Source organism: Dasypus novemcinctus, chromosome 3 (assembly GCF_030445035.2).
Source record: "Dasypus novemcinctus isolate mDasNov1 chromosome 3, mDasNov1.1.hap2, whole genome shotgun sequence".
In the NCBI taxonomy this organism is placed as follows: domain Eukaryota; kingdom Metazoa; phylum Chordata; class Mammalia; order Cingulata; family Dasypodidae; genus Dasypus; species Dasypus novemcinctus.
Window position 1 is genome coordinate 130,030,793 of NC_080675.1, and position 288,358 is coordinate 130,319,150.

Sequence of the window (288,358 nt, forward strand, 5' to 3'; positions counted from 1 at the left end):
GCTTCATGGATGTCACATATGTCAATGGTTTGTCCTTCTTACAGCTGCGTAATATTGCATAGCAAGTATCCACCACATTTTGTTTATCCATTCATCCATTGATGGACACTTGGATTGCTTCCAATTTTTGGCAATTGTGAATAAAGCTGTGATGGACATTGGTATGTATACATCTGTTCACATCCCTGATTTCAATTCTTCTGGGCATATTCCTAGTAGTGGGATTGCCAGATCATATGGCAATATTACACTTAGCTTCCTGAGAAAGCCCCAAACCATCCTCACAGTGTCTGCACCATTCTACATTCCCCACAAGCAGTGGAAGAGTGTTCCTCTTCCTCCACATCCTCTCCAACACATGAAGTTTTCTGTTTTATTTTATAATAGCAGCCAATCTAATAGGTGTAATATGATTTCATTGTCACTTTGATTTGCATTTCCCTAATACCTAGTGATGTTGAGCATCTTTTCATGTGTGTTTTAGCCATTTATATTTCCTCTTTGGAAAAGTGTCTATTAAATCTCTTGCTCATTAAAAAAAAATAAATTGGTTGTTTGCCATTTTATTTTTGAGATTTTTAAAAATGTGATGGATATTAGTGTCTATCAGATAGGTGTTACCCAAATATTTTTTCCCATTGAGTAGACTGCCTTTTCACTTTCTTGACAAACTCCTTTGAAGCACAAACATTTTTAATTTTGAGGAGATCCCATTTAACTATTTTTTCTTTTGCTGCTCATGCTAAGGGTGTAAAGTTTATGGAACCATTTCCTACTACAAGATCTTGTAGATGCTTCCCTACATTATCTTCTAGGAGCTTTGTTGTCTTGGCTCTTATATTTAGGTCTTTAATCCATCTTGAGTTAATTTTTGTATAGGGCATAAGATGGTGATCCTCTCATGCCCTGTATAATGTACATGATATGAATATCCAGTTCTCCAAGCACCGTTTATTGAAGAGACTATTCTGTCCTAGTAGAATGGGTTTTCATCCTAGTTTTTGATGAACAGTTTTGTCAGGTAAAGAATTCTTGGCTGGCTGTTTTTCTCTTCAATATCATAAATATACCATACCACTGCCTTCTTGGCTCTGAGGAGAAATATGCACTAAGTCTCATTGGACTTCCCTTGTATGTGATTGATCACTTTTATCATGCTGCTTTTAGTATTATCTCTATCTGTGACATATGACATTCTGAATAGTATGTAGTTTCAGAGTAGATCTATTCGGATTTATTCTGTTTGGAGTATGTTTTGCTTCTTGGATATTAATATTTATGACTTTCCTAAGAGTTGGGATATTTTTGGCCATTATTTCCTCAGATACTCTTTCTTCCCCTTTTCCTTTCTTTTCTCCTTCTGTGACCCCTGTGATATGTATGTTTGTACATGTTGTCCTGTCATTCAATTCCCTGAGACCCTGTACAATTTTCTCCATTATTTTCTCTGTCTGTTCTTCTGCCTTTTCAAGTTCAAATGTACTGTCCTCTAAGTTGCTGATTCTTTCTTCTTCCTATTCAAATCTGCTTTGGTATGCCTCTAATATATATCTAATCTCATCCAGATATTTTGTCTTTCATTCCTGTAAGTTCTGTTACTTTTCTTTGCAGCCTTTCAAATTCTTCTTTATGCTCACCCAGTGTCTTCTCAATATCCTTTATTTCTGTAGCCATATTTTTCTTCCTCTCCTAGAATTGATTTAGGAGATTTCCTTGAATTGATTTAGGAGATTTTTTTGAACATTATTGATTAGTCCTTTCAAACTTTATGTCATTTTAAGTTTTTATTTTTTCCTTGACTGGCTCATATCTTCCTTTTTCTTAGAATGGCTTGTAATTTTTTGCTGATGTCTAGGCATCTGACTGTGTTGGTGAGTTTACTCTGGCAGGCAATTTCTCTCTCTTGCCTGAGAGAGGGTTTTATTGTTGATTGGCTTTGTGTTATGGCTCTTCTTTGATTCTTGATTCAATTTATTCTAGATCTTTAAAATTGCCTGTGTTTAAGTGATCAAAACAGGACCAGGGACCCACTGATGAGGCACATACCAGGCCCAAGGGACCCTGGGGATAGGGACAGGGAAGATGTCAAAAAACCTCTCCCCCTCCACTGCCTTCATGTTGCCAAGGGATTCACTTTCTTAGCCTGCCAGAAGATGGCACTCTTTTCCAATTTCCACTGCATATCACTGAGAAAATGGGAACTTTTCCTGGTCATCTAAAGCCATGATTCTGAGCCTGGTCCTGTAGTCCAAACTCACAAATCAGAACCATGCTCAGCATTGTGCCACACCCTCCCTCTTCCCAGGGAAGAAAACATCCACTCTTCAGTTGGTGGCAGTCAGACATGGGTTGTACTGAGGCTGCTTGCCTCAACTGTGGGAGAAGGGTGCTGTTCCCTGCTATGGGGGCAATTCACTCACCATTTTCCTTTTGACTTTTCTGTTTCCCACCCCTCCTAGATGTTGTGTAGCACTCCCCTCATCTACAGGTCCCCAAAACAGTTGCTTCAGACAGCTTTTGCTTTTCCCCTTGCTGTTTTTGTAAGAGGTGAGTCCTGCCATTCCCTAAGCTGTTGCCATCTTTCCAGAATTCCCAAGTTTTTTATTTTATTTAGTTCAACTTTCAGTTCTAAAATATGCATTTGGTTCTTCTTTGTATCTTCTATTTCTTTGCAGAGACTTTTAATTTTTTCATGCATTTCAAAGGTATTCATAAATGCTAGTTGAAGCATTTTTATCATAGATGTTTTAAAATCTTTGTCAGCTCATTCTAGCATCTGTTATCTCAGAATTTGTATCTATTTGTTGTCCTTTTAAAGTCATTTAAAGATTTTCCTGGTTCTTGGTGATGAGTGATATCTTTATTGAACCCTGCCCATTTGGGGTATTATATTAATGAGACTCTGGATCTTATTTAATCCTTCTCCCTTAGCTGGCTTTCTTAGACACTACTCTGGCAGGGGAAGAGCGTTTTGCCTCATTACTGCTAAAAGAAGTTAGAAATCCAGTTTCTCCACTCGGCCTCTGTTGATACCCAAGAGGGGGTCTTCTCATTACTGCTGTGTGGGGGTATCACCTCCTCTGATCCTTCCTGTGCGGGAGTGACAGGAGGGAATGCCTCCCTATTTCTCCCCAAGTGGCCTCAAGTGATATTACAGGGGACGTGGTCTTGTTACCCTGGGTGGTGATAAAAGTCCTGGACCTTCTAGGTCTCTTTAATATCACCTCCAGTAGGAGAGGAAAAGGCACTTCATTATTGCCAGGCAGGAGTGGAAATCTAGGCATTTCACTTGGTTTCCACTGATACCAAATGAGTGGGAAGTGGTCTTATTACCACTGAGTGGCGATAAAAGTTTCACTTTCCTACTTGGCCTTCTCTGACCCATACTGACAGAGGTATTGAAGAACCTTATTCAACTTGGCAAAGGTAAAAGTCTAAGCTCCTACCTTGAGTTTTCCTGGTTGGGTGAGGGGTAGGTGCACAGTTCTTTCTGTGGTGTTGGATGCAATAGCGCAGTTATTTTCTAAAAGTTACTATGTTGCTAAGTTGCCTTTTTTCCTGGTCTTTTGCCTAGAGAGAGGAGGCTTTTGTTGGAGCGTTTTATGTGTGTGCCTGTTGCTGACTTCTTTAGGACACAGTCTGCAAAATACGAGACAACAAAGAAGACGCAAAGAGCACAATTCTATGCCATTCTTTGGGTCCTGAGGTCCCTAGCTGGTCTTCCTTTCTCTCTCCACATTTCTGGGTCTTATGCTTATTTTATGTATAATGTCCAGAGGTTTTAGTTGCACTAAATGAGAGGATTAGGGAAAAGTATGACTATTCCATCTTCCCAGAAGTAGAAGCACCTAAATTTAACTTTTTAAGAAACTGGCAAACTCTTTTTGAAAGTGATTGCGCTGTATTACATTCCCAGCAGCAGTCTATGAGAGTTCTAGTTCGTTCACATCCTCACCAGCAATTGGTATAGCCTGTCTTTTTAATTTTATTCATTATAATATGTTTGTAGTGGTATGCCACTGTGGATTCAATTTGCATTTCCATAATAACTAACCATGTTAAGCATATTTTTATGTACTTATTTGTCAAAAACTATCATTGTGAAGTATCTGTTCAAATAATTTGCCTATGTTTATTTGTATGGTAGATTGATTTATGTACCCAAACAAACATATGTTCATAATCTTAATCCATGTCCCTGTGTGTGTGACCCCATTGTAATAGTCGTATTTACAACTTGAAAGTGTTTTTTCAGTTAAGATTTGGTGCACTGAACCAGAATGGGCCTTAATCCATATTACTGGAGATCTCATAAAGAGAATCTGGGAGTCACAGAATTGTGAAAGGAGAGGACATTGCAATATAGTGAGAAGCAGATATACAAGCCAAGGGACCCCAAGGATTGCTGGCAGTGAGCAACAGAATACTACAGTCTTCTGGGAGAAAGCAAGCTTTCCAGATATCTTTACTTTGGACTTCTCCCAGCCTCAAAACCATGAGCCAATAAATTTCCATTATTTAAGCCAACCCTTATGTGGTATTTGTAATAGAAACTTAGATAGACTAAGGTTCTTTCTTTTCTTATAATTGAATCTATAGAATTTTTTCATTTATTCTGGATTAAAGTTCTTTATCAGATATATGAATCACAAATATTTTCTCCCAATATTTGGCTTGTCTTATCATTCTCTTAATAGTGTCTTTTAAAGAGCAAAAATTTTTATTTTTGATGAAGTCCAACTTACAACTTTTTCCATTTTTGGAATGTGTTTTTGCTGTATAAATAAAATCTTTGCCTAACCCAAGGTTATACTGAGATTCTGATATGTTTTTTTCAGGTTGTCTTATAGTGTTAAGTTTTCCATTTATATTTATGATCCATTTTGAATTCATTTTGTATATGGTGCCAGCTATGGTGTTTTTGTTCTGTTCTTCACGTGGACATCCAATTATTCTGGTATCATTTGTTGAAAAGACTATCATTTCTTCACTGATTTGCCTTTGCATAATTTTTTAAAATCCATTGTCTACATACGTATGGGTGTATTTCTAGAGTCTTTATTACTATTCCACTCCTCTGTTTGCCTATCTTAATGTCCTTACAACACTGTCTTGATTACCATAACTGTATAACAAGTCTTGAAATCAGATATTGTTAGCCCTTCAACTTCATTCTTCTCTTTCAAAATTATTTTCATTATTCTATATGAATTTTAGAATCAGTTCGTCAATTTTTTAAAAAGGCGGTTGGTGTTTTGATTGTTACGGCCTTGACCTGTTTATTTAAATTCAGTTTTCAATTATTCATTTTAGGTATACAGAATGATAATACATTTATTCATATTGATTTTGCATCCTGCAACTTTGATAGACTCACTTACAAATTCTTGTAGCTATTTTGTAGATTCCTTAGATATTCTACATACATGTAATGCCATCTGTGAGTAAAGACAAGTTTACTTCATCCTTTCCTATACGGATATCTTTATTTTTCCTGCTTTGATGCACTAGCTAGAACCTCCCATACAATGTTGAAGAAAAGTGGAGAGAGAAGGCATTTTTCTCTTATTCTTGACTTTAGGGGTTGAAATATTTAAAGTGCATAAAGAAAACAATTGCCAAACAAGAATTTTGTATCCAGTGAGTATTTCTTTCAAAAATGAGTGAGAGATTAAGACATTCACAGATAAACAAAAGCTGAGGGAGACCATCACCACTACCCATATCCTACAGAAATGCTAAAGGGATCTCTTCAGACCTAAAGGAAAGGACACTAGACAGTGACTCAAAGCATCAAAAAGGAATAAAGACCTCTGGTAAAAGTAACTGAAGCAAGCTAGTAAAATAGGGAATCAATAGATGGATCTGGAACCGTCCACATGAACATCAATAACCCCAAGATGGCTGCTGGAAGACCCTTCCCAAGATTCTGCCACTCAGAAGAAGACTTCCTATGGAAACCAGGAGAAGCCCTGGATATTCCCCAAGGACTTAATCACTGGGCCTCCATGGGAGATTGACAGGAGAGATAATCAATCAAAATGGTAAACAACTGGAACTCCTCCCCTGCCATTAGCAAAGGCGTAGGATAATTAACAGTTCAAAAAGGCAGGCTGTCCCAGCCCGCGGGACACTGAGGGCTCGAGCACCTGTCAGGGAGGAATGTTACAGGACAAGAGACATGAAGAATGACAGCAAGACAGTGTTCTGATCAAGCTGCAAAATTTTATTGAGGGGACTGAGCATATATACTCTAGGGAGGAGGGGGGTGACGGGTCTAGGGAGGAAGGCAGATGTCTAGGGAGGGGATTGGCTGAAAGTTCGTGTCTGGTCTGCAGAGTTTCGCGCCTTGCGCCTGCGCATTGCTGTATTCACCTGGGCAGTGGCGGGAAATGGAGAACAAAGGAGCAGGGAGGAAGAAAAACAAGGAAATGACAGAGTAGATTTGTGAATTCTGCCATGTTGTGAAGGGCTGAGAATAGGCTTCACAGCGGGTGGCTCCCGACAGCAGGCACAAGGGCTAAATTTTCTCTCCTGTGCTTTCTGGCCTGTGGACCCCTTTCCTGCCCTCTGTGTACTGCTCTTGCCATTTTTCCTCTGCTATGTGGTCACACAAGTAAACCTGGGGACTTTTAATCTATAATGGGAAATTGTAGCCTGTAAATCAACCTGCTGGACCACTTTTCAACCCTTTCCTTTCTAACTGGGACCCCTGATCTATTACTTTCTCTCATTTCTCATCCCTCTCTACCTAAATAAATTACTGACCTAACACACCCGATGTGCTCTTGAAATTCACTTCTGCAGCATAGTCAAGAACCTAGTCAAAATCCAGTAGCGTAACCATTTTGGTGATTATAAATGCTGCATTAATCAATCAAAGGGGCACTGATGCAAAATACCAGAAATTGGTTTGTTTTTTTAAAGGTATTTTTTTGGAGTAGGAGCTTACAGATAACCAGGCCATAAAGCATAAGTTACTTCCCTCACCAAAGTCTATTTGGAGCAAGATGGCTGCCAACGTCTGTGAGGGTTCAGGCTTCCTGGGTTCCTACATTCCTGGGGCTTGCTTTTCTCTGGGTTCAAGGCTCCTTTCTTCTCTTTCCTCTGTGAGCTTACTTCCCTGGACTCCAGCTTAAGTCTTCAGCATCAAACTCCAACATCAAGGGAAACGGACTTTGGCCCAGTGGTTAGGGCGTCCGTCTACCATATGGGAGGTCCGCGGTTCAAACCCCGGGCCTCCTTGACCCGTGTGGAGCTGGCCATGCGCAGCACTGATGCGCGCAAGGAGTGCCGTGCCACGCAAGGGTGTCCCCCGCGTGGGGGAGCCCCACGCGCAAGGAGTGCGCCTGTGAGGAAAGCCGCCCAGCGTGAAAAGAAAGAGCAGCCTGCCCAGGAATGGCGCCGCCCACACTTCCCGTGCCGCTGACGACAACAGAGGCGGACAAGGAGACAAGACGCAGCAAACAGACACCAAGAACAGACAACCCGGGGGAGGGGGGGATTAAATAAATAAATAAATCTTTAAAAAAAAAAAAAAAAAAAAAAACTCCAACATCAAAACTCCAACATCAGAAACCCCTCAACTCTCTTTTTCGCCATGTGTTTTATCTGTGAGCCCCCACCCACCACTCAATTATGCCCAGGGACAGATCAGATTATAAGCATAATCCAATATTTCTTTTTGGAATTCATCAATTATATCAAACTGCTACAAATGACATCTTATTGCATTGTATCTTTTGTTATGTAACTCCATTTTCTTAATTTCTATTTTGGAACATATATGTACAAAGATTTAATTTGTAACAATACAAAAAAGGGTGGGAGAATATAGGAACAGTGTACAGGCATGGAGTAGCTTTTGAGAAGTCTGAAAAGTGAATATAGTAGGTAGATTGGAAAAAAAAAAAAGAATTCAAAGTACCACAAAACTGGTGGTGAATAGATAATTTTCCCCTCCTCTGATATCTACTATCCTGAATTCAAGGCAGCCTGAAACATGGAAAAGGAATTGGTATCACAGAGGGTGCTTCAGAAGCAGCTTTACCTGAGGCTTGAGTAGCAAATTATGGATTTTCTAGCAGCTATAGGAGCCTCCAATTACCTAAAACTCTGAGATTGGGAAAATTTCCAATCAAAAGAGCTGTAGTCTCCATAGAAGTGGGGTGAACCCTATCTTTAACTTTCTTTGCCCTTCCACTCCTTGGGAATTCTACGTGATATGCATGATTATTTTATAAGCCCACAACTTCTCTAGTAACAAAAATATATTAAAATTTAAAAATATATATCAGGCAAAATAAATTTATATGGAAGGGTAAGGGGCCCCAAAAAGCCAAAGCCATCTTGAAAAAGAAAATGAAGTTGAAGGGCTCACACTTCCTGATCTTAAAACTTATTACAAAGCCACATTAATCAAAATAATGTGGTACTGGCATAAGGGCAGACATCTAGACTGATGGAATAAAAATGATAGCTCAGAAATCAACTCTTATGTTTATGGCCAACTAATTATTGACAAGAGGCAAGGGTCCTTGCCCCTCGTCAATAATTGGGAAAGAATAGTCACCTCAACAAATTGTGCTGGGAAAACTATATCTCCATTTGTGAGAGAATGAAGGTGGATCCTTCCCACATACCATATACAGAAAACAACTAAAAATGGATCAAAGAACTAAATATAAGAGTCAGAACTACAAAAATCTTAGAAGAAAATTCTGGGAAGCTCTTCAGGACCTTGTGTTAGGCAATGATTTCTTAGAATTTTACCCTGAAAGCACCAGCAACAATTGAAAAAATAGATAAAAGGGACCTCATAAAAATTAAAACCTTTTGCTGGATCATATGGCAGATCTATAGTTAGTTTTTTGAGGAACCACCAAACTGTCCTTCACAATTACTGCACCATTCTACATTCCCACCAGCAGTGGATAAGCGTTCCCACTCCTCCACTCTTCAACACTTGTTATCCTCTGTTTTTTTTTAATAGCCACAGTCTAATGGGTATAAGATGGCATCTCACTGTAGTTTTGATTTGCATTTTCCTAATAGCTAGTGACGTTGAGCATCTTTTCATGTAATTAATAGCCATTTGTAGTTCTTCTTTGGAGAAGTGTCTATTCAGATTTCTTGACTATCTCTTAAATGGGTTGTTTATTTTTGAGGTGTAGGATTTCTTTATATATGTTGGATCTTAGGTTCCTATCAAATATATGGTTACCAAATATTTTCTCCCATTGGGTAGATTGTCTTTTCACTTTCTTAACAAAATTCTTTGAGATGCAAAAGTTTTTAATTTTGAGGAGGTCCCATTTATCTAATTTTCCTTTCACTGTTCGTGCTTTGGATGTGAAGTTCATGAAACCACTTCCTATTACAAGATCCTGTAGATTCTTCCATACATTAACTTCCAAGGTCTTTATGATCTTGGTTCTTATATTTAGATCTTTGAAAACTTTTGAGTTAATTTTTGTATAAGGTGTGAGATGGTGTTCCTCTCTCATTCTTTTGGATATGGATATCCATTTCTGCAAGCACCATTTGTTGAAGGTGCCATTCTCTCCCAGTTGACTGGGCTTGGTGGCCTTGTCGACTATCAAATGACTGTATATACAAGGATCTATATCAGAACTCTCAATTCAGTTCCATTGGTCAGTACATCTATCCTTGTGCCAGTACCGTGCAGTTTTGACCACTATAACTTTGTAGTATGTTTTAAAGTCAGGTAGTGTGATTCCTCTGATTTCATTTTTCTTTTTCAATATGTCTTTAGCTATTTGGGGCCTCTTGCCCTTCCAAATAAATTTCAAAGTTAGTTTTTCCAATTCAGTAAAAAATGCTGTGGTGATTTTTATTGGGATTGTGTTAAATCTGTAGATAAGTTTGGGTAGGATAGACATCTTAATGATGTTTAGTCTTCCTATCCATTTACGTTTAAAACTATCATTTCTTATTCATTATATTTGGCTATTTTATTGGCTTCATTTTTGAAGAAGTTTTGGATCACAGAAGGGTTATAACTGTGGCAGGGGAGGACCATTGGTGATAGGGGATACATGGGAAGAAGTTCATCTAGGCATATATATAAGGTATATCAATGTGTTCATTTGTTCAAGGGGCATTCCCACAACGTGTAGAGATTCACACAATAACGAAAAGAATATTAAATTCCCATCCTGGGGAGCTCTACAACATTCTCTAATAGAACAGCAACAATCCCCCAATTACAGGGGCAATGCCTAGTGAGGGAGGATGGTCCGTTGATAGACTCTTGATATTGATGACTGTGCTTATGAGCCTTTGCTTTTGAAATTGAACCTTAGCCTAGTGTGGTAAGGTCACCTATTGGGATCCTCCTTGTTGCTCAAATATGGCCTCTCTCTAAGCCAAACTCAACATATAAGAGCAATAATTTCCCTCCAGCATGGGACGTGACTTCCAGGGATGAGTCTCTCTGGCACTGAGGGACTGCTAACAAATACCAACAAGCAATGAAACTGAAAAAAAAATGACTTTGACCAAAATGGGGAAAATGTAAACACAAATGAGTTTATATGGCTAAGAGACTTCAAAGTGAGTCAGGAGGTCCATTTCAGAGGCAAAGCTTATGCACATCTCAGCAGGATCTCATTGACAGCGAAAGTAGATACTACCCCAAATATCGGGGTTCATGAGGGCTCTGAAAACATCCAGACACTATAATCAGGGCAGATAGCTCAGGAGTTTGGTCCCTTGCCAGTGGGCCCTACTTTGGAATTTATGCTCCCCAGTGTGACAGAGTTGAACTCAGTTGTGGTTTCCCTGTGGTTTCTGTCCTATTTGAACTTATAATTAGTACTAAAGTTGGTAGGTGTATGTCCAAGAGACTTAAATTTTGGGGTTGTTCATGTGCCAGCTGGGCCCTGAATCTCAACAGAGATGCAACATCTATTCTACATTTCATTGGACTCACCCAGGACAACTAACAAGGAGGAGATGATGGCTAACCAACATACCAAGGAACCAAGAGTGTCTACAACAGCAAGCAAGAGACTCCCATCCATTGCCATATGGGATCAAAGTTCCCCCTTAATTAAAGGTGAAGTGGGCATCACCATCCCAGAATCCTCAGGATTGGGGAATAAACTATGGACTAAAGTAGACTTACTAGTATTCTACTATAGACTTATTGTGATTTTAGTAATGAAAGAAATATCATTGATGTGGAGGCAGTGGCCACTGGAGTTTCTGAGGGTAGAGAGAGGGAAAAAAATGTGTAATACTGGGTCATTTTCAGGATTTGAGAATTGTCCTAAATGACATTACAATGACAGATAACCTACAGAAAAAGTGGGAGAGAGTGTGAACTACAATGTAAACTATAATCCATGTTTAGTGGCATTGCTCTAAAATGTATTTATCAATTGCAATGAATGTACCACACTAATGAAAAATGTTGCTAATATGGGAAAATGTGGGAGGTGTGGGGAGCAGGGCATACGGGAATCCCCTATATATTCGCTGTGACTTTTATGTAATCTAAGTATCTTTAAAAAAATTTGTAAAAGACAAAAAAAAAGTACACACACTTAAAAAAAAACTTTTTTTACATCAAAGGACTTTATCATAAAAATAAAATGACAAACTACACAATGGGAGAAAATATTTGGAAACCATGTTTCTGATAAGGGTTTAATATCCAGGATATATAGACAAATCTTAGAACCAAAACATAAATAAATAAGCAACCCAATTGAAAAATGGGCGAAGACTTGAATACACATTCCTCCAGAGAAGATATACAAATGGAAAGAAAGCACACGAAAAGATGCTCAACATCATTAAGCCAAAATCAAAACCACAGTGAGGGAAATGGATTTGGCTCAACTGAGAGAATGTCCGCCTACCACATGGGAGGTCCAGGATTCAAACCCAGGGCCTCCTGACCCATGTGGTGAGCTGGTCCATGTACAGTGCTGATGAGCACTAGGAGTGCCATGTCATGCTGGGGTGTCCCCCGTGTGGGGAGCCCCTCACACAAGGAGTGTACCCCTCAAAGAGAGCCGCCCTGCATGAAAGAAGTGCAGCCTGCCCAGGAGTGGTGCTGCACACACAGAGAGCTGACACAGCAAGATGACACAACAAAAAGAAATACAGATTCCCAGTGCTGCTGACAAGAATACAAGCAGAGGGAAACGGACTTTGGCCCAGTGGTTAGGGCGTCCGTCTACCATATGGGAGGTCGGCGGTTCAAACCCCGGCCTCCTTGACCCGTGTGGAGCTGGCCATGCGCAGTGCTGATGCATGCAAGGAGTGCCTTGCCACGCAAGGGTGTCCCCCGCGTGGGGGAGCCCCACGCGCAAGGAGTGCGCCCGTGAGGAGAGCCGCCCAGCGCGAAAAGAAAGAGCAGCCTGCCCAGGAATGGTGCCGCCCACACTTCCCCTGCCGCTGACGACAACAGAAGCGGACAAAGAAACAAGACGCAGCAAACAGACACCAAGAACAGACAAACGGGGGGGGGGGGGGGGGGGAAGGAATTAAATAAATAAATAAATCTTTAAAAAAAAAAAAAGAATACAAGCAGAGACAGAAGAACACACAGCGAATGAACACAGAGAGCAGACAACTGGGGGGGGTGGGGGGAAGGGAAGAGAAATAAAAGTAAACAAACAAACAAATAAATAAATCTTTAAAAAAACCCACATAGAGATACCATTTCATACCCACTAGAATGGCAACTATTAATAAAAATGAAAAATTACAAGTGTTGGATAGGATTTGGAGAAATAGGAACACATGCATTGCTGGTGCCAATATAAAATTTTGCAGTTGCTGTGGAAGTCAGTTTGGCAATTCCTTAGAAAGTTAAATATAGAATCTCCATCTGGCCCATCAATCCCCCTGCTAGGTAAATACCCAGAAGAACTGAAAGCAGGACCTTGAACAGATATTTGCATGCTGATATTCATAGTGGCATTATTCACAATTGCCAAAAGATAGAAGCACCCCCCCCAAGTCCATCAAATGATGAATAGATAAACAAAATGTGCTATATATGCACACAATGGACATTAACCAGCTGTAAAATGAATGAAGTTCTGGTACATGAGACAACATGGATGAAGCTTGAAGACATCATGTTGAGTGAAATAAGCCAGTCACAAAAGAACAAATATTGTATGGTCTACTGATATGAAATAGTTAGAATAAGCAAAGTCATAGAGTCAGAATCTAGAATATAGGTTACCAGAGGATGGGGTGGGTGTAGGGAAGAGGGAATTAAGGCTTAAAATATACAGCTTCTATTTGGGACAATGGAAAAGTTTTGGTAACGGGTGGTGTTGGTGGTAGTATAACCTTGTGAATGTAATTAACAGCACCTAATTTTATATTTGAATGTGGTTAAAAGTGGAAATTTTAGGATGTATATATGGCACTAGAATAAAAATTGTTTTAAAAATCCATGGAAATGTATAACCTAAACAGTGAACCCTAAATTAAAACATGGACTATAGTTAATGTGTGCTTTCCTCGATTGTAACAGGTTCCACACCATTGCAAATTGTTGATATTAGGGCAGTTTATGGGAATCCTATATTTTATTCATGATTGTTGTATAAATCCCCAACTTCTCTAATTAAAAATAAAGAAGAAAAAATTACTTATATAGGGGAACTTAAAACATAACCATAAAAATAATAATTGATAAATTGGATATCATCAAAATGAAGAATTTCTGTTCTTCAAATGACACTGTTATGAAAATGAAAGTTAGTCCACTGCTGGGAGAAAATATTTTCATAATACATATTTAATAAAAGACTTAAATACAGAATATATAAAAAGTGCTTATTACTTAATAAAGACAAACAATCCAATAAAAATATGAGCAGAAGATTTGAACAGATCATTTACTAAGGAAGAAATGCGGTTGGTATATTAGTACAAAAAATATCCTCAGTTACTTTAGTCACTGTGCAAATGCAAATGAAAGCTACAATAAAATAGTACTATAGTTCCTCTAGAATGGCTAAAACTAAAGAGACCAACAATATCAAGTGCTAGCAACTTGAACGTTCATAAATTTCTATTGGGAGAGCAAAATGGTCCATGTACTCTGGAAAACAGAATAGCGTACCTTATAAAGATAAAAATATACCTACCATACAATCCTGTAAACCCACTCTTAAATATTTACACATGAAAAATGAAAATTTATGTCCACATAAAAAATTTTACATGGATATTCATGGCAATTTTAATTATAATAGCCGAAGACTGGAAACTATTCAAATCCTCAAGTCATGCCACAAACTGTAGCTCATCCACACTGTGGAATACTGTTCAGCATTAAAAGGGAATGGACTACTGATCCATGCAACATACGTCAAAAGCATTATGATAAATGAAAGAAGCCAGATACACAAGGGTAGATTTTACAGAAGGCAAAACTATAGGGCCAGGAACCAACTTAATGGTTGCCAGGGACTGGGAATAGGGGAAAAGGATTACTTCAGCAAGGCAGAAGGGAAATTTTTGGGATGATGAAAATGGAAATTTTTGTTGTAGTGATAGATATGTAACTCCATACCAAAATTCATCAACTGTAAACTTTAAAAGAACAAATTTTATTGTATGTAAATTAAACTCCATAAACCTGACAAAAATTATTTATGTAGCCAAATTTCACTACATCAGTTATAATCAATTTAAATTTGCATCCCCAGCTTATGAGAGCATCTGTACCTATACACTTTGGGAAGGAAGAGTAGTAGTAAACAAACATTTTATTCTTTTAAACTTAGAGGTAAAAAGTATATATATAAATATATATATATATGTATTATTCCATTGCTTTTTTCACTTAAATCCTTTAAAGGATGTGCTGGATGAACATTTTTTCTCTAAGTTTTTTTTTTTTTTTAATGTGAAATGCCTCCTTCTATTTTTTCCCATATTTCTATACCTACTGATTTGTAAGAGTCAAAGTGGATTTTTTAAAATGGCACTTTGCAATTTATATTAAAAATATTTGCCAACACATTGTTTTTACCTTTATTATATATTTTTCATTGAAGTGTTCCTGATTTTTATGTAGTCAGTTCTACTTATTCTTTTCATTTATATAATCATCCTTTTACATCATGCTAAGAAAGGCCATCATTCTTTTAAAATTATGTATACTAATCTTATGTTTTCCCACTTCTCATGGGGTCATTTTTATTATCAAGTTTTGCTTTGCGAGAAATTTATTTTGGTATTAGTTGCCTGAACATTACCTATTTGAAGAATCTAGATTCTCCCCATTGATGCCACCTTGGTCATATACTAAATTCGTGCCTACTATGCTTTATTTATGTACTGTATTCTTTCCATTAATCTTCCTAGTCCTGCATCATATTATTTTTTAAATACTGATGATATTTACAATTTTGTCCTGGGAAATGAGTATGCATCTATCTTCTGTCCACATATTATCGAGATAGATAGTTAGTAAATGCTCAACTTAACATTTTAATAAATCCATAAAAAGTACCAATCTTTCAAATATACTATTTAATACCTATTAATGAATGCTATATTTATATTAGATTAGAAATATTAACAATTCTAATAGCAAAAGTTTAATAACATGGGATACTATGAATTTTTTTATATTTTAGCCTAAGTTAATGAACTTAAAGTACTATATTTAGTTACCCTATTTAAGATCTCTGGCATAACAAAATCTTTTTGTAGTTTTATGGTCTCCAAGGAATGATTGGTAATTACATTTAGTGCAGCAAACAGTGATTTTCTGATTGCGTTGCAGCTCTAGTTCATTAGAACTAAACTGGAATGAGCTTGTACATTTTGAATTAAACTGCAGAAGGGTGCAGATAGGAAATGAACCTTGGCACTATTACCAGATGGGCATGTGAAAACCCAAAAGGTGTCCTTTGTCCCTGGCAATTTCTTCAAATACTGAAGAATTAATAACATTTCTGCTTTACAGAGAGTGAAAATGTTAAAATTGGAAGAGTGAAGAGAAAAAACTTTAATAACAGGAAAGTAGACATAAGACAACATTCATTCTAAAAATCCAACTAATTGTAAGAGTAGACAGAGTTTTCTGTGGGCTCCCCAGCCTGGATACAAATGGGTTCAGTCACAGCAAAAATCTCAAGGCCTAATCCATTTTGTGTCATAATATTTAGGAGTATTCTTTGTATAAAACATATAGTTAGATTGCATTTTGAAATCCAATTTGACAATCTTTGTCATTCAAAAGACTAGTTTAATTCTTTCTCTTTTATCATGGTCACTCAAAAATCTGGATTCATTTCTACCATCTTATATTGTATTTTCTTTCTTTTTTTAAGATTTATTTATCTATTTATTTCTCTCCCCTTCCCCGCCCCACCCCAGTTGTCTGTTCTTGGTTTCTATTTGCTGTGTCTTCTTTGTCCGCTTATGCTGTCAGTGGCACAGGAATTTGTGTTTCTTTTTGTTGCGTCATCTTGTTGCATCAGCTCTCTGTGTGTGCGGCACCATTCCTGGGCAGGCTGAACTTTCTTTCATGCTGGGTGGCTCTCTTTACAGGGCACACTCCTTGTGCATGGGGCTCCCCTACGCGGGGGACACCCCTGTGTGGCACGGCACTCCTTACACGCATCAGCACTGCGCATGGGCCAGCTCCACACGGGTCAAGGAGGCCCGGAGTTTGAACTGCGGACCTCCCATGTGGTAGACGGACGCTCTAACCACTGGGCCAAGTCTGCTTCCCCTAAGCTATTTCATTTAATATTTATGACAAACCTATGAGGCATGATTATATATATATATTGCATGAATGAATAAACAGAGGGTTTGAGAGACTGATAAAATTCCCAAAGTTAGCTGTCATACAGAATAAGAAAATAGAAAACATTCAGAACTCATGTCTAGGTCTATTTTGAGGTTGTTTTCTGTCTTGGCCAGGAGTAGTCAACTCTAAGCTTATGAAACTTGATTGTAATGAGGTAGAAATCAGCCATTAATTGATATAAGAATGTATCACTGGCCCGTCTCACTTCTTCAAGCACTTTTCCCAGTTGGGCAAAAAAAGCTTTGGTAAACAGAGAACAGGTCCATGCTGCCAATTTAAAACAGGATTCACACTCAACGGTTTGGCTTTGGTGCCTAAATACTGCCAAAGTATAAATAGATTCCAACTTTGGATTTTGAAATTGGGGGTTGTAGACTAAAGTATCACAAATTCAATGCTGATTATGTTTAGGTGTTAAGTCAGTTCTTGCTGCCAAATGCAAAACAAAATAGAGATCATTGAATTTGCATCAATCCAGACTTGTGCTTACTTATTCATGAATGCTACACTGACTTTTTCCCAACTCATAAAAGGTTTGTAAGAGTACAACAGGGAACATACTGAAAAGTTTTTAAATATTTAATAATTGAATGGCAAGTTTTCAAATTATACTGGAAAATTAAACTCATCCTTCTTGTTCATTGTAACAAACCTGCATTTTAAAGTAGTTCTTTGCTTCAAAAAGATCAAAATTTCTGTTTATGTGTTTAGATCTGCTTCCCTTGTATGGGGATATGGAAAAAAATGACTATTTCTAGATCAACATAAAGCAAACCATTGTTGGAATACCACTTCCCACCAATCTCTCTCTCCTAAGCTTTCCTATTTAGCCATGTTTTACTTATTGGGAGAAGCACCTGCCCTTTTAGAGGCCTAACTCCTTGAAGACAATTCTGGGATTTAAACTTCATTCTTTCCAGTATCCAGAGGAGTGGAGCTCCACCTTGGCTTCAGGTTAGAACAAGTTGAGCTTTAAAAAAATGAAAAAGAAAGAAAATCCTGTGCTCAGGTTACATTCCAGACCAAGGAATCGCTGTGGGTCGGAACCAGGCATCACAATGTTAAATTTTTATAGGCGGTTCCTGTATGTGGTCAAAGTTTAAAACTATTGACCAAAAACATCATACCACACAATAGGTATTCAATAAAGAGCTGAATGATTGACTAACTTGAGAAAGGTAATAAAGAACAGGCTGAACCTATCAGCTTGGTAATGAACATTCTGGCATGGTTGCTGATGCAAAATTATCACTGATAGATTGGGATGAGCTTCACACTTGATTCTGGAGGTTACTTTGTGCTATGGGTCAAGAATAATCAGTCCAGGTCTAGGATGGAGAATGGAAACTTTTTTATGCTCAGAAGTTAAGCAACCCACCAAAATTTTATCGCCGAAATAAAGACTAGGCTTCTAAAGCTACTTTCAGATTTAAAGATCCAATTAGTAAAAAGCAAATACTGATAAATCTCTCTATTAGGCCTAGAGATGAAACTTCTGTAGCTAAATAGGCTCTCCATAGTACTCAGTTTTACCCTAAATGTCAGGAAGACCTTCAGGAGGAAGAAAACGAGACTGTATCTTCTCTTTAGAGTACCCCTACTCCACCAAGCTTTGAGATGATGCAATTTGCTATCAGCCAGCCTTCTTTCAGTCTTCCACATGCTCTTCACCAGCAAGTATGGTAGAGCACGCTATATTTTGATGGAAAAGCAGTTGCTGTAACCTAATTAATTCATTTATGCAGTCAACTTATCCCATGAAATGTCTCTTAGTATTTTTTCATTACATGTAAGTTTGAAGATTTGAAAGAAGTGTTTAGGAATTGGTTAACCTTTAGCTGTGGAAATGTAGTACTTATGTGGGACTTGCTATTTGGGTGGCTTTCAGAAGCATGTTTACTTGGGTGAGATTTGTTGATTAGTTAACTTTCAGAGGTGCTATCTTTGATTGGCTGATCATTGATGTGACATCATTATTGAAGGTAAGTACTAAAACTAACTCTTGCTATTATTGGTAAGGCCAAGAAATGGCCAGCCCTTTTCTTGAAGGATGAAGACATTTTTATCCCCAGCATATTGTTACTTCACATTAGTCATTTGTAAAATAAGTAGACTGGAACCATATCATCATTTCTCCACGTGTAAAGCATACCTTGGTTCTGAGGCATGCAAATTGGAGTTTTGTGGAAATAATGGTTTCCTGGCAATTACAGTACATGTTTCATTACACCTGGATTAGGCAAAGATAAACAAGTTTCTTTATTGCAGAAGTTCTGTTTAGTATGCGCAGAATGAATCTACCAGTGGGAAATATAGTATAAACTTTCTATAAACTATTTGACTCTTTTTTTGAGAGGATTCCTCAGGATTATTTTAGTAAATACTATTTTAGGTCACCATCTAGGTCGTGGGTAGGCAAACTATCGCCCATGAGACAGATTCATCTTGTTGCCTGTTTTTGTACAGTTTACGAGCTAAAAATGGTTTTCCTTTCTTAAACTGTTGTGAAAAAAATCAAAAGAATAATAATGTTTTGTGACACTTGAAAATTATATATTACATGACATTTACATTTCAATGACCATAAATAAAGTTTTATTGGAATACAACGTTCTTTTGTCTGTGGTTGCTTTCCACTATAATGGGAGAGTTGAGTGGTTGTGACAGAAACCATATACGGCACTCTCACATTTCACACTGAGGCTTGGTTCACTATAAATCACAGCGATGCAGTTAAAACTGGCCAGCAATTTCAGTGTCATGTGTAGTACCATACTGCAACATTTTATTTTATTTTTTTAATTATGAGTGCATACCTATCATGTGAAAATAAAAAAGGAAGAGAAAAATAGACTTTAAATGGTACAGTTTTAAGGCATGGGGTTGTATGGGAATATGTTGTTGACAAATTAGATGGCAAAACATTGCATTTGTTGTGAAATAAATGCACTGTAGTTATATATACACTATCACTGTGCTACAAAGATATAATAATAATCTCTAAACCATCAATTCCTGGTTTCTTTGTGTTTAATAGTTCAGTGTTCAGCTTTCCCTTTCCTCTCACATTTTACTAAAAGCTGTCAGGAGAAACCAGGCTTTACTTTCCTCAGATAGCTTGGAAATCTCCTCAGCTGAATATCCAAGTTCATTGCTTTCAAGTTCTGCCTTCCATATAACAGCAGAACTCAGTTTCACCAAATTCTCTTCCGCTTTCAGACAAGGATGGCCTTTCCTCCAGTTTACAATAACACATTCATAATTTCCTTCTAAGGTTTTTATCAGAAGTACTTTCAGCATCCATATTTCTACCAACATTCTCTTTAAAGCAACCTAGGCCTTTTCTCTCAAACACCTCACAATTCTTTCAGCCTCTACCATGATCCAATTCCAAAACCATTTCCGTATCTTTTGTATTTGCAACAGTAGCACCCCACTCTCCTGGTACCAAAACCTGTTTTAGTTTCCTTGGTTGCTCAAGCAAATGCCATGCAATGGGATGGATAAACAGTGGGAATTTTATGGCTCACAGTTTTGAGGCTAGGAAAAGGTCCAAATCAAGGCACCACCATTCTCCCTGTAGATATGGCATTTTGGTCCTTGCCTCCTGTCACATGGCAATGTGCCTGGAGGCCTCTCCTGGCCTCTCAGTTCTCTTGCAGATTCTTTTGAATTTCAGTTTTCTTTCTTCCTGTGGCCTTCTCTCCTAACTGTCTGAATTTCATTCTACTTATAAAATATTCCAGTAATAGGATTAAGACCCATCCTGATGGAGGTGGGACACACCTGAACTGAAGTAACCCCATCAAAAAGTTCTTCTTACAATAAGTTCACACTCACAGGAATGGATTAAGTTTAAGAACATGTTTTTCTGGGGGTACATATAGATGCAAACTGCTACACTCTTCAACAAACAATGGTGGGAAAACTGGATAGCCAAAGGCAAGTGAATGAAAAATATACACCTACCTCACACCATATACAAAAATTAATTCAAAATGGATCAATGACCTCAGTAGAAGAGCTAGAACTATATGTTTAGAAGATAACATAGGAAAATATCTCCAGGACCTCATATTAGGTAATGGATTCTTAGACTTTAAAACAAAACCTGAGCAACAAAATAAAATATAGATATATTGGGCTTCATCAAAATTAAAATCTTTTGCACATCAAAGGACTTTATCAAGAAAGTGGAAAGATAACCTACAGAATGGGAGAAAATATTTGGAAACCCTATATCTGATAGTGATTCAATAAACAGAAATATATCAACTCCTACAACTCAACAACAAAATGGCAAACAACTCAATTTAAAAATGGACATAGGACTTAAATAGACATTTCTCCAAAAAGATATACAAATGGCCAAGAAGCACATGAAGAAATGCTCAACATCATAAGCCATTAGGGAAATTCAAATCAAAACCACAACAAGGTACCGACAGCTATTTAAAAAAATAATAAATAGAAGTTTGCAAGGATGTGGAAAAATAGGAAAATTTGTATGTTGTCAGAAATTTGCAATGGTGTAGCTGCTGTAGTAAACATTTTGGTGATTCCTCAAAAATTAAAAAGAATTGAAAACAGGGATTGAAACAGATATTTGTATAGCAGTGTTCATGGCAGCATTATTACAATAGTCAAAGATAGAGACACAACTCAAGTGTCCACCAACAGATGAATGGATAAACAAAATGTGATATTATATACAATGGAATGTTGTTCAGTAGCAAAAATGAACGAAGTTCTGATACACACTACACATGGATGAACCTTGCAGACATTATATCTGCCTTATTGCAGACACAAAAGGATATTGTATAATTTCACTTATATGAAATAACTAAAATATATAAATTCACAGAGACAGATAGTAGCTTACAGGTTTTCAGGGAATGGGGAGATAATGTTTAACGGGTGCAGAGTCTCTGAGGTGGTGGAAAAGTTTTGGTGATGAATGGTGGTGATGAAAGCACAACATTGTGAGTATAATTGATGTGACTGAAGTATATGCTTGAAGGTGGTTAAAATGAGAAAAGTTATACTGTTCATGTTACCACAATTAAAAGAAGATACTATGAAGAGAATGATGAGGGAAACCGCAGTGCTTTAAGATTTAAATGATCAATTTCATGACAACTAAAAATTTAATTGACTGACCCTTACAGGTAACATTTCAAAATTGAAATTTGAAGTTTCATTTCAAAATTATATAAATCACGAAGTTCAATGTTTGCAGAAAAGAGAGGTAACAATCTTACCTTTCATAGTTGCAATAATTTATGACACTCATTCTCAAATGTGGAAGTTTAATTTATCAAACGAGCATTAAATGACTTGTGGATACTTATTAATACTGTTAAGCAGTACTTTGAGAAGAACACAGTAGGTGGCATTTGAGTTTATATGTTCAAACATTTAAAAAACAAATTATATGTTTCTCATTCATATTACGCCAATCACAACATTTGTAAGGCACTAATTCTGTTAGATATGGAATTAAACCTAACAAAAAGGAAAAGAAAACACATTACAAAGCAATTATACATGTGGTTATCATTTAGAGCCCTGGCTTTACTGAAATAATCATTAGAATAGTAAATAAACCTCAACAAAACCAGTGTGCTTTTTATGTTAGTAGGTGCATTAGCTTTATTGTAGCTGTGGGCAAAGACAATCTGATGAAATTCTTGGAGAATGACACATTTCACAGTGAAATGTTTTTTTATCCTTTGTTTCAGCTGGTAAATACAGGAACCATTAGCAGTTTGTTTAAATGTGACTAGTACTACTGCTAAAAAAAAATCATCTCAGTAGTAGATTATCAGTCTTCAAAATTTCCTTTATGAAACTGAATCCTTCAAAAAAGCTTTTAAAACAGTTCTTCACACAATGGAATTTTAGAACCCATTCCTCGACTTTTATCCCATACTATTTGTTACTAATTTGTCTAAGTCAATTCATTCTGTCATCCAATAACAAACTATTGTTTGGGCAAATTCAAAAGAAAACTATAGTTTATAGATATTGGACTATAGAAGAACCTTATAATATTCAAAACTTATTTATTGTGTGTCAAGCACTGTGCCAAGTATTTTATATGCATTGCCTTTCACAATTTTATTTGGAAGAACAATGATTATAATCTTTTAGAAATGAGCAAAGTAAGACCTAGAGAGGGTAAATAACTCAGAAGAGTTGAAATTGAAGTTTAAATTGAGAAGCATTTAGTGACCTATTACAGACATGTTGTATATTAAAACATCATTGACAGAGAAAACAAATTGTCTAAAAATATGAGCTACCTTGGTTTTGCCAAAGAATATGAAACAAATTTTATGTCTGAAATGGGTCAAAATTGTTGAACACTAAAATATAAGTGTGAACTTAAAACTATATACTGTTTTAGTTTATGTACATATATACATATGTATATATATGTATATATACATGTTCCAGAATTGCTAAAATTTATATTAAAGAACAACACTCTTGTGTATATATAAAAAAATAAATTAGACTCACTGTGGTACATTTGAACAGAGAACAGTAAAAGCAATTAAATGTGTGTTCCTCAATAAGCTTAGATTCTTCAAACTGCTCTTTTGCTCTCTTTGTGTGCATGCATGTAGATGGGTAGGTCAATAGATAAAGATATAGATATAGATATAGATATAGATATAGATATAGATATAGATATATAGATAGATATAGATAGGTAGACAGATAGATAAAAAGATAGACACATGTATTTTTTTTTTTAGTCCAACAGAATCACACTATAGATAGCTTTCTATAGTCAGCTATGAAAATACAAAGCTTAAACCTCTATTTTACACTAATGAGATGATTAATTTTGTAATGTGGGTTAGTTTTCGCTCCTCTGTTTGTTCTACAGGTCTAATCATCTCTTCCGATGCAAGTGCCACACCATTTTGATTATAGTAACTTTAAAGTGCAATATCTGAAGGCAATTGTTTTTTATATTATTTTGACTATTCTCAGAGATTTCTCTTCTGTATGAACTTTAAAATAATTTTATCTAGTTCCATGAATATAAAGGTTGGAATTCTTTCAATTTTTGGAGAACTGAATTTTTTATTACCTCTTCTCATTTGTAATAGATACAGTAAATATCTTTATGTGTTCAAGCCTTGTTTTATGTCCTTCAATAGGATTTTAGATTCTTTATCATATGGGTCTTGTAACTTCATTGATCTATTTTTTTTAAGGAACTTTAGATTACATAAATGTTACATAAAAATTATAGGGGATTCCCATGTGCCCACTCTCTCCCCCTCCCACACTTTCCCAGATTAACAACATCTTTCATTAATGTGGTACATTTTTTACAATTGATGAACACATATTGACACATTGCCACTAAGTGTGGATTATAGTTTAGAGTTTAAACTCTCTCTGTGCACTTTTGTACATTATAACAAAATATATAATGGCCTGTATCCATCATTGTAACATCGTGCAGGACGAATCCAATGTCCGGAAAATGCCCCCTTATTACACCTATTTTCCCCTCTCCCCCCACTCGAACCTCTGGTGGCCACTACTTCCATATCAATGACAAAAGTTCTTCCATTGCTAGAATAACAGTAAGTCTATAGTAGAATAATAGTAAGTCTACTTTAGTCCATTGCTCATCCTCAGTCTTGGGGTTTTGGGGATGGTGATGCCCACGCTGCCTCTAATTGAAAGGGGGCTTAGATGCCATGGGGCAGATGGATGGAACTATTTTGCTTGCAGTTGCAGAATCTCTCTGTTTCTTGGGATGAGTGTTGTCCATCATCATCACCTTGTTAGTTGTCCTGGGTATTCCAAAGAACGGGACAGTAGGTATTGCAACTCTACGAGATTCAGGGCCTAAAGGGCACATGGATAGACCAAAAATTTTAGTCTCTTGGACCTGTACCTATCAAGTATAGTACTAACTGTAGGTTCAAACAGAGGGGCAGAAGAGCCATGTATAGGGAAACCACAAATGAATCCAACTCTGTCATACTGGGGAGTATAAATTCTAAGGTATAGCAATTTGGTATTGCTTATGAATTCCAAAAATGATATTTGTGTTTGTAAACTGGTCTGTTCCTCTGGGCATATTAAATTGTATTAGGTTCAGAGATTTCACTTTTACTTTATTAAATCAAGATTAGGGCTTTTATTTGACCACGTCATTAGGGCAACTTGGTTTGAGTCCCCGCCCCTGCCTTTGTGAGGTATGTAAACGGATGTTCAATCAAAGACAGGGAAGTAAATACATGGAGATGGAGCACAAAGAAGCAGATACACAGGGAGAGAGAGTGCTCCATAGATATGGCCCCGGGAAGAGAGATGAGCCTGATATTCTACAGCTGACCTTGTGAAGAGAACAGCGAAACTGAGCCTGGAAAGAAACAAGCCCTGGGGAGAGCAACAAGCCTTATGCCAGCTTACAGCTGAGATTGGAAGAAGTTGGAACCAAGGAGCCTTAAGAGAGAGGAGAAAGGCTGAACCCTTGCATACATCACCCACCATCTTTCATCACCACGTGGCAACAGACTTTGGGTGAGGAAGTACCTCTTATAGTACCTTCAGTTGGATTCTTTAGGTCCTGGCTAACAGGAAGCTTTTACACCAAATAAATACCCTTTATGAAAGCCAACAGAAATCTGGGTACTTTGCACCAGCATCCCTTTGGCTGACTAATACATAAGGTAAGGTACATGGGCAGGGCACCAAACTTCTGAGCTGTCTACCCTGCCTATAGTGTCTGGATGTCTCTAGAGCCCTCAGGAGCTCCGCGATTTGTGGCACTATTTACTGTGGGAGTCAGTGAGACCCTGTTGAGATGTGCATAAATGTAACCTCTGGAATGGCTTCTCGACTCACGTTGAAATCTCTTAGCTGTAAAAACTCATTTGTATTTACCATTTCCTCTTATGGTCAAGATCTTTTTCCGGGTGCATTGCCAGTTGGTGCTTGGTATTTGATGTTTTTAAACTATCATTATTATTTCATTTTCCTATTATTTTATTTGGTTATTTCCTACTTATTTTCAAATATTTACCATTTTAATGCTATTGTAATGGGATTTGTTTTTCAATTTCCATTCCTGATGGTTTATAAGAACTATTGATATTTGTAAATCCATCTTCTATTGAGTGATTTTAACAGAGTTCTCAGTAGTTCTTGCAGGTTTTTCCTGGGTTTTCTAAACATATCATCTGCAAACAGAGATTTTATTCTCCTTTCTACTAATACGCATACAATTTCACTTTTTTTCTTATTGCATTAGCTAGTACCTATGAAAATATGTAGTAGACATTTGCCATTTGGAGGGGAAAGTATACTTAATATCTGAACCATTTCTCTGTTGAGCAATTTCCTGCCCTGTGAAACTTGGATGGCCTGCTTCTCACCATATGAGCAAAAAGCCAAATATTTGCCTTCCAAATCCCTTGACCAGGGTGTGAGCACTCAAATTAGGCTCAGCCAATCATATGAACTCCCTCAAGATTTTGAGATAAAGAATCAAAGATACAGGGGTAATGAAGACTTCATCTGTTCTCACAATGGTACAATATTCTCCTTGGGGCAGTAGTGTCCATGGCAACATCCACTGTTGCCCAGAGGTAGCTTCTGTGCAAGCTGTGGGATATGGCCTTCAGTGTCAGAGCAGAATTGTCACTCCAAGCTGATTCTGTGGTATGAGTTCAATGTAATTCTGGCTGCCTGGGCTCCTTTTATTTCTTGACAGTTTTCCAAGCCTGGTTCTCCAACCTGCATGGCAATTCTTGACTTTTAATAAGTTAGATTTCCTCCTTTTCAATCAGCAAGAAAAGATTTTCTGTGATCTGCAACTAAGAAGCCTAAGATAGCAGATATCCCCTCTTGTGCTTAGTCTGATAGATTTTTTAAAAATTTCTCTCCCCTTCCCCCTCTCCCCCCCGCCCCAGTTGTCTGCTCTCTGTGTCTATTTGCTGTGTGTTCTTCTTTGTCCACTTCTGTTGTTGTCAGAGGCGTGGGAATCTGTGTTTTCTTTTTATTGAGTCATCTTGTTGTGTCAGCTCTCCGTGTGTGTGGCACCATTCCTGGGCAGGCTGCACTTTCTTTCACACTGGGTGGCTCTCTTTACGGGGTGCACTCCTTGTGCGCGGGGCTCCCCTACGCGGGGACACCCCTGCGTGGCAGGGCACTCCTTGCACGCATCAGCACTGCATGTGGGCCAGCTCCACATGGGTCAAGGAGGCCCGGGATTTGAACCGTGGACCTCCCATGTGGTAGGCAGATGCCCTATCCACTGGGCCAAGTCCGCTTCCCAGTATGATAGAATTTTAATGTTGGGTTCTATCTAGAATTTTACTTAGGCTCAATTTCAACGGACAGTTTTAAGAAAATTTAGGTCTAGTGTTGAGAGTGCTGACATGTCAAATTTGTTTTGTTTGGTTGTTTATGAGCAAACAGTCTCTCTTCCTGCTGTTTTTAATTACAAAATTACTTCTGGGTAAGGTAGAGTAAGTACACTCCACTCTGACTCTCCCACCACCTGAAGCTACAAAACCTGTAGAGAATGCATGGAGTAGTTATTTGAAGACTCTAAAAAGTAAATGTAGTGGGTGGATTCAAAAAGAAAACAAATTCAAAGTACCACAAAACTGGTTGTGAATATACCATTTTTCCCTCATTTGATATCCATTACCCTGGACTCAAGGCAACCTGAAACATGGAAATGGGCATTGATATAACTAAAGGAGCTGTAGTTTCTCCATAGAGGGGGAGGAACCCTGTTTTTAACTCTCATTGACCTCCCACCGGAGTTGAGTGCTTGGCAGAGTAAGATAGATAAAGCCCTAGGATTTGGAAGACCTAGAGAGAGCCCTAGGGAACTGGAAAGTACTTGTGAAATTATGATGAGAGAAAATCACGGGAAAATGATCCAGTAAAGTTGTCTTTGGAGTTCTGGGTTCACTTTTGAGCTATGCATGTATAAATTTGGTCCTAAACAGCATACCAAAGGCATTGAAAACTGAACTAAGGGAAAGACCACTGCCCAGGTCTCAGACTGGCCAATGAACATTGTACATGTGAGACATATTTGAATAGCACTGTAAAGACTTAGAAAGTGAAAGGAACTGACATCAAAACCACACCCACAGAAGGCTGGTTGGAACTTACAGCCTGAACCTAATCAAGCTGATGGCCTGCTAAAACAAAAATATCAGCATACTCCATAGGATTTAAACAAAACCCAGAGTCTCTTAACATACTAACCAAAATGTATAGTATTCAATCCAAAATTACTCAGCAAATGGAGAACCAGGAGAATCTCAGCTCACATGGGAGGAAGGGCAAACACTCTGAAAATGAATAGAAAGATACATAATCTCAGCAAGAAATGGAAGATACAAAGAAAAAAAAAACAAATAGAAACTTTAGAACTAAAAATACAGTAACAAATTTTAAAAATCACTAGATAGGCTCAGTAGCAGAATGGTGATAACAAAGGAAAGATCAGTGAATTAAGAGGATAGATCAGTAGAAATTATCCAATCTGAAAAACAGTAAAAAATATTTTAGTAAAGAGCCTCAGAAACCCATGGAACAATATGAAAAGGTCAAGTATTTGTGTTGTCAGACTCCTAGAAAGTGCAGTGAAATAAATAATGGTCAAAAACTTCCCACAGGGGAAGCGGACTTGGCCCAATGGATAGGGCATCCACCTACCACATGGGAGGTCTGTGGTTCAAATCCTGGGTCTCCTTGACCTGTGTGGAGATGGCCCATGTGCAATGCTGATGCGTGCGAGGAATGTTGTGCCACACGGGTGTCCCCTGCATAGGGGAGCACCCACACAAGGAGTGCTCCCCGTAAGGAGAGCCACCCAATGCAAAAGAAAGTGCAGCCTGCCCAAGAATGGTGCTGCACACACAGAGAGATGACATAACAAGATGACGCAACAGAAAGAAACACAGATTCCCAGTGCCACTGTTAAGGATAGAAGCAGTCACAGAAGAACACAGTGAATGGACACAGAGAGCAGACAACTGGGGGTAGGGGATGGGAAGAGAAATTTTTAAAAATTAAAAAAAAAAAACTTCCCACATTCGGCAAAAGACGTAATTCACAGATTTAGGTTCAGCAAATCCCAAACAGGCTAACCCAAAGAAATTTATATCTTGACATATCATAATCCAACTGATGAAAACTAAAGACAAAGAAAAATTCTGGAATCAACCAAAGGAAAATGATGCTTTATTTATAGGGGAACAATGATTAAAATTACTTCTGATTTCTCACTAGAAACCATGGAGGCCATAATGAAGTGGCACAACATTTTTAAAGTGCTAGAAGAAAAAACAAAACTGTCCACCTAAGATTCCATGTTCAGTGAAAATATTCTTCAAGAATGAAAGTGAAATAAAATATTCTCAGATGAAAGAAAACAAGGAGAATTTGTTGCCAGTAGATCTGCTCTCTAAGAATTATTATAGGAAACTTTTCAGACAAAAGGGAAGTGATATCAAAAGGAAACTTGGCACACCATTAACAAAGAATGAGTGACAGAGTAAATTATCTGGTAAGTATTGACAGGACTAGGCCCAATCCCTAGCCCACATAACAGCCACAGCTTGCAGAAGCTGCAAGTTTATTATTAACCTGCCCCATTGTGGAAGGGCGACCAACCATTTACTCAGAAGGAGCCAAGTCCCATGACATAGAACAGACCCCAACCAGAGCGTACATATCCAGATACAGTCATTTCCTCATAAGATAGACAAAGAAGCCACACCACACCACCAACCTCTCCTGTACCCCTAGAATTCACTGCCCCTAGCCCACCAACCCCTAGCCATCACTATAGGCCCTCGGGACTTACCTAAGCCCCAACACACTCCCACTGACTCAGCACACTCCCACCTGTAGAAGCACTGTATAAATTCATGACTGCCTCTGCCAGGAGCAGGCTGAAGTTACTCTTCAGACCCCTGCCATGCTGGTGGTGGGGCTGATGTTTATTCTTCAGACCCTCTCCGATGGGAGAGCTACCCAATAAATCCTTGCCTGCAATCACTGGTCTCCACGTCCCAATTGTCTCACCCCAACATCTAACAAATATAATAGACTATTGTCCTCTTGACTTCTTTAAAATAGATGGTTGAAAGAGAAAATTATAATGGTTTAGCAGTTTCTTAAAAAGTTAAACATATACTTATTGGGTGACCCCCAAATGGGATTTATAATGAATGCAGATGTAATATATATGACAACACAACAAAAAGTGAAGAAGGTAAAGAGATACGTAGTGGTAAGATTTCTACATTCCACTTAAAGCAGTAAAATTGTGATTCCAGGTAGACTGTGAAAAATAAGTATGTAAATTGTGCAGCTTTTCAGGAAAGCAACTTGAAGTTTCTTATAAAGTTAAACACACACTTATGTGACCCAGCAATTCTACTCTTATTTAATTCCCAAGAGAAATCAAAACGTATGCTCACACAAAAATCTGAATATTTATATTAACTCTATTCATAACCACAAAATAAGAAACAAACTATTAAAAATGCCTTTTAATGGGTAAATGAATAAACAAACTTGGCTTATCCAGACAATGGATTACTACTAAAGCAATAAAAAGGAATGAATATTGATACATGCAACAACTTGAATGAACCTCAAAGGCATTATGCTGATTGAAAGAAGCCAGTCTCAAAAGGTTCCTTTTATGTGACATTGTTGAAGAAAACAAAACTATAGATCACAGTAGTTGCAAGATAGCAAATATCAAAGAACTAAAGGGAGAAATAGATAAATTAGTGTGGGAGACTTTGACTCACATTGTCCAATAACTGGTAGAACAAGTAGACAAACAAATAAATTAGGATATAGTAACAGAATTTAGAAAACTGACCTAATGAACATATATATAACACTGCATCTAACAACTGAAGAATATATATTCCTTTCCAGTGCACATGAAACATTTACCAAAATTGATTAGCTACTCAGACATAAGCACACTGTCAACCCGTTTTAAAGGCTGAGTTCATGCAGAGTATATTCTCTGAATAATTATAATAAGATACCACTGCACACCCAATAGGATGCATACAAAGAGACTGAACATACCAAGTGCTGGTGACAATTTGGAGCAAGTGCTACTCGCATATATAGCTGACAGGAAAATAAAATAATATAATCACTTTGGAAAACAGTTTAGCAGTTTCTTAAAAAGATAAATATATACTTATCATGTGATTCAGTCATCCCACTCTTAGGTATTTATAAAAGATAAATGAAAGCATATGTCCACACATTGATTTGTATACTGTTCATGGCAGAATGTAAATAGCCTCAAACTGGAAACAGCCTGTATTAGTTTTCTGTGTTGCATAACATATTACCACAAATTTGGCAGCTTAAACAGGTATTTTATTTAAATTTATTTTTGAATAGGTAATTCATTAGTATAGTTCAAAATGCAAAAGGTGTGTAAGGATATAAAGTAAAAAGTCTCAGTCACAACCTAGACTCCCAGCTACTTTCTCTTCCTACAAGAAATCCATGTTTATAGTTTCTTAAACTCTTCAAGAACTATTTTGTGCATGTAAAAGAAATCTGTATATGTCTGTGTTTGTGTATTTGTGCCCAAGCATTTACACATTTGTGGGAGTACAGAGAATGGAAAGCTATATACCGGATTATTATCATTGGTCCTTTGGGTACGTTGGGTGAGGAGAAAGGACCTGAGAAACAGAAAATCTATTAACTATCTATAATATTTGCATCATTTAACTGGTTATGATAGCTCTATATCCAAAACTGGTCTAGTTTTTTAAGAGCTCAAGCTTTTATTACCTTTGGCAAATTTCCAATTTTCTCTGTGCCTGAATTTCCTCATGTACATGTGAAGGTACTGAGTGTTTTTATCTCATAAGATTTGGGGGAATATTATAGAAATTAATCCATGTTAAATACTTACCGGAGTGACTGGTATACAGTAAATGGCTAGTAAATGTTAGCTATGGAGAATAATCATCTTTCTGAAATGATTCAAAAGGAACTGAAAAATGAAGATGGCATTGGAGTAGCTCAGGCAGGGCACAGTTCCCTTGCGAAATAGGGGAGAAGGTGTAGAAGTAGACTGAGGGAACCACTTTGGGGCCCTGCAGGCCAGGAAAGGGCTGCACACATCATCCAGGCGGGATGGGGACTCAGAGGTGGAGAGGCCAAAGGGAAAACCTAGAGTTAACCCTGAAGCTGGGGGTGCCACCCATTCCCCACATCCAAGATAAACAGCTTCCATAAAACCTTTGGCTGAGTGGCCAATGGAGAGGAGAAAGGACAGATTCCTCCCAGGGAAGAGAGAGGATGCAATGGAGGGCTGACTGTGGTTTCTCTTCCATAAATGTAACTACATAATTCACTAGCTCAGACAAAGTAGTGGAAATTGAAGGATTTATCTCTGTGAAAGGGTTTGCTGAGGAGGTCCATTTGCTGGCTGGCTGGGAAAGTGAAGGAAGACAGGCTGGTCTCTCCTAATTATTTCACAGGTATGGTAGACCCCATTAGGGGCTCCGTGCCACAGGTTTGACTACTTAAAAAGGGCAATGTTAAAGTTTTAGAAAAAATTAAACTAAAAATCAAAGAGGAGCTCTGAAATAAAATCACTAGGCAAGAGAGAAGAATTGATCAACAGAACAAAATCATCATAAGCAGATGCCTAGGTATTAATAAAAGATAGCAACCCACACTAAGAAACAGGAAGATATGACCCACTCAGAGGAACAAGCCAAGAATCTAGATGAGGCTCAGGATTAAGAAATAACTAATAAATGATGTTCAAACAAACCTCCTTAGCCAATTTAAGGAGATGAAGGAAATTATAACTAAAGAGATAAAGTATATTAATGTGACAATGTGTGAGCATAAAGAAAACTTTGAAAACCTGCAAAAAAAAGTAACAGAGGTTTGGGAATGAAAGACACAACTGATGAGATTAAAAGTACAGTAGAGGTGTATAACAGCAGATTTAAAATGTTAAAAGAACACATAAATGAATTCGAAGATAGGACATTTGAAGTTGAAAAGAAAGGAGAAGAGACAGAGAAAAGAATAAAAAATTAGAACAAGGTCATGATATGAGACCTCCTTCATAACAACATGAAATGCATAAACATATGCATTATAGATGCCCCAGAAGGAGAAGAGACAGGAAAAGGGGTTAAAAAGAATATTTGAGAAAATACTGACCAAAAATTTTCCAATCCTGATGAAAGTCATGAATATCAATATTCAAGAAGGACAACATATCCCAAATAGCATAAATCTTAATAAATCTACTCCAAGACATCTACTATTCAGATTGTTAAAGGCCAAAGATAAAGAGAGGATTTTGAGAGCAGCAAGAGAAAAGCAATGTATTACTTACAAGGGAGCCTTAATAAGGCTAAGTGCTGATCTTTCTTCAGAAACCATGGAAGTGAGAGGGCAGTGGTATGATATATTTAAGGTACTGAAAGATGAAAACTGCCAACCAAGAATTATTTATCTGACAAAACTATGCTTCAGAAATGAAGGCAATATAAAGTCTTTACAAACAAAATCTGAGAGAGTATGTTACCGAGAGACTGATTCTACAAGAGATATTAAAGGGTGTGTTACAGTCTGATAGGAAAAGACAAGGGAGAGCCCTGGAGAAGAGTGTAGAAGTTAAAAACATAAGTAAGAGAAATTGAAAAGGTTGAAAGACAGACAATAGAAAGACATGGCAACAGAAAGCCAAAGGATAAAATGAATGAAGTATGTAATGCCTTTATAGTAGTAACACTGAAATTTGGAGATTTCAACACTCAACTCTCAGCATTAGATAGAACATCTGGACAGAGGATAAATAAGGTAATATAAAATTTAAATATATGATAAATGAGCTAGACTTAATAGACATTTATAGAGCATTATACCTCAAAACAACAGGATATACATTATTCTCAAGTGCTCATGGATCTTTCTCCAGGATAGACCTTATATTGTGACATAAGTAAGATCTCAATAAATTTAAAAACATTGAAATTATACAAAACACTTGATCTGATCATAATGGAATTAAGTTGGAAATTAATAACAGCAGGAAAAAGGGAAATCCACAAATAAATGGAGATTAAACCATACACTCTTAAGTAATCAGTGGGTTAAATAAGAAATTACAAAAGAAATCAGTAAATACTTCAAGACAAATGAAAATAAGAACACAGCACACCAAAACTTAAGAGATACAGCAAAGGCAGTGCTGAGAGGGAAATTTGCAGCCCTCAATGCTTATATTAAAAAAAAAAAAAAACAGATAAAAACAAAGACCCAACTACATACCTGGAAGAATTAAAAAAGAATAGCAGAGCAATACCAGAGCAAGCGAAAAAAAAGAAAGAAAGAAAGAAAGAAAGAAAGAAAGAAAGAAAGAAAGAAAGAAAGAAAGAAAGAAAGAAAGAAAGAAAGAAAGAAAGAAAGAAAGAAAGAAAGAAAGAAAGAAAGAAAGAAAGAATAAAGACTAGAGCAGAAATAAATGAAATGGAGAGAAAAAGAGAGAAAGTCAACAGGAGTAAAGATTGGTTCTTCAAGAAGATCAACAAATTCGATAGACCCTTAACTAGATTAACAAAGAAAAAAAGAGAGAAGATGCAAATGCATAAAATCTGAAATGAGAAGTGTAACATTACCACTGACCCAGCAGAAATAAAAGATCATAAGAGGAAACTATGAACAACTGTATGCCAACAAACTAGACAATGCTGATGAAATGGACAAATTTCTGGAAACATACGAACAAACCACACTGACCCCAGAAGACATAGAAGACCTCAGCAAACCAATCACAAATAAAAAATTGAAACAGTTATCAACAACCCCCTCAAAATGAAAACCCCAGGACAAGATGGTTTCACAGGTGAAGTCTACCTTTCATTTAAAGAAGATCTAATACCAGTCTTGGTCAAGCTTCTCCAAAATATTGAACAGGAAGGTAGGTTACCAAACTCATTATATGAAGCAAACATCACCCTAATACCAAAGCCAGATAAAGATATATTTTTTAACAATTATAGATCAATTTCTTTAATGAATATGGATGTAAAAATCCTCAACAAAATACTTGCTAACTGAATCCAAAAACACATAAAAAAAATTATACATCATGATCAAGTGCCTTTATACTAGATCTGCAAGGGTGGTTCAATATAAGAAAACCAATTAGTGCAATACACCACCTTAGTAAATTGAAGAAGAAAAATCACACAGTCCTTTCAAAGATGCAGAAAAGGCATTTGACAAAATACAACATTCTTTCTTGATAAAAACAATCTGAAAGATAGGAATGGAAGGAAACTTTCTCAATATGATAGAGTATATATATGAAAAACCCACAGCTAACATTGTAGTTAATGGTGAAAGACAGACAGCTTTCCCACTGAGATTGGGAATAAGATAAGGATGCCACTCTTCCCACTGTTATTCGATATTGTGCCAGAAGTTCTAGCTAGAGCAATCAGGCAAGAAAAAGAAGAGCAATCAGGCAAGAAAAAGAAATAAAAGGCACCCAAATAGGAAAGGAAGATATAAAACTTTCATTATTCACTAGCAATATGATCCTATACTTGGAAAATCCCCAAAAATACACACAACTATTAGAACTTATAGACATTTTCAGCAATGAGGTTGGATACAAGATTAATATGCAAAAATAAAAAGCATTTCTCTACACTACTAATGAGCAATCTGAGAAGGAAATCAGAAAAGAAATTCCACTTCAAATAGTGACTAAAAGAATCAAATAATTAATAAATTTAACCAAAGACATAAAGGATCTATATTCAGAAAACTATAAAATATTGCTAAAAGATACCAATGATGATCTAAATAAATGGAAGGATATTCTGTCCTCATGGGTTGGAAGACTAAAGAGCATTAAGATGTGAATTCTACCCAAACTGATCTACAGATTTAATGCAATCCTGATTTTTAAAAATTTTAATCCAATATCTTTCCTTGTAGAATTGGAAAAGCCAACTAAAAAATCTGGAATGGTAAGGTCCCCTGAATAGCCAAAAAATATCTTTAAAAGGAAAAACATGGGAAGCAGATATGGCTCAACCGATAGAACATCCACCTACCATATAGGAGGTCCAGGGTTCAAACCCAGGGCATCCTGGCCTATGTGGTGAGCTAGCCCACATGCAGTGCTGCTGCACAAGGAGTGCTGTGCCACACAGGGGTTCCCCACATGTAGGGGTGCCCCACGTGCAAGGAGTGCACCCCGCAAGGAGTGCACCCCGCAAAAACAGAGCAGCCCGCCCAGGAGTGGCACCACATACATGGAAAGCTGGTGCAGAAAGATGGCACAACAAAAAGAGGCACAGATTCCTGGTGCTGCCTGACAAGAATGCAATCAGACACAGAAGAACACACAGTGAATGGACACAGAGAGCAGACAACAAGGGGGAGGGAAGGGAGAGAAATAAAATAAAATAAACCTTAAAAATAAAATAAAAGGAAGAACAAAGTTGGAAGACTCTCTCTGTCACACTTAGAGCATATTATCTAGTGACAGTAGTAAAAACAGATGGTACTGGCGTAAAGATAGATTGACCAATAGAATTAAAAGGAGCGTTTGGAAATAGACACTCATTTCTATGGTCAAGTGATTTTTGACAAGGCTGTCAAATCCCCTCAACTGGGTCAGAATAGCCTATTCAACAAATGGTGCTGGGATAACTGGAATCCCCTCCCCACCCAGTCACACACACATGCACACACGTCAGAAGGTGCCTTATTAAGGGACAGGGGCTCTCACGAATCTCCTGGAAGGTTTGCTTCTCTAGAGTTTCACTTTGTATGTGTCCCTGAACTTGGCTCCCTCCTGAGACTCTATCATGTTTCTTCTCTGGAAGCTCTAGAAACCTGTCACAGAAGATATTACCCCTGGGCTTCAGGGTACTGAGTGAGTCAGACAGCTCCTAGCTCGGCTGAACTTAGATGTCAGGGCCTGACCCTTGAGCCGCCCCAACCTACAGGGCTCCTGCGGCCTCATTCCAGCAGGCTGCACCACAGCCTGCTGCGCCCTCAGCAGCCAAGCAGCCTTTTCCCGCCGCTGTTGCTGTACTGTCTTCTTCTCTGTGGTGGTCAGGTGTCTGGGCATGGACCCTCGCCCTCCGACTCCCCATCCCAGTAGGACTGCTTCAGAAGCACATGTCCCAGAGCATAGACTCCTGGGTCATGGTCAGCTACATGGTGGGCAGGGCCAGCTGCTGCTTCAGCATCTCCACTCCTTCTGCTGCTGCAACTTTACTTCATAGGTGGCCAGGAGTAGGGTCTGGTGGGTCTTCAAAGGATGGGTTGTAGGAGGCCCTGGCTGGCGTTACCTCCACAGCGGGCATTTGGGAGTGCTTGATGTGGAAATGCAGAGGCCCCTTGACTCCTTTCTTCTTGGTCTGCTCTGGATAAAAGGTGTCCTGGCCAAGCAATAGCTGTCAAGTTGTTGGTTGGGGTCCAAAGATCACAGAAGGGCTTCTGGATGGTGTCCTGGGGCCAGGCTTGGCCTTGGTCATGGGAGGGTTGAGGAGCCAGGACAGGAAGGGCCCTGAGCAACTCCCAGGGCATCTTGCCCTGATTCACTCACTCCTCCCATAGTTGCTCTTTCCACATAAACAAAAATGGGTGAGGATATCTTTGGGGGCAGGGATCTTAGATTTGTTCTCAAGAATGAGGTCAATTGGCAGGTTTCTTGAGTAGCACTGACTTCTTCTGGCCTTTGGTTCTTTTCTTCAGGACTTTCTCCTTTGGGCCAGTGTCCACAAAGTGCTAATTTCCTATCAGAAACCATGGAGGAAAGAAGGCAGTGGTATAATATATTTAAGATACTGAAAGAGAAAAACTGCCAGCCAAGAATCTTATATCTGGCAAGATTGTCTTTCAAAAATGAGGATGAGTTTAGGATATTCACAGATAAACAGACCCTGAGAGACTTTGTAACCAAGAGACCAGCTTTGAAGGAAATACTAAAGGAAGTACTACTCCCTGAAAAGAAAAGACAGGAGAGACTCTTGGTGACGTCTAGAAATGAAGATTGTATCAGTAAAAGGCAACTAAAAGTACAAAAAGCATAGTGAAAAATAAGATGTAACAGATAAAACCAAAGGTCAAAAAGGATGAAGAACTGCCTTTACAGTAATAACCTTTAATGTTAATGAATTAAACTTCCCTATCAAAAGACACAGACTGGAAGAATGAATAAGCCATCTACATGCCATATACAAGAGACCCACCGTAGACCGAGGATATAAATAGATATGAAGTGAAAGTCTGGAAAAAGATATTCCACACATGCAGTAACCAAAAAAAAAAAGGAGTTGCTATACTTACATTTATACTTACATAGGATGAAATAGACTTTAAAATCAAATCAAAGCTGCTATTAGAGACAAGGAAGAACATTATGTATTAATAAAAGGGGCAATTCCCCAGGAAGATATAATCATAAATGTATATGCCCCTAACCAGGATGCCACAAAGTAGATGAGGCAAACACTGGCAAAACTGAAGGGAGAAATAGCTGCCTCTACAATAAGAGTTGAAGACTCCAATACACCACTCTTATCATTGGATAGAACATCTAGTCAGAGGAACAATAAAGAAATAGCTTAAATAATATGATAAATGAACGAAACTAAATAGTCATATACAGAACAATACACACTAAAACAGCAGGATATACATTCTTCTTAAGTGTTCATGGGTGCTTCTCCAGGATAGACCATATTTTGGGTCATAAAATAGATCTCAATAAATTTAAAAAGAGATAAATTATATAAAGCACTTACTCTAAGCATAATGGAATAAAGCTAGAAATCAACAACAGGCAGAAAAGGGGGAAATTCACAAATATATGGAGATTAAATACTACATTCTTAAATAATCAGTAGGTCAAAGAAGAGATTGCAAAAGAAATTAATAAATATATTGAAATGAATGAAAATAAGGAACCAATGGGATGCAGTGAAGGCAGTGCTGAGAGGGAAATTTATAGCCCTCAATCTGGCATTAAAAAAGAAGAAAGAGCTAAAACCAATGACCTACTTACACAGCCGGAGGAAATAGAAAAAGAAGAGCAAACTATTCCCAAAGCAAGCAGATGGAATGAAATAACAAAGATCAGAGCAGAATCAAATTAAATTGAGAAAAACAACAACAAAAAAAAAACCAATAGAATTAACAAAACCAAAAGTTTGTTCCTTGAGAAGATTAACAGAATTGACAAACTCTTAGATAGACTGACAACTTTAAAAAAAGAGAGAAGAGGGAAGCGGACTTTGGCCCAGTGGTTAGGGCGTCCGTCTACCATATGGGAGGTCCGCGGTTCAAACCCCGGGCCTCCTCGACCCGTGTGGAGCTGGCCATGCGCAGTGCTGATGCGCGCAAGGAGTGCCGTGCCACGCAAGGGTGTCCCCCGCGTGGGGGAGCCCCCACGCGCAAGGAGTGCGCCCGTGAGGAAAGCCGCCCAGCGTGAAAAGAAAGTGCAGCCTGCCCAGGAATGGCGCTGCCCACACTTCCTGTGCCGCTGACGACAACAGAAGTGGACAAAGAAACAAAAGCAGACAAAGAAACAAGACGCAACAAATAGACACCAAGAACAGACAACCAGGGGAGGGGGGGAAATTAAATAAATAAATAAATCTTTAAAAAAAAAAAAAAGAGAGAAGATACAAATAAATAAAATCAAAAGTGAAAACATCACACAAATAAAAGAGATCATAAGAGGATACTATAAACAACTGTATGCCAACAAACTAGACAATGTAGATGAAATGGGAAAATACCTAGGAACATATGAACAACCTACACTAACACTGGAAGAAATAGAAGACCTCAACAAACCATTCACAAGTAAAGAGATTCAAGTAATTATCAAAAACTCCCCAAAATGAAAAGCCCAGGACCAGATGGCTGGTGAATTCTACCAAGTATGGAAAGATTTAATACCAATCTGACACAAACTCTTCCAAAAATTTGAAAACGAAGGAATGCTATCAAAGTCATTCTATAAAGCCAGTATCATGCTAATGCCAATGCCAGATAAAGATATTACAAAAAATGAAAATTATATTTCCCTAATGAACACAGATGCAAACATCCTCAAGAAAATATTCACTAATAGAATCCAACAACACATTAAATGATTTATTCATCGTGACCAAGTGGGTTTCATACCAGGCATGCAATGATGGTTCAACACAAGATAATCAGTCAGTATACCACATTAATAAATCAAAGAGGAAAAAATCACATGATCATCTTGATTGATGCAGAAAAAGCTCTTGACAAAATACTACATATTTTCTCAATAAAAATACTCCAAAAGACAGGAATTGAAGGAAACTTTCTAAACATGATAATGGGCATATATGAAAAACCCACAGCTAACTTTGTACTCAATGGTGAAACTGAAAGCTTTCCCATTGAGATTGGGAACAAAACAAGGATGCCTGCTGTCACCACTGTAGTTCAATAAAGTGCAAGAGCTAGAGCAATCAGGCAATAAAGTGCACCCAGATTGGAAAGGAAGAATCAAAACTTTCACCATTTGCAGATGATATGATCCTATACCTAGAAATTCCTGAAAAATCTACAACAATGTTACTAGAGCTAATCAATGAGTTCAGCAGGGTGGCAAGATACAGGATTAATATGCAAAACTCAGTAGTGTTTCTATTCATTAGTAATGAGCAATCTGAGGAGGAACTCAGGAAATAGTTCCATTTACAATAGTGACTAAAAGAATCAAATATTTAGGAATAAACCTAACCCAGGACTTAAAGCACTTGTATTCAGTAAACTACAATATATTGCTGAAAGAAATCAAAGAACTTTTAAATAAATGGCAGGGCATTCCATATTCATGGACTGGAAGACTAAATATTGTTACCATGTCAATTATACTGAAATTGATATACAGACTCAATGCAATCCTGATAAAAATTCCACCAGAATTTTTAACAAAATGGAAAATGCAATTATCAAATTTATTTGGAAGGGTAAGGGGCCCCAATAGCCAGAAATATCCTACAAAGGAAGACTGAAGTTGGAGGACTCTCACTTTTTGAGTTTAAATCATATTACTTAGGGGAGCAGAAATGGCTAACGTGGTTGAGCACCCGCCTCCCATATGGAGGTGCCAGGTTCAGTTCCTGGTATCTCCTGAATAAACAAAAACAAAAGCAAGCAAAACAAACAAACAAAAAATCTCAGGAGGGCCAATATGGCTCAGTGGTTGAGCACAGGCTTCTCACATACAAGGTCCTCGGTTCATTCCCAGTCCCAGTACCTAAACAACAGCAACAACAAAACACTATTACTTAGCTACAGTGGTAAAAACAGCATGGTGCTGGCATAAAGATAGACATATAGACCAATAGAACTGAAATGATGGTTCAGAAACAGACCCTTACATCTATGATCAAGCGGTTTTTGACAAGGCTGTCAAGTCCACCCATCTGGGTCTGAATAGTCTATTCAAAAAATGGTGTAGGAGAACTGGATATCCATACCCAAAAGAAAGAAAGGGGACCCCTATCTCACACCTTATACAATAATTAATTCAAAATTATCAAAGACCTAAATATAAAAGCTAGAACCATAAAACCCATAGAAGAAAATGTAGGGAAACATCTTTAAGACCTGGTGGTAGGAGGTGGTTTCTTAAAATTACACTGTAAACATGAGCAACAAAAGAAAAAATGGATATACGGGACCTCCTCAAACTTAAACACTTGTGCCTCAAAGGACTTTGTCAAGAAAGTGAAAAGGCAGGCGGCGAGCTTGGCCCAGTGGTTAGGGTGTCTGTCTGCCACATGGGAGGTCTGCGGTTCAAACTCCGGACCTCCTTGACCCGTGTGCAGCTGGCTCATGCACAGTGCTGATGCGCGCAAGGAGTGCCCTGCCATGAAGGCGTGTCCCCCGCATAGGGGAGCCCCACGTGCAAGGAGTGTGCCCCGTAAGGAGAGCCACCCAGTGCGAAAGAAAGTGCAGCCTGCCCAGGAATGGCTCTGCAAACATGGAGAGCTGACACAGCAAGATGACGCAACCAAAAGAAACAGATTCCCATGCCACTGACAACAACAGAAGCAGACAAAGAAGACGCAGCAAACAGACAATGGGGGGGGGTAATAAATAAATAAATTAAAAATAACATCTAAAAAAAAAATGAGGTCATAGGGTCCATCTTTTAAAAAAAAAAAAAGAAAGTGAAAAGGCAGCCCCCCTCAATGGGAGAAAAACATAGAACTGGCAATCTCTCTACTAGGAATATATCCAGAAGAACTGAAAAGAGAGATGCAAACAGACATTTACACATTGATGTCCATATGATGGAATACTATGCTGCTGTATGAAGAATGAAATTGGGACACATATGACAACATGGATGAAACCTGAGGACAAATTACGCCAAGTGAAAAAATCCAGACACAAAAGGACAATTGTACTGTATGTTCTAGCTAATTTAATTATATATGAAGAATAAACACATGAACTTAAAACCTAGAATGTAGGTTACTAGGAGATAGGATGAGGGCTGAGAAGGGGTACTGATGCTTAATGTATGTAGAATTTTCAATTAGCTGGACTATAAAAGTGTGAAATGGATAGAGTTACTATAACATATTATAGTAAGAACAAATAACACAGTTTATAAATGGGATTGTGGCTGAAAGGAGTAGTCTGGGGATTTAAATGTCAACTGAAAGAAAACTAGAGAATAATCTCGGGACTGAATAACATAGTGAACCCAGAGGTGGATGAAGATTATGGTTAATAGTACAAAAACCAGAACCATCTTCTATGAACTTGAACAATTGTCATTAATAGTACAAATACAAAAATGTTCTTCTATCAAGTACAACAAAGGTACTATACTATTACAAGGTGATAAGAATATGGTGATGCATGAGAAAAATACAATTAATGTAATCTATGACTATAGTTAACAGTAATATTGTAATATTCTTGCGGCAATGTCAAAGAAGGTACTATATAAACACTAAGGGTCAAAATAGGGGCATATGGGAATTTTTCTTTTGGACTAAGGAAAACATTCAAAAATTTACTGAGGCAATGACTGCACAACTCTGTGATGAAACTGAGAGTGATGGAGTGTAAACTTTAGATAGACTGTACAAGGCATGGGACTGTATATCACAGTGAACCATGTGGTGGAAGATGTACCGTGGTTAACAGTACAATTATGAGAGTGTTCTCTCATGAACTATAACAAAACACTACTAATATAGTGTTAATAGGGGGTGTATGAGAAAAAACACCAAATGTAACACCATATATTAGTATTACAAATAACCATGGGCCATTGGTAGTGGTAATAGTCTGATGATGTTCTTTCATAATCTGTAACAAATGTCCCACAACAATGTAAGGTGTTGGTGGAGGGAAGATGTGTGGAATTCTGTTTATTATGCAAAGTTATTTTGTAAGCTCACAATTTCTCTGATAAAAAATATATTAAAAAATAAAATAAACTTAGATAAATATCAAACAGATAAGACAACTTCAGGTCAGGAGAGTGGTATATTCACATTTTGAACTTTCTCCCTGCTTGACATCATGAATTACAGATTTGAGTAACAACAAGAAAAAACAGTCATACCCAAATACAAGATAAGCATTTCTCTGGATCGGAAACAGAAGGCAACAAGGTAGTAAGGTGGCTAAAACTGCAGCCCTGCAGATATCCAAGTGTAGGAAGCAGCTAGAGGCCACTGGGAGTTTTTATTACTCGTCTGATAAAACAAAAGCACTCCATATATGGCACAGAACCATGCTATAGCTAGGCTATGTGAAAAGAGCTGGGATGACTATCTGAGGCTACTCCTTATGTAAACCTGTGTATCGTCATTCTTGGGGTTAGGATAAACACAGAAAACTGCGCAAAGACCTGAGTAAGCTGCACACTGCTTTAGAGACAAGGCCAGCTGCAGAAGTTTGGGGCAGAAGTTTCTAGACATTGAGGTTTAGTTCTGGACTAGAGTCCTTGAGGACTAGATAGAGGAAACCACAAAACTGCTAGAAAAGTAAGAGTGAACACAGAAAGAAGACTGGGGAAGAATCTGCCAATGAAAATTCCAAACCACATGAAGAAGATTAACATTAACAAAGGGCACTAACGGAATTCACTGAAAACAACTAAAAAATCTGGATAAATATTTTTAAGCCTTCATAAATGGATTTATAACCTGGAAAGAAAGAAAGACAACCCAAGAGTAAAGCTTCCTGAAGACTGGAACCTAGAGAGTATGAGCACTGAAGTTGGCTTCGCCTTGAGTGCACTTGCTGAACTGGATGAACCTGACCCTCAGTTTTCACAGCTCTGTGAAGGTCCCAGATGGTGAAATATAAAGCTTATGTTTAATAGGAGACCTTCTTATGAAGTTGAAACTATAAAGGTCTACTCCTTATCATAGGGGTGAATTAGAAATATCTACATACTCCCTGTGGCAGTTTGGTATTGTTTATGAATTCCAAAAATAGATATTGGATTGTGTTTGTAAACTGGTCTGTTCCTCTGGGCCTATTAGATTGTATTAGATTCAGAGGTTTCACTTTTACTTCATAAATCAAGACTAGGGCTTTCATTTGACCACGTCATTAGCGCAACTCAGTTTAAATCCCCACACCCTTTGTGGGGATAAAATAAATTCTCACATGGAAGTAAACATACAGAGAAGCAAGCAGAAGATACACAGAGGATCCTGCAGCCCCGGGAAGAGAGATGAGCCTGATAGTCTACAGCTGACCTTGTGTAGAGAACAGAGCAACTGAGCCCAGAAGGAAACAAGCCCTGGGGAGAGAGATGAGCCTTATGCCAGCCTACAGCTGAAATCAGAAGAAGCTGGGAACATGGAGCATTAAGAGGAGAGAGGAAGGCTGAACTCTTGCAGACATTGCCCACCATCTTGCTTCAACACTTGGCAACAGTCTTTGGATGAGGAAGTAACCTAGAGTTGTGCTCTTTAGGGCCTTGTGATTATAAGCTTCTATCCCAAATAAATATGCTTTCTAAAAGCTAAGAGATTCCTGGTACTTTGCATCAGCACCCCTTTTGGTTGACTAATACACTCCCTAACCACTGGCACTGCAAAGAAAATTATCTGTCTCAAACTCTGGGAGTTGGGGGGTATTTTTCGTCAGAATTTGTTTTCACAAACTGGGCTTCATTCAGATTTGCAGCCTGTATTTGTGCTATCCAGATTGTCCAAAAAACCTGAAATTGTAACTTTTAGTTGGTAGTGGACTTTTGCGAGTGACTCCAGGTTGACAGACTCTAACTCTATTTGGAGGAATCTTCCTTCATTCCAGGCCTCTAAGAACTACTATGTGAGAAAAATTAACATATTAGATCACAATTTAAAAAAATCACTAAACATACAGGGACACAGTCTAAGTGAGAACAAGGAGAAACAACAGATAGCAGAATCAGACTGGAAAAAATATTAGATGTTGGAATATTCAGAAACAAAGTAATTTTGCTTTATATGCTTCAATAAATAAGAGACTTTAAAATAATGAGTAAACTGCAAGCAGAGTTGAAAGATAATATACTAGACGAGAACTAAGTTATGCAGAATGTAGCTTAGAGTGATTTTGAAAGAAAGGCTAAACAGACATGGAGGATAGAATAAAAAAGTCGGGAAACGGACTTGGGCCAGTGGTTAGGGCGTCCGTCTACCACATGGGAGGTCCGCGGTTCAAACCCTGGGCCTCCTGACCCATGTGGAGCTGGCCCATGCGCAGTGCTGATGCGCGCAGGGAGTGCCCTGCCACACAGGGGTGCCCCCTGCATGGGGGAGCCCCACGCGCAAGGAGTGCGCCCCATAAGGAGAGCCGCCCAGCGCGAAAGAAAGTGCAGCCTGCCCAGGAATGGCGCTGCACACACTTCCCGTGCCGCTGACGACAACAGAAGCGGACAAAGAAACAAGACGCAGCAAATAGACACAGAGAACAGACAACCGGGGGAGGGGGGGAGTTAAATAAATAAATAAATCTTAAAAAAAAAAAAAGTCTAACATAAGCTCAATCCATTTTTAAAAAAAGAGAACAGGACAGAGGCAACATTCAAAGAGAGTGATTGAGAATGTTCCAGAAAGTCACCAATCCACAGATTAAAAAACTTTACTAATTAGAAAGGATAATATACAGAAATTCATGTTTATGGCAGCATTCAAAACTAATTTCTGTGTCCATCAGGACAGCCTGCTATAAAAGCAAAAATTCCAGAACCTTGACATCTTAGAACAAAAATGCTTCTTTCTCACTCTACTGTCTGTTTGAATAAACAGCAAGGCTCTCTTCACAGAAGTCTCTCAGGAACCCAGCCTGATGAAGCAATCACCATTCAGTCATTCCAGAAGGAAAAGAAGGTTTCTAAAGAACCTCAGATCAACAATTAAATGCTCCAAACCAGAAGTCATGTTCATTCACAGCTCACTGATCAGAACTAGTTACATGACAACACACTGGACATATTTAACCGTAGCAATGAAAATTATATTAGGTTGAAAAAATATATAAAGGAAGTTGGCTATGTTTGAAGAGTCAGATAAGAAAGTATGGATGAGTAATCCCTGAATTCTGAGTTTATGCTGGAATGAGTAGCTTTCTAGAAGTTAGGATGATTTTCACTTTTCACCTTACAAACTTGAGTATGTTTGAATATTTTTATGAAGATTATATTAGGGAAGCAGACTTGGCCCAGTTGTTAGGGGGTCTGTCTACCACATGGGAGGTCCGCAGTTCAAACCCCGGGCCTCCTTGACCCATGTGGAGCTGGCCCACGCACAGTGCTGATGCGTGCAAGGAGTGCCCTGCCACACAGGGGTGTCCCCGTGTAGGGGAGCCCCACGCACAAGGAGTGCACCCTGTAAGGAGAGCCGCCCAGCGGGAAAGAAAATTCAGCCTACCCAAAAATGGCGCCACATACACGGAGAGCTGACACAAGATGACGCAACAAAAAGAAACACAGATTCCCGTGCTGCTGACAACAGAAGCAGACAAAGAACATGCAGCAAATAGACACAGAGAACAGACAACTGGGGTGGGGGGGGGGGGGGGAAGGAGGGGAGAGAAATAAATAAATCTTAAAAAAAATAAAGTGGGAAAAAAAGATTATATTGATCTGATAACAAAAAAGTTGAGTATATATTTATTTTTAAAGATTTATTTCTTTGTTTCCCCCCCTTCCCCTTCTCCTGCCCTGCTGTTTTAGCTGTCTATTTTGTCTTCTCATTTTCTCTCCTCTAGGATTCACCGGGATTTGACTCTGGAGACCTCTGATGGGGAAAGAGGTTCCCTCTCAATTATGCCACCTTAGTTCCTGGTTTCTGCTGCACTTCACCTTGACTCTCCCCTTGTCTTCTTGATGCGTCATCATCTTGCTGCGTGACTCACTTGCGTGAGACACTGGCTCACCATGTGGGCACTTGTGCAGACACTTGAGCAGGCACTGCTTGCTGTGCGAGCATTCTTTTTCTTCCTTTTCATCAGGAGGCCCCATGGATGGAACCCGAGTCCTCCCATTTGGTAGGCAGAAGCTCTATCACTTGAGCCACGTTCACTTCCCTATTTATTTTTATTTAAAATTTAATACCCTGCATTCAATAAATTGTACTTAGAATTCTAGTACAGGTAATAAAAAATGTGGATCAAAATTAATGAAGTTCACTTAGTGTTTATAATAGTGAAAATCAGAGAAACGTTAGAAACATATAGAGGATAATATGGAGCAGGAGTTGGCAAACTTTTCCTTAGAAGACCAGATAGGAAATATTTTAGGCTGTGAGCCATAAGGTACAACACTACTGTTGTAGTGCGAAAGTAACAATAGACAATATGAATATGAATAAGCATGGCTGTGTCCTCAAAAATTTTTGTTTTCAAAAATCAGGTGGGGGAAGTGGATGTGGCTCAAGAGATTGGGCTTCCATCTACCGTATGGAAGGACCTGGTTTCGATCCCCAGGGCCTCCTGGTAAAAGCGTGCCTGTGCGGCAAGCCACTCAGCAAGATGATAACACAACAAAAGAGAGATGCAACAGAAATCAGGAACTGAGGTGGTGCCAGCAACAGGGAACCTCTCACACATTGGAGGTCCCAAGGATTGAATCCTGGTGAAGCCTAGAGGAGAAGATGAGAAGACAAAAAAAGAAACAGAAATGGAAGATCACACAGCGAATGGACACAGACAGCAAAACAGCAGGGTGGGAGAGGGGGAGGGAAAAAAATCAAGTGGCCAGTGGTAGGCTATAGCTGGCTAACTTCTGAGACAGAACAGTTAAAATTTAAGGCAGTGGGTAAAGACTTGAAATATTTTAAAAGGCCAATTATATTTGCTTTAGAGATTCAAGGTTAAAGAATATGGAATTGTAGAATACATAATTATAGGAAAAGGGCTGAAAAAAAGGACAAAATGGTCATTGTCTTTAATAGTGGGATTATGGGTAAACTGTATTGTATAGTTCTCAAATTCTCCACAAAGGGCATGTTTTAATATTTAGGGGGAAAAAGTCATTTTAAAAAAGATGTTGCTCAGTGGTTGAGTGCTGGCTTCCTGCATACATGGTCCTGGGTTCAATCTCTGGCCCTGGTACCTCAGGAAAAAAAAAAGGAGATTGTTGGGAACAGAGTTGGCTCAAGCAGTTGAGGTCCTGCCTCCCACATGGGAAGACCTGGGTTTGGTTCTGGTACCTACGGAAAAACACAAAAATGAACAAGCAAAACAAATGAAAAAACCAGCTCAGGGAAGTCAATATGGCTCAGTGGTTGAGTGCTGGCTTCCCACATACAAGATCCTAGGTTCAATCTCTTGTCCCAGATAACTAAAAAAAAAAAAAAAAAAAAGGGCACTGTAGTAGGTGGTGAGTAATACAGTCAATTTTTCTCTTCTGGTTTTGTAAAAGTCAAATGATCCTGAATGTACAAGGGACATTTTCACAATCATTTAGGTCATTAATATCTGCAGCTATAGCTACATTTATAGGCCTAATAATCCTCATGACGACAGTGTCATCAATGAAGGCTAAAATTAGGATTAGGATTTCTTCTAAATATTAAAGGTGATTTTATAATAATTTCAACAAACAGTTAAATGTTAGCTGTTGCTAAATGTAAAAGTAATGTCACACAGGATAGCTTATCCCTTAATGATGCTATAGCTTTTGCTTCAGATGTGTTGAATTCCTCGCAAGATGATCTGCATGAAGTATCTTTTAATTTGGAGATTTTAAACTGAAAATTTAAACATGGCCACAGCTTTTAAAAATTAGACTACAGTATTCATTTTGTCAGTATGGATCTGCAGAGTTGTCTCAGTAAAAAAATACTTAGAAAATTAGTTCTGTCTTTTAATGCTTAGAAATTGGTAAATTAGAGTTTCATTTCTTTGCTAAATAAACAAGTCTTAATATGACAATAATCTAGGAAAAATTAAGCAAGCCTTTGTTAGTGCCTACATGCAAAAGTCCTAACTCTCTTGAAGTTAGTACAAGTGAATGGTTGGGGAGGAACAACTGTGAAGGAACAGAAGTGGTCATAACATCAAACGCGAACTCAAACAGTAACAAAAACCTACCAAATGCAGGCAATATTAAAAGTTCTGTAATTATCATATAAAATATATCTTTAAATTACATGCTCTCTTTACTATTAATAAACCAATTCACTAATCCTTCTTGAGGTAGAAGTCCTTGATTACTATTAATAAAAGAGATAACTAGGCCCCTCTTCTTGAGGTTACAAAGTACTCAATTACATATGCATGTAATCAGTGTAGGGATAATAAATAAAACTACAATTACTATAATCAATTGGAGGGTTATTTGCAAAAAAATAATTTATTTTCAAAAGGGATATTTGATATAAAGGCTGGGAACTACATAGCTGTGGTAGAACTAGAAATCAGATCAAATTGGGTTCAAATCTTGGCTTTGAAACCTTGGGCAACCTAGTAACTGCCCAGATATTTGGTTTCCTCATCTTTTTACTGGAAGCCAAAACCAGATGACACATACATTGCTCTTAACAAAAGTTTGGAATAATTATTAAAAATTTCATTGGCTGAAGAAAAATTCTAATTTTCTCCCCCAAACAACAGAAAGAAATAACAAAAATACAGTATTAAGATTTTCAAAATACAAGCGCACTCCACAAATGAAAAGATTTTCTAATATCACTAAATTTCAATTATAATTGATCATAATTCTGTTAGGTAACCAACAGGCTTGTTAGTAGTTTTTAGGCAGTTATTACACTGCATTACAGGCTTTCATATCCATATCAAAGGGGACTAAATATTATCAGCAAGAGGTAGGCATAGTGGAATCTGTCCACTTAATCTGGTCAATGGTCTGTTTTTGTAAATGATGTTTTACTGAAACCTACAGACATGGTCATTCATTTACATATTATCTATGGCTGCTTTCATGCTACAAGGGCAGGTTTGAGTAACTGTGACCTTATAGACCACAGTATTACTATTGGCTATCTTGCCTTGTATAGAAAAATTTGATCATCCCTGTTCTAAAGCATTGCTACTCAAAAATCTGGTTTGCATACTCAAATTCTTTCTTAATGGGAAATGAAACAGAGACTGAAAACCAACTATGCTACCAAGCACAATGTTTAGTTTGACTACCATTATTTTTCCAGTGCCAGACTTTCTCCATGAATAACAACGAGTACTGAATTAGTTCTGATACAGGCTCCTTTTCTCATAGTGGATAGGTAACAAACAGTTGCTGTTTAGCTACTTTGAATATCAGTACTCTAAAGGCTATATGGGGGAAATGGATGTGGCTCAAGTGATAAGGCCTCCACCTACTATATAGGAAGACCCAAGTTTGATCCCTGGGGCCTCCTGGTGAAAAAGAAGAGAAAGCAGGCTTGGGCAGTGAGCCAGTGCCCATGTGGTGAGCCAAGGGCCCATGCAAGGGCCGGCATGTCGAGCCAAGTGCTCACGAGTGCCTGCATGGTGAGCTGTTGCCCACACAGCAAGCCTAGCGCCTGTGCAGCAAGCCAAGTGCCCAAGCAGTGAGCCAGTGCCTGCACAAGTGAATCACACAGCAAGGTGATGTTGCAACCAAAGAGCGTCGAAGGGGAGAGTCAAGGTGAAGCACAGCAGAGACCAGGAACTGAGATGGTGCAATTGACAGGGAACCTCTGTCCACATCAGAGGGCCCCAGGATCAAATCCCGATGTATCCTAGAGGAGAAAGATGAGAAGACAAAAAAGAGAAATAGATACAGAAGATCACATAGCAAATGGACACAGCAAAAACAGAAGGGCTTGAGTGGGAGCAGGGGAGAGGAGGGAAAGAAAAATAAAGGCTGTATGGGGCAAGAGTAGGAACTACCATCTCAAAAGGGATTATAGTGTCATTTAGAGACTTATTTTGGCACAGTGCTCTAATACATAAAGGTATAGGTTTGTGAAGAATTAAGACTCAAAGAGTAGTTCTTACATAGACAGACTCTTTTTACCTCTATTCTAGGATTTAGAATTATTTCAAAAATCTTCCATGCAAAAACTTATGTTTCAGCAAGGTGAAGGGTAATGTGTCTCTCTCCCTAATTTTCCTTTGGAAGTAGAAAGATGAAAATTTTCACACACACACACACACACACACACACACGGGGACAATCAAGAAAATAACTCAATAATATATTTGCCTATTTAGCTTCTTTAGTTGCTGAGCAGATAGAAACCTACACTATTACATTATATTTCTCTTTCAGTGAAAGAATTTATATAGCAGAATTATTCTCTGTAAATGTTAGCATTCTTATCCCCTGTAGTTTGTCTTAATTTAAAATAAATCATGCATCAGTTAAAGAATACAGAATGAAATCCTATCACTAACTTTAATATGAAATTTCTTAGAACAAATATACAATTTCTAAAGGCATCAAAGATAATCTAACTCATGCACTGATCTGAAAAATAAAGTCATTCCGAGACAGATTTTTATTGCAAATATTTACTCAAAAACTACTATTTACAGCAGAATTTTCATAGCTATTTAAAACATTTAACATTCAATGAAACAATTTGAGAATTGAAAGCACATTTTAAAAAGTAAAAATGCAGCATTTTAAATAAAAATTTATTAGTACTTCAAAGCAAACTACTGTTATTTATATTATTCATTTTTAAAGCAATTAATTTCTAAACAATAAAAAAGAACTGAAAAATCAATTTAGCAGCCATCTTATGGGTAAATAAGGCTAAATTACCCAAATCACTTTTTACATCACTGCTTAGGTCCCATTTGAAGTTTCTATTTTACAAGTTAAAAAAGTCACTTAAACATGGCTGAATAACTTGTCAGGACACGTTTTCAGCTTACTGCTGTACAGTTTCTACATTATACCATACTTTGGTTTGGCTTCCAAAACATTTTTATGAGTCTATTTCAAATGAAGATCATTAAAACAATATTAAAAGCATAATTAACTATAGGTTTTCAACAAGAATTTTCTACTTTATACAACTAGTACAAGGAATTTCTGCACAGTTTACACACTGACAAAAAAGCACAAATATAAATTTATATTTTTAATAATTTCACTTTCACTGAAAGTTTAATTAAGGTAAGCTTATAGCCTGGCAGGCTAACGTGTATATGAAGGGACATATATTCAAATATTCTGTTTACATGCTTCTGACAGTTTGGAATGTTATATTAGACCCAAAATTAAGTTTATATTCATCCAAATTCTCATTGTATCAATACAGCACTCCAAGCACGCTCCACATACCAGCATCATACTCAACTTAAAGCCTTCATTAATAATGCCAATCAGCCATTATTTTAAAATATTTCCAAATGGTACATGTTTTCCAAATTTCTTCCTTTAAATTAACTGAAAGGATATATAAGCAATAAGAAATTTTAGCTTTGGACTGATGGACATTTCAAAAGCTTTATTAATATAACTAATATCTTATAATTTGCTTATTGTCAACTAAATCCTGCTTCCTGGAAAAACTACAAATTTCACTTTCATTAAAATCCTATTCATTCTTTCTAAAAACTTCTTGGATATCCACACTAATGGTGCTATTGGCAAAATGATTGCTGTAACAATTGATTGAACATACGGCTAGAGTATGAATGGCCTCATTCAAGTTTTTCTACTTCAGAACTCAAAAACAGCATCACTGAGCTCACCTGAGAGCACTGCTCCAAATTCTCTTATTGTTGGTACATTAAAACTTGGGATAACTGATTAATTTCAACTCCTTTCTTTTTCCTCTGCCAGGTCTACTGTTGTCTCAGTTATGCTAGGGCTATTTCCTCTAGGAATGTTATCTGTTTGATTGGACACTATTTCATCACTTTTGACTGAAGCATCACTACTACCTTTTTGAAGAATCTCTGTGGCTTCATACTCAAGTACCTCTGATGGGGTCAAAGGTTCCAAATGAACACTGCCTTGCTCACTAACATCAGAACTAACAGATTCATGTTCATCTCTTTTTCTCAAAAACTGGTCAATGCTAACGTCATCTGATGTTAACCGCAAACCCTTATTATTCTTTGAAGAAAATCTAGTTTCATTGGCATTATCTGTAATCTCATCACATGAAATTATATTTTCTGGACTTTGGCACATCTTCAACTCTGTTTCCTGACAAAGGTGTTCCATTTCTTTTTCCTTTTGTACTTTATCTCCACTTTCATCAGGGAAGATTTTCCTTGAGCTATTTTCCTGGTCTACAAGACAGATATCATTTTCCTTATCTGAAACTGTTATGCTTTCTTCTTCACTTTTTGTTGCTGATGAGGCTTCACATGAATTTGCATCACATCCATTTTTGTCTTCCTCTGAAGACGCTTTATCTTGTTTACTGAAAAATAAAGCCATTTATTATCTATTCCTTCATAAAACAATGCATTTTAATACAATCAAAAGACACAACTTAAAAGATAAAAAGTGTCAAGGCACAAATGCCTACCAAAACGGAGAAAGAAAAATCCAGGTCCCTACTTCTTGCCACAGTATTACTACAGTTTAGGAGAAGGCTATTTTCTTAGGAGATAGAGTGAGGAAACCCAAAAAATCACATATTAAAAGGAGACCTAGGGAGTCTAAAGACTGATTTTAATCCTGACTATTATTATTTTCATCTGTTCATATCTACTGCCTATTTTTACAAAGACTGCTAACACTTATAGCTTTGCTATATAAATTTTGGTTAAAATTTTAGCATTCTTATTTATTTGTAAGAATACTTTACAGGAGGAATTATTTGGAAAAAAACTATTTTTCCTTTATGAGTTATATACACTGCTTTCATGCTTAGAATGCCCTTCCCTATACAAAACCAGAGAAGCAATCACAATTATTTTCCTAACTTTTAAAAATCATAAACACATGCCTTATAATATATATAAAAACATCACGCATAAGTTTGTGCATGCATGAGAGGGTCTGTGTTTACTCTTACCCTGGTATGTTAGAAAAACTATTTAGTAAATCATCAAACATTAGAAATAGAAGATTTCTAAGAAGTTCCTTAGCCTCTTATCTAGATTTATTAATAGATATTATCTAGATGCTTACATTACTAAAAATAAATTTAATTATTGCATATACCTTATTTCTTACATTTAACTCATCTGAATTTAGACTTTTACTCAATGAATTGTCCAAAGACTTTAGCAATATTTTCAAGTGGTCATTTATTATTTATCTCTAAGGCTGTTCCTCTACTATTGATTTGTTCTAATGACCAAGTGATTATTATGATCATAATGACTATTCTTGGTCCAGTATCACAGTTTCAACAATTATAGATTAACAGTGTACTTAATTAGTAGAGCAAGTTATCTACAATCTACTACTCTTCTTCATAAATTTAATAGTTTAAACCTGTGAAAGATGTACAAGGATGTTCATTAAAACAATGTTTAAAACAGTGAATACAGAAACAACCTGATATCCAACAACAGAGGGATGATTAAATAAATTATGTATTAATAAATGGACAAATAGGAACCTTGTTTTAACTTAGTTTCTAAATCAAATCCCACTGAAATTTTCAATATTCATTAAAACCATAAAATAATTTGGAAAATGGTCTTTAATTCAAGCTATTTATATATTCATTTCTACTTTAGCTAATATTTGCTTTTTTTTCACTTAGATCTGGTACCTATCTCATTTCTGTTACTTCTAAGAATGAACCTTGCCCATTTTACTTCGTAGTTGTATATAATTCCTGTCAATAAAAGATTCTGATTTTTATACCAAGATAACTTATTTAATGCTCTTATTAATTCTAATCATTCTGGCCCATTATTTTTACTCTTACAAGTCAATTATGACATCATCTGCAAAATTATAATTTTTTCCTCCTCATTTCAAATTTATATAATTCTTATTTTTGCTCAGATCATTTGGACTAACTACAACTTACAGAAAATAATGTCTTGTATTCCTTATGTTACATCTGAGCATTACATTTTTAAAAACCAATCCTGGAATTTTGAAATTTTTATGCTGAGATTCCAATACAGAAGTAACTTCATAACTTCCTGAAAATGCTTTAAGATGATTTAAGATATGCAACAACAGTTTAATTGACATATCTTGTAATGGTTTTTATGTAAAAGATGCAATTAAAATCTACTAACATATTACTAACTAGTAAGTAAAGTTTAAAAATTTAACAACTAATAAAATGTTGTATGTCTAAATGGTTTAAAAAACTAAGGCTCTATATTGCACTTTTGTTGAGTTGAATATTCGAATTTTTATTTTATTAAAAACCATGACTAAAGGCAACAATACATACAAAAATTGAAATACCCCTTGTCAATTACCTGTGACATAACACAGCTCAAGTGTTATTTTATACTTTTGAATTTCAAGAGATTCAGTTGTTCCTTATATTTACCTTTCAGAATTTGATGTTTCTATTTCCCCGTCCATCATATTAGTGCTTGAAATTTCCTGAAATGATTAAAAATACTTTTCTTTTACATTCATGGCAAAACATATTAAAACTATTTTAGTCATACTAAGACTTCTGGGTAAAAGGATCTTAATTGCACAACCTAGTACACCAAAGACATGGGAAAACAATATCTTAAAGTATATACTAGAATAATCCTCATAATTCAAAGCAGGATTTAAAATTACTTTAAAAAGAAAACTATTAGAATTTCAATGTACCAAAGAGTTTCTGTATCAAAGTAAAAAAGAAGTTGTCCAGTTACATCAATACCTGCTTTCCTTAGCTTCTCTTTCAGTTATGGGCCATAATTAAAATGACCTGAATTGAAAACTAATAAACTACAATTTGAATTTGAATAACAAGGTGCATCCACAGTACTTTATAAAAACCTATCAAGTACAAATGTTGAGATAAAGCATCTCTGAAATAATGATTTGATATTTGGAATCATGGTAGTCCTTCTACTGTCTAACTAATATTAAACTATAGACAAATTAAAGAAATATTTTTCTCATTTCAACTGTTAAATTTGGACAAAAGAATCTAGTAAAACCTCAGTAAGCCAGAGGACAGCCTCCCTAAGAACAATGGCCAGTTACTGAACACATATAATGGGTGAGGCAGTATATTAAGAATTTTACATTCATTGTTTCATTTAATCCTCATGTTAGATATTCTAAACTTCATTTTTGCAGATGAGAAATGAGACTGAGCAGGTCAATTCTAATATTCAAGGCCACAACACAATAAACTGTGGAATAAAGATTCAAATCTAGGCCTAACTCTTACCCACTATAGATTACGTCAAGCATGTAAAATTGATAATGGTATATTAATCACACAAATTTATCTCCTCATTCTCATAAAATACTGCTAAAATGAGGGAAAAGGAATAAAAAATTTTCACTCATAAAGACCAAGAAATCACCAAAGCATATGCATAGCCAAAAATAATTCAACAAATTTTTAGAAGACAGAGTGGTTGGAGGAGTGGTAATTGACTCAGTAGATACAACTAAATGGCTGCAGTGGAGGAGAAGAAAAGAAGCCAATTTGCCCAAAGAACCCCAGGGACCTAGTGACTGGAGGAACCCAGTACAATATACAATACAATAAACAGTAAAAATGAAACACAGGGACTGCTGGGAAATCTAAATGAGCTCCTTTCCCCAGTTCACACACCCTGTTACCTATGTCTTCCTCTGTCAGAGGGTAGAGGTTAACTCTCTAAGGACAGGAATGAGAGAGTGAGGAGAAAACATAAAAATTTAGTAAAAGTCCGTATACTGAATAAAAGGACCCACAGTCCCTCTTCCTGCCTGACACCAATAATGCCTGGAGCCAAAGAAAATCACTCCTTTCCCACTACCTCCAGATGGTAGCTGGAAGATTCCTCTTTGAAGAATTGTCAACCCCAGGGAAAAGATTTCCTATAATGACTTTGAAGGGATACCAGTCCCTCCAAAACAATTCTTTAGCTTAGCACCCTATTTCCAATAAATTGAAACCTAATCAATTCCCATGGAAATTGTACAGGCTATACAATGCACAAAGCCAGGGGCCAACCTTCACATTTATAGTCTGTCAGCAGTCCTTAAAAGTGTGGTTCATGGACACTCTCAGGGAATACACCAGGTCAAAACTACTGTGCAAAAGCAATGGTGAATAAAAACGTCAATACTTTACAAAAATCAAAGCAGTGGCACCAAACCCAAACTATAAAAGTAGTCATTGTACTCTTTACCATCACACTCCAACAGTAAAATTGGTTTTATTAAATCTTTTTTTCTCTTTATTTTCTTTTAAATGTTACATTCAAAACATATGAGGATCCCATATACCTCCACCCCCCCTTTATTAAATCTTAACCCTTCAGTTCACGCCTTTTTTTCAATTTTTAAAAAACTGATTGAAGTGTATCACTCATACATAAACATACATAAACATTAAGTATATAATAACAGTTGTGAACTTACAAAATAAACATATGTAACACCACACAGGGCTCTCATACCTCACCCTACCACCAATACCTAGCATTGCTGTGAAACATTTTTAACTAATGGTTAAAGAGCATCCTCAAAATATTACTACTAGCCCAAGTATTAATCCCCCACCCGACCCTATTATTATTAAATCATTTACACATGAACATACATAAACAATAAGTATATAGTAAAAGTTGTGAACTTACAAAGCAAACATGCATAACATATACAGGGGTTCCCTACATCAACCCACCACCAGCACCTTGCATTGTTCTGAGATATTTGTTATAAATTATGAACGAATATTGTCAAAATCTTATTATTAACTATAGTCCTTATCTTACATTTGGTGTATTTTCCCCCAACCCACCCTATTATTTTTTACATGTATTTTTATGACAGAAGTTGTAAACTTTCAAAACAATCATGCTCATGTGCAGAATACACATAAAACACCCCTCTATCAACACACCACATTGTGGTAGAACATTAGTTACAGATTACAAGATAAGATTATTAGACTATTACTACCAACCATGGTTCATTGTGTACATTTGGGACACTTTTTCGAAACTCCCCCATTATCAACATAGTAAATCTTTGGCATGATGCATGAATATTAAGTTATTACTTTTAACCACAGTCCATAGGTCACTCCAGTTGTATTTTTCCCATGCGTCTCCACATTCCCACCTCCCTGCAATACTGACGTACATCTGCTTTAGTTCACAAAGGACACTTTTGCACCTGTACTATCAACCAAAATTCTCATCCATCTCTGGGTTTACTGTGTTATTCAGTCCCTAGATTATTCTCTAGCTTTCTGTCAACTGGCATTTATATCCCTAGACTACCCTTTTCAGTCATATTCCCATTTAAAAGCTAGCTGTTACTATAAATGTGTTACCATCCACTCTATACATTTCAACATTTTTACAATAAAACTTCTACATACATTAAACATTAGTAGTCTATTTCAGTCCTCCTCTTATCTCCTTTAAGAATCCACCTCCTATCACCACATCTTGAAGATATTTTCCTACATTTTCCTTTAGAAGTTTTATGGTTCTCGCTTTTATATTTAGGTTCTTGATCCATTTTAAGTTAATTTTTGTATAAGGTGTGAGATAGGGGTCCTCATTTCTTCTTTTGGCTATGGAAACCCAGTTGCTCAGCACCATTTGTTGAATGGACGGTTCTGCCCAAGCTGGGTGGGTTTGACATAGTCGTCAAAAATCACTTGACCATAGATGTGAGGGTCTGTTTCTGAAGCATCAACTTGGTTCCATCGGTTTGTGTGTCTTTTTGCCAGTATTAATGCTGTCTTTACCACTATAGCTAGGTAATATGATTTAAAGTCCAGAAGTGAGAGTCCTCCAACTTCACTTTTCCTTTTTAAGATGTTTCTGGCTATTCAGGATCCCTTACCCTTCCAAATGAATTTGATAATCATGTTTTCCATTTATTTAAAATATGCTGGTGGAATTTTTATCGGGATTACCTTGAATCGGCGTATCAATTTGAGTAGAAATGACATCTTAATGATATTTAGTCTTCCAATCCATGAGCATGGAATGTTCTTCCAATTACTTAGGTCTTTTTGATTTCTTTTAACAGTGAGTTGTACTTTTCTGAATACAAGCACTTTATACCATTGGTTAAGTTTATTCCTAAATATTTTGGTTTCATCTGTCATATTTTATTTTCACTACTCTTTTGACACTTTTAGTTACTTTTATTGATATAACCTTTATTTCTAGATTCTGGTCCTGGAAGGGCCTCTCTCTCCTGTCTTTTCTTTTCAGGATGTAGCACACCCTTTAGTATATCCTGCAAAGCCAGGTTCTTGGTTACAAACTCTCTCAGTTTATCTGTGACTATTCTAAACTCGCCCTGATTTTTGAAAGACAATCTTGCCAGATATAAAATTTTTGCTAGAAGTTTTTCTCTTGCAGTGTCTTAAATATATCATACCACTGTCTTCTTACCTCCATGGTTTCTGATGAGAAATCGGCACTTAATTTATTGGGTATCTCTTATATGTTATGCATGGCTTTTGTCTTGCTGCTCTCAGAACTCTGTCTTTGGCACTTGACATTCTGATTAGTATGTGTCTCGGGGTTGGTCTATTTGGATTTATTTGGATGGGAATATGTTGTGCTTCTTGGTATGGATATCTACGTCCTTTGGTAGGGTTGGGAAATTTTCTATCATTATTTCATCAAATATTTCTTCTGCCTTTTCCCCTCTTCTCTTTCTGGGTCAGCCAGGACACGTATGCTTGCATATCTCTTTCTGTTGTCTAGTTTCTTGAGACCCTGTTCAATTTTTTCCATTCTCTTCTTCATCTTTTCTTTTGTACATTCACTTTCAGAGGCCATTTCTTCAAGCTCACCAATCCTTTCTCCCGCTTTCTCAAATCTAATATGTTTCCAGTGTATTTTTAACTTCATTTATTGTGGCTTTCATTCCCATAAGATCGTTTTTCTATGTATGCTTTCAAATTCTTTGTGCCCATCCAATGTCTTACTATCCTTAATCTCTTCAGGGATCTCATTGAATTTATTAAGGAGATTTCCTTGAATGTCTATGAATAGTTGTCTCAACTCCTTTACGTCATCTGGAGGCTTATCTTTTTCCTTTATATGGGCCATATCTTCCTGTTTCTTGGTGCATACTATAATTTTTTTGATGGTGTCTTGGCATCTGGCTTACTAGATGTATTTATTCTGGGTGCATTTTCTCTCTTTAGTTTAGGGCTTTCTTGCCCTTTCTCCATTGCTGGTTGTACAGTAGAAGCCAAGAATGTAGTTGCTGCTCAAAGCTTTGGAGGCTCAAGCTGCCCTCATTGCTCCAGGGACCAATGAAAACTTCTCCCAACTTTCTCCTTTGCCAGTGGTAGGGACAGAGCCACAGCTGTGCGTAATAATCAAAGTCATGCAGGCCTAGACTGTAGTTGTTGGAGAGACTGATGAAGGCACACCCTTCCTCATCTGCCTAGGATGGGGATGGAGCTGAAGGTGTGGGCAGCAATCTAGGCTGTGTGGGTCCAAAATGACCACAGTTGCCGAGGCAAACTTCTAACTATTCAGTCTGTGCCCACCGAGTGTACCTGGGTAAAAGAAGCCAGTCCCTACTGTCACTCTGATTATCAGTTGGCCCAGCTTCCCCTCATGCTGGGGGCAGAGTTAAAATGATAGCTGCCAGCCTCCTTCTGACTTGGACAGGTTCACTTTAGCTGTTCTTTGGGTTATATTTTGGCCAGCTGAATGTACTAATCAGTAGCTAAAATCAGTGGCTAACCATCTCTTCCTCCACTGTTTTTGGGAAATGGAGCTTCTACTTCCAGCCACAGAATAGCTCCTGAGGCAGCCTGTGCACCAGAGATAGATGACCACCAGCCTCTGCAGCGAGGCCTGTACTTTCCTGGAGAAGCTGGCGCAGGTCCTCCTGGTTTTCTCTCTGCCAAAGGTGGGGCTGGGGCTTATCCTAGAGCTGCAGTCTGACCTGGATAGTAAGAAGTCAGTCCCTTCCAGCATGGTGATTTTCAGTCTGCCCTGCTTCCCCTTGTGCCAGGGCTGGAATTAAAATGGCGGCTACTGGCCTCTTTCTGACTTGGACAGCTCTTCTTAGGATTATACTTCAGCATGCCGAATTTACTAATTAGTAGCTGAAGTTGGTGCCCAACCATCACTTCCGTCCGTTTTGGGGAAGTGGAGCTTCCAATTCCAGCTGTGGAATAGCTCCCAAGGTGGCTTGTGCTGCCCGTGAAGGATTGGGCACAGAGTGCTCTACTTACGAATCTTCTCTGCAGATGGGCAGCCTCCTCCTTTCATTCTTTGAAGGATGTTGCAGGATGCTCTTCTGGTCTCCTAGAGCCCCCAAACAGGTGCTTTAGATACCTGTGTCATTACGACTTGCCCTATAGCACGAGCTGACTGTAGAAGCCCCTTACTCTGACGCCATCATGCTGATTTTACCTGGAGTTCAAGTCTTTCTAATATTCTATGTGATGAAATATGAAGTACACATAAAACACTGTTGTTGCATACTGAAAACACACTGGTGGGTAACTGAGGTGTGAGCTGACACCTCCTTTTTTCATGGAATATTATTTACATTTTAAAGAATGACTGTCAAACTACGGGCATTTAGACTTCAATATTTGATATTTTCTTGAATATTTGCAAGTGGGACCATCACTTCATTGAAAATAACTGACAGTATTTGTTGTCTATAATAAAATTCAAGCAAAAATTAAACTTTGGGGAAATTTATATCCACCACTGTCAGCTTGAAAACTTTCTGATAATTAAAGATTTTTCTGATGAGATTAGTGCTGGTATTAACGTGACTGATATTGTATAACAAAGTGTGTCAACATTTGGAAGATCTACGTAACTTAAGGCCCAATATTTTCCAAATGACCAACACATGATGCTCAATACCATGCATGGATAAAAGATTCATTTACAGGGTAAGAACAATAGCCGTTAAGGTAACGGAATGTAAAAAGTTCAGTGGTATAGAATCAGATTCCACACTGTAACAAACCTTTAAGAAAACTACCACTTGTCTAGTTTTGGTGTAGTTTCAAAGAGGAATATTCACAATTATCTGAAAAGCCTATTCACGTGCTTGGTGATGCTGGATATTTTTCATGTATTTAAAACAAAATACTATGATAACGACAGACTGAATGTAGAAACAGCTTTGAGAATCCAGTTTTCTTCTATTAAGCAAGATAGTAAAGAAATACACAAAAGGATAAAACAATGCCACTCTTCTCACTAAATGTTTTGAAAAAAGTCATTTTTCATAAAAAATAAGTTACTTATGTTAACATATCATGGGCTTATATTGTTATTTTAAGTAAATTAATGAACATTTAAAATTTGACACTTTAATTTCTAATATGGTAAATACTGATAATTTTGGGATCACATGCTTATAGCACCTCTAGATTTAAGCAGTTCACAATCTGTATGGCCATACAAAGCAGCCCTGTCCTTATCCAAATACATAGAGTTTTCAGTGAACTTATTTAGTACCTCACTCTACAATTATGTAGGCAGTCAAGGATCACTATACAACTGAAGACATCATTAAAATGAGAAAGACCACAAAAAAAGGAAGACAGGGCTTTAAGAAATGAGAGAAGATGCTAGAAACAAAAGAAAAAGTAAATACACACACACATATATATAATTAATGTCCTCAGAGAGATGAGAGGTTATTGCAACCATTAAATAAGAGCAAAAAATTGTAAAGGTCTGTCAAATGCCTACAGTAATGAATGAAAAGAAGGATGAAGTTGAGGCATATTGTGAAATTTCAAAACACCAGAGACAGAAAAAATCACAAACCTTTCTAAAAAGAACAAAAACCTAAACGCAAAGAAACTGGAGCAAGAAAGGCATCACATATCAAAAGCAATACTGGGAGCAAATGTGGCTTAAGCATTTGAGCTCTACTCTCCTACATGGGAGGTCCTGGGTTCGGTTCCCGGTGCCTCCTGAAAAAACAAACACCAAAGGAAAAATCAACTCAGGGAAGCCAATGTGGCCCAGTGATGAGAGCTAGCTTCCCAAATATGAAGTCCTTGGGTTTAATCCCTGGCCCCCAGGACCTCAAAAACAAACAAAAAAAGTAATATTGGATGTTGGAAGGCAGTGAAGTAGTATTTTCAAACTACATGGGAAAACTGTTTTCTAGGTGTACTAGTCAAATTATCATTCTTGTAAATATATTTTTAGATATACAATGACTGAGGAAGCTATCAAGACAACATTAAAATGAGGAGTAAACTAAGGAAAGAGGAACTCATGCTTCAGGAAACAGAACACCCAAAACATCCAAAAAGAATAGCAAAGGAAAGTCATGCCACTGCAAACTATATACCAGGCTTAGAGAACAACTACTTCTAATAAAATATTTTTGATGTGTGTGAGCATTTGGGAAAAAAATAGTTCCAAACGTTAGTTACACTGCAATATTTTAAAAGAGCATTCGGTGCATAAAAACTAAGCAAACAAATATTTAAAGGTATTTTTAAATTCCGAAAAAAATTAAAATGAGGTCTAGGAAAGGAAAAGAAATCATATTACACAGTTCCTTGCTCAGGATACATAAAGTTACTGATGACAGAGTTAACCAAAATTGTGATAGAACTATGCAGGTTCAGTACCGTGGGGCGCCATGGTGGAGCCTGAAGCCAAAGGAAAACTGCACACCCCTATATGCAAGTTTTTTATGTACTTTAATTTTTTCAAAGAACATTAAATTAGTTGAAAAAGAACAGAAAGAATTGAAAAGCAGTTGTATAGAACTTACAAAACTTAAGTTTAAATAGTTCATTTATATTCAAAATAGAATTTATCATCATTTTACATTCCTAGCTTTAATGTAAATAAACTTATCAGTAATATTTTCATATCTACTTCTTGTCTTTTCAATTGAGAGAAATGTTATGTTTGACAATCTCTCTTGACTAAATGAAAATGTTAAATAACCTTAAATTAACTTCAGCTTACTGAAACTTCTTTTGCAGGATGTCACTGTGGCTGGTAATATTAAAAGACTCACAAGATTACTTTCAAAATTGGATAAAACTGTACTACGCAAAATGTATTAATTGGTTACAGAAGATGAACACAAAATGCTAATTTTAATTACAAATTATTGATATTGTATGCTGCTTTACATTATTTCACATGAAATTTCCACAGAACTCAAATAATCAGAATATTTAAGAGCTGAGTCAGTAGCTACTTTCTGAAAAATTAGACGTATTCAAAGAAAACAACTTTCTTTGATATAAAAATTCAAAATGAGGATACTTCATTTAACTTTTCAAATCTCCATTTCAAATATGAAATTAGGGTATTTTATAACATTAACTTCTATTTGGTAAGCATTTTCCCATAATTACTGATACTTTATCCAGTGACCTGTAAATTTCCAATACTTTACTTTTTAATATATTTTCAAATTTGGGAAAAATATTCATACCTCTTGCTAAAGTTTTACATTCAAAATTACTTTCTCTCATTTAGCAAAGGGATAGATTTTTTATTAAGCATGCAGCTTTATAGTCATGTGTTTACTGTAGAGCTTTGTATAAACTTTTCCCACTTGATTCAAAATATCATTATCATAAAGATACATAAAGATTTGGTAATCTATTTGCACCAAGATGACTTCAATTTCAGTAAAAAGTATTTGTCATTTAATATGGTACCTTTTAATATCTAATCATCACTTTTCCATTAAAATTTACCTAATACAACTTTCATACATGAACATACAGAAATAATAAGTATACAGTAAAAGTTGTTAAACTTCAAAACAAACATGTTTAACATCATACAGGGCTCCCATATATCACCCTACCACCAATACCTTGCATGGTTGTGAAACATTTGTAACAAATTATGAAAAAGCATAGTCAAAGTATTACTACTAGCTATAGTCCATATCTTACATTTGGTATATTTCCCCCCAACTGATCCTATTATTTTTGTGATTGTTCAGAAACCATATAATTTATCTAAAGTGTACAATCAATGACATTTGATATAGCAGATTTGTGCATTCATTTCAATCAATATTAGAGCAGTTTCATTACTCAAAAAAAGAGAAAGAAAAACACTATCATACCTATCATACCCATACGTTAGTGCTAATTACAAATCCTAAGATGTGCTTTCACCATTTCTATTCATTTCCAAATATTAACAAACAACTTTCTAACCAATTCTAAACAGTCTAAACCTCAGCTTTCCATTCTTTAACCACATTCTATTATTCTCTGGTGACTTATATTCTAGCCATTAACTCTATGAGTTTGCTCATTGTATTTAGTTCATAACAGCAAAATCATAACGTATTTGTCCTTTTGTGCCTGATTTGCTTCACTCAACACAATGTCCTCCAGGTTCAGCCACATCGTCATATGCTTCATGACTTCATTTCTTCTTACAGCTGAATAATATTCCATCATGTCTACATACCAGTTTGTTTATTCATTGATCAGTTGATGCAAAACTGGGTTGTTTCCATCTTTTGGCAAGCGTGAATAACATCACTATGAATATCAGTGTGCAGATGTCTGTTCATGTCACTGCTCTCAGTTCTTCTCGGTATATACCTAGTAGTGGTATTGCTGTGTCACAAGGTAGACATATATTTAACTTCCTGAAGAACCACCATACAGATTTCCACAGTGGATGTACCATTCTACAATCCCACCAATAGTGAATAAATGTTCCTATCTCTCCACATCCTCTCCAACATTTGTAGTTTTCCATGTTGTTAATAATGGCCATTCTAGTAGGTATGAAATATCTCATTGTAGCTTTGATTTGCATTTCCCTAATAGCCAGTGATGCTGAACATTTCTTCATGTGTTTTTTTTGTTATTTGTATTTCTTCTTTAGAAAAATGTCTATTCAGGTCTTTTGCCCATTTTTAAATCAGGTACTTAGTCTTTTTATTGTTGAGTTGTAGGATCTATTAATATTATCAAGGATATTAGACCCTTCTCAGATGTGTGATTTCCAAATATTTTCTCCCATTGAGTAAGCAGCCTTTTTACCTTCTTCAGAAAGTCCTTTAAGGTACAAAAGTATTTAATTTTGAGGAGGTACCATTTATCCATATTTTTCTTTTGTTGCTCATCCTTTGATGTGTTAGGTTTAAGAGACTCTTGCTTACAACAAGGTCTTGTAGATGTTTCCCTACATTATTTTCTAGGAGTTTTATGGTCCTGGCCTTTAGGTGTAGGTCTCTGATCCATTTTGAGTTGATCCTTTTATGGGGAGTGAGATAGGGGTCCTCTTTCATTCTTTTAGTTATGGATATCCAGCTCTTCCAGCTCCATGTGTTGAAGAGACTGTTCTGTCCCAGAAAAGTGGACTTGGTAGGCTTACTGAAAATCAGTTTGGCCACTGATGTGAGGGTCTATTTCTGAACTCTCAATTTGTTTCCATTGATCAAAGTGTCTACCTTAAAGCCAATGCCATGCCTTTTTGACCACTGTAGCTTTGTAACAGACTTCAAGGTCAGGATGTGAGAGTCTTCCAACTTCACTCTATTTTGTTAGGATGTTTTTGGCTATTCAGGACCCCTTTCCCTTCCAAAAAAAAAAATTTGGTAATTGACTTTTCTATTTCTGTAAAATAGACTATCGGAATTTTTAATTGGTATTGCACTAAATCCATAAATCAATTCTGGTAGAACTGATATCCTCATGATGTTTGGTCTTCTAATCCATGACCATGGAATGCCCTTCCATTTGTTTAGGTCCTCTTTGATTTCCTTTAGCAGTGCTTTGTAGTTTTCTGAATACAGATCCTTCACATTCTTGGTTAAATTAATGTCTAGATATTTGAGTCTTTTTGTTGCTATTGTAAATGGATTTTTTTCCCTTGATTTCCTCCTCAGCTTACTAATTACTAGTGTATAGAAACGCTACTGATTTTTTTGTGTTTATCTTGTATCCTACTATTTTGCTGAATGTGTTTATTAGCTCTAATAGCTTTGTTGTAGATATTTTGGGATTTTCTAAATATACGATCATACCATCTGTGAACAGTTTTAGTTTCTTTTCCAATTTGGATGCCTTTTATTTCTTTATCTTGTCTAGTTATTCTAGCCAGAACTTATAGCACAGTGGTGACAGTGGGTACCCTTATCTTGGTCCTCATCTTAGACAAAAAGCTTTCCTCTCACCATTGAATATGAGGCTGGCTGTGGGATTTTCATATATGGCTTTTATTATGTGGAGGAACTTTTCCTCTATAATTATCTTTTGGAGTATTTTTATCAAGAAAGGATGTTGGATTTTGTCAAATGCCTTTTCTGCATGAATCAAGATGATCATGTGGTTTTTTCCCCCTTTGATTTTTTAATGTGGTGTATTACATAAATTAATTTTCTTATGTTGAACCATCCTTCCATACCAGGAATAAAATCCACTTGATTATAGTGTATAATTCTTTTAATATGCTGTTGTATTTGATCTGCAAGTATTTTGTTGAGAATATTTGCACCTATGTTAATTTAGGAGATTGGTCTATAATTTTTTTCTTGTAGTATCTTTATCTGGCTTTGGTATTAGAGTGATGTTGGCTTCATAAAAGGTGTTGGGTAATTTTCCTTCATTTTCAATTTTCTGGAAGAGCTTAAATAGGACTGGTGTTAGTTCTCAAAGTGTTTTAGAATTCACCTGTGGAGCCATCTCGTCTTGGACTTCTCTTTGTTGGAAGATTTTTGATCAATGACTCAATCTCTTTACTTGTGATTGGTTTGTTGAGTTCTTATATTTCTTGCAGAGTCAATGTAGATTGTGCATTTCTAAGAATTTGTCCATTTCATCTAGGTCATCTAATTTGTTAGGATACAGCTGTTCGTAATATTTGCAAATGTGTGGAGGCTAAACAACACAATTCTAAACAATCAGTGGGTCAAAGAAGAAATTTGCAAGATAAATTAGTAGATATCTTGAGACAAACGAAAATGAGAACATAACTCATCAAAACTTGTGGGATACAGCAAAGGCAGTATTGAGAGGGAAATTTATAGCCCTAAAAGCCTACATTAAAAAAGAAGAAAGAGCTAAAAATCAAAGACCTATCTAAACAATAGGAAAAACTAGAAAAAACAAAAACAAAAAAACCCAGCAAACCATTACCCAAGCAAACAGAGAGAAAGAAATAACAAAAATTAGAACAGAAATAAATGAAACTGAGATTAAAAACAAAACAAAAACAAAACAACAGTAGAGAAAATCAACAAAAGCAAAAGCTGGTTCTTTGAGAAGATCATTAAAATTGATAAGCCTTTAGCAAGGCCAACAAAGAAAAAAAGAGAAGATGCAAACAAGTTAAATAAGGAATTGAAGGGGGGACATTACAACTGACCCCACAGAAATAAAAAGGATCATAAGAGGATATTATGAGAAACTATATGCCCACAAAAAATAATCACTTTTAATTTGTGTGCAAAATGTCTTCACTGCATTTGCTCTTGATGGCCCCTGGGAAATCACAGATGATTTTAATGTAGTTTTCAGAGCAGACAAGAATATCCCATCTACTTGTTGAATTGTCAAAAAATCTCAAAATATGCATTTCCTTTTACGATACTAAAAATATCATATAAAAGTTCACAGAAGCAGAACTTTTGCATATTAAATTATGATTCTGAGCCGACCAAGGCCCAAATTTGGCATAATCATTTTTGGGAGGAAATAATGGCTTAGCGACCCCTGTGTACATCTGCCATATTTGCTCTATTATCATATCAGTAAGACTTTTTAAATGTAAATATCATTTCTTTACAACTTACTAATTATTTCATAAGTTAGACTATATCCAGTTTTTTTCTTTTTAAAGCTTTACTGAGGTAAGCAGACTTGGCCTAGTTGTTAGGGCGTCTGTCTACCACACAGGTCTGCGGTTCAAACCCCGGGCCTCCTTGACCCGTGTGGAGCTGGCCCTTGCACAGTGCTGATGCGCGCAAGGAGTGCCGTGCCACGCAGAGGTGTCCCCTATCCCCACGTAGGGGAGCCCCATGCGCAAGGAGTGTGCCCCATAAGGAGAGCCGCCCAATGTGAAAGAAAGTGCAGCCTGCTCAAGAATGGTGCCACCCACACGGAGAGCTGACACAAGATGACGCAACAAAAAAAAAAACACAGATTCCCGTGCTGCTGACAACAACAGAAGCGGACAAAGAAGACGACGACGCAGCAAATAGACACAGAGAACAGATAACTGGGGTGGGGGTGGGGTGGGGGGAGGGGAGAGAAATAAATAAATCTTTAAAAAAAAATAAAATAAAATAAAGCTTTACTGAGATATAATTATCCAGGTTTTTTCTTTCATTTTAATCAGGTCAATAAAACTTAATCTTCACTTCTGATACATTATTCTTAATGTAAGCATACCTAAAAACTGGAAACATTTGTTCATGATGTACTATATCTGGTCTAAAGCAAAAATTAAGGAAACGCGTATTACTTCTTTTTTCTCTCTCATTTATTTATTCTCTTTTTTTTAATTAGAGCAGTTGTTGGTTTACAGAAACATAATACAGAAAGTACAGAGTTCCTATTAACACCTCCCACACACACACAGTTTCCCTACATTTTGCATTAGTGTGGTACCTTTGTTACAATTCATGAAACAATACTATTATAATTATACTATTAACCTTAGCCCACTGTTCACATTAGGGGTCACTCTTTGTGTTGTACAGTGCTATGGATGTGTGTGTTGTGGTGACTTACCTACAGTTTAAAATATCCCTTTAACCGTTTCAAATATGCAATTCAGTGGTGTTAATTACATATACAAAATTGTGCATCCACCCCATCATCCATTGCCAAAATTTTTCTCATCACCCCAAACAGAAACTTCATACCAATTAAGTATTAACTTCTCAAAATATTGCTTCTTTTTATTCTCAATAACATTTCAGATTTATCATGATTTGCTAATAGCATTATAGATTATGAATTTTATTAGACAAATAAGTGATAGATTCCCGTTTATGAATGGCTATATGATTATAACATCCTATAAGTTCAACTAAATTTAGAAAAATTCCAAGATTTAGACTTTCAATAATTCCTTGTGCTCCTCTAAGGAATAAACTACTTTTATACAAATATAACTATGTATAAAAGCACTTGCAAAAATTCTGCTTTTTTGTCTGTGGTTTTACCACCTTCTGCAAAGGATCATCTATTAAACTATCAATTTGAATATGTTTTTAAAAAACACTCCATCTTTTTTAAAGCATCATGATGAAATATGGAATTTTTATGATCACAAATTCTATTTAAATTTTTCCAAGTTTGAAACAGATGTTTGAGTAGAAAATATTTGATTCTGTTGTATTACTGATAAAAAGTATGCAAGGAAAACAAAATAAAGACTAGGATTCTCTGGAATAAATGTGCAAGTCACAATCAACTCACCATTAGAACATTTTTTAAAAAGCTGTATTTGAAAATCTTTGACAGCATGTGAAATATTCCCTAAAATCTGTATCTCATCCTTGGATAGGTCCATGTTTTATTAAAAGCATTTTTATTTGATCAGAAATTGGTGAACACAATGAAGGATAATTAACATTTGTTTCAAAATGTATAATCTTATTTTTTTGTTTACTCTTCGAGTTCACTAGATTCTGAAATTTCTAACATTTCCTTTTCTTTAATTTTTTCCTAACAATTTGAAGAAAATTCTTTATCTAACTCAGAATTTGATGATAATCCTGTCCTAACTGTGCCAATGTTATGGACTTAATTATTTTCAGTAGCTAGAATACCACATATTCAGTATTTGTAACTGCCCCCATAATTTAGATTCATTTTTGCACATTTTAATCTTTGTTTGAACACCACCATCGCTTGACTTTATAGAGGCAATATATATTTTTTAATTGACCATACATTTAACTTAATTCATATAAACTAAATAATTAATGTGTACAGAGACATTCGTAAGAAAATATAAAAATCAAAAATTATACGCAGAAAATTAAAAACCAAGTTTCCAGACAAATTTGGTAAGAAAAATGCAGTGAATTTTTTTTATATAAAGAAGTGAATAACAGTCAGCTATTTATCATTGTTTTGAGTGTAGGAAGCACATTTTCCTGATTTAAAAAATACCTGTTTTTAGAAAAAGTTTAATATTTGATCAAATTTAATTTGTGAAAGGTCAAATATATTAATAAATGGAATTTATATTATTTACTTAAGTGCTATTAATATTTTTAATATCTCATAAACATGTATTTGTAACAATATAACTTTCCCTTTTACTCTACAGTACTAAGGATTACAACTGCTAATATAGAATCAACCTGTCAACTTCAGTCACAATGGATCAAAGGTTATAAGAAAAATGGTGTATGAGAGTTTTTTTGTTTTGTTTTGTTTTTTACCTAATTGTAATTGTATCCTGCATTTGCATGACCTTCAGGGTCAAACAAGTTCAGGGCTGGATCCCGTCTTTAATTAAAATTTTGACAATGTCTTTCTTGTGGATTTTTTGCATTAATTTTCATTGTTTAAAAAATTGCACTAAATACTATTTATTTTAATTACTGAATTTTTTGAGTCCCCTTAAATTTTGTACCATAGGTGAGGTTCTCACTTAGCTAATTTCGGCCCTAGATGGGATGCTAGAATTGAGGAGTACAGAACAGTGGGGGTGGTAGTGTAAAGAAGTAAGTTCTTAATTACCATTAAGTGTCAAAAAACGAAAACTCAAGAAAATAAAATATGCTTACATTATTTAGCTATATGGAGGTAAATACATCAAACAGCCAAAAGATTTGAAAATGGCTTCCTCTAAAGACCTGAATTTTTAAATTTCTTTTTAGGAGTATTATGAATTGAACCCAAGACCTTGTACACGGCAAGCAGGAACTCAACCACTTGAGCTACATCCACTTCCAACCGTTGTCTTTTTTATGATAAAACTTCTAGCACCAAATTTTAACTTTTAATATGATAAAATAATAAAAAGTAATTTTTAAAAGAAATTCTCAAGTGTCCAAAGAAATAACAAACAGAAGCAAAAGAACCAAATCAAAGCAATCAAAACAAATAAAACCTAAGATAGCTATCTTCATGGATCGCTTTTGTATCCTTATAGGGATGAAAACTAGAGCCAATTTGTTGTTTCACTAACAAAATAAAAGGGAGCCTCTATTCTACTAACACATGTTTATGTATATATTTGAATCGAGAGAATACATATAGAAGAAAAAATCCCATAGACGTCCTAAGTGACTCCCTCTGTCTGTCTCTACTAACCTTACACATTTAGAGCATGGTAGTTCTTACTGGATTACAATTATTACCTGTCTAATTCTCTTCCTAGATTGTAACCACCTTAAGGACAGGGAAAGAATTTTAGTAATCTTGGTGCCCCATATAAAAATGCCTGAAACATGCTATCAAATATTCCCTATAGCTAAAAAACGAAGAAGAAAGGCATCTGTATTAGAGAAAGGGGTGCTGATGCAAAATATCAGAAATTGTTTGTTTTTTATAAAGGGTATTTATTTGGGATAGGAGCTTACAGATACCAGACCAGAGAGCATAAGTTACTTCCCTCACCAAAGTCTATTTTCACATGTTGGAGCCAGATGGTTACCAACAGTTGCAAGGGTTTGGGCTTCCTGGGATCCTCCCTTACAGGGTCTTGCTTCTCTCTGGGTTCAAGGTTCCTTTCTTTCTAGGGCTTGCTTCTTCCTGGGCTCAAATTTCCTCTCTTCCTGGGGCTGGCTTCTCTTTCCTCTGTGAGTTTATGTCCCAGGGCTCCAATTTAAGACTTCAGCATCAAACTCCAGTATCAAAAAACCCTCAACTCTGTCCTTTGTCATGCCTTTTATCTGTGAGTCCCCAACCACCAAGGGGTGGGGACTCAATGTCCTAATGATGTGGCCCAATCCAAGCCCTAATCATAGGTACAGAAACCAGGTACAGATCAGTTTACAACATAATCCAGTATCTATTTTTGGAATTCATAACCATATCAAATTGCTACAGCATTTGTACCTACTTCCTCTCTCTAACCCTTCATTTAGCTATAATTAAACTACACTACCCATCAGACTAGAAGGGAAGAGTCATGATATATATACTGTTAGCAGGAAAACTAAAATAGTAGAATGTTACAATGTATAGTACAGATGTAGTAGCAGAATACAGGCTGTTTTAGAAGCCACTATACATTATGAATATCAGATACAATGTAGTCTAGTATATGAAAAGGAATTAAGTTTCAAAGAGGAAATGAGAAGTTATATATGAATTTAAAAGAATGTCAGGAAAATATTAATGGGGCATGACAACACTGGTTCTACTATATTGCAGCAGCTCAAAAATTTAAGATCAATTCAGCTATATACCATATCACATGTGTACATAAAAGAAACACCTGGTTCTATTCAAGGTACTATTCCTTTCACATATATTCTTTCAAATATGATCAAATGTGTTCTATTTGGCCTTCCATTCAGTGTGGCTTCATTGTGACTTTCTTTAACTCTGCTCATGGCCTACTAAATTTTTAGCATAAACTTTTTTTTTTAAACAAAAAACTAATTTAAAATTGTTTACTATAGGAAAATGCTGGTTTCACTTGACACATACGGCATGAGGCAATTAAAGGAAAATAAGATTTCCAAGATTTATTCTAGTCAAGTAAACATGCATCAGAAAGATTCAGTGAAGGAGATTATGAAGTTAGGGATTCAGAAATTTTCTTCATGTCCATGCCTTTACCTTTACATATTTGGAAGTAAGAGAAGCAAACCCTGTGGCATTTGGGGCACAGAGATGACTGTGGCTGGGGGATGGAAGAAAAAAAAATGCTACCACCAAGGAGCCTGCTTAAGACTGAGGCTAAACCAGACAATAGCAAATATCATCCTATTCCCCATCACCCACCACTGGGCTAGCAAATTCCAAATAACAAGTAGCATTGCTGGGAAAAAGGTAAGTAAGAATGTAGACAGAGAGTCTCTCTGGGGCTTAATCTCAAAAGGAAAGTCTAAAGCTGAGGGTGGAAAAAGAATACCGAGAAAAACCCTCTGATAATCCAATTCCTACCCTATGCACAATGAAATGCTAAAGGAATAGGAATATGCTCTCTAGGGACATAGAGGGTAATAATAATGACAAAACGAAAACCAAAACTCAGGTAATCTCCTGACTAGATGGACCCAAACCTCATACTATTGGCACAACATAAGAAAAGGTGTGCCTATTTTCAGGTTTAAAAACTAGTTACTTCAGTTCCACACAAAATGTCTGGCTTTTAAACAAACATTATATGGCACACAGAAAAGCAAGAAAAAAATACTGTACTGTAAGGACACAAAACAATCAAAAGAACCAGATTCAGATATGACATATTGGAACTATCAGAAAATTTTAAATTATGATGATTAATATGTTAAATGTGCTGATGGAAAAGGGATCATGCATGAAGAGAATGGGAACTGAAAAAGAATCAGTGTAAATGCTAGAAATAAAACCCACAATGAAAGAGATGGAAAAAATGCCCTTGATGGGCTCATCATTAGACATGACACATCTGAAAAATGAATCAGTAAAATCGAAGAGAGGCCAACAGGAAGTGCCCAAATTGAAACACAAAGAAAAAAAAAAAAAAAGAGTAAGGGAGAAATAAAAACAGAAAAAAGCATCCAAAAACAGAGGCATGGTCTTAAATATGTGAGATTGTAATCCCAGAAGTAGAAATAGAGAATACCAGTCAGGATAAATGCCCAAAGTAAATAAATACATAAAAAGATAAATATATAAATAAACAAATCAGAATTGGATGCATCATGTTCAAATTGCTGGCAGCTAAAGATAAAGATAAAATCTTGAAAGCATCCAAAGAAAAATGACACATTACTATTCAAAATCAAAGATAAGAATTACAGTACATCTCTTCAGAAAATATGCAAGCCAGAAGACCATAAATGACTTTAATTGTTGAAAGAAAAAAACCTGTCTACCCAGAATTCATACCCATTAAAACATATATTTTAAAATTGAAAAATAAGGATTTTTTAAAAACAAAACCTAGAAGAATTCATTACCAATAAATAGTTTTGTAACATATATGTCGAACTAGTTCTTCAAGCAAAATTAACGTGATATCAGACAGAAATGAAGAGCTACATAAAGAAAGAAAGAAATGAATAGCATTGGAAATGGTAAAACTAAAGGTGAACTGAAAATTCATTTAAAATTTTTAATTGTTCTATAAGATCACTGTCTAAAGCAAAGATGGTAAAAATGTATTATCTTTATAATGTGTAAAAGTTAAATATGTGGCAAAAGAAAAAGAGAACACACAAATTACGAATATGAGAAATAAAAGGGGATATCACTGCAAACCTACAGACATTAAAATGACGATAACTCTGTACACATAAATTCAACAATTTAGGTGAGATGTTCCAATTCCTTAAAAACCACGAACTACCAAAACATATTCAAGAAGAAACAGATCATCAGAGAAACCTGTATCTATTAAAGAAATTATTAATAATTGTAGTTAACTTTCAAACAACAACAAAAACCTTTCTATGGTGTAAGGAAAGCCACTTGGGAAAAGAATGCTACTTTTGCCTAGGTTTTGTTTATTCACTGTACAAGATAAAATGCTGTTCAAAGGCTAAAGTAATGCTAAATTGCCTCACTTCATTGTACTCCGAGAGAAGGAAAAAAAATCAAGTAACAGCAAAATAAATTGAAATCAAGAAAGCAAGTACTTGAGCAGAACTGTGTCTATGATCATCTATTATACTGTCTTGTAGCATAATATTTATATGATAATCCTGAATTTTATAGTCAGGGTTCCTGTTTAAGATAGTGGAAACATATTTAATATATATTCAAAATACTTCTATTTTTAAAATTACTTAAAATCTTATGAGTTTGCTTCAGAAAATTAAATTTGAAAAGATTAATTTTTCATTGTGCTAAATGACTGAGGTTTTACTGATTTCAGAAATTTAAAATCTTAAATTTATCTCCATTACTAGTTGAACTGAAAAACAGGCAAGTAAAATATATGTCTGTCAAAACAGAAAAATCTTACAATTTTACTAGGGTTAGATATTTTTATATCTAATCAAAATCTCAATTTTTCCTTCCTGGTGACATGCTAATAATTGTTATAATGTATGCATACTGAAATTAAAATGTTTTAAAAAATCACACCTAACAATACTTTCAAAAGTATAAACCTTTAAACAACAAAAAAATTTACCTCAGACACAGGTTCTTTTTCCCCAGGAGTAGCTTCATCTTTTAATCTTAAAAACAAAATAAGTATTGAGTATTTTATTTTATACTAAAATGGTAAAATAAGAAACAGTTCTTTTTTGCTGACTTATGATGTTAATCTAAACTAATGTACATTTTATACCTTCTTTTTATATGTAGCAAATGTAAAAATAAAACTCATGAGAATAAACAGATTTAATAAAATGTATGAAATAAATACTGATTTGAAATTTTCATGTATGCCCTTTTTCTCTAAACAAGAGCACTTAAGACATGTTTTCTTTGCCAAATACAATTTAAAATAAGACACATTATTAAAACAGTTTCAGAACAATAATTTATTTAAAAACTAGGTTATATGATTATTTATGTATATCAGTATTTACTACGATAGGACTTAAAAAGTGAGAAGATAAACATTTTACCTATTGTGAAATTCAGTATGATAATGCCGCTTCAATAAACATTACAATTAACTTACCCTAGAGGTAGTAATATCACAGAAGTAATTTTGAATTCTGAAGGCTATATCCTCTTAAAACCTTCATAAGGATAGCTCAAATATTAACTAAAATTTAACTTCTTGATTTGTAAAAATTACCAATCAAAATTTATTTTGAAGCAATAAGCTAACAAATTGATAACTAACAATAACTATTGTTAATAACTAACAATATAAATAAATTACTTTTTGTATTAAAACATATACTGTAGGTTTAACAGGTACGTGTCATCTAGAGAAACTTGTAAAATAATCATTTTTAATATAAAAGCTAGCTCTTTGTCATAGAAAGTGCTAGTGACTAAATCTTACTTGTTAATATTATATATTAAGCTCAATCTTAATCTGTATAAGTAGGGTGCCTGCTAAGTGAGTCAAAGCTTTATACACTAGAATAAAAACTAAAAAAATATCCGTGGAACTGCACAACACAGTGCTAAGTTAAGTCAAGGACAATAGTTAATAGTAGAGTTATAAAACTGTACTATAACAAATGTACCACACCCATGCAAGGTGTTAATAATAGGGTGGTATATGGGAATCCTGTATTTTATGCCTGATAGTTCTATAAATCCAGTTTCTCTAATAAAATTTAAAAAAAATAAAAATAAAAATTTGCAAAGGCTTAATAGCTATACCTAAGGAATAATGTTTTAACATAAGCAATGAGTAGATTGATTTAAATTTCAGGAAAAAAGTGAAACCATCTGATAGGACATAAAGGTCAATCATCCTAAAAGCTACTCTTGTGGTTAGTCTGTAAAAATGGATTTAGCAAAAAACACTCCATTTTCTTTATCCATTTTCTAATGGCACATTTAAAAGATTAAGTCTATAAATGCTAACATTTTATTAAATATTAATAATTTAATTGTATAAAATTACTTATCTATATGTTATTACAACTGAAATTCAAAACACCTAAATATAATGTCTTTCTGTAGACCTATATATTGTTAAGATATTACAATTATTTACAGCTAATTTACTTAACAAATTGAAAAGAAAAAATGTAAATAAAAATTTGACAAAACACTCCAAATATCAACCATTTGGGGGGTTAAAGTATTTAATCATGAAAAACGATATTTATATAATGAGATAATTATCAAAGGCATAGTGCAACATCACTGTTTTAATCACTTATATGGTAAAATAGTTTTAAGAATTATATGTATCGTAATAAGAACATGTATGAAAAATTAGTCTGAAGGGAAAAAAGATAGATATTGGAGTAATGAAGTTTTTAAAATTTTTATTTTATATTCAATTAAGACAAGTTGTGGGTTTACAGAACAATCATACATAAAATACAGAATTCCCCTATACCACCCTATTATTAACACTTTGCATGGATGTGGTACTTTTATTATTTTGATGAAAGCACACTATTAACTATAGTCCATGGTTTAATTTACGATTTACTATTTTTGTTATGCACTTCCATGAATTTTTTGGACTAAGTTTTAAAATAAATTTGTATATTCTTTCCACAGAAAAATTACAATTTTCACATGTTACTATTCTAATAAATTAATTCTATGTAGCAATGAAAATGAAAGCCATTAAGTATGTGTAACTATTATTGCAGGCATTTCAGTTGGGAAAACTGAGCATTTTAACACATCAGTCTCTTAATACCTCTGCAATAGAGGCTGGTACCAGTGGGTTTTATTACTTTTCATTACACTGACTAAGAAACTGGTAGGAGAGAACGTAGTAAGTTACTGAAAAACCTAGAATTAAGAAGCCAGTGATCCCAATCTTATTATGTGGCTTTTTACCATACTGGTATTCTCTTCAAGGGAAAGAAAACATTTAGAAAAACAATTCTTATAAAATTAGAAAACCATACTATATAAAATTTCATTGAGTAACAGATTCATCACTAAAATGTTCACTAAATTTCATAACTACAAAAGCATACTTTAAGATGAACAAATTGTAATACGACTACTACTACATCATTAACATTTTTGGAAAAGAAAATTTCTTACCTGTAATTCTTACTCATTAAAGACACCTGCTGAAATAGTCATCATTTGAAATATTCAATTGTTTGGTGAAAGAGTGAAATTTGCTAAGCTCAAAGTTCTGAGCAAATGACCTGCTATTATGTAATTATACTTTTCACCTGTGAATGCTGCAATAGTTTTTTATAGAAAATATATTATAGCATTTAAAACAAACACTATTTAAGATTTCAATGCAAAGGAAACAAAAGTACTGACTGGTGAGCTATTTCAACCACAAACCTTTAGAGATCAAGAATTGCAAATAAGTAATTTTTCTTCTCTATAGAAACCTGCTGAGATAGATCTTTCTGATACATTTCTAGTGGAAAATTCTTTCCCTCTAAAAGGTCTAAAATGAAATAAATAGCCCTACTTGCATTCTGGGGAAGACTGCATGGCCAAATCCAAAACTACACATGAAATGAATATATTGGCTCAGTTACATCAGTGTGTGTTTGGGGTTTCATTCACACTATAAACTTACGGGAGCAGGGGAAGAGCTATATGGGGGAAAAATGCTCAAATTAATTAGGCCACATTATTTCTCTCCAATAATATTTAAAAGCCGAAGTTTATCAAAGAGTTTAAATGTTTCTTTTTAAACTGTAACCATCAATTTAAGAACATCTGTAAGCATACTACACAAGTTGAAAAGTGGCTATATGGCAAACCTGTAGTAAACTCAACCGGTTTTCAAGAACTTCAACTAAGACATTCAGGATTAAATTTAAGATAATCATCATCACATTAAGAAATAACTGTAAAACATCAAGTGCACCATTTCTGATAGTTTGTTCTGAGGGATATAAATAGATACTATGTGTGGAAAAGGGTACCTAAGCTAAACATTTACCAGGTTGGACATTTGTCAGGTACTGTGCAAGCATTGCAGTCCAAAGTTAAAAAAAAAAAAAAGACACAGCACCTCCCTTCAAGAATTTCATTGTCAAAGAACCCTAACGAGTGAATATTTACAGAATTGTGAAAAATGTTAGAATAGAGACATGTATGTATAAGATGCAATGGCTATACAAAGGAATGTGCCATTCTGAAAGGTAAAGAGACAAAGAGGCATAGTGAAAATACTACAGTGAATCTGGTTTTGAAGGAAGAGCAGGATTCAGTAAAGCAGGGTAAGGGGACTGAAGGCAAATCAAAAGCAAAGAAGTATGAAACAGGATGACAATTCAGGGAATACAGAGTAGTAACAAATACTGGAATGTGGGACATAAGGGAGGGTAGTGGAACATGAAACTGAAGATATAGCAAGTGCCACTTCAGGCAAGGCCTTGCTGCCATGCTAAGGTATTGTTGCTAAGAAGTCTATCCTGAGGATAATAGCAAAGTATCATTACATCTGTGCATTAGAAAGAGAAAGTGGCAGTATTGGAAGAGGCTAAGCTCTAGTCAGGGACTTCAGTTAAGAGACAGTTAATGATTTTCTTAACTAAAGAAGCAACAGTATCAATGGAGAAGAGGAAGTTTCAAGAGATAAGAAAGGCAGGAAGCAGATGTGGCTCAAGCTACTGGGCACCCACCTACCACATGCGAGGTCCTAGGTTCCGTTTCCAGTATCTCCTAAATAAGATGAGCAAGCAGTGAGCTAATGTGAAGAACAGGTGCAGCAAGCTGCCACAATGAGATGAAGCTACAAAGAGACACAATGAGAGACACAACAAGCGGAAGCATAGGTGGTTTAAGCCATTGAGTGCCTCCCTCTCCTATGGGAGGGCCCAAGTTCGGTTTCCAATACCTCCTAAAAAGAAGATAAGCGCACAACAAGCAGGCACAGAGATCAGACAGTGAGCACAGATAATGATGGGAGAGGGGGCAGAGGACAGATAAATACATAAATCTTTAAAAAAAAAAAAGAGAGAGAGAGAAGAAAGGTAAAACCAACATGATATAAGCATCAACCACACACGGGTAAAAAAGGGAGAGCAAAGATGACCCCACCCAAAATGTGTGCCTTGAGTAACAGGAGAATAGTAATGCCATTAATCAAGACAGGGAATTCGGAGGAGGGAGAAAGGAGGAAGGGGGGGGGGTATGAATTCACTGTGGTGCTTGCAGAACATTCATATGGAATTATCTACCACTAAGAACTACTCACTTTTGTATACCTCATCTTTAACCACAATTCCAACTATTGTTGGAATGATATGTACATAGATTAACTCCAAAATCATCTTTTCTATTTCAGACCATGACCCCTCCATTTTTCTTACTACTGTTTTTAGATCAGGCAATAATTGCCAATTCAGAAACAACACAGTATATTAAAGACTTGCGTCCTAAAAGATTATATTACCCAACTGCCTGCAATTGTAGATGAGAAAATCAGAGGCCTATAAGTATGGGTTCTACTTCTAATTTCCACTGCACTGCCTCAGAGCCAATTCCTCTCCTATTTATCAGGTTCCCTTATGATCTTACATTACGGAAAGCTTAACTGATCTCTCTTCCTCTGACATTTTCCACTCTAAAATACACTAGCATCACTGCTAAATTAATCTTATTCAAGGGCCAATTTATGCCTTTCTTTGCCTAAATGTTTTAATGCTCCTACATAAAAGAATTATAGTTTTAAGACTGGGAGGCTAGATCATATGATCCCCATGGTACAACTTGTCAGTTGCTGCCTATCTTCACTGAGGAAACACAAATTGGAGCTCAGTCCCATCCATTTCCTAGACCAATTATAAACAAGGCAGGAAGTACACTGGGAACCATTATTATAACCCACAGAAGCCATAGAGTGTAGTACTTGGTAGTTTAGTCCTTGAAGACAAGATGCCAGAATTTAAATTGAGGCTCTGCATTTACCACCTCAACCTTGGGCACATTACTTACCCGTATTTCAAGCTATCTCATTCATAAAATCAGAATAAGAAAAGTGGATACCTCATAAGTCTTTAGGAATTAAATGAGTTAATTAATATAAAACACTTACAAGAGTATCTGAGACATTTTATGTACTCAGTGTATGTTAGCTATTAATACTGTCATGTGATAGAGCCTGGAATCAATTTTCCCACCCAGAATTTGCTTGCAAGTGTACCATATAGGCTCTTAAAGCCTTTTACCACCTAATATTTCCACTGTTTAGAAGTTTTTCTGCTATATTTCTCCCCACCCTTAAACACAGTACATTAGACATTAATTTATTGCTGGTCTACTCCTGTTAAGAAATGACCCACCCACTTCTGAACACCTGGCCATGATTTGGTCATCTAGAGTTTAGAATGATAAGAGCAGAAAATCATTCTAGAGAGAGGAAATAACTAAGTAAACGCAAGAGACGAATGAAGAGAAACATATAAAATATTTGCATGTAAAAATAAGCAGAAAATAAGATCATCAACGTAGGCAGAAGATTTTAAAGCCAGATTACAACCATATTTTATTATTTTGCTGGCAGTATTATCTAAGCCCTGGACACTTACTTTGTAATTTACAGGCAACTATTCTCAGGATCAAGAGAGTAGGAAAATAGTAGTAATAACCTCCAAATCGCTAGTAGAGGTTGGCATTTTTTCCTAAATGAAGGACTCCACTGAAATTTATCTTTCCATTTCATTGGATCCTCATTCTTCCCTGCAAAGGCAAAGTCCAAAGTACTAGAAACCACCATATCCTGAAGCACAGCACCTTGCCACTGACTTGCAGGGGCACATATATTGCATCTACTTTGAAAAGGAAAAAATATTTTACAGTTGCTAAAAATTTGGTTTGAATAAATAATGCCTGTGGTAGGATGAGGGAATCAAAGGGCACAATCTCCCAATAGTCTCTCATTCCAGTCACATTTTAAAAATTTAGAGAATGAAACAAGTCCAAATGAACTCAGTGTATATCATAGATAAAATTGGTTTGCTTTTTGTTTGTGCCTATGTAATCAAATACATGAAATGAAGACACATGATCATTTTGGACACTCGAGACTCTGTAACTCAGATTATGACCAGAGCCAATAATTTCTCAAAGTTCAGATTTTCACAGGAAAATAATGGAATAGTCCCTTTACATATTATTCAGTGGTTGTAGATGCAATGGAAATAAACAAGTTTTTAACAGAAGTAATATCTGAAAACTTAAGACTTCTGGGAAGAGGATGCCATTCTGCTCCTAAAGGCTTATTTACTACTTGCATTTAGGAAAGATAATAAACAACACTGGTGTAGTTGAAAGTGATATAACGATGTGATACGTCTCTTTGGGAAAATGTCTGAATTCTCTTCTGGTATAGCATTTTATAAAAATCATATATGCAATACATATATGGTATTAGTAGTTTAATTCAACATGCAGTCAGCTGACTGGCTTTGTGAAGATGCAGATTCAGGGTCTACACTTCTGACTCTCTTATCCTGTAATTACCCTGGTGGCATGAACCATGCCTTCATGTTTCCATTTTCAGCAACTGATTGTCTTGCACAAAAAAAGGTAGGGAATCAGTGTTCAGTGTCAATGAATATATGGAAGGATTACTGTATTATACTATGAATATAGGCTACTACTATAAGTGCTAAGTATAAACTCAGCACCTCTTAGCCATTCTGAAATAAGAGGAAGAAACTTATTAATAGTTTCAAGGAAAGTCAACCTTCTGTTTTCATTTTTTCCTGGTGTCTTTTTAATCAGGGGAATTTAATAAAGTATAATATATGCAAATTCGTATCTATAAAATACACTTAACATCCTTTAAATATTCAAAACAATCCTGTAAAGATTATTTTCAATGCCATTTCACAGATGAAGAAACTGAGGTTACCTGACAACAAAGCTAGTAAGTAAAACATCTGGGTCCCGAACTCTGATATTCTGAATCTAGTCAATACTCCTTCCATTTACCTTGTTTAGGAGAAATGTGGAAGTTAATGAGAGAAGAAAATCAACTTTGAAAATCATTTCAAATCATGGTCTTTAGGATATCTTATTCAATTAATAGAACAAACAACGGATTACATAGTTTAGTTTTCCAAGCTTGATTTACCAAGGATTCTTAGACTCTGAAGATTTGCTAGAAGGAAATTATCTACTATTATTTCTAACTTTTTATCAAGACAATGAACCTTTCAAAACTTGAAAACTTTACTTCTATTCTATACTATAATGAATCTATCCAAGTTACAAACAATACCCCTAACGTCTGAGAAAAGGAGGTATTTTTAAAATCATTTCAAGGTCCTACAAAACAAAAAGTCACTTTACTATTGCTACTTGGTACTATTACATATTTTCATAAAATTACTAAGACCAGATATATGGTCAAGATTTCTGGAAATAAATGTCTGGTAATTAATAAAAGTGTTTCCTTTTAAAAAAGGGATTCTGTAAGCTCAAAAGGAATGTTTTCCTACTAAGCAGAAAGGATTCTGTACTAGTCTTCAACAAGGCACTGTTGTTTCATAGTTTTTAGACAGGAAAAGCCAAAAGTATTCATTTTTGACATTAGAGAACCATATGAGATGCAATTCAGGCATTGTGATAAGATGCCATCTCCCCAGCAGTTTGGAGGAAGGTATTGCAAGACCTGTGAAAAAAGCCAAAATTACAAATAACCACAGTGCAGATGGAGTGCCACTAAAACTCTCAATGATGAGAAGATTCCACTGATATGCAGTTTCCAGGGTCTCCTCTCATCAGTAGTAGCAGCAGTAATAGTAGTAATAGCAGTCAACAATAAACAGCTGGAGCAGCAGCAGGAGTGGAAGTAACAGTAGTAGTAGTAACAGCAGCAGCAGCAGCAGCAGCTGACGCAGCAATAGCAACAATAGCTTGCATTTACTGAGTGCCTACTTTCTGTCAAGCCAGTGTGAAATAGTTTATATATATTATCTCTAATCCTGACAGCAACCCTGAAAGAAAATTATTATTACATATCTTTCACTGATGAGGAAACTGGAGACTCAGCAAGGTTAAGTAATTTACTCAAGGCTACAGAGCTAGTTAAATACAAAACTAGGATCGAAACCGACGACTGCTTTTTTTTTCCAAAATTGCACTCCTTTTACAGCACTATGCGTCACAGTGGTAAAGATAAAACAGATAATTTTAGAGGATTAAAAACAGTAGGGTCCTATATTTCAATAAATGATATGGAAAAGGAGATGCACAGCAGCCTCTCCAAATTTGTAATAACAGTAAACTTTTCCAGGTAGTCAAATACCAAAGGAACAGGAGTGAGGTTGCAGAAGGACCTCAAAATCAGAGAAATGGGCTGAACATAGTTTGGTCAAGTATAAGGTATTATCATTTAGGAAAAAGTACTCTGATACTATTTGTAAAAGACTAAAATGATCCTACTTTTTATTTCGCAATTCAGAAAATCTAAAGAACAATTAATCTAGATCAGCATTCTCTTCTACTCCTTGGAGATTAATATCAAGAAGTTACTAAGTATTGAAGGGAAAAAATTTCAAGGTCAAATAAGCCTCAGAGATTCACAAACCACATTTAATTAATTCCTTATTAAAGAATCTAACTTTAATCTGTACTTCCTAAACTTATTTGATCATGGTACCTTATTTTTGACAGAATATTTATAAATTATGGATATTATTCTCTAGTACAGAGTTTAAGAAACATTGACATAAATACCTTTTTAAATTAATTAATTAATTAATTAACTTTTTGAGGGGCCAGGAGTGAGGGACTGAACCTGTGATTTTGTATATGGAAAGCTGGTGCTCAACCACTGAGCAACAATGGCTTCCCCGAGTTGGTTTCTTTGTTTGTTTTGCTTCTTTGTTTTTGTTTTTCCAGGGGGTACCAGGAACCAAACCCAGGACCTCCCATGTGGGAAGCAGAAGCTCAACTGCTTGAGTCACATCTGTCCCCAACAAAGATACCTTTTTAATAGAAAAGTGAGAAAATTACTTTTACAAGAGTACATGCTTTGAGTTAAACGTACCAAGAAGTAATGGGGAAATTTAATTTTCAAGGTTAAAAGAGTCCCTGATTCTGCTATTGGGGCTAATGATATGTGGCACTAGAATTCATTTTCTCATAAGAGTAAATTATGATGTTTAAATATAACCAAACTTGATTAACAGAATCCCAGGGCTCTAGAACAAATTAGTATCCACAACTTACAAATAAGGCAAATGAGGCTAAAAGAACACTGTCACTCCCCTATCTTCCCCCTACATCACTACATCCTTCTCAATCTTCATTGCCCATCACTTCTCATCTCCCTAATCTCTTACTGTCGTAATGCCCCAGAACTCAGACGGGGGATATTATTGCCTTTTCTCTATCCTTACTATAGACTCAGACGATCTCATACAGTCCCATGATTTTTTAACTGAATTTTTAAATTTTGAGATTAACTGGAGATTCATGTACAATTGTAAGAAATAATAGAGAGATCTTAAGTATGCTTTAACTAGTATATCCCAATGATAAGATCTTATAAAACTATAATAAATATCCCAACCAGGATAGCAATACAACGCATTGATCTTATTCAGATTTCCCCATTTTCACTTGTATTCATTTAAAACATTAAATAAATATTATTGACAGCCTAGAACTCTCCCCTAAACTCATACAAATGAATGTCTAAGACAGCTCCACCTGGATATCTAACAGGTATTAAAATAAAACATGTCCCAAACCAAAGTCCTCTTCTTCTCTCCCAGATATGCTCCTCCTATAGTCTTCTCCATGCCAGTTAATGTCATTTTCTTCTTTCCATTTATTACCTTTACTGCTATGATCCTAGGCTAAGCCCCTATCATCTCTCTCCTGGATTATTACAATAAAACTGAGCTCCCTGATTCTGCCCTTGGTCATCTACAGATTATTCTCAGGCCAGCAATTAGAGTAATCCTGTTAAAACACTGTTTCGCATTTAAGATTTCTTGTTTATTTTTGCTTTTTATTGAAGTATAAAATATTGCTCTATTCAAAATTCTCTGAAAGCTTCCTATCACAGAGAAAAAGTCAAATTCCTTACAATGGTCTACAAATCCCAGTTTACAACACACGGCTCACATCAATTCACAGGCTCCATCTCCTAATACTCTCCTTCTTGCTCACTCACTGCAGCTACACCAGTCTCACTGATGTTGCTTGACCAGGTATGTTCCTACTTCAGAGTTTTTGTGCTTGCTGTTCCTTTTCTCTGGAATGTGCTTCTTATATATATGCAAGTGGCTCATGTCCATACAACCTTCAGGTCTTCAATCAAATGTCATCTCTCAGTGAGGCCTTACCTGACCACTAAATTTAAAATACCAACCTCCCAGTCACCTAATCTCCCTTCCCTAATTTATTTTCTCCACATTTTTGATGACCCAACACTATACATTTTACTTATTTTACTTTTTATTGTCTCCCATCACAAAACATAAGCTCCATTATGGTAGAGGTTTCATTCCATTCTTCTAGCACCTAGAACAGTGTCAAACACAAAGTAGATGCTCAGTAAATATTAGCTGTACAAATAAATGAGGCCCAAAGAGGGAAGTTTTTGCCAAAATATGACAAAACAGGGGAAGAATCCAAGTCTCTGTACTTTAGAGGTCATTTTTCTAATAATGGTGATGGGCTTTTTGAACTGAGTCAATCACATTTTTTATTCAGCAGCAACCAAAACCACATATGCATGAAATGCCTATTTCTGAATTAGGTGAATAAACTATTTTGAATAGTTTTATGATAAGGAAGGATCAGAATGTCAAGCTAAAATTCATTAGCACCAAATTAAAATTCAACTAACTCCCTATAAAAAGCATACTGTACTGACTACCTTAATTGTTTTATTTAAACCAATTTTAAGGGAAGTAGCTGTGGCTCAAAGGATAAGAGTGTCCGCCTACCATATAGAAGCTCCAGGGTTCAGTATCCAGGGCCTCCTGTGTGGTAAGCTGGCCCATGTGCATTTCTGCGGTGTGCAAGGAGTGTCATGCCACCCAGGGGTGTCCCTCGTGTAGGGGTACCCCATGCACAAGAAATGCGCCCTGCAAGGAGAGCCACCCCAAGCGAAAAAAGCACAGCCCACCCAGGAGTGGTGTCACACACATGGAGAACTGATGCAGCAAGATGATGCAACAAAAAAAAGTGTCAGTTTACCAGTGTGGCAAGACAAGAATGTAAGCGGACACAGAAGAACACACAGCAAATGGGCACAGAGAACAGACAACAAGGGGGAAGGGGAGAGAAATAAATGAAAATAAATCTAAAAACAAAAACAAAAACCAACTTTAAAAAATGAAGTTACAGGTCACAGACCTTAAAGGGTTTGTACTTTAAGAATATGAACTTGATAAATACTATAAAAAATAGAATCCATGGAAGACTAACAAGGGAGTACACCTATAATACTATAGCAAGAATATAGTTTATCATTATTTTTTACGACCAAGGCAGAACAAATATCTGTAAATGAAAAGAGAACTTATGTTGAAAATAGAAATGAATTGCTTCTGGACAAAAGTTTAAAAAAAAAAAAAATGGGTAGAAGGAAGGTAGATTATAAAACTTCCTATAGACAAACTAGGAAATAAAAGCTAGTATGTTACCAAGTCTACTACGAACAAACAAACTTGGAAATTTTGGAAAATCATTCATTGAAAGTATAAATTAGTTTGGAAATTTAAAATTAATGGAGTCACTTAATGCTACTGAACTGAATACTTACAAATGGTTAAAAGGGCAAAATTTATGTTATATATATGCTACCACAGCAAAATTTTTTAAAAATATTGAATTCAACCTTTTTGATTATTAATTGTAGGAGCACATTACATAATTAGTACTCATTTAAACTGACTTTCCAACTCTTTACAAATGTAACTGAAGATGTTCTGATTTTAGCATAAAATAGCACTTATGACTGAACTTCAGAGCCTGCTTACCTTTATAGCTATTAAGATCACAAAGAGGATTTTGCTAGTTTTTAAAATTTGAGAAATCTGTATAGTATACAAGTTGAGTTTTAATTATGCTGAGGAAAAAATGCAAGATGCATTAGGTAACTATAGCTCTCAGTCTGCAATGCAAGTAATTAGGCTTCCATGTCACAATTAAAACAATGTTCCAATTTATATGATAAAATCTATGGCTTTTATATGAAATTAATCATTAGCAAATAATTCCCTGAGGCATTTTAACAACAAAATTTTTATTAAAATTAGTAATAGCATCAAAACTGCTTAGTAGATCTACAAACTAACCAATATAAACAACAAATAAAAAATACATACATATATATGTGTGTGTGTATATATATATGTATGCAGAAACAAGTGCATTCCTGATCCCCATGTTTCTTTCTAATAGGTTACCTTTACCCAAAAGAACTACATTAGTGGCTAAGTAGGCATCATTTATTAAATGAGTAACTTTAAAATTTGTTTTAATGTCTGCAAGAAGAGGTCTCCTAATTATTTACATCTAAGAATGCAATCATTAAGATAATATTAATAATGATGGTCCTGAGAAAGACAGAGGATATAATAATGTCTAATGGTCTGAATAACTGCCAAATTAAGACACTACAAACAGGCAGCTATATGAAATCTGTAGAAAAGTCAATGGAATCTCTTGGATTCTTTAACAAAACAAAAAACACTAAACAACAGTTCAAAAAGAAAGGGTATAAAAGTAGACATAAATAGTATAGACATCAAAAAATTTGCAGAACATAAAACCAGTCTATCAAAATTAAATTAAATTTTTAAGAAATAAAAAATATGAATATTAGTATTGTTGAAAAATTATAGTTAATACTGGATAATATATTTTAAATGATAGTAAAAATAAGTGGAATTTTGGAACATAATTTTAGAGACCTGTTGTTCCAAGGACATGAAAGTAACCATGGTTTCCTAACAACCAGAGCTTTTATATTTCTTGGTCTGCATTCATGCTAGAAGATTAAAGAACAGCAGCCAAAATAATTAAGCTTCAACTTGAATATTGAAGCATTGCTTTCATGGGCTTCTCTTGGCCAGAACTGACCAATAAGCTTAAGATCAAGAGCCAAATCCTCTAGCGAGAAGTTGTGCTCAATTTGGTGGGCCTTGATGCCACTTCTGGCCAAATCAGCATCAGCTTTATAGGAGGCCAGCAATGAAGGAAGGAAGTCTCCCCAAGATCTGACTTCTTGAGGCCACAACATAGAGCAGGTCCTACAGTCAAATTATTCACATTCCTTGGAAAGAGAGAACAGGCATCAGTTGTGTCCATCGAAGGGGGACACTGTCCAGGTGTACCCTGGAAATTTTTTGAAATCTCTGGGCTGCTTCTGCATCTGAAAAATAAGAAAAATAGCACAATGACAGAAAACAAATAAGGAAAGACAAGCATCTGACCTAAAAAAACTTAAGACGTGTAAGAAATTAAGAAAGCAGACAAAACTGACAAAGAGACAAACCAACCATATCATTTGGAATGTATTATTCTGAAGGCAAATACAACAGAGAAAAACACAAATTACTTTAAGCAGAGTAAGAAAAGATCATAGCAACAAAAGTGATTTTTGGAGAGAACCAAATGAGAAAAAACATATATTCAGATATGTCAACCTGACACAAAGATAAGGTGGAATAAGAATCCAGTACCATCTGAAAGCTGAAAAGAGCTGAATAATGAGAGCTAATGTCATGAACTTGGCTGCTTAACTGTGTAAGGAAACATCTCAGAACTTTGAACTTAGGAAATTCCAACTTGTCATGCACCAGGTCATGAGCTCCACAGAGCAGGAAACTATTTCAACAACCAGCTTTAAAAAAAAAAATTTAATATTTTTCATTTCTATTAATGATACATCAAAAATACAAAGGTGCTATAATCCATCAAAATAAAATGCACTGAATAAAATTACACTTACTCAGAAAGATGTTCAGAAGTTGGGATACAAACAGAAACTGAAATTAGAAGAAAAGTTTCACATTTAAAACAGCACATGAAATATGATAAGCAAGAATAATGACTCAGTAAAGAGCCCATATTGTGGCTCACCAAAAAATTGGAATAAATATCAGCAATGCAAAGTAACCCAATTATACATACGTACCATTATCTAAGACAACTTTGCAAATATGAGTTTCGCGGTGACTTAAATGTGTAGCCATATTATCTAAGCCAGAAACATCAGTTTGGAAATCACAATTAAGGCACACAAAAGTAATGCCCCTATGAAAAAAAGCAAATAATGTAAAAGTTTTTTTTATCTTGTATGAAAAAACATACACAATTTCAATAACTATTTTCCCATGTAATAACTGTTGATTTGCATATTGTCATGACAGTCACTTCCCATTTTTGTTATAAAACCTGATATAACTGAAATCATACATTAGAAAATAGCAGGCTAGAAAATGTCTAAATCATGCCCATTTATAAAAGTATTTGTGCTTTACAAATTGCTACTTCTCATACCATCTTCTAAAAGCTAGGAGTCAAGAGACCTACAACCTAATCTTGACTCTACTAACTAACTTGGGCAAGTCACAATCTATCTGGTTCCTCTGGCTCATCTGCAAAACAAGGATATGGCATTCATTCATTCAATATATATTTATTGACGCTGTTTTAACACACACAGTACTACTTGCTGAACAAATGCACAGTCTGTGTTCTAATGGAGCTTACAATCCAGTGTCTTATTAATATTCAGGGACGATAAAATTATAAAGAGAAATGTGAAGGCTTTAAAAATAACGCAACTATGCAACTACTGTTTTGTCAGTTAATTAACAAAGCATATATATACTTTTGAGAGCTCGTGTAATTTTAAATTTAAGTATTTTACCTGCATAGGATAGGAACAAGTAACATGCCTTAGACCTACTTCTCTCCTGAGGCTCTGGTCTAACCGCTCTTTATGTACAACTATATGTTGCATTGGTACATGAAAACTGCCCTACACAAAACTGAAATCATGTGCTTCCTCTCAAAAATCAACTTCTGAATGATCTTTCTTATGATGACATTTCCCCTGACTCTAAAACTTAAATTCTAGTCATCTCTGACTCTCTTCTTCCTTAAAACATTCAGTACGTCAAGTATTTTATAATAGTAACGATTTATTGAATACTTACTCTGTGCCAGGCTAATAATTTTGCATAACTCATCAACTAAAAGAGGTAGGTGCTATAATTACTAACTTTTTATAGAGGACAGAGTCAGGCATAGTAATCTACCAAAGACAGAGACCTGGTAAGGGTCAGCACCAGGTTTGAAACTGAGCATATTGATTCCAGAGCCTTTGTTTTTAAACATGATGCAATACCACATAACTACCTTATCTCAGATCCTTATTAAATTATTCACAACTACTGTAAGAGTCCTAACTAATCTATGTGATTCATGCATCCACTGTTTACCTTTATACCTTTCAAATCAATATTCCTTCAGTATCACCCAATTATACACAAAATATTAATGGTTCAATAACAAAGTTAATTATCCATACCTTTATAAATATTTCTCAACAGTTCTTTCTGTACAATAAAGTTGTACATGTTTTTATTTCAAAAAGATAAAACTGAAATGATGAAGGCTATATACTAATTTCAAGAATTTCAGTGGTTTAAGAATCTTAAAACAAAAATGCTAATCACTTTACTAGGTAACTTCAACATCTTTTTAATATTCAGATATGGTTGGAGAGCCTTATTTTTGTTCATATTTTACAATAGAAATGCATGAAGTTTCATCTTGATGGCTGACACCAGTGAAACAAAGCTTAATAGGAGAATAAAGGCTAACCACATCTATGGTCTAAGGATATAATAAACAGAACTCTGTTAGGTCCAATAACAATCATTTGGATTTCTGAATTAGGCATCCCAACATAAGGTTTAAAAAAAATTATAACAAATCACAATAAGATACCACTTCACACCCACTATGATGACTATAATTAAAAAGAGACAAGTACTGGCAAAGACTTGGAAAAATTAGAATCTTCATACACTAGTGGTAGGAATATTAGCCCAGCTAATTTGAAAAACAGTCTGGCAGTACCTCAAAAGAGTTACCATATACCCAGCAATTTCAATCCTAGCTATATACCCAAAAGAAATGAAAACACATGTCCACACAAAAACTTGTACGCAAATATTCCTAATAGCAATATTCACAATAGTCTCTAAAGTAAAAACATTCTAAATGTCCATCAACTAATGACCAGATAAACAAAGTATGGTATATCCATACAATGGAAGACTATTTAGCTATTTTTTAAAAATGAAATACTGATACATGCTACAAATGGGTGCACCTTGAAAACATCATGCTAAGTGGAAGAAGCCAATTATATGCAATGTCCAGAATAGGTAAATGTAAAGGCAGAAAGTAGATTCACAGCCAAGAGCTGAAGTTGAGGGAAAAGGGAAAATGAGTGCTAATAGGTATGGGACTTTTTTGGAGTGGTGATGAAAATATTTTAAAACTGGTTGTGGTAATAGTTGTACAACTCAGTAAATTCATTAAAAACTTATAAATTGTATATTTAAACATGTGAATTATATGGTATATGAATTATATCTCAATAAAACTATCATATTAAAAGTTTCACAATATAACAATTTTGCAGTAGAAAGACTAAAAAGGATTAACTAGTTACCTGAGATGTTCTGAATACTTCTTAAAAATACAAAATCTTTTACTGGGACGGTTACTATGAAAGCTAGAGAGATAGAAGAGATTTTATTAATTTTATTATCCCATAAGTCAAGTCTATGCTTAAGTCTCTTAGTTTTTAGTTTTCATTAAAAGAAAATGACCTAAATAATAAAGCTATTTCATTCATGTTTAATTCAAGATTTTATTTTCCATTTTACCTGTTTATTTTCTAATGATGTATATTTCTCTAAGCACATTATTAGACCATCAGGACCTCACCATTACAAAATAGTTTGAAATGTAAAAAGCATCAAAGTAAATGTCTTTCAACTAGTAGTTGAAAACAACTTTAAATTTTTGCTAATATGTATTTTTGATATAATATGAAGCTATATTAGTCATCATTTTTCCATCTTAGTATGCTTGTGGGGGGTGGAATATACATTCCAAATGATCCTGGAGGTAAACACTATGTGAGCTAAATGCCACAGTTTACTATCTGAGAAATTACTTTGCAGTTACTAGGAGAGGCTTTAAGAAAGCACATTAAAAGCTGAATTCATGGTTAAAACAATACTTTCCCTAAGAACAGAAGAGAAAACCACTACCCAAACTTCGTAGTCAATGAAAATAGCTTTTATAAACACTTTTACAACTGGAAAGGAAAGTGTTACTGTACTAGGAAGTCAGGACTAGCCTAGTACAGTATTAAGAAAAGTGTAGTCATAGATTAACAACATCAATATCACAGAGGAACTTGTTTAGAAATTCAAAGTCTTGGGCCCAGCCACAAACTTACTGTATCAAACACTGGCAGGGGTGCAATAATCTGTTTTAACAAGCTTTTCAGGATATTTTTATGCAAGTTAAAATTTTGGAAGCATAGCCCTAGCTTGGACAAATAGGCCCAAGCCTGGACCACAGACTAATTAATAGTTACTCTCAGATACAAATTAACCATTACCAGTATAACAAACATGTACATGAAAAGAAATATTCTGGCTAGCTATAACTCCCAGAAAATAATCCCAGAAGATTCCTAATAGTCATTTCTTTAATCTGGGGGTGGTGGTGGGATAACTTCTATTAAAGAATTACAAATTTAAGATCATGTCCCCCAATCAATTGTTTATTTAGAAGAAGCCATCAGGGAAGTCCTGAAATTATATGCAAAAGTTTATGTACACATCTGTTTGCTCAGAAGAATGAGTCCAAGATTTTATCTGAGTCCCAAAGAATGAGAACCAAAATAATTCCTTTTTCATTTATGAGATTACAAGTCATCTTTAAAAGTAAGAGATTTTAAAAAGCTCTTTCCTCTTTGTCTTCAAGTAGATAGACTGTTTTTTGGATTTCTCAATACGATAAGGGGAAAGAAAAAATTATATGTTAGGGTCCTTTTCATGGCTTCCCCTTCTGTCTACAACTTATGCCTTATTAAAATGTTGTAATGTAAAACTTTTAGTTACCTGAATCCAATTTTAATTTTGATTACCCAAAGTGTAAAAAAACAAAACTTACATTGCACCTTTTTATTTCTGTGTTTAATAGACACAAATTCTATACTTGTAGTTTTGTGTATTACAGAAAATGAAAAAGTAGATCTGCAATTCACAAAGAAAAAAGAAAAAAACTACCCCATTAGGGCTGCATAAAGTTAACAGTAATATAGAAATAAATCTAGGCTCAAGGGAAAAATGGTTAAGATTTTTAACATGAAATAGGAAAAACATAATGTAAGATCTATGTTTAAAAAATCTACAACCTGGTTACATGACTGTAAACAATTAAAAAACTCTTTACGCTAATCTCTAAAAACAGGTGAATTTTATTAAGTGTAAATTATACCTCAATAAAGCTGGGTAAAAAAACCCTTTGACTGTATTTTCTTGATAATCTTGATTCACTATAACATTACTTCCTGAGAAACACAAAGGAACCATTTCCTTAGCACCTAGCAATAATGATGCTGTACCTGCTAGTTAAGACACTAGACTAGAAGTTAATTATGATACAGTAACAAATAAGGCAAGTTGCCTGCCCTAGAGATCTCAGTGTTTGGAGGGAAGATAAATTAGGAGAGACAGGAACTGGCACAGAATAAATGTTCAATAAACACTTGTTAACTGAATATACCAAAAGTGACACATATAAAGTTTTGTGGTTGCATGAAGGAAAGCTGCGGGTAGATAGGTAAGAGTCAGTAAACAATTAGGAGTTCATTTCAGATAGGAAGTTTCCTACTGCCATGCTCAGGCAGAGGAAAGAACAAGTACAGAGAGGAATTTTCAAGAATGGAGAAGGAATTAAAGGACTTGAAAAGGCATTTAGGAATTAGCAATTGAAAGGTTTTATATTCTCCAGAAAAATTTGAGCTTTATGCTACCAATGTTAGAAAGTCAAAGAATTTTAGAACAAATAATGATCTGATCGAATATGCCTACTGTAGCAGAAGGAAAGATTGGAAAAGGGGGTGGGGAGGGGGGGAAGGTAGACAAGAAGACCAGTTATAATAAGGTATACTGCATAATCTTAATATTCTTATAAAGGCCATTATTTAGTGCCAATAAATCTATATAAAATATGTAAGGAACTCAACCAGATCTTGTAAAACTTAACATGGTACTCTGTCTTGTTGAGTGTAGAGGAACAAATTTTTATACCAGCTTTCTTTTTCCCTAGAAAAAACTTACATTATCCTTGAAAGCCTAAGTGAAATGTCATTTACATAAAGTCTTCCCTTATTTCTTGCTTAAAGAATTCATCCTTTCCTCCTAGATGCTCCCATTATCATTTATCACATTAAACTAGATAAATATTTCTCGCCTACTAAACTGAAAATTAAAAGAACTTTAAGCCCAGTACCTAATAATGGCAAGTTAGAATAATAATAGCTATCATTACTTGAAGATCTTCTAAGTGCAAAACATTTTATTAAGCACTTTAAATACATCTTCTCTGATAATCATAATAACTTTCTCCACATAAAAAGGAAACTAGGGTCAGGTTAAGTAATTTGCACACAAAGTTACACAGCTAATAAATGGGAAGCTTGGATTCAAATCCAGATCTGTCTGATTTGACAATATTGTTAGCAGTTCACTTGCCTCCCCATATAGTTCTTAACAAACAGTACCTTTCTACTAGGTACCCAATAAATATTTATTGAATTGAAACTGGCTGAAATAAACTCTGCTAGAAAAAGAGATATTAAATGGGTATGCCAGTTAATTCTATTATCTTATATGTAAAGGAAAAATCTTCTTATACATCGTGCTGAGGAATAATAGCAATATTACCAAATTCTTTTGCTTTTAAAGGTTGTTTCTAGTCCTACCTAAAAGCTGTAAGCAAATAAGTTTCAATAATTTAAATAAATGAACCCAAATAATGCTTTTTTAAAAATCATCACTTAAAAATTACACATATACTGAAACTTTTCTCCAAAAGAGTCTCATTTCAACAATGTTCCAACTGTTTCAAATTTTTGAATATTCCCCTTTGAGATTATATTGAGGGACTTCTATAATTGCAACAAATAATAACTACCATCTGAAATTTGCAATGTGTTATTACCATGGAGAATATACAGAGTTCCTTCTTCTCAAAGGAAAATATATAGATATGAATAAATATAAGACAGAATAGATGAATGGTACTTTAAACAAAGAGAGGAATGTGAGTGGTTGTGGTGATCAGACACTTCACACAGGGTAAATTGAGGGAAAAAAACAGGGTCATTACAGAGAATAGCAAAGAATAAAGAAAAGGCATTGTGAGTAGGGGAGAAACTGTACTTTGGGGAATATTAATCAATTTATAGGAATGGGACTCTATAGAATGGATTGGGACACCTTTAAGACCAGAGGGAAAAGTCCAACTGAGAAGCTTCAGAGTTGGTATAGGTTAGAGGATAAAAGTTCTCATACCCTGGAGAAAATGAAGTTTCTTATACACATACAGAGCTGAAGCCTATAACAAAAGTGCGTATCAGGAAGGGGTGAGGATGTACTATTCAGTGGGAAGTACCTAAGGTAGTAAGAGAAGTACAAGAACCACTGAAAGAGAAAAAAGCAAAGGGACCTACCAGCCTTTAGAATAGTAGCAGTGGAAGCTTTCAGTTCCAGATGAGGCTAACAATGAGTAAGAGCTCAGTGATTACAATGCAGTGCAGGGTTGATAATCACTGGGAATTGGGAAAAGGATATCAAGGGAGTCTAAGTGCAGATGTTTGGGTTTAGGATGGGTTTAGATGACCTAAAGGACAGATGGAAAGCCTATGGAAAAATGGGAGAGGGCTAAATGACCATTGGTTTTATTTTCCAGGTTGATCTACTATGAATCAGAGGCTAGAAGTAAAGCCCCCTTCGGGCAACCATGTGGTTTGACACAGAATGAGAGACCAGCATTGCTCCCAGTGGTATACAGAGTAAAAGGTTGCCTGAAACCTGATTAAGCACAACCCAGGTATGGGTAAGAATCACTGCAGTAGTTAGGAGACAGAGTGGCAGAATGCAGAAGGTGGAGTTTCAGGAAGTCATGATGCACAGTGGCAGATCAAAAGAATTTCATGAGTTTCAGAAACTTGGGACCGTGAGTTTCAGCTGGTACTATACATTCATGTAAATGACGCCCTGAGAAGATGGACCTTAAAAGATACTGGGTGGTACTTGCGTGGATCCTAACACATGATAATTTTGGACTTGTTTTTTTAAATGCCAGTGAGTGAGTCAAAGGTAAAAATATCTATAAAAATAGTTAAAAATACAGAGTTGGATCTTAGGAAAAACAAGAATTTAAATTAGATTTAATGTTGATAAGTAAAAGAAAAAATTGTGAAAGTGGTTGAGTTTCCTAGGGAAGGAAAATGAAGAGGCAATGAGATGAAGAAAAGACAATGAATAGAAAAATAGCCAAAAAGGAATAAGAAAAATGGTGGTAACAATTTAACAGAAGTCCAACAGAAGAGTTTCAAAACCAAGTGATCAGCAATGTCAAATACTCTAAAGAAGTCACAGAAGAGTAAGAATGAAAGAAAGTGAATTAGTACATGAATGATAACCTTTAAAGAAACAGTTTTAATTGACACTTGGGGATGATACTCAAATTAAATGGTAAAGAAACGAGTAATGAATAAACTTGTAAATGTTGACAGTAAAAAGGAAGACAAACAAAGAAAGTAGGCAGTAGGAACACATCTCCCTCATCTTAAAAAATACATGAAAATGTTTGAAAGCAGAAGGAATCTGGTAGAAAGAAAATTGGTGAAATGAAGATGCAAGTTAACTGAATAAGGACATGGAGGAAGTAGAGGAGATAAGGGATAGGGTTAACTTTAGAAAAGTTAACATGTTTACTTTCTGAGATTAATATCTGGATGAAAGCAATAGGAGAAAAATGAGAAGTAAAAAAGAATTAATTTTGGAAAAAATGAAAAGCATGTTCTGCAAGTAATCAGTAGGCAATGTTAAAAACTGAGACTAGAATAAAATCTCTGAGGTCCTGAGAAAGGTTTAAATAAATGCCGTAGGTGAAAATAAAGAAGTACTTGAAAAATAAAAAAGTTAAAATGCAATGAAGTTAAAGATCATGAATTCAGAGTTGATTGAATCAAGTACAGTTTGGCAGTCTAGAACTAAGCATAGATAAAGTTCAAAAGGGGAAGAAGTTCAAGCTTGGCAAAGTGAGCAATACTAAAGATGTTAAGGATTCTGGGATAAAAACAAAATACATATTCAGATGACCCTGAATATACAAGGTTGAATATAAAATTGGATGGGTGCTCCTGGACTGGAAAAGGAGTCAAAGCCCTGAAAGTTATGGAGTAATGTGAATTCAGAATGAATGGTCTAAGTGCTTAGATCAAAACAGGACTGTTAAGAAAGGGATACAATATCTTAGAGGTGGATGTAAAGTGCTAGTACTAAAGTCATCAAGGTACCAGTATGGTCAGGGTGATCATCAAAGGGAAAACAAAACAAAACAGTTGCCAGAAGCTGAGGCAATCAACAAGGACAGATAAACCCTTAAAAGTGGAAGCTGTTTATGACCTCAGGAAACCTAAAGGTCATGTTATGAAAATCACTTTTCTAGCTATGACTTAATTCTAATTAAAAAAAAAAAAAAAGGAATCTTACTTTAAGCAATCAACTTATCTGATGAATATTTAAACAACTTTTGGCTATTTTTTAAAAAATAAACATCCATCCCAAAGTATGCCCCTACTAATGAGATGCAAATGAAAAGTAATATGGGCTCTGAAGGCTTTCTTTAGCATAGAATAAATGGTAGGTGCTAAAATACAGTAAACTGAATCAATGACTGAAAAGGAATTACAGGCATCAGGACTAGAATAGCCTCTCATTTCACCATATGAATACAAGGATGAAAGGCTGGATGGCTGAATTACTGCATGGCTGGATAGCTGGACAGAAGAATGGAAAGATGTACTGGAGGGGAGGGGTGAGGAGAGACTGGCTGACCCAATACAGTCATCGAAAATCCTGGAGTCTCTCAAAGTAATTGCTTTCAAGAGGTTTGCACTTACGAGATTATAGGTATTTGTTTGATAAATACATTTAAAATATTTCAAGTTTTATGTTTGAAAATAACTTATTATTGGAAGACCTATATCAAAAAAAAAAAAAAAAAAACCCTATAGAAAAACTATTTCCCTAAGAAACCTACCAAAATTTCATTAGTCTAATTGTTCTTACAACTTTAGTTCCCGTAATTTCATGAGTTATTGTGCTGAAAAATATTATTAAGCAATATTTTAGAAGTTCCCTATTACCAGAGCCTTTTAGCTTCTTAGGGGAAAAAACTGCCTCCTAATAGGATAACTTTATTTCTAAAAAACAAACTTCCTGAACTATAACTTTCATTGGCAATTTACACATTCAACTCGTCTTACCTCATCATATGATTTACATAGGCTTTGCTACAGCTAGTGTTGTATCTGCAAAAACTACAGTGGACATATGTAGGAAAGTGGTTTGCAAAATCTTTTATTTCAGAACTACATTCAATGCACTTGTGAACTCCCCGACGGTACCTTATGGAGACATAAAGAAAATGACAAAAATATATTTTAAAACAAAAATCATAAGGGAAAGCCTTATTAACATTCTATTAATTACAGCCAAGTAGTTTAAATTCATATCTGTAAGCAGAGACTCATAATTTGAAAATCTGCTATGGAACAATAAGCTACAATAAGTATAAAAAAAAATCTAACATCAGTTAATGTTCTTCACTGGAATAAAAAGGATCAAATTAACCAATTCAAACATCATAAGATATAATACCAGTATAATATATGAAAATTAGAGAATAAAACCAGTAATTCACATACTGCTCAGCAGTTGTAAAAAAAATACCTATTTATTATTTGCTTGACCTTTATGCCAGATAAATGATATCACGTAAACATGCAAGAGAGTTCTGTGATAGGACAAATTTATTCTAAGTAAAGCTTCTGTACTTAGATTAAATTAGTATTATATGTGAGGAATAAAAGATATTACCTTAAGTTCCTCAATGCAGTATTGACTTTACTTTTTTTGTTGCTACTTGCCAATGTATTTTGTTTCTTTTGCATATTAGAGATTTTTGATTTGCATTTAGATTTACTTCCATTAGTCTTATTTGCACTAAGTTTACTTGTATTGGATTTAGTTGCATTAGGTTTACTTATATTAGATTTTGTGGGATTTTTAGCAGTTATATTTTTAGTCCTTGGAGGTGAGAGCTGAAGGGTAGAAGTGCTTGCACTAATGGAAGGTGTGGTTGAAGATCCTAATTGTAGAGGTCCAACTGAAGCTCGAATAGTAACCTAAAAAAATGAAGATATTTGCTTTAATCAGTCATCACATTACTATAAAAAATATCACTGTAATACAAAAAGTTAAACATCAAGTATTTTGAAAATTAGCAATAAAAATTATAATCAGGTAAGTCTATTTTTCTAAATGTCCATAACAATTAAATGAAATTAAATTTGATATTTACTATTGCAGTATTACAGTTTTGTATTGATATCACTTATGTTAACACTGATATTAATGGATAATTAGGAGTTAATGCAAATTATAGGAACATAAAAAGCACATTTCATATGCTCTGATATAACTAAAAAACTTCTGCAAATATAGAGATCAAAATTTGAATCTCAAAACCTGAAAAAATAACTCTAAAAAGGTCTGCATTTTCCTTCAATAACTACAAAGCAAACAGATCTACAGTAAATGTGACCTTCTCCTTCCAGAGGCTCATCGGGCAGGATTTAAGCTTACAAAGTTATAGGAGCAGTTAAACCAATTCATCATACAGGACGGACAGCTGAATAATATTCAGAATTTCCTTAGAAGGAACCAATATAAAAATTACCATTTAGTATTCAGAAAGAGTAAATGTTCAATTATATCTGTTGGTTGACAATGGAAAACATAACTGCCTACCAACAATCTCTTTAATCATTTGACTATACTCTCCCCATGTATTGGAGAAGCAGCCTGTGAGGAAGTACTATGAAGTGGTAGCATACAAAAGCACTGGACTAGGACCTGTGCTTAAATTTCCTGTGGTTAAATCTCTTACTATCTCTTCCCAGCCATGTGACCTTGAATAAGTAGCTTACCCTCTCTAAGCCTCCTCCATCTATACTATGGAAACAATATCTGCCTTGTCTATCTCACTGGATGACTGTATGGATTAAATTACACTATGTATTTTTAAAAAGCACACTAAAAGCCTAATTCTAAAGTGCTATAAAAACATTTAGTATCACTATTATTAATATTATTACTATTATTATTAACAAGGGAAGATATGAGAGAGGACTGCACTGCTTACATTAGTGTTCTGCATGTCTAGTCCCAGCATGGAATGAATGGATTGCAGGGAAGGATACTGGATAGCTTCTCTCGCTCTAGGTCTTCAGAGCATGGCTTTATATTGTTTTAATTAATTCAAATAACAGACATACCCACATTCAAAGGTAAGTACCCAAAGCCAAATATAAATGATTTGGGGATTATTTCACTTTGGATTATCCATGCCTCTGTTTCCCTCCACTGGAGCAAATATTCAAGAGCTGACTGTATATAAAGAAGTCAGAGAAAACAGATGTATATAAGGCAAACAGGGAAAAGGAAATTACAGTCATCAGTATGCAGTCAGATAGGTGTTTTTTGCTCACTTAAAACACAATGCTATCCAGCAGCAGAACTTGCTTCTTTGAGAACAGATTCAGTAAAACCAACTTGAACAAACAGCTGAGAACCTGTGGTATTTAAGGCACTATGCCTGATTCTGGGGACACAGATAAAACAAGATTCCTGATCTCAAGCACCTTATAGTCTAGCAGTGAAAACATATACATAAACACTGCCAACTGAAACACCTCAAAAATAGCTTATGTAATATTGAAACAACCCACTGACCCAGGCAACAGTTAATCTAGTTGTACTCCAACAAAGCACACATTAATGAACTAAAAACAACTGATTAGAAGTTTTGGTTTCTAAGGATAGGAATGATAAACCTAAAATTAAAGTCATAATAACAAGTAGAAATCACATAAATTCCATATAAATAGAAAAATTATATTCAAAAGATAAAAACAGATAGGGGTTCATTTCTTTTACCATGCAAAATGTTAAAATACAACATATTTAGAACTCACTTTTGTTCCAGGAGGCAATCCTTCTAGTTGTTTAGGTTTTATAAATGTTCGATGATGCTGAGTCTTATGATCCATTTTCTCTTTACACGTCAAAAATTGCAATCTGCATTTTGTACAACGATGTATTCCTTTTTTCTGTTTAGAAACAGAAAAATAGGGGGAAAATAATTTCTGCAATCACAAATCCTGTGACCTGAAATGGCTCTGGTTTAACTTTTTTTTGGCTTTGACAATTTTAATGATAAAATAATTTTAAAACTAGTATTTAACCATCTGCTATCATAGATAATACTAAAATATTACTTTGTTTTTAAACACTTCCTTCCATCTGCCCCTGAGAATCTAAGTCCCCACTCAATCTGAAGAAGAGAGGGCATCACCATCCCCATATTCTCAAAACTGAGGAATGAACAAACCTAAGGGAAGAATGCAACTATGGACCAAAGTAACTTACCATTATAGTAGTACCAAAAGAACTTAAAATATTGATATAAAGATAGTGGTTCCCAAGGTGCTGAGGGGAGGAGGAGGGAAGAAGAGGTGGAACAAGGGGCATTTTTAGGGTATTGGAATTGTTCTGCATGATATTCAATGATAGATACAGACCATTATACATTTTGTCAAAAACTGTAAAACTGTACAGTGCAAAGTATAAACCATAATGTAAACTATAGACTATGGTTATTAGGAATGCTTCAATATTTGTTCATCAAGTATATCACACTCATGTAAGAAGTTATAAGTTGGGGGAAATGCAAAAGGGAGAGGGTGGGGTATATAGGAATCCCCCACATTTTCGGTATAACTTTTCTATAATTTAAAACTTCTTTAAAAATAAATTTAAAAAAAAAAAGCACTCCTTGCATTAGTATTTGGGTTAGAAAAGCATATGTTACCCTAGAGATGTCAAACATGAAAGTTCTATCAATAGGTTCTAATGAAAGTTTTGGCAATTGTGGTGTGAAGCTCTTTTAATTATCAAGTTTAATTATCATATTTAAGCAGATGATATTGTGAAAATGTACCGTGCTATGTCTTCATCCTAGAAAAAGTAAATTATTTTTAATTTTTTATATTTTAGTTGGTGCATAAGTTGTTCAAATAAACTGAACTTCTAAAACCAAAGAAATACAGCCAGATATTCCAAAGCCGATTATGTTATAGAAATAGTTATATAAAGCATTATCCAATAAAACTTTCCGCAATGATAAAAATGTTCTACAGCTATACTGTCCAATATGGTAGTCACTTGCCACATGTACTTACTGAGCATTTGAATATTGGCAAATACAACTGAGGAACTGATATTTGAATTTTTAATTTTAATTAATTTAAAATTAAATAGCCACATGTGGCTTGTGACTACCATACTGGACAGTACAAGTATAGAGGAATAATCAGAAAACTTCCCAATCCATAGGTTGAGAAACTCCTGACTGAGTCATTCCTCAAAACTTATCCTGTTATTATTTTATAGATAGGAAATAGACCCAAGAGAAATCTAAGTTATTTCCCCATAGTCAGTCAGTGACACTGCCAGATTAAAACGCTAGTTTTATTGTTCTTTCCCACTATATAATATCAATTATAATCTTAATCTGTATGTTCTCATTAATTTAAAAAGTACAGGGAAAGGATGTGGCTCAAGCAGTTGAGCACCCACCTCCCACATGGAAGGTCCTGGGTTCCATTCTCAGTGCCTCATGAAAAAACAAAAACAAACAACAAGCAAAACAAATCATAAAACCAACTCAGGGAAGCCAATGTGGCTCTGACTGAGTGCTGACTTTTCACAGACAAGGTCCCAGGTTCAATTTCTAGCCCCTCGTACCTCAAAAAAAAAAAAAGTATATACAGACACATACGTGAATTTAAGACAACATATTTTAAAAAAGGATGTTTTCTATAAAACTATATCTCTACATGATCCATCACTACTTCCATATGAAATACAATCAATCATTTATAAAATTCAAATTAGGTAACATACATCAAAGTACTGACAGTTACTGGCATATAGCAGGCATTTAATAAAATTATTGACAAAATTCAAAGCAATATATAAATACACTGTATATTTCTATTCTAGCTTCATCTTAAGAGTATTTTAGAAGTATGGGGTATTGGAACATATCATAGGTGCAGGCACCCTAAACAAATTAACCTGTATATGCTCAAGGGAGAGAAAGAAATAGAGAAAAGTGTAGCCAACAGATATCAAAACAACATGACAGAAAGAAAGCTCCCCAGAGTTGTTCTCAAAAATCTTTATCTACACTCATCTAGTTTCATGACTTTAAATACAATTTATCCAAATGCCTATTCCATATCACTAATTGCTGTCTAATATGCATCTCAAATTAACATAGTCAGAACTGAACGCTAGATTTTTCTCTCCACCTCTGCCAAAAAAAACAAAACAAAACAAAAAAAAAACAATCTGATGCTTAGTCTTCCCCATATGTCAGTATATGGGAACTCCATTCTTACAGCTGCTCAGGACAAAAAAAAAGAAAAAACAAACAACAAGAAACAAGTCACTCTCTCACACCCCACACGGAACTCCTTCCACTTTTAAAAAACATTTATAAATTGCCTTTTCTCAACATCTCCAACTCCTGCTACCACACTGGTCTAAGCTACTCACTTGGACTACTGTATCAGTCTCCTATCTTGTCCCTGTCATGCCTTTCCCCCACCTACAGTTTACCCTCCCCACAGCTGCCAGTGATCACATGGCAGCACTTTGACATGCCTTAAAACCCTCCAAAAGACTTCCCAAAGGGTTGACTGGCTTACAATGCCCCATGTGAATTGGACTGTATTCTGTTGTTACAAGCTCATCTCCCATTATTCCTCCTAATTCTTTACTCTGCTCCAGCTACACTTGTAGTGTTGCTGTTTGCTGAATGCCCAAAGAATACACTCACCTCACTGCCAGATATTCACATGGTTTACTCCCTTAATTTCTTCATAGAGACCCTTTTTTGATCACCCGGTATATAAAAGAGCAACCTTTCTTCTACCTATCCCACCCCATATCTTGGCACAACCTATTCTCCTACATTTTTTGGCATACATTTGCATTCAAACACGCACATACAAACATACACACACATATTTTCTTTCTCCATTTAACACAAATTCTAGAGAGCATAAACTCTGCTTTCTTCACTGCTACATCCCTAATACCTAAAACAGCCCCTGGGACATAGTTGGAACTAAATTGGAACTAAATAAATATTTGTTAAATAAATGGACAGTGAGGCAGATAGCAAGAGCAATTTAGCCAGTTCAAATGTCTGCTGTTCCATCCACAGAGCATTTGCCCAGAGTTCTGAGAATTAATCTACAATCCTCTCAATTGAACTCAAATCTTGCACATTTCTCTTGTATGTGTAAGCATTTCAATGTGTTAAAAATGATGATGATACGGTCCATTTTTTAATTACATGATATTCAACCAAAGGAACAGTAATCTATTTCAAGGGTAGAGAAATAATTATTGGTATTAAACTTTTTGAGAAACATTACATTATTTGGAAGATTTGCGAGATTTTCAAGGGTGATTCCGATTATTTGTAATTTCTGCTTTTAGACCTAACAACAGTGTGGAATATAAATCTGTGGTAAAGCAGCAAAAGCTTGGGCTCTTAGGTCAAATTCTGTCCCTATCATTTATTAGGTAGTATAATACTGGGCAAGTTACTTTCTGAAATCTTTATCTCGCCATCTACAAAATAGAATAATATAACTGCTTTGTCAGGTGGTTGTGAGGATTAAATAAGGTAATGCTTGTGTATGTAAAGCACAGTGTCTGTCATAAGAGATTAAATTATTCCAGCTGCTTGTTTTTATGAAAGATCTCATGAGCATCTTTAACATATCTGAAATTGCTTTCATCATTCAAAAATTATACAAACTGGGCTGTTAGCTCTAAAAATCACCCAAGGCATAATATATTCTCTTTAAGAAAAAGTTACAACCCAAGTCTTCACAGATTCATAGATTCATTTATGTCCATTATCACACTAATAATGTCTTCTCAATTACAAATATATAATCCTGCTCACCTATGGTTTTCTGGGCTTTGTAAAGGCCTTGAAGGATGCCTGATGATCCTTCTTATTAAAAGACTGACTCTTCTTTATGCTATCAAACTCAGAGAAACTCCAAACAAGCAAGGAAGAAAACTGAGTGACAAATACAAGTTAAGACACACAAATTAGGGTATGAACACTGATTATAGATCATGTAGCCCACAGAGCAGGTCCACAGATCTCTATACATATCATTCTCCCCATAGCTATAGCTTACTCTGGAACTTAGTAAAACATACAGGAAAATAATGTTAAAAGCCCCATAGAGAAAGGATACTGCTTTACACTTCATTCTCCCTTTCAAAATTAAAGGCCAAAGATGAAATATAGTATCAAGAATAGCATTTCCCAAATTCTTTTCCTTAGGAAATGTTAATAGGTATTGTGTAAAGAGATGGATGGTCAAATTAGTTTGGGGATCAATACATACTATAGCCCTTGCTTGAGAATTTACAATGTCCATTTAGTATATTAAAAGTTCTGAAAAGTTCTGTTTTAAAAACAAACTCTGTTTACTTTTGTAAATCCAGCCATTTACCAAATTTATTTAACAGGAACCATTTGGGGGAAACCATCTATTCACATCTGATGGAATACTGTTGGGGAAACTCTAAAATAGAAAGACCTTGCCAGAAAGTGTCAAGGATGGGTGGCATCTCATTCATAACATAGATGATGCCAAATTTATTTGAAAATTCTTTCACAATCTTTCCCAATTAACAACCAGAGGTAATTTCAAGATTATCTAATGACTGGATTTAAAAGGAATGTGAGCACCAATGCTAACTAAATGGGTGGGCCAATGCAATCAATAGGAAGAAAATGCAATAAGCTGACTAGAGAGGTGGCAAACTTGATTACATGGTCATATTCAGTAAATTCACTGACTTCTGATTTTGGCAAAGGCATTGTTGTTCTTTCGAGCACTTAGAAAACAGGGTCTCTGTTTCATCAATATTTATAGCCTAAACAAAAGATAGTTTAATTGTTTTGGAAAAAGAACCAATAGGTAGAACATCAGAATTCAAGGGAAGAGTGCAAGCACTAATACTAGGATTCCAGAAACTATGTAGCAAAACTGGCAAAAGCAATTCAGGAAACAACTTAAAACCTAAGTATAGTTCTCTGGCGGACTTTACATATCTAGCAATAAACGTCATTACTGGTTTCCTTTGTTACTGGCAGTTACAGAAGACCATTCTGGGTCAATGACGACAACTACATGTCTTATAAAATTAAGAGGACTAGAAAGCGGAAATAAAGTCTGAAGAGAAAGAAGAAAACAATATTATGAGTCCTCAATCTTACTTTTCCTCAGTTCAAACACATCAGTGTCCTTGCTCCTGAGAATACCTTTAAAATCACTCCTATACCTACCTTTGGACACTGAAATACCCAATCTGTTGGATATTCCACTCATCTTTTCTTTTGTTCCCTCAGCCCTGTACTTCCCAGTTCTAGTTATCTCTCTGAATTTCCAATATATATGAGCTGCACCATCACTTTAAAGGAAGTAAGGAAAAGAAGTGGAAGTTTCACAAGTAATTCAGCATAAATTATAAAATAATCATGTTATTTGGAACAACTTTGCTTTCTTGCAGAACAAATCTAACCAATATTCTAATTCACAATCAGTCTTTTCACTAATACAACTTGAACAAGTAAGAACTTGTAAATCTCACCTGATGTTTCATGTAATGATGCATATAGGGTGTTGCAATTTTAATAACTTTGAGGCAAAATGGACATAGCAAGTTCTTAGTGTTTTCATGGGATGTTCTAAAATGTGTTTCTACATCAGAAAATGATGATGATCTATAATTGCAAACCTGGAAATAGAAAAATGGTTTAGTTTAACTTGAAAATTTATAATTGACATGCAATTGCAAAGTGCAATAACGGATCATTTGTTTAGAAAGAACACCATGTACTATAATTCAGCTCTGCTGCCTGACACAAAGATAATCTCTGAGACAGAAAAGTTCTCTTTCAAAGTTTAGGGATACTTTCTAAAACATAACTATATTCCCTTCTTTTTCTGAGATATACCACTCCTGATTTTTCAAGCTGACACTATTTGTCCTATAAAGATTTTTTCTACTACATAAAACAATATGTACTTTTACATTCTAAATGGCCTCCAAGCTATAGCAGTGACAACTGATGCTTATTTTGCTTTACTATCCTTTCAAATTCTGGAAAAATACTAGCCCCAAAGCTTTTGATTGGGTTCTTTATAACTAACAGCATTTCCTGTTTCCCTAGTATGCCTACATGCTTCCCTATAGAGTAAGGTTAAGTTGATATATTTATTTTTCTTCAGCAGGGCTTTTCCTTTGTCTAGTATAGGGATCAGCAAATAGCCTACAAGCCAAACCCAGCTTCCCGCCACTCTCACATATATAATACATGAGATACGCCAAGGGAGTTTCCACTAATAAATTGTTTACAAGATTGACTTCAGTTTTAGCAACTAACTTTACTAAAATTGTTTTACTATATCATGGCATAAGAAAATTATAGGAAATTCAAATTTCAGTTTCTACAAATAAAGTTTTATTGGAACACAGCTACACCCATTCATTCACTTATTTTTTTTTTTTATGGATGCCTTTATACTGCAATGGCACAGCCAGCTGAGTAGTTGCAACAGAGACCACATATTACCCATAAAGCCTAAAATCTGGCCCCTTAGAGAAAAAAAATTTGCTGACACCTTGTCTAATTGGTTTAAATCTTATAATCATAAAAACAAATAAACAAACAAAATATTTAAGATCACAATAAAAAGTGTGTGTACCTGACAAATATATGGCATTTCACCAGGTTTATGATTATCCTTCATATGTTGTAAAAGAACATGTTCTGTTTCAAATGATAATTCACAAATTTTACAAATAGCTAAAAGAGAAGGGGAAAAGATGTCACATTGTTTTAAGATGTATATATAACAAAATTCATTTTATATATCTATATTAACAACAGTAATAGTAATAGTAGTAGTGGTTATTAGTTATATATAACTATTAACACTACTTACATTAACTCTCATAACATAGTCACATAATTCTCATAACAACGCTATGAGGAAGTTACTATTATTATCCCAGTTATTCAAATAAGGAACCTGAGGCACAGAAAGATTAAGTAGCTTGCCTGATATCACACAGCGGCTGGATTAAGAGGCAGAGCTGGGATTTAAACCCAGGCTGTCTACCTCCAAAATCTGTGATTTTAACTGTAAGTGCTGTTTCTTGTTACTTTTGTTAATAAAGTTTAAATAAAGGGCACTGATTTCATTTTGAAACCCACTGATTCTGAGATTTCAAATTTAGTCCCCCATGTATAATGCACAGATTATTCCAAAGAAGTTTCTACTAATGAATTGTCTATAAGCAAGACTTCAACTTTAGTAATTAATTTTATCTAAAATTTATAAGGTAAAATTTAACTTTTTCAATTCTGCCCTCAAATCTCAAAGCCTAATTCTTATTCTTCTATCAGAATTCATGTTCTCAACAGTTTAGATAATCAAAATCCATAATATTCAATACTTAAATGAAATTGTAACTTACTAGAAAATTCATGGGGTGTGTGTGTACTTTCAATGTGACATTGCAGTTGAAAAGGTGTGGGAAACTGACGATAGCAGTGCTGGCAGGTGGTGTGGTTTTCCCAGCTCTCACTGCTCTGCTTCTCAAGTTCCAAATGGTGTTTCATGTGGTTCATAAACCTATAAATGATTGTCAACAGGTGTAAAAACTCAGATTTGAATTTTTTTAAAAAGTATCTGAACTTAAATCTTAAAAATAGTGTTCTATTACTTAAAATAAAAATCTCAAAAGCCTTAAGGCCCTCTAGAAAAGTATGCATGTTAAAATTCATTATTATATTTAATCTAAAATATCACTAATTTGCTCTCAATCATTATAGATAAAAAATTTTTGTAAAGAAAAATCAGCAGACTTCTCTTCCACATATTAAATATAATTTATATTTTTAAATAAAATAATAAAGGGAATGAAACTCTACCACCAAACCCAGCTACAGGGTCATGAGAGAAAGTCTTTAAGAACTTGAAGATATACAATAGTTTCAAGATGCTTAAAAGACAAATTACTGGTATTTTTATTTGTATCTTGATTTCTACATAAATGTAATAACAATTTTAATGCCTATATTTACAAGAACCTTTTGTTTTATTTAATGATACTAGTTTACTGTTAACGCAGACTGCTCATTTTAACTTGCAGACTATGCCCTTTGTGGGCAACATTCACTTTTCTGTTTTAAATTCTGCTATTTCAGCTTCCCTAAAAGGGTTCTTATGAGCAGGAACTATGACCTTATGCAATATAAAGGACAATACCTATTTAAAAGAGCTTACTGAAGCTGAATTTGAAAGTAAAAGTTATTTAACTGAAACAACAATTTTGAGACTGGGTCAACTATTAATAATTGTATCTAAATTGTATCTAATTTGTATCTAAAGGAAATAATCTTGAAACCAACTGATAATGTCATCAATCTGAGTAACAATCATCTTGAAGGCTGTAACATTCATCTCTTTCATACACCTCCACAACACTAGTTCTATTTAGAGATGGCATGGTACACCTTGATGTATCTTTTTTTCCTCCTTTGGTTTTAACACCAGCTCTACAAAAACCTACATAAAATCCTAGTCCTGGCTAAATATTTACATAGAGGAAAGATCATGAGCCATGAAACTTTTAGCTCATTATTTTAAGTATTTAAAATATACCTTTGTAAAATAACCTTTTAACCAACTAGCTGTCTCTCAATTATTACATGAACCCCCACGAGGAGCTCATACTTCACAAAGTTAGTAGCTGGAAATGGGGGAGGGGGAGCAGGGGCGAGAGGAGCAAACTCTTGTAATGATGTTCACAGAATAACATAACCCTAACTGTTTTGGTGACACTCAGTGTAGGGGAAAAAAGTACCATACCACAATGTCAACAAGGCAGAGAGTAGAAATCTTGAGCATCAGTTTCTACCATCCTCTAAAACCACAAATTAACAACCCAGTTTTTACTGTTAAAGTAAAACATTATTTAATATATATATCTTACTGGTTATCCTGCATTTAACCACTACTGAAATGCAGAAAGGTTAAATACTTGAGAGGGAACTTTACCTCATGAGTAAACTCAAGATGTACATTTATTTAAAAATCAATGTTTAAAAAAGGTATTACATTCCTAATTGTTATCAAATGTAGTTTGCTTAACATTTCTAGATATTCCGATACTCGAGAAATCAGTCTTCTGAAACAATAACCAAAAATAAATAAATTTTCATTTTCATATGTTTAATACTAAGTGGGCTAGTCTTAAAGGAAAAGACATAAAAGTATTCCTGAAATAACTTTTAATAACATGCATAATAGTTAAGTTTAAGAGCCTAAACCAGTGAATCACTTTTTTATGCATTTCACCATATTTACTAACATGATTTTCAGATATATTTTACAATTAAAATAAGAATACAGAAAGAGGTGACAGAGTTCTGCTGTAATATTGTTTCAGTATTACACCTCAAAGCATAACTTCTATTAAGCTACTAGGACCATCAGTTATTGATGACTGGTGAGCCTCATTAAAAGAAGGTAAAGAAACGTGAAAACTTACATGGTAACAATTTTCTAAAGGCAATCTACAGATGCTTAAGAATACTAATTATATAAAATGAAAAATAAGAAAAAGCAAAATTTTAAATTTAAAAAAGAATGCTGACTATAAATGGTAGTTATCAAAGGTAAATATAAAATACAGATATATATCTAACTATACACATCTTACCTATCTACCCATCCCTATCTATGTATTAACACACAGCATACATATATATCACTTAAAGGAAATACACTAACATCTGCAACTTATTTTGAAATGCTTCAAAAAAATCAGATAGTTTGAAAGAAGGATAAATAGACATGTGATAAAGTACAGTAAAATAGTAAAAGGTTAATGGTAGAATTAAGGTAGTAATATGGTAGAATATAGAGGTGTTCACTGCAAAAAATTTTAATCTTTATTGAATGTTTAAAAAATTTTTATAATAAAATGTTGATGGAAAAACTTTACCTCATATAAAATGTTAGGCTAAAAGAGATCACTTTCTCTACAAAGTTCATGTTCCAAAAATTATATATATATGAATTGAAAGATTTGAGCATTAAATAAGATTACTATGGAGGAGATCAAACTGGATAAAGTGGTTCTCATGATGTGAAAAAAGAATAAGATTCAAATACAGTTAAAAATTTTTAAAGTATCATGAAATTCCTATATCACTAATAGCACAGGAAAAAGAAGCAACTTTTTAAAGCTACCTGAAAGAAATACAACTAACTGAAATCAGGAGTCAAACTCCTAAAATACAGAAAATTACAAAAGCTTTTCAACAAGAGTCTGCCTTTGTTCTTAGTAGTGTTAATATCACTTATCTAGGATGGCACAGAAGAATGCAAAATAAAGATACAACTATGTCTGTAGCAATCCAATTTTCAAATAGAAATAAGTATTTACATACCTAATATTATTCTTAAGAATTTTCAAGCAACTGAAGCATTTAAAGGTTGTGTGAGTCTTCTGTTCTTCCTGGACATCTCCTTCATGTTTGCCATAATAAAAGTCATTAACTAACATGATCAATTTTCCTTTCTCTGAATCAACAGTCTTATTTTTATTTGCTGTACTTGAAAATTCTGTTTTAGCCATTCCAAAAATGTTATTTATCATGTCTGGACAACAATACTGAAAGAGAAAAAATATAAGTCTTATTTATCCCTTTAAAAAATTAGATATCAGAAAAATGCTTCTTTGTTTACAACTAAGCCCAGATCATGTAAAACTATGCTTGGTAATATATCTGGAAAAACATTCACCAAAAATTTTGATGAACATACATACACTAAAAAATTCAAACAATAAATACCTATTACCTTAATAAAAAATAATTCCACAAAGAAATGAAAAACTTAAGTCAAGGACTTGCTATAGATATGATAGCTTTTTCCTTGCAATATACATTTTCAGATTAATACATAAGTATTAAATACTTAATAATAATTGTTCTTTAATCAAAAATCATTCATTTCATTTCCTATCTGTGTCAGGACAGAGAATAAAAAGGAAAAGTGGCATTATATGTCATCATGCATGTGTTTAACTAACAAGGGATATAATAAGGAACTGGACTTGGAATATAGTTAACCTGCCATTCCCCAGACTCAAGGTGCTAGAAAATGCATGGGAAATAAAGTAATAAGCATCAGTTACATCTTGAAATGTAGAAAGGTTAAATATTTGAGAGGGAAATTTACCTCATGAGTAAACTCAAGATGTAATAGAAACTGGTTCTAATGTGGAATATTTTCATATATGAGCTTTATTTTCAACAAGATATAACTAAGTTATTTATTATATATAATTTTCAGTTGTAGGCTTTCTCTAGGGCAGTGTTTCTCAGAGGTCAATCCATGGAAGACCTGTATTAGAAAAGCCAGAAGTGCTTGTTAAAATGCTAATTCCTGGGCCTCCCTTCAGACCAACTAAAACCACATTTTTGGGAGATAGAACCTAGAAATCCGTATTTTTAACAAGCTACCCAGGTAATTCTTTTATAATTGAAAACAACTAACTTAAGCTCTTCCTAAATGTGTTATTTAATAAATTAGTAGCAACATAAAATGTGAAAATCTAAACACAACTCTATTTCATTTCTAAGATAAAAACATCCACTCCTCTCCTGCCACATGAAAAACGTTAGATAGGTGATGAAGCTTTCTGTATTACGTGGAACCTGGGTCTTTCCTTTAAGGTTGCCTTATACTTATTTTATTTTTGTCAATTTTGAAATCTACAAAAGAAAGAAAACCAAAGAAAAACCTAAAACAGGTCCAGAAAATGGAAACAAAACAAAGCCGGATAAAATGGGACTTCTAATGTAGCTTAACTTGTGCTTAAGAGTTAAGGTTGCACCCATGAGCTGAATTAGGAAAAATATCCTGGGTCTTCAATATACTATGGTCCTCTGTAGCCTACCACTCAATAAATTGGTAGGAATGAAAGCATAACAAAAAGAGGGAAATGAGAAAGGTCTTACTATACATGTTTTCAGATTTTTCTTGAGATACATATAATATGCAAGAGCTCAAACTTAGGAAAGTCAGATTATTTCTAAGGACTTGCTCCAGGCTAACTTCCTTCTTGAAAATGCCATTTTTGATTGAAAGAAAAAATGTAGAAAAGAATGGTTCCAAGTAAATCTACCAGCACTATTAGAAAAATGCCTATAAATATATGTCTTACTATAAATGATGTGAATTAGAAGCATCATTTTGATAGACAAAACTACTCACCTTATCTGCACCTTCCTATCTGGAAGACCTCAAACAATAGTGGGAAAAAGTTGTATTCGCTTCAAAATTACGTTATAGTCTCCCAAATTATAAATGTGGATAACCTAATGCACATAATATCTGGCTTTCAGATTGTAGAATCTACTCTGAGTCATATTTGGACCATATTTTTCTAATACCTAATAATCTAAATAATCTAATGTAGAGTATGCTACAAGGTTTATATTCTCCAGAAATGTCCAATTGGGTGCATTTACAGAAGTTACAAATTCCCTTAAAACACCCAGAAATTAAGATACACAAAATAGTTGAATGATTGCTTGCTGTTCTGTTCTTTTTACAGAAAAGATATGATCAGATTTAAAAAAAAAAAAAAGTATGCAAATCTTGTCCACAGCCCCTTTTAAATAATGTTCCAGAGTCCTATAAAAATAGAATAATAAACCACTAATAACCAGAAGTGATAGTGGGTGGGAGATTTATTAATGGATAGCATGAGAATAAAGTAGCCTACAGAGAATAAACAACAGGCAAGAAAGCAATGCAAGAAAAGACAAATCAGCTTAGATTTAAGGTTTTATATATAAGAACAGAGCAGTCTGTGAAGGGTACGACTGAGTTATGGTCCAAGATCAATTGCTATCTCTCATTCAGCTCTAACAATTTTGGTACTAGCCCATCACTGCAACCCTGGTTTAGCCTCCATTTTTCTGGCTTAGCCATTGTGAGAACGTTCAATTCCTTTAATGACACATTCCTTAATTTTACAAATATTATACACTACTGTCACCTGCATTCCTTGTCTTAGTTTGCCAAAGGGCTGCTGATAAAAAGCACCAGATATGAATTGGCTTTTATAATGGGAATTTTATTTGTGGTAAAATCTTACAGTTCCAAGGCTGTGAAATGTCCAAATCAAAGCACCATCAGCAATGCTTTCTCAACAAAGTCAGCCACTGGTGATGCTGGCATCCTGCCATGTGGATATCAGGTATACAGCAAGGTTCAGCTATTCAGCAGTGAGCTGCTCCATGGGCCCAGCCCCTCCAGGGCCTCTTCCTGTGCCTGTTTGCTCTGCTGATTCCAGACTCCAGGACCTCTCTCTCAGTCTCTTGGAGCTTTTCTCCTTGAACTCAGCTGAAGGCAAACCTGGAGTCCTCGCTCTACTTTTTCCTTTTTCCCATATGGCAGGATCAAACTGGCAGCTTCCTTTTTCTGTGTGTCTCTTCCTCTGTGTCTATGTTTATAAAGGCCTAGCAAGAGGATAGAAACCCAACCTGTGTGATGCCTCACTGACACAAATTAAAAGAGCCCCACCCACTATTAAAGAGTCAGAAAACTGTAAATGTTGGAGAGGATATGGAGAGATAAGCATGCTTATTCACTGTTGATGGGAATGTAGAATGGTAGAACCACTGTGGAGGACTGTTTGGCAGTGCCTAAGGAAGCTGAATACAGACTTGCCATGTGACCCAGCAATACCATTGCTAGGTATATACCCAGAAGAACTGAGAGCAGCGACATGAACAGACATCTGCACACTGATGTTCACAGGAGTTATTCACAATTGCCAAAAGTTGAAAACAACCAGGTGTTCATCAACTGAGGAATAGAAAAACAAATTGTGATATACACACATGATGGAATATTATGCAGCTCTAAGAAGAAATGAAATCGTGAAGCATATGACAACATAGATGAACCTGGAAGACATTATGTTGAGGGAAGGAAGTCAGACACGAAAGGACAAATACTGTATGACTGTGCTATTAACAACTAAATATATTGTGCAAACTCATAGAATTAATAATTAGAATATAGGTAACCACAAAATAGAATGAGGGTAGAGAATGGAAAGTTGATGGTTAATCTTTGCGGAATTGGTTAAAAGGTTGTTTGTAAATCTTTGGAAATGAAAGGAAATGGTGAAAGTACATCATGGTGTTTGTGACTAGCAGAGATATTATCTGGGAGTGACAGTGGTTGAAAGGTCATATATATGACAAGAAAGAAAGCTAAAGGAATGTAACATGGGACTGTATAACACAGTGAAACTTCATGTAAAATATAAATATGGGTGATATTGCATATATAACTGTTGTATAAAATATGAATAAAAATAGAAGGAAACAGAATAGCAGTTATATACAGCAGCAGAAGCATAGAGAGACTGAGAGAGGATGAGTTTTTTTTGTTTGGTTGGTTGGAGTTTGTTTTTTAGTATTATTATTACTAATGGAATAATGAAAATGCTCTAAAAATGACAGAAGTGATGAATGCACAACTATGTGATTATACTAAATACCCGTGATTGTATACTTTGGATAGATTTATGCCTTATCAATAAGTATCAATAAAACTGATTTTTTAAAAAAAGGGCCCCACAGGAATGAATTAATGCAAAACGTAATCTTCTTTGGGGGGAGAGGATTCATAAAAGAACGTGAAACTGTCATACTCCTCCTAGTAAATACTACATGTTCTGTTGCTTTGTTGGAAATCTAAAAATTTACATAGGATTTACCAAGAAAAGGGGTTGGGATGTTATTTTTAAATGGTAAAACAGGACTTCCTATATAAACATGCTATGAAAGTCAACATTTTCCACTCCTCCTCCTGGAATTCATTCAAAAGCCATAATAACCAAATTCTGCAAACTCTATTTCCAGTTAAACTAAGAGCTAAATAAAATACAGATTCCATAATATAGAAAAGCACTACAAAAAGCAGCCTAGACCAAGCAGAAGGCAGGCAGGCAGAGAGGTAGGCCAGAAGTCAGGATGGACCAATGGTGGCAGCTCTGAGAAAGGGCCCACAAAAGTATACATTCTAAAGGTGAGCAACACCTGAAAAGCACAGCTTTATTCTTTATTTGAAAAAACAGATGTACAAGTTGGGGTCAGAAGAATGGCTGCAGAAACCACCCAGATGTGCTCTGGTACAGAGGAGCAGGAAAGGCAATGTTACATATATACAGAATCAACAAAAACAAGTCACACTTGCATAGGAAGCACCTTTAGAGTCCATATTTCCACCAACAATCTCTTCAAAGTAATCTAGACTTTTTTAAACAATCACCTCACAATTCTTTGGAAATCTAGCTCTTACCCATTTGTAGAGCCATCTCCCACATTTGTGGGATTTGCAATAGTAGCAATCCCATTCTTGGTACCAAAGTCTGTTCTAGTTTGCTAAAGCTGCTCAAGCAGATATCATAAAATGGGTTGGCTTTAACTTGTGAATTTATTATTTTGCAAGCTTATAGTTTCAAGGCTGAGAAAAATGTCCAAATCAAGACATCATCAGGTGATGTTTTCTCCCTGAAGACCAGCTACCAGCAATCCTGGACTACTCTGTCATGTGGTAAGGCATAGGACAGCATTTCCTCTTCTCTCCCGTTTCTTCTTGGTTTCGTTGCTCACAGCTTCTTGCTTCCATGGCTTTCTCTCTTTTTGTCTGAATTTTATTCTCTTATAAAGGACTACAGTAAAAGAATTAAGGCCTAGCCTGGGCCACACCCTAACTGAAGTAACTTCATCAGAGAGTCCCACTTACAATAGTAATAGGTTTACACCCCCAAGAATGGATTAGCTTTAAGTACATGATTTACCAGGGTACCTACAGCTTCAAACCATCACAGATGTTCAACATGAGTAGCCATCAAGGAAATACCAATTAAAACCACAATGAGATACCACTTCACGGAATACTACTACAGCTATTATTTTTTAAATGGAAAATAACAAATGGAAATGATGTGCAGACAAACTAGAACCCTTGCACATTGCTGGTGGGAATGTAAAATGTTGCAGCCACTGTGGAAAAGAATATGGTAATTCCACAAAAAGTTAAAAATAGAATTACCATATGACACAGCAATTCCACTTCTAGAATTAAAAGCAGGAACTCAAACAGATATTTGTAAACCAATGATCACAGGAGCATTATTCACAAAAGTTGAAAGCTGGAAACAACCCAAGTGTCAATCTACAATGAACAGATAATCTAAATGTGGTATAACATGCAATGGAATATTATTCAACCATAAAAAAGTAATGAAGTTTTGATACATGCTAAAACACGGATGAATCCAAAATATTATGCTGCGTAAAATAAGCCAGACACAAAAGGGCAAACATTCATGATTCTACTGACAAGAATTTTCTAAAAAAGGTTTTGTCTTCATAGAAACAGAAAGTGGGCTAGATTTTACCAGGGATTAGGCAGTAGGGAGAAGAGGTGTTACTGCTTTATAAAGTAGAGTTTCTGTTTTATGTGATGAAAATGTTCCAAAAATTGATAGCAGTGAGGGTTGCACAGCACTATAATTACTGCCACTCACATGTACACTTAAAAATGGTTAAAGTGGGATTTATATTATGTATATGTTATCACAATAAAATTAATTTACAAAGGTGAATAAACCTTAATCAAATAGTTTTGAACATCAAAGAATTCACCAACCTAGCAGTGGTATTGCTGGGTCACCTGGCAAACACACATTCAACTTCCTTAGAAAGTGCCCAACAGTCCTCTACAGTGGCTGTACTATTCACGAACAATGAATAAGCATTCTTATCCCTCCACATTCACTCCAACATTTGTAGTTTTCTGTTTTTTCAATAATGGCCATTCTAATACATGTGAAATGATATTTCATTGTAGCTTCGATTTGCATTTCCCTAATCACTAAAGATGTTGCACATTTTTTCATGTGTTTTTTTGCCATTTGTTTTTCTTCTTTGGACAAATGTCTATTCAAAAGGTCAAATACTGTACAATTGCTGTATTATGAACAAACTATATTGTGTAAACTCATGGCATCAATAACTAGAATATAGGTGGCCAAAAAATAGAATGAGGTAAGAGAATATAAAGCTAAGGTTTAATCTGTGCAGAATTGGTAGACTTTGTAAATCCTTGGAAATGAACAGAAATGGTGAAAGCAAATCACAGTGTTTCTAACTAGCAGTGTTGATATATGAGTATGACAGTGACTGAAAGGGAAAATCTAAGGTCATGTATATTACTAGGAAAGCTAAAAAATGTTAACATGGGACTGTATAGCATAGTGAAACCTTATGTGAAAGATGAATATGGGTAATTTTATTAGTCAGCCAAAGGGGTGCTGATGCAAAATACCAGAAATCTGCTGAGCGTTATAAAGGGTATTTATTTGGAGTAGGAGCTTACAATTACCAGGCCATAAAGCATAAGTTACTTCCCTCACCAAAGTCTAATTCAACATGTTAGAGCAAGATGGCTGCTGGCATCTGTGAGGGTTCGGGCTTTCTGGGTACTTCTGGGATCAGCTCCTCTGTTTCCTCGACAAGATCAGCTATAGACTATGAGGCTCTCTAGGCTTTGCCTCTCTCCACAAGGTCAGCAACAGACTATGAAGCGAAAGGCTCTGTCTCTTTCCCTGGGGCTCCAGCTTAAGACTTCAGCATCAAACTCCAACATTAAAACTCCAACATCAGAAACCCTCAACTCTTTGCCATGCCTTTCATCTGTGAAAGGAGTGGGGACTCAATGCCCTAATCATAACTCAATCATGCCCAGGTACAGATCAGATTATAAACATAATCCAATATCTGTTTTTGGAATTCATAACCAGATCAAACTGCTACAGTAATATTGCATATATAAGACTGTTTTACTTTAAAACAGAATATATGTTAATGTTATAAGATGTTAATATCAGGCAAAAATAAAACCAAAGCAAAGTATGGAGAGTAGGGTACAGTAATATATTAATCTACCATAAAGGGTAAAAAAAAAAACATACAAACACACACAAAGAGAAAGAAACAAATAAAAGGTACTACATGCTGTTTGACTCCATCTATACAAAATATAAATACAAATAAATTAGATGGCAACAGAATAGCAGCTATGTATGTCAGGGGAAGGACAGAGAGATTGGGAAGTGATTATTAAGGGAAACTTATTTTGTTTGTTGGTCTGTTTATTGTTTTATTTTTGTTATTATTATTGGGATAATGAAAATGTTCTAATATTGATTAAAATGATGAATGCACAACTCTGTGATTATACATTGCTTCTACACTTTGGATGGATTGTATGCTTTATGAATATGTATCAATAAGATTGATTTTTTTTTTTTAATTCATCGAATGATATTCCCAGGCCATTCTTGAAGAAATTACTAGATGAACTTCAGCCAAGTAAGCAAAAACTAACAAGACTACAACAAAAAAGACTGGTTGTAAATTCTGAGTATATTTACTGTGGAAAAGAATTTTAAAAAATGTGGATACAAGGTTAACAAAACTGAATGTAACTATTATAAGGTCTATAGCAGTTTGATATGGTTATAAATTCCAAAAATAGATATTGGGTTATGTTTGTAAATTGGTCTGAATCTGGGCATGATTAAGTTACGATAAGGGCTTTGACTGGGCCACGTCATTAGGGCCAAAGGATGGGGCCCAAAAGGTGAGGACTCACAGATAAAAGGCATGACAAAGGACAGAGGTGAGGGTTTTTGATGTTGGAGTTTGATGCTGAAGCCTTAAGCTGAAGCCCTGGGAAGTAAACTCACAAGGAAACAGAAGCAAGTGCCAGGAAGAGAGGAACCCTGAGTCCAGGAAGAAGCAAGCCCTGCGACAAAACTAACCCTGAACCCAGAGAGAAGTAAGACCCTGGAAGAGAGGTACCCAGGAAGGCTGAATCCTTGCAACCTTCAACAACCATCTTGCTCCAACACCTGAAAACATACTTTGGTGAGGGAAGTAACTATGCTTATGGCCTAGTAACTGTAAGCTCCTACGCCAAATACCCTTTATGAAAACCAACCAATTTCTGGTATTTTACATCAGCACCCCTTTGGCTGACTACTACAGAATTTGGTACTGAGAGCGGGGTAGTGCTTTTGCAATTACCGAAATGTTGGAATGGTTTTATAAATGGGTAAGGCGTACTTTTTGGAGGAATTGTGAGATGCTTGGAAGAAAAGACATACAGCACTTTGAAGAGACTGTTGATAGTAATACAGATGCTAAAGAGACTTTTTTATGATGCCTTAGAAGTAAATGATGAAACTATTATTAGAAACTGGAGGAAAGGTGATCTGTGCTTTAAAGTGGCAGAGAACTTAACAAGATTAACTCCTGGTGTTTTATGGAAGGCAGAATTTGAAAATGGTAAGCCTAGGCATTTAGCTGAAATTTCCAAAGTAACCTAGAGAATGTGGCTTAGCTTCTGCTTGCAGCTTATAGCAAAATGTTAGATGACAGAGATATGCTGAGGACTGAACTGTCGGGAACAAAGAAAACAGAAACTGATTCCAGAAATTTCGAGCTTCTGGAATTCAAGCTCCCAAATGAAAGTGCCCCACTAGAAGACTTAACTAAACTTGGAACTTGTAAATCAGAACTGAAGATACAGTTATCTTGGAAAGATTTGTGGAAAGTCTTACTGTCAGATGGCTTGGACCCCTGCTTCCTGCATGCTAAACCAACAAGGTTTTTGAGAGAGCTGTATGAACAAAACCACTGTCAGCTTGGACTAAAAGGGACATGGAAAGGAGAGATTGAACGAGAAACAGCTTTAAGAGGAAAACCATTGAAACTGAGATCTGGAATTAAGACATCACCTTGGGTCAAGTGAGGAAGCCCACCCATGTGTACAGAGAGGGTGAGTTTGCACCAGCAGCTGAAGAAGATAGATGTTCCCATCCAATGTTCAGGGAGAGTTTTGCCGCCCCAGGGTAGAGAGAGGGTGAAGCACATTCTCCAAGGATTAGGGTGGTTAAGGTCAGCACTCCAACAGGTCTGAGGGGGTGGACCTGTCCCACAAAAGTTATGAAGGCCAGGTGGTCAACCTGTTGCTCTGAGAGTGTTGAGCATGTATGCCAAAGGTTAGGGAAGGCCAGGTGGTCAATTCGTTGTTCTGAGTGGGTTAAGCCTGTTTGCCAAAGGTTAGGGGGAATGTTGTGTTCACATCAATGTACGAGGGAGGTTAAAACTCTAACCCAAAGATTGGGTAAAGTGTGGCAATCACCCCAACACCCTTGGAAGGTGAGGTCTGGAGCTTGGTCGACACTCAGAGGGTTGATGAGAGTGGAAACAAGAAAATGGCCACTGGGCAAGCATGTGGGGAGGGTAGGTTCACATAAGGCCCCAGGAGAAGAAATCATCATCTTAAGAATGACTCTTAGACTGAAATCGAATGGAGGATGCCCAGCAGGTTTACTGAAATGTAGAGGACCCATGACTCATGTTTCCCTCCCAATTTTTCCTTATTGTAATGAAAATGTTTATCCTTTGTCTGTCCATTTATGTATTGAAAACAGATAAATTGTTTTGTAAGTTTCAGAGGTCTATAGCAGATGAGACTTTGCCCCAAGACAAACTATATTTCTTTAAATTGATTGTGATATGATTTAGTACTTGCATTGTTACTGATTTAAGGTTTTTTCAAATATTCTAATGTCTTTTTGGAATTCAGAGGGTGGAGTGTTGCAGTTTAATATGGTTACAAATTCCAAAAATAGATACTAGATTATGTTTGTATACTAATCTGAATCTGGGCATGATTAAGTTATGATTAGGGCTTTGACTGGGCCACGTCATTAGGGCCCAGTTAAAAGGCATGGCAAAGGACAGAGTTGAGGGTTTTTGACGTTGGAGTTTTGATGTTGGAATTTGATGCTGAAGCCTTAAGTTGGAGCCCCGGGACATAAGCTCACAGAGGAAAGAGAAGCAAGCCCCAGGAAGAGAGGAATCCTGAGCCTAGAAAGAAGCAAGTCCTGGGACAAGAGGAATCCTGAACCCAGAGAGAAGCAAGACCCTGAAAGAGAGGAAACCAGGAAGCCTGAACCCTCACAGACGTCAGCAGCCATCTTGCTCCAACACGTGAAAATAGCCTTTGGTGAGGGAAGTAATTTATGCTTTATGACCTGGTATCTGTAAGCACCTACTCCAAATAAATATCCTTTATAAAAACCAACCAATTTCTGGTATTAGCTTTGGCTTACTAATACACGACCTAAGAATGGAAAAATAATAAAAAAAGAAAATAGGTTATCACTATGCAGTCAAGAAAGTTCATAGGTTTCCTCACATATACTGGCAGTGCATTAAGGAATATCAGAATTGCTTTTAAATATTAAAGTAATATAGGTATGAGAACATTTGACAGTATAAAGGTTAATACTCAATAAAAGAAAATATTGACTAAAATCAGATAGTAAAGGAGGTGAGCATGGGTGAGGCACAGGAAATGTAATGCTTAGTCAACATTAGTAGTAAAGAATAATAGAGAGTGGCCAAAGGAATAGAAGACTAATGGAATTATATAGTAGTATAAGGCTAAACAGTAGAACAACAATATAAACTTTCCTTAAAATCCAAACTACATATACACAAAGCAACCAGAGTGTAAGAAAAAAGAAAAAAAAGTTAAAATTTAAAAATTAAAAACAAAGAAAGATAACAAAATAGCTGACAGAAGCATCCCCAAATAAATCTATTATATCAATGAAGATAAATGAGTTCTGTTCTACTGCAAGATTTTCATATTGGGTCACAAAGGACAAATCAACTCTACTGAATCAAGTGGCACACCAAAAGCAAAGTAATTCAGAAGGATTAAAAATAAAAGTATAAATAAAGAATAAACCAGAAAAATGGAAACAGTAAGAAAGCATGGGTTGTGAGTCTGATATCAAACAAAGTAGAATTTGGGCTACAAAGCATTAAATATTAAGACAAAAAAGAAAAACACTTTACAAAATGCTAAAGGATACATTCACAGTACACCAGTTAGATGTTAGATTATCTATATTCTAAACAACAGAGTCATTTCAAAAGAAAATTATGTGACCAAGTTAGGGGTGTAAAATGCTCCCAGGTATAGTCTCCGAAAAATCTTTGAACAACTAGCAAAACTGGCACAGCAGTTATCCTCAAAACACCATAAAACAACTGAAACGATGCAAAGGGATGCAGTAACAGGGTGAGTGCCAAATAAAGAAAACACAGCTTTAATAAAAACAGCAAGATGGCACTGCAATAACAGATACAGACCATTATATATCTTGTCATAACTTAGAAAATTATGCAGGAGAGAGTGTAAACTACAATGTAAACTATAATCCATGCTTAGTGGCAGTCTCTAAAAGGTGTTCATCAATTTTAACAAATACACCACACTAGTGAAGGATGTTGTTAATATGGGAAAATATGGGATGGGTAGGGAGTGAGGCATATAGGAACCCCTATATTATTTATGCAACATTTATGTACTCTAAGTACCTTTTTTTAAAAAGTACATATGTAATAAAAAAAAATTTTTAGATTAAAAAATAAAAAACAGTAAGAGAAGATCATGGCACCCTTGCTGGCCCCAACCCAAATACTCCATGGTGCAGTGCAGAGTCAGCCTATGCACCTATCGTGGGTCCTCCGCCCTGAGACAGACACCAGAGTACTACCTCTGCATATAATGGGGTGCCTCTATATCAGAACCAATCTATCAGATGGCAAAATCAAAATCTGAACCAGGAAACTTCTCAGGCTTGCCCTTTCAGTAAATGCTCTACAGGCAAAAGCGGCTTGCAGACTAAAAAAGTATAAGAAACAAGGTCACAGAAGCCTGGAGCAAAGGACTACCTGCTTTAAGACATCAGTAGACCCTGGGAGGTGAATAGTCTATTTCAAAGGGAATAGAGGGGGCAGTTGAGTTCCTGTAAACAGAGTAATTTCTGAGGCCATGTGGACAAGACACAGGCTCAGAAAAGAGAGGGAGATAAGTGTACTTTCACCTCAGGCTGATCTTCTAGGTAGGTTTAAACTCCAAAGGACAGCACCAGGTAACACAGAGCCAATTTGCAAACACTTAAGTTGTTTTGTTTTGTTTTGTTTCCATTTGTTTCTATTAATTCCTGGCACTCAAGAAAATTATTGTCAGGTGATTATCTAGATACAAACTTAAAGAACAAACAGCTCAGGAACTAAGTTCCAGAATTTAAAAATTAATATATTAAAACATACAAAGCACAAAAGATATTACAAGACAAAGAAACATAAAATGATGGTCCATCCAAAGGAACAACACAAAACTCAAAAATGCTTAATTAAGACCAGGCTTTAGACATAAAGGAAAAAAGACTTAAAAAAAAAATGATCTTCAATATACTCAAGGAGATAAAAGAAAACACAAAGAAAGAACTAAAGGGTATCACAAAAACAAAGAATGAAAAATATGAGAATTATTAAGAAAAAGATAGATATTTTCAAAGGGAAACCAACAAAAATATTGACTTCAAAGATCACAATAACTGAAAGAACAATTTCTTAAAAGGGTTTCACAGCAGATCGGAGCTGGCAGAAGAAAGAATCAGTGAACCAGAAAACAATACAATTGAAAATGATTCAGGCTGAGGAGCATAAGAAAAAATGGAAGGAAAAAAAAAAAAAGTGAACAGAGCTTAAGAGAACTGTGGGACATCATCAAGTATACCAATATAAAGTATTATAGGAATCCCACCAGGAGAAGAAAGAAGAAAGGGGCAGAATGAATATTGAATAAATTAATGGCAGGAAATTTCCCAAATGCAATGAAAAATATGGATATACACATTCAAGAATCCCAACAAACCCCAAACAGAATGCAAAGAAGACTACAACCAGTCACAAGTTAATCAAACTGTCGAATGCCAAGTACAAAGGAAAGAGTTCTGAAAGCTGCAAGAGAAAAGCTATGTGGTATATACAAGGGAGTCACAGTAAGTGTAAATGTTGATTTCTCATTGGAAACCATGTAAGCATGGGACCAATAATTTAAACTGCTGGAAGAAAACAAATGCCAACCAAGAATTTAGATCTGGTGAGACTGTCTTTCAAAAATGAAGGAGCGATTAAGATGAACCCAGAAAAACAAAAGCTGAGGGAGTAAGTCACAACTAGATCTGCCCTATAAGCAATAGCAATTCTAAAGGGAGCTTTACAGGTTGAATGGAAAGGAGAGCAGACAGTGGATCAAAGTAGCACAAAGAAATAAAGATCTCCAGTAAAGGTAACCATACGGATAATTATAAATGGAAGTACATTTGTACTATACTTTGTGGTATGTAATACTACTTTTTAATTAGGTTCTAAAATGCAAGTTCATAAAAAATAATGAAAAATCTATTGTTGGGACATACAGTGTATAAAGATATAATTTGCGGCAAGTACAACAAAAAGGTGGGAGACAGAAGATAGAGAAAAAGAGTATGTGTATGATAATGAAGTTAAGTCGGTATCAAATAAAAAATGATTGTTCTACATTTAGGATGTTAACTTTTAGTCCCATAGTAACCACAAAGAAAATATATGCAAAATAATACAAAAGAAATCAGAAGATTCCAAGTATCACAAAACAAAAAATATGAAAATATGCATTAACAGAAGAATTGAAAGACAAAAATTATATGACTTGAAAAGACCAAATAGCAAAATAGCAGAAAGTCCTGCATTATCAGTAGTTACATTAAATATAAATGGTTTAAACTTTCCAAAAGTGAGGCATTAGCAAAATGGATAAAAGTATAATCCAACTATATGCTATATACAACAGACTCACCTTAAATTCAAGGACACAAACAAGTTGAAAATAAAAGGATGGAAAGAAATATACCATCCAAAGAGTAACCAAAGGGAGTTGGGGTAGCTATACTAATGCCATATAAAATAAACTTTAAGTAAAAAACTGTTAAGAGGGACAAAAAGGGTCACTATGTACTGGTAAACAGGTCAATTCAACAAGAAGGCATAACAATGATATATGTCTATGCATCTAACAGTGAAACCCCAGGATTTATCCTAGATATGCAATGATGGTTCAACCTAAGAAAATCAATGTATTATACGATGCTGACAGAACAAAGGCAAAAAAGGCATGCAATCATCAATTAATGCAGAAAAGACATTTGGCAAAATCCAGCACCCTTTCTTGATTAAAGGAAAAAAAAAAAACTTAGAAAACTAGGATTAGAAAGCAACTTCCTCAACATGATAGAGAGCATATATGAAAAACCCCACAACTAACATTATACTCAGTATTTTGTTTCCAATATGAGTGGTCATAAACAATGCAACAATAAATAAAAGCTATATTTTAGAGAATGGTTGCCACTTCCTCCAGGATCAGAATTTATGTAATATGCTGTGATTTATGCATAAAATGGACAGAAAAAAGAACATTCATGTTTACCTGTATGTGCAGGGGAAAAAAACAGAGAGGATACAAAACAAAGTAATAAAATATGATTTTCTGTTGCAGCCATATTGGGAGAGGAATGGGATTTTTTTCACGGTATGTCTTCTTATATTTTTTTACTTTGAATCATGTAACTGTGTTACCTATACAAAAAACTAAATAAACTGAAGATAACTAGGGAACACAATCCTTTCTTTTTTCTATCTATAATACAAAACATAAAGAATATCAGTATTCTCTTCAAAATTACATAGATATTAAACCTGAAAGTACTTACATAGGTTAATTCTTATTTGAGACCAAAGCAGAAGTCCAATTATCAGTGGCCATACTCTGGGAGCTGGAAATTGTGGTGGATTACCAGAGTTTTGTACTTGAACAGAGCTTATATTTGCAGTGTTTTAAAGCTCCCTTATTTTTTCTTACCTTTCTTATAAAGTGCTGAATTTCAATTAAAATTTGCTAATCGCTGAAATAGTGGACAGTAACTTTTCCTAAGTTACTTTCTTTGCCTTTCTGCCTTCCCCTCCCTTCTTTTCCTCATATAAATTTCACTGCCTTTTTCTTTGTCTCCTTGGCCCTTTCCTGCCGTTTATATTAGGCATACAAAGAGAATGTTCACTATCTTTATATACACGCACAGAATACTATAATACGTACTAAAATATTTTAAGTGGAGGGTTATCCAAAACTCTTTCTTCATCAGAACTTAGAAAATTTCTAAAATCTAATTTCCTATATATATTTTTTAGATTTATTTTTTATTTATTTCTCTCCACTTCCCCCCACCCACAGTTGTCTGCTCTGTTTCCATTTGCTGTATGTTCTTCTGTGTCTACTTGTATTCTTCTCATCAGCACCAGGAAACTGTGTCTCTTTTAATTGCACCATCTTGCTGCATCAGCTCCCCACGTGTGCAGCGCCACTCCTGGGCAGGCTACACTTTTTTTCACACGGGGTGGCTCTCCTTATGGGGTGCAGTCCTTGCACGAGGGACTCCCCTATGTGGGGGACACCCCTGTGTGGCACGGAAGCCCTTGTGCATATCAGCACTGCGCATGGGCCAGCTCCACATGGGTCAAGGAGGCCCGGGGTTTGAACTCTGGACCTCCCCATGTGGTAGGCGGACACCCTATCAGTTGAGCCAAATCCACTTCCCTAAAATCTAATTTCAAAAGCATTCTAAATCAATTTAAGCTAGAATTAATTTTATAGCAATTGCACAAACTATATTCTAAACTGAATTAAAATAATTATTTCATATGAAGTTCTTCACCATTAGCAGTTCATGTCCAAGTGTTGAAAATTAAAAGTGTAAAACTCAGATTTTGTATAATGTGACATGCACGTTACCCAGGACACAAATATAAGGTTACCAAACAAATCTTTATTTAAAAGATTAAACACATAATAAAATGCCTATTTTATAAGTTTGATGAATGGTATGATCTAGTAAATAAACGATTAATATATTATTTAATATTATTAATATATTATTTCCATTAAAATTAGAATACACATATATACACTATATATACACTATAATGTATATGAACTAAATATTAAATTTGATGGTTCAGAAGGAATTTTTAAATCTTGCATGAAGATAATCATTATAAATGTAAAATTTTCCTAAGTTATATGGAAATACCAATATGAGAAAATTTGTCTATGAAAAAACCAAACAGTACTTACTGTATTCAAGCCTTAATAATTTTAGAAATTTGCAAACTTTTTAAAAATAAAATTTTGAAAAAGGTTTACCTTCATGTGGTTTCTCAAAGGATCCAAAAGATTGAAATGAATATTGCACTTTGGACAAGCTCTTGGAAAAGGAGTCCCATTTTTAGAATGATTTGATGAGGTATTTGTATCTAAAATAAATGACAGTTATAACTCAAAATTCAACATTTTTAACCTTAAATAACCACTAATAATATGTTTTAATTTACCACAATTTCTAAAATGTTTTAATTTACCACAATTTCTAAAATGTGCATATAAACACTACAATTTCTTTATTCTCCAGATTTCATAGTTACCTTTTGATGAAATAACCTGGGGTGATGTCACTGAAGGAGATTTCACTGAAGGGAATGCAGTCAAAGTATTCGTTCCAGAAATACCTTCACTAGGCTTAGGTTTTTTTGGATTAACACTGTTTACATCAGAAGTAGAAGGACGTTTTGATACAAATGAACTTTCATTCATATCTACAATGATTGAATAGAAGGAAAGATATTTTAAAATACTATAGACAGAATACCACTTGCAATTAAATAAAAATACTTTGTAGCTAAATTAAAGGTAATATATCAATATGATAAGGAAAAATAAATACTGATGTTTTAAAAACTCAGAAGGTATATAGAAACTGCACGAACATCTATTACAGATTACATTACGTTCAAATAATTCATGAAATAATCTTTTAATGAAAATTTTAATATGGCTCAAACAAAGAAAAGGCTACATGTAAGAAGACAGGCCAAAAAATCTCAAGCTATCAAGGGGAATAAAATTAAAGCATAGAGAATACTCTAAACTAAATTCCTACAAATGAATTACCTTCAGATACTTAAGTGTATTTGAGTTTGTACTAAAACAATTTTTTCATCTGTTCTAAAAATTGAGAGATACCTTTAAAATGCTTTTTATTTAATATCTTAAGATTTCTAATGAGTGGTTAGTTCTTTTTCCATCTAACCAACTAACAGCTATTCTATTTAAGGTTTTAGGTTAAATTATCTATTTATTCCTATGTGTAAAGTAGAAACAACTAACCTTGAATGATTGTACCTCATTATTCATCTAAAAAGGTCCTTAATAGAGGTGTTAATATAATGGTTTTCAAACTATGGTTCCCAGAGTCAAATGGGTTTGTCTTAGGGAATATATTGAGCAAGCTCAACAGAAACCCCCCTTTTATGTTTTATTAAATTTTTGCATAAAATTTTGTATGTATAGGAATATCAATGCTAAAAACAGTTTTCTGTTTGAAAACCAACATCTTGAGACTAAAGGATATTATTCAGAGTATTATCAGGAAAAACTGGAGACATTTAGACTATAACTAGTCCAAGCAAAAGTGCTTTTGGAAAATAATATACAATTAGACTTTGTAATAAAGATTCTAAAGCTGTATATCATATTTTAATGCTCCCAACTACTCACTGACAGTAAAAGCAGTAGAAAAAACAAATTAGAAATATTCCAGGTCCGTAAGTCAGACAAGATAAGTTCAAATGCAGGCTCTGTCACTCATTAGCTATGAATTCTTGGCTTAATTAATTAACTTCTCTGAGTCAGTTTTTTCTTTTGTAAAACAAAAGTTATAAATAATACCTTATTTTATAAAGCTGTTCTAAGAATCATGGAAGATAATGTAAAGTACTCAACACAACATATGGCATATAGAGAACACGCAATAATAAATAGCAGCTATTATCATTACTAGCAAAATGTTTTATATCTAAGTTTACTTTGAGGGGGAAAAAAAACTTATTTCAATAAATTCGCCTGTCAGCTTTTTATTATGGAGAAATATGACACTAGTTGTCTCCTCTGTTAAATATTTCATCTTTTGAGATAACATAAAACATTTTTTTTCTACTTTCAAAATACATGATTTCTGACAGCAATACTGCAGGTACTTGAGGAAGATTTTATGTAATCACATTAACATTGTTCTGAAATGCTTAGGTTACTGAAAAATTAATAAGCACTGGTATTCTGGATTAAGCAACTTAAAGAACAGGCTGGACAGAAGATATGTTAAGTGAATATAAGAATTTTTATCATGAGGAAATCTCAAAATTAAATAAAATCACTCTGCATTTAATAGTTTTAAATTCTGACCCTTTTATTTTCCCTACCTTCAATAGCTCTATGTCTATCAGCAAAAATCCTATTTTTATTCAAGATCAAGCTCACATTCAATCCTCTCCAAAAGTCTTCCATGATCACCCTAGACAGGAATTAATGAATCATGCTTCTGAGCACACAGTGCATATATTATCATTCATAACAATTGTTTGTTGTCAAATCCTTTAAAGTTTATAAGGCATTTTCACATTTCACTTATCGTATTTAGGCCTTTAAAAAGTCCTGCATAAAGTACAGAAAGAATTAAAATTATATCTAAAATGGCTGATTCCAGGTCTGGACAATAAATGCACTTTGTGCGAAATATTAAAATTTCCATTTCAATAATATAAGAAAATTGAAATGTAAGGTTAGGTGACTTGATAAATGCTATTAAACTCATTTTAAGAACAGAGATTCAAATCTACATCTGCCAAATCATCTATAATCCTATGTACCAGTCAGGCCAAAAGCCTACTCTCCACACTACGAAACGTGAAGAGTAGGTGTCATTGTCACCCCCAAGAAGTTTCAAGAATTCAGGCTTTTTCTATGAATGAAGTCCATGTGCATTGTAAAACCAGACTTAAGAGAACTATTTTTAATTCTTTTTCTTTGGGTTTGCCTATTTTACTAACTAGATCTTTAACTATAAACAATAACCAGAGAAGTGGATATAAAACCAAATATTATCAAAATGAAAAATCATTTTGGACAAGATTAATAAATATTCAATACTGATTTGTTAGTAAACAAACTAAAGATTCCAAAAAATTGTATGTACCTCTATTTACTCAAAACATTTGAAATACATAAAAATTGCTAATACAGAAAGAATAATTGCCTGAGATAAAACTATCTCATAGCACACTAATTTAAGTTGGTAAAGAACTCTCTGTTAGGCGATCAAAGAATGTAATAGGGAAATTTCAGTATTCCTTCAACATGTACTTACTGAGAACTTACTATGCACAAATCAGTATTTCCTTAGTACTGCCCCTTTATAATTTAGCATTCTATAATCATAATTAAGTATATCTTCATCATTCATTTGAATCAAAAGATACTAAGTTAATTAAGAAATCAAATAAAACCATACAATTTTTTACACTAGTGGTACCAGAAAATAATTTAATCTTTTTCCTTTTAAAGAGTAGGAAATCAGAGGATTTCTGTGACTCACAGAAATTACATCAAGGTTTTTCAGCCCATGGCAGGTTCTAAATGATAACAAGCTCAAAACTTGTAAGTCTACTTAATAGAAAGAAATACGATATTCTATTATTAAAAAAGATTTTAAATAGAACCATACAAGAATGTTTTTTGAGAACTATCAGCATCACACCACCTTGCAACCTATGAAAAGTGGAAAATGGAAAGTCAGTCCATATCAACATTCATGAAGTTTCTTTGTATGAAAAAGTACTAAAACCAACCTGTTATAGAAAGTGTTGGTCCCCCTTGGTAACGTGACAATCCTGTGTCCTGGGTTAAGTCAAACATTAACTCTGAAGAATTATTAGATACAACTCGTGATGAGTTCGTTACGTAGCCCTGTTAAAATATTTCAAAGGAAAAATATTACATTTACCCAATAGCTATTTTTCATAAATTTTTATAAAGGTAAATTTAACTATATGCCAATATTATAAGGATAACTTTTCATAAATCAATTACTAATAAACTAGAAATGCAAAAATAACCATTACTATTTGCCAAAATTAGCATCTATTACTGAAACTAAAAGCAAGCTATTACAATAAGCTTTTTCCTGACTAGTCAACTAAAATGAGAATGACTCCACTCTAGACTACTGCCTTTTTCAATGTAAAAAAAAACATAGAGGCAAGCGGACTTGGCCTAACGGATAGCGGATCCGCCTACCATATGAGAGGTGTGCGTTTCAAACCCTGGGGCCTCCTTGACCCGTGTTGAGCTGGCCCATGCGCAGTGCTGATGCACACAAGGAGTGCCCTGCCATGCAGGGGTGTCCTGCACGTAGCGGAGCCCCACGTGCAAGGAGTGCGTCCCCTAAGGAGAGCTGCCCAGCACTTAAAGTGCAGCCTGCCCAAAAATGGTGCCGCACACACGGAGAGCTGACACAGCAAGATGACTCAATAAAAAGAAACACAAATTCCCGGTGCCACTGATAAGGACAGAAGTGGTCACAGAAGAACATACAGTGAATGGACACAGAGAGCAGAAAACTGGGGGGGGGGGGGGGGGGGGAGGGGAGAAAAATAATTTTTTAAAAAAATCTTTTTAAAAAAACAACACATAAACCCATTTAAAACAATAACATATTGACACACTTAAAAAGGCTACTAAAAATGTGGTATCCCCATAAAATAGCTTATAACAGAATTTCTTAGCATAATTTGTGGATAAAAGCAAAGGAAAAATAAGAAAACAAATGACATGACTACAAAACTTTACATCCCACACACAAAATGCCAGCACAAACAAACTGGGAGTCAACCTAATGTACTGCATATCAGGGCGAGGGATAAATACACCACATGGTATGAATTTTGGAATCAGTGTTACTGGGGAAAACTATAACCCAAAGTTCAGGAAGAGAAAAAACATGGGTAATCTTCCCTGTGCATAGGGCAAATATGATAGCAACCTGGTCAGTGGGGAAACAAGAATGCTTGAATGCCAGGCAGATAGGATTTAAGAAGTGATCTGGGCCAGCAGTTCTGCTCCTGGAGACCAAGGGAAGCTTCAGCTCTTCCACCAGTAGTAAAGGTGGTCCCAACTAGCAAGAAGTTCTCAAGAAGAGAAGAGTGAAAAGTATGAGATGAACCATAAAGTGGTTAAATATAATGCAGTGTAAAATAGGGAAATTGATACAAAATACACCAAATACATATGAAAATGCATATATATTTAGTATAAACAATGAAAAGTGTCATAATGTATATGTAACAAGCAAAAATTTTTAATTATGGTTAAAAATCAAAAGGGAAAAAGGCAGTCACTTTAAGAGAAAATGGGCAAAAGATTAACTGATACACCCTAAAAACAAAACGGAAATGACCAATATACATAAAAAAAATTTTTTCCAACTTACTAGTCAAAGAAATGAAAATAATGACAATTTTTAACTACTGAATTGGCATTGTTTTAAAAATGACAGCTGCTACAAAATAACTGGCCAAGACTCCCAAAAGCATTCAGGTCATAAAGAAAGAGAGAATGAATAACTATAGTCTCCTGAGAAGACTAAGAAGAAATAACTAATTGCAAGGTGGGATCCTGAATAGGATCCTGGAAGAGGAAAAAAAAAAAGACATTAATGGAAAAACTGGTGAAATTCAAATAAGGTCTACACTTTAGTAAATATTAATAACCTGCTTGTGATAAGCAAAATGTTAACATTTAGGGGAAACTGGGTGAAGGGTATACAGGAACTCTTAATACTATTTGAAAATTTTCTGCAGGACTGAAATTAGTTTCAAGTTAAAATTAGAAAGTAATGAAAACATTCACTGAAGGCAATGTAAAGGTTATATCTCAGCACAACTTTTGTACTTGATAATTTTGGCAGCATCCATCAAGGGCTTTAAAAAGTTCACCTCCTTTGATCCACTTTCAAGAATTTATAGCTAGGAAATGAAAATGTTTAATGAAAATTATGTCTAATAGCAAAAAACAAAACAAAACAAAACCTCTATGTTCATCAATGGAGAAATGATTAAATACATTAAATGACAGACTATCATGCAACCATTATCATGCTTTAAGAAATATATGACATGTTCCTAATAGAATGTTCAGGGAAAAAAGAATATGTAACTATATACATAATATGGTCCTCATTGATAGACTCTATATACCATACCAACCATCCAGGAAGGGGGTCAAAACATTTTCTCTCTTTTTAACCGCGCCCCCCCCACCACCTCCGCCACCCCTGCACCAAATACATAAAGGTATCCTTTGTTGATTTGCTTGTTTTGGGATTACAAACAGAGGATAATTAGATTTTAAGAATTTCACTTTGCTACTAAGTTTTCTATTGACATGGGTTTGCTAAGATTGACGTGAACCAAATTCTGAGGACTAATAGGCAGATATCTGCATTTGAGCTTTACCATATATTATACAAAATAAATGTCATATGACTTAATTGTAACCCAGCACAATCTTACTTCAAGGTAAATTTTTCTCCAAATATTTGCACTTAAAAATGGATAATATTCCCTTGCATTTTCAAATACAACTTTTTACATAAGTATGATCAAATTAATACTGTTAAACACTTTTGTAGGTAACAATTCTGATTCATTAAGTACAATTTCAGAAAGCAGAAACATAATTCAATAATAAGTGGTTAAAATAATGTTCCAATAGGGAGTTGTTAATGTCTTATAAAACAGTTCAGAAAGATACCACATACAGTGGTAAGGCAGACTAGGAGTGAGACTGGGATTCAGAAGACCTGTACCTTGGACAAGTCACTTCTGAGCTTCAAGTTATTCATTTTCCAAAGGGAAATAATAGCTACCAATTATTGTATATTTTAAGTATACTTGCTTCTTCATGGTACATGTATTATATATCAAGAAGTTGTCACAAAAGTATTAATAAAGAATATTGGCCCACAGTTAATGAAGAGACTAAGTAAGTTAAGTGTGGTTGAATAAGGTTCTCAGTGCAAACCAGCTTGTAACTGAAAATGGTGCTGAAATGAGAACCCAGATCTACCTGAATGCAAAGCCCTTCCTCTTAATCCATTATCATACTGTCTTTATAAGCAGTAGCAGTAGTAGCAGTAGTAATAGTAGCAGCAGTAATAGTGTAGTAGTAGTAGTAGAAGTAAACCCTTGCCTACTGGAAAGAGATATCAAGGAAAAAGATAATTCATGAAGATGTAAAAAGAACAAACACATACAACAAGAAATAAAATGAAAAACGATTACTATAATTTATTAAAAACAGTGGGTGCCTGGAGAGCAGATGTGGCTAAAGCAGCTGGGCACCCACCTCCCACTTGGGAGGTACCAGGTTTGGTTCCTGGTGCCTCCTAAGGAAAATGAGTAGACACAACAAGCAGACAACGAATGGACACAAGGATCAGACAGTGAGCAGAAACAACAAGCAGACAGACAAGGGAGACATTGGGAGGCAGGAGGTATAAAAAAATAAAAAGTGGGCCACAAAATTCAGAAAAAAGGATTGTCCATTCAATATCTCTGTCATTCCCAACCATGACTATATATTAGAATCACATGAAAAGTTGTCCAAATGCATCCTGCCCAAATCCCATCCCAGAAAAAATGACAAAAATCTCTCTGTAAAAGCTCCCAGAATTGGGAACCACCAACTGAGGCACTATGATTGAAAAATTCCTATGCCCACAGGAACAAAACACTCTGAATTTGAAAAAGCTATAGTTTCTAACTTTTTAACACCAAAGATACCATACTACCCTTTGTTATCTCTTCTCCCTGGGTCCAATATTGGAAAGATTTTCAGCTATCAAACTGCATTAAATAATAAAGTTGCCTTTTCCTTTCTGCTACCCCCTCCCCAAATACCAAACAGCTTAAGATAAACAGGAGAAAAGTACTGAGGTAATTTGATTCCAGCTAATATCAAAGCATCATTACATTTTGGGCAGCTTTCCATTTTACTTCAGGAATATCTATTACATTTTTTGCAATATTAGAAATAGTCTCTGGAAACTTAGATGATCCAAGATTGAAAGTGAATGGTCTGGGTAAAGGCCCTCATTTCTGAAATGAAGAAAATAGCATCCAGAGAGGTGGTAACAACTCAAGGTAGAAACAATGACAGCTAATTAGTACTTAAGTCTCTTTTCAATTCAGATTTTTAAACTACTCGTGTAGGGCTCATATTACTAACAATTAGTAATACGTTTTTAGAATACTGAAAACAGAACAGGATTCAGAAAAAAAAGTGTTTGCACAAAGTTATTTTTTACATTTTATGGTATGTAACAACTCAAAATATAAGTGGGGGTTATATTTTGGCAATAAATTTAAAGGCTGCAGCCTTTTCATTTTTATGTGAATTAAAATTAAATGTAATAATAATTTTCCTATGAAAGATACTATCTCAAAATATCAATTTCTAGTGCTAATAGGTAGGTTACCTAATGGTAATGTGATATGAAAGGTTACAAGAAAAAAGATTATTTATACTAAAAACAGACTAATTCAATTCTGGTTTTGACCTTGAAAACTGACAATAAAAATTAACAGGTACTGTGGCAGTTTGAGATTGCTTATGAATTCCAAAAAGAGAGATTATGTTTATGGACCGGTATGTTCCTCTGGGCGTGATACCCTTTGATTGTATTGAATTGAGCTGAGATGCCTCTGATTAAATTAAGATTAGGGCTTTGATTGGACCTTATCAGCAGGGCATGCAGGATTGAGTTCCTACCTCCTTGATGGGCTGATAAAACAGATTTTCACACAGTAAACACACAGAGAAGTTACCCAGTGGACCCTGCAGCCCTGGAAGAAAGAAGAGCCTGATAGTTTACAGCTGACCTTGGGAAGAGATGAGAGCAACTGACCCTGGAAGGAAATGAGCCCCAGGAAGACAGACAAGCCCTATGCCAGCCTACAGCTGAGATCAGAAGAAGCTGGACCCATGGTGCTTTAAAAGAAGAGGAAGGCTGGAACCATCATAGATGTTACCCACCATCTTGCTTCAACACATGGCAAAAGAGTTTAGTAAGGAAGTAACCTTTAGTTGGCCTCTTTAGGGCCTTGTGACTATAAGCTTCTACCCCAAATAACCTTTATAAAAGCCAATAGATTTCTGGTACCTTGCATCAGTACTCCTTCGGCTGACTAAGAATTTGATACCAAGAAATGAGGTGGTGCTTCTGCAATTACCAAAATGTTTGAACAGTTTTATAAATGGAGGGGAGTGGATGTAGCTCAGTGGTTGAGTGCCTGCTTCCCATGTGCAAGGACCTGAGTTCAGTTTTATAAATGGATAAGGGGTATTTTTTAGATGAATTGTGAGATGCTTGATAGAAAAGGTCTAGATTGCTATGAAGAGACTTTTGATAGGAATATGGATACTAAAGAGACTTTCTATGAAGACTTAGAAGTAAATGATGAAACTATTATTGGAAACTGAAGGAAAGGCAATCTGTGTTTTAAAGTCACAGAAAACTTAGCAAGATTAACTTTGGATGTTTTATTGAAGGTAGAATTTGAAAATGGCAAGCCTGGGTGTTTAACTGAAGAACTTTTCAAAGTAAACTCAGAGAATGCAGCTTGGCTTCTCCTTGCAGTCTACAGTAAAATGCTAGACAAAAGAGATAAGATGAGAACTGAACTGTTGAGCACAACAAAAACAGAAACTGATTCCGGAAATTCCAAGCCTCTGGAAATCAAGCCCCCAGATAATAGTGCCCCATTTGAGGACTTAACTAAACTTGGAACTTGTAAATCAGGATTGAAAATGGTGTTATCCAGTAAAGACTTGTGCAAAGTTTTACTGTCTGACGGCTTGGACCCGTTTCCTGCATGCTAAACCAACAAACTTTCTGAGAGCACTGTATGAACAAAACCACTGTCAGCTTGGACAAAAAAGAAAAGGTATGGGAAAGATAGGAGGGGAAATGGCTAAACAGGAAAATTATGGATGCTGAGATCTGGAATTACAACATCTCCTAGGGCCAAAAGAGGAACCCCACCATGTGTACAGAGAGGGTGACTTTACCCTTGCAGCTTAAGAGGATGTATGTTCCCACCCACTGTTCAGGGAGTTTTGCCACCACAAGGCTATACAAAGAGGGTGAAGCACATTCCCCAAGGATTAGGGTGGGTCAAGTCAATACTCCATAGATCTGAGAGGGGTGGGTCTGTCCCCCATGGATTAGAGAAGACCAGGTTGCCAACTCATTGCTCTGAGAGGGTAGGGTCTGTATGCCAAATGTTAGGGAGGATGTCTTCACTTCACTGTACTAGGGGGGTCAAGACTTTACCCTTGAGGTCAGAGAAGGTGTGGCCATCACCCCAAGGTACTTGGAGGGTGAGGTCTGGAGGTCAGTCATCACCCAGATACTTGATGAGGATGGAACCGAGAAAATGACTGTTGGGTCCCCAAGAGGCCCCAGGGAAAAGAATCCATCTTCTTAAGAATGACTCTCAAACTTTGAAATTTAATGAAGTATGCCTTGCAGTTAGAACTGTAGGGGACCCGCAACTCATTTCCTTCCCAATTTCTCCTTATGGTAATGCAAATGTTTATCCTTTGTCTGTACCTCTGTATGTTAGAAGCAGATAAATTATTTTGTTAGTTTCAGAGATCTACAGCCAGAAAAGACTTTGCCCCAAGGCTAACTGTACTTCTTTAAACTGATTGTGATATGATTTTGTACTTAGCATTGTTACTGATTTGAAGTTGTTGTTTTTAAATATTGTAATACCATTTTGGAATTCAGAGGGTGGAGTGTGGCAGTTCGAGATTATGAATTCCAAAAGGAGAGAGATTATGTTTGTGAACTGGTCTGTCCGTCTGGGGGTGATACCCTTTGATTGTATTGGATTCAGCTGAGATGACTTTGATTAAATTATGTTAAGATTAGGGCTTTGATTTGACCACACCATTACAGCATGCAGGGTCAAATTCCCACCCCCATGGTGGGCTGATAAAACAGACTCTCACACAGAAGTAGACATATAAAGAAGATAAACAGAGGCTCCTATAGCCCTAGGAAGAGAGATGCGCCTGACAGTTTACAGCTGACCTTGGGAAAAGACCAGAGCAGCTGAGCCTGAAAGAAATAAGCCCCAGAGAGAGATACAAGCCTTATGACAACCTACAGCTGAGATCGGAAGATATAGGACCCACAGAGCTTTAAGAGGAAGGCTGGCAAAGCAGACGTGGCTCAACTGATAGAGCATATGCCTACCATATGGAGGGTCCAGGGTTCGATTCCTAGGGCCTCCTGACCCGTGTGGTGAACTAGCCCACACGCAGTGCTGCAGTGCATAAGGAGTACCATGCCATGCAGGGGTGCCCCCGTGTAGGGGTGCCCCACACGCAAGGAGTGTGATCCCCAAGTAGAGTCGCCCTGCCTGAAAAAAGCATAGCCTGCCCAGGAGTGGCGCCGTGCACATGGAGAGCTGACACAGCAAGATGATGCAACAACAAAAAAAGAGACACAGTTTCCCAGTGCCACCTGATAATGCAAGCAGATGCAGAACACACAGCAAATGGACACAGAGAGCAGACAATGGGGTGGAAGGGGAGAAAAATAAATAAAATGAATCTTGAAAGAAAAAAAAAAAAAAAGAGGAAGGCTGAACCCTCACAGACATTGCCCACCATCTTGGTTCAACACATGGCAACAGAGTTTGATAAGGAAGTAACCCTGAGTTGGACTCATTAGGGCCTTGTGACTCTAAGCTTCTACTCCAACTAAATAACCTTTATAAAAGCCAACAGATTTCTGGAACCTTGCATCAACACCCCTTTGGCAGACTAACACAGGTACTTTGGGTGTTTTCTTTCTTGTCTAAAAAACAAATAATTGAAGCAAAATTTACTACTATTTCTCTAAGACAGTGGATCTCTTACTCTTTGATTTCAAGACCCCTTTCCATATTTAAAGGTTACTGAGGACCCAAAAGAGTTTTATGTGGATCATACCTATCAATATTTTTCATATTAGAAATTAAGAGAAATTTTTAAATATTTATTAATTTTAAAATAATAACTAACCCACTACAGATGAACATAAAAAAAATTTTATGAAAAATAATTATTTTTCCAAATACAAAAAAGTTAGTGGAAGGAATGGCATTGTTTTATATTTTTGCAAATCTCTTTAATATCCAGCTTAATCAAAAACAGCTGTAGTCTCACATCTGCTTCTGCTTTCAATCTGCTGGGCTATGTTGTTTTGGTTGAGTATATAAAGAAAATATGGCTTCACAAGGATATGTAGTTGAAAAGGGAGTATTTTAATAGCTTTTTAGGATAACTCTGGAAATTCTTCTTTGATAGTAAATCAAACCTCAAGAGTTGATAGTTTCTTAAAGGTTTGTTACAATGTGGAATCTGAAACTGAACTTTCTGTACTCTATTCCATTAAAATCATAGGTTTTTCATATACTTTAAATGGACCTTTCACCCATGCACGACTTTGAAACAACTTACTTTGGTTTTCCAAAAAATACTGGTCTCACTGAATTACACAGATCATTTAAATTGTTGGCAGAATTCATTATACACTGTCAAAAAATCAATCAATAGTATCACAACCAACCTCATTGAAAAGTCTTTAAGTACTGGGAAGCTATCAATATCATGGTGGCAGGTATAAGCTTTCCAAATTCTAATTTTTGCTTGAAAATGCAAGTTTTATTATTGGCAAGAAATACTATCAGTCATTTTCTTTGTAGTGATAATCACACTTTAATTTTGAGGCCATGTCTGCCAAATACTCAAGACAGAATGACTGTGATGTGGACAGACTCTCAAGTAGCCTCCATGATCCCCATCTTCTAATATTCATGCCTTTATTTGATCCCTTTCCTCTGTATGGATGGAACCTGTGACTTGCTTCTAATGAACAGAATACAGCAAAGGTGACAAGATACACATGATCAAGTGTACACGATTACACTGCATAGGGCTGTGATACCCAATTGCTGAAGACTCTCTCCTTTGCTGGCTTTGAGAAAGCAAACAGCTATGTTGGGAAGACCCGTGCAAGGCACCAAAGCAAGAGCCAGCAAGATACTGAGGGTCTCAATCTGACAACCAATAAGGAACTAAATGCTGCCCACAACCACATGAACTTGGAAGAAGTAAATATTTCCCCAGTTAAACCTCAGATGAGACAGCATTGTGAAGATCCACTTGAATGCAAACTTACAAAACACTAAAGCAGAGGACCCAACTAAGCCAAAGACCTGACTCCTGACTCAAAGAAACTATGAGATAATAAATGTGTATTGTTTTAAGCCTAAGCTTGTGGTAATACTGACACATAGAAATAAGTAACTAATACACTAAGGCTTATCTTTTCATCATTCTTTTAAGTAAAAATGGTCTTCTAATTGTAAAGAGCAGGTAGTTCAGCTCATAACCCAGGCAAGTCCACCACTGCTTTTCTTTAAGACATCCATCCATCATACTATGGATACACACCATTCATGTGCACTACCCATTTCATCACAAGGAATATTAAAAATAAGAGATGTATTCAAAAGTAGAGAGCTAACAAAATAACTAAATAACTTCATCAAGGAAATTCTTGAATAATACTAAATTTTCTGAAAAAAGAGCTACAATAACCTCTGAACAACTTCCAAATTAAGAACATCTAGCTCAATTTAAGATTTTAATGAAATATTCATTACTGTTTGTACTTTTATTCATGTTTTGATCACATTATTTTGCATACTACACCTATTTAATCTAAGCAAATTACCTGATTTATTAATAAGTTGGGTAATTAGTTCCTGCAGTTATTACTTTGGGTATGGGTTGAGTTATTATCATAAATACAGTAATCCTTCTGATGCTGATTATGCTTGTACTGAAATAGTGACTACCTATGACAGCCCAGAATTTTAAATGAGTATTGCTGATATTGCTAAATAATATCCAATGTATCCCTGAACTATGTAGTTTCAGAAACACTTACAGGTTTAGACAAAGGCTGAACAATAACAGAACTATCTGAAGATCTAGATTCAGGATGAAAATTTACTGGCGAGGCAGCCACCGGATTTGATGTTGGGTTCGTGTAGTATTGACTTGTAGGCTTGAATGCAGCAGTAACACCTGTATTTTAAAATTACACAATATATTGAATATATTTCTACATAGTCAATTGTGTCAAAATACTTCACTTTAAAATTAAAATAGTACAATACCGTACCTCGAGTGAGTGCGCCATTCTTTATTCCCCGTGAATATGAGCTTGGGTTAACTCTGTTCAAAATATCTATAAAAAATTATTATTTTAAAATTCATTGTTTGAATCAAGTATCTATTAAGATAATAGACATAAAAATTAAAAACGATTAAACAGATTCCTAGAAAGAGTATATATATTATTAAGATCCTAAACATGAACCAGCTTTATATACAAAAGAAACATTACTAGTCTTAATTGTTTTATAAAATAAGAACAACCTTTCTGACTGTAACTCAAAATCCAAAAGCAAGAAATAAAAGATTTATAAAGTTGACTACAAAAATCAAAACCTCTGCATGGCAAAAAATACTCCACATAATGAATAAAAATTATCCAAAAACATATTCATATACTACCTATAATTGAAGTATATTTCTTCTCTTGAATGACAGAGTTGTACACATACTCAAGTTTAATGACTCAAAATCAAACCATTCCCAACTTCCATATCCTACCCACAGCACTAAAAATCTGGAATTTTCAACAGGGGGATCTAACTTGATTATCTACACCATTACTCTTGAGCTCTGAAAAGGAAATAATCAGAAATTGCAAACTAAATTGAACCTAGAATTTACCAGGGTAATTTATAACTTAAGAAGCTTCAAATCTACCACTAAACCGGAAATCAATCTGAGCCTGACATTATTTTCTAGATCAGTTTACTCTTGTGTGCACTTCTGTTATTACTTTTGTTACTGAGGAATCGAACTAAAACTTAGAATAGTGGTGATTTGCCCAAAATTTCTGAAAGAGAAAATGTACAGGGCACAAAATAATCCAAACCTCATAAGAAATTTTTCCCTCCTCTTTTGGTAGAAAAGAACCAAATTCCATTTAAAAATTCTATAAAAGGTCACACAAAAGTAGGGTTGTTTTCTGATGATGAAAATACTGTGCTCAACAAGTGAGCAGTACACAAGTCTTCTAGGAGAAAAATCTCCTCCAACAACTTAACTATTTTACGCCAGAACTTCAAGATTAAGTATTTACTCAAACCATCAAAAAGCTCTTTTGGCAGTACTTTTTGGTGGCTGTAATCTACTAAACACAAATTTTTATCCCCTCTTTTGGCAGTTCTATAATAAACATTTAACTCATACTCTTTGTGCTAAATTAATGTATGGCTTACACACAAAACAGAAATAAAACCATTTAAATTCTGCATTTTAACAGTTTAGAAAATAAATTAAACTGGGGTCAATCCCCTTTTTGAAAAAGTCATTTTAAAACTAAAATACATGGTTCTAGGTAAATACTGTTAATAGTTATCTATAATCAGCATAAATTCAACTTGAACTTTAACTGCTATATTTTAATTAAGAGATTTTGGATAACAATTTTGTAATATGGTATTATTCCAGTATAAAATAATCACCATGGAAACAATAATTAAGAGAATATAGTATTCTGTTCCAATATCATCAATAAGCATGCCAATATGGCTAGTTCATTTAATAATCAATGTAGCACCTCCATGAGAGATTAACAATCTGCCACTGGAAAAGATATTAAGAATTCAATTGGTTAAGTTATAGTCTCCTTCTGATTAAACTGAATGAAGTGCCATTGCAAGTTTAGAGACAAAAGAAGCAAGAACCAGGCTTCATAAAATCAAAAGCATCTCGTAATTACACTTTTAGTTACAGCCCTGGTAAGAAAACACTAACTACAATGCTGGTTACATTCTTTGGTAAATTCGCCTATCTTTAAGAAAGAAAAAAAAAAAAGCAAAACAGAAACTTAAATGAAATGGGAAAGAGTCCCGTTTTCTCCTCCCCTATAACTCTGTACCTAATTTTTCTGCATGTTTACATATTTTTGAGGAAAATTTTAACAAGGTTATTATGATCTTTGCTTTAACATAATATTATCAATTCCAATTACTCTAACTGAAATCTAATAAGCCACAAAGGTGCCCAGTATTTTCTACTAAAAAGCTAGAAGAAATTAAAGTGTACTGACTACTACATCCATCGTCCAAGTACAGTGGCTGAAAACCAGGCCCATTCTTCGAATGACTATAAACAGGAAGTTGGAAGATGGATGTAGCCAGAAGCTTCAGTCCCTGATGATATGCCAGCCAAGTCTCGGCAATCATTCATTGTCTATGCATTTTTGCAGCCATGATCAGGATGACATTGCCATGAAGCAGTTGCCTTAATGTGAGAAACCCCATCAGAGACTAACACAAATTTATTTAGTATATTCTGACATTTTAAGCAAAGCACTCCAAACTCTTCCTTTTCTCTACTTAAAGGCCCAAGGGAAAAAAAAAGAAAAAATAAGCAAACTAACCATAAATAGGCTACTCGGCTCCACATAATGTTATGATTTCTAACCTCAGAAGCTCTCCAACATCACCAGGTAATCTTAACCCATTTCCCTTTCATATATGTGATATTTTACCTCTAATTTCCTTACACAAGTCACCAAACACATCACCCTGATTCTCAAGTTGTTACTCACCTCCCCCACCCCCCATCGCCAACTCCTTACAAAGGCACAAGAACACCAAAGACATATAAAAGAGTCCACGAGTTTTGTCTTCAGAAACAATATCTTATAAAACCTGGTTCCACTGAAAGTAAATACTTACTTGAAATTGCTGGTTTTGAGCTTGTTATCTCTCCCACAAAGATTGGTTCATCATCATCATCATCCTCAACTTCTTTTACTTTCTTCTGCCATGGTTCCAGCTCTTCTTCTTCACATTCCATAAATAGTTCTGCCATTTTTGAATTATCTAATTTTCAAAAGGAGAAAAGCTAATGTTATTTTTCAGAAAGAAAAACATATACATTTTGTAATACATAGTATATTTATGATATACTTTAATAATACTAATAAAAATTTCTGACTTGGTATTTGTAGTTAGTACATGATAGCAATAGTAAGAAACTCAGAGTTCACGCTTTAAAATCTGAATTAGTAAAATTAAAATAGATTAGACAAATTAGAAAGATATTGGATGATAGGTTTGTTTTTCCACCGAGGACACAAAATCTGGGATCAAATCCAATCAAAGTGAGTTTTTGTCATATGACTGGAAAATGATTATATTTACACAAAGGATTATACCTAATCATTATCTGAAGAAAAAAATTAGCGAAAGGTAGATTAAGAAGAAGCAATAGGTGGGAGGTATACTAGAAAAACTGAACCAGATTTAAGAAAGGTAGGCACAGAACAAAGCAGGGATGAAGAAACCAGACTGAAAGGAGAATTTAATGAGGCTTATTCCATTCAAGATAAATCAGATGTTTATCACCTGAATAAACTGACCAAAGACCACACAATGAGTGTTCACTATCCTATAAGTTCTGAGCAAGCACACAAAGCTCCTAGGAAGAATTTAGTGCCTTTCTCTTAAAGATGGGTGGACAAAAAATAAGCACCAAAAATTTTAGGTTAACCTCCAATGTGAAATAAATCAAATAAAAAGATCTTAAAGAAAAGAGATAATACAGAGGGCAGGAAAAATATTAGAGAAAATATAATTAGTATTTTTAGAGATATAAGACAAGAAAGAATGTTATAAAAAGCAACATTAGAAAACAAAAGAGTTGCTGGACTAAAAATTCAATAGTCAGGGAAGCAGATTTGGCTCAACAGATAGAGCATCCACCTACCACATGGGAGGTTCGAAGTTCAAACCTGACCCGTGTGATGAGCTGGCCCATGTGCAGTGCTGATGCGCGCAAGGAGTGCCATGCCACGCAGGGGTGCCCCCTGCATAGGGGAGCCCCACACGCAAGGAGTGCGCCCCGTAAGGAGAGCTGCCCAGCGTGAAAGAAAGTGCAGCCTTCCCAAGAATGGCGCTGCACACAGGGAGAGCTGACACAGCAAGATGATGCAACAAAAAGAAACACAGATTCCTGGTGCCGCTGATAAGGATAGAAGTGGTCACAGAAAAACACACAGCGAATGGACACAGAGAGCAGACAACTGGGGGGGGAGGAGGAAGGGGAGAGAAATAAATAAAAAACAAATCTTTAAAAAAAAAATTCAATAGCTGAAAGTCTAAAATGTAGTAAAAGAAAAAACTCAAAAGCTAAAGTTGAGTAAATATATCCTCAAAGTGGAACTAAAAAATATATACACACACTAAATTGAAAAGAGAAGATGCCTACCAGCACCCAGCACAATGATCACAAAAAAACCTATACCAAGACATATCATTGAAACCCTATGAAACTTCAGAATAATGGACATAAATAGAATATCCTAATACCTACCACACAGGTAAGGAGTTAGGGATAGGAACAGGTCACACACAAAAGAGAAAAAAGAGAAGTTAAAAGACAATACATAATGCATTCAAATTTACTAGCGAAAGTGTTTTCAACCTAGAGTTCTATACAGAAACTTTTCATGAAGAGTAAAGGTAAAGGTAGAATAAAGAACAGCCACATCACACAAAATTCACTTTCTATGTGTATACCTTCTCAAAAAGCTGCAAAATCCCCCAAAACATGAGACTTAATTAAAAAAAAGACCCAGGATGCAGAAAAATGGCATTGAATACAATACAAAGCTCCAAAGCTTGCTTACAGATGTTCAGTAAGCCTAGAGAACTACCAAGCCAGAATGGATCAGGAAAACAATACTTTCTGGAAAAATATCACCAGTAAGAAAAAAAAAAGAAAATTAACAATTAAACTCTTAGATTTCCTAATAAGTTTTTGGGTTTTGTTTTTTTTTTAAGATTTATTTTTTATTTATTTCTCTCCCCTTCCTCACCCCCCAGTTGTCTGCTCTCTGTGTCCATTCGCTGTGTGTTCTTCTGTGCCCGCTTCTATCCTTTATCAGCGGCACCAGGAATCTGTGCTTCTTTTTGTTGCGTCATCTTGCTGTGTCAGCTCTCCCTGTATGCAGCACCATTCTTGGGCAGGCTGCACTTTCTTTCACACTGGGTGGCTCTCCTTACGAGGCACACTCCTTGCGCGTGGGGCTCCCCTATGCGGGGGACACCCCTGTGTGGCACGGCACTCCTTGAGCATCAGCAGTGGGCATGGGCCAGCTCCACATCGGTCAAGGAGGCCTGGGGTTTGAACCGCCAACCTCCCATGTGGTAGGTAGACGCCCTATCCATTGGGCCAAGTTGGCTTCCCCCTAATAAGTTTTACTGTTGAAATAATTGAATTGAGAGAATGAGAGGCTACTGAAGAGTGCAAGACAACTTGGCTAAAGACTTTATTAAACTTAGTAAATGGGAAAATAAAAAAGAAAATCATTATTACAGGATATACTTCCTAGAAAAGGAAGGAAGGAAAGAAAGAACGGAAAAAAGAGAAAGAGAAAAAAGGAAATGTATCCATAGGATTTTAATAACATACTATTATACTCATCAGTGAAAATATTTAAGAACATCATAATGAAAACATCAAATATGAGTTTAACCAAAAATTGAAATAATAGTTATACTGGGAGATAGATATTTGTAGGGAAGGGGTAGGTGTAAGAGAACTAAAATCCTTATTTCTCTGATAGAACATTGATGATGAAGATGGTGATGAAATATGATATAATATTATTAATATATTATTAAATTGCTAAAATTGATTCAAGAGAGCAATATATAAACACACATATATATATTTTAGAAATATGGAAATACAGGTGTCTTGAAAAAATAAGAGCTATAAAAGTGCCCTCAAAACATACATATGCAAGAAACTACAGTTAAGCACTTTGAAGCCGTTTCAGATTGTCTGACTCTTTAAACTATGTGCATGCATTGTTTCATTTATAAAGTAAAGTAATAGCAATGGAGAGGGATACAAGTGGTGATTTACTAGATATAGGGAATAAGACATGGGACAGAAGATGAACAAACAAAAAAAACAGGCTTAGACAACAATATCCTTAATTTATCTTTTAAATGAAGCAATTTCTAATGGTAATTTTTTAAAATTATACTAAAGAGTAATGTCATGTTTACTTGACACAAAATGAAGGGAACATTCTTATTGATCTTAAAACATACTAAATGAAACCATACTTTAGAGATGGTACACAAAGGAGATGGCACCTTAACAATTTAATTGTCCTTCTTTTATAAATTTTTAAAATTTTAATTTCCCCTTCTATAAAGGTATGTCACAGATCCTTTCTGGTCTAATGTTTAAATGTTAGTGGTCCACCTCCCTCCCCCAATCCCCGAAAAAAAAGGCCTCCCCATTTTCTCAAATGTCATCAATATCATGGACTGACTTCTTTCTAACTACACTTTTTTATCACTTGTGTAGAATTCTTCAAGTCAAATCATTTAAAATACGAATTTTTCACATAGTTTAGCATCTGTATATTTTAAATACTTGAAAACACCATCCTCACTGCATCCATGAGAATCTATCTATACTGCCTCTTCCACCGGGAATATCCTTCCCTCTAACTTTATCCTACCTCTATCATTCCCATATATATAGGAAAGATAGCATGGATTTGACCCAAATTGAATAGTTCAAATTTTTATTGTACTGTTTCTAATCATGTGATGCTGGAGAAATTACTCATTCTCCAGAGAATATTTTTCTTATCTATAATATAGGCACAATATCTGCCTACTGAAAGTGTTACTCAGATTCAAGAAAATGCCAACTGAAGTAACTAACTTCAAAGCAGATACCCACAAAATATTAGTTTCCTGCCCCTTCCCAACTCTTGGTTCAATTACAGTGGCCTCAATAAATCATTAGCCTTTACTTTTCTTTGAAGTCTGAAATGCTTTATCTACATCACGCAATTCAAGATTTAACATATGTATGATCTCAAATTGCTCACCATTTCAGGTGTCTTAATTTTATATGTCCAATTTTAAATTAAGCTCCTTGAGAGTGAAGAACAAATTAAGGTCCTTAAAAGTAAAGAACAAGTTAAGCTCATTGAGAGTATATTTCCCCATATGTATGTAGTCAACTGGATATACAGTAGGCAAATAGCATATAATAGTCTGCAGGCTAGGAAACTAGGTAAGGCTAGGCAAAGCCTAATTTTTAAAAAATAGGGACACCCATGTATATTGATAATAAAGGTATAATTTATATACAGTTGGTAGAAAAAGGTATTCTTCTTTTTAACAGTGCACTGTCATGTCAATTTATCCAGGATATATTTTTGAGAAAAAAAATTTAAAGGCACATAATAGTATATATAATAGGATTTGATTTACAAATAATTTATACTGTGTACAGAAAAAAACATTTGTGGTTAGGTATACAAAACTGATAATAGTGGCGGCTATCTCTGGCAATATGAAGGAAACACTTCATTTCTACTTCGCTCATTTTTTATTTTATATTATTTATTTTTTATTATGAGCATTTGTTACTTTAATAATTTTAGGGGATGGTGGACTTGGCCCAGTGGCTAGGGCATCCGTCTACCACATGGGAAGTCCGCGGTTCAAACCCCAGGCCTCCATGACCCATGTGGAGCTGGCCCATGCGCAGTGCTGATGCACGCAAGGAGTGCCATGCCATGCAGGGGAGCCCCACATGCAAGGAGCGCGCCCCATAAGAAGAGCCGCCCAGCACGAAAGAAAGTGCAGCCTGCCCAGGAATGGTGCCGCACACACGGAGAGCTGACACACAAGATGATGCAACAAAAAGAAACACAGATTCCCGTGCCGCTGATGACAACAGAAGCGGACAAAGAAGACACAGCAAACAGACACAGAGAACAGACAACCGGGGTGGGGGGGAAGGGGAGAGAAATAAATAAATAAATCTTTAAAAAAATAATAATAATAATTTTAGGTGTTTTGTTTTTTTTTTTTTTAAAAAAAAGGGCCCACCACTCTCCTTTTCTCCTGAAGCAAAGTTATCAGTAGGAAAGCCACACATATCAATCAGTTGTGGCAATAACACTTACTTTTTGGTTGAAAGGGGTTGTCGCCCATCAAGTTGCAGAGTTGACTTTGTTAACTGTCACCTAAGTACTGACACATGACATCAATCAATTTTAAGTAACACCAAATACTGAAACATGAAACGTGAGATTCAGAAATACTTTAATTTTGATCTTCATCAAACTCACCATGTGACTCCAGACAAGGCAACTAGTTGTGTCTCAGTTTTCTTTCCTATGAAATAAAGATATTAGGATGATTTTTTTCCCTATAAATAGCTCAATTTTTAAGTTTGATATCACATATAACTCATTTTTCATAATTGGCTTACTCCCAAATGAACCCAAATTTAGTAAATAAAAGGTTGAATGCTGTAAGTACTTATTTCTTGAAGAAATCTGATCAACTATTAAGTTACAAATAATTTCTTAAAAGCATCCTTTGTAAAAATGAGTAATCACCTCATAATGTAACTATTGTATAATAATCTGACATTAACTTTTAACTTATCTATTCACATTTCAGAAATAAATATAATTATTTCTTACTTCAGTAAGAAACCACACAATTTTAAATCAATTTTAGTTTATATTTTTCTGGTTTCTTATCAACTCAAAAGTAACAGAAAATTAGTTGGATATATACCTTCATAGAGTAATTCATTCAAAAAATAATTACTATTACCTTCTGTATAGAAGGTAATGAACAAATTTCCAGAGGAATAATAAAGATGAGGAAGTCACAGTGTTGTTATCAATGTACATAATCCAGGAAGACTATTCTTTGGGCTTTAAAAAAAAAAACTGCTGAGTTAAACATTATCAAAAAACACTGGAATTGCTTTAGGTAAGACAAAAATGGGTCTTCTGGATTCCCATACACATAAAACCATATATTTTGCAAAATAAATAAGCTTTATTTTAAAAACCTTGTATTTATAAAGCAAGATGGGTAAAAAAAAATTAGACATCAGAAACCTAAAATATTGGGATATACAGCTAATTCAATCTTCACATTCCTCTTTATACTCAGACTGTCAAAAGCAAGCTTTCCTGCTTTTTTCGATGTCCAAAGGGAAAAAAAATGACTTTAACTCTAGAAGTTACCGCTATAAATGTTTGAATTATTATCACAAGAGTCTCTAGTGAATCTTGTATAAGTAAATTTCCCAGGTTCTGAGGTCTGACTATATAAATCTCTAAGGCAATTATGTGAATAGTTGTAGCTTGTCCCTAAACTAGAATTAGTTTTATGCATATACCAAGTACATAAATACATAACAATTCTAGCTCTGCATTAAGGACATACAGGTACCAAGAATACAGAATATTTTTGAAGAGCCACAATTACACAGCTTATGAGATTCATACACAGTACTTTTACTGAGCAATCACATAAATATCTATTGGCAACATACCTTAAAATTAGTACTCAATTTACAAATATCCAACCAATTAATGACCTGTCAATGTGAACAAGTCTTCTCCACTATGCCCCAGAAATGACTTTAAGATAGCCTATTTCAAAAGCCTAAAGCTCATAGCAATCACCAAGAAGCCTCAATTGGTACATTTACAAACACATCAAAAAGTCGAAAATCCTGGAAGGCAATTAGAACCATAACTACAGCTTATACTATCCAATATCATAACCATTAGCCACATGTGACTATTTAAATTACTTAAAATTAGATAAAATTGAACACTCAGTACCTCACTTACACTACTCACATTTCAAGAGCTCAAAAGCAACATAGGCATTTAAATATACGCCTCTTTACTCTCTAATAAGAGAAAAGACGGAGTAGCTCTACAAACCACAAAGGCAGAGTCTGCACATAAGAAATAGTACTAGGGTAAAAGCTAGGAGAACCAAGTCATAGTTTCAGTACTGCGACAACTTTCAGTCACGTTAACTTAAAATTCTGGGTCTCTGGCTCTTGGTTCAACTGAATGATCTCTAAGGTTTAATTCAGCTCTAAAAATCAATGGTTGTATATTTTAAACATTTTTAAACCATAACTAGTAAAACCTGATGAAGAATGAATGTAGAGTTGAAATGCAGGTTCAACCACTTATTAGCTGTAGACCTTGGGCGAGGAAATTAACATCTGTGCCCTACTATACAATACTGATAATGTCTAATACATAGATAGACATATAAAAAGAAAAATACCTATCTCATAGGGTTATAATCCACTTCAAAAGTACCAAAGTATAAAAATTTAAATAAAATGTCTTATGCCACTTCCATTAAGAAAAAACATTTCATTTTGCATAAATTCCATTATTTTCAATTTCTATAAAACCTTTTTTTAATGAATACCTGCTATATAGAATACAAATGTAAATGTAAGGAAAATGATTATATTCTTCATCTTCCCAGATCCATAAATTTGAAGTATTCAATGAAACAATCCAGAAAACCATAATATAAAGTTAATCTTCGTTTTCTTTTTCTCAAATAAAAATGATGCTATAGTTGGGAATTGCATTCCTAACCAAGAAATTGGCAACACCAAAGCCATATATAACAAAATTTAACATAAAAGGGTAAACACAAAATAGTAAGTTAACATAATCATTTTGAATACTGGAAAACTACATACAAATACAAATTTATTTAAAAATAAAGCTCAACTAGCTCATAAATTTAGCCTGAAACACTCCAGGGCTCTGTCCCCTACAGAAGCTTTTAACAACCAGCAAGAACAGACAGAAAACATCTTTTATCAAAGTTCCAGAAAACAGTTAAGCAGGGGTTCTTAACAAGGGGTCCGTGAGCTTGAGTTGAAATTAAAAAAAACATTATTCTGTGGGGATGTGTTGGTGCAGGTGTGGTATATTTATTAAATAATACACAGTAAGTGTGGATTTAGTAAGGGGTCCATGGTTTTCACCTGACTGGCAAAGGGGTCCGTGGAACAAAAAAAGCTAAGAATCCCTGAGTTAAAGGATTGCAGTAACAGGGGAAGTACCAAATCAAGAAAAATGCATCTTAAAAATGGTAGAGTGACCACCCCAAACATGGTGGAGTAAGACTCATTAGAGTTCTGTCCTCTCACAAAAGCGTTGAACATCGAGCAAGAATTGGCAGAAACATCTTTCCTAAGACTATAGAAAACAGTTTAAGGTATGCAGTAATAGATGGAGCACCAAATCAAGAAAAAGGCTACTTAAAAGTAGAATCTCCTGGTGCTGCTTAGCCTTTCCCCCACCCCTTACAGGTTTAGCAAAGAAATGACCCACACACCCAGGGCAGACACCTGACCTCAGTTCTGGAGAGAGCAGAGTAACCCTTGCACACATACTGGGAGAATGTATGCCAGGCACTGTGCTCCTGTGGTCACCTAAGGGACGTGTCCTACAACTTGCCTTAAGTGTAGAAAGCAGTTCACAGAGCTTCCCTACAGAACACTGTGGGACAGCAGTTCTGCCTGGGGAAAGGGATTGATGACTGTAGAGCATATAGCTTAGTGCCTGGGACACTGAGGTAATTATTTCTAAGGGAAGAAAGGAGAGTTATAACTGTGAAACGGGGCGAATCCCTTGAGCCACACACACATGTCCCAGACAGACACATGCACAGAAAGGATCAGGGAGGCCCCTACACTTTGGTTCCAAGCTAGTCTCTAAACTCATTGTATGGATAAACCCTGATGGAGAGCATTTATACAGGTAAACCTGCAAAAGGGAGAGAGATATTTTATTTCCTTTTTTTTTTTGATAACTCTTTCATAATGCCAGTGAAAAAGAACCTTAGGAACCAGTGGGACACAATCAAGTATATCAATATACACATTATGGAAGTCCCAAAAGGAGAAGAAAGAAATAAAGGGCAGAGAGAACATTCAAAGAAATAATGGCTGAAAACTTCCCATGAATATACACATCCAAGATGTTCAATGAACTCCAAATAGTATAAATCCAAATAAACAGACACATGCCATGGCATATTATAACCAAATTGTTAAATGCCAAAGATAAAGAGATTTCTGAAAGCTGCAAGGAAGAATCAATATGTCATGTACAAGAGAGCCTCAATAAGATTATTATGCCAATTTCTCTTTGGAAACCACAGAGGCAAGAAGGCAGTGGATGACATATTTAAAGTGCTGAAAACAAAAAATTCCAAACCAAGAATTCTTCATCCAATTAACTGCCTTTCAAAATGAGGGAAAGATTAAGACATCCTCAGATAAACAAACGCTGATATAGTTCATCACCATTAGACTGGCCCTACAAGAAATGCTACAGCCAAGTTCTGCAGTTTGAAAGGAAAGGACATGAGTCAATAGTTCAAAGCTGCATAAAGAGATAAAAGAGCTCCAGGGAGAGCAACAAATGGTAAAAATAAATGCCAGTGTTATTGTATCTTTGGTTTGTAACTCCACTTTTTACTTCCTACAGGACCTAAAAAAGGCAAAATGCATAAAGCATAATGATAAATCAGTGGTCTTGGACTAGTAATTGTATAAACATGTCATTTATGACAAGAACTACAAAAAGATGAGGGGACAGCGGATATAGGAACACAGACTGAAGTTAAATTCCTATCAAAGCAAATAAGACTGTTATAGATTTAGGATATTATATTTAAGACCCTTAACTACAAAGAAAATATCAGAGAATATGCAAGCTCACTGAGTTAGAAATTAGTGTACAGGTTGCCAGGGGAGGGAGGCAGGTGGAATGAAGAATTAATGTCAAATGGATGAAGGATTTCTGTATGGGACCATGGGAAAGTTTTAGTAATAGAAGGTGGTGAGGGTAACACAATATTGTGAATGTGATTAACCCCACTGAATGGTACACTTGACTGATTGAGATGGGAAAATTTGTTAAATATATGATCCCACAATTTAAAAAAGGAAGAAAAGCAACTAAAAAGATAATGACAATTAAATACAATGTGATCCTGGACAGGTTCTAGTAAGAGAAAAAGCTCAAAAGGACATTATTGGGATATATTAAAAATTGGAATATAGATTATAAGCTTTATATCATTGTTAAATTTCTTGAACTTAAACTTGGTAACTGCTCTTAAGGTGGTTACATAAGTGAATATCTTTGTTCTTAGGAAATGTACATGATAGTATGTGTTCAGGCAGCATAATGTATACAACATGATCTCAAGTGTCCTGAAAATGGACTGATAGTTGGATAGGTAGATGGGTTGATAGATGGGTTGACGGATGAAAGGACAATAAGCAAATCAGGCAAAATGTCAATACTGATGGACCAGAAAGACAGATGGACAAATACATGGTTTGATAGAGAGATGAAGAGAGAGAATTATTTGGCAAATAAGGCAAAATGTTACTATCTCAGTATTTAAGGATATAGGGTTATGTTGAAGGTCTTTCTGTGGGGTTTCTATTATATGCGTAACTGTCCTGTTAAGTTTGAAATTATTTCCAAGAAAAAAGAGAAAAAAAGAAAGGAAAAGGAAAGGAAAGAAATGAAAAGAAAAGCCAAATTGGATTAGGATGGACCCTAATCCAAAATGACTGCATATCCTTATAATCAGGGAAGAATTGGATACACATAGAGGGAGAAACATCACATAAGGGGCAAGGAAGGATTCTTTCCTACAGTTTTCAGATGGAGAATAGCCTTCCTGCAACCTTGATTTCAGACTGTCAGCCTTTAAACTGTGAGAAAATAAATTCCTGTTGTTTTTTTTCAAAAAGTCTACGATTAATATACTATTTATAAGAAGCAATAAGCACTTAACAATTTTGCTTATATACTTAGAACTTAAAAGAACATTTCAGTTGAATGATTTGGATGACACAGGGTCACTGGCACAATGCTCAGTAAAATTTCATCTGTCACATTTTTCTACTCACAAATTTCCTTAAAGCAAGAATTAGAACACTCGAATTATTCCAATGACTTTAAAGTTTTAGTTTTTGTCCTACTTTATTTTATAAACAATCCTTTAGTCTTTGTCACTAAATGGCATAAAATACAGGCCTATAATTTTAGAATTCTAATCCCAAATGAATAGAGCTTGAAGGATTCAAAGTGCGTTCTTAGCTATGATTAACAATCTAGTATTTTCAAACCTGGATTTCTACATACCTTCAAATGGATTTCTTAAAGCTAAAATAATTATCCAAATTGGTGAGCTCAGTCAGGATTGAGGACAATAAAGTACTTTACAATATAAACAATTAAGACAAAATAAGGGTAATCATTGTATACCTAATTCAGCTAACATCCGCAAAGCACAATCCTCAATACTATATGCAAAAAGTCTCTCAAGAAGCTATGAACCTACGGGCAGAGGACTTGGCCCAGTCGTTAGGGCGTCCGGAGGTCCGCGGTTCAAACCCCGGGCCTCCTTGACCCGTGTGCAGCTGACCCATACACAGTGCTGATGCGCGCAAGGAGTGCCCTGCCACGCAGGGGTGTCCCCAGCCTGGGGGAGCCCCACGCGCAAGGAGTGCCTCCCATAAGGAGAGCCGCCCAGCGTGAAAGAAAGTGCAGCCTGCCCAGGCGTGGTGCCACACACACAGAGAGCTGACACAACAAGATGATGCAACAAGAAGAAAACACAGATTCCCGTGCTGCTGACAACAACAGAAGCAGACAAAGAAGATGCAGCAAACAGACACAGAGAACAGACAACCGGGGTGTGGGGGGAAAGGGGAGAGAAATTAATAAATAACTAAATCTTTAAAAAAAAGAAGCAGCAGCTATGAACCTAGTAGAAAGATTATGATAAATACATACCATGCAAAACAGGATACGGCTGTAATAAAAAAAGTAAAAGTGGCGAACCAGCAAGATGGCGGGGGAGTAAGGAGCTCCTAGAGTCAGCTCCTTCTACAGGGCAGTTAAGTAAACACCCAGAGCTATCTGGAGCTAGCTGAACCACCTGTATGGGGGCTCCAGGAGACCAGAAGACCATCCTGCAACATCCTTGAAGGAATGGAAAGAGGAGACTGCCCATCTGCAGAGAAGATTCCTAAGTAGAGCATTCCACGCAACAGAGGACGGTGCCCATCCTCCACTGGAGGCACAAGGCACCTCGGGAGCTGTTCAGTGGCCAGAATTGAAAGCTCCACTTCCCAAAAACGGGAGTGGAAGAGATGGCTGGGCACCAACTTCAGCTACCACTGAGTAAATAGGGCGTGCTAAAGTAGAATCCTAAGAACAGCTCAAGTTTGAACCTGTTCAAGTCAGAAAGAAGCTGGTAGCCGCCATCTTAATTCTGTGCCTGGCACAAGGAGAAGTGGGACAGACTAAAAATCACAGTGCTGGTGGGGACCAGCTTCTTTCCATGTAGGCCAGATGGCAGCTCTAGCATAAGCCGCAGCCCCACCTCCACCAGGGAGGAAGCTGGGGAGACCTGCACCAACCTCTCTGGGAAATTACCGGCCAAACCACAGAGGCTAGTGATTATCCTACTTTGTCAGCACAAGCTGCCCCAGGAGCTATTCTGTGGCTGGAATTTGAAGTTCCATTTCCCAAAAACAGGGGAGGAGGTGATGGCTGGCCACCAATTTCAGATTAGTAAATTCAGCTGGCTGAAGTATAACCCTAAGAACAACTAAAGTTTGAACCAGTCCAAGTCAGAAAGAGGCCAGTAGCTGCCATTTTGACTCCACCCCAGCATGAGGGGAAGCCCAGCAGACCGAAAATTACAGTGATGGTAAGAACCAGTTTCTTTCACCCAGATCAGCCTGCAGCCTTAGCCTAGGCTTCAGCCCTGCCTCTGACAGGGAGGAGGCTGACAGGACCTGCACCAGCCTACCCAGGTAACTGCAGGTACATTTGGCTGGCACAGACAAGTCTACTAGGACAACTGCGGTCATCTTGGACCCGTACTGCATAGATTGCTGCCCACACCTTGCGGCTCCATCCCCATCCCAGGCAGGGGAGGTAGGGGAATGAAGCTTCATCAGTCTCTCTGGGCAACTATAGTCTAGGCCTGCATGACTTGGATTATGCCACACAGCTGTGACTCTGTCTCTATCCCTGGCAAAGGAGAAAGTTGGAGAAGCTTCATGGGGCAATGAGGGCAGCTTGAGCCTCCACAGCTTATAGCACCATCTACATCCTTGGCTCCTACGGCACAACCAGCGAGGTAGAAAGGGTAGGAAGCCCTAAACTGAAGAGAAAAACTGAACCCGGAATAAATACTCTAGTAAGCCAGATGCCAAGACACCAACAAAAGATGACAATCCACATCAAGAAACAGGAAGCTATGGCCCAGTTAAAAGAACAAGATAAGCCTCCAGATGACATAAAGGAGTTGAGACAACTAATCATAGATGTTCAAATAAATCTCCTTAATAAATTCAATGAGATGGCTAAAGAGATTAGGATACTAAAAAGACACTGGATAAGCACAAAGAAGAATCTGAAAGAATACACAGAAAAATAGCAGATCTTACAGGAATGAAAGGTGCAATAAACAAAATTTTAAAAACATTGGGATCATATAATAGCAGATTTGAGGCAGCAGAAGAAAGGGTTGGTGAGTTTGAAGAAATGGCCTCTGAAAGTGGCCAGATGAAAAAAAGAATGGAACAGATGAAGAAAACAACAAATGAAGAATGGGAAGAAATTGAACAAGGTCTCAGGGAACTAAATGACAGCAAAAGATGTGCAAATACGTGTCATGGGTGTCCCAGAAGAAGAAAAGGGAGAAGGGGCAGAAGGAATATTTGAAGAAATAATGGTAGAAAATTTCTGAACCCTATTGAAGGGCAAGGATATCCATGTCCAAGAAGCACAACATACTCCCAACTGAAAAAAATCCTAATAGACCAACTCTGAGACACATACTCATCAGAATGTCAAATGCCAAAGACAAAGAGAAAATTCTGAGAACAGCAAGAAAAAAGCAATGCAAAACATATAAGGGATATCCAATAAGATTAAGTGCTGATTTCTCACCAGAAACCACAGAGACAAGAAGATAGTGGTCTGATATATTTAAGACACAAGAGAAAAACTTCCATCCAAGAATCTTATATCCAGCAAGACTGTCTTTCAAAAATTAGGGTGACATTTGGTAGCCCTAGAGAGCCACGGCCCCATCCTCCTGCAGCCACTGGTCCCCAGCGGGGTCCTTGGCCTGTGAGTGGGGTCCTTGGCCTGCCAGCAGGGTCCTTGGCTTGCGAGCAGCTGTCCCTCGCCTGGAGGCCAGGCAGCCGAAGCAGGAGGCTGCTGAGGGAATGGCCCAGGGGGTGGGCGGGGGTCAGGGCAGATGCTGGGGAGGACTGGCTCAGAAGGCACGACCTCTAAAGGACATCCGTGGGGGACAGTCTAGACCCAACACACCACTGGGCCCAGGCTCCTCATGTATGTTGGGGGAGGGGTCCCTTTAGCCCCCTGGGTTCCTCCAGAGTTCCTGGCAGAACCAAGGTCAACACTAGGGACAGCAGCCACCCCTTCCCCTTCCCTAAATTCAACTGAGAAACCAACTTTGGAGCTGTGCCACGGAGGCCTGTGTGCCAGTAGGGCCATGGGGACCCGGCCTGAACCTCAGCCAAAAAAACTCTTCTGCAGGGACATTGCGGGGATCTCCACCCAGACCCCACTCCTCTCATGGAACCAAGAAAGCGGCATTTCACAGGCAGCACTGTGGCTTCTCGGTGGCAGTCCATTGGCTACTCTGAGTGACCAGCCTTGAGGGCTCACTGCGGGACTTTTGCTCTCAGAATGGCTTGGTCTCTGACTCTGAGACCAGGAGGCCCACAGCAGAAGAGGAGGCCCAAGCAGACAGGGTTCTTCTGGCTGTAGTAAAGCTGTCCACAGAGCATTCATAGCTAAAATTTTCCTCAGAGCATCACCTTCTCTGCATTCCATAAGTTATGGCTATAGAAGTTGGGATTCAGGGTGGATGGCCCCTCAATGTAGAAGAGAGAAACCTGCAGATCTCAAACAGAAGGGGACAATGACCTTGGTTTTAGGTAGGTAATGGAACCTGTATGAGGGAAACAGTGACAAACATAAGGTAAAGAATGCATGAATAGAAGGTTTTTGACTTGCCTTCCACTGAAGAGATCCTCAGTCCCATGGAGAAGATTCGGATATAGGAAAACATTATGGAAATAAAACATATTTTTTTAAAACAAAAAAGACAATTTTGGCTGCAAACTCAGCAAGTTATTCCTCTGAGCAGGAGAGTTTGAGTGATGAGAGAACCTAACAGAAGAAACAATGGACCAAATATGATACATAAAATGGTAATCACAAGGTGACAGATCTATTCAAGAACCTAGAGACAACCTCACTAAGCCATGAAGCATCCACCATCTGCTCACAGGATACTTTTCTCATGATGATCTGATAATGTACAGGTCAACAAATAGCCTGATATCCATCATGGTATATTACTGTGAGGAAGGCCCACTATGCACAAGTCCAAAAAAAGACTTGAGTCACACACACCATGAAGAATTTTGAATTATTTTTGGTCATTGAATGATGGCCTTAGGAACTGTGACAGAGATAAAGAAAAGATCTAACAATGATAGGGTCCTCAGTAAAAAGCACATGGGACAATGGAGGTTCTGGTCCAAGGTGGTAAGGATAACAATGAGGTGACTGCCAATCAGAGCTTCCAGGTAGATGAGAAAGAATAGCACATTGTGGAGGACTTGCTGCTCCAAGGTGCTTAAAAATCCAATGAGGACAAATTCAGTTATCAACATGGTGAGATTGTCCATGATACCAAATATAAGATTTTGACAATATTTTTTCATACTTTGCAAAAAACATCTCATGACAATGCAAGGTGTTAGTGGAGGGTTGATGTATTAGACCCCTGTATATTATTCATGTTTGCATTGTTAAGTTCACAACTTTTACTATACACTTATTGTTTATATATGTTTGTATATAACAATATAAAGATAATAATAATAGGGTAGGTTGGGGGAAAAATACTTTGGTTACTAATAATACTTTGACAATGCTCTTCAATCATTAGTTAAAAATGTTTAACATCAATGCAAGTTATTGGTGGTAGGGTGATATATGAGAGTCCTGTATGATGTTATATATGTTTGTTTTGTAAGTTCACAACTATTATTATACACTTGTTGTTTATACATGTTTATGTATGAGTGATATACTTCAATAAATTTTTTTAAAAATTAAAAAAAGAATTAAAAGTGATACATCAGAGGCTCTTGATAAAATGACCAGAGGGAGTAGAAGGGTAGAGGATCATCAATATAAGAAATGTGCAAAAATTTGTATATGCACACATACATTTTGGGGGGTACTAGATAGGGCAAATTCTCAAAAAGCATCCATGAACTAAAAAGGTAAAGGGCCTCTGGATTAGAGGTTTGGAGAATGGCAGTAACATCCAGCTGGGGATTAGGAAATCACCACCAAGGAAGAAACATATATATTAATCATTAAAGCAAAGATGTTTTCACAAGTGCTTCTTTTTAAAAAACAAAATAAAACACATGTTGACTGAAAATGATTCAAACTTTAAAAAGTATGTATAGTAAAAACAATCCTTATTCCCTCCTGTTCCACCCCCAATCCCACTCAACAGAGTACGGTATGTGATGCAAAGGATTTTAACTTAATAGTGATTTGAAGATACGGATAGAGTTATGGTTAAGGAATAAGAAGGGCATTCCAAAAAAAATGTATGACAACAAAGGACAATATTTTTTGAATGATTTGGATAAAGATCATACTGTGTGCAGATTAAATTTGCAAATGAACAGAAAGTATAATGTTATATAACAGAATGAGACTTTGAAAAAATCTCAGCAAGCTAGAATGAAGGGTAAAATCCAGTATATCCTCAAACCCTACCACTGCTTTATCAACTAAATTGATGTAGTATCTAAATCCCTTGTCATTTCAACATGTTTACAGCACCTTCACCAAGAGGAGAGTCCATCTCAAGAAACTTCTTTGCTCATCTGTAAGAAGCAACTCCTCATTAGTTAGTTTTATCTTGAGATTGCAGCAATTCAGTCACATCTTCAGGCTCCATGTCTAAATCTAGTTCTCTTGTGCAGTTATTTCCTTCACTGAAGTCCTGAACTCCTTAAAAGTCACCCATAAAAATTGGAAACAACTTCTTGCAAACTGCTGTTAATGTAGATATTTGGACCTCCTCCTTTGAATGTTGAATCCTTTCCAGAAGATTTTCAACTTACTTTGCCAAGATCCATCAGAAGAATCACTATCTATGGCACCTATGGTCTTACAAAATGTAGTTCTAAATAATAAGACTTGAAAATCAAAGTTCTCCTTCATCCATGGCCTGCAGAGTGGATGTTGGGTTAACCAGCATGAAAACAACATTCATCTTGTTGTAAATCTCCCAACAGAGTTCTAGGGTGACCAGGGGCATTGTCAATTTGTATTTTTAAAGGAATCTTTTTTGAGCAGTAAATCTCAACAGTGGGCTTGAAATATTCAGTAAATCATGTTGTTAACAAATGTGCTACCATTTATTATAAGTGTTGGTCCATTTATAGAGCACAGGCTTAGTAGATTTAGCATAATTCTTAAAGGCACTAGAATTTTCAGAATGGTAAATGAGCATTGGCTTCAGTTTAAAGTCACCAGCTGCATTAGCCCTTAACAAGAGTCAGCCTGTCCTTTGAAGCTTTGAAACCAGAAATTGACCTCTCCTCTCTAGCTATGGAAGTCCTAGATGGCATCTATTTCCCACAGAAGGCCATTTTATCTATACTGAAAATCTGTTAACGTAGCCAACATCATCAATGATCTTAGCAAGATATTCTAGGTAACCTGCTGCAGCATCTACATCAGCACTTGCTGCTTCACCAAGCACTTTTATGTGATGGAGACAATTTCTTTCCTTAAATCTCATGAACTAACCCTCTGCTAGATTCAGACTTTTCTTCTGCAACCTCCACACCAATCTTAGCCTTCACAGAATTGGAAGAGAGTTAGGGCCTTGCTCTGGATTAGGCTTTGGCCTAAGAGAATGTTGTGGCCAGTTTCATCCTCTATCCAGGCCACTCAAACTTTCTCCATCTCAGGGATAAGGCTGTTTATTATTATTCGTGTGTTCAGTAGAGTAGCACTTTTAATTTTGTTCAAGAACTTTTCCTTTGCATTTAGCTAACTATTTGGCACAACAGGCCTAGCTTTCAGCATATCTCAGGTTTCAACATGACTTTCTCACTAAGCTTAATCATTACTAGCTTAAGTAAGGGAAGTGAGAGTCTTCCTTTCACTTGAACACTTAAAAACCATTGTAGGGTTTTTAATTAGCCTAATTTCAATATTTTTGTGTCTCAGGGAATTGGAAGGCCTGAGGAGGCAGATAGGGAACACACAATTATTGTTTGAGTTTGCCATCTTAAATGGGCACAGTCTGTGGGGCCCCAAAACTATTACAATAGCAACATCAACAATCAGTGATCACAAAGCGCCATGACAGATATAATAATAAAAAGTTTGAAACACTTTAGAATTACCAAAATGTGACACAGAGACACGAAGTGAGCCAATGCTGTTGGAAAAAATGGTGCCAATAGACTTGCTCAATACAAGGTTACCACAAACCTTCAATTTGTTAAAAAAAAAAAAAAAAAAAGCCTCAAAGTATCTGTAATGTGCAATAAAACAAAAGCACGATAAAATCAAGATATGCCAGTACGTACTTTTTTTTAAGGATTTATTTTATTTATTTCCCTCCCCTTCCCCCGTTGTCTGCTCTCTGTGTCCATTCGCTGTGTGTTCTTCTGCATCCACTTGAATTCTTGTCATGCAGCACTAGGAAACTGTGTCACTTTTGTTGTTGTTGTTCTTGTTGTTGTTGCGTCATCTTGCTGTGTCAGCTCTCCGTGTGTGCAGTGCCACTCCTGGGTGGGCTGGGTTTTTTTTGCACAGGGCAGCTCTCCTTGAGGGGCACATTTCTTGTGCGCGGGGCACCCCTATGCGGGGGACACCCTGTGTGGCACTGCACTCCTTGCATGCAGCAGCACTGCACGTGGGCCAGCTCACCACACAGGTCAGGAGGACCTGGGTATCAAACCCTGGACTCTCCGTTTGGTAGGCAGACACTCTATCAGTTGAGCAACCACTTCCCAGTATGTACTTTTAATAGTGCTGCAAGGCCTTGGCGCTGCCTAGCTCAAGTTGAAATGAACATATAATCCTGAGAGAGAAAAGATGAAGTTGAGGTGCAAGACCAAGGCATCATACCTTACAAAATGAATATACAGCATCTGGCAACCAGTAAATATTATAAGGAATAAAAGGAACTTTCCTAAGACTCAATTTCCTTATCTATAAAAGATGACTGATGATGATTCCACCTATCTCAAAGGGGTAATAGTTTTAATGATGAAATAACTGGGAATATACTTTATAATCTAAAACAATACAATAATAAAAGGAATAAAAGAATACAAAGCCATTTCTTATGTTATAACTACAAAAATGAACACAGATACTAAAAATGTGGTATCAAAAAGTATTGCCAATTTTCTTATTTACCTCTTTCTATTCAATGCTGCTGCAAAAATCTGTTACTTATTTTCCCCCATGGAACTTAATAAAGCTGTTTTCATAATGTGTTTTCTTTGAGGACCTTTCTAACAGTGGTCAGCAATTTAATACAGTTGAAAGTCAAGTAATTCTAAACCTTGCAGGAGGGGAAAAAGAGAATTGGTAAATTAGTTGTTCTGTAAACCAAGTAAAAGATAAAACAAGAGTTTACTTATGACAAACCGTCAGAGCCTACAGACTTGGCTTCTCAGATATGATAAAGGTAACAATCACCCACAACTACCCACAATATAAGGAATCCACCAGCAGGCAGCCTAACAGCAAGGGGCAAATTAGTTCATAAACTAATGATCTCTGCTTTAGCCCTGGGCAAAATGCAAACCATCTCAAAGGCATTAAGGCAGTTGTAATGCTAAAGTAATCTAGAACCCATGTACAAAAGATGGTGGTTGGTTAACCCCTAAGAATGGAACTTTCACCAGGGGTCCACTAAGCCCAAACTTCCAAAAGAGTTCATGAATAGAATTCAAGTTCTTGTTTGGGGATGAGACAATAATTACATCTTTACTTTCACTACCCTGTAACTGAAATTTAGTATTTCCTACCATTTTGAATATGGGCAATGAATCACAATACTTGTCACTTTGTCACCAATAGAAATTGTTTTGTTTTATGGTTTTGTAAGAGCTACAAATACATTTTTAACATTTTAAGTAGGGGAAAGTCATAAAAATGTTTTTCATATAACAGGGATTAATTAATATAGTACTCAAGTCCAAGAAACAATAGAGTATATCTTGGTTCCTTGGACAATTTCACTGGCATCTAAACAATTTAAACTCTCAAATCATATTTGGAATTGTATATGCCAATTTTCATATTTCATTTATAAAAAAGTTTATATAAAATAAGATTTTAAAATTTATTCACATACTATTATGAAAAGTTACTTTATATTTAAAACATTTTCTCTTATGTTAGTGTTTGGGATGGAACACTATAATAAAATCTCTCTACAAAGTAATTTTCATATCTCATTAAAGGTAAAGGCACACACTTTTATCGTAATTCATATGTAAAAAAATTACCTAGGTAATAGGTCAATGCATATCTACTGGCCTTGCAAAGATTGTTACAAAAGAAATATTCTGTATCAGTTTCACAAACTATTCTAATCACTAAGTCCTAAAGTAACCTCAGGAAGTATCATTAATTCTCATTTTATAAGAATAAAACACCACAAGGGAAAATGTTAATTTAAAAAAGTAGAGTACAAAGATGGAAATAATGGATATGGGTTTTGAAAATTTGAGTGACTGCCAATCTAGAGGAGTCTGATGACAACCTGAGTCTTAGTTTCTCTACCTTTAAAATGAAAATAGTAATCCTTTCTTGCAGCACTACTGTGAAGTTTAAATAAAACGTATGAAAAATCCTTGATAGTGCTTTGCACACATATGCTCAATTTTTCCTTCTTTATCCAAAATCATATGGTAAGCTGTAAGTACAAGCTCCAAAAATAAAAACAACTCCACTTCATGTAAAAAACTCAATTAAAATACACCAGATGAAAAGTTCTTATCATTTTGCTATCAGGACCTTTTTGCACTTTTAAAACTTACAGGGGACCCCAACAAGCTCTATCTTTATGAGGGTTATAACTATCTACATGTACCATATTAGAAAACTAAGAAAATTTTAATATATATTTATTTAAATATAACAGTAAGCCCATTACATATCAATATAACTATTTTTATGAACAACTAGCTGGTCAAGAATTTTAAAGTCATATACCAATCCAAGGGAATAAAGCAATAATTTTATGCTGTCAGGGGATATTCAAGAGATAAGCACAACAATAAGAAAAAATATTTATTCAACATTAAATATGTGGAAGGCATTATGTTTTAAAACACAAAGAAGCAAAACATATACCATTCCAAAGATGACATTGTGTTCATCATGGTGTACACCAAAGGAGAAAAGCAGGAACTTTCGTAATGAAAATGACTGCAATGAAAAAATATTTTTTTGTTTAATCCAGTTAAAACACTTAAATACAACACTCTGATCTTTGAGGTTCCAGTTCATCATATTTTACCATGGAGGATCTCTGAAATTGAAGACTGAAAGAAATAGAAGAAAAAAATGATAACAAAAATATTTTAGAAGAGAAACCATTAAGGAGTAACTAATTACTACTTGCATACATTGGAGATATAGGGCTAGAGAATATAATAGGCTGAAAAACCCATGATGGTAATAGGAGAAGTAGTTCGGTTTAAAGGGGCAGGGGAGTGATAGCAGAACTCCACATCTAACTGTCCAAATTAAATATTAGTCTTTAGCATACTATCAAGAGTCCATAGAAACCAAGTTTAGTTTGACATTTTATGACTTTTATTCTTTCATAGAGGTTTACAAACAAAATAAGGGAAAATTTACTTATTTTTTAAAAATAGAATAAAAATCTTACAATTACCACATGAGACTACAGAATCCTTTTGTACATCAATGATAATTAACAGATCTAAATGATTTTATTTTTCTTATATCTTGAGATATTTTGCTGCTTCCATTATCTTGCGCACTATTTCACCACTGCTCATCAATTATTCCCAACTATGCTAAAAAAATTAAAAAACTAAAATAAATAAGAAAAAGGAAGAATGATTTAATTGCCTAGGAGCATGATCAAAAGTGAAATAAATGGTCATGAATGCATTATCCTTCACTTTTTTGCTATTTTCCTACTGTTTTGCACAAAATACTGTACCGACTTTCAAGAATATTAAAAACTGAAGACTTCATCTTTGTAGTCTGCTTTTAGTTTTCATTAAATCTAGTTAAGAATTCATAATTTCTTTTCTGCCCATAATGTAAGAGAAAATTGACAGAGGAAGACATTTCATATTTATTTTGAAATAAAATGTTTTCAATATAAATTTCCAATTTCCTATCTCTCACTTAAAACTATATCTTTTTTATTTACAAAATCAGAAGACGAATGCAAAGATAGACAGCAGCACTTTAGACTTTAACAAAGAAATTGACCATGTAAGGGAAATCTCAGACTGAGACTTCAATGAGAGACCCTAGATAAATTTTCTCAAACTCAACAATCAATAAGTGAACAGCAAATTCCTAAAAAAAAAAACCAGAAATATGGCATTCTCATTCAACAGGAAGGACTCCATCACACTATTTTTACAAAACTCTGGACCCTGACATGTGACGTGTGACAGTATTTCTTTTATCCTTTATATTTGTGCACCAATTTTACTTGATACAGTTCATAAGTGAACAAGTACTGAATGTTGGTATATAAAAGGTGACTAGAAGGAAACAGATGATAAAGAAATTTTTAAAATTCATTGGATTAATCATTCTAATCGGTGTCTATAAGTTTAAAACTGAAAAGTTTGTAATTATAAAGCAAAGAAGACAACCATTCACTCAGCAACAAAATTATGAACCAAAAAATTATTCAAGTATTACATTTTGACGATGCACATGCAAAAAAGAAGTCCCAAAAGGAATGATCAGTTAGAATCTATTAGAGAAGTATTTGAAATCTGGAGTCAGGATTAATAAAATTAGTATGTTCCATATTCATGTATAACAGGGGAGTAGTTAGTTACATTCAAAGAATGTTGCCCGTTTTTGGAAAACAATGGAATAAAATCTGGGCAACATGTGACAGTGAAACATTTATGCTTGGAAGATACAAACTACACAAATAAGAGATTCAGCAAAGGGGTGAAAGCAGAATGAAGGGTAACAAGTTTTATAAGAACTGACATGAGAACTTCAAAATTCATCAGAAATATACATTGGGCAAATTTTTTTAAAAGTTTATAACTGACTGAGGAGTACCCAGCAAGAAACTTTCCTTAGCTGTTACTATTATGAAGAACTGGGTTGAACTGCTATGACTCTTCACTAATGGAAAAAGAAGAAAAATCCATTGCACATAATTAGGATTTGAAACCTATTTGATGATTCTTACTATCCTAAGAAAAAGGAGTCACTGTCATAGTGCAATGTATTCTCAGTCATCCCTAAATTCAAAAACTCTTGCATAAATAAACTTGTGGTCTGTACTATACAGATTAAAGGAGGGGTAAACACACAGAGTCAGAATTTATACTTGCAAAACAATGACTTGAAGATGGTCCATGAATGATATTAATACAGAGAATGCTTTCAATTACAAAATTGTAAGTCAACAAGAAGAAAAATTTCTCCTCTAACTAGGAAAAGAACTTGCAGGAACTAGGAAGAATACGGTCTACCCTCTAACCCTCTGTGACCTGTTCTTTTGTAAAGGCCACACAGTGGAAAGAAGAAATGAAGATGTTCTTTGTGTGGATTTTTTAAAAACCTCAAAAATGTGTACTACAATAGTAGTGTTAATAAGAATGTTTGCCAAGAGCATTAGAATTGAGTGTGCATTCACTGCAGCAGCACTATGTAATTACATGTATGATACTTCTTGTTTTTCATTTTTCTACATATACACAAAGAGGTTTGCTATGTTTAAATTTTATTAAAAGCTGTAATAAGTTGTTTTACATTATTCCTGTATTATTTCGGTATATTTTTTGTAAAATAATATAAAATGAAAAAAAATTAAAACAGAAACAGTCCGCTGGATTTAGATGATAGTGATGACTATTTTTCACAGTATACAGAGGATTAAATGATCCTTAAGAGAAAACTGGTTTGTAGAAATGCATCAAAACTCTAAATATACATCTTTTGATACAAATCATTGAGTAAATCAAGTTTTCCTGAATCATTATTTTTAAAAATTTGACTGAAAATCTAGTATTTTCGAGTCCCTCTGTGAAAAAGGAGCGAGCAGAAAAATATTTGGGGTTACATATTTAATTACTGAATATGTCATAAATATTTCTAATCTTTAAAAAGTTACTTTTGAAATAAAAAGCTATGTTAACATATATTTCTAATTTTCTATCTATCCTTAAAACTATAGCTTACTTTCTATTTACGAAAAACTGCTATTCCATTTAGGCACTTCTCTGCCCAATTTGTACAGTAAAAAAAAAACCATAACAAAACAAAACCCTTGGTATGTATCTTAGTTTGCCAGGGCTGCTATAACAAATACCACACAATAGACTGGCGTAAACAACAGGAATTCACTGTCTCACAGTTTTGGAGGTTAGAGGTCCAAAATCAAGGTACTAGCAAGGCTTGCTCTACTATAGTCTGTAGTGTTCCAACAATCCTCCATCAAGACTCTCTCCTTGGTCTGCCTCTCTGATTTCTGCTGACGTCTGGTTTTTACTGACTGACTGCATCCAAATTTCCTTTGCTCATAAGGACTCTAGTCATAAGGCTAAGGCTATCCTAATTCACTTTGGCCTCATCAAAAAAGGATTTTTGAAGATCTTATTCACAAATGAGTCCACACCTTAACTAGTAATAATATCTTCAAAGGTCCTTTTTACAAAAGGGTTCATATCCACAGGACCAAGACTTAGGGCTTGAACAGTCTTTTGTGGGGATATATGATTCAACCCGAAAAGCATGGGTTCTACAAGCCAAAGAAAACAAGTGGGAGAGGAGGGTATAAAATTAAAATATTCCTTTCCCCTTGCCTTCCTCTGCCCTACTAAAAAAGCCAATTCTGTGTAGTAAAACACTGGGCTGCAGAAGCAGGACTGGCCTAGATAGCCTAACTAGACAAAATGGTGAACTAGGAAAAGATGAGATTCATAGTCCTCAAATATCAATTTACCTCAGAACTTTTCCATTTATCATAGCTTACTATTGTTAAAAGTGCCCTAGGCAAATGTTCAAAGCAGGCAAAATTTTTTCAGTCTGACTTCTACATTCTGCCTCCTCTCCCCTAGTCACCGAATGCTGATGCCAGCTGGTAGCAATAATTCTAAGTTCCCTAAAATAGTTAAGTCCTGTCCTCCAAAATTTCCCCCTCCTTCTTCCTAACCCCCATCTCCCATTTCTAGAGTACTCCTCTCAACTATGTGTTTATCGAATTACTACACACAAGTTCATACCAAATAACAATACCAACATGTCACCCATAGATTACTTGTTAATTGCAAAGGGAAACCCCTATAATAGAAAGATATGCCTGTCACCACCTTATCCAAGAGATCAAATTTAGGATTACTAATAGGACAGCCCAACTTTATGTGCCTCCAGATGTTGCATAATCTGAAGTATACAGCATGCCTTATTATGTATTTTTGTCAAAAATATCAAACCCAAATCTACTCAAGCCTTTAGAAATAATTCCAAATTTATAGAAATTATAGGAAACGGAGGGAACAATTTAAACACCATGAGGAAATTGTCAGTAAAAGAGAATGTGGGTTATCCAACAAGGCCTTTTAAAAGGTCAATGTCATGGAGGGAAAAAAAGAGGAACTACTCTAAATTAAGAGACACAGACAACTGTAATGTGTGACTGGATCCTAGTTCCAAATAAATGGCTAAAAAGGACTTCTTTGAATATGAATATGTACTACATATATATATATGTATTAGATATTCAGGAACAGCTCTTCATTTTCTTAGGTGTGAACATGGTATTGTGGAGGAAAATGCCCTTAATTTTATAAGACATATACTGACATACATTCTGTATTTAGGGGTGAACTATCACATCATCTTACTTTGAAATGGTTCAGAAAATGAGGCAGATATAGCAAATGTGGCCAAATGAGAACAATTTTTGAAATTAGGTGGTAATTAACAGGATTCAATGAGCTATTCTTCAATATTTCAATATGCTTGGGGGAAAAACATGGTTAAGTAAAAAGTTGAAAAGTTAAGAAATAAACTCTTAAAAATAAAAATATACAAGAAAGAGGAATTAAACAGTATTTATTAAGTTTTTTAGGTTTGCCTCCTTGCCTATTCTCTTCACAAACCTCACTCCCACAAAAAAAAAATGGGACATAATACAGTATAGACTTGAGCACTGAATGAGTCAGAAGACCTAGGTTCTAAAACTCACTGGATCATTTCCTAGCCACATGACCTCCATAAAGTCCTCTCCCTGAAGCTGTTTCCTCACCTTCAACACAAATCACTATCAACACAAATCACAATCAACACAAATTAGATTTCTCAAAAAGGACTATAGGGAATAAATGGGAAGTTGTCAAAGAAAGATTTAAAAAATGCAAAATACAATTATAATGGAATTTGTACTGATATTAAAATTAAAACATCAAGAATATTCAGCCCTAACTTAATTGTATAAGCAAACTAGTGCCTTCACAACCTTAGGAAATTTCTGCTTAGAGACAATTTTAGTCGGCACAGTAACCCCCAAAGCAGGACAGCCTACAAATGTTAACTGGCTTTGAATTTACAGTTCTCCTTCTAGGATTCATTTTTATGTTTAATGACACTAAAGGAGATCAAAATCTTAAGATTCACAGTTCAACTTCAAAAACTAAAGCCAAAATTTTAAGTTCATAGTCGACTTTTCAAAAACTAACAAATCTTTGCAAACAAAGAGAATCCCCTCGGCAGAAGATCTCCCAAGCTTGCAGAAACTGGTTCACTTTGACGTTTTTCCTCCCTAGCAGATTTCTCCTTAAAAGCAGTAAAACTTGAGGTAAGTTGGGACGAACTCCTTCCATCTCTAGAGCACCATGGAATGAGATCATTCTTTCCGTCTCATTAAATGAAACCTGCAAAGCTCAGTAAGGAAACTGTTTCCAACTCCACGTTTCTCCAGAGTCCTTTCTCCTGTAGACAATAACGGGATTCTACAGCAGAGCTGGGAAGTCCCTTTGACAAGAATGGGGATGTGAGCGTAGAAAGACCAGTCACCTGGACACAGGAAACCAAGGCAAAAATAGGGGTCCTAGGGTCCCCGATGCCTGAAAGTTTGGAACCTCTCTGGTCTCTTTTCCTACCGGGGCGGCTCTTGCGAGAGGGGGTAGGTCTCCGCCAATAATCGGCAAAAAACAAAAATTAAAAATGTACGAAACACCACGGGGAGCTGCCTCCAGACATGAAAGCCAAAACGAGTATGGGGACAGACAGGTGCATACCCTGGGAGGTGAGGAGAAGAAGGCGGTGGCCTGCGCGACCCGGGCCTGCCGCAGCCAAGCTGGCTGCCGCGTCGCGCCGGGATCCCTCCCCCGCCGGGGCCGGCGCAAGATGGCGGCCCGGCCTCCGCCGCGCAACTCGTCCCCTCCCGCGCGCTCAAGGCGCTCCTGGCGACCCGCGCCGGCCTCGAGACCCCCAGCTCACCGCCCCCGGAGCGAGGCGGCGCAGGCCGCGCGGGAGGGCCGCTGCCTGCTTGCAGCGGGGGGCGGGCGGGGGGCGCTTACCGTGAGCGGAGCGGATCAGCCTGACTGGGGCCCTGAGGAGGAGGAGAAAAAGGAGGAGGAAAAGGAGGAGCACGAAAACACTACACGGCGGCGACAGCAGCGGCTCCCATTGCAGAGCAGGCGGCTGAGCCGTGGGAAGGGGGTGGATGGGGCTCGCTCGGGAGGCCGGCGCGCTGCCTCATGGGTAGACTCCGGATCACCCTCTCTGAGTCCGTTCTCCCTTTTTTCCCACCGACGCGGGAGGCGGGCGCGGGCATGTGCGCTGGCTGCGGGCGAGGGCCAGGGCTCGGCGTAGGTGCGGACGCGGGCGCCCAGGCAGGCCTGCTCGCCGACCAGCCCGGGCTGCCAGACGACATCCGCTCCGCACGTCAAATGGGCCGGCGTGGAGCTGGAGTTCCAGGTCCTCTCCGTGTGTAACAGCTCGTTCTCCGCAGACTTGAAAAGTAAGGTTAAGGCAGAGCGGCGCCATTAAAAAGAAGTACCGTGCCTAAGGGACGAAATCGGAAACCGGACCAATAAAAGGATAAAGTGCTTTAATAATAGGTTAATTTTACCATATTTATTTTAACCACACAGATATGATGCTTCTCCTTGTAATTACTAACCTATCGTATGGTGCCATAATAATTAAAAAATAAAGAAAAATGCGTTAATAAGAAAAACAGTTGTTTACCAACATACCGCTTGCATAAACATTTGCTAAATATTGCGTTAATGACCGGTAAAGAAAGCTTCCTCTCCCATTGTCCTCTCAAGATCCGCCTGAGTAGGAGTCCTGCTCTCAAAAGCTACCTAGACTTGTAATCTCTTCTCCCTAGATACTTAGTTCACACAACATTCTAGGTGACTGAATCCTAATTGAACTAGAGTCTTCTTTCTCGTTCAAAATGCCCCCCCTTCCCCCCCAACACACACACACACTTTTTTCAGTTATTTATCATTGCTGTAATCTCCATGCTGAGTACAACTCCCAGATTAATATTCCCAAAATGCCACTTGGAGAAACCCCAAAGACCTGGGCGTCGCTGCAGGTAACCATGACTTGCTGTTCTGTCATTGGATCTAGGTTACAGTCTACCCAATTTTTTCTTTCTGTAAGCTTTACATGAAAAGACAGAGAATGACGACAAACAGGAAAGTTAAAAGTTCCAAATTTAGGAAGCTTTCTTAGATTTTAGTGAAACCTTTTCCTAAAGGTTTCCGGGGTTATTCCTAAAGGTTATCAAGGCATGTTACAGTATGGAAGTGTATTTAAGATTTTACTCTATTCTAGAATCTGGTACTCTGCAGAGACAGAAATTTAATATTGTCAGCTCTAAGAACTAACTTAAATCCAGGATGATTCATGCCTACCAAACTTATTAGAGACCAATGTATAAATTGAAATTGAAATTTCTTTTTTCATGAAAAATATAACTGCCACGAAGACCAGATAACTGGTCAACATATTTTTGCTCAGAAATAAAATTTCCATGAGAAGATAAAATCAACAGGATGCCTTCTGAGGAATCGAATCCGTCTGAGGAAAGTTATTGGTATGATTTCAACTACTCCATCTTTAAAACTGCCCCCTTGCCTTCTAGAACATCATGCTCCGATTCTGTTGATTTACTGGTCATTCCTTCCCATTGTTTGTCAAGAGCTCTCTTTCTCTGACATGTTATAGCTTCCTCTTTTACATGCTGTACACTCAGTACTCATGCTCCTTAAGTGAGATCATGTTCCACCCTGACTGATTATAAATGGCACTGGATAATTTGCCAGCTCCCACTCCACAACTCCATTGTGTTCCATCCATGCAATTTGGATCGGCTAGATCCCCTTCTCCTCAAGCTCCAAAAATGTTCCATTTGGCCTAAAACTCTTGGATTACCCTTACCCTCTGATTCAGTTTTTGTTTCAGGAGCCAAAGTAAAAAGTCCAGGATTTTTGTTTGATTGTTGGAGAAAGAAATTTTTTCTTACTTTAGATGCCGTGGCATTAGAATGTGAGTACTGGAAGAGCTCTAGCCTTTTTTATATTTAGTTTTAGTTTTAGTTTTTTAACTAAAGGGAGCCAACTGAGACAAAAGCTAAGACATGGAGGAGGACTGAGCTGAGAGAATTCTATGGAAAGGAAACCAACCCCTGAAAGCTTCATACATTCAAACCAATATTGAATCCATGCTGTCTCTAGAGTTTGTGTCGTGTACACCAATAAATTCCCTTTGTTGTTTAAGTCAAATTGACTCAGGTTTTCTGTTTCATGCAAACAAAAGCATCCTAACTGTAGTGGAGAAAATGAGCCCATAGTTACCATTTTATTTTCCTCTTGAGCACCCAAGAAACCCACATTTCCTAGCTCCCTTACCTCTAGATCAGGCCATGTAACTATTTCTGGCCAGTGGAATGTAGACAGAAGCAGTGATCCCCCAGTTTAAGCCTGACCTGTAAAGCCTCCATGGATTTATAGTTCCATTTCGATTTTCACTCACCCAGCCAGATAACAGAGAACCCTGAGGACCTAAGGGAGTTCCCTGGGTCTCTGAATGACTGCATGGGAAACATCTACTACATGATCCTCACTTTATTAATCAGAGCAAAAGACAAACTTTTATGGAGTTACAACACTGAGATCTGAGTGTTGTTTGTTTTTGTAGCTATAATAACCTTCATTGATAATGAGAGGTGGCCTATTGTGAAGCTGAATGGACCCCAGAAAATTATGTTCTTAAAGCTAATTAATTTGGTAGTTAATGAATGTATTTTAGGTGGGATCTTTTGATTAGGTTACTTCTGTTAGGGCATGGCCCAGGGTGGATCTAAATCCTCTTACTGGAGTCCTCTATAAAAGGGATAGAGAGAAAAGGAAAGAAAGCCAAGGAAGCAAGAGCTGAAAGCAACAAAACCCAGAAGAGAAGAGAGAGACCAGCAGACGCCACCATGTGTCTTGCCATGTGACAGAAGTCCAGGATGGCTGGCAGCTGGTCTTTGGGGGGGGGAAGCATTGTTTGATGATGTCTTGATTTGAACAGTTCCCTGGGCTCAAAACTTTAAGCTTGTAAGTTATTAAATCTCCATTGTAAAAGCCAATCCATTCCTGGTATATTTCTTTTGGCAGCCCAGTTGACTAAAACAGATTTTGGTACTGAGAATGGGGTGCTGCTATTGCAAGTACCAAAAATGTTAAAAAGGCTTTTTAGGTTAATGAGTAGAGGTGGGGAGGAATTGTGAAATTCTTGGTAAAAAAGGCCTAGATTGCTTTGAAGAGACTGTTGGTAGAAATATGGAGGCTAAAGGTACTTCCTATAAGAACTTAGACAGAAATTATGAATGTGTCAATTGCAAATTGAAAAAAAGGCAACCCTTGTTTTGAAGTGGCAGAAAACTTGGCAAAATTAAGTCCTGATGTAGGATGGGAGGCAGAATTGAAAGTGAGGAGCTTGAATATTTAGCTAAGGAGAGATCCGAAATAAATGTGGAAAGTGCAGCCTGGCTTCTCCTTGTAGCTTATAGTAAAAAGCAAGGGGAAAGGGATAAGCTGATAACTGAACTCCTGGGCACAAAGAAACCAGAAATTGATGTTTGGAAAATTATGAGCTTCCAGAAAATGAATCCCCAGAGAGTAGTGCTCCATGGGAGGATCTAACTGACCATGGAACCAGTCAGCCATTTCAGTGCAGGTCAGGATTGGAAATGCAGTTATCCAGGAAGGATCTTACTGTCTGATGGTTTGGAACCCTGTGTGCTACATATGAAACTCCTCTAAGTTTTTTGCAAGGTCTGTATGATTGGAACCACTGGACTAAAAAGGAGAGAAAAGGGACAGATTGAAGGAAAAGTGACTTTAAAAGCAGAACCGTGGAAGCTGAGATAGGAACTGAAGATATCTTCTCGGGCCAAGAGAGTAGACGCACCCCTGTACACTGAAAGGGTGAGTACTCCCCAGACCTTGAAGAGGGCAGGTGTTACACCCCGTTGTGCAGAAGTGTCACCACTCCAGATTTCTCAGATGCCTGGGGGATTGCAGAGCTCAGCGGCCGCCTTGATGCTTGACGAAGGTAGATCCTTGAGTCCAGCTGCCAACCCGATGCTTGACAGGAGTAGGGCCTAGAGTCTGGCTGCCACCAGGTGCTTGATGAAGGTGGAACTAGGATTATGGCCTCTAATCAGGCATTTTGCAAAAGGTAGGGGTGCTGCTCCTTCTGGCCCTAAAGACAAGACATAGTTCCATAGATGATTCTCAGACCTTGAAACCTAATGAAGAATGCCCTGCAGGGTTTCAGAATTGGTTGGTATCTGTCACCCTTGTTTTCCTATGGCATTGGGAATGTTTATCCTATAACTATTCCTCCTTTGTATGTTGGGAGGAAGACGATAACTTGTTCTAAGATTCACAGGTCCAGAACCAGGGGGAATCATGTCCCTTCAGACCACACCTGTGGCAGTTTGAGATTATTTATAAACCCCCAAAAAAGAAGGATTATATTTGTAAACTGGTCTGTTCCTCTGGGTGTAATACTCTTTGAATGCATTAGATTCAGCTGGTATGTCTTGATTAAATTACCTGTTAAGATTAGGGCTTTGATTTGACCATATCAGTAGGGTATGACTCAGGATAGAGTCCCTTCCCCCTTGGTGGGCTGATATAAACAGGCACTCACACAGGAATAGAGCTCCATAGACATGGCAGAGGAGAGAACTTTGATCCTGGAGCCCTGGGGAGAGATGACAGAAAGAAACAAGCCTTATGCCAGCCTGTAGCTGAGAGAAAAGAAGGCTGAACACTCGCAGAAATCAGCAACGTTAACATGTGGCAACTGACTTTGGTGAGAAAGCAACCTTGAGTTGGACTCTCTAGGGCCTTGTAACTGTAAGCCAATGCATTTCTGGTATATTTATTTTGGCAGCCCAGATGACTAAAACACCTAGCATAACAAAACCCCTGAAATATGTGGCATAAGCAAGCATAGCAGTCAGGTGGGAATTGAGAAAATGCAACAGACCGGACAACTGAAGGTTCATATTAGGCAGTGGCAAAACATTTAGTAAACTGTTTGTTACAATGTCTCAGAAGTTCAGAAAGCAATGTTACTAGTGGATGTTGGTGATTTTGGGATGTGTGTGTTGGCGAGGGTTAGTTACGTATTAGCAGAAAAATTAGCACAGGACAGAATTAACCAGTTTGCCAACAGGAATAAAAGGGAATAGCATAGGATCTAAGACTGGTTTTAATTCTTCCAAGAGACTTTATGTACTAACCAAAAGCTCCTTAATAAACTCCTTTTCTGCTTAAATAGAGCCTGTTTCTATTACTTATAACCAAGAACTTTGACTTCTATAATGCCCTCCCCACTCTCTTCCATTGCATTTTGTGTGTGAGTTTGGATTATTGTTCAGCTAATATTTACTCCTACATAATACCAATATACTTTTCTGTTCTATTGACATTGGGCTTAATCATACAATTGCTTTGGCCAGTGAAATGTCAGTATTTGTAACCCAAGTAGAGGCTTGAAATATGCTTATGCATTTGACCTTGCCTTTAACGAGTTTTGGGTTAACTATAAATGAGTGAATGAATGGCAAGCCCTCTAAAACCCTGCTTTTTTTCCTTCATCTCTTGCAACATGATAGAAGCTTTAAAGAACACAACCTTTCTTTTTTAAAGGCTATCTTCTTCAATCAAAATGGAGTAAAATTGATTAATTGAGCTGAATTGAATTATAGCATGGTTATACAACCAACCTTTCCTAAGACTACACCCTTTTTATCTTGTTTGGAGTTTTGGGTGCTCCCCAATGAGATAAAAACACAAGACCAATCATAATAAATACACTCAGCTAATGTCATTTCAATTTTCTTTCCAAACTTCTTTTACTTATTTACATACAAACTCTTTTGCTACTTCCATAGATAGTTGGCTACTTCCATTATGTATAGATTCTAGTAGTTTCACTTTCAAATAGTAAACTAATTTCCTTGTTTTCATGTTCAGGCTTATTTGGTAGTATCTCATTGACCTTCCCATTTACCAAATACGTAGCCTGTAATTATGAAAATTTCTTAAAAGTTTGTTAAAAGAATTTAACATGTATTACATTATTTCCTGATTATATAAACATTTGATACAATCATTTTGACTAGAGAGCATTTTGATACAGACTAAAATAGAAACTCATACATTTTTCCCTTATTTTGACAAAATGTGCAAAATGATCATTTTTGACCCATTCCTGAGCATTACATAATTTCTGACTGCCTCATTTGAGGTGAAGATAGGGAATGTGTTGAAGCTCAGAGATGAAGTGACTACAAGGAATGAGCCTATATTTTGCCATGATCATGACCATTTTGATGAGTCTGTAACCACTATATCAAAGTGCCCTTGTCCAGAAAACAGAATTTAAAGTTATTCATGGGAAGCGGACTTGGCCCAGTGGTTAGGGCATCCGTCTACCACATGGGAGGTCCGCGGTTCAAACCCCGGGCTTTCTTGACCTGTGTGGAGCTGGCCCATGCGCAGTGCTGATGCTTACAAGGGGTGCCCTGCCATGCAGGGGTGTCGCCTGTGTAGGGGAACCCCATGCATAAGGAGTGCACCCCGTAAGGAGAGCCGCCCAGCGCAAAAGAAAGTGCAGCCTGCCCAAGAATGGCGCCACATACACGGAGAGCTGACACAGCAAAATGACGCAGCAAAAAGCAAAACAGATTCCCATGTCACTGACAACAACAGAAAAGGACAAAAAGAAGAACACGCAGCAAATGGACACAGAGAACAGACAACTGGGGTGGGGGAAGAGGGAGTAAGGGGAGAGAAATAAATAAAAAATAAATGTTTAAAAAAATTAAAAATAAAAAAAAAGTTATTCATAATATCCACATTCCTTCACTAAGTGTAAACCCTGAAACAGTGGTAGAGTACTGGGCCATAAATAGATATATTTCTCTAATTATTATTATTGATAATATTTGTAAGTGATAAGCAGGTGGAACTATGCAATATAACCTACAAATATATTGACTGAGTATACATTAACAGCATTTAATCATCAAATTAAAAAACAACCAATTTAATCCAATACATTTAATGATATGCATAATCACAAATATGGATCATCATAAAACAAATGGCAAAGAATTCACGAAAATGATAGTGTTTTAGAAAGTACTTATGCAATGAGGTGCTTTTAAAAAAGTATATGAAGATACAAAGAAATATGGCAAGATCAGATAAATTAGAAATAATGAGGTAAAAAGAAAGTAAGATTTAAAAAGTATCATTTTGTCCATTAGGAAAAAAAAAACAAAACAGCAAATTTCTATTCTTGGTATGGCTTAATCCAAGGGTAGATTTTATGGTTTAATCCAAGGGTAGATTTCAGTGTACCCAGAGGAACAGATGAATTGTAAATTCTAATAGGACATCTTCCTTAGTGTATCTTTCAAACAAGCTTTTAAAAAATAGTGAACAACTCTGACTTTGCTATTAACCTAGAATACCATTATTCATTGTCATTAATTAAGAACAGAGCTTGTGTTTTATTAATCAGCAAAGCTGGGGGGTAGGATTAACATTTCCTGATGAATATTAAAACATGCAAAAAGCCACCTAGATGGAAAATCACTCCAATTGGTATTTGGAGTTTCATCAAAGAAATTAAGCATTAAAAGCAAAGATGAGATTATCTTCAATAATTAATCTGTGTCCTCCCTAAATTATAGAAAAATGGGTAAATAATATTCCAGGGTTCTACACTATAAAACATGGCAGGAATAATTTTATTCTAGAAAATATTAAATACAATTATCACTCTTTACCATCCTTTTTTTTTTTTTTTAAAGATTTTTATTTTTATTTATTTATTTTAATTCCCCTCCCCTCCCCTGGTTGTCTGTTTTCTGTGTCTTTTTGCTGCGTCTTGTTTCTTTGTCCGCTTCTGTTGTCGTCAGCGGCACGGGAAGTGTGGGCGGCGCCATTCCTCGGCAGGCTGCTCCCTCCTTCGCACTGGGCAGCTCTCCTTACGGGGTGCACTCCTTGCGCGTGGGGTTCCCCTACGCGGGGGACACCCCTGTGTAGCACGGCACTCCTTGCGCGCATCAGCACTGCGCATGGGCCAGCTCCACACGGGTCAAGGAGGCCCAGGGCTTGAACCGCGGACCTCCCATGTGGTAGACGGACGCCCTAACCACTGGGCCAAAGTCCGTTTCCCTACCATCCTTTTTTATATGAAAGAATCCAAAGAGCATCAAAGAGTAAGTTCTATTGATTTCTTTTTTTTTTAAGATTTATTTATTTATTTATTTATTTCTCTCTCCTTCCTCCCCCCACCCCGGTTGTCTGTTCTCTGTGTCTATTTGCTGCTGCTTCTTTTTCCACTTCTGTTGTTGTCAGCAGCACGGGAATCTGTGTTTCTTTTTGTTGCATCATCTTGTTGTGTCAGCTCTCCGTGTGTGCGGCACCATTCCTGGGCAGGCTGCACTTTCACGCTGGGCGGCTCTCCTTAGGGGGCACACTCCTTGCACGTGAGGCTCCCCTATGCAGGGGACACCCTGTGTGGCATGGCACTCCTTGAGCGAATCAGCACTGTGCATGGGCCAGCTCCGCATGGGTCAAGGAGGCCCGGGGTTTGAACCGTGGACCTTCCATGTGGTAGACAAACGCCCTAACCACTGGGCCAAGTCTGCCGCCACTATTAATTTCTTATCATGAAATATCTCTACCTGAAACTTGCCTGCTTTTGGATATAATATTGGCTTAAGAGGGTTAGATTTACAGTTTATCAAATATGAAAGTTGCATTATAAATGAGGTACCTGATATGCAACACATAATTGAAGTTTCTAATTTTCCCAGCATGAAAAGAACAGTATTTATAAAATGTAACAGCCCATGTTCCAAATATTTGAGAGCTGTAGTTAGATGGTCGAGTCATTTGAAATCAGGTTTTTCAATAGTTATGGACCATTCTTAGTCATTATTTCTTCAAGTACTGCCTCTACTTCACTGTCCCCCTCATTCCTTTCAGAAATAGAAATAGGATAAATATTTTCATCCCCTTGATGTCTCTTAACTTTTCTTCTATATTTCCCATCTTTTTGGTCTATCTGTACCACATGCTGCATAAATTTTTCTAATATTTCTTCTAATTTGCTGTTATATTTGCTCACTGAATTTTCAGTTATTGTATTATATTCTTTTCTATAGAATATAACTGATTCTTTTTCAAGTACTATATATTGCATTTTAGAGCATTTTGATATTTTGAAATTTGTCTATTTCTTTAAATATATTAAAGGACCAGTTAAAAAAATAATCTCTAATAATTCCAATATCTGCTATATTTTGTTTCTCTGGAGGGGTCATCTATTAGGCTCCCCACTTTGTGTGGGTATAGACCCTTGGTGTTCGCTTCTGATACCTCCATGCCTGACCTGCTAAAACCAAAGTCCAAGTCTAACTCAGATCAACAGATTTCCTCAGCATCATCAGTGTTCTGTTTATCTCACAGATTCCATTGTTTTCTTAGATTTTGGCCCATGGTTTCTTACTACATTGGCAGCTCTACAATGTTTTCAAGGGAAAAAAAAATACTTTTACGGACAGTTTTAGTTGTTCCCAGCAGGAGAATAGAATATATACTTAAAGTAAGGGGAGGAGATAAAAGAGAATGAGGAAAACTAGAAGGCTGTGTAGTAAGGAATTTGATCTGGCTTAAAGAGAGGTCTGGACTTTGTCCTCAGCTCCTGGAAGATAACCTCTAAACATTTGGGATTTCCCCAGTAATAGCAGTGTCTTTGTTATTCGTGATGGGCCCCTTGGACTGTATCCAATAGTTTATGTTAACAAGGTGACTTGGAGGGAGCTAGAGAATGAATTCAGCCTCATGGACAATGAATCAATCAATCATACCTATATACTGAAATTGGTTTCAATACATAGCCTCTATCAGCTTTCCTGGTTGACAATACTCTGTGCATATTATCACATATTATGATTGAGAGGCGGTAACATAATCTCTGGCTCCTCAGAGAGAGGATGACAGGAAGCCCTGCATTTGGACCCATCATAGATGTTGCCCTATGTGTTTCTTCTTTTGACTGGTTCTAATTTGTATCCTCTTCCTGAAATAAATATAACCATGAGTATAACAGGTTTCAGTCAGTTCTATGTGTCTTTCTAGAAAACTTTCAAAACCTGAGGGTGGTTTAGAGAAACCCCAAATTTGCAGTTGGTGTCATAATCCCTCAAAATTTGTAGGTAGACCCTAATTCCTTGCAGTTGGGGTTAGGAATCTTAGGCAGACTTGGTAATTTGGAGGACTGTGCCCTTAATCTAGAAGTTTGGCTAACTCCAGATAAAGGCAATAAAAGAAAAAAATACAAACTGAAAGTATAGTAAACAAAAAGCACAAAATAAGATAGTAGAAATATATCTGTATTAGTCAGCCAAAGGGGTGCTGATGCAAAGTACCAGAAATCCATTGGATTTTATAAAGGGTATTTATTTGGGGTAGAAGCTTACAGTTACAAGGCCCTAAAGAGTTCACTTCAAGGTTTGTTCTTCACCAGAGTCTGTTGCCACCTGTTGAAGATGTCAGGCAACATCTGTGAGGTTTCAGCCTTACTCTTTCCTCTTAAGATTCCATGGGTTCAGCTTCTTCTGATTTCAGCTGTAAGCTGGTGGGCTCATTTCTTTCCGGCCCTGCTTAGCTTCTCAGGGCTCTGGTCTCTTCACCTGTGTATTAGTCAGCCAAAGGGTGCTGATGCAAAGTACCAAAATTCTGTTGGCTTTTATAAAGGGTATTTATTTGGTGTAGAAGCTAACATTTACCAGGCCCTAAAGAGTCCAACTCAAGGTAACATAAGAGGTACTTTCTTTTTTTTAAAGATTTATTTATTTTTCAATCACCGCCCCCCCCCCCCCCCCCCCCCCCCCCCCGCCCCTGGTTGTCTGTTCTCTGTGTCTATTTGCTGAGTCTTGTTTCTTTGTCCGCTTCTGTTGTCATCAGCACGGGAAGTGTGGGCTGTGCCATTCCTGGGCAGGCTGCACTTTCTTTCGCGCTGGGCAGCTCGCCTTATGGGTGCACTCCTTGCGCGTGGGGCTCCCCTACGCGGGGGACACCCCTGTGTGGCACAGCACTCCTTGTGCGCATCAGCACTGCGCATGGGCCAGCTCCACACAGGTCAAGGAGGCCCGGGGTTTGAACCGCAGACCTCCCATAAGAGGTACTTTCTCACCCAAAGTCTATTGCCACAGTGTTGATGCAAGATGGCAGGTGATGTCTCTGAGGGTTCAGCCTTCCTCTTCCTCCTATGGCTCCATGGTCCCAGCTCCTTCTGTTCTCAGCTATAGGCTAGCATAAGTCTTGTCTCTCTTCCTGAGGCTCATCTCTTTCTGGGCTCAGCTGCTCTGTTCTCTTCACAAGGTCAGCTGTAGACTATCAGGCTACCTCTCTTCCCAGGGCTGCAAGATCCTGTCGAATGCACTGTCTCTCTTCCTCTATATATCTTCTGTGTGAGAGTCTGTTTTACCAACTCAAGGGGACTGTGACTTGATGCTGAGTTTCACTCTAATGATGTGGTTGGATTGGAGCCCTAATCTTAGCATAATTTAGTCAGATGGCTCAGCTGAATCTGATACAGTTGAAGGGTTAACACATCAGAGGAACTGACCGGTTTACAAACATAATCTATATTTCTTTTTGGAATTCATAAATAATGTCAAACTGCTACAATAATCAAATTAAAAATGATATATCAATAATGTTAGAGAAAAGCGACGCTCACTGGGACACAGAGACTGATGATTGCAGGCAGAAAGTTTATTGGGAAGCTCTCCCAATGAAGGGGGTCTTAAGAATAGACTTCTGCCACCCTCACTCCAACAGCATGGCAGGGGTCTGAAAAGAGACTTCAGCCCACCCCTGGCAGAGAAAGTTATGAAATTATACAGTACATCTATAGGCAGGAAAATGCTTAGTCAGTAATGGGGTTTGGGGCTTGGGTAAGACCTGAGGAACAATAGGGAACTGTAGAGATGAATTTTTTCCCTTGTATGACTAGGGGGTTGTAGGCTAGGGATAGTGAATTCTAGGGGTACAGGAGGGGTTGGTGCCTTGTGGCTAGTTTGTCTATTCTTGTGAGGAAATGAGCTGTATCTGAACACATTGGCTCTGGATGGGGGGCTGTTCTATGTCACAGGACTGCAAGTCACTGTTAACCATTGTAAACCTTGTCATCAGTTAATCATTGTAAACCTTGTAAGGGTGAAACCTCTAACATTCCTAACTCATTGGTTTTATATATATGGTAAGTGACCTAAGTAGGGGTAAGGTGCTGGACTGGACAGAAGGGTGAGGGGTTTTGGGGCATTGGCTCCATCTACCGACTTCCTGCTGTTAAGGAGTGACAAGGGTTTCCCTTCCATCTTGCTCTGTGGGTTCTGATTTCTGTTTCTGAAGAGCCTGGTATTGGCATTTATGCAGCAGATTTTTGAGATGTTGATTATATGATTTGGCATATGAATTGGATGAGGAACAGTAAGAGACAAGGACTAAAGAGAAGAATCAACAATAATATCAGTTGTGGTGTTATGAGGGGTAAAAGGATTGATTTCAAGAGTGAGGAAAAATAAGAAAGAAATGAAGATAGCCATGATTGAGTGGGTTTTAGGCTTTGTACGGTGCTACTGCAGGGTAACTAGTGTTCTAGACATGGGGACATACATCTGCTTGCAATACAGGAGGGATGTTAGAAGGAAGCAGGGAAGGTATGGGTGTGGTGGACTAAAGGAGAAGGAAGTTGGTTTGAGAGAATGGGAGAGTAGAGGAGATGGAGGAGTGGAGTTTGGACCATATGTCACAGCCTAGAAGAGATGAAGGGCAAGTAGGGATTACAAGGAATTGATTTTTAAAAAAAGTAAAATTCTTTAAGGAGCATATAACTGATTTAGTGATTAAAGGAGAAGAGGAGATGCCGTTAACCCCCATGATAGAGATTGAGGGAGTGGATAAATGTCCTGAATATTCTAGAACTGCATATATGCTTCTGTGTCAATTAAAAAGGAGATTGGCTTACCTCCAACCTTGATGTTGACCCTTGGTTTGGACTAACTGATGGAGATGTGGGGCCATTCTGAACCCAGGACTGTTAGTAGTCTTTCGTCAGTCCAAGAAGGTCTGGAAAGGAAGATTTCAGCTCTGGATATGTAGGGTGCACTGGAGGAACTTTCCTGGAAACAGGATTTTCAGGGCAGTCTGACTTCCAATGACTTTTATGCTGACACACCAGGCAATGCCCTTCCTTTCCACATTTGAAACAGGGTCTGGGTGGTGGCTGAAAGGAGGAAGAGGGATGGCATTTTCAAGGATCGACCCTGAGGGCAGCAGCAAGGAGGGAGGATTTAACATGATCTCACTTATGCTTTTTCAAATGGCTTCCTCTTCTCTATTGTTAGAGACCTTGAAGGCCGCTTTAATTAGGTCTTTCTGAGGGTTTTGAGGGCCATCCTCTAACTATCGAAGTTTCTTTCTAATATTGGGATAAGACTGAGTGATGGCATGGGTATTTAAGTACAGTTGACCAGTATCTGAGTCAGGATCTAAGTTAGTATACATAAGGAGAGACTAAATTAATCTGTTCATGAAGGCAGCTGGATTTTCATCAGGTTTCTGAGAGATCTCTTTAATTTTATCATAATTAACTGCCCTAAGGGAAGCCTTTTTCATGCCTTCTATTATACAGGTTAAGAAATGAGCCATATGAGCAAGGTCAGTTGAGCCTGGTTTATAGTCCCAGGGTGGGTTAGTGGTGGGAACTGCAGTGGGGCCGGCCGGATGCCTATTGGGATCTTGGGTATGAATAGAATCTGTGAAAGTGGTAAGCTGCAGCCCAAATGTGGTTTTTTCCTCTGGAGTTGTGGAGGAGGTAAGGATAATGTAAGTGTCCTGATAGGTGAGGTCATATGAGGGAGTGAGGTGCTGAAATTCTTTAATATATGTAGCAGGGTTTTCAGAAGAAGATCCTAACGGGTTGTCTGTCTGGCTTAAATCTGAGAGTGAGAAATGAACATATACTGACTATTCCTTCAGCTTCTGTTACTTCCTGGAGGGGTGAGAGAGAAGCTGGCATCTGTGTGGAGTTAGCAGCCTGTGTGCTGGCAGAGGTGGAGGGCTGTGGCACAGAGGAGGGGGAAGTAATCCCCACAAGTGAAATGAGGAGGGGAGAAGGGAAGGGTAGAAGGCAGCAGTGAGAAAAGGCGGGAGAAAGGAGGGGTAGAGGGTGAGTTCGGAGATAACACCAGAGGATTATATGGAGGAGGTATGGCAGGACATGATATGAGGGATCAAAGTCGGGGTGTTCAGAAGGTTTAGGGGGTGGAAGTAATGAGGAGGAAGATTTCTGAAGAGGTTACTTGTGAAAAAGAAGAATTTGGTAGGAAAAACAGAATTGGCAGAGGGAGGGGTGATTGCAAAGACAGAAAAAGGCCTGAATGTAAGGATATTTGGCCATTTGTCATTGCACTGAACAGAATTCTCTAAGTCTTGGAGAACTTGGAAATTGAAAGTTCTGTTTTCTGGCCATTGACTTTTGCTGTCCAATTTGTTTTGCAGCCACACAGAGGTTGAATAGAAAATGAGCTTTTTATTTTATCTTATTTTATTTTATTTTATATAAAGATTCATTTTATTTTATTTATTTCTCTCCCCTTCCCCCCTCCCACCCCAGTTGTCTGTTCTCTGTGTCTATTTGCTGTGTGTTCTTCTTTGTCCGCTTCTGTTGTTGTCAGCAGCACAGGAATCTGTGTTTCTTTTTGTTGCATCATCTTGTTGTGTCAGCTCTCCGTGTATGAGGCACCATTCCTGGGCAGGCTGCACTTTCTTTTGCACTGGGCGGCTCTCCTTATGGGGCGCACTCCTTGCACACGAGGCTCCCCTACACGGGGATACCCCTGCATGGCAGGGCACTCCTTGCACACATCAGCACTGCACATGGGCCAGCTCCACACGGATCAAGGAGGCCCAGAGTTTGAACCGCAGACCTCCCATGTGGTAGATGGACTCCCTAACCACTGGGCCACGTCCGCTTCCAGAAAATGAGCTTTTTAGATCTCATGTCTCCTTCCGGTTACAGAGTTTAAGGTTATGAAGGAGACAGCACAGGGGCTTTTTGGCAGGGCTGAATTTGAATTCCCCAATTTAGGTGGCTTGGGCAAGACTAAGGATCTCTAGAAAAGAAAGGACAGGGGAGATTCCTAGTGAGACAACTGTCCCCAAATCAGTAAGAAATCTCCAAGGAAAGAGAAAACTGCACTCAGAACCGGATGTCTCTGGAGTGAAGGGGCTTCTTCCCATGGGGATGCAGGCCTCCTGCCAGCTGTGGCCCTCCGGGATCAGTAAGAATCTGACCTAGCATGTGTTTTTTTCAGCTGGTATCCTGGACAATGGAAAAAGAGAGCCAGAGCAGGATCCTTTGGTGGACAAATCCTTAACTCACCCAGCTATGATACAGTGTCTGGTGCTGGATGGGTTCTCAGCAGCAGCAGGGGACGATTCCTTACCAATCAGTCAGTCTCAACATACCCCAGTCCCAGGTTTTGGCACCAAATGTTAAGAGGTAAATGGCACTTACTGAGACATGGAGACTGACGATTGCAGGCAGAAAGTTTATTGGAAAGCTCTCCCAACAGAGGGGTTCTGAAGGGAGACTTCAGCCTGCCCCAGGCAGAGGCAGTTATGAATTTATATAGTACATCTATAGGTGGGGAAATGCTTAGTCATTGGGAAGGGGTTGGGGCTTGGGTAAGACCTGAGGCCAATAGAGAACTTTGGAGGTGAATTTTTTCCCTTGTATGACTAGGGGGTTGTAGGCTAGGGATAGTGAATTCTAGGGCTACAGGTGGGGTTGGTGTCATGTGGCTCCTTTGTCTATTCTTGTGAGGAAATGAGCTGTGTCTGAACACATTCGCTCTGGATGAGAGGCTGTTCTATGTCACAGGACAGCAAATCACTGTTCGTTAACCATTATAAACCTTGTGATCTGTTAATCATTATAAGCCTTGTAAGGGAGAAACCTCTAACAAATAGGAAACCATGTATTTAAATTTTTAAAACACAAAATAATATCACAAAGCATAAAAACACTCATGGTAATGATATATACTAAATTCAGAAAAGATGCTAGTTCAGCAGGAAGGATAAAAGAGAGGAAATGGGAGAACATACTGTATTTGTAATATTTATTTCTTTGAAATTAAAAAGAATGAGAAGATGGGAAGTGGATTTGGCCCAATGAATAGGGCGTCCGTCTACCACAAGGGAGGTCCGCAGTTCAAACCCCAGGCCTCCTTGACGCGTGTGGAGCTGGCCCACGTGCAGTGCTGATGCGCACAAGGAGTGCTGTGCCATGTAGGGGTGCGCCCCACGTAGGGGAGCCCCATGTGCAAGGAGTGCACCCTGTAGGGAGAGCCACCCAGCGCGAAAGGAAGTTCAGCCTGCCCAAGAATGGCATCGCACACATGGAGAGCTGACACAGCAAGATGATGCAACAAAAAGAAACAGATTCCCATGCCGCTGACAACAACAGAAGTGACAAAAGAACATGCAGCAAATGGACACAGAGAACAGACTTGGGGGGGGGGAAGGGGAGAGAAATTAAAAAAAATAAATCTTAAAAAAAAAGAATGAGAAGATAATATCTGTAAATATTGGTGGTAGGTACACATGTGTCTGATATATTATTCTTTGTACTTTTTTAGTGTGCTTTAAGTATTTTATAACTAAAATATCTAAAAATAAATCTATTAATTTTAGTTAATAGCTTAAAGAAAGAAAAATATGATCATCTTAGTAGATGCCAGGATTCTTTGATAAAATTCAACATGCATCCCTAATTGGAAGGGGGGGGGGGAACTGCAGATAAAATAATAATAAGATAGCAATTAAGAATGAAATTGTTACAACTCCCCCTGCCTCAGAAGAAATTCTGAGTGATAGAAGATTCAGTCCTCAACTTTTTAGGTTTAAATAGACTTTTGAAATGTGTGGCAAATATTAATATTAAGTAAAATAAAATTGATGCCTGCATTGGGCATTACTGGAAGAAGATCCCTTTCTGAGAAGTGATTGTCCAAAAGACAAAAACAATTGACTTGCAGAGGTTTTCAAAGAAAATGGAACACACCCTTTGTGGTTGCTAATAAATGACAACAGGTGATAAAACTAGTTCTGATCCAATAGAGACACATTATCAGAATTGACAGGCATACCATACTAATCAATGTATATCTGCTCCCCACTTTGTAAGACCCCATTTGTAAAACAGAAACTTAATGTCAGCCAATCAGAATATTTCTTCACTTGCTTCTATATTTGTTCGGTATAAGCTTCTCCTTTCCACCCCCTTCTACTTTATGATTGGATGCTGCCCAAATCCAGAATCACTCTATAAACCAATTAGATCCTAAATTGCATGAAAACTTTTTTATTACAAATATAATAAATAGGACAAGAGAAGGAATGATATGGCTAAGTCACATGCAGGGCCAGGACTAGAGTGGAGTCACTGAAGTGCCTAGGAGGCATTCACTTTTCCTCATTTGTCTAACTCTAATCCCAGTTCTACATGGTAGATGTATGTTAACTTTTTAAGAAACGACAACATCCTCACCAACACTTAGTTTAGTCAATCTTTTATGAATTAGTTTTGGGTCACAGAAGGGTTACAACTGTGGCAGGGGAGGATCATTGGTGTGGGGTGTCAGTAATGGGGGTTGCATGGGAAGAGGTTCACCTGGGGCATTCCTATAAGGTATATGAATGTGTTCAATTGTTCATGAGGCATGGGGCATTGTCACAGTGGCTGAAGAGCCACACAGTAACTGAAAGCATCTAAAGAATATCCAATTCCCATCCCAAGGAGTTCTGCCACATTCTCTAATGGGACAACAAGAATCCCCTGAGTAAAGGAGAAGTGACTTGTAAAGGAGGATGGACCATTGATAGGCCCTTGATATTGATTACTGCACTTATGAACCTTTTCTTTTGAAATTGAAACAGCCTAGCATTATAGGGAGCCTAAGAGTTACCTCCTGAGAGTCTCCTTGTTGATCAAATGTGGCCTTTCTCTAAGCAAATTCAGCATATAAATGCATTACCTTCCCCCTAACATGGGACATGACTCCTGGGGATAAGCCTCCCTGAGGGATTACTACCAAGCACCAACTAGCAATGTAACTGGAAAAAAAAACCTTGGCCAAAAGGCAGAAAGGGTAAAGACACTAAGAGATTTTAAAGTGAGTCCGGAGGTCATTCCAGAGGTTTTGCTTACACAGTATCAGCAGGATCTCATTCACTGCCACAGTAAATATTGCCTCAAATAGCCTGGCTCTTGAGGGCTCTGGAGACATCCAGACACTATAGGCAGAGCTGATAGCTCAGGCATTTAGTGCCCTGTCAGTGGGCCCTACTTTGGAATTTATGCTCCCCAGTGTGACAGAATTGGACTCAGTTGTAAATTCCCTACACATGGTTCTTCTGCCTCTTCTATTTGAACCTCTATTTAGTATTATAGTTGATAGGTTTATGTCCTAAGTACTTAAATCGTTGGGCTTTCAATATGCCAGTCAGGGTCTGAATATCAACAGAATTGCAACACCTACTCTCCAGTTCCTTGGACTCACCCAAGACAACTAACCAGGAAATGATAATGGACAATAACCATCCCAAGGAACAGAGAGAGTCTACAACTGCAAGCAAGATAGTCCCATCCATCTACCCTATGGGATCTAAACCCTCTCTCAATTAGAGGCCCAGTGGGCATCACCATCCCAAAATCCTCAGTCCTCCTGGACTAGAGTAGAGTAGACTATTACTCTACTATAGACTTACTGTTATTCTAGCAATGGAAGAACTTTTTCATTGATGTGGAGGCAGTGGCCACTGGAGCTTCTGAGGAGAGGGAGAGGGAAAAAATAGGTGTAATATGGGGCATTTTCAGGACATTGGAATTGTCCTAAATGATGTTGCAATGATAAGTAAGAGCCATTATATATCTTGTCATAACTTACAAAACTGTGTGGAAGAGAGTTTAAACTACAATGTAAACCATAATCCACATTTAGTGGCAATGCTTCAAAATGTGTTCATCAATTATAACAAATGTACCACACTAATAAAGAATGTTGTTAATGTAGGAAATTGTGGGAGGGATAGGGAGTAGGGCTTATGGGAATGCCCAATATTTTTTATGTATCATTTATGTAATATAAGTACCTTTATTTTTTTAAGAAGAGTTATTTATTTATTTCTCCCCAATACCCTTGTTGTTCTGCACTTGCTGTCTGCTTTCTGTGTCCATTCGCTATGTATGCATGTCTGCTTGTCTTCTTTTTAGGTGGCACTGGGAATCAATCTGTGACCTTCCAGAGTGGGAGAGAGGCGCTCAATCTGTTTGCACCTCCCTCAGCTCCCAGGTCTGCCGCATCTCTTATTGTCTCTCCTTTGTGTCTCTTTTTGTTGCATCATGTTGCTGTGCCAGCTTTCTGCACAGGCCAGCACTCCACATGGGCCAGCTCTCAGCTCAGGCCAGCTTGTCTCATGGGCCAGCTTGCCTTCACCAGGAGGCCCAGGAATCAAGCCCTGGACCTCCTCTATGGTAGATGGGGGCCCAATCACTTGCACCACATCTGTTTCCCTAAGTATCTTTTAAAAAGAAAAAGAAAAAAGGAAAAAGAAAAGAAAAGGAGAGAGGGAAAAAGACCTATAAGCAGACAATAGGCAAGTGTAATATGAATATGGTTCTTTAACAGCAGGTCCTTCAAACATGATACTGGGAGTTAATCATATCCTTACTATTCTTATTGGAAGGAGGGAAGATTTGTTTTTATCAACAAATGATTTTCAGTGTTGCAGTGGCAGATGGTCAAGTATCATTCATCTGAAGTTAAGCACTTCACTTTAGTTGCCTCTAAAATTATCCAACATTTCGTAAAAGAGTATTCTATTGTTTTAAAGGTATTTATTAATATATCTTAAACACCCACGACTGTAATAGTAATCACTCAATTATTACCTTTTAATTTAATGAAAGAAAACTGAATGAACCCGACTGTGAGGAAACATTTCAATCACGTCAAAATTAAAACCATGTGTGTGGGACTGGGAATGTTGGCTGGAGATTGAAAGCTTGCCTAATGAATTCAAGTGATTTAAAATGATAGTTAAGAGAAACGGATGTGTCCCAACCAACCGGGCTCCCATCTACCATATAGGAGGTCCAGGGTTCAATGCCCAGGGCCTCCTGGTGAGGGCAAGCTGGCCCACACGGTGAGCCGGCCCATGCAGGAATACCGTCCTGTGCAGGGGTGCCACCCTGTGTGGGAATGCTGCCCAGCACAGGAAAGCCACCCCATGTAGGAATGCTGGCTGATGTGGAGAGCTGGCATAGCAAGATGACGCAACAAGAGACACAGAGGAGAGAAAATAAGAAGACGTAGCATAACAGGGAGTTGAGGCAGTGCAAGTGAGTAATCGCCTCTCTCACACTCCAGAAAGTCCCAGGATCGGTTCCCGGAGCCACCTAATGAGAATACAAGCAGACACAAAAGAATACACAGCAAATGGACATAGAGAGCAGATAATGGGAGGAACGGGGGGGGGGGGGGGGGGGGGGGAGGGTGCCGAGAAATAAATAAAATAAATCTTTAAAAAAATAAAAATAAAATGATAGTTAAAAAGAAACAACTTGATTTTGCTGAGGTGAAATTTAAAAATGTGTAAATAGAAAAAAATCTTAAACATTCTAATAGGTGTGTATATAGTTTAAATTTGCATTTTCCTAATGACTAATGATATTGAGCATCATTTCACGTAGTTATTTTACTAGTGCAAGGTCACAAATATTTTCTTCTATGTTTTCTTCTAGAAGAATGGTGCAAGTTAAGAACTGAGGTTCACTTTTGATTGGTTGATTGCATATAGTTCTGTTCCAGAAGTATTTCTTGAAAGACTATCCTATTTCCACTGCATTACCTTTATACCTTTGTAAAAGTTAATTGATCATGTATGGGTGGCTCTATTTGTGGGCTGTCTATTCTGTTCAATTGATCTATTTGTCTATCTTTACACCAATACCATACTCTCTTAATTATGGTAACTTTATAATGTCTTGAGTTCTGATAGTGTTAGCCTTCCAAAACTTGCTCTTTTCAAATTTGTTTTGGCTATTCTATATCCTGTGCATTTCCATAGGAATTGTAGAATCAAATATCAATTTCTACCGTAAAACAAACCTGCTAGGATTTTGATTGGGATTGCATTGACTCTGTAGATCAGTTTGGGGACAGCTGGCATGTTAACTACATTGAGCCTTCGGATGCATACACATGGCATAGCTCCATTTATTTGGGTTTATTTCTATTAGCAATGTTTTAGAGATTACATTGTACAGGTCTTGAATATGTTATGTCAGTTTTTTCCCTAGTATTTCTTATTTTTTGATGCTTTTATAAATAGTGATTTCTTAATTTCTAATTCAGTTGTTTGTTGCTAATAAATGGAACTTTACCTTGTAAACTTCAACCTTGCTAAATCCACTTATTAGTTCCAGCAACTTTTTTGTACATTCCCGTAGGATAATCTACATAGATGATTATGTGGTCTGCAAATAAACCATTTTACTTCTTCCTTTCTAGTCTGGATGCCTTTCTTTCTTTTTCTTGTATTACTGTACTAGATAAAACCTCAATGTTGAATAAAAGTGGTGAGAGCAGACATCCTTGCCTTATTCCTGATCTTAGGGTGAAATAAACATTTCATTTTTTATCAATAGGTTGTTTGTAAATGCCTTTTACCAGATTGGGGAAACCCCCTTTCACTCCAAGTTTGCTGAGTATTTATTGTGAATGGATGCTGGATTTTATGAAATGATTTTTCTGAATCGATCAATATTATCATATATTTTCTTTTTTAGTCTGTTATAAGGTGAACTACAGTGACTTATTTTCAAATGTTAAACCAACCTTGTGTACCTGGGATAAGGTTCACTTGGTCTTTTATAGTTATTATTGGATTAGATTTGCTACTATTTCGTTGAGTATATTTGCATCTAATTTCATGAGGGATATTGGTCTGAAGTTTTCATTTCTTCTAATAGCTTTTCTCTGATTTTTGTTATCAGGGTAATGCTGACCTCACAGTATTTCCTTTCAGTTTTTCACTTCATGTATTTTGAAGCATTTTTATTAAGTGTATAAGTTTTTAAGGTTAATATATCTGCCTGATGAATTTATCTTTTTATCATGATAAAATGACCTTCTTTATCCTCAGTGATGTTCTTTTCTGTGACATTCACTCTATCATATTAATATAGCCACTCCAACTTTCTCTTGATTAGTTTTTCTTCTTTTTCCTTTTAATCTATTCATGCCTTTATATTTAAATTGAATTTCTTTCTTTTTTTTTTTTTTTGAAGATTTATTTATTTATTTAATTTCCCCCCCTCCCCTGGTTGTCTGTTCTTGGTGTCTATTTGCTGTATCTTGTTTCTTTATCCACTTCTGTTGTCGTCAGCAGCATGAGAAGTGTGGGCGGTGCCATTCCTGGGCAGGCTGCACTTTCTTTTCACGCTGGGCGGCTTTCCTCACGGGCGCACTCCTTGTGCGTGGGGCTCCCCCACGCGGGGGACACCCTTGCGTGGCACGGCACTCCTTGCGCGCATCAGCACTGCGCATGGCCAGCTCCACACGGGTCAAGGAGGCCCAGGGTTTGAACCGCGGACCTCCCATATGGTAGACGGACGCCCTAACCACTGGGCCAAAGTCCGTTTCCCTTGAATTTCTTATAATCAGCATGTAGTCAGGTCTTGCTTTTTTTCTCTAATCAATAATGTCTGCCTTTTAACTGAAATGTTTAGACAATTTATATTTCATATGTTATTGATGTTGTTGGGTTTACTATTTTGCTCTTTGGTTGCTATTATCATCATCTGTTTTTTTAATTCTCCTTTTCTTGTCTGACTTTTCTTGGATTGGGTTTAATTTTAATGATACTTTATGTCTTCTTTTGGCTTATTGGCTATAACACTTTGTTGTAGTCCATTTAGTCGTTTCTTTAGAGTTTGTACTATATACTTTTAACTTATTGCAGCATCTATTCAACTGATAGCATACCACTTCAGGCATGAAAATCTTACAACAACTTACTTCCATTTCTCTTTTCTTGGCATTTGTGCTAATGCTGTCATATATTTTACATCTACATGTTATAAATCCCATGTACATTGTAATTGTTTTTTCTTTAGACAGTCAATTATATTTTAAAGCAATTTCAATTGCTTTAAAGTTGACAAAAGAAGTCCAATTCAAATTGGCTTAAGCAGAAAAGGGAATTTGGTTGCTTAGGTACCAGAAAGCACAGGGATATCTTCAAGCATAGTTGGATTGAAGTGATCAAGTGATACCCAGAATCATCTACTTTTTACCTCTCAATACTGCTTCTCTTTTGATGTAATTCTTAGGCAGACTAAGAATTGTATGTTTGGAAAGTAAGATGGCCCCTAGTAGATCTAGACAGAGGTTGGCAAACTTTCTCTGTAGAGAGCCAAATAGTAAATATTTGTATGTGGGCCATACAAAACTATTTAGTTCTGCCATTTTAGCATAAAATCAGCCATAGGTAATTCTTAAACAAGGACATGGCCAGGCCCAGGAGCCAAGAGTGAGTATCTCCTTAAATTCTGTGCATTAAGCACATCACTTACCTTACCTTAGTCCTAGCCAGGGTCATGGCTGTTTTCCAATAAAATTTTATTTACAAGAACAAGCCATGGGCTGGATTTGGCCCATAGGCTATGGTTTGTTGACCACTGCTCATAGACTAGCAACTTACTAGCTTTAGCAAACCCAAAGTAACAGTAGCTCCAGCAGTAAGTCCAGGAATGAGCTCTCAGGAGCCTGGTTGAGATGTGTGCTCATCTTTGAATGAATTACTATGAACCAAGGGGATGTAGTGATCTGATTGGCCAGACTTGGGCCCTGTGCCCACCCTTGGAGATGGGGATGGATAGGACAGGAAGAAGGAAGCAGTCGCCTTACTTGTAGTGAGTGAAAGAAGGGTACTTATTCAAAGAAATATCCATATTTTACTCACAAAATAAACTAGTATGATCATTTATATAATCAGACATACACAGATCATCAACAAACACTTATTAAACACATTAAATGGGCCATACATTGAGCTAGGCACTCATGTAAATACAACTAAATATATAAAATATTTCCTATATTCAGTAATTTATAATCTAGTTGAGAAAATAAGAAATATCTGTGGTTTAAATAATTGTATTTTTATTGATAAAGTTGCTTTTTTTACTTTTATGGCAAAATTAAGTAAAATAACATTGATAATAGTTCATGTTTATAAACATTTTAAACATATACAAAGGTAGAGAGATTATTATAACAAGTTCTCATGTATTCACCTTTGACAATTATCAACTAGTGGCAATCCTGATTCATCTACAAATAGACCCTCAGATTAATTTGAATAGCTAATTTTTATTTTACTGTTTATTGCCCACCTTCTAAGTATTATTCTAAATGCTTATTGTATTTTATCGCATTTAAATTTACAAAATCCTCTGAAGTAGAACTTATTTTCACCATTTTACAAATGAAAAACTAAGGCATTATGAGTTTGATTAACTAAGACAGCTATAATTTGAACTCAAACAATCTGACCGGAGTCATGCACATAACCACTATTTTAAATTACCCTTCAACATGTGATGTCAAGTAAACCCAGTCAACCGTGTGGAGCTGGCCACGCGCAGTGCTGATGCGCGCAAGGAGTGCCGTGCCACGCAAGGGTATCCCCCGCGTGGGGGAGCCCCACGCGCAAGGAGTGCGCCCGTGAGGAAAGCCGCCCAGCGTGAAAAGAAAGAGCAGCCTGCCCAGGAATGGCACCGCCCACACTTGCCGAGCCGCTGACGACAACAGAAGCGACAAAGAAACAAGACGCAGCAAATAGACACCAAGAACAGACAACCAGGGGAGGGGGGGGAATTAAATAAATAAATAAATCTTAAAAAAAAAAAAAGTAAACCCAGTCAAGGAAGATTTCATGGATAAGGGGATTTGAATCACATAAGTAGAAGTAAAGAAAATTTTTCAAAGTGGAGCATGGTGAAATGTGCTTATAAATGTATAGTGTGCACATTTGTTCATGGTGTGAGAGTAAATTAATCTGAGTGAAGTTATTGCATTTGGGTGAATGAAAGAAGATGATGTTGGATATATACATTTAGAACAAAATCATTGTGAACTTTTAATCACGGTGTAAGGTCTTGGGGAATCATTGAAAATTCTGGATGGTAGATGTCTGAAATTGCAAAGTATTAACCTGGGCTATATAAAATATTTATTGGAGTAGGGCAAGGTTAGAAACAAGAGAACCGGCTCAAGTCAGTCTATATGTGAATCATTAAATTATTTGTTGATTGTCTGATTATATTTCAAGGTTCTTATTTATAAATTTAGATTTTCTTGCTTTAATGAATGATAATTTTTCACATTAATCTTTTTCTGGATAGAAGAAAATCACATTTTACTAACTAAAGTCACAAAATTCTAAAGAAAAATTATGAGCATAGTTTGGAAACTCATGTACATATTTATTTAACACCACTTCATATCTTTAAGAAGGTTTTTGGAAACGCATTTAGAAAGCTGAAAAGTCCTGAATACCAAGTGGTTTAACAGGAATTTTTTTAATGAGTTAAGTGTAAATGAATCAAAAACACATGAATTCTATTTTCTGTAAATACCACATGGTTTTAAATACTGAAAATGTACTTGGAAAAAATGTTTCCTCTGTACTCTTGAAAAATGGTGCACCCCAAAATGAGGTAAGTTCCATTTACATTCTGGAGTACTATCAATTGAAATTAGGTATGTCCGGAAAGAAAATACTGACCACAGCATGTCTTATATACTTGATTTTTGTAGGTATAAAATTACTTTACTATGGTGCCTGTGGTAATTGAATCATGTACTCCAACAAAATCTGTGTTCTGAATCTTAATCCATATACTATGAGTGTGAACCCATTTGTAAATAGGACACTTTGTTGTTGTTGTTGTTGCTGTTCTCGCCCCCTCCCCACCCCACCCCACCCCACCCCCACTTGTTTGCCCTGTGCGACCACTCGCTGCGTGCTTCTCTTGTGTCTGCCTGTATTCCCATCAGCCGCGCCTGGAATCGGTGTCTCGCTCTGTCGCGCCATCCTGCTGCGTCAGTTCTCCATGTGTGCGGCGCCATTAAATAGGACACTTTGAAGGTGCACTATCAGTTAAGGTGTAGATTAATGTGGACTCATTTGTGAATAAGATCTTCTAAGATCCTACTTAGGTGTGGCCCAACTGAATCAAGGAGGGTCTTAGTTCTTATTACTGGAGGTCTTATAGAGGGAAGCCAGAAACCAGAAAAAGCCACAGGTAGAAACCAAAAGTCAGCAGAAATCAGTAGAGTAGACACAAGGAGGGAGAGCTTGCCCTGTGATGGGAGGGAGAGATATAAGCCAAGGCTTGCAGCAAGCCAACACCAGAAAGCCACCGACTTCAGGAGAAAGTATGGCCTTGCTGAAACCTTGATTTTGATGTCTAGCTCCTATGAAAGAGTAAATTCCTGCTGGCAAGCCAAACCAGTGTGTGGTATTTGTCATAGCACCTGGCAAGCCAAGACAGGGTCTAAGGGCACTTCTGATGAAACTTCCTGGGCTGGTATTTCTACTTTCCCAAGGATAAGAATTAATAGTTTGCTTTCCAGAGAAAGAGAAAACAACTGTGTACACCAACATAAATTGTCCACCTGGAGGCAACTCGCAGCCCTCAGCATGAGAATTGTGGGGTGGGGGTTGGTAGAAAGGGGTTGGTGAAACATGGCATCACAATTTCCCAAGAAGAATAATTTACATTGTCAGAAAGGCAGGAGAACTAAGCTAAATTTTCATGAAGATATTAAAACCTTTCCCTTCCATCTCTGAGTAAGATAAGGGTCTCCGAAAAATTTGGTGACCTTGTGCCTATGACCTCTCTTTTCTAGGAAGGAGCCAGCTACCACATTTGGGGTCCAGAAGAGGCAATCATAAATTTAATACTAATATTCTTTTGGTTGAAACCACCCAATTCTGACTTTTGGTGTTCAGAAGAACTTCTGCTCATTTGAAGTAGTGGACATTGTTTTTATCATTTACAACTCACCTTTCCCCTTATGAAACTGACAACATTTTGTCAGTTTTAAAATGAAAAACATGCAGATAAATTACTTTAGAATAAAATACATGTTCATGGAGCGAAATGAACCCTAAGAAATGACCAAATGCACAGTGATTAAAAGGACCAGAAACACTGACATAAGGATAGATATATGATCAATGTAATAGAATTGAGGGATCAGAAATAAATCCTCACATTTACAGTCAATTGATTTTCCTTAAGGGTACCAAGACAATTCAACAAGGCAAGAACAATCTTTTCAACAATGGCAGTGGGACACCAGGATATCCACATGTAAAGCAATTAAGTTGAACTCATTCCTCACACCATATACAAAATGGAAGTGCATCAAAGACCTAAAAGTAAGAGCTAAACTATAAAACTTTTAGAAGCAAACATAGGCATATATTTTTGTGGCCTCAAATTTGGCAGTGGTTTCACTGCCAACCACTTGCCAAAGCACAAGCAACAAAAGAAAAATAGATAAATTGAATTTAGTATTAAACTTCACAGTATTATGCTGCACAGTATTAAACTTCTGTGCAGCATAAGACACTATCAAGAAAGTAAAAAGGTGGGAAACGGACTTTGGCCCAGTGGTTAGGGCGTCTGTCTACCACATGGGAGGTCCACGGTTCAAGCCCCGGGCCTCCTTGACCCTGTGGAGCTGGCCCATGCCCAGTGCTGATGTGCGCAAGGAGTGCCGTGCCACGCAGGGGTGTCCCCCGCGTAGGGGAGCCCCACGCGCAAGGAGTGCACCCGTAAGGAGAGCCGCCCAGCGCAAAGGAGGGAGCAGCCTGCCAAGGAATGGCGCCGCCCACACTTCCTGTGCCGCTGACGACAACAGAAGCGGACAAAGAAAACAGACAACCGGGGGAGGGGAGGGGAATTAAATAAATAAAAATAATTCTTAAAAAAAAAAAAAAGTTCCCGTGCCGCTGACGACAACAGAAGCGGACAAAGAAACAAGACGCAGCAAAAAGACACAGAAAACAGACAACCGGGGGAGGAGAGGGGAATTAAATAAATAAAAATAAATCTTTAAAAAAAAAAAAAAAAAGAAAGTAAAAAGGCAACTCATAGAATGGAAGAAAATATTTGCAAATCTTATTTCTGCTAAGGGATCTTGTATCTAGAATATATAAAGAACTCTTACAATTTAATAAAAGGAAAAATAACACAGTTAAAATTGGGCAAATGATCTAAGTAGATATTTTTCCAAATAAGATATAAAATGGCTAATGAACGCATGAAAAAGTTTAATATCATTAGTCATCAAGGAAGTGCAATTCAAACCTACAATGACTAATACTTCATAACTACTAGCATGGCTGTAATAAAAAAGACAGATAAAAACAAGTGTTGGCAAAGATATGGATATACTGCAACCCTCATACACTTCTTTTGAAAATGTAAAATGGTGCCTCGGTTTGAAAAACAAATTGATCATTCCTCAAAAGTTTAAACATGAAGTTACCACATGACACAACAATTCCATTTCTAGGTATATAGTTAGGAAAAATGAAAACGTACACACAGAAAGCAGTACATGAATGTTCATAGGAGCAGTAGTCACAAAAGTCAAAAAGTGGAAACAACCCAATTGACCATAAACTGATGAATGGATAAATAAAATGTCATATAGTCATACAATGGAATATTATTTGGCCATAAAAAGAAATGGCACATCATGAATGAACCTTGAAAACATTGTGGTAAGCAAAAGAATTTAGTCACAAAAGACTACATGTTGTATGATTCCATTTGTATGAAATGTACAGAATAGACAAATCTATAGAAAGAAAGTAGATTAGCTGTTCCCTAGGGCTGAGCAGGTTATGTGGAGAAGGGGAGTGATTGCTAAAGTGTTTCTTTTTCTGTTGTTGAAAATATTCTAAAATTGACTGTGGTGATGGTTGCACAACTCTGTGAATATATATTGAATTGTACACTTAAAATGGTGAATTGCATGGTATGTGAACTATATTTCAATAAAGCTGTTACCAAAAAAAAAAAAAAAGACTGAAACATTTCTATTGAGTGATTTTTTTACTCCTAAAATACTTCAGATAATAATATACCATCTGAACTACTGTGTGAGTGTTGAGTTGCAAGTTAATGGGTTGAGGTACAAGTGTAGCAATTTGATATGGTTCATGAGTTCCAAAAATAGATGTTGGATTATGTTTGTAAACTGGTTTGTACCTAGTGTGATTAGATTATGATTAGGGCTTTGATTGGGCCACATCAGTAAGGTATTGAGTCCCCACATATTGGTGGGTAGTGGACTCACAGATAAAGAGACATGGCAAAGGACAGAGTTGGTGTTTTGATGTTTGAGTTCTGATGCTGGAGTCTTGAGCTGGAGCCCTGTGAAATAAGTACTCAGAGGAGCATGGTCATGAGGAAAGAGAGAAGGTCCCAGGAAAAGAAACAAACCCTTTACTTAATAGTCTGCAACTAGACTTGTGGAGGCAACAGAGCAGCTGAGCCTGGAAAGAGACAAGTCCTGGGAAGAGAGGAACCCAAGAAGCCTGAACCCTGGCAGACGTCTTCCTCCAACACATGGCAATAGACTTCGGTGAGGGAAATAACTTATGCTTTATGGCCTGGTAACTGTAAGCTTCTACCCCAAATAAGTACCCTTTATAAGAGCCAACCAATTTCTGGTATTTTGCATCAGCACCTCTTTGGCTGACTAAAACAAGGAGAGATAGTCTCTAAAATTCTGACTTTCTTTTCTATTCATCACTACATGCAATGGTTAAAATGCAAAACTGATTTTACCATTAATCATATAATTTATTAATTCATCCAATGTACATTTCTTATTGCCTAGTATGTGCTGGACACTCTTTTTTGTGTCAGAGATATGGATGTTAACAGGACAAATACCCTGCTGTCAGAAAGTTAACATTATAATAAGAGGAATGAAGTGGAATTAGCAGGAGGTGACATTTGAACAGAGACTTGATAAGTGATGTAAAAATCTAGAGGGAGAGAATATCAGGTAAAGGAAGCAGAAACCAAGGCCCCGAGTTGGGAAGAAGTTTAGCCTATTAAAGTAGTTCTCCAACAGGAGCGTGCATTTGAATCACCTGGAAGGATTATTTGGCTTGCTGGCTTCACCCCTAGAGTGCATGATTCGGAAGGGCTAGGTTGCAGTCTGAGAATCTGCATTTCTAGCAATTTCCCAGGTGACACTGATGCAGCTGGTCTGGTGACCAACACCATGAAAACTATTGTGGAACAGCAAGGAGACTAATGTGACTGGACCAATGGTAGGCAGTGGTGTGTGAAAGTCAGTTTGTATCTGCTAACAAGAGTCAAAATTATGCATCTCTTCCTATCCTTGAATTCAGTGATGTTACACTGGAAGCTTGAAATCAGTTATGTGAGAACATTTACTCCATCGAAATTGGCAAACGCTACAACTCAAAGCTACTCTCTGCCCCCACCTCAGAGAGCCAGTTGTTAACATGTACTAACACACTACTGGTGATATGGATGAGGTAAGAGAGATAGGCAGGTGTCAGAACTTGAAAAGTCTTGTATCCCATGTTAAAGAATTTGGATTTAAATACAAGGGTGATGGGAAGCCATTGGAGGGTTGTGGGCAAAGGATAAAGATGAAATTCCTTGCCCATGGATGTCCAGTCTTTCCCTTCCCAAAAGCTACAACCCAGGTATAGTAAGTGACTCAATTTTGAACATACAGATTATCACAATACTCAAGAGATGGAGAAATAATTTAGAAGCAATCCTGGTCTTGAATCACTGTGAAGAGCAGAGCTTCTCATCACCAGTGTGAGAGAAATAAATGTTTCTCTTTAAGCCACAAGCACTGTATTGTTGGGTCTCTGCTACAACAGGCTAATCTTACCCTAAGAGCAGCAGAGATTAGAATGGAAATAGGGGTGTGATTTAGGAGACTAATGAAAGAGCTCAGTCAAGAGATGGTGGTGGTTTGAATTAGGGTACATGTCAGCTGGGCCTGTTTATTCTCAGGCCTGTTCTTCTACCTCTCTTCCTCAGCTAAGACAGAGGAGTCCTACAGGCTGCATTTCCCGGGATCCTTGTCAAGTGGTTTCTGACTGGGTTCAGGCGCTGGCTGGAGATTGGAGGGCAGGAACAGGGAAAATCCGGGTCATTTCTCCCTCTCTCTGCTTCAGGCAGCGTTATCTATCAGAGGCTACATGAATCTAATGGATATGATCTTTCCACATGGTATCACCAGGAATTCAGCTACCTCTGTGCCATCATGACCTCCTTTTCTTCTCAGCCTAGAAATGGTTGCTGCTTCCTCCAGTTAATTTCTGGGTTGCCTCACCATCCCCTTTGGCTTCTTACATCTGACATCATTTGTGTAACCAATACCTTGCACTATGATTGCACTTGCACTAAATCCCCTCCAGTTTAAGTAATTTCTGTTTTCCTGACTGAGCCTGGACTGATTCATAAGGTGTGGTAGATTAGTAAGAAGTACTGGAATCAGGACATATTTTGGAAATAGAAATGACAGGATTGATGAAGGGTTGGATGTGGGATAGGAAGGAAGAGCTTAAACTTCAAAACAGAGCAGCTCCCTATTACCTCTTTCCTAAATTGCTTCTCCTTTAGTTTTCCCAGTGTCAGAAAATGGCACCACCATTTACTCTGTGGCTACAAGCAAAGGGCTAGGGCTCATCCTTAATTCATTGAATTCTCTGTTTGATCTATTATAAAATTTTATCCCAGCTTTTTTGACATATGAGAACTTTTCTGGAATTCTAATAATCTATGTGCACCCCATCATACCTGATCAAAAACCTTAGATTGGAAATAGAATCAAATTCAGGCATTACTGCTAATTTCAAAAATTCTAGAGAACTTCATAAAGATTGCTTTGGAAAAGAAACCAGACTCCATAACCAGGCTAGATGGCCTGTCTCTGAACCATTATCAAGACAGTTGCAGAAAGTAAAGGGAAGTATAACAACCAGGTTTTGCTACATCTGTTGGAAAACAAGAGCATTTTAGGTGGGCTGAGAGGTGGGAGATCAAGCATGCTTGGGAGATCTTGAGAAAGTGGAAAGTGATCACCAGTTACAAGGGTTGAGACTCAGAGAATTTTATTTCCTTTTGATTTGAGACAACTGAGGATAAACACAATCTCTGGGGAGCAAAAAGAATTCCCCCATTTATTAGCCATGTGACCTAGGACAAAGTCGTTATCCTCTCTGAGCTTCAACTTGCTAATCTATCAAAAATAAAGAAAGCATTACCTACCTTGCAGGGATTGTTAATATGATCGGCCTTGGCTTAGAACATGGTACATGGCATGCATTCATATTCTTTTTCTTCTCTTCCCTTTCCCTTCTCCCACGTGTGTTAACATTGTAGAATAGATTAACCGTAATTATCTGTGACTTGGTATACTCTCAGTTAATAGCTGTTGATCTTCCACACATGTGGTCCCCAGATCAAGTGCAGACTGTGGTTTGACACATAATTAAGATAAAGTGTTTTTACTGCAGAAATTCATTGCCAACTTGTTGAAGTTTGCAGAGAAAATGTTGTGGGTAATGGAGTAGGATGCAAAAGTTAAAGTAAGAAATGCAAAGCGTTATTATCTGTGTTAGTGCAAGGCTAGCAGTTGCAAATATAAGGACCTTGGTCTGACAAAAACACATCCTTCATCAATGACCACTGTTTGACTCCTTGACTCACTGGATTGTATTAAAAAGTGGCAATGACCTATTGTATACTATGGAAAACTCATATGTACTTCTCAATAAAATGTTTTCCTAATATACTTTGTAAATTGGCTTTTAAATTATTCCTTATATAAAAACCTTAATTCTCCAATTTGTATAACCATTTTAGGCAAAGGCTAATTTTAAGAAATAACTCAAAATAATGAGGACAGGTTGGTCTTTATTTTATTTATTCTATTTTTTTGAGATTTTTCCCCAAAATTTTAACAATAATTATGCATTAATATTTATTCTGTAAAAAAATTAATTCCAAAATTTCAAATATGGTGCTTATATGGTTATTGGATTCTCTCTGCTCAAGAGTTCTACTCTTTCTGTTTATAGCCAGGTTGATATGAAAAAATTAAAATGGTTAATTTTTAAATAGTTAAGCTTATAACATTTGTTTTTCCACAAGGGTGGGAAATGTTAAACCAAGCATTACAGTAGCAAAAACTTTTGGCAGATAAATATCTTTAGAATTTTGAACAAGTCCTATTGTTTCGCTAATATTTCATTGTCCATGGTGACAAGGAAACAGGATAGCAAAATATTTTATACCAAAATGCCACCAGATTTTTTTCCTACAAAGACTATCTAAAATATTTGACTGATTTGAAAGTCTTCTCATTTCTATTTTTAATTTTTATGGTTTTTTAAAAAATATAATTCAAATACCATAGCATTCACCAATTTGAAGAGTAAAATTCAGTGAATTTCAGTATACTCAAAGTTGTAAAACCATCATCACAGTTGATTTTAGACCGGTATCATCACCTCCCAAAGAAACCCCATAGCCACTAGCAGTCATCTCCATCTTGCCCAGGTACAGGCAACCACTAACTAAATTTCTATTTTTACAGTTTTCCTCTTCTGGATTTTTCATATGCATGGAATTATACAATATGTAGACTTTTGTGATTTCTTTCCCTTAGTATAATGTTTTCAAGGTTCATCTGTGCAGTGTTATTAGTACTTCATTCCTTTTTTTGCCAAACAATATTCTATTGTATGGATATACCACAATTTATTTATTGATTCTTCAGTTTGTGGGCATTTGGGTTTTCTCCACCTTTTGGTTATTATCATTTCCCTTGTTCTTGATCTTTATACTAAAATGTGAAATTACTAAAAGGCAGACAAGGAAAAAAGTATTGATTTCTAGATCAATTCTCAATTAGGTGAGTGATCACTTATTAGAACACAAAATTCAATATGGGCATGATTTCTATTAACTAGTCATTTCCAAAGCCATAACTAATAATGAAATGCCTTTAGAAATATGTTCTTATTGGAAATATCCGTGCCTTAGTACTTTTGTTTATGGGACAAAAAATTGAAAGGACTATCTTGGCAGTATCATCCCAGTTGTATGAGCCAAAGGATTAAGAGTACTTTTGAGAAGGAGAAACAATGTGTTCTTTTTGGCTTCGGAAAATAATGGTAAATTTTTACATAATGTATGGATGGTTACATTATATCCTTATGAAGGTTTCAATAGAAACATGATTTCTGTCAGGAGATAGTTTCTAAGTTGCAAAATGTATTTTTTTCCCCATTAAAAGCCTTGCTGGGATTAAATAAAATTGAATGTGCAAATTTCCCTTTGAATTTATTTTTAAAAATCCACTTCTAAAAATGAAATGTTTGGACGATCCTGTACCTGAACAACAATTATCCATGCCAATCTGGCACAGAAAAGCTTAAATCTAATCCTAACAACACCTGGCATACAACATAAATGCTGCTGATATTTCAAAATCACAAGGTCAACTGTTTTCATTTCCCTTAAACTAACATGGTATATAAACAGAACAGTAGTTAAGCTTCTACAGAGCAGTTCCACAAAACAGTGAAATCAACAGGACTTAGTGTGGCATGCATGGCTTAAAAATTCCTTAAAACAAGGAAGGGAAGTAAGAACTTAATTATGGGCATTTAAAACTTTTTACCTTCCTGCCAGGTTTGGTTTGTCCACAGATATATTTCTATAATTCCAGCTATTAATAAAATAAAGTAAATGGCAACTTGACTTGCATTTTTCACACAAGTCCAGCTAGATAAAATTAAGTGGATATGATGGGAATGTAGGATGGTAGAGCCACTGTGGAGGACTGTTTGGCAGTACCTAAGGAAGGTGAATATAGACTTGCCATATGACCCATCAGTACCATTACTAGGTATATATCCAGAAGAACTGAAAGCAGAGACATGAACAGATGTCTGCATACCGATATTCATAGCGGCATAATTCACAATTGCCAAAAGCTGGAAACAAGACAGATGTCCATCAACTGAGGAATGGATATACAAATTGCGGTGTATACACATGATGGAATATTGTGCAGTGTTAAGAAGAAATGAAGTCGTGAAGCATATGACAACATGGATGAACCTGGCGGACATTATGTTGAGTGAAGCAAGCCTGATACAAAAGGACAAATACTGTATGATTGCACTATTATGAACTAAATATATTTTGTAAACTCATGGAATTAATAATTAGAATATAGGTCACCAGAAAATAGAATGAGGTTAGAGAATGGCAAGCTGAGGTTTAATTTGCTGAACTGGTAAAAATGTTGTTTGGAAGTCTTTGGAAATGGGTAGAAATGGCAAAAACATATCATGGTGTTTGTAACAAGCAGTGCTATTGTGTGGGCAGGACAATGTTGAAAGAGAAAGTCTAAGGCCATGTACATTACTAGAAGAAAAGCTAAAAACTGTAACATGGTACTGTATATGACTGTAAAACCTCATATAAAACATGAATATGAGTGATATTGCATATATAAGACTGCTTTTATAAAATATAAATTCAAATATACTACAGAGAAGGAAAAAGAAAAGCAGCTATACACAGCAGAGAGATTGAGAGGTGATGAGTTTTGTTTGTTTTTTGCTTATTATTATTAAAATAATGAAAATGCTCTAAGAATGAAGTGATAAATGCACAAATATGTGGTTACACTGAATACCATTGATTGTACATTGTGGATGGATTTATGTTTTATTAATATGTACCAATAAAATTGATTTTCTTAAAAATATTTTTTATTTTTTAATTTTTAAGTGATTTACACAAAGATGTTAATGACAACTTGCTTATTTTCAAAGAAATATAGGCATTTTCAAAGAGGCCACAGAAACACAAAAAAGTATGTCATAGATCACATATTGACCATAGATCAGAGGTATATTTTCTAAACATCTCCTAAAGCAGGCCCAACCTAAGACTCATAGAAATAAAAATTTTTTGAAAAACCTTGGTTCACAGAACTGAAAAATTAGTATGTTTAGCTGAAGGAAGGGGACTTCTCAGATCAGGATCCCAACATGAAAGAGAAACAGCTGTTTTCCTTCAATCTGAATCTTGTGGAAAAGACTGGGTCATAGAAAAGACATTGATGGTTCTGATCATAGAATTAGAGGACATGAAGATTTGCTTGCAACAGACACAACTAGGAATAAACCAGTTCAAGACTCCTGTGAGTGGTACTACTTCCTGCTCTTCCATCCCATCAAAATGTTCTTGATTGTAATTGTTAGTTGAGTCTCCTTGGTTCAAACATCCATGATATTACCTGAAAGCATGCTTTAACTTGGAGGTTTATAAAAACAATGAAATATTTATTTGAGAATGACTTAAACTATGGAAGAAGGATTAAATACAGGTTTCCATTTTGAAAATGGTGGAGTAAGATTGGCAATTCCCCCTTCTTCTCTAGGAAATCATCCAAACATATTAAGAATGAGAAACAGAAATGCAAGCTAGGATACATATGAAACCCCAAGCCACAAATAGCAGAAGGGCATACCAAAAGCAGTGAAGATCAAACAGGATGTGGGAGGAAACAGAAGAGGATGTCTGTGAATGAAAATCCCTGAAAGAACTGGCACTATCCCAAGATTAGGAGCATGCCCAAAATGCAGAACTAAAATCTTCATCTTCCCTAACAGAATAGTGTGTGTGGTTGGTGACAGAAGTATCCATGTGCTATTTTGTTTCTGAGAAGCAGAGATAGTAGGACTGAACAAATATTCACTGGACAAGTCATATTTTAATAAACAGTCTGTTGGTGGGGCAGAGGATGGGAAAAAGATTATTTATGGTGTGAATCTTACAGCTGTCTATCTCTGTCAGCTGGAGAGAGGTAGCTATTAAATTGATTCTAATACTTAGCCAAGGATCCCAGAGAAAGAGCTGCTAGCCTTGGACACAGCTCCAGATCTCTAGCATATGAGACATTTGAAAATAGCTGGTCAAGGAAAACCCCAGTCATCCAAAATGAGGAATAAAAAAATCAAGTGCCCAGGATCTATATAAAAATATTACAAGCAAAGAGGAAAAAAAGGAACAGAAAAACAAATTCAGATGAACACTGAGAAGAGTTTCCAATGGAACAGATAAAAATTTTAACCAAATATTTTGCTATGGATTTAAAAAGTTGATGAAGAAATTCATCTATAAAACAAGAACACAAAACAGAGATACAAGACTTAGGAAATAGATGGAGAGACAACAAAAAGAATAGGACATGAGAAAGCAGCTTTCTTGGGGGAGAAAGTGGCTTAAAAATAAGAGAAATGGAGTCAAAATTGGAAGTAGTACAAGGGAGATTAGATACTGATGAAAATGCAGAATGGAGCAGAGAGAGTAGATATGAGAAAAGCAAGAAAAATGAATGAAAATCAATAGAACTTAAAATGATTGGAGATAAAATTATATTCTGGGAAGACAGGCAAAGGAAATCTAACATATACTTACCTGAAATTCCTAAATAATGGATCAGAAAAAATATTTGAAATACGATTGACGAAAGCGTTCATTGCTAAATCAGGTCTCATGAAGTATTGACACTGAATGGTAAACATTGAGACATATCCTAATACAATTTCTGAATCTTGAAGATAAAGAAACAAACCTTTGGACAATCAGGCTAAAATATAATGAGTCCTCTATAAAGGATAAAAACAAAACAGGCTGGTTTCAGATGTCTCCACGGCAATATTGTATGCTAGAAGAAAGTTTTAGAAATGCCTATAAAATCCTCCAGGAAAGAAAGTTTGAGTCAATAATTATATATCATCTTAAGTTTCATTCAAATATAAGGGCAACAAACAATTTTTAATATTCAAGAACCTGGGGAAATAATGGGAAAATATTTGCAATTCATCTCACAGAAAAATGCCAACTTTTTAATCTATAAATAATTTTATAAAACAACTATAAATAGACAAATAACCCAGAAAATAAATATGCCAAGAATATTAACAGTTTATATAAAAGAAAATATAAATGGCTGTAAAATACAAAAAGATGCTCAATCTCATTCAAATGAGAAATGCATATTAAAATAAAACTGAAATATGGTTAACCCATCAAAATGGAAATGGTCACAAAACTCAGTAACATTCTACATGGTTGAGAGTTGTGTGAAAGAGGCACTTTCATATATTATTGGTAGGAACATAAATTGGTACAACCTCTATGTAGGTTAATTAGACAACACTTATCAAAATTGAAAACACACTCATTCTTTGAATTAGTAATTCTTCCTCTAGGAATTTTCCTAGAAATTACTTACATATGTGGGAGATGACTCATGTATATGTCATTTAAGCCTTATTTGTAAAAGAAAAAGACTTCAAACAGACTAAATGTCCATCACTGTGGAGCTGGTCCAATAAATTTTCATGCATTCACTCAATGGAATACCATGTTCTTGAAGAGAGAAGGATAAATTGATTACTGATAGGGAAAGAAGTTTCAAGTTTTAAGTGAAAAAACAAGCTTCACAGTATATAAAATATGTTATTCATACATAAAAAAGGAAAAACTGTACATGCATACTGCTCATATCTGCATTGGATGATGTACTAAACACTGATAGGTATTGAAGAGAACTTATTACTGTACACTCCGGTAATTTTAGAATTTTGAAACACGTGAATGTATTACCAAATAAAGAAAGAAAAAGCAAGCAAGGATTCTATTGTTTACAGCAAATGTCTTTTTCCTGGGGAATTTGTGAAACCCCTTAGCCAGGAATATTCTTGTCCTGGGTTGCGTCTTCTTTTATCAGACTATTTCTGGGTCACCTCCACCATCTTTTGAGTCTTACCCCTAGTCATAGTCTCACAAAAACTTGAGTCAGAATGGCGCTTCTTTGCAATAAGGTTTTTTCCCCCTTTGTTAGACAAGTTGTGTGTTCACAGAACTATCATGAATAAAATACAGGATTCCCATCTACCACCCCACCACCAAACACCTTGCACTGGTGTGGAACATTTGTTCAAATTATGATTGCACATTTTTATAATTGTACTATTAATTAGATCCAATGATTTTAAGACAAATTTCAATTCTCATGCTTATTCGTGTGCAAACACTCAACAGTTCATACTCTGGACAGAAGTCTTCATAAAGCTTTCACTATATCTGTTTTTTATTGTGTTGAACTTAAGGAGTTTACTTTCTTTTTTTTTTAGGGTCTGCCAAATTTGAATTCTTCCCTTCGTTGGGATAAGTCGTATTTTATTATTTTTATAACAATGATACAAAAATTCAGGACACTAAAAAGCAGAAACTGGTCATAGGCTATTAATATGCCCTTTTATTTCCTATAATATCCACTGCCCAATTAATAATTATTTTTAGCCATACTCTATTCAACTGTTTGCTTGAAGGTGGAAAACTTCAATTTGTCCCAAGCATTCCAGGGTCCTGAGTTTATGTGGCTTGCTCATGACCGGAAGTGGACAGTGGAAGGGGTATCAGAAACCTACAGATAAGCCCTACAGGGCATTTTTAGGTTAATGCTGTAGCAAATTGCAGGGATCTCCTAACCCCCTCCTTTATATGTTTAGTATAGTATATCATCTTTCCTGAGTTAGAGGTTGTAACCCCCTAATGAAATTTACTTAGAATCTCCCAGTGCCCTATTAATCCTCCACCAATGGCACTGTCCCATTAGACCTGCTCATGCTAAAGCCTATTTGATATTAAAACAAAAGGAAAAGTCTCTCCCTAAGTAGATTAGAAAGACATAAATCAGGCAAATCATATTTCTAAATAAGAGAATTTTAAGCATGGAATTTGCATGTATTATTTATTCTCCTTCCATGCAAACATGCAGATATTGTTCAGTGAACTTTGTCCTACCATGCTTAAGAACAAGGTTGCAATATTGGTATTCCCTCTTCCTGTGGTTACCACTAAGGGAATTTCAGGGTCCAATTGGGGATTTTCATGGGAACTCTCTCCCAACATGCTCCAGTATCCTTTCTCTAGAATGTCTCTGGGAACTTAGTAATTGGAATGGTTTCTTGGCCTCTGCATGGCAAGTTTCTGTGCTGTCCATTCCTTGTCTGCCTCTCTGGTGCTTTTCCCTTTTATCTCAGCTGGCTCTGGAGAGGTTTGAAAACCCTTAGCTTCTGGCTAAAAGAGAACCTACCAGGCCAAATTTAATTTGATAAAGACTCAAACTCTGTAAAGAAGTAATGTAATCTATGCTGAGCCCCGTTTTTTTTTTTTAAAGATTTATTTATTTATTTTATTTCCCGCCCTGCCCCAGTTGTCTGTTCTCTGTGTCTATTTGCTGCATTTTCTTTGTCTGGGCACGGGAAACTGTGTTTCTTTTTGTTAAGTCATCTTGTGGCATTTCTCCGTGTGTGGGGCCATTCCTAGGCAGGCTGCACTTTCTTTCGCGCTGGGCAGCTCTCCCCACAGGGCACACTCTTTGCGCGTGGGGCTCCCCTACATGGGGGACACCCCTGCGTGGCAGGGCACTCCTTGCGCGCATCAGCACTGCGCATGGGCCAGCTCCACACGGGTCAAGGAGGCCCAGGGTTTGAACTGCGGACCTCCCATGTGGTAGACGGACGCCCTAACCACTGGGCCAAGTCCACCGCCTATGCTGTGCCCCATGTATCACTGTGAAGCACCCTCTGCTGCACTTGGCTATAGCCAGTGATGATTTTGTGATCAAATTGTTTTAAACCTGACTATGTTCTACAGTGCAGTCATCTGTTCCTCAAGTCACATTACTGTCTTCCTTGATGCTGTTAATGCCTTTGTTCCTCCATCCCATGTCTGTATTTTGCTTTTAAACAAAAATGTTTAGTAGTGTCCATTACTGTCCTTAAAAATTACTCAGTGAAGATGAGGTGGAGTGGGTGGTACTCCTCTGATCTCTAGATGAACAGTTGGGAAGTCTTCTTTACTTTTCTGCCCATTCTAAGGTAAAAAGTGTCGTTTTAACTATAAATATGGTCTCAGCTCAGAAATTAGACTATCCATTTTCAGAATTAATAACAATTTTGAACTTCATTTAATGTCCGTTCCTGCTTTTGATGCAGAGACCAGGGTATACATGTAGTTTCCTGTTGTTGCTATAACAAATTAGCACAACTCAGCAGCTTAAGACAATGCAAATTTATTATTTTACAGGTCTGTCAATCAGTAGTCCATTGTGGATCTCACTGGTCTAAAATCATGGTGTTAACAGAGATTCTGAAGGCTTTCTGAAGGTTCTAGGGGAGAATCTGTTTCCTCACTTTTCCGCATTCTCCAGCTTCTAGAGAGCACCAAATTCCTTGGCTGATGGACCCCTTCCTCTATCTTCAAAGCCAGCAACATCATCTCTCTCTAACCACAGCTGGAAAAGTTTCTTCAATTTTAAGGACTCACATAATTAGTTTGTGCCCACCTTGAATATCCAGGATAATTGCCCCATCTCGAGATCTGTGACCTTAATCACATCTGCAAAGTTCCTATCCCATTCATTCTGTATCTCAGCTGATTACAGTAACCTTCTATCTCATCTCCATTGTTCCATTCTTGCCCATTATAGATAATTATTCTCATAACAAAATCAAAAGTTTTGTTTTGCACATTTTAAGTTTGAGAGACCTGTTAGACAATCAAGCAGATTTCAAGTAGGCATCTAGTATGCAAATGGATTTTAGGGAGAGGTTTTGGCTGGAGAACTTGGGGAAACGTCACCATATAGATGGCATTTTAAACTACAGGCTGGAAAAGATATCCAAGGCGATGAACTTAGAGAAGAGACTGAGAACTTGACCCAGGGGCATTTCAGCATTTAGAGATTTCAGCAAGGAAGGAGTCAGCAAAGACTCCTAGTCCATCAGTGAAATCAGAGAAAAACTAAGAGAGTGTCGCTGGAAGACAAATGAAGAAAGTATTTCAGGAAGGATAAAGTAATCAGATATGTCAAATGCCACTGAGAAGTTGAACAATATGAGGACTGAATATGAAGACTGCCAGTGGTTTTGGCAAGATGGAAGTAGTTAGTGATCTCAACAAGAGCAGTTTCAAAGGAGGATTAGGCACAAAAGCCTGAGTGGAGTGTGTGGGCAGCTATAGAGATGTGTCATTCATTGTTCCTACTGCAAGGAGTGTATTTGATTGACAGCCCTCTGGATCCACCACTGGGTTTGTGCTGATATCAACCTTACCCCAGGCCACTCCCAATCTGTCAGGTACTAGTGCAGACCCATTTCTTGTGGGAGGCAGGTCTTAAGGACTCCCCATCAACCTTCCCCAAACTATCTTAGAAATGTGCTGCAGTCTAAGACGCTTCCTCTCCAATCCTCCGTCCTTAACCTTCTCCTTTCACAGTTGTCATCTGGGAAGGTAGACAGAAACTGGTATTATTGTCATCATTTCATTGATTAAGAAGCTGAGATCTGTAGAAGTTTAAGACTTACCTATGGTCACTCAGCTGCCGAAAGAGCTAGCCAGGAGGAGAGCACAAAGTCAGAAAAGCAGAAACAGATTTTAACACCACCATTTCCTGACTCTGAGCTATAAACAGATCTGCTTTTAAGCAGTCTTTAAAAGGGACATGCCAGGTCATAAAAATGAAGAACTTCTGCATGTAGGAAAAGAGTAAAGTCTCTGAAGAGATTTCTCCTCTTTGATCTTTCCTTTAGGGGGCATACGTTTTATTTTCATACCAGTATACCTCCATCACTATGCACCATCTTACTCAGATGACTTATATGCCTAATAACTGTTCTTATCTTTTAGTCTAACCATTGCCCACCTAGTCAAGGCCTCCAGTGCCTTAGGATTGTATTACTGCTGTTACCACCATGTGGATCTCTCCACCATCTTGCCAATCCTCCACAACAATGCTGGTAAATGTCTCTAAAATACCATTGCTTTCACACCCACCAATACCCATCCCCCAAACATTTTTTATTAGAGAAGTTGTGGGTTTACAGAGCAATCATGTATAAATACTTTTGGCAATTGTAAATAGTACTACTATGAACATCTGTGTGCAAATATCTGTTGGAGTCCCTGCTTTCAGTTCTTTCGGGTATATACCTCGAAGTAGGATTGCTGAGTCTTACAGTAGTTCTATACCTAACTTTCTGAGGATCTGCCAAACTGTCTTCCACAGTGGCTACACCAGTTTACACTGCATCCAGCAATGAATGAATGTTGCTATTTCTCCACGCCCCCTGAATGTTTTTTAATGGTGCTCCTCTGATTTCAGAATAAAGTAAAATTCTTCAGCCTGAAATTCAGTCTTCTTACAGCCTTGTCACCAACCTCATTTTAAACCTTTACTCATACTTCAAAGGAACCTTCCATTCTTCAAACTCACATTCCCCAAACATGACACATGTGATCCTCCCCCTTTTTGTTGTATCATTTCTTCTACTTAAAATGTCTTCTTCTCCCTTTACCTGTTAGCTAGATACTACTCTTTCTTCAAAGCACAGCTCAAAAGTTACGTCTGCTCTAAAGTTTTACCATGTACCTCAACCTTTGGTAATCATTCTTTCTTCTGAACTCCTTTACACTTACCATATGCCACTCGACTATTTTTTAAGGTACATTTACTCACTGGCTGGAAATAAATCTTTAACTTCTCTTAAGAAGAAACTGTATCTCACAAATTTTTAAACCCTAATTTCTGTTGATAATTATGATTTTATCTTCCTCTTTTATATGTTACTCAATACACAAACATTTTTTGTGCTCCTACTATGTACCAGTCTCTCTTTACAGGGGAAAACCTTATAGTTCTTAAGCAAGAATTCTTTTCCCCCATTGTCTTTCAGCACACCGTCAATCTATGTTTCTCCCAGCTGTTTCTCATGAGCCTCCAAAATCTGCAGATTGCCTACCCTTCTCCTGGAATCAGTGAAAGGTTAGACAGCAGTGGTTCCAATCCTGGCTGCACATTAGTACTAATAGGGGATTTCAAAATATTGCCAATATATGAACCCTACTCCAAGAAATTCTGATCAAATGAATTTTAGGTAGGAGCTAGGTAGTGTTATTTTTCAAAAATCTCCTCTTGTGATTATAATGTGACTAGAGCTGAGAGACAGTAGGTTTGTACACTCATTCTTAGCTCTGGCCCCTTGTACCGCTGAGGCTTAGAAATAATTACTGACTGCATTGTGCCAAAGATGCTGGCATCCTGTGAAATTTTGGTAGTAAGATTTCCTAAATATTTAGGAGGAGCTGTTGACTATGCACCTGGCTCCTTTCTGCTTAAGTTTCTGGGGCTACCCAGATCTCTCTATCTCTACCCCTGTATTCCAGCTGGATCTCTGCATCTTGTCTCATATTTCTCAGGGTTTTGGTCTCTGCACCTGTTTAGCTTTGCTTTTTTCAGAATAATTTATGTTATGATCTGGATTTGCATTTCATCGTCACCTCTCAAGTATATTCCTGCCTGCAGAAGTGAACGGAGGTTTTCCTGTTGTCATTCTACACCATTCATTACCCACGTGGCCATTACAAACCTGAAGACACACGTGAAGGGCTGAGTTTTTATGAAGGCACTATATTTTGATAGTGAGAAAAGTGATGAACAAATCTTAAGCTTTCTATTCCAGGGTGATGGAAATTCTTAAAATTTTTAGCTGCAGAAACATTTATATTGCATAGGTTTATTTACTGCTCTTTTGTCCTAATAAGTTAACTGGACGAGGATGAAGAGAAATACAGAGGGCTGGAATAGACATCTGAGATTTTAAAAGAACAATGCTGAAGGTGTGAGCCCACTTTCACTCACGTTTGAAATTAAGGCAGAACCATTTGTGAAGAGAAAGTAGAGAAAAAGAGGCAGTGATGAGCAAGGTGCAATTCTTTGTACATTTTATCATGCATTCACTTATTGAACACCTGCTGCCATGTACATACTAGATACTTAGAGGAATTAAAAAATGAAAAGGCATGACCCTACCTTCTAGAGGCTTTCAATCTAGTATGGGAGCTGTAAGAAAGTTGTTGACAAAGTATAAATGAAAGCAAACGAGAATGATATTAATAAGGTATAGAAGCCAAGAAAAAAGGAACATCCACTACAATTGCAAGAATTAAGGGAAAACTTAGTTGTAGAAACAAAATTTAAGCAACGTGTCTGAAGATAGATAAGTTTTAAATATGTGGATGTTTTATTTGCAATGTTAATAGAAATGTACTGAAATCTGGTGAAATAGATGGAAAGAAGCCCAGATTGGGGGCCATTCTCATTAGGCTATGGGACCCACTGGCATTTTTATCCAGATGAGTACCATAATTCGAGCTGTCCTTCAGCTAAATTTAACCACAATATGTTGGCTGAATTGGAATGGAGAAGTTTAGAGTCAAGGATGATGCAACACTAGATTTCCTTTTGAAGTTTACATTCTCGTTTTTACCTTTAATTGAGTGGCTGCTTAAAGAGGGTCAAAATTATTGAACTTGAAAGATGAAGGCATTCTCTGGTTGTACCTCTTAGTAACTGTAATTTTGAGCGTATTGCTTAATACGTGTGTCCTAAGTTTTTTCTTCTTCTGTTAAATGGGATTAATATGCAGCTTGTAGAATTGCTAAATGAGGCAAGCCCCTGAATACAATGCCTAGTATGTAATAGGTTACTCAGTAAATATTTGTTTCCCTACTTTTCTGCCTAATTCGGAGTTTAAAGATGTTTATTTCTAAGACTATCTGTTAATACAGCCTGAGTTAGTGAGCAACCACATAATTCATTTTTAGACTTTGCAGAAATCTGTAACACAGAAAGCAAAATCACATCACACTTGCATTTCAGGGAATAAATTTGCAATCAGGAAATTACCCGGTAATTTTGAGTTGACTCAACATTCATTTACCAATATTTATTGAACCCCTGCTTGGGTCCGTGACTGTGCAAGGAAATACAAAATGAATGCAACCCAATCCTGCACTGTGGAGTTCAAAGTCATGTGTCAGAGAAATATATCTATACACAGATAGTCAAAGGGATTATGATAAATGTTAGCAGAAGTCTATAAAAAGTATGGGAGCTCAAAAGAAAAAGCAGCTAATGGAGTTTGCAGAGATAAGGCAAAGCTTCACAGGGTGACAATCCCTTCATTTTTTTTTTAAGATTTATTTATTTATTTCTCTCCCCTCCCCCCTGCCCTGGTTGTCTGTTCTCTGTGTCTATTTGCTGTGTCTTCTTCTTTGTCCACTTCTGTTTTTGTCAGCGGCACGGGAATCTGTGTTTCTTTTTGTTGCGTCATCTTGTTGTGTCGGCTCTCCATGTGGGCGGTGCCATTCTTAGGCAGGCTGCACTTTTCTTTCACGCTGGGCGGCTCTCCTTACGGGGCACACTCCTTGCGTGTGGGGCTCCCCTATGTGGGGGACACCCCCGCATGGCAGGGCACTCCTCACGTGCATCAGCACTGAGTGTGGGCCAGCTCCACACGGGTCAAGGAGACCTGGGGTTTGAACCGTGGACCTCCCATGTGGTAGATGGACGCCCTAACCACTGGGCCAAGTCTGCTTCCCGATAATCCCTTTAGATGAGTCTTGATGTATTATTTGGAGCTCACCTGCTGCACAAGATAGAGGAGGAACATTCCAGACAGAGAAATAATGTGTAAAAATATAAAGAAGGAAAGGATTGCATTTGGCTGCATTTAACTGAAAATAGAAGATATGGAGGTTTAAACAAAATTTTGCTTCATTTTTTCCTCATACCAGGAAATCTAGAGGTAGCCAGTTGCTGGCATTGATTTAGTGGTTTGAGGATATCAAACCCTAAATCTTCAAAATTCTTTTGTCCTATCCTTTGAGGTCTCGTGATGGCTCCTTCAGCCGCAGCCTAAGTTCCACATTTCAAGCAGAAAGAAGGAAGTTCCATTGCCCACATCAGGATAGGAAACTTTCCTAGAAATCCTCCCCCTGCACATCTTATTCATCAGGATGGTTACGTATAGTCATGCCTATCTCCAAAGGAAGCTGGAAAATAAAGGTTTTTATTTTCTTTATTTTATTCTCTTTAATCCAGACACAAATTGTCCCAACAAAATAAAAATTATCTCATAAAGAAAGAAGGGGAGAATAGATTCTGGGTAGGCACCTAAGAATCCTTGCTACAGCATATTTAGGATATTGCAAATTGTCAGTAGAGCTGGGTGATAGACTACCAGGGAGGGTGGGTGAGGGGTGAGACTGCACACGTAAGCAGAACTGAGCCAAGGAAGGATATAAAAGTTTATTTGTAGAACTTTTTCATGGGAAAATATATTCAGAGTTCAGGAACACGTTTGCTTGATTATAGCCACAGAAGTAGGAAAGGAAACCTTATTCCCATCACATTTTGGCAAGTCGATTGATCAGAGCCCTAGCAATGTAGTAGTCAAGGGCAGTGTTCCCCCAGAAAAATACTGATTGTTTGCATAAGGCCCATGTTTATCTTGCGCTCTCTAAAGTAAGGATAAAAGTCACTTCTTATAACATTTCTTCTTTTTTTTTTTGTCTTACTACTCTTTTTTTTCCTACCTTGAATTTACTCAAATGGCTCCCAGTGACTCCATTTCTTTTCCCTCATCAAGCTGTTTTCAACACAGTTCCACATCCCTGACTGAAAGCCAGGCATAGTCATTTCTGGCCTCCAATGTTTCTGAGGGATAATTTTGTTTTCGTATTTTTCAAGTTTCCATCACTCTGTCATGTTGTTGCTACTTTTCTCCTCTCCTGAATGCTTTCAACAGTTGCTTGCAAGAAAGACTTTAAGCACTCTCACTTTCTCCCTCTTAACTCCTCTTTCCCTGCACTGTTACCCTCTCTGGCAGAAAGACAGACCAATTTTTTGGTTAACTTTAGAGTTAGTTGTTTCCTGACATCTGATTAAACTTCTCCTACTACCTATTTATACTCATATTTCATTTTGATGACATAAATAATAACTTTTTAATGATTATTTTTCTCATCTCAAAAGCAATGCCTACTTGTAAAATATTTGAAAAAAATATAGGTCTACCAACAAAGAAAGAGAATGATCCATAATCCTGTATGCCTATATGTAACAGTTAAGCACTGTTAAATTTCTTAAATTGGATAGCTTTACTTAAGGTGGTTACATAAGTGAGTGTTCTTTCTTATTCTAAGGAAATAAACATGGCAGTGTTAAGTATTAAAAGAGAATGATTTATGCAACCTACTCTCAAATGTTTAGAAGATAGATGATTAGATATATAGATAGATAGATGGATGACATATCAGATAGATAAATAAATACAGATGATAGGTAGATATAATTAGATGAAATGACATACCAAATGTGGGAAAATGCTAATAGTTGTTGTTGGTATATCTGGGTATCAGCATGGGGGTGTGTTGGAGTTCTATGTATCAATTCTGTATTAATTTTGCAATTTTCCTGTAAGTTTGAAGTTATTTCAAAATAAAAAGGTTAAAAAAAAAAAAAACAAATTGGAGAGTGACTGTGGCTCAGTGGTTTGAACACCTGCTTCCCATGAACACCAGGTCCCTGGTTCAATCCTTGGTACCACCTTAAAAAAAAAACTGAAAAATTTTTTGGAAAAAAAATTAAATAGTATTATAAGACTTAGAAAGAGCAATAACAACCATCTCCTGTTCCACCCTTCCCCGTTCTTGATTTCCATTTGTCTTTGATTTTACCCCTCAGGATCAGATACTTACAACTCTCTTAATTGTTTCCTGAAATTTATCTATGTATTTTGAAATACATGCCTTTATGATTATTCCAGAGGTTTAAATTTTAGACTTTGAGAAATATCTTCTACAACGGAAGAAAAAAATTTAGAACTCATTAAATTTTCCCCCAATGTACACATTTCCCCTTCCCCTGGAGTTAGAGAACCATTTGACTAAATCACTATTCAGTATTTACATTAAAACATGGACATTGTTCATAGTCATTTAATATTCTATATAATATTTCCTTTCTAATACAACTTTTTATTTTTCCTGGAGTCAATAATTGCCTATTTTTTCCCACTGCCTAGGATTTTTAGTAGCTGATCCCAAACCTTCAAACAGAACTATAAAACCTGAGTTAGTATAGCCAAAACCATTATTTCATTTTTGTGTGTCAACATCCCTTTTGGAATCATTTATAGTCCTACTTCTGTCTTTCATCTTGAACTTTTCATTGTTTCCATCTTGGAAAGTCCTTTCACCTCTTTCCTAAGTTGGTTCTCTTGTTTCCTGAACCCTGAGACTTCCTTTTTCTTGCTTTACTTCCTCATTGCTGAAACATATATATGAGTAGCTTTCGATTGCATGGGAAGAAAATTTTTTGCACCCATGGAGGTCTGAAAACGACTTTATTCTATCCTCATTTGACAGTTTGGTTGGGAATAGAATTCTAAGCTGGAAATAATTTTCCCTCAGCATTTCGATGGCTTTGCTCCATTGTTTTTTAGCTTCTAAGATTATTGTTAACATATCTGCCATTCTAATTCTTAAATCTTTGTATGTCATCTGCAATATTTGTTTTCCTCTTTAGGGTTCTATCTTCATACTTAAAGATCTGAAATTTCACAGTGGGCTGGCTTGGTGTGGATCTGTTTTCATTCAATGTGGTGGTCACTTATGCTCTTTCAGTCTGGAAACTTGTGTCCTTTAATTTAAGAGAAATGTTATTTTTCTGTGATTATTTCCTTTCTCCAGTTTTTTTAATTTTTAATTTTGCTTTTTTCATTTTGGAACTTCTGTTATTCAGATACTGACTGTCTTGGATTGATAATCTTATCTTTTCTTTCCTCTTCCATTTCTTCTTTTTATATTATTTTCTGTGAGATTTCCTCAATTCATCTTCCAACTCTTCTATGGAGTTCAAAAACATTCTACTATCATATTTTTAATGCTTATAGTACTTATGATCCTTGACTTTTTTAATATAAAAAGAGAATTCATTTTTGTATCATGGAAACTGAGACAATTTTTTTTTTCTGAAACTTTTTTTCTTCCTTCAGCCTTGTTTCTGTTATTTTTTTTTCTGAGTTCCTTTGTTGACTTGTTTCTCTACTCTATGTTGGAGGCATTCCATAAATGTCTGATAATCCTGTCTGCCACTTAAAAACTGTTTGGAATCTGTGTGCATGGGCAAAGATTGCTGACTCATTAGAGTTAGGATGAATAGGACCCCAAAATATAAATGTGTCTTTTCTCTCAGACTGATCAATGTCTCTAGAAAAGAATCTCCATTATCTTCTTAGGAGATATAGGCCTGACTATATATACGTATCTTTTTTTCCCCCACCTCCAATTAGGTCTTTTATGTTAGAAAAATAAAGTTTTCTAAAATTTGTGTTCCTATAACAATATATCTAAGACATTTTATGGTCTGTCTTTATAGGAATCTATAAAGCGGCTACCTTGAATTTCATATCATAAATGAATCATAATTTATTTAAATGGTTTACTAATTGATGGGCATTTGGGTTGTTTTTCTATAACAACATAGCAATTGTGTATTTATCTTTCTGTACTTATGCAAGAATATCTGTAAGATATCTTACATAAAAGATCAAGCATATTTTAAATTTTGATAAACATTACCAAATTTCTCTCCAAAAAGATTGTACTAATTCACACTATTTTACCAGTGGTGTATAAGTGTGCCTACTTACCTATATTCTTTTTTTTTTTTTTTTTTTGAGGTATCAATGACCAAGAATTGAACCTGAGACCTCATATATGGGAAGCCAGTGATCAACCACTGAGCCATATCAGCTTCCCTGAGTTGGTTTTTTCATTTGTTTTGCTTGTTGTTTGTTTTGTTTCCTCAGGAGGCCCCGGGAACTTCGACCTGGGACCTCCCATGTGGAAAGCAGACACTCAACCACTTGAACCACATCCGATCCCTGTATCTTGACACTTCTGAGTACTGTCAAACTTTTTCAGCTTTGCAATTTTGATAGATTTCAAAAAGTATATCTAATTTTAGTTATAACATGTTTCTTTAATTATTAGTGAAGTTGAACAACTTTTACTATTTTTATTATCCATTTGCATTTACTTTTATCTATGTTTTTCTATTTTTTTAATTGCTGGAATTTTTAAAAAAATATTTTTTTAAAGAAGTTGTGAGCTTACAAAACAATCACACACATGTACAGAAATCCCATACAAAAACCCTTCACCAACACACCATGCCATTGTGGAACATTTGTTACAGATTATGAGATGACATCATCAGACCATTACCACTAACCGTAGTCCAAAGAGCACATCTGGCGTATCTCTTCCCTACTCCCCCCACCACCACCATTACACAGTATGTCTTTGGCATTGATGCAAGAATATTATAGTAGTGCTGTTAACAATACTCCATAAGTTACATTAATTGTATTTTTCCCATGCTTCTCTATATTCCTATCACCCTGCAGTAGATACATACACCCATTCTAGTTCATCAAAGGACATTCTTGTACTATTAACCGCAATTCTCACCCACCTCTGAGTTCACTGTGTTATTCAGTCTCTAGATTAGTCACTAGCTTTCTTTCAATTGACATTTACATCCCTAGATATCCTTTTCAGCCACAATCCCATTTATAAACCAGCAGCTACTCACTATGTGTGTTAACACCAACTCTATCCATTTTCACATGTCATTTGCATTTTTTAGTTTTAATTTTAATTTTTTGAGGTACTGGAGCCAGGGATTGAACCCAGGACCTCAGACGTGGGAAGCTGGTGCTCAACCACTGAGACACATCGGCTGCCCTGAGTGGATTTTTTCATTTGTTTGCTTGTTGGGATTTTTTTGTTTTTGGGAGGCACCAGGAACCACACCTAGGACCTCCCATGTGGGAAGTTGGCACTCAACTGCTTGAGCCACATCTGCTCCCAGCGTTTATTTTAATACACGCCTTTTTTGGAATTCTTTGCCCATTTTTCAATTGGGTTAGTCTTTTTTTATTGATTTCTTCAAATTTTTTGTACATTAATGAAATTAGCCCTCTGTCATCATTTACTCTGGAAATATTTCCCCCAGTTTGACATCTTTTTTTATCTTTCTTTTTAGTTTCATTTTTTTCCTAATGGAGATTTTAAATTCCCAATTTTTTTACTTTATGGCTTCTAGGTTTTGTTTGACACATAGAAAGTCCTCCTTTAATTCAAGATGATAAAAAAATATTCGCTCTGCTTTCATTAAGTTTTCATGATGTCATTTTATTATATTGAGACACATAATTTATTTAAACAATCCTCAATTATTGGACCTTCATGTCATTCCCAGTATCCTGACAGCTTTGTCCTCTTGTTTTGTTCTGGACTCTCTAAGAAACTGAAGAACAATGGGTGAATGTCTTCTGTCTAAAACCTCTTCATAAATATGTAAGAGTTTTTCTTCCATGTGTTTAATAATCACACTACCTTAAGCATTTTCATTTACTTTTTTTGGTTCTGAACCCTCCCTGCTTTATCACATGTGCCTTAGAATGCCAGTGCCCAAACTTGGCATGATACTTTAAGGGTGTGGTGAATTCTAAGTTTAGCAGAGGGATACTTTCCTAGCTCTTGGATGGCATAGTCCTATTAATATAATTCACTATGACAGTTAGCTTTATAAAACCAGTCATACTGTACTGCTGACTTACATTCAGCTGGTGGTCTCAGGCTATCAAATTAATAAAACTAGCAGTAATGTCTAATATGTTAGATAACAGGAAAAAAATTTAGGTTCAAAAATTCCTCAGATTTTGGAACACTGGACCAGAAGATGAAACTTAGGAAGAAATAAAAGTTTTGCACTTATAAAAAAAAACACTATGCAAGTACAGGATAGGGATGATTTCACTTAACACTGAGAAATAAGGCATTATCGTTGACTGTAAATTTAACATGAGCAACAATATGAAATGCTGCCAACAAATTTAATACATTTTTGACAGGAAAAAAATTAATGTCTGACTGTCCACAGCCTCTCTCCTCTCTTCCTCAGGCAAAAAACTTCTTTCTTGACAAGGGTAGTTCCTTGGCCTTGTTAAAGGATTGGTAAATTGAGTAAGAGAGGAAAAAGTGTGATTGATCTACTGGAAAAGGTGGAGAGCTGCACAAGGAAGAGATCCTAAAGATGAGAGGGGAAACTGAGAAAGGCAAGAGCTAATAAGTTCTGGCTGAGACAAAGAGAGTTCGGGAAGTTTTTATAAGAGAGAAAATAGAGAAAGAAATTGGGATTAGCTGCTCTATTGTGGTAAGTGAGGCTTTTTAGAGGAGAAGAGAGATTTTTAAAGATGTGTTGCCATGTGTTATGAATATAGCGTCGCTTTGTGTGTGTTCTAAAAGACTTAGTAAAATTTAAAAATTGCTTTCCAATTATTTTTGGATGTCTGACATATGTGTCTTTAGATGGAATTTTGAGCTGAGAAGCAGCCGCAGGATGTCTCAGCTGTATCCAGGTTACAAAATCTTACACTATATCAACAGAAATAAGATGTTCATCACAAGAAAGATGACAATCACAGCATTGGTCAGACCACATCTGTATTATAAATTCAACCCAGGGTGCCACATTTTTACAAGGCTGTTGATAAATTCAAACTTTATTCTCGTTTTTGAGAACTCCTGGCATGTTATTGCTGATCTTATTATCTGCACACAACCAGAATAGTCTCAACTTCTTCATAAAATTATTTTTTAAAGTATGAAACTAACCTGGCAGATATTGAAGCACAATATTTCTATTCCACTCAAATGCGTTTAGAATCTGTTAGTTTGATAGGTATGTCCAAAATGGTGTCATATAAATTGGTCATTTGGAGATGATATATATATATACACACACACACATATATATATACACACATACATAATGAGAAACAATTTCCTTTTCTGCAAAATGAGACAACTGGATCAAATGATCTCTAAGGTCCCCTTCAGTTTTAATTCTGGTTCAAGAACAATAAAAGTATCATGTGTTGCTGTTTCAGTTTGTTAAAGCTGCCAAAAACAATATAGCAGAAATGGGTTGGCTTTTACAATGAGGATTTATTAACTTGCAAGCATACGGTTTTGAGTCTGAGAAAATGTCCGAATCAGGTGATACTTTCTTCCCAAAGACCAGCTGCTGCCAGTCCTGGACTCCTCATTCACAAGGCAAGGTGCATGGCAGCGTCTGCTGGTCTCTCCTTCCCTTGCAGGTTTTGTTGCTTTCACTTCTTGCTCCCATGATTTTTTCTCCCTTTCTCTCTGTGTTCATCCCATTTATTAAGGATTCCTGGAAGAGGATTCAGACCCTCCCTGAACCACGCCTTGACTGAAGTAACCTAATGAAAAAGTCCTTCTTACAACAGGTTTGTACCCACAGGAATGTATTTGCTTTAAGAACATGATTTTCTGAGGTCTGTTCAGCTTCAAACCACAATCGCTTCAAATCACAGTTGCTAAATATAATCAATAATATTGGGTATGTATTATAAATAATAGGTCTGCAGGAAAGGCAGAGATCAAATTAGGAATTGTGGAAGGTTTTCCTTAAAGTTCGAATGGACAATTTAAAATATCTTAGAGGAAAGTGCTTTAGGTTTGATCACTAATCTACAATTAGACCTGTAGAACCATAATAGCTTATATTGATAGCAAGTCAGATTCCCAGTGTCATGTTGTTTCTATAGCCAGTATTTTCTTTTATGGTTATGTATGCTTCAAAAGTGACCCAGGAGAACTGACCATGTATACCAGTGCCATGCAGCACATTTCACATCTCTGAACAGCTGCAAGGAGAAATACGCTCTATTTCCTATTCCTTTACTTATATTTTATTTTATGGTTTGCTGCAGAAATAGGAACATTTGATCAGCATTAGGTGATTGTTGATGTATTTAGGTAGAGAAGAATAGTAATAGTAAATTTCTGCAATGCATAGATAAATATCTGAGTTTGACAGTGTTTTACAAATTATATTTATTCATATTCCTAAGCTCATGTGGAAACCTATTCATAAACTTTTCAACAAGCCAGGATTACGTGGTAGATCTGCCAATCCCTAAAATTAGTTTTTTAAAATAACTTGTACAAGTCAGAAAATACGGCTCATCTCTTTGCAGGTTGTAGACAGGCTAATATTTTACTTTTCTTGAAAAAAAAGATAAGGACCAACTATTTGGTAAAAGTTGTGAAAAGACAGCAGTAATGCTTATAGGTTGCTTTCTGCAGTGACTTACTACACTTGGAAAGACTTGCATACACTACTGAGGCTCCTTTCTGACATCAAGTTAAAATCACTTTCACATGAATATTTCTTAAATGAAATACTTTCTGAGGGAGGAAAAGAGCCATATTGGATTTTATCTGGTTATTAGTTTAAAAAGTACCTAGTACCAAGAAAGTGAATATTGTGCACAACGTTATTAACATATTCTATTTCCAAAAATGACGTTGTTACTCATGAAAACAGACGTTGGTCTAGATAAAGTTAAATACCTTCACGGGTCTCAAACATACGTACAAGAAATTATCAGAATTAATTACAGTTCAAGCAAGGACTTGACTGCTCTCACAATGTCAAGGGAGTGTTTCAGTGTAAGAACCACTACAAAACTAATGGTTTAAAATAGGGATTGACAAATTTTTTCTATAAAGGTATTTTACAAATTGCAGGTATTTTAGACTTTGCAGACCTTACAACTTCTGCTACAGCTACTCAACTCTGCTGTTTTAATTCAAAAGCTGTCATGGAAATTATGTAAACAACTGGGTGTGGCTATGTTCTGATAAAAATTTATTTACAAAAGGAGGCAGCTGGCCAGATTTGGCCCACAGCCTGCCTATTGATTCCTGGTTTTAAATCACATTGATTTATTATGGTACACAGTTCTGAAGGTTGATGTTCTGGGCGGGGCTCTCAGTGGGAACGATTTGTCTCTGCTTTCCATGGTTGGATGGGTTTACTCAGGTGTTTGCAGACAGTTGGCAAGCTGGCTGGTTCTGGCTAGTCCTCAATGGTCTCACTCACATGCCTGGGGGATACCTTGGCTCATTCTTCATCACACTAAAAATCACAAGTTTTAGCATCCATTGGTGTTTTCTGGCTGAATTAAGTTTTTTATATTTCTGTGGTTTATTCATAATATCCAAAAATTGGAGGCAATGAATATGACCTTCAATAGTGCATGGATAAACAATCTGTGGTACATCCATATAATGGAGTGTTATTCAGCAATCAGAAGAAATGAGCTATCAAGCCATGAAAAAACATGAAGAAACTTTAAGTGTATATTGTGAAGCAGAAGAAGCTAGTCTAGAAAAGCCTACATACTGTCTAATTCCCACTATAGGACATTCTGGAAAAGACAAGACAATAAAATTGGTAAAAAGTTCAGTGACTTTTCAGGTTTTCAGGTAGAGAGATGGAATGATGAGTTGGTGGAGCACTGGCATTTTTAGGTGAGTAAATCTATTTTCTTTTTCATTTAAAACAATTATTGAAGACGGCGGACTTGGCCCAGTGGTTAGGGTGTCCGTCTACCACATGGGAGGTCCAAGGTTCAAACCCCGGGCCTCCTTGACCCGTGTGGAGCTGGCCCATGTGCAGTGCTGATGCGCGCAAGGAGTGCCCTGCCACGCAGGAGTGTCCCCGCGTAGGGGAGCCCCACGCGCAAGGAGTGCACCCCATAAGGAGAACCGCCCAGTGCGAAAGAAAGTGCAGCCTGCCCAGGAATGGTGCCGCACACACAGAGAGCTGACACAAGATGACGGACGCAACAAAAAGAAACACAGATTCCCGTGTCGCTGACAACAACAGAAGCAGTCAAAGACGATGCAGCAAATAGACACAGAGAACAGACAACCAGGGTGGGGGGTGGGAGGGGAGAGAAATAAATAAATAAATAGATCTTTTTAAAAAAAATTTATTGAAGTATATAATTCATACATGAACATACATAAACAACAGATGTGTGGTAAAAGTTGTGAATTTACAAAACAAACATGTATAACATCACGCAGGGCTCTTATACATCACCCCATCACAATGAATTAATTTTTATATGATGGCTGTCTTGTGGTGATTTTCTAATTCCATCATTCCTTCTACATTGATTAGTTGTAAGAAAATTATTTCTTCTCTCCCCATTTATTATTTTATTTATTGTTATCAGTGTGAATTCCTATTTTATTCAGTTTTATAACCCATATTATTGTTATTTTTGTTTTTTTTTTTAAAGAAGCTTTAGATTATATAAATGTTACATAAAATATATAGGAGATTCCCATATACTAAATCCTTTCCCACACACACACTTTTCCCCATTAACAACATCTTTCATTAATGTGGTACATTTGTTACAACTGATGAGCACATATTGAAGCATTGCTACTAACTGTTACATTATGGTTTACAAGTTGCACCACACAATTTTATCAGTTTTGATAAAATGTATAATGGCCTGTATCTGCCATTGCAATGTTTTGGGGTTTTTTTTGTTTTTAATTTTTTTAATGCCATTGCAATGTTATGTAGAATAATTCCAATGTCCCCAAAATGCACATGTTACACCTCTTCTTCCCTCTCCCTCCTCTCAGAACCTCTGGTGACCACTGCCTTTATATCAATGTTACAAATTCTTCCATTACTAGAGTGTTAATAAGGTCGCTTTAGACCATAGTTGCCTTCCCTCCTTATGTTTGTTCATTCCTCAATGTTGAGGATTTGGAGATAGTGATATCCAATCTGTTTTCATTTGAAAGGGGGCTTAGATCCCGCAGGGCAGAGGGGTGGAACTGTCTTGCTTGCAGTTGTGGTTACTCTCTGTTTGGGGGGATGGGCTTGTTCATCATCATCCTTTTGTTAGTTGTCCTTGGTGAGTCCAGTGATTTGGAGGATAGGTGTTTGCTGCAACTTTGCTAAGATTCAGGGCTCAACCAGCGTATGAACAGCTGGAAGATTTAAGTCTCTGGGACACATATTTAACAGGTATTGTGCTAATTATAGGTTCAAATAAAAGTAGCACAAGAACCATATCTAGGAAAATTATAAATGAGCCCAACTCTGATACACTGGGGGGATAAGTTACCATATATTCCAAGGTAAGGATCACTGACAGGGTGCTGAATTCCTGGGGTTGTCTTCCCTGCCTATGGTGTCCAGATGTTTTGAGCTCTCAGAAGCACCCCTGCTTGAGGCACAGTTTACTGTGGCAGTCAATGAGTTCCTCTAAGATGTGCGTAAGCGTAACCTCTGAAATGACCTCCCAACTTACTTTGTAATCTCTTAGCCATAAAAACTCATTTGTATTAAAATTTCCCCCTTCAGGTCAAGGTATTTTTCCAAATACATCACTAGTTTGTGCTTGGTAGTAATCCCCTGGTGCCAGGGTGCTCATCCCCGGGAGTCATGTCCCACCCTGAGGGTAGTGAGTTTATATGCTGAGTTTGGTTTAGGAAGAGGCCACATTACAGCAACAAGGAAGCTTTCATGAGGTAACTCTTAGGCTATATATATGACTAGAATAAGTTTCAGTTTCACAAGAACAAGGCTCATAAGTACAAGCATCAATAGCAAGGGCCTGGCATATTGGTCTGTCCTCCTTTGCTAGGCACTGCTTACATACTCTAAGAATTCTTGCGCTCTATGAAAGAATGTAGCAGAACTCCCCAGGATGGAAATTCAATATTCTTTAGATTATTGTGTGGGTCTCCATCCACTGAGACAACACCCCATGACCACTTCAACAAATTCATATTTCATAAAGGTATGCCCCAGATATACCACTCCCCACACATCCCTCCACCACTGACCAGTGATCCTCCCCACCACAGTTGCAACTTTTCTGCAATCCAAAACCTCCCCAAAATTAAAGCCAAAAATAAATTAATAAAAAATATATATATATAAAAAATACATGTTTTTTAAAATTTTTGCATTGTCTTTCATTACTGTAAGATCTGTTATCTTTTATGTACAGTGATGATTTCTTCCATATGTTCCCCCAGTGTCTTATTTTTTTTCATTTTATTTTCAAAGAAGATTTAGGTAACAAAAAGTCACATAGAAAATATAGAGGATTCTCATATACCCCACCCCCTCCCTCTCTCACATTTACCCCTATTAATAACATCTAACATGAATATGGTACATTTGTTACAATTGATGAACAAATATTGAAGTATTGCCACTAACCATGGTCAATGGTTTACATTATGGTTCACATTCTGTAGCACACACTTTTATAAGTTCTAACAAAATGCACAATGGCCTGTATCCATCATTGCAAGATCTTGCAGAACAATTCCAATATCCTCAATATGCCCCCATGCTCCATTTATTCTTTCCTCCTGCTCCCCTTGGAACCCATGGTAACCACTAGGTTGCAATTTCTGAAGAATAAGGTTTATAGTTGCATGCATTAATGTTGAGGGCTGGACTTATTGACCCATCTTCTTTTGTTAGGCACTGCCTATGTTCTCAAGAGACTCTTGACCCTCTATTTGAGAACCTAACATGACTCCCCAGGAGGGGAGTTTAATATTTTCTCGTTTATTGTGTGGGTCTCCACCAACTGAGATAACATCCTATGACAAGATGAACACTTTCATATTCCATAGAAGCATTCTCTAGGTGCACCCTTTCCCACATATCACCTGACCCCTGACACCCTATGCCAATACCCCTCCTCTGCTGTATTTGCCAAAAGAACATTCCCACCATTATACCTTAACTACAAACCTAAGAGTCCCCAGAGTACACCTTTTCCTTCCTCCAGCCCTCCCCACCAGTTACATAGATAGTCCAACCCAACCCCCCCACCCTGCTCACCCTCACACTCCGGCACCATCAATCCCACTCACACTGCATCACCCCTATCACCTCCATCCACTGCCAAACCACCCCGTTTCACCTTATCATAGGTTTTGCCCATATTGAGCATCAGCTTATCACACTCTACTCCCCTTCTGTCTCCTAATAACCTATCTTCCAGAATCTAGCTCTGTGAATCTGCTCAATTTGCTTAGGTCATATCAGTGAGGTCATGTAGTATTTATCCTTTAGTGACTGACTTGCTTTACTCAACATAAGGTTTTCATGATTCATCCTTGTTGTCCCATGCATCAATACTTCATTCCTTCATTCTGTTAATGTGGCAATATTGACTAATTTTCTTTTGTTGAACCATCTTTGCATACCATGGATGAATCCCAATTGATCATGGTGTATAATTTGTTTGATGTGTTGTTGAATACAATTAGCAAGTATTTTGTTGAGGATTTTAGCATCCAGGTTCATTACAGAGATTGGTCTATAGTTTTCTTTTCTTGTGGCATCTTTATGTGCCTATGGTATTACAGTGATGTTGGCATCATATAATGAGTTAGGCAATGTTCCCCCCACTTCTATTTTTTTTGAAAAGTTTAAGCAGAATTGGTGTTAGTTCTTTCTAGAATGATTAGTAGAATTCACCTACGAAGTCATTTGGTCCTTGACTCTTCTTAGTTGGGAGGGTTTTGATGAAAATTCACAGCCATTACTTGTGATTGGTCTGTTGAGTTCATCAGTTTCTTCTTTTGTTAATATAGGCTGTTTGTGTGTTTCTAGAAATTTGTCCATTTCATCTAAGTTATCCATCTTGTTGGCATACAGTTTTCCAAAGTTTCCTCTTTTTTTTATTTTTAAAGAAGTGTTAGATTACATAAATTTTGCATCAAAAATATAGGGAATTCCCATTTGCCGCACCCCTCCCCCTCCCACACTTTCCCACATTAACATCTTTCATCAGTATGATGAACACATATTGAAGCATTGTTAGTAACCGTGGACTATAGTTTTACATTATAGTTTATACTCTGCCCCAAGAGTGGGCATCACCATCTCAAAATTACCCTCTTATAATACTTTTTATTTCTGTGGAGTCAGTAGTGATATCTCCTCCCTCATTTTTTATTTTATGTGTTTGCACTTTCTCTCTTTTTCTTTGTTAGTCAAGCTAAAGGTTTGTCAATTTTATTAATCTTCTCAAAGAACCAGCTTTTGGTTTTGATAAACTTTTCTAGTGTTTTTTATTCTCAATTTCATTTAACTCTGCTCCATTCTTTGTTATTTCCTTCTTTCTGCTTGCTTTGGGATTAGTTGTTCTTTTTCTAGTTCCTTCAGGTATGCAGTTAGGCCTTTGACTTTAGCTCTTTCTCTTTTTTTTTTTTTCAGTATAGGCATTTATGGCTATTAATTTCCCTCTCAGCACTGCTTTTGCTACATTCCATAGATTTTGACATGTTGTGTTCTCATTTTCCTTCATTTCAAGGTAGTTACTGATTTCTTTTGCAATTCCCTCCTTGACCCACTGAATGTCTAAGAGTGTTGTATTAATCAGCCAAAAGGGTGCTGATCCAAAATGCCAGAAATTGGTTAGATTTATAAAGGCTTTTTATTTGGGGTAGGAGTTTATAGACACCAGACCATAAAGCATAAGTTACTTCCCTTAAGAAGACTATTTCCACATGTTGGAACAAGATGGCTGCTGATGTCAGACAGGGTTCTGGCTTCCTGGGTTCCTCTCTTCCCAGGTCTTCTTCTCTCTGGGCTTAGGGCTTCTCACTTCCCAGGGCTTGCTTCTTTCCAGGCTCAGGGTTCCTCTCTTTCCGGAGCTCCAGCTTCGGCATCAAACTCCAACATCAAAACTCCAACATTAAGAACCCTAACTCTGTCCTTGGCCATGCCTTTTATCTGTGAGTCCCTACCCATGAAAGGTTGGGGACTCAACACCCTACTGGCACAAGAGGTTTACCTAATTACTTAATCAAGTAAACCTATGAATCCAATATAATCTAATATGCCCAGAGGAGAAGATAAGTTTACAAACATAATCCAATATTTTTTTTGGAATTCATCAATAATATCAAACTGCTACCCACCTTAACTATGTCAAGGTCTTGATGGGCTTATTCAGATGGTTAGCTTTTCTTTCTACTCTAGGGTTTTATTTTGTTTTGTTTTGTGTTAAGTTTCCTCTTTGATGCATGGTCCACTTATTCTATATCCTTGTAGTTGTCTATGTTCCCTCTGAAAAAATTTTAAGTCTACAAAAAGGAGAGAGAGAAGAGAAAAAGAAAAATATTAATTTTTTAAGAGATAGCAAAAGAACCAAAAACATAGCCAGAAAAAAATCAGTAATAAAAGTGAAAAATAAAAAATACAAAGGAAAAAGAATTTAAAATGTAGAGTGAAAAATGAAACAATGAAAAATAGAATAAAATAAAAGACTAGAAAGATGAGAAGAGAAGAAGAAGAAGAAGAAAATGAAGACCAAACAAGAGAAGGTAGAGTGCAAGAAAAGCCATGGAAGAGGGTAAAATGAAAGAACGAAAAGGAGAAAAAACAAGGAAACAATGAAAACAAGAATCGTAAAACAACCCTGGTAAAACAGGTTTCCCTCTTATGCCCCTAGGATATGTCTCAGGTTTCCAATGCTCATCAATCAATCACTCTACAGCCTACCCTCTATAGGTAAGTTACCCAGTTTTAGAGAATATAATAAAGAATAAAAAATAAAATAAAAATTAATTAAAAAATATAAAATAACCTAAAATTTAAAAATCTTAGTCTATAAGTTCCCTGTCACAAGATGCCTGCTGGGTGCCTGACAAACCACTGGATCACTCTCTGGATCCTTTCTTTTAGGAGGTGCCAAGAATAGAACCAGGAACCTAGTATATGTGAGGCAGTCATTCCTCCACTGAACTACACCCACTCCGCAGGGTAGGCAGGCTTCTGAGAGCCTATCTGGCTCTTCCCATCCTCTTTTCCTCAGGCAATTTGGGTTTCTAACCTTTTGCCGGCTATCCCTCTTGTCTTCCTACTCTCCCAGGCTTGTTAGTTACCTGTCAGCCTACCCTCTAGTGCCCTAGTTCCTCTCTTTCCCAGGGTCGTTGGGTGTGACAGCTTGCCTGATCAGATCCCACCTCCCCTCTTCCTGGGGCCACTTCAGTGCTGCTTAGGGTCTTTTTTGAGATTCATAGGGGGCTCAGCTGACCAAACTCACTGAAGAGAAGCTACTTTCCACCCTCCACCAGACCCCATTTCCTCCCAGGGAAAAGGACTTTCTTTTCCCACTCAGTTGGCTGCAGTGAGCCAGAGGTTTTATCGAAGCTATTCGCCTTGAAGGTGGGATATATGTGCCATTCCCAGCCACAGGGGCAAGTAACTCATGGTTTTCATTTGGCCTCTTTGTCTCTCCATCCCTTTCCCTCCTGGATGATGTGCAGCACTCTACTAGTCTGCAGATCCCCAAAGCAGATCCTTCATATCTATTATTTATATTCATGACCAAATTCTCCTAGTTAGCCAATGAAAGTCTCTGCAAGCTGACTTTTCTGTTTTAACATTATTCTCACTCTTTGAACACTTCCTTACTTCCTGACACAACAAGATGTTCCAGGCTTATCTTGTATTTTCCTTGAGCCAATGCTGAAATCAGCTTTTGTTCTAAGATGCCTTGGCTTCTTTTAATGAAGAATGGCATTTACAAACCAAGATCCAGATGCTTGGTGTGCTCATTGCTCTTGGGATGCTGTTGTTTCCAGGCCCTCACAGGCGACAGAGCTACAGAAGGTATCGATGTACATACATCAATATGTGTGTGTTTGCATGCGGCTGGGGCGGCTTGCACCCCGATGCTGATGGGGGGGTTTGGAGGGGTCAGACTAGACTGCAGTGGCGTCTGATGCTACGGCAGACAGCATCAGAGGGGCTCTCAGGCGTGGAGGACGCACGGCGAGGGGAGGAAGAATGCCGCGGAGACCAGGTCTGTGCGCAAGTCCGTTTTATTAAGGAAGTGCAGTGGGTTATATAGAGAATGAGGAGGGCGGGGTAGAGCAGGAGGAGTGAGGGCTACGGGGCGGCTGGGGATCGGCAGAAGCTTGTGGGCGGTCTTGTGGTCTTGTGCCGTTAGCTGTTACTAGGGAAGTGGGCAGATTTCAGGTTATGGTACAACATTTGCATACATTTACAACTGTATTTATTTTTCTGTCTATATACATTGAATTCTATACTGCCAATAAAAAAACACAGCATTCACTATACTTTTCTCACTTTTCACATTTGTAAATGCCTTCTTCAACAATCTCTCTACAGATAATTACTTTGTTGTTGCTGCTGCTACCTTCCATGTGAATACCTTCCTCACCCCGTTTATGCTCTGAGACCTTGTGCCTGGCGGCCTCCCCACCTCCCCACATAGAGGCCCTCCTCATGCTTTTCGGGTTCCAACCCTGCATTCCAGGCCACCACCATCACTGACCACCACTGCACTCCCACTACAGCCACCACCAACTGGTGGACTAAATTCTGAAGGAAGGAAAATGAATGCTTTTTTTTTGCTTTTTGCTTTCCATTATATGGATCTGTAATATATATTTGCTTAACAAAACAATACCAGGCTTTAAAACAGTTTTGTGCACCAAACCTTACAAATAACCAAGAATTACCAGAACACATGCATTATCAATGAGGTAGTTGTTACATTATCTACATCATTCTTTTATAACAGTTCTGTTCCTTGCATGCTTATGATATTTAGGCTCCAAGATAAATGATCTTCTACTGTAAGTATTTTCATATTTTTTAATCTCTTGTGCTTGATGTTAATCGACAGTTTCTGCCATGCTCACAAGCCTCCCAGAAAAAGCAACCTATCAGACTCTGTTTAATATCACATAACTACAATCCTTACCAGAGCCAAAGCTGATTAGACAGTGCCTGGAAGACTACAAACCTATAATTTGAACATAATAAGGTTCTCCCTATTACAATGATATTGGTTCTCTGCCTATATATTCTCCCACACTCCGTGATCCAGTTTATGCTGACAGCACCCAGATATAAGCTCTTGCAACTTTCCCCCAGAGGGCTTTCTTGAACACAGGACAGGTTGGGTATGCATATAAGTTAAGGACTCTGGGATAAGCTCCCAGCCAATGACAAATGAGAGTTGGAGGACAAATGCTCAACTTCCTTGCCCCTTTACTCACAACTCTGAGGAATATTCTATACTCTTTCCTAGAGTTCCCCAGTGGGCCTGAAATCTAGTTGCCCATAATAGTTACTTTCCCACTAATTAATCCTTTATTGGCTTCCTTTCCTTCCTAGTCTTACTTCCCTGAGGATTTCTGGCAAAATTCTTCCTCCAGTCTACAGCTGCAACAATGAAACTGTTAAAATACTTGCAATTCCATTTCAATGTTGGATCAAATCTCAACATAAAGACTTTCTCTCAGTTTGAAATGATTTTGTTGTACTACAAATTGCAGAGCCCTTCATTATAGCCAAAATAATTTTAGATGAATTTCAGTATTGAAAGGTCATATTTCTATATCAATTTTTTCTTTCCTTTATTCCATTCTCACAACAAAGAAACAACAGTAGTATATGGGAAGGTCAACTTGACAATATTTTTACTGTAACAAGAGTTTCATTTCATAAAGTTTAACAAACTTTATAATATACTTAGAATAATACTTAGTTTGGCTTTTATTTTTCTCCTAATAATGGTTGGATAAAAACATACCATGGATCTATTAGGGCTTTGAATGAATTGTGATTTTGTAATTAGGGAAACTTAGAAAAGTAAAATCATAATACTTATATCTCTAAAGTTATTTTTTTTCTTCAACCTAAAATGTCCTCTTTTCTCATTTTTGCCTAATCCAAGTTCTCCTCAGTTTTCAACAACACATTGAACTCTACACCTCATAACATTATGATTCTCTTCTTTCTGTAGCCTTAGACTAATAAATTTACTGTGTGGGATCAGTGCACCAAATATCAACCCAAGGATTACATTGTCTATATCCAAATCACCTAGAAAACATTTAAAAATATATCTTCCTAACTACTTCCCCCCTCCTCCTTTTCTCCCACTCCCCAGATTCTCAATCAGTAATTCAAAGATGCTAAGGGAATCTAAATTCTTAAATGGTATTCTGCAGATATGGAAAACTCTGATCCCCATCATTCATGTTGGTTCTTCATTATTCCCTACCATAATGTTTCATTCATTCATTCCTGTAACTATAAATACTTATTGATGCACCACACATCATTCTAGATGCTGGAGATAGAGCTGTGATGAAGGTATGCTCTCAGAGAGCCATGTTCTACTATCTATTATGTCTTAAGAATTAGATTTTGTTGCATGGGATAAAAAATCCAATATCACAATGGAATTGACACTCAAGATTTTATTCTTTCAAGTAAAACATGTATTTGACCCAAGCTCCTTATATCTTTCTTCTTTACCAAACCTAGGTATGGCCCTATAGGCATGACCCAGAATTGTTGCTAGATAGCTGGCCATGGCATCTGCATTCCTACCAGCAGGAAGGAGAAAATATAACAAAAAGAACATAACCCTGTCATAGGTATACTCTATTAACAATAACTAGTCATGTGCAAGGGAAGCTGGGGAATGTAATCTTTATTCTTCACAGCCACAAATAAAGTTAAAAAAAATTTTTTTTTTAATCTAGATAAAATTCAAGCGTTCTCTTATAGAGGAAAAAGCAGATGATAAATACTGGAGGAGAACGATCAGGTTTGGCCCAATCATTTTCCCAACAGATCATGAATCCTTTGAAGGCCAAAAGAATTCTCAAAGGGTAGAATTAACAAAAGCCCTAGAGCCAAAGAAAAGGGAGCACTGAAGATGATATCTCTTCCAAGGGATTCACTCTCTTAACAGCCCACTTCCTATTAATAAGGATCACCTTAGAGCAGGGGTCAGCAAACTTTTTCTATAAAGGGACAGATAATAATAGTTCAGCCTTTGCAAGCAATAGAGTCTCTGTCTCAGCGACTCAATTCTGCTGTGATAGCGTGAAAATAGCTATAGAAAGTACGCAAACAAAGAACGAGTATGGCTGTTTTCAAAAAAACCTTATTTGCAAAAACCTGTGGCAGGCTAGATTTGGTCCATGGGCCATAGATGGCCAATCCCTGTTTTCTCTTACAAAATTTGGCCTTTAAAGGAACTTAGTAAATTACCATCTACTTTACATTTAGTCACCCTCACGGGATAGTAATCAAAGCCAGAGGTATGACTCAGATCCCTTATGAATGAGAGGTCTGTTCATACCATCAGATTAGTCACCCAAACAAGTAGGTAATGGCTAAGGGTGAGGGGAATTTAGTATGGAGAATGGAGGAAGTGTTGTGGAGGAGCACCAGTTGTAGCACATATTGCTCCCATTCTGTGAGTTGTCTTTTCACTTCCTTTATAGCGTTCTTTGAAGCATACTTTTTAAAAAATTTTGCTGTAGTCCAATTTATTTATATTTTCTTTGGTTACTTATGCTTCTGGTGTCATAGCTAAGAAATCATTGCTTAATACAAGGTCAAAAAGATTTATGACTATGTTTTCTTTGAAAAGTTTTATGTTAGCACTTACTTGTAGGTCTTTGATATATTTTGAGTTAATTTTTTATATGTGGAGTGATGTAAAGGTCCAACTTCATTCTTTTGCATGTGAATATCCAGTTGTCCCAATATCATTTGTTGGAAAGATTATTCTTTCCCCATGGAATTGTCTTGGAACCCTTGTCCAAAATATATTGTCCATAAATGTGAGGGTTTATATCTGGTCTTTCAGTTCTATTCCATTGGTTTATATATTTATCTTATACCAGAACATAATTGTTTTAGCCAATCAGAATGTCTGCTTTCCAGTATTATAGATATGTTCTTTTTTATGCAATCATTTGTCAAAATTTTCTGAGCACCTTCTATGTGTTAGGCACTATCTGGGTATGAAGGAGAAATAGGGAATCTTGTCACTTAGATTAGTTCTAGGCAGATGAGTCTACTCAGGTATGGACCCTCAAATTTAGCTCTCTAAGTTCCTTTTGATATGTAGATCTAAGAACTAAAGAGACAAACTATCTCTCTAAAACATTCCCAACATAAAGTGATGGGACAAGCATTAAATAACTGCTATTAACACTCCCATTCAAAAAGGGGAAAAACAGACATACACAGGAGTCACTAGTTCATAGCGATTCTGAAATTCAGCTGGGCACATGTTGCCAGTTCCTTGATTAGGGGTTCAGTCATATTGCCTGGGAATGATTCATCATGACTCTTACCTCTACCCTCTGGGATCCTGGTTTTGCTCTCTGAATTATACTTCTTTTCCATAAAAAATAGCCAACTTTTATAGCTGAATACATTTCTCAATCATTTCTCAATCATTTCTGCCCATAAGAACAGGAGTCCAAAGACATTTTTTCGTTTGTGTTATTTCTAAGTTCTTTTAAAACCTTGGTAGGTTTCTTGTGAATCAATTTATAATCCACACCATTAAACAAAAACCATATCCAAAGGTTTCTTCCAGATAAACCCTTCTCTGCCCTCATCTTCCTATTTGTCTACTAAGGGACAACACCTTCAAGATTCCTTTTTTTAAGTAAATACCAGGGATCAAATCCAGGACCTCATACGTGGGAAGCAGGCACTCAAAAACTTGGTCTACACCTGCTTCCTAACATTTAAGATTCTTAGAAGCCTTTTTAAAATAGAGATGTTCTGTGGGAAATGTCCTTAAGATCACCTAGGATCTGCTAGGATCTTTTATCTGATTGAATTGTTCTCTGAGAACCACTTTAACATTTTCTGAAGCCATAACAATATATCAAATAGTTCTTTCCTGGATTTGATCTTTGCCGAGAAGCTTCCTGCGATTGATTGACCATCTTGGAACGCCTGGAAATGATACTTTCAAACCCAGAAAATCCTGGACCTTTTATATTTAGCAGTCCTTTTATTAGTTTATTTCTTTCCTCTCACATTTTATTATAAGCAACAAGATGCCAGGTGCCACCATCAATATTAGAGATCATCCAGCTCATTAAGTGTATTTTCTCCTTTCCCTTTAGACAAACTCTATTACAGTGTTGCTAAACTTTCTGCCACTACGTGGCAAGGATTCCCTTTTCTCCAGTTTCCAGGAACATTTTCTTTACTTTCCTTGAAGCCCTCTGATAACATCAGACCTGTTCCACCAGTCTCTTCCAACTTTCACCTACTGCCAGTCCCACAGCCACTGCCATATTTGGGGGGGGTTGTTACAGCAACACTCCTCTTCCAAGATACCAAAACCTGTTCCAGTTTCTATGGCTGCAAAACAAATTACCCATAAAACTTAGTGGCTTTAAGCAACCATTTATTATGCTCAGGTATTTGTGGGTCAGGAATGTTAGGTAAGGGGCTTTTCTTTGCTTCATAAGATTTGGGGCCTCAGATGGAAGATTTGAAGGTTGGGAGCCAGAATCATCTGAAGTCTCATATGTCTGATGGTCCCTCTCCATGAGGTCTTTCATCATGGGCTAGTTTGGGCTTCCTCATGGCATGGTGGCTGGGTTCTAAAGAAGAGCAACCCAAGAAAGAAAGCCAGATGATAGCTGAATTGCTTTTTGTGATCTAGACTTTGTCAGAAGTCACACAGTGTCACTTCTGCCTTATTCTATTAGTCAAGACATAAGTCCCGCCCAGGTTCAAAGTCTCCAACTCTTAATGGGGGAATGGAAATTTTCTAGAAGAGTACAAGGGACCATAAATAATGCCGTGGCCAATTTTGGAAAATACAGGAAAAAATGAGGGTACTCATTCAATAAATCTCTTGCATAAGAATCCCATCCCAAGTTCTGCTTCCAAGGAGGAACATTACCTAAGACATGAGTACCTATGTTACAGAACTTTTTTTTTTATAGAGGAGAGCGTGAATGCAGTCCCCCACTACCACAAATTATGCAGCTGAGTTCCTGGCATTTGGGGAAATCGCAGGGGTCAGCACATCCGGAGTGCAATGGACAAGCCCTGGCCTGGGAAAACCACCTTCGTGATCATGGTATCTCCCCTGCCAGGTAAGTATACACAAGATTTTGTAAATAATATCTGAAATTAAACATTGGAAGTGCCTGAACACCTAGCAAATGATTAATGAATGTTCGCCGTCATCATTTATCTTAGGATCCAGAGAAACGGATGCAGTGCTTAGCACACAATGAACAAATAGTGAACATCTTTAGGTTTTGCCTGCCTGACATTCACTCCATCTTTTTTGGTAAGAACACCTTGAGACAATCCTCCTGCCATTCTTGGTGAGACATTTTTTTCAAAATACCCTGCCCTTCCCCAAACAAGATCAGATGCATGACCCAAAAATGACAATCAGACTGTCTTCTGAAATTAAGTTTCAAGTAAGGTAACCCAGGGATAGAAAATGGTTGCCATCACTTATCCTCATAATAGTGCCACAAAAAGACTGACATTTCCTATTATCTGAATGCTTAGTCCTCAGATTTTCTTTTTTTTTTTTAAAGATTTATTTTTATTTATCCCCCACCCTCCGCCCCAGTTGTCTGTTCTCTGTGTCCATTTGCTGCGTGTTCTTTGTCCGCAGCACCAGAATCTGTGTCTCTTTTTGTTGCATTATCTTGCTGCATCAGCTCTCCGTGTGTGTGGCACCATTCCTGGGCAGGCTGAACTTTCTTTCGCACTGGGTGGCTCTCCTTACGGGGCGCACTCCTTGCGCATGGGGCTCCCCTACACGGGGGACACCCCTGCGTGGCACAGCACTCCTTGCACGCATCAGCACTGTGCATGGGCCAGCTCCACACGGGTCAAGGAGGCCCAGGGTTTGAACCGCAGACCTCCCATGTGGTAGATGGATGCCCTATCCGTTGGACCAAGTCCGCTTCCGTCTCAGCTTTTCTTTTGCATCTTCATGTTAAGCCATATCCTTGTGCACATTCCTTGTTTGCATAAGATAGCTAGAGTGAGTTTCAGTTGCTTATGAAGAAGTAGGAATAGACTGAAATAGAAATTGTTCCTGGAAGCAGTTGTTAAAACTGACCGTTGGAATGACAATATGAAGCCGTCGAGATCATGGTGAGGCAGGAGACAGTGTGGAATTCCCCTTCCCTGGGCCTGAGAAGATGTCTATCTTCATAAGCATGTTGTATTCCAAGGCTTAGGCAATGTGTCTACCCAGAAAGGAGATTTGGAAGAGTCAGGGGAAATATGTCAGAAAGTAAGATCAGGTTGGGCAATTTTTTCACCTGAAGTAAATTACTTAAAATAAGAGGAAAGTGCCTCATTTGAAAGAAAAGAGAGAACAGAACCTGCTAAGTGAAGCAAGCCCTTACTCCTTGTGTCCTGTGATCAAAGACAGTAGGCAATCAAATGATCTTGAACTTTGCTCATTTGGAAAAGCTGAATTGTCTCCCCTAAGACTAACTTAGTGGGAACATAGTCAAGGCTGCTGGAACCCTAAGAGGAGACCTGGAAAATCCCTACCAAGCACCTCCTTCTGGATCTTCCTTGCCTAATAAAGGCTCCAATCCTCCCTCTCCCCACCTGAGGGTCCAACTACTGAAATTCACGGGAAGAGGAGGAGCCCAAATTGGTTGCCTCTTCCAGCTCAAGCTATTGTTTGCCGTTGCCCCCATCAAATATACAAAATAAAGGCCTTATGAACGATGACTGTAGCAAAAAGCAAAGCTCAAGGCCTATTGCTAAGAGATAGGACACTCTAATGTGGGATATGGATGGAGTGCCTACCAGGTTTCTAGAAATATTATATTCCTAGAAAAACATTGACCAAACTAAGACAATCTCCTGACCCCTTGTTTCAGTTTGCTAATGGCTGCCAATGCAGTATACCAGAAATGGGTTGGTTTTTATAATGGGAATTTATTAGGTTAAAAGTTTATAGTTCTGAGGCTGTGAAAATGTCCAAATCAAGGCATCAGCAGAGATGCTGTCTCACCAAAGGTCGGCTGGTGGCGGTCCTGGACTCCTGCCATGTGGCAAGGCACGATGGTGGCTCTGCCTTCCTCTCAGGCTTACTTCTTCCCAAGCTCAGCTGTGGGTGATCAGGCACATGACTTGTCTCTTCCCTCTCCTCCAGGTCTCTCTCTCTTCCTCTCAGGGGCCTCTTTCTGTGCCACTGTGCTCCACTGATTTCAGCTTCTGGCCTCTGGGACCCCTCTCTCAGCCTCTAGAGATTCTTTTTTTTTTTTTTTTTTTTTTTAATTTTTTTATTTTTTATTGACTTTGTAATAATATTACATTAAAGATATATATGTGAGGTCCCATTCAACCCCACCCCCCCACCCCCCCCTCTCCCCCCCCCAACAACACTCGTTCCCATCATCATGACACATCCATTGGATTTGGTAAGTACATCTTTGGGCACCTCTGCACCTCATATACATTGGTTCACATCATGGCCCATACTCTCCTCTATTCCATCAAGTGGGCCCTGTGAGGATTTACAATGTCCGGTGATTACCTCTGAAGCACCATCCAGGGCAGCTCCATGTCCCGAAGACGCCTCCACCTCTCTAGAGATTCTTTGTCTCTGCTGCTTTTTACTGTGTGTCTGTCCTTTCAGTTCTCCATTTATAAAAGACTCCACCAAGAGGACGAAGGTCCATCCTGGGTCACACCTCACTGAAGCAATACAGTCAAAGGCCCCCATATGAATACAGTCCCATCGAAGGGTCCCACGCCCACAGAAATAGATTAGCTCCAAGAGCAAGATCTTTTCTGGGGTCCACCAAAAGCTTCAAACTGTCACATCCCTGAGCCCTTTTCAATAGAAAATAGGTTCCAAAATTGGAGCCCGGAAGTGAATCCGACACACTGTTCTTCTCCTCTGTGACTACAGGGGATGCTAAACATTACAGCTACTCCTGGAGGAAAGAACCAATTGGCTACTTTGGCTGACCAAGGAATTAACTCCATCAATGGGGCAAATAATACTTCTGTTCCTGGGAAGCATGATAGCATGATGTGATAAATGTTGTAATTCAGTCATCATTCTCAGCTGTTTCTCCCTTTTCCCTTTGCCACATGGGATATTTCCCTTTAATTAAGCTACGCTTTGGAAGCGGATGTGGCTGAAGTGATTGGGCTTCTATCTACCATATGGGAGGACCCAGGTTTGATTCCTGGGGCATTCTGATAAAGGCATGCCTGTGTGGTGAGGCAGTGCCCATGCAGTGAACCATGCAGCAAGATGATTATTTAACAAAAAGAGAGACAAAGGGGAGAGTCAAGGTGAAGAGCAGCAGAAACCAGAAATTGAGGTGGCACAAGTGACAGGGAACCTCTCTCCACATGGTAGATCCCCAGGATCAAATCCCAGTGAATCCTGGAGAAGAGAAGACAAAAAGAGAAATAGATACAGATGATCACAAAGTCAATGGACACAGACAGCAAAAACAGGGCAGGGAGGGGAGGAAGGGGAGGAAAAAAAGCTATGCTGATCTCCTTCTACCATTGTAGTTCTTTTGGAGGTTGTTTTATCATTTAGCTATAGGTTGCCAATTCACAAAGAACTGCTCTAGACCTATCTGAGAGCAACTCACATTGCCAAGAGACCCCAGAAGCTGTATACAGTAACTGGCCTAGGCCTGGGGAGGGAGAGAGTGTTTGGGTGTATGCGGAAGTAATCCACTGTTGTGCATGAGTGCACTTTTAATACTGTATAACAAGAAGAGTGTATGTGGATATTGAATAGTCAAGAAGATAATTGTGATTGTTTCTGCATACCCAGCACCCCAGTTCTCCTCTTAAGACCTTTTTCTTCCCCTAATCTTGAGACAAATAACTCTAGAAGGGCTGCACCTATACCTCTCTGGATTGACAGGTTGGCATGTAACCCAGACTGGTGTGTTAATTTATTCCATCCACCTAGCTCAATGATTGATCTAGGAAAGCTCATGTGCTCCAAGTCAGATCAACAGTCAGTCACAGATTTTTTCTGGAATTATTAGGAGAGAAATACTTTACAAAAGGACTGCTTGGCAGATAGAATGCAGTTCTGTAAGAGGAGAGACTGTCTGAGAACGAGACTTGGGCAGAGAAAAGCAGAGCATGAGAGAGACCAAGAGTAAGTGAGCAAGAGAGAGAGTGAGAGAGAAAGAGAGAATGAGAGTCAATAAGTGCCCATTTTGCTTAGCAGGTATAGTGGACATTTGTGTGGAGTCCAGAACCCTGTGAGCACTCTTCCTTTAGTTAGGGAATTTCCTGCCTCCCCAAGTTAGAAGTTAGAAATCATACTGCCCTAGCCCCTCTTGCACTGGGCACAATCAAGTGACCCAGGCTTCACCAATTAGACACCCCTATGAGACTCCCTTTGAGAAGAGAGCAATGTGAGAAAGATATGCCATGCAGAATCCATTTTTGCCAGCGAGAGTGCAGCACTAAGAGTTGGCTTTCAGAGGTGGCACTGTGAGGTCCTGGTAACAGAGCACCTGTTAGCAGCACCAGGGTCAGTAGAGTGCAGTTCCTGCTGGCCGTGCAAAATGCAACACTGACTGCTAGAAAGTGATGGTGGTGGCGGCAGCAAGAATTTCCTCATCAGGTTAATAGAGATGGTGTCCTGGAAGTTCAGCTTTCAGCCTGGGTCTCTAGTTCTGCTGCTAATTCTGTGACCTACCACATAGCCTTTTAACAAATCTCTTTTCCGTTAATCAACCAATTAGGTTTGTGTCATTTTCAACCAAAAGTTCTGATACTATGGTAACAATCAGCAAAAAATGGTTTATAGATGGGTGGATGAATGAATGAATAACAACGTTGTGAGAGAGCCTGTAGTATTCTCAACAAACAGACAGAAAGTAGGCTCCATAATATTAAGTACACCCTGCCCACGGTCACTCAGCTAGTAAATTCTAGAGGAGGAATTTGAATTCAGTTGTTTTTTTTTTTTAATCTCAAATGGTCATGTTTTTCGTATGCTGTTTGAAATATCCTTTCAAAAATAGTCTTGTGGCACATAGAGATTGGTTTCTTCAGAATTTATCCCAACCTCCTTCTAATGTGCCTCACTTACTGCAGATTCTAGAACACTAAAAGCAATATTTCCCAGATTCATTTGCAACTAGTTTCCACCAATTAAAAGCTTTTGAGCGAAAACTGAGTTTACAGCAGGGTTAAGGAGGACGTGAGGGCAGCACCAAGGCTTTCATTTTCATGGTATAAATCACAGCAAGTACAGCATGGCTGTGGGACCAACATTTGAAGCTATAGCTTCCTGATTCCTGACTTGTAGATAAGGTGATGTGATCCTGGAGCTGGCAGCTGGCAGAGTGGCTTCCTGATGGTTGTGGAAGAGAGCTGTCTAGGTAGGTCAGCTCTGTGGTGGATTCCACGAGTCGTTCCTGGTGGCCCAGACCAGCACCCTCTCCTCCAGCCCTTCTGTGAGCATAATGATTGCCGTGGCTAGCCCCTTTCTGCTTAAATTACTGAATGGTTTCTATTCTTTATTTCTGAATCTTCTGTAATACAAGCATGGATAGAGGTCAAGTACTATGTGACCAAGCAACAGCACATCAAGATTCTCATCTTTTCTCAGAGTCCCTTTGAGAGAAAAAAAAAGCCTATATGCAAAGTAAATGTATATATTTCAATAATAACTGCCATGACCTTTCCAGTCTTGTCGTGCTTGTATCTCAAGAAACTGAGTGTCAGTCAGGGCACTGGCAGGAAACAGATGGCTCATTTAAACTGGATAATTTGGAAAGATTTGAATAAAGACTATCTAAAAGTATGAACAGGATATACAGGACCACAGGGGTGATACATTGCCCCTAGACCTGATGCAGTAAGAGGAGGGAGCCATAATGGAAACCTGGGGACAGAGATTTGTCAAGAGGGTGCCTTATAGGAGCAAGGAACTTTGCTCGAAGAACATGCCAGTCCACGGCAACCTCACGGGCAGGGAGAGAGCAACCTCACCCTGTGCCTCCCTTCAATCTTCTGCCCATCTATCGCACCCAACTGGAAACCAGAGGATAAGGGGGCCAAAGCGTGGTCCTTACAGGACCAGGGTGGAGGAGGATGAAGAGCAGCTCTAAGGGGCACAGAGGGATACCCAGCATGCCAAGGGGAACCAGCAGCCACCCAGGGCAGAAAGAGATCAGAAAGAACACAGGTTGAAGAGTTTTTGTGAGGCTGAATTGTTTAATGCTCAGAGGTCGAGTTTATTTGTTCTTTTTAAATAAAGAACCTGCTCAAAGTGCTTTAAGGGCATTCTTCCTATTTTTGCACCGGGTGCCATCGAGTACAAGAAGGGGCAGGCACCTTCGCCATCACGTTGGACACTCTCATTTCACAGATGAGGAAGCTGAAGCTTAGGCAAGTGAAACAAATTCCCTCAAAGTCACGTATCTAAAAAGTCCCCAAACCAGAATGCACGACCAAGTCTGATGATGCCCAGACCAGGACGTCCTCCTCTATCTGCTGCTAAAATCTGAGCCAGATGCCAGCTATGCTCACTCCCAAGTGGCAAACTGTGTAGTCTGAGTCAAGCATCCTTTTGCTTTGGTTTTATTTTCTTCCTCATTTTAAACGTTTACCTGAGAAGCTGAATTCCAAAGACACCATTTCCTAAAAATAACCAAAAGACTTGTAGGAGGAAATTAGCATAATGGTTTTTTATCTATAATTTACAGTATGTAATCTAAAAATGTGTGACAAAGCTATGCTAATTGTGCAGAGAAAACTCCTCTGGGGTATTTGGTTCCATTTAAAACACCTCGGTATGGGGGGATGTGGGAGCAGCAGCCTGTGGCACACTTCCATCAGGGCAAAATGTTATTCCAGTAATTCACAGCAAGAGGCCTGAAAACGCTTTGAGTCAGTGTAAAGGTTCTTGCCATCAGGATAAAATGAGAATTGCAGTGGGTGGTCCCATTCTAGCCTCCTGTCTCCTTCTACTTCTGGCCTGGCTTAGGTGGTTGCCCTGGCAACAGTGGGGCGGCAAACAAAACCATTTGGAAGAACTTTTTGGAAGCCTTATGTATGAAGGCCTAATTTTTATTTGCTGCTGCCTTTTTCTTTTCCTTAAAGGATGATTTCTCCAAAGGCTCTCTTAATCTGAGAGTGTACGCTCCTTGGAATACCTTGAAACCTGGTTCATTCGAAAGTCCTTGGCAAGGTCCAGTTGGAAGGCTGGCCAGAGTTTGGCAGATAGCAGGGGAAAGGGGCTGTACTTATCATTATTCCACTTTGGATCCCCACACAGATGGTCCTGATCTCCTCCTCCTCCACCTAAGAATTTTTCTAAAATGACACCCAAGTTTTTCTTGGCAGAAGTTATAATTCCTGGCAAACAGTTCACTGCAGCTCTAATTATGATGACAGCTTTAATGGAGAAGATAATCATATTAAATGGTTCTTATTCAGTTCCATGTGATGAATTAGTGATTACCATGAAATGTGTAAAGCAGCCAAAAGTAAGGGGAAGGGAAAATGTACTGAGCTACAGTTGTGATTTGACAGATTCCAAAAACTGGGTGGGAGATGGGACAAAATGACCTTTTAAGGGATACTGATTCTAATGTCTCTTGGCTGATTTACTGATCAGTGTCTGTAAGGAGGCCCCTTTCCCTGAGGTGTTGGCCACTAGTACTACAGACAGTGTCACAGATGTGAAAAAGAAAAAATGGGAAGGAAGGGAGGGAAGGAGGGAGGGAGGGAGGGAACAATTTTAATTTGCCTCCCAAACGCAAACTATTCTAAGTGTTACCAGATATTTGTTTCGGGGAAATTAAATTTGATCCTTTGAAACAGCCAAAAGGCATTAGAGTCGAGTCTTAAAAATAAGGAGGGGATCAAACTGCATAATGTTATGACTATAAAGCAATGAGCTAGAGATTCTTGTGTTATTTGTAAATAGTGTGACCAACTTGACCCAGTTTGCCTGGAAATTTCTCAGATTTAGGGCTGAAAGTTTCCCTCAATTCCAGATAAATCAGGAAGCTTTGCCCAGAGGTGTTTTAAAAAGCAAAATTTCCATGTTCTGGGGAATCTGCCAGTCATGGGCAAACTGGGATGTTTGGTCACTGTATTTGTAAAATTACACCAAAACTCTGAAAATAGTTCTGGAATCGTTTGGAATCATGGCACATGACAATCTAGGTGCCTGGCTGCTGATATACAGCCTGTTTAAAAAATCAATCTCATTCATTGTGTTACAAGTTATGTGGATAACTACTCCTATTTAGGTAGAATTACCTTTACTTAGATTCTTTGATTAAAATATGAGACCCAAACACCTCTCAACAAATGTTCAGTTGAAGAAATTTTTACCAAAAATTTATCGAATGAAGATATTATGTCTAATTATACATATTTTATTTTTATATTAATATAATCTTTGTTTTCCTGCAAAATTCTTACTAGAAAAAAAAGATATTCAAGTTTGCTATTCATTCGTCTGTGAACTATAGTAAATGCAGTTACCATGTGTGGCAACTAAAATGTGTGTTGGTTGGGGATAGAGGAAGTCTTCCATGGGAAAGCAACTTTCTTTATCCTCATCTTCTCTAAACCCTAATTCATCTGTGCTTTCATTCATTTCCCCAAAGATTTGTTCTTTTAGAAGCCATGGTTTTTCAGAGCCAGAGATGTGTGGATGGCAAAGCCTTTCTCACAAAGCCCTGCTTCTGTGGCTTTGATTAATCAGTAGCACCTTATGCTTGCATTATTTTATCCATTTCAACACCATTTTACATTTTACCTCATTTTACATTTACCTCATTTGAAGAGGACCACCTCCATCTGTGGTGGCTGGGAGCTTGGGATGGGCTGTCATGTCTAAGCCTTTCTGGAGCTGTAGAGGTGGAGATTCAAAAAGAAGTGATGGTGGGAGAGGCTGAATTAAAAAACATGCAGGCAGGGAAGAAGGACCATCTCTTCCAAAAGGCTGGTCAGGAAGAGCGTTTCCAAATATGAGGACAACCTGGGAAAACCAGACAAGAGCAAGCAGGTCACAGACAGAGTATAGAGGTAGAAGCTAAACAATTTTAAAGTAGTTTTCTTTATTTTTTTCAGAGTGCCAACAGCCTCGACCTCATGTGCTATCCTCTACTTCTCAATTCCACTGAATTGTGTTGTACTGCTTAGGTGACTGAAAAGCCTTAACATGCTCATGTGAGTTCTGAGTTAGAGTGGGGGCATTTCACAAGTTTGCTTCTCTAGTTGGCATCCTTTTAATGGGCAAAGTTACAGGGCTGCCTGTGACACTGTTGGAAATGCAGAACTTCTTCACAGGATTCTTGGGTTCTTCTAACTCAATTATCAGGGTAAATTGTTGGGGTTCTGGGTCAAGGGCAGAGTTTCAGCAGGGCGGACCAACAGGAGCTGGGGAAAACAGACCTCACCTCTACTTTCTCTGAAAATGTAGAAGCAACCAGAAGAGAAGCTATGACAATTTCTCACCATCACTTTTACTAATTTGTTGCCATTCCTTTTTTTATGATGAAAGAACTGTTCTAGAGTCTAAGGCCAACCTTGCCATTTAAGTACTGGATCCCCTCCTTTCCTCTATTCAAATGTTTTCCTCTTTCCATCATCCATCTCTACTTTTCCATCAGTATATAAGCATTTTATAATTTCTCCTACCTTAAATCTGTCCTCCCTAGAATCCATGCCCTCCTCCCAACTACCTCCTCTTGTGTCTCAAGTCCTCCTACAGCACAATTACCCAAAACAAGTAATCAGTACTCAAGGTCCTCCACTTCAATGTTACCCCCCAAAACTCCTAAAATTCCACTAGGCCATTCTTCACAGAATCACCAATGATCTTTCCAACTCCTCAGAACAATCCCCAATCCTTCTCTTCCTTGGCCCCTCAGCAGCATTTAGCTCAGTTGACCTTTGGCTTCTGGGTCAACGCACCTTCTAGTTTTTCCTTCTCTACCTCTTCTTGGCTTTTTCTCAATCTGCTGGCTCCTTCCTCCTAGTCCCGATTTTTAAATTTGTTCAAACCTCTTATCTTCTTTGAATGCACTCACTCCCTAGGAGATCTCATCCAGTTCCATGCTTTAATATCTATCTCCCTGTCAATAGCTCCCAAACCTATATTCTCCAGTTCTGACCTTTCCACTCAGCCCCAGACTTACATATCCTGCTACTTACTTGATATCTCCACTTAGTTGTCCAGGAAGAATTTCAAACTGAAATTTTCCAAAAAAGAACTTGATCTTATCTCTCAAACCTGTTTCTCTTGCTGTTTTCTCCACTGTAGCTACTGGCATTATCATTCATAAATTTAAGACCCATTTATTCTTGACCCATTTATTCCCCTTACACCTAGACCTCATAAATATCCTGCCGATGCCTGATTATCCCTATTAGTTATCACTAGGAGTGAATGTCATCAGCATTACCATCTAAATGATTTCCAAGATTGGTGCTACATCTCCCCTGATGATTCTGAGTCTGCCAGGACTGTGTACGTATTAGGAAACTCAAAATACTTAAAGAAGTCAACTCTGGTGCACACTGAGTTTCTGCATCCTTCTTTATTTAGCCACTGCAGCCTCTATGGCAAGTGAATCTTATTTCCAAGCAGGGCAAACTATTGAATTTTTCCAAAACCCAATTTTCTGGAGAAGGAAACCTAGGAAAGGGATCATCAGAGCTGGGTCCTCCTGGGAGCTAATGTTTCTTGTCTTAAGCATTGGAGACATTTGTGCAGGAATGGTCTGGGACAGGTAGGTAAAGGAGCAGTTTGGAAGAATTAAACAAGGCTTGTTATAGGCTGCATCTGCCTCTGAAAACAAAAACAAAAAACAAAAACAACCTCCTTCCCTTTGGAGAATGTCAATTATTAGAGCAGCCAAGAAGGAAAAAATGTTCAATATTGTCTAATGAGTTTCAGGAATTGCTAAATATCTTTGATGGACCATGTGGGATCTCACTCTAGGAGCATGAATACTTGAAGTATAATGCAGCTATCCTGGCTGGACAGAATATAGTCCAGGAATTCCTCCTTCATTTTCTTGACTATGTATTTTTCAGTGTTGGCCTGCAGGTGGTGGTGTAGCCCACAAAGGACTGGATGGACTAGAGAACAATGGGATATTAGACCCAGAAACGTATATTTAGGATTTTGTCTAAGTAGATCAGATTCATTAAGCGCAAGAGGGTGACAGGCACACAGGCAAAATGGCACTACAGTCTGCCAGACTGCCTCTGTCCCACTGTTCTCAAAGCTCTCAGACCAGGAGGCTAGAGTGTCTACAACTTCTTCCCTGTCTAGGAGGTGATAAGAAAAACTGCCTTCCAGACAAGCTCGAAGTCCCCCTCCCACATGAGGTTGCTAGTGCCTTTGAACAAAGGGCATCATCCATGGGATCAGTGCCCACTTTTGCCGTGATGCTGGCATCACCGGCTCCTGGCTCCACAGAGCAGGCTAGTGTCCTACCACACCACACCCACAACCCCTCTGCTAAAGCTTGTGAATAGAATTGCTGGTCATAACTGGCTTGTTGGGAAGTCAAGTATTTGTAGTAGGGTCACAAATTCACACACTCTGCACTCAGATATGAACAACAAAAAAATGTAGCTTCTTTATTTCTCCACAACTTATCTGCACATCCACAGGAAACTGGGAAAAACCCTCAATTTGTCTCTTTCAGTTAAACTTAGCTCAATTTAAAAACTCAGACAATATCTTTATGTGAATGCTCAGTCTCTTTGGGTAGAACAATAAGTTTTTCCAATTTTCTCTCCATCTCCTTGTTCTCCTTCAAAATGGCATCAGTGTTTATTGGAGTCTGTAGGGCGTAGATGACCCTATGGCAATAGAAGTGGTATTATCTGGATCTTCATTGACTTGCAGTAGATTTGCTAGATTTTCTGTTCCCTGGACTGGTGACCACTGAAGTGTAGTTATTCTGATCTGGCCTTTTGAGGTGAACTAGTATCTTTCTCTAGAATATGTGGAGTTGGCCATCTCAAAGTTCCTCGATCAGCTACCTTTTTTTTAAAAAAAAAGACTTATTTATTTATTTATTCATTCATTCATTCCTTCCTTCATTCACTCATTCATTTATTTTTATCCCTCCTCCCCCAAATGGTTCTTTTGTCTGTCTACTCATTGATTGCTTGCTTTCTCCAGGAGGCACAGGGATCTGAACCCTGGATCTCCCGTATGGGAGGTGAGTTCCCAATGGCCTGAGCCACATCTACTCCTTACTTTTTGTTTTGACCAGAGCCCTCTGCTGTACCTTTGTGTTCTCAAAGCCTCTGTGTATCATCAGAGTACATAGGACTTGCTGAATCACCTGCACGCCCAGGCCATGTGGGCCTGGGAGTGATGACTTCGGTTCATCTATCAACCCTCCTCCTACCACCTCTTCACTATCACTCCTTGCCAAGACTCTGGCCTCTAACCTTCTACCTTCTTCCTTGTCTTCCTTAATTCTTCCACAATCCTTAGACACTGGAAGGGGCAGTCTTTAGGAAATTTATTCCTCCATGTAGTATCTCCCTTTGAGGCCAAAGAAATTTGCTACATGACCTTGCTTTCATAGGAGGAAAGGATACTACTCTGAACTTAAGAAAAAAACAGTGTGATTAGATCCCTTGCCCCGACCCCTTGCCCCATCTTAGTTCTTGATACACCTTGAATCTGAATTTAGAAAATCATTTCTGGACAAAGCTTAACTTTAAGTTTTTCTGTGGAATTAATACAAAATCTAATCAAAGCAGCAAAGGTCAGATATTACTTTGTTGTTCTAGAGTTATGCCTGTCCAATATGGTAGCCACTAGCCTCAAGTGGCTTTTTAACTTTAAATTTAAAGTAAGTAAAATTAATTAAAATTTTAAAATTTGGATTCTCAGTCATATCTACCTACGTTTCAAGTTCTCAGTGGCCATATGTGGCTAATAGCTACAATATTAGACAGTCAAGAACATTTAGGGAAACGGACTTTGGCCCAGTGGTTAGGGCATCCGTCTACCATATGGGAGGTCCGCGGTTCAAACCCCGGGCCTCCTTGACCCGTGTAGAGCTGGCCATGCGCAGTGCTGATGCGCGCAAGGAGTGCCGCGCCACGCAAGGGTGTCCCCCGCGTGGGGGAGCCCCACGCGCAAGGAGTGCGCCCGTGAGGAGAGCCGCCCAGCGTGAAAAGAAAGAGCAGCCTGCCCGGGAATGGCGCCGCCCACACTTCCCGTGCCGCTGACAACAACAGAAGCGGACAAAGAAACAAGACGCAGCAAAAAACAGACACCAAGAACAGACAACCGGGGGGGGGGGGGGAATTAAATAAAATAAATAAAATCTTAAAAAAAAAAAAAAAAAAGAACATTTACATCATTGCAGAAATTTCTATTGTACAGCATTGTTCTAGGGAATATATACTCTTCTCCCTCTCCTGAAGCAATAAAATTCTTTATTTAGATGGGTAGGAAACTTCCTACAAGAATACATTTTACAGGATATGGCACTACATGTGAAAATATTTTTCTGAACAATTATTTCTAATGGTTATTGCTGTGTACTCCCAAGAAGCTGGGTTAGTCAATAAGCCCCACCCACTGCGCCAAGTGCTTGTAATATTCTGTTTCTCCTAAGACAGGAAAGGCTATGCAATTTGCAGAGCGCAGTGCAAAATGAAAATCTTATGATTTTATTCAAAATTATTAAAAATGTTAAGACAGCAACAGCAAAGCTTTAAACCTAGCCCAGGAGCCTGCTGCATGTGGGGCCCGGTGTGACTGCACAGGACTCACACCGTGAAGCTGGCCCTGTTCTAAGATAATTACATGCGGCGGAGAAATCAAGGGAGCTCTGTGGGCTCACTGGGGAATTGACTCACGAGTGCCAATGCCAGAGCCACAGTTGCACGAGCTCATATATTAACTCAGACAGCTGGCCAAGGAATGCCTGCAAGTAGAAGGAGTCACCCAGCCAGAAAGAAGTAACAGGAAATAAGGGCCCCAACATGCTGTATTGGAAAGTCTAATGCTGTTAGGTCTGGGCATGTCTCCCCATCAGCTGCTTCCAGCAGCATATCCAGCCATGGAAGGCTGAGACCTGTCAAAGCCATCATTTCAGATGTTGAAGGGCAGGGAAAAGGCAATGCATCAAGGAACTTCAGCACAGAGAATTATGTCATGTTTTCTTACCTGGACTCTGGGTTTGGACAGAGCACGGTGTCCAGTGCACAGGGGAGGATCTTACCTGCCTCAGTCGGAGACAAGGGGATTTGAGAAAGGCCAAAACAATAACCACTTAGAGCTTCAAAATGAATCATCAATGCAGAGGAGCAGGACAGAGAAAAAGAATCTACACGTAAATCAACTAAACAAACTGAGGAAACCAGACAAAAACAAAAAGATCTGAAATGGAAGGTGAGACTCAGTACCTGTAACCATGCTGTAAGATAAGCATAGTAACTCTCACAGCTTTTTAGAGTGTAACTATGGCTTAAAGACCGGTCTGGGAGAACATACTTTTAAAATATTAACATGAATTTGAACATTGTGATTCTCAAAACAGTTTTGTAAAGTGTGAAGTGCGAGGGTTGTATTTTCCATTTTACAAATAAAGGCAATAGGGAATTGATGAACTTTCTAAAGATCACAATGTTTGTGGCACAACCAGAATTAGAAGCTAGACTTTTTTTATTTCTGGTCCAATTATCTTTCTAGAACATCCCCCTGTTAATTCCTAAGCAATGACCCATCAATCAGCAAGAATGCTTGGCTCATCATTTCTTATTTGGAAACTCTCTAGAAACTATTTTGACATGAACATATCTACACACTGATCAAACAACCAAATTTTTAAACAACCTTATCCATAGTTTTGCAATGTCCTGCTATAATGCATAACATTCTGGGAAATAGGAATTACTTTTTTAAAAATTCACCTTTGGCATAAATTCCAGGTAGATCAAAGAGTTAAGGATACATAAAATGAAACTATAAAAGCACCATTAAAAAACTGAAGAATTATTTTTATTTTGGTATGAGAAAGTCTTTTCTAAGTTAGGAGGAGAAAAAAGAAGCCATAAATGTAAGAACTGTTATACCTACTTAGATAAAATTTTTAAAAATTTACTCGACATACGAAAGAGTTCAAAGACAAACAACAAATTAGGAACAAGGTTGCAACAAGAGATAATCAATGGGTCATTATCTAAATATATAAAAGCTTTTCAAATTAATATGAAAAATACCAACAATCCATTAGAAAAATAATTAAAGGACCATGAACAGGTAGTTAGCATAGGAATACAAATGACTCTTATGAGTGTCAAGAACAGATGCTTTTCACACTCATAATTAAAGAAATAAAAATTTAATAAAATTGGTAGTGATTACAAAGTTTGCTAATACACTGTATTATTTAGAGTATGCAGAAATAGACACATACATCATTGGTGGGATTAACCCCATTGTAAAGCTACTTGGAAATATCTATGTAAAGTGTAGGCATGCATAATCATTGAGTCAGCAATTCCACTTCTGGGAATTAATCCTACAGATTTACTTGCATCTGTGTGTAAAGTCCCAAAGTGCTAGGATCTTAACTGCAACAATTTTATGACAACCAAAGACTGTAAACAACATAATTGTCCCACAATAAGAGGGGACTATTTAATTAATTTTGATAATTCTGTACAATATAGTATCCTACAATTTTAAAGAAGCAAAGTCAGGTCTAGAAATATTTACAAGAAACAATCTCCATAACTCCACAAGAACTATGAGTACTAATAAATAGATTTTGATGGAAAGAAAAAATTAAGATATCTCCTACCAAAAAAAGTAATTTACAGAAAGTGTATATAATGTACTCCCTTTTGTGGTGTTGGGTGTTGGAGAGGAAACTCTTTGGTTTAGCAGATAGAGCTGATATAGACACCCAATTGGTATCTACACATAGAAATGCTGGTTAAAATCCACACACAAAAAAGTGTTTAAAATAAACAGCTGAGGGAAGCAGACTTGGCCCAATGGATAGGGCGTCCGTCTACCATATGGGAGGTCCGCAGTTCAAACCCCGGGCCTCCTTGACCCGTGTGGAGCTGGCCCATGCGCAGTGCTGATGCGTGCAAGGAATGCCTGCCACGCAGGTGTGTCCCCCGCGTAGGGGTATCCCCCGTGTAGGAGAGCCTTATGTGCAAGGAGTGCACCCAGCGCGAAAGAAACTGCAGCCTGCCCAAGAATGGTGCCGCACACAGGGAGAGCTGACACAAATAAGATGACGCAATGAAAAGAAACACAGATTCCTGGTGCCACTTGATGAGGATAGAAGCGGTCACAGAAGAACACCCAGCGAATGGACACAGAGAACAGACAACTGGGTTGGGGGGGAGGGGAGGGAGAGAAATAAATAAATAAATAAACAAACAAATAAATAAACCTTAAAAAAACAAAAGCAAAAGCAATAACTTGCTAAAGGTTCTAAAAAAATAAAATAAAATAAACAGCTGATATCAAAATAAAAGGATTTTAGAAAGAAAGAAAGAAAACAAAGCTACACTGGTTAAGTTTGTGTTGACCCCGTGATTCAGTTAGTAATGGCTCTTGCTCAGTGTTTTTTTCAGGTTATCTTGACTCTTGTGTGATCCCTGACCTTAGGGCAGACAAGGCCTGGCCCTGTGCCCAACTGGGGCTCCAGGACGCATTCTCTGCTCAAGTACAGAAGCTGGGGAAGGGAATAAAATAAAGCTCCTGAGATGCAGACCTTGGGGGTGCAAGAGATATCCTTAGAGGAAGATCTTTAAGAACAACCTCTGCTATGAGAAATAGAAAAATCCAAATTCCCAGGTTGGGAAAGCAATATGGAAGCCTGGGGTTTTACTTTTTTTCTTCGTATATGTTACCAGTTAAATTACTCAATTAACACAAGATAATAAATATAATAACAACACATTGGGAAGTGGATGTGGCTCAAGTGATTGGGCTCCCTTCTACCAAATGCCTCCTGGGGAAGGCAAGCTGGCTCACGCTGCAGAGAGCTGACAGCAGGTGCCTTGTAGAGCTGGTTCAGCAAGATGATGCAACAAAGGGCAATGCAGAGGAGAGACAGTGAGAGATGCAGCAGACCAGGGAGCTGAGGTGACTTAAGTGACTGAGCGCCTCTCCCCCACGTTGGAGGTCGCAGGATCAGTTCCCGGTGCCTCCTAAAGAGATGATGAGAAGAGAAGACAAGCAGACACAGAAGAAGGCACAGCAAATGGACACAGAGAGCAGACAGCAAGCACAGGCAGCAAGGGGTCAAGGAATAAATAAAAATTTAAAAATCTTTAAAAAAACAAAACAATAAATCCGCTTTGGTCAGTGGTTACACTGCCCCTGCCACCATTTTTGTTCATCCTCAGTCTTAAGGAGTTTGGGATGATGTCTGCTCTGAACGCTTCAGGCTGAGAAGGGACAGAGCTATCCTGGGGCAGAGGAATGGAACTGTTTTGCTTGCAATTGAAGACACTCGTTGATTTTGGGGTGGGGCTGGTCCATCCTCATTGTTTTGTTAGTTGTCCAGGGCAGGCCCAAAGAACTAGAGAGCAGGAGTTTCAGGGCTCAACCGGCATAGAAACAATAGGAAGACTTTAAGTCTCTGAGAAATATACTTAAAAGGTAAATTGAAAATTATAGGTTCAATAAAAGGAGTAGAAGAATCATGATTAGGGAATTTATAAATGAATATAAAGCTATGCTATATTTGGGAAATAGATTTACATATATTCCCAGCCTGGGCCCACAGAGGGGGTGTTGATTTCATGAGGCTGTGTGCCTTGCCTATGGTGTCCAGATGTCCCTAGGACCCTCAGGAGCACTTTTGTTTGAGGTTTTTTTTTTATTGTGGCAGTTTGTGAAGTCTGGCTGAGGCCTTCATAAGCATAACCTCCAATGACCTCCTGACTCACTTTGAAATCTCTTAGCCATGAAACTTCTATTTTATTTAATATTTCCCCCTTTTGGTCAAGGTCCTTCTCCAAATGCATCACTGATTAAGATATGGTAATAATCTCTCAGGGCCAAGGAGGCCCATCCTTGGGTGTCATGTCCCATGTCAGGGGGAAAGTACTGAGTTTATTTGCAGAGTTTGGCTTAGAAAAGGCCACACTTGAATGACAAGGAGATTTCCAGGAGGCAACTTTTAGGCATTAATTAATAATAATAACATTAATGGCTCTGAGCTCCTGCCACACCGCTGCCTCTGCCACCTCCCTCCAGCCACCATCATGATCATCTACTGGGACCTCATCAGCTATGATGAGATGTTCTCTGGCATTTACAAGATTTGGGACATCCTGGATGGGCTGTGCCTGGAGGTGGCAGAGAAGATGGTCAGTAGGACAGAGGGGAGCACTGATGACTCCCTCATTGGTGGAAATGCCTCCCCTGAAATCCCCAAGGGTTAAAGTACCAAAAGCACAGTCATCACTGGTGTAGATATTGTCATGAACCATCACTTGCAGGAAACCAGTTTCACAAAGAAGCTTACAAGAAGTACGTCAAAGATTACATGACATCAATCAAAGGCAAACTTAAAGAACAGACACAAGAAAGAGTAATATCTCTTATGACAGGGGCTGCAGAATAAATCCAGCACATCCTTGTTAATTTCAACAATTATCAGTTCTTTACTGGTGAAAACATGAATCCAGATGGTATGGTTGCTCTCCTGGACTACCGTGAGGATTGTGTGACCCCAGATATGATTTTCTTTAAAGATGGTTTAGAAATGGAGAAATGTTAATAAATTTGGCCATTGCTCTTTGGATCTATCACCTATTGTCATAACTGGCTACTGCTTTTCATCCATACCACACCAGGACTTAGACAGATGGACTGATGCCATCTTGAACTCATCATTCATTTTGATCCTGATTTATTTGGAGCAAAAGCATTGTTTTTAATAAAAACATGTCGGGAAACGGACTTTGGCCCAGTGGTTAGGGCGTCCATCTACCATATGGGAGGTCCACGGTTCAAACCCCGGGCCTCCTTGACCCGTGTGGAGCTGGCCATGCGCAGCGCTGATGTGCGCAAGGAGTGCCCTGCCACGCAGGGGTGTCCCCGCGTGGGGGAGCCCCACGCGCAAGGAGTGCGCCTGTGAGGAAAGCCACCCAGCGTGAAAAGAAAGAGCAGCTGCCCAGGAATGGCGCCGCCCACACTTCCCGTGCCGCTGAAGACAACAGAAGCGGACAAAGAAACAAGACGCAGCAAAAAGACACAGAGAACAGACAACCAGGGGAGGGGGGGAAATTAAATAAATAAATAAATCTTTAAAAAAATAAAAAATAAAAAAAATAAAATAAAAATATGTCATGTAGTTTGTCTAAAAATAAAAATGCATTTAAACTAAAAAAAAATTCATATATTAATTATTTTCATTATTATAGCAATAAGGTTTATAAGTGCAAGCCTTAAGATCAAGGGCTTAACTGACTGGCCTATTTTCTTTTTTTAAAGATTTATTTTTTATTTATTTCTCTCCCCTTTCCCCTAGTTGTCTGCTCTCTGTATCCATTTGCTGTTTATTCTTCTGTGACACTTCTATCCTTATCAGCGGCAGCGGGAATCTGTGTTTCTTTTCGTTGCGTCATCTTGTTGTGCCAGCTCTCCGTGTGTGCGGCACCATTCCTGGGCAGGCTGCACTTTCTTTCCCGCTGGGCGGCTCTCGTTACGGGGCGCACTCCTTGTGCGTGGGGCTCCCCTACACGGGGGACACCCCTGCGTGGCACCACACTCCTTGGGCGCATCAGCACTGCACGTGGGCCAGCTCCACACGGGTCAAGGAGGCCTGGGGTTTGAACCGCGGACCTCCCATGAGGTAGGCAGATGCCCTATCCATTGGGCCAAGTCCGTTTCCCCTGTTTTCTTTTATTAGGCAAGGTTTATATAATCCAGAACTGTTTGCCATCTGTTTGAGAAAGTAGCAGGACTTCCCCTGGAGAAAAGTTTAATATTTTGTTACCTATTGTGTGGATCTATCTATCCAGAAAACATGCCTATGGCAACCAGGATTACTTTATATCTCATAGAAGTATCTAGTTATATAACTTTCAAGATGTTTAAAAGATTCTGTCTATCGGGACACCTGACCGTGTCCCACCTTTACTTTCTTACCAAGGTTATAGTAATTGACAGAACATAATTTCTGTACTTGCCTTGCTTCTTATGTAAAGTTCTTCACATATACTTTCAGAGAAGCCTCAGACTGAAATAGTTATAATTGACAAGGAAATTTAGTTGTTTCTGTGGTGTGTAACATTTTTCTAAGAATAGGATATGCAACATTACCATTTTTTAAAAATGTTCAGTCTTTTATTTAAAAACTATAAAGTCACCAAAGTAAACAAAGCCATTCTATAACATCAACTGTTAGGTCTATATTTTATACTGCACATCTGAAGGACACAGAAGAAATGGTGGTGGGGAGATCTTCCACATTTTTGAATGCTAATAAAACAGGGAATAGGCAATTATAAATGGATACATTTCACACTGAGAGGAAAATGACAATTTAAGGAAGTAAGCAGTTTCTGAGCAGAAATGTATTACAGTATTAAGAATGGAAGAATAATACAATAAAATTCCACACTATATTAAAATAGAAAAAGCAGTGAAAAAAAATATCATACCTGCACATAATGCATATATATTACAGGAGAAAACCTGTATATAATCCCATGTATTTAAATCAATTTACAAATACAAAAAAATTCTGTCCAAGTGCTAAACTTACACATGACAAATATTTACAGTGGATATATATTAGTGAAAACCAAAAAATACCTTTACATCGTTTTTATTCTACTAAAGAACAAGCGATATATTATTTCCTACTCTTTCTGCCAGCGAAATGAGTTCTATAAAGTGTATAATATGAAAAGGGGGGGGGCAGAAAGAATCACAGTTCCACAAACTGTTTTGACTTTACAGCATCAATACCTGTGCAGACATACTTACACAAATTTAAAGAATATTTATCCACTGCATTGAATATAGTTCATATTTTGCTTTAAGTACATTTTCCCCCCCATATACCACCCCCATCAGCAACCTGAACAAGTGATGTATCTTTGTTATAGATCCTGAAAGAACATTCTTATATTTGTATTATTAACCACTATCCTTGGCTACCCCAGGATTCACTGTATTATACAATTCCATGTTTCATCCTCAGGTTTTCCTTCTAGCACAGATTCCCGTGCCAATGACAACAAGAGAAGCAGACAAAGAAGAACACACAGCAAATGGACACAGAAAGCAGACAACGGGGGGGTGGAGTGGGGGGGCGGGGTTGGGGGGGTAGGGGAGAGAAAGAAAGAAAGAAATCTTAAAAAAAAAAAAGTTATTGGCAAACTGGGACTAGGCTACAACCACATTATTTTGATAAAGATTTTTATCTAGTTCTGATAAAAACTGGATAGACTCATATCTTTCCCAAATAAAAGTATGGATAGGTGACCCAGAGCCAAGCTCTTTTTTTTTCGATCATATTGATATGTTTTGTATGCTCTTTATTCCTAAGAGTACTTCATGTTCAAGATGGTTGCTCCAATTCCAGCCTTCACATCTGCATTCCAGGCACTTACAGCAGGGATACTACTGCAATTTGCATATGTGACTTCTGTTTATATCCCCAAAACAGAACTAAATAATGTGGTCTCATTGGAAAGAAGGAGGCTGGGATTAGCAATGGTTTTCTTGATAGATGTAGATCCAGATAAAATTCCCAGTTGCTACTGACGAAGAAAGGGAGAACCAATTTTGGGGGAAGAACCAGGTATCTACATGCATCTACCAAAAAAACTAGAGAAAACATGATACTTAGTGTTAAAACATTAGAAGCATGCTCTTTGAGGTCGGGAACAAGTCAAGGGTGTTATCACACAGGCTATTATCACAGCTTCTTTCAATAATTGTAGAAGTCCTAGTCAATGCAAAACAACCCCACATTTTTAAAGAATAAAAAATAGAATGAAAGAAAATTGTTCGTATGTGTAGTTTATATGATTGTTTATGTAAACATATTTTCTATGTAGAAAATATAAGAGAATTTACAGGCAAATATTTAGGAAAAAATAAGAGAATTCAGCATTCTCTATACATGATCAGAATATGAGAGGAAAAATCAATTAGGAAAGATATATTACACATTATACATTTAAGACTAAATGTTAAACATATATCTAAGATCCCATTTTTAATACAGGCCTGCTAGGCAAAAAGCTAATGAAATATATGCAAGACCTGTTAAAAGAAAATTATAAAACATTACCTAAAAGATGCACCAGATAAATGAGTAAATCAACACATTGAGGGATGGAAACATTATAATTGTGTAAATCTGGTCCTTTTCCCCATGAATTTATAACAAATCTATTAATTCATTGTAATTCCAATCAGAATCACACCAAGGCTTTCAGGGAACTAAACAGTCTAAACTGTTTTGAACAGAGCCTAAGGTTCATGTGGAAGATTACAGGGACATAACCAGCAAATAAATTTTTGAAAAGAAAACTAAAGAGTGGGGATTTGCCCTACTAGGCTATTTATGAGGCTATAGCTAAATAATATGGTATTGGGACAAGGATATAAAATGTGCTGAAGATACAGAATAAAGACATAGATACTGAAATATACATATATAGAAACTTGGTATGGGACAAAAGTGGCTTTATATATCAATGGGGAGAAGTGACTGTTAGAAAAATGGCCACCTGCAGAGAAAAAGATTTCAATCCCCACCTCAGGCCATAACAACAAAAATCCCACATAGATTAAAAACCTGGGAAACGGACTTGGCCCAGTGGTTAGGGCGTCCGTCTACCACATGGGAGGTCCGCGGTTCAAACCCTGGGCCTCCTTGACCCGTGTGGAGCTGGCCCATGCGCAGTGCTGATGCGCGCAAGGAGTGCCCTGCCACGCAGGGGTGTCCCCCACGTAGGGGAGCCCCACGCACAAGGAGTGCGCCCGTGAGGAAAGCCGCCCAGCGTGAAAAGAAAGAGCAGCCTGCCCAGGAATGGCGCCGCCCACACTTCCCGTGCCGCTGACGACAACAGAAGCGGACAAAGAAACAAGACGCAGCAAATAGACACAGAGAACAGACAACGGGGGAGGGGGAGAATTAAATAAATAAATAAATCTTTTAAAAACAAAAACAAAAAAAACCTTACGTATATGGGGGGAGGGTGGACCTTAAAAGTTAAAAGGATAGGGAAGCAGAAGTGGCTCAAGCAGTTGAGTGCCCACCTACAATATGGGAGGTCCTGTGTTCAGTTCCTGGTGCTTCCTAAAGAAGATGAGCTGGCACAGCGAGTTGACACAACATAATGCAACAAAAAGACACAAAGAGTCTCTTATTGAGACACAGCAAGTGGGAGCAGAGGTGGCTCAAGCCATTGGGTGCCTCCCTCCTATATAGGAGGTCCTGGGTTTCGTTCCCAGTGTCTCCTGAAAAGATGATGAGCACACAACAAACAGACAGCAAATGCAAAACAACGAGGCAGGGGGGATGGGTGGAAAGGGAATAAATATAAATAAATCTTTTAAAAATATTAAAGGGATAATATAGGAGAATATCTTCATGACAGGTCTTAAGATTTCTTAAACAAAACACAAGAATCACAATAAATACCAGAATGATAATTTGAATACACTGTAATTTAAAATTTCCATTAGACAAAAGACACCATAGTACAGGGTTCTGTTTTGGAGTAATGGAGATGCTTTATATCTGGATAGTGGTGATAGTGATAACTGTAAAAAACACTGTGAATGTACTAAATACCACTGAATTCTTTGCTTTAAAATGATTAATTTATGCGAATTTCACCTCAGATTTTTTATTTTTAAAGACACCTAAAAACAGTGGAAATTCAAGTCACAGACTTGGACAAGTTAATTGTAATGCATATTACTGAGTATTAGTATTCAGAATTTTAAAAGATTCCTATAAATCAATAAGAAGAAACAAATAGTAAAATACAGAAAAATACTCAAAAATATCAATAGTTAATTATTAGAGAGAAATTATGGTCAAATAAAAAGGGAAAATGTAATCATTTTTTTAAAGATTTATTTATTTATTTAATCCCCCCCCCCGCCCCCGTTGCCCCCGTTGTCTGTTCTCTGTGTCCATTTGCTGCGTCTTGTTTCTTTGTCCGCTTCTGTTGTCATCAGCGGCACAGGAAGTGTGGGCGGCGCCATTCCTGGGCAGGCTGCACTTTCTTTCGCGCTGGGTGGCTCTCCTTACGGGTGCACTCCTTGCACGTGGGGCTCCCCTACGCGGGGGACTCCCCTGTGTGGCAGGGCACTCCTTGCGCGCATCAGCACTGCGCATGGGCCAGCTCCACACGGGTCAGGGAGGCCCGGGGTTTGAACTGCGGACCTCCCATGTGGTAGACGGATGCCCTAACCACTGGGCCAAGTCCGATTCCCGAAAATGTAATCTTTTGATAACAAAATAAAATGGAAACAACCTGAATGTTCAAAAATAGAGCTGTGGGGAAGTGGATTTGGCTCAATTGATAGAGCTTCTGCCTACCACATGGGAGGTCCAGGGTTCAAACCCAGGGCCTCGTGACCCATGTGATGAGCTGGCCCACGTGCAATGCTGCTGCACGCAAGGAGTGCCGTGCCATGCAGGGGTATCCCCCACGTAGGGGAGCCCCATGCACAAGGAGTGCACCCTGTAAGAAGAGCAACCCAGCGCAAAAAAAAGCAGGCTGCCCAGGTGTGGTGGCACACACATGGAGAGATGACGCAGCAAGATGACGCAACAAAAACAGACACAGATTCCTGGTGCCACTGACAAGAATACAAGCAAACACAGACAAACACACAGAGAACGGACACAGAGAGCAGACAACTGGGGGAGGAGGGAGACGGGAAAGGGGAGAGAAATAAAAAATAAATCTTTAAAAAAAAATAGAGCTGTGGATAAATGGTGCTAGAGTTATACAATGAAATATTAAATATGTATGTACTAAATACATAAAAGCCAGTCAGGAAGGATACATGCTAATTTCAGGATAGGGATTACCTGTGGGCAGAGAGGGACAGACTTAGGAAGGGGGAATTATGCTTAAAATTATCTGTAACGTTAAAACCAATCAAAACAAACAAAACCTAAAGTTATTATGGCAAGATGTCAACATTGGTTAAAGCTATTAAAAAACTGTGAGCTTGGCCGTATATACAGACTGATAAGGAATGATTTCCAAGACATATTGTTAAGGAAAAATGAAAGGTATAGAAGACTATTATCTGTGTTAAAAAAAAAAAAAATAGAGGGGGTCAGATTGTATTTTTGTTGAATATTTTTGAATGATACAAAGTAAATTGTGCAAGTGATGGTCTCTGGTGGTGGTGTGGGGGGGGCTGGGGTTAACAGTGGGAAAATGCACCATTTTCTAATACTGGGCTGTTTTTATCACTTGCACATATTTTTTCAAAAATCAAAGCAAAATTTTTAAATTAAAAGGTTTCCTACTCCAACAGCACACTTAGCCAAATTTATTGCTTTGAGGAATATTTTGTATAAAATATAGTGTATCAGGAAGCAGATTTGGCTCAACATATAGGGTGTCCGTCTACCACATGGGAGGTCCAGGATTCAAACCCAGGGCCTCCTGACCCATGTGATGAGCTGGCCCATGTGCAGTGCTGATGCACGCAAGGAGTGTGCCCCGTAAGGAGAGTCGCCCAGCACAAAAAAAGTGCAGCCTGCCCAGGTGTGGTGCCACACACAGGGAGAGCTGATGCAGCAAGATGACGCAACCAAAAGAGACACAGATTCCCAGTGCTGCTGACAAGAATCCAAGCAGACAAAGAAGAACACACAGTGAATGAACACAGAGAGCAGACAATGGGTAGGGGAAGAGAAATAAATAAAAAATAAATCTTTTAAAAATAAATAAATAAATAAATAAATAAAATATAGTGCATCCTATATATGCCATTTTCCCAGATGACTGATTTTCCCTAAGAGTTCTTGATAATAAGTTCCACACAGAAACATACACCCTGCCTGCTACATCTGCTTTAACTGTACATCTATTTATATGGGATGACGGATACTTTCCCTAATAAATCTTACCATTTCCTCTGCTAAGGAACTAAGTGCTGACTAAATGGTGATGACACATGAGAGTTATTCCTATGCTCCCCCCGCCCCCTGCCCACACACACACACTAAGATAAATCAGTGCAAGGAAGAGGTCTTCTGCTCTAAGCACTAACAGCTTTTCACACATCAGAAGGAGGTGTGGGGTGACAATGAATCCACAGTTTCCAGACTATCCTACCAGAGACAGTCTGAAGGCAGCTTGAGAGCAAAAGCAGGATTTGGAGTTCCTAGCCTCAAACCTCTCATTTCCATGAGCTAATCTACAATCAAGAGCCCTGATACTGCCAGGTCTAGAACTTAACTGCTTCAAACCTATCCTCTTTTTTTTCAGTCTCCATAGAGACTGTCAAAAATTGCCAATGCCGACTGTATTTCAAGTCCTCAAGGTGAGGTATTGGTAAAAGTTTTCAATTAGCAATAATTGCGCCTCGGATAAACCTCGTTGGCTACGATACTGCCACAGCACAAAGCTTGACCTATCCTCTTCTATTTTGCATTTTTAAAAAGTGTTAGGTTGTTTAAAGCCCGGTTACTTTCCTACAGCTTGCATTTTCTAAAGTTTTGGCCTAGGACCACTGTAGGGAACAAAGCAATCTAAAACAACTGCCTCTCACCGCCTCTGTCATCTCAAGCTTGACTCCTAGGACCTATGGCCACTTGGTGTAAGTGCAAGGTTCTCATTTATGCCACACTCCTGGAGACAGGGAGGCAGGGGAGAGACTCAGCGTAATGGGGGAAAGTGGAAAGGGGATCAGAGTCATCTCCTTTTCACAGCTTTCATTTCACAACTTCTTCCTTCCCATGCCTGCTGGTGAGCTCCCTCGCCTTGCCAAAAGACAGGTCAACTTCACTGCTTTTTATCCAAGTTGGCAGGGGTTGTGGCAACAGGGTGGTAATTCTGCCCGATGTTCCCAAGCTGCAGTTGGGACGTGTCCAATGGCAAAGTCACTCGGTAAACAATTCTCTGTTTTCCCTTTTCCTTGAGTTGGCTGGAATATCTCTAGGCCTAGTACCACCCACTCTTCAATTCAAGACAAACCCACAGAGCAGAAACAACACAGATCAACCAGTCTTAAAAGACTTTTTCTGGGTATGAAATACGATCTAGAAAATCATTGATATGCTATGTTATTCAATGCTAAGCCCTATGGATATCCTTTTAGATGGTTTGCTTATCTTTAATATTTAGTACTATTACTTGTACATTAGTTCAGTATTCAAAAACCTTACTAGATGTCTATTTTGTGCTTAGCTTTGTACCACCAGGGAAGGGGAGTGGTGGTGAACACATATTGTACAAAACATTACCTTACTTTTTTTTTTTTTTTAAAGATTTATTTATTTATTTAATTTCCCCCCCCTCCCCTGGTTGTCTCTTCTTGGTGTCCATTTGCTGCATCTTGTTTCTTTGTCCGCTTCTGTTGTCGTCAGCGGCACGGGAAGTGTAACATTACCTTACTTTAAGAAATTCACAAATTAATTGGAAACAGAAAAGCCAATATGATTGAGAGAATAACTCAAGACAAATATATCTTTAAACCCCAGAAGTGAGGAGAAAATTATCAGAGATCTGGAGAGGTTAAGAAAAGCATCAAGAAAGACATGCAACTGGATCTGAGTTTTTAAGCAGCAAAAGTTTGTGGGGAGCTTTCCAGATATAACAAAATGGTAAGGCCTCAGAGGTCAGGCTCAGTAGAACAGATTATGGGAGTGTCAGAGAACAGCCCAATAAAGCAAGGCTGATACCCCAAAACAGGTAAGGAAACCAGCATGTAAAACATAGGGCCAGGGGAGATGATACATTGACTAAGAAGTGGTTATGCTACATATTGCATCCTAGGTATCGAATGGACGTCATGACTCATGGCATCCACCTTCCTGTCTTCATTTTACAAATGAGAACACTGACGTTTACAGTGGTAGTGATTTCACCATCAGGTAATAAATCAGCGCTGGAGTGCAAGATCAGCTCCAGGGCTACTGACTCCTACAGCATCACACTCTCTGCTTCAGAACACCACACCATTGTTCTCAGATGGCACAAAGCCAATTGGGATCAATAACGTACTGACAATAAAATGTGATAAGCCTCAAACTAGAGGGATTGTAGAAGGAACAAGATGTGTTTGTGCAGCGATACTAAGGATATTCTAAACATTTCTTTTCTTGAATTGCATTATCTTATACTACTTATTACATCATGCTTCATCTCCTCGGCTTGATGTTCAAAGTCTTCCATAACATGGCCCGCCTGGCCTTTCTGATCTGATTTCCCAACACTCCGCATGGCAGAGGCTCTACTCCCACCAGGTATGCCCAGCCACGGTCCCCCAGGTTTTGCTAGGCTTATTCTCACCTCTGGGGCATTGTTCCTGTCATTTTCCCTTTCCTTATCATTTTTCTCCTCTTTTCAATATTGACATAAAACCCAGTTAGTGCTCACTTAGGATCTTTACCCTCAGTCTTCTTTGCATTCCTATGTAATTCAATGCAACTCAATATATTTCAATAAAATTTGATGGATGGCCTGCTGTATGCTAGGCAGTATACATGACACGCAAGGTTCAAAAAAGGAGTAAGGCCCAAGTACTGCCCTCAAGGTGATGAGTCCAGAAAGGGAATGCAGACATGAAAATAACTCATTACCATGCAGAGTTTAAAAGTAGCCACAAAGTCCGGAGACAACACAGTCTGGAGGATGGGGAAGGAGAAGACTTCATTGAGAGGGTGCAGTATGAACTAGGTTAATGGGTGAGTGGGAGTTCCTCAGGGGCAAAATTAGAGCAAAGGGAAGGAGAAGACTATGCCAGGTAGAGAAGACTGGATGAGAAAATTTACAGTCTCTGGTAACTGCAACATAGCGTATAGAGAGAAGAACGGAGGAGCAGATGTGGCTCAGGCAGTTGAGCACCTGCTTCCTACATGGGAGGTCCCGGGTTCGGTTCCTGGTGCCTCCTAAAAGCAAACAACATGCAAAACAGATGAAAAAAACCAACTCAGGGGAGCCAATGTGGCTCAGTGGTTGAACACTGGCTTCCAATATACCAGATCCTCAACCCCACTACCATTAAAAAAAGAGAGAGAGAAGAGCAGGGGGCCGATAAGACAGGAGAGGTGGTCAGTGTCTCCCCACCAGGATACAGAGAGTAGAATAAATCCTGTAGATGATGAAAAGTTACATTTTAAGTGAGACAGCCTAAAGTGTTAGGTGGGTGGCTCAAAGGAATGTGGGCTCCACCTTACATTCAAGGAAGCAAGTGAAGCTACATGCAGGAAAGTTTTGGAGACCGACTTTGAAATATTTCAAGAGACTGAAATGAAGGGGGAGGGTCATTACATCATTAGTGGAAACCACAAAACAACCACTTTATTGTTATCTGGTTGTTCCAGAGACTTTAGTTTATTTTGTTTCTTTTGAGACATTTACTTAAATTCTTCAAGGACAGGGATTATTTTTCAAATTTCTTCTTAATAACCCCAAGTAGGTAACACAGCTTTAGATACAGAGTGAGTGTTTGGTCAATTATCAGTGACCTTTAGGAATCCAGCAAAAAAATAAAGAAAGAAAGAAAGAAGAAAAATTCTCACCGTTGTTCATGACAGGAGCTTCTTTTTATTCCTAAATCTGTTGCTAAGAATAAAAATTCAAAAGGTTTTATAAATCCATATTTGAAGTGTATAATTGGAAGCTTATGGCTGTCTAATAAAGGCCAGAAGACTCCAATTAAACCAAAATCCCATCCCTAAGCAGCCTTTCTCACTGTGTGGGCATCCCAACTGCTAACTTTGTTTAATAGATGAAATCAAATGGATGGCTGCTTTTGAAGTACGTCTTAGGGATTTAGGACTCTGCTTTGCTTTGGTGCATTTTTCCCTATGCTCACTACTGATGGGAGCATCCAGTCTTATTATCAGAAAGTCAAACCACGTTTAGATATTGGGGAGAATAGTAATATGATATAAATACTTCATGAAGGACCATATCTACATGTTATTTTTTCCAAAAAAGGGGAAAAAAAGAACTGTGTTTAACAAGTTCTCTCTCCCTGCTCCAACTCTGATCAGGCTCTGAAAAATATGCTACCAAAAAAAATTTTTAACACAAAGTATAATTTTTGTTCCATAAAGATAAATGTCCATATTATGTGCTTAACAGGGCTCATATTGCATTGTACATGTTATTTTTAACTCATAAGTGGTGAGATGCTGTCATGCAAGAATGATATTCAAAATAGTTAACAGTGGTTCAGCATGTACACCAAGCATTCAGAACGGACCCCTGAGCAATCTGAATAGATGCCAACTGGTTAATCTGACCAGTGCATCCAGGCTGAATCTCAGCCCTGGTGGAGTGGACTCTTAGGCTACTTTTGTCAGTTGATTTTCCTTCCTGCAACAGCCACACACTTTCCTTTGGGGAACTGCCCAACCCTATTTTGAGTGATCCTAAAGGAAATGGGATTCTACCTTCTCTTGGCCTTGAGGCTGGGACATGTGGCCCAGATTTGGCTAACAAAAATATTCCATTCTCATACCAGCAACAAATGATAAAACAGATAACTTGGTCTTCAAATTTAAAAACTTTTGTGAATCAAGGGACATTATCAGGAAAGTGAAAATATTTGGAAATTATATATCTGATAAGGGCTTAATATCCAGAATTATAAACAACTCCTACAACTCAACAGCAAAAAAATAAACAATCCAAAGAAGATATACAAATGACCAGCAAGCACATGAAAAGATGCACAACATCATTAGTTATCAGGGAAATGCAAATCAAAACCATAATGAGATGTCATTTCACATCCACTAGGATAGCTATTTCTTTTAAAATGGAAAACAACAAGCATTGGTGAGGATGGGATGATATTGGAACCTTCATGAATTTTATTGGTAGGAATGTAAATTGTGCAGCTGTTGTGGAAAGCAGTTGGTGGTTCCACAAAAGTTAATCATAGAATTACCATATGTCCTGGCAATTCCACTCCCAGGTATATACCCAAAAGAATTGCATGGGACTGAAATGTATATTTGTACACCAATGTTCAAAGAAGCATTATTCACAATAGACAAAAGTGAAAGGAACCAAAGTGTTTATCAACAGATGAATGGATAAATAAAATGTGGTGTATACATACAGTATTTAACCATAAAAAGGAATGAAGTTTTGATACTTGCTGCAACAGTACGAATGTTGAAAACATTGAATGAAATAATGCAGACACAAAAGAACAAATAGTTTATGCTTCTACTTATATGAAATATCTAGAATAAGCAAATTCATGGAGACAAAATAGATTAGAGGATACAGGAGCAGGGACTGGGAGTTATGGCCTAATAGGTATCTCTCTTTCTCTCTCTCTCTCTCTCTCTCTCTCTCTCTCCCCCTTAAACTAGATAGAATTGAATTTCTGTCCCTTGCATTCAAATAAGTCCTGAATAATAATTAGGGCTACATAGCATAATTCCGTATAATTTCCATTACACAATGCTGATGAAATCTGGGCCATAATTGAAAACCCTGCTTTTTATTATATAATCCTAAGGTTCCAAACCAATGTATTATGCAACTAGAAGCCATTATTGGTCTTTAATCAGGGGAATAACAAAATAAAGATGGTGTTTTAGAAAGGTTCTCCTGGCAAGAGATGTGTAGAAATAATCAAAACAACATATGCTCATACATGTATTCAGGGATATGTACATCCTTAAGTTTAAAAGATGCCAGATGCCATTTCTTTATGGAATTTTGTGTTAGTATAACTGAAAGGAACTTATTGCCCACACCTGAAGAATGTGTGGGAATTATTATATACTCTACCTTTAATTATTTGGTTGAGTCTTAGACTTATTAAATGTCACTCATTTATCCCATAAACATCTATCAGGAACCTGCAATGTGCAGGTTACTGTTAGAGGTGCTAAGGCTAAAAAGATGAATTAGGCAATTCCCCTGCCCTCCAGGGGCTCACCGTCTGGTGAGAGAAGCAGAATTGTAAATAAATAAATGGTGTAAGAGTTGGCAGGGCTGGAGTCCTTCTTTCTGCTGGAGGCCTCCTCCTCCTTGGAAGCTCAGTCAGCTGAGAGCGAAAAGCCCTGGAGTCTGGTAGATTGCATGCAGCTCCATAAAAGATGTCTCCCACGTATTCCAGGCTGAGCTGTTCTGAGAATAAATGTGGTCCTGGATTTTCTAGTATTTCAGGCATAATTCTGGTGCTTTACTATCAATATTGTCTTTTTTGTGTGAAAAGAACTTTCTCATTACAACGGGATCTTAACAAGGAGTTCATGAGCTTGAATTTAAATGCAAAAAAAGACATTATTCTGTGGGGTAGTATTGGTGCAGGTATGATATATTTATTGAATAATACACAGTACAGTGTGAACATAGTAAGGCGTCCACGGAACAAAAAAGGTAAAGAACCTCTACATTAGAAAGATAAAAGAGCTAGGTACCTGGTGATTGATGAATGTGAATGTAGTCTTAACTCTTTTCAAGGCTGAATATGATTTTCAAGAAGTTATTGATTCATACTTTAAAGTGTAAATTAAATTTTAATTTTAAAAAGTTTAAGTATGAACAAAGTGCTTGAGAACATAGAGAGGGGAAAAACTAATTTGACACTTTCAGTCATTCTCAAGCCCCTGCTTACTCAGAGCCATTTCTTCCTTAAAGTCTACACAGCACTTTCCAGTCATTAGACTGGATTATGTTACAAGAAATTCGGTTAGGCTGTCTCATAGTCCTCAATTTCTCATTGGAATTTCATAATAACTTAACCCATAGCTGGAATTCACTTGCAGGTTTCCAGGAGCTAGAGGCCAAAAATGCTGAGAAACAATTTCTTTCACTTTTTTTTTTTTTAGCCTTACCTTAATTCCTGGGTCTTTCTCTAAGTATTGGGTTGGTTTGGGGGATAATTGGTGTGTTTGATAAATTAGGAGGAAAAAACAAGCCTTCTAGTCCTTTTCCCTTTCTATTTTAACTCATTTTTAAATTTTTCATATGCAGTTTCAAAGTAGAATTAGTCTAATATGGCCTATGTTTTTTGCTCCTAAACTAACTCATATAAAGAGAAAATAAAGCATTTACTATTAGATTATTTATTATAAAGGCTTTAGTGTTGGCTTCTAAATTAAATGATTTGGGGACTAGAAACTTCTTCAGAAATTACCTAGTACACAGTCCTCATTTCACAAATATTCAGACATGTTAAATTACTTACCCAATTTACGAAGTTAATAAGTGGCACATCCAAGATGAACCCCAGATCCTAGCATTGCTGGTAAATTCGCAGTCCATTCCCTTTAACAGCCTTAACAAATCTTCACCACTGTATTTATGAACTTCATACTACTGCCTACCCACCATTTGGCCCCTACTTCACAGAGTACTAAAATGCCACCAAGTATGGACTCCAGTTTCCTAATTTCACTTTCAAATTTCCTCATTTAGCATTTAAAAGGAAGATGCATCATTACTCTTCATTGTTACCTGTGTTGCATGGAGTCCCGTCTCCTCTGAGACCTTATTCTAGTCATCTGAGACCTTATTCTAGTCATTATTTCCTTATGCTTATATTGGGGCCCTCTGTTCACGAGCATTTTCTTCTCAACACATAAATATGCTCAAAGGCTTGGATTTGTAGTGACATTGAGCCCCATTCCAGAAACATTATTTTTCTTTTCATCGTAACCAAACATTTTTAAGAAATGTCTGCCCTCACTGTTCCCACATTCTTACCTCCATTCACTCATTCAATTCCAAAAATCTGACTTCTGACCCAACAGTCACCTAAACATGTTTGGGCAAAGGCCATTTGTGACTTTTAAAGACATGCTTCAATTCCCTCCTTTTGAGAACACTCTTCTCTTTTGACTTTCTTATTCTCTTCTTACCATTGGGTTTCCTTCATCTAAGGTTTTCTCTTTCTTTATTCATTTCTGAATTGCTGATACTTTTTGGAATTCTGTTCTCAGCACCTGTTCCTTCTTTCTCTGGATTTTCTTTAGACAAATCCCATTTCTAACCATGCATCAGCCCTCACACACAAATTTGTATAGTGTTCAAGCTTCTTTTAAAGAAAAATTCTGTTTTAGGTTTTCAATTGTAGCAGTTTGATATGGTTATGAGTTCCAAAAATAGATATTGGATTATGTTTGTAATCTGGTCTGTACCTGGGCATGATTAAGTTATGATTAGGGCTTTGTTTGGGCCACGTCATTAGGGCATTGGGTCCCCATCCCTTGGTGGGTGGGGACTCACAGATAAAAAACATGGTAAAGGACAGAGTTGGGGGTTTTTTATGTTGGAGTTTTGAGGTTGGAGTTTGATGCTGAAGCTTTAAGCTGGAACCCTGGGAAGTAAGCACACAGAGGAAAGAGAAGCCAGCCCCAGGAAAAGAGGAACGCTGAGCCTAGGAAGAAGCAAGCCCTTGGAAGAGAGGAACACTGAACCCAGAGAGAATCAAAGCCCTGGGAAGAGAGGAACCCAGGAAGCCTGAACCTGGCAGACATCAGCAGCCATCTTTCTCCATCACATGAAAATAGACTTTGGTGAGGGAAGTAAATTATGCTTTATGACCTGGCATCTGTAAGCTCCTACCCCAAATAAATACCCTTTATGAAAACCAACCAATTTCTGGTATTTTGCATCGGCACCCCTTTGGTGACTAATACACCAATGTTCACTGAAATTATTTTTATTATTTACTAGCTTAAACATAAAACTATATGTGAATTCCTTGTGCTTATAGTTCTTATACAACCTAAATTATGTTATTCTTTTTACAAATACATAACCAAAAATTTATAAAAAGAATAAAAATAAAACTAAAAGCCTAATAAAATTAAATAAACACTAATTTATGTGGATGATGGTATTGTTTTCTTGAAGCTAAGTTGCCTGCACGCAATGTGAATATGCAACTGGCTATTAATAACATAGGTTCTTTTTAATTTAAGTAGAGCTGTTTACCAGGCAATGAATCAGTTCTCCAACCACTTTGCTCTATTCAAAACTACTGTGAAACCTTCATTCATATGGGAAGAACACAATGACACTATTTTGTCTTCATTTGACCTGATTGCATAATTTCCATATTAAACCTGGCTCTCTGATACTTGGCATATCTCTTGGCAAGATAATAAACAAAATTACAAAAGCAGACACTAAAATAAGGTGGCAATACTCACTTATAAGGCAGTCATTAAGATGGTCCAGTTCATTGTTGAAATGGAAGTATGAATATAAAATAATCAATTTAGTCAACAGAGAACCCTGGAAATATATCTGTGGAATCCCAGGAATGGGGAAACCCCAATTTTGTGAATCCCAGGTTGGTAACTATAGCTCAAAACCATCTTCTGAGCTTTTGCCCAGTATTTCCAACTGCCTACTAAAAATTTCTCTACCTACATGACCTCAGATGCAGTATTTCCAAACTGAACTTGTTATCATTCCCCACACACACATACACACCTTAACTGGTATTTCCAATCTTAGTTAATGACATCATCATTGACCCAGTTATCCAAGCCAAAAACTTAAGTCTCATGCTAGATTCCATCCTCTGCCTTACCTCCTACATCCAAGTCTTGTTGATTGATTCTACATCTTCTTTTTTTAAATCAGTTTTATTGATACTTATTCATAAAGGATACAGAGCATCCAAAGTGTACAATCAATGGTATTTGGTATAATCACAGAATTGTGTGTTCATCACTTCAGTCAATATTAGAGCATTTCCATTACTCCAATAATAATAAAAATAATAAACAAAAAACAGATGAACAAAAAAACTCTATCCCTTAATAATCACCTCTCAATCTCTCTATTCCTTCCTCTGTTATATATAGCAGCTATTCTATTTCTGTCTTTCTAATTCAATTGTATTTATATTTTGTATAAAAGGAGTGAAACAATATATAGTATTTTTTGTCTAGTTTCTTTGACTTAGTACATTTCCTTTTTTTCTTTTCCCTTAATGGAAGATTGTCAATATCTTCCTATACACACTACTGTCCATAGTTTGCCTTGGTTATATTTTTGCCTGATAGTAACATCATGTATCATTAATGTGCATTTATTCTGTTTCAAAGAAAAACAGTGATAAATTCAATATTATCCATACTCGTATTTACATGAGGTTTTATTATGCTGTACAGTCCCATGTTACATTTTTTAGCTTTCCTTCTAGAAATATACATGACCTTAGACTTCTTCTTTCAACCACTATCATATCCATATATTAATTAGCACTGCTAGTTACAAACAATATGACATGCTTTCACCATTTCTATTCATTTCAAAAAAAAATTTTTTTTAACTTTTTTTACAAATTCTGATTAACCCTCAGCTTTCCATTCTCTACCCTCATTGTATTTTCTGGTGACCTTATTCTAGTTATTAACTCCATGAGCTTATACAATATGTTTAGTTCATAATAGTGCAATCATACAGTATTTGTCCTTTTGTATGGCTTGCTTCACTCAACATAATGTCCTCCAGGTTCATCCATGTTGTCGTATGCTTCATGACTTCATTTCTTCTTGCAGCTGAATAACATTCCATCATATGTATACACCACAATTTGTTTATCCATTTGTCAGTTGATGGACTCCTTAGTTGTTTACATCTTTTGGCAATTATGAATGACACCACTATGAACATCGATGTGCAGATGTCTATTCATGTCGCCACTCTCAGTTTTTCTAATACCTAGTAGTGGTATTGCCAGGTCATGTAGCAATCTATATTCAACATCCTTAGGAACTGGTAAACAGTCCTCCACTGTGGCTATACCAATCTACATTCCCACCAACAATGAATAAGTGTTCCTATCTCTCTTCACCCTCACAACATTTGTAGTTGTCTGACTTTTTAGTAGAGGACATTTCAGTAGGTGTGAAAAATCTCATTGTATCTTTGATTTGCATTTCCCTAATCATTAGTGGTGCTGAACATTTTTTCAAGTTTTTTTTTGTCATTTGTATTTCTTCATTGGACAAGTGTCTATTCAAGTCTTTTGACCACTTTTTAATCAGGTTGTTTGTCTTTTTATTGTTGAGTTGTAGAATCTCTTTATATGTATCAAGATATTAGACCCTTATCGGATATGTGATTTGCAAGTATTTGCTCCTATTGAGTTGGCTGCTTTCTTACCCTTTTGAAAAACTCCTTTGAGGTACAAAAATGTTTAATTTTGGGAAGGTCCCATTTATCTATTTTTCCTTTTGTTTCTTGGGCTCTGGATGCAAAACTTAAGAGACCCCTCACCTACCACCAGTTTTTAAAGATATTTCCCTACATTATCTTCTAGGAGTTTTATGGTTTTTACATTTAGGTCTTAAATCCATTCTGAGGTGATTCTTGTATAGGGAGTGAGATAGGATTCTACTTCTTAAACTCCTTTCAAACCAAATCATTTTTCCTTCTACTCAGTTATCCTATTCAGAAATTATCCCAAGGAAATAATTTAAATATTAACAAAGCAACAAGCAAGAAAGCAAAGATGTTCAATATTATACTTAACAAAGAAAAAGAGAAACAATGTGATCATTTTAGAGTAGGGAAAAGATTAAGCTAAATACAGTGCAGATTACCCTTATTCAGGAACAATGTAAAGTTACAGTTCTTGGCAGATGAACTATCAAAAAAAAATTCCACAGCACAAACATCTTAAAAATGCTGGCTAACTTAAAAAGTTTTAGAAAAAAATACATGACTGATTTGTCAAGAATGCAAGAGAAATTCTTAGAAGCCAAATTCAAGAGCAAGAAAGAAGGGATCATGAATCTAGAGAGATAGGAGAGATCTGAAGCCAGGTCCTGCCTTTAGTATCTGTTCATTTTTGGTGGCCCAGAGATTTCAACTTGAAAAGGCCTTGAGCATGGTAAAAAAAAAAAAAAAAGGGGGGGGGGTGGGGGATGGGGAATAGATTGTAGGCAGGATTTCATATTGGACTTTGAATACTGCAAGGAATCCCACAAAAAGAAATATTTCCAGTGAGTGAACTAAAAGAACCAATTGCAGAGAGGAAGATGGTGAGGAAAATTGTTTGTCTCAATGCTGACCATAAACAGAGGTGAAAAATAAGTCATTCCTGATAATTCAAGACTACAAGCCCACCTCTGAATGGGTTTGGTGACAAAATTCACAAAATCTGGAAGATCCCCAAAATACGCAAGCAGAAATTTTCATTTAAATTTCATTTTCTTTAGTCCTGGGTAGTGCCCAGAGTATTTAGTAGAAACAGAAATAAATCTCTCTCAAGAAATTGAACTTGAACTTTGACCCTGAAATTCCTCCAATGAAACTTCAGGGAACCTAAGCCCATAATAAAAAAGAATGAGACATTAAGAAATAAATCATTGTGAGCAAGTGTCGGCATTATAAATTGCAGAATCAGACTCACGGAACCTTCATATATAAAAACTATTGATACAGAATAGAAAATGAAAGTTCAATATATTTAAAGAAATAAAAGTATGGCGGGCAGAGGATGTGGCTCAAGTGACTGAACTCCCACCTACCACATAGAAGGTTCTGGTTCTGTTCCTAGTACCTCCTAGGGAGGATGAGCAGGACAGTGAGCTGACACATTGGGCTGATGAGACAGGTTGGTGTGGCGAGCTGTTGCAACAAGAGACACAAGGAGGAAAACAGAATGGGAGACACATCAAAGCAGGGAGTGAATATGGCTCAAGTAAATGAGTACCTCCCTCCCACGTGAGAGGTCCCAGGTTTGGTTCCTGGTGCTTCCTAAAAGGAAGATGAGCACACAACAGACATAGCAAGTACAAAGAAAAGGGGATTGGGAGAAGTAAATAAAGTAAATCTTAAAAAAAAAAAAGTATAGCCAAAGAACAAAAGTCTATAAAATTATCAGAGCTGTAAAAAAGTCAATGAGAATTTTTTAAAATGCAAAATACAATTACTGAAATTATGAAAAGCTGTGTTGGATTAAAAAGTAAATTAGACAGAACTGAAGAAATAATTAGTAAACTGAAAGCTAGGCCTGAAGAAATGAAAGCTAGGCCTGAAGAAATTATCTAGAATACAACAGAGTGTCAAAGGGATAGAATATATGTAATAAGGATGAAAAGACGAGAAAGACAGAGTAAGAAGGTCTAACAAATGTATACTTACAATAGCAAAAGGAAGTGAATGAAAAAACGAGGAAAAGCTAGTATTTCTAAAATGCTCAAAGACATGAATCTTTGGATAAAAAGCCCAATATGTTACAAATACAATAAATAAAACCGAAATCTAGACATAGACCATTGCTGAAAAACTTCAGAATACCAATACAAAGACAAGATCTTAAAGCAAACAGAAAAAATAGAAATTGTCTTCAAAGGAAGTTAGTCTGCATGATACTGCTCAACTGCAGTAAGTGGAAGCCATATTACCAAAAAAAAAAAAAAAAAGTCAACCCAGAATTGTTTCCCTTGTAAAAATAGCTTTGAAGAATAATGACAAAGTGAATACATTTTCAGAAAAAGAAAACCTCAGCAGATTTATTACCAATAGAACCTTAATAAAGAAAGGATGTACATCAGAGAGAAGGAAAATGATTCTAAAAGGAGAATATATGGTGGGGAAAAAGGAATTGTATCAAAGAAAATGTTAGCATTTTGATATCTCCAAACAAACATTGGCTATATAGAACCACATTATTGGAAGCAGATGAGGCTTAAACGGTTAGCTCCCACCTAGCACATGGGCGGTCCAGGGTTCAGTTCCTGGTGCCTCCGAAAGAAGAAAAGCAAGAGAATGAGCTGATACAACAGGCTAGTGTGGTGAGCCAATGCAGCAAAGAGACACAAGGAGGAAAACACAGTGAGAGACACAACAAAGCAAGGAGCACAGGTAGCTCAAGTGATTAGGTACCTCCCTCCCATGTGGGAGGTCTTGGGTTCAGTTCCAGTGCCTCCTAAAAAGAAGATGAGCACACAATGAACAGATACAGTGAACACAAAACAACAAGGGAGGGGAGAAGAAATAAATAATTAAATCTTTTTTAAAAAAGAGCCATATTATTAATAATATCTAATTTGTTTTATTAATGAAATATAATTAAAGCACTGAGTAAAATTGTTTATAATTTAAAAGGAAGGTGGCTGTCATTAAAGGTTTCTAAAATCTCTATTATGTAAAAACATGCCCATTATAAATTTTCAGCAATCACTAAAAGAATAGAACATATGATTTCCAAAGTATGAGAGGAAAAAAGGTGAAATGAGGTGGGAAAACCCAATCAAACCAAAAGAAGTGAATAATGGGGAAGAAAGAAACAGAGAAAATATAGGGCAATTTTTAAAAAAAACAAAGAAGATTGTATCAATCACAGTCCTAGAAGAAATGCATGGCCCACTCAAGATAGGTAACTGAAGAGAGTTTAATAAAGGAAATATTTAAAGAGGTGTGATCAGGATTAAGGGTACCAAAAAGGAAAAATGAAAAATCCAGAGACTTGCAACAGCTGGAAGCCAATACCAACCCAAGGCCTGCAAGAGAAAGGAATAGGGAATTCTATCATCAGGGGTCTGTAAGAATTGGAACCAAGAAATAGGCAAATCCTAACAGGAGATGTGGCTATAGCAAACAGTAGCTGCTGACAAAAATTTTAACCAGAAAGAAGGGCCACCCTCCCAATTTTGTGGGTACAGTTCATTTATGAACCTAAGCAGAAACTAGAGGACAATTATGCCCAAATGATGCTGTACAGGTTAGCTCCAGAGCTACAAAGCTGGGCAGATGAGGGTATAAATCCATTACAGGAAATGATGGGAGGAAAGGGGGCAAAAAGAAATTAATCAGCACAAATAGTTCAGAGATAGATCCAAATATTAATATATCAATAATAACAATTATACAAATAGACTAAACTAGAAGTTAAAAGTCAAAGATTGTAAACCTGGATTTTTTTTAATCTAAAAAAAAGATTGAGAGTGGGAAAAAAAAAAGGAAAAATACTTATCAGGGAAATACTATCCAGAAGAAAGTGAGTGGAACGATACTAATATCAAAGCAATAAACAAAAATTAGTAAGAGAAAAGCATTACCAGAAATAAAGAGACTCACTAGATAGTGAGTCATTAAAGCTGTAGTGTGCTAGTAAATATTTAACAATAGGCTCTGTAGTGGTATAGGACTGATTTCCAGTGTTTTCCAATTTCTGCAGTGAAAATGTTCTTACCCTGACCAATTTCAAGCTACAAGTATGTGGTCATCTGGCTCACAAAATTCACATTCAACTTTTATGAGCAAGTTCAAGTCAACTTCAGTAAAAAATCAATAAAAGGTTTGATTCACCAGGAAAATAAAGTACTTAAAAATAGAGTTGCAATGATGCATTTCGTGATGCTTGATTGAAACATGTACGGAGGGAAAAGTTATATTGAGACAATTGGGGGAAATTGAAAATGGAATGTATATTAGATAATATTGTACCAATGTTAAATGTCTTTTTTGAGAGAGTGGTATTCTTTTCTTTTCTTGAGAGATACTATTTTAGTTGGGTGGAGGGGATTAAGTATCATCATGTTTGCAACTTGCTTTCAAATGGTTCATCAAAAACGATATATAGAGACATCAGGAAAAACGGTATCTAGTTCTTCAAGGGCCTGTCCTTCCACAGGAATACCAAAGATTCGAGCAAAATATCAGGACTGACTGTGTTAGAAAACTGAAAGTTCGTCAAAGTTTACTGCCACAAGAGAATGCTGAATCAAGAAACGTTCAACTTAAAAATGGTAGGAAATCTTAATGACATTTTTACTTTCCCTGCCCCACTCCACTCCCAAGCTCAGCAGCAGTCATAAAGACAACAGCCCAAATTCAGAGTAGGACCCTAGTACAAGAGGAAGCAGACCAGAACCTAGTCACAAAGAATACTGTTTGTTCTAACCTGTCTTGGGGCTACCTGCAAGAATGACATAGGACATTGCTCAGCCCCCTTATTTATTTATTTTTCTGTTAAAAGCAAGTGTTTATTTTGTATGAAAAAATTACAGAATACTGATCACAGGAACAATTTGCCAGTTGCACTGAGTAATTAGTGTTCATATACTATAATGTTGTTATTTTACAATTTTCTGGTCTACTCCAGTTCTTTTTTGTTTACTATTTGCATGGAATACCTTTTTCCAACCTTTCACTTTTAACCTGGTAGTGTCCTTACCTCTGAGGTGGGTCTCTTGCAGACAACATATAGATGGCCCATATTTTTTTCCTCCATTTTATCAGTCTATGTATTTTTATTGGAGAGTTCAATCCATTAATATTTAGTGTTATTACTGTAAAGGTATTACTTACCTCATCCATTTTATTCTTCAGCTCTCTGTTGTTATATGGTTCTATCACCTGTCTTCTTATACTTTAGTTTACCCTTCCTAATAATCATTTCTAAACTTTTCTCCAAATTTCTCACCCTTGTTTTTCCTTTCAGGCTGCAGCACCCCCTTTACTATCTCTTGCA

General features: G+C 37.1%; 1 protein-coding gene, 1 long non-coding RNA gene, 2 other non-coding genes and 2 pseudogenes across 7 annotated transcripts; 2 read left to right on the top strand and 4 right to left on the bottom strand.

Moving 5' to 3' along the window:
• Nucleotides 1-36,692: 36,692 nt before the first annotated feature.
• On the bottom strand, nucleotides 36,693-41,364 carry LOC101422489 (ribosome biogenesis protein NOP53 pseudogene; annotated as a pseudogene).
• A 10,527-nt stretch (nucleotides 41,365-51,891) lies between these two features.
• ZNF280D (zinc finger protein 280D) lies at nucleotides 51,892-175,810 on the bottom strand. 4 transcript variants are annotated; one of them, XM_058294247.2, is made up of 22 exons: nucleotides 175,697-175,810; nucleotides 153,051-153,096; nucleotides 152,886-152,945; nucleotides 147,610-147,756; nucleotides 144,972-145,037; nucleotides 144,735-144,874; nucleotides 134,515-134,632; nucleotides 131,257-131,427; nucleotides 130,979-131,088; nucleotides 114,157-114,380; nucleotides 111,174-111,331; nucleotides 110,399-110,499; nucleotides 109,281-109,427; nucleotides 103,499-103,633; nucleotides 101,340-101,647; nucleotides 100,727-100,867; nucleotides 93,815-93,877; nucleotides 91,259-91,377; nucleotides 91,073-91,109; nucleotides 76,697-76,742; nucleotides 55,834-55,889; nucleotides 51,892-53,781 (listed from the first exon to the last, which is right to left on the bottom strand). In XM_058294247.2, exons 3-22 carry the CDS (start codon nucleotides 152,911-152,913, stop codon nucleotides 53,166-53,168), a joined length of 2,931 nt encoding a protein of 976 aa, XP_058150230.1. In that variant the 5' UTR covers nucleotides 152,914-152,945; nucleotides 153,051-153,096; nucleotides 175,697-175,810; the 3' UTR covers nucleotides 51,892-53,165. The 4 variants fall into 4 exon arrangements, with proteins under 4 accessions (XP_058150230.1, XP_058150233.1, XP_012384416.1 ...); XM_058294250.2 differs by having other exon boundaries at nucleotides 152,886-152,952; XM_012528962.4 differs by lacking the exons at nucleotides 51,892-53,781; nucleotides 55,834-55,889; nucleotides 76,697-76,742 and adding an exon at nucleotides 89,346-90,493.
• A 54,155-nt stretch (nucleotides 175,811-229,965) lies between these two features.
• Nucleotides 229,966-267,010, top strand: LOC139438033 (uncharacterized). Its single transcript, XR_011647899.1, has 3 exons — nucleotides 229,966-230,278; nucleotides 245,676-245,828; nucleotides 266,922-267,010. It is a non-coding gene; the product is annotated as an uncharacterized lncRNA (long non-coding RNA).
• On the bottom strand, nucleotides 245,673-245,836 carry LOC111766525 (U1 spliceosomal RNA). Its single transcript, XR_002798556.2, has one exon. It is a non-coding gene; the product is annotated as a U1 spliceosomal RNA (small nuclear RNA).
• On the top strand, nucleotides 263,971-264,488 carry LOC101416501 (translationally-controlled tumor protein pseudogene; annotated as a pseudogene).
• Nucleotides 267,011-272,202: 5,192 nt separating the features above from the next.
• On the bottom strand, nucleotides 272,203-272,343 carry LOC111766528 (U4 spliceosomal RNA). Its single transcript, XR_002798559.1, has one exon. It is a non-coding gene; the product is annotated as a U4 spliceosomal RNA (small nuclear RNA).
• Nucleotides 272,344-288,358: the final 16,015 nt, after the last annotated feature.

What these genes read in the sequence shown, in the direction of transcription:
- ZNF280D (XM_058294247.2), bottom strand. Translation starts at nt 152,913, where the DNA reads ATGGGCGACAACCCCTTTCAACCAAAAA. An exon ending in CTCAAAACCAGCAATTTCAA is followed by an intron (nt 145,038 to 147,609) that starts GTAAGTATTTAC and finishes AATTTTTTATAG; the next exon opens with ATATTTTGAACAGAGTTAAC. An exon ending in GATTGCCTCCTGGAACAAAA is followed by an intron (nt 101,648 to 103,498) that starts GTGAGTTCTAAA and finishes TCATTTTTTTAG; the next exon opens with GTTACTATTCGAGCTTCAGT.